Source organism: Dromiciops gliroides, chromosome 2 (genome assembly GCF_019393635.1).
Source record: "Dromiciops gliroides isolate mDroGli1 chromosome 2, mDroGli1.pri, whole genome shotgun sequence".
Taxonomy (NCBI): Eukaryota; Metazoa; Chordata; class Mammalia; order Microbiotheria; family Microbiotheriidae; genus Dromiciops; species Dromiciops gliroides.
The window spans coordinates 253,216,653-253,493,912 of NC_057862.1; the positions used below are offsets into that span (position 1 = coordinate 253,216,653).

The 277,260-nt window shown below is 38.1% G+C and overlaps 2 protein-coding genes across 6 annotated transcripts; both read right to left on the reverse strand.

Moving 5' to 3' along the window:
- Window positions 1-2,326: 2,326 nt before the first annotated feature.
- PPP2R5E (protein phosphatase 2 regulatory subunit B'epsilon) lies at window positions 2,327-188,412 on the reverse strand. 4 transcript variants are annotated; one of them, XM_043982630.1, is made up of 14 exons: window positions 188,180-188,412; window positions 185,401-185,564; window positions 86,542-86,738; window positions 44,902-45,003; window positions 41,389-41,481; window positions 29,983-30,113; window positions 29,809-29,868; window positions 28,531-28,639; window positions 25,891-25,944; window positions 25,742-25,792; window positions 24,340-24,459; window positions 17,525-17,652; window positions 14,593-14,694; window positions 2,327-7,026 (listed from the first exon to the last, which is right to left on the reverse strand). In XM_043982630.1, the coding sequence occupies exons 2-14, from the start codon at window positions 185,555-185,557 to the stop codon at window positions 6,927-6,929; spliced, it is 1,404 nt and encodes a 467-aa protein (XP_043838565.1). In that variant the 5' UTR covers window positions 185,558-185,564; window positions 188,180-188,412; the 3' UTR covers window positions 2,327-6,926. The 4 variants fall into 4 exon arrangements, with proteins under 4 accessions (XP_043838565.1, XP_043838562.1, XP_043838564.1 ...); XM_043982627.1 differs by having other exon boundaries at window positions 185,401-185,561; window positions 188,180-188,312; XM_043982629.1 differs by having other exon boundaries at window positions 14,608-14,694; window positions 188,180-188,311.
- Window positions 188,413-228,644: 40,232 nt separating this feature from the next.
- On the reverse strand, window positions 228,645-259,456 carry WDR89 (WD repeat domain 89). 2 transcript variants are annotated; one of them, XM_043990196.1, is made up of 3 exons: window positions 259,058-259,456; window positions 254,662-254,741; window positions 228,645-231,106 (listed from the first exon to the last, which is right to left on the reverse strand). In XM_043990196.1, the coding sequence occupies exon 3, from the start codon at window positions 231,073-231,075 to the stop codon at window positions 229,906-229,908; it is 1,170 nt and encodes a 389-aa protein (XP_043846131.1). In that variant the 5' UTR covers window positions 231,076-231,106; window positions 254,662-254,741; window positions 259,058-259,456; the 3' UTR covers window positions 228,645-229,905. The 2 variants fall into 2 exon arrangements, with proteins under 2 accessions (XP_043846131.1, XP_043846130.1); XM_043990195.1 differs by lacking the exon at window positions 254,662-254,741.
- Window positions 259,457-277,260: the final 17,804 nt, after the last annotated feature.

A 277,260-nucleotide genomic window follows, 5' to 3' on the forward strand; every position in this document is an offset into this window, starting at 1 on the left:
AAACACAATTTTCAACGTTCATTTTTAAAACTTTTTGTTCCAAATTATCTCCCTACCCCATCCCTTTTGAGAAGGCAAGCAATTCAGTAAGTCATACATGTGCAGTCATGCATCTCCATATTAGCCAGGTGTTCTTTTTCATAAACCATATTCATTCTTTTTTCTAGATCTTTTGGGAAAAGTCTAGTAAAACCTATGGATCCCTTCTTAGAATCATGTTTTTTAATGCACAGATTGATACACCTTGATGCCGAATCCCAGTCTCAAGGGCCATTTTTTAGTTGACTTTTAAAGTATCTTCTAGTCTCATTCAGTTAAGCAACAGAAAACTTCCCCTTCAGACACACTATACAGCTGACTCAACTTTAAAGGGTTTTGTCTTGAGAGAATACATTGGTGCAGTGGATAGAGCACCTGCCCTGGATTCAGGAGTACCTGAGTTCAAATCCGGCCTCAGATAATTGACACTGACTAGCTGTGGGCAAGTCACTTAACCCCAGTTGCCTCACAAAAAAACAAAAAACAACAAAAAAGAGAGAATACATGTCACACATAAGAACATGGGAACCTGGCCCAACATGATCTCTATCCCCTACCACAGCAGCAGCACCTTAATGTGGCTCTAAAAAGGGATGTGACTTTAGAAGATGCTGTTTAAGGTAGGAAGCATCTCTTCCAACTCAAAAGTCTGTTACTGCAATAATAGGTAATTTAGAGCCAGAAAGGACCACCAAGGTCAGTCAGAGTAATGCCTTCATTTTTCAGATGAGGACATAGGGGTCCAAGGAAGGTGAAGTTACTTGAACAAGGTCGCTGAGGCTATAAATGGCAGAGCTTGGATATGAGTTCAGTTCCTTTGACTCAAAACCCCACCATTTGTCACCATACTGTGCTGACTTTACTGAATTACCTTGCCCTTAGGTAAACAGTTTCTCATTTAAATCATTACAAGCTGTTATCCTTGAACATTAGAAATAGCAGTGACTGAAAACTAATGTTTAGTAGTTTAGAATTGAACATAAAACAGCTTCATTGGATTAGACTGAAACAGGACACACAAAAATATGAAATAGGATTAATTAAACAGGCATTCAAAGTGTCTTTTGGAGCTGGGAGTACAATTCAAAATTGGATAAGGCTGTCAAGTTTACCCTAAATTGGGAAGGGCTAGGAAAGGAACCAGCATGTATTCAGGCACCATGCCTGGAATTTTTACAAAAATTTTCTCCTTAAATCCTCACATGAGCATGCATTGAGCACCTATTGTATGTGCCAGGAACCATACTGAGAACTTTTACAAATATTGTCTTATTTGATCCTTACATGAGAATGTAAGTAGTTAAGCAATTACTACTTGGGCCAGCAAGAACTAGGTGGCATAGTGGATAGAGTGCTGGGCCTGGAGTCAGGAAGCAAATCTGGCCTTTGACACTTACTAGCTGGGTGACCATAGGCAAGTCACTTGACCCTGTTTGCCTCAGTTTCCTCATCTATAAAAATGAGAAGGAAATGGCAAAACACACCAGTATCTTTGCCAAGAAAAATCCAAATGGTCACAAAAAATCAGGCAGGACTGAAAACAACTTAACAATAACAAAATAAGTGCCAGGCACTATGCTGAGTGCTTTTACAAATATGATCTCATATGATCCTTACGTGAGCATGCATTTACCACCAACTATATGACAGGATGAGTGTCATTAGAAATATTTTTCATTTGATCCTCACATGAGCATGCATTAAGCACCTACTTACTGTATGTGCCAGGCACTGTGCTGAACACTTTTGCAAGTATTAAATCATTTGATCTTCCTATGAGCATGCATTAAACACCAATTATGTGCCAGGTTGAATTTTTTTTTACAAATATTAATTCATTTATTTGATCTTCCTATGAACATGCATTTGAACATGCACCTACTACATGTGCCAGGCTGTTACAAATATTATCTCATTTGATCATCACAACAAGCCTTCAAGGTAGGCACTATTATTACCCCCTTGTCCTATTCTACAATTGAGGAAACTGAGGCAAACAAAGGCTGAAATGACTTGCCCTGGGTCTGAGGCAGGATTTGAACTCGACTCCTGACTCCAGGCCACCTGCTCTATTCATTCACTGTGCCACTATGACAAAAAGGCAAGAGCATGAGCTCAGAGCAAGACTCACCCGATAAACTTGCCCAACGTTCCCCAGCTAGGCCTCATCCCCAGAGCAACCACATCACCCAAACCATTGAATCCTGCTACAAGAATGTTGCATAACATCCCCCAGTCCCCATCCCACCTGGTCACCCAAGAACAAAACCAGCCAAGCAGTTGGAAACTCGTCATTGCTTCTTTATTTCGATGCACCCACAGTACAGAGCCCTCCACACACGCGTGAAAGGAGAAGGTTACATTGATATTTGGGAGCACCAGTCATTTTGTCCTTGTTACCACCTTGAAGAAAGTAAATCACTTCCAAAAAATGACATTTTGGAATCCCACGGGTTTAAACACTCAGCTTGCCCTTGGTTGTCAGTCTCAGGAGGAAGTAGCATATATACTTTAGCCGGAGCTGGAAGATTGTTCTGTGGCATTTTCTTTTAACGTTTGATGAGGAACAGAAGATTTCCGCAATCTGGTCAGGCCAGTCTCTATTTTCATATGCAACTTTTCATATCAAAAAAAATTTTTTCATTTTATTTCTACCCACAAATAGATGAAGTTAAAAAAAAAAATAACAAACTAATGGACCACAGCATTTCTAAGGGGGAAAGTGAACTTTTGCTGCCCTCTCCTGCTGAAACAATGAAATGCTAACATACCAAAAGATAAAGCTAATGCTAAATCCTTTAACCAAAGCGTGAACATGTCATTCTTTATACTACAATCAAAAAATAGGACAAGAAATTTATTGATAATATTTATATTTGAAAACTCCTCATTGATACATGAGGTTTGGATTACAACTTATTTACAGTAAGCAATCAAAAAAAAAAAAAGGAAACCTATATTCATACAAATCATGATATAGGATGTTTGTTTCTAAACAGATAACTGCTGCTTCAGTGGACAAAGAAGCAGCCTGTGAATTGACATTCTGTTAAATCAAAATTTGCTCAATTTTGCCTCCACAATGCACAGTCCTTTTAGACTTCCAAAACTAAATATTGAGGAATATAAAATTCATTGCCAATACCTGCTAGAAAAATCCTTTGTGGCTCACTTCCTATCTCCATTAGGAGAACTGGTTGAACCAGAATATAAAAATAAAAATATCCATGTGCAAATAAAACATCATTTGATCATGTCTAGGTGTCACCTTCTTTTCGGTATCAGGTGACTGTCACTTTTGTGATGACATTGGTAATAGCATTGAAAGAGAGATAACTCCACTCTCTGGGACAAGTTGGTGCACCCAATTTGGAAAATAAAAATTAAAAACAGAAAAAAAAAAAAAAAACCTGAACCAAACATGTTTTTACATGCTAATAAACATCCATACATCTTCCCTTGGCCCCACCCCGCCCCCCCCACAAAAAAATAAAAAAGCTTTTAAAGCTCTAAATATACTTTTTTTTTTCTTTCCATAGTGTGATTGAGCCTGCTCTATACTCAACAGGTGCAGCAGGTGCAAATGCAAGCAATTCCTGGCTCTGCACCCTGGACTGATTCCACAAATAGAAGAAAGTACAAAATAAATTAAATCCTTCTATTTATGCAAATAAGTCCAAGATGAACTGAGTGTAACCCTGCTCGTGAGTATCCAGCGGCATTAAGAGTATTTTTAATTCATTTATTTTTAAGTTTTTATTTTATTTTTTACAAAAAACAAAACAAAACAAAAAAACCAACAACAACAACAACAACAACAACAAAAAAAAAACCCAACCCACTCAAATGTTTGGGAGACCAACAAAAAAAAAACCCCAAAAACAACAAGAACAAAAAGTGACAGAAAAAAACTGGGAAAAATTGCAAGATGTGAAAAGGAATGCATGCTTGATTTAAAGTGTGAGATGGGACATTCACGGATATGGTTTTTCTATGCCCACAAACTAATGCCTTTTTATCTAGGCCACAGTCCTCTTCTGAAGACACTCTTAAACCCTCACCCTGAAACCAATATGGTAGGAACAAGGGAGTGAGTGACCAATCACTAACTACGATATTTGCTCTTTAAAAAATATATTTATATATAGTTCTGGAAATTATGAAGCAAACAAAAGTATGAGATGCATTCATCACAACTGAGTTGCAGCAAAGATCAGGATTGTGGGAAGGGACGAGGAGGGCTGCTGCAAATGCAGCAAGTACGTCCTTAAGTATGTCACATAGTGCAACAGTCAGGTTACCTCAGTTATTCTGCGTCATTGGACACAACATGACAAATGTCACATTGTCTCTTTCAGTTTAAAAAAAGTGAAAACATAGTATTTCTTCTCAGAAATTGCCCTAAGAGTTTTAGACAGGCTGCCACTTAAAGGCAGCAGATTCATGTGATCAACTCTTCATATAGGTCTATAATTCAGCTCCATTTTTCTCAGTTTGGGTATCAACATATAAAGTTGACACTGAGAATAATCTGTATAATGTCATCACATAAGGTGCAAGAAAGGTTCCTTGCCTTTTAAAATTTCAAATGACTGCATTTCATTTTCACTGGCCAGAGACGATTGGTTCATTCATCTATTAATTTAACGTCCTCAGTCTTCAAAGGCATGTTAACTGCAAATATAAGATTACACTACCCAAAATAATCATAATGCATAGTAGAAATCAAAGGCTATTATCCAAATCAAAGGGGGTGAAAGAAGACAGTTTGTTATAAATTTCTTTTTATCTTTAGTATTTGAGCTTGCACCTTTTCTCCAGTATTTTAAAAGAAGCTGTATGATCTTTGGCAGTCTCTGCCAAGTTTTTATCAATCTCCCATCAATTTATTTTTTTAAAACATCTTTAGTAAATCCCATTAAACCATGTTATTTTTGGTGTTGCATATGACTAGTTTACTGCTATTTCATTTTCAGAATTAACATTGTCAAGTTTTTACAAAGTTGCTAAAATGATAATATTCTTATGTGGCTGACTCATGTATAAACTATGACCTGATAATCCTGAAACATTTAACCTGGGAAAGGGGGCAGGGCAGCCCTGTCCATCCGTCATCCCCACTCCTTTTTTTTTCATTTTTTTTTTTCTTTTTTTGGCTTGGAAACAAGAAAACTATCTTCTACTACATACTTAAATGGATGGAGGAAAATATACAAGCCCATATTTATACTGTGTTCCTATCAAAGGGCAACAGTTCATGTGTTCATGTTTGTAACTATCACAATTAGATGCATGAACACAGTATCTGCTCTATACCATAAATACTGAGGGGACCAATGGTTTAGGATTATATCAACTCACTGTTGTCATGTCTGTAACAGATCAAAAGAGTCCTGGAAAAAATATCTTCCAATACATACCTTTCGGTATATTATTGCCACCGCATTAGCTAAATACATACTGTACACGAATCTTATTAGCATTTTACCTACCAAAGATGTCAGATTTCACTTTTAAGTACAATGCAGATAGCCAATGATATGTACTTTGTGATACAGCCCTCGTTTTTTTGTGTTATTTTTCCTTAAACAATTTGGTCACAATGCACCTTTGATATAAAAGCATTTTTAAACTTTATTATTAATACTCAGGACATAAGGAATTTCCAGATTTTTTTTTTTCAGTAGCATTTGTAGAACCGCTTTTGGTAACAAATACAGTAGTTAGGAATAAGCATCTGATTCAGAATGCATAATAATGTTATCCTGAATCCTTTCCAGCTAAAAACAGGGCTGGCGCTGGGATGAGAAATTCAACTAGAGTCTACAAAAACACTGTAACATTTTTCCAGAGGCTACATCCTCTTTTGCTGGAATACTTTATAAATACATATTAAAAAGTAAGGCAACAACTCCAAACAGTCCAAACTGTTTGCTCAACTCTTTTTCCAATTAGATCTGCAATCCCTGGAGATCAATTTCACGGCTGTACTGTTTAGTGTTTGTCTTTATTATTTCAAAGTGGTCCAAAAAGATGTATTTCAGCCATTACTAAAACAGCTCTGGTATATGTGTTCAATGATGCACATAACTAATACTGATTAGGTACTGAAATCTGTGATGTACCAGTGCCTGTTTTCAAAAGGATTCAAGACATTGATTTGGATCCATCATCAACTGATGCATGAATCCAAAATTCCCTTCCCTACCATGTTTATCACCTCTCTATATTTTACTCCTGATGTGAAAACTGAAGGAGTATGAGGACTAGCCTGGTTACTGGAAAGATGCTCGCTCACACCAGTAAACAAAACCTTTGCAGGAACCTGTGTATTCACGGCCCTGTTCTTTGTGGACATTCAACTTAGGAAGATGTGCAAAAGGAAAAGATGTCAAATTACAGTAAAGTTATCCAGAGAAGGAGGATGTTACACAAACTTATAAGGAAATGACAGTCTTTTTTTTTCCTTTTACTATAAATACATTTAACAATTTAGCAGAAAGACAAGCTAAATTTAAGATTGTTCACATTTGAAAATTGTATCATACTCTCTGCTAATGATAAATAAGGAACTCCTGACAATGGAATTTTAACATAGCAATTTTATCAACAGATCTCTGAAGACTGCTTTTAAAGTAGGGTTAGAACAATGATTATGTTTGCAAAGTTCTGAGAAGTCCATCTACTGTCCAAACTTTGGATTTAAGTCCTTATTTTTTTTTCCTTTACTTAGAGACAGGTATATACAGTGCTGTTGTAATAATGAAACAAATGTGAAATCTACTGTAAAGTTGCACAATACAGAAAACTGTTGCTCCATCTTCTACTACATAAATGTGTGACTCCACAGGTTAATAATGCTGTTGTCATTTTTGTTGTTGTTGTTGTTAAGTTGGAATGATTCCATCACGTCTAAGACCTCTCTTTAACTCCAGGTCCTCCAGTTTTTTCCACAATTCTTCACGTTCTTTTTCTTTCTTTTTCTCACTGGTGGAAGAAACAGAATTTGGTGTAAACAGGAGAGAAGGTTTAAAGAGACCAGAATCCCCCACCTACCACACATATACATTATAAATTCTGTGAGCAGTTTGGCATTAAGCTTGTCATTTCTTGGTTTTCCACACTTAGACACAAAAATAGTATTAACTGAATAAGTAGGAGATGACAAGGATATTTTAAGATTCTTTTTCACATGAATATTCTTCTATGCTCAGTTTCTTACAGAAGTACTGCCGTCTAAACTCAGAAATACAAAAGGAATAATTTATCTGGATCAGTTGTTCAACACCTTTGGGCACCTTGGTGATTTGGGGTGGGGGGCAGTGGGGGTGGTTCAAGAAGTTTATTCTTGCTTAGTTAAAAGCAAATTCCTGTGCATATAGCACCACTTTCAAAAGGAACTCTAGAAATATTATATGAGCTATATATACGAAGCCAAAAATATCTAGCCCTTCTATCACTTCATTTTTTTCTCTCCTAATACACTTAAGTAGAGTAAGGGTCTTTCCATATTGGCAAGGCACAAATTCAAGATTCTCTTATTTAACTACATATCCTTACCAAAATAAATGAAATAAAGAGCTTCCAATGACTTCTGAAGTTTCAGGTTCCTGAGGTTGCCTGTTAGCAATTTGGAGTTTGCACTCCTTACTACACATGGAATACTTAATTTACTAAATCGAAATCCTACATTTGTAATTAGATCACTTGACTATAAACCTGGGAATTTGTAACCCCAGGTAAGAAGGAGATGTGACTTTTGGGTTCTCTAACCAAGCCACATACAAATAATATACATGGGCTAATTAATAACACACTTGTAAATTACTATAACTATAACTTCTAAAATATCTTCTACCCCTTTTTACTGCATATCATAATTTCTCTGAAAATAACCTAGGAATTTAAAGAATTTTATTCCTGTATAATTTATGTTACAATTCCCTTTTAATCCAAGTATAATAGACCTAAACTGAAGAACTACTTCAATGTATTTGGGGGATTGTTATCTGTACACTGTATATACCACAGTGCCTGAAAACATCCCTATAAAATCCCTGGGTCAGTTAATCTACTCAACTTTGAAAAGCCCACTCCTTGGGTCTCTTGTTGCCTGGACTGGTGAGTGCAACTAATCTACTCGACTTAGCTGGCTACAGTCCTCGGACACAATCATCAAACCATATGAATATATGTCATCCATGCTATCTACCTACCAACAACATCCACCTCCACCTCTTGTCCTTGGCACACAAATCATTAAGACCAATGTTCCCGGAGTCGGCTTGCTCTGTAGATCACCCTCCTTGTGATTCCCCAGATACTTCCTTCCCTAGCCATGACTCCTATATAATATGTATTCTCTCTCACTGTAAGAGTGTAACCTTCTTAAGGTCAGGGAGTATCTTACTTTCATATCTGTATTCCCAGAACTTAGCACAGTGCCTGGCATTGGAGGTAGGGACAGGGACTGGACAAATGATTTCATTGGTTTAGTGAACTCTCAGATGAGGAAGCTTCCTATACCACTGCAGACTTGGCACTGTGTCTATGGTGGAACCCTCACCTGGTAAAAAGTAAGCGGTTAATGAATTTTCATTTGTTCATAGGTGAAAAGAAAACTCATACCAATGGAATTATGGAGCCTTGAAATACTGAAGTAAATAACAACCTGAATTTCAATCATCGCTCAGTTATAGTTATAGACATTGTCTCAGTCAGTTAAGTAGTGATGTACTTCCTCAAAAGTCATCTACTTTACTAAACATTTCAATCAATATCAGCTACTGCCCAGAATCCAGAAAACCAAATTAAATAAAAGAAGAGCCAAGGCATCTGTGTGGGGCAGCACAGTGAATAAGAAAAGGCACTAGATTTAAAGTCAGAAGTCCTAGATTGAAATCCTGGCCCTGAAATTCACTACCTGCTACAATTTTGGACACATCTTCCTCCTTTGGACCAAGTTTCCTCAGCTCAAAAATTAATCTCTAAGGTCCCTTCTAGAGAAGTACTAACTGTAGGATCCTCTGACCTTATGGTAGAGATCAATTACTAATGACTTCTTAGTAGTCTAAACTAATTCAGTTTGAGACCTGATAAAATGCATCTTCAGGTTCCTAACATTGAACTTAATTTAACTCAAAATCTATTTGGTGTCTAAAGAACTTTAACATTTTTGATGTTTTAAGAGGACTGAAATCAGAACACTAGGAATCATGTTTACGTAAAATGCATAGATTTTATATTTGGGAGGAAGAGTAGAAGAATCTGGCCTAGTACTTTTAGGACTTCCCTAAATCAAAAACAGTTGGAACATCAAGTCAGGTTCATATCATCCTAATTTGAAGTGAAATAAGAAAAGAAGACATTACTAAAATACTCAATTTATTTTATGCTTTAGGAGCTAATGCCCTTTCATATACATGTCAACTAATTTATTATGGCATTCTTGGAATTGTCCCCAAAAATCTTCTTTTCCAGGTATGGAATTAACAGGCATTTCATACTGACAACTTTCATTTCAAGACCTCTAAATATTTCTGATATAACGTTAATGTCACCTACATTCTTCCTCATTATTTCCAATAGGAATATCCCACAGAAATGAATTTTGAAACTTAACACCACTTGGGTATTGTCACATTCTCTTCCAATTCCAATAGGAAATAGCACTAATCTTGACATAGGAACCAAGTGCTACCACTGTAAGTACTTGGGTCACCCACACCTCTCAGCAGGCATTAACTAATCCTTGGCATTCCATGACTTTTCTCCTTACATCCTTTCTTCAAAGGTGTCAAATATGTCAGGACCAACTTTATGCTCATAATTTGACGTGTTCATTCCATTGCTTCCTGAAATCTTGCAAGCTCTATTTTTTTTTTTTGAGGAATCTAATGTGAACCACCTCAATAATAAAAAAAGGCAGGGCGGGGGGGGGGGGATCTACTTTCATAAAACTACCTATCCTAAGTCCCCAAGGCAAAGCAATGCCTTTCTTTTCCCCGAGGGTATTCCTATCTTTCCTAAGTCTTGCCTGTTTAATTCAGACAATAAATTATGAGAAGCTATTTCCAATTTTACCCTGTACTAATACCCAGCACATTTCTGAAGCCAAATAGCAATGACCTGGTCATATTTAGTGCGAAATTCTTATATTAATAGAATATTCAATCTCCTTCTCCTTCCTAGGATTTTCCACAGAACAGCCCCTTCTCCAACTAGATTAATATTAATAAGAATTCTGCTGAAGTTAATGACATATTCCATGCTATAATGATGTATCTTAATATTTATATGAATTAAAATTTTTAAACAGCAAAAATTAAAATAATATTTTGTTTATGGCACAGAATATAATCATACGTTATATTCTCGAGATGACAGCCATTATAATTAAAAGTATCCTAAAAATACCAGACAACTTCCTGATATGACAGAGCTTGGCCTCTTCTGACTACAGATGGCAAGAAAGCCTATGCCAAATTTTATAATCAAATTACTTTTCAAGAAATTCACTGTCTTTAAGAGTAAAAAAAAAAAATCTTCTAAATTAGGTGACCCTTTGAAACTGGGTTCTCCACTTGACTTTTCTCATTTGTAAAATACAATTAGCAGAAATAAAATTAAGCAAAGCAAAGCAGGTGATTCAGCAAGGTCATAGGTAAGAATACTAGAATAAATGTTAAGAGACCCAAAGAAAACTACAAAGTTTTATGATACACAGTACCTGGCATTTTGTTTGCAGGGACTCAAAATGAAACCAAAGGCCCAACCTGAATGTGCTCAATTACTGAAAGTTCTAAGACTTTTTTTTTTCATTTTTTTTCCATGTTCTTCTTTAGGAAATTAGGAATTTGGAAAAGAAACACACTCAAATTAGAAAATTAAGCATATGAAATGAGCAAAATGTTTTCCTAGGCCAAATTCATCCATGTTTCAACTGGTTCTAACACTCAAATGGTCTTAAAACAAATCAGGGGGTGGGGGGGGGGGGTTGGTTTTTTTGGTTTGTTTGTTTTGACGAGAAGAAAGCAAGACTAAAATGATGCTTTGATTAGGAAATGTAGCAGGCTCTCCCTGACCCCAATCATCAACATCTTTCTCATCATTATCATGAAAGTGTCATTAGATTAAATAAGACAGTTTTATCAGCCATGTCCTTCATCTCATCTCATCTTATTTCTAAATCTTATTATATATCCTTTAGAATCTAGGTATGAAGCCACTCTTCTCACAAAAGAAAGTGTTCTGAAAACTTCTTTCCCATACTCTCTCCCCACCCCTGCCGCCACAGAAATGAATATAAAATTAGCTCAACTTTACTAATATAGAATGAGATGGGCTAAGGATTTCACTTACTCAATTCAAACCAATTCAGTTTAAAAATAGTTTACTAAATGCCCACTATGTTCAAAGATGCTGTGCTAAGGTAGGGGTCACAAAGACAAATATGAAAAACAATTTTTGCCTTGAAGGAACTTTACTTCTAATGAGGGGCATAATGTATAAAGAGTTATAAATACAAGATAATCTAAAAACGCAGAGAACATTAACTGGAGAAATCAGAAGAGGGTTTGTACAGAATAAGGAATGGATTCCAGGCATGAAGTGGATGGAGGATGCATTATCATGGAGGAAAGAGACAGAATATCAAATTCAGGGAACAGCAAATAGGTTACTATGGCTGAAGCATAGAGTGACTGAAGGGGAATAACAATTATTAAGTCTGGAAAGGCAAGTTAAAGGGCCTTTAAATAACAAGCTAAGGAGTCTGTATTTTAGCCTAGTGTCAATAAGAAGCCATTGGTAGGGCTGGGGAGAAGGACAGGTTGGAAGAGGGATAGAAGTGTCAGACCTATGCTAAAGATTATTTGGACAGATACATAAAGAAAAGGGAGGGGACTGTTTAGTACTGTAAGCAGGAAGGCCCGACCTGGGCTGGGGGAAGGGGGTGGTGTTGAGTGAAAACAAAAGGGTAGATATGACAGACGTCATAGAGACAGACTTGGCAATTAAATAGCTATAGGGGGTAAGAGAAACAGAGAAATCAAGGATAACTCCAAGGCTGTGAACCTGGGTAAAAACAAAAAGGGATAGAGATACCTTCAAGAGAAGGCATCTGTTGCTTTCTCTAGTCAGGAGAGGCTGAGCTCTAGTACATCAGGAACTTGTTTGGGGCATTTTGGAAACAGGAAAGATGACTAGATTTGTCGAGTTTGAAATGCCAAGAGTATATCCAAATAGATGCATCTAGCTGGCAGCTCAGGAGCAATATTAGAACTGGATACATATATCTGGGAGTAGAGATGATAATCGAACCTTTGAAAGCTGATGGTTTCATCAAGAGGAGGGGCTAGGATACAGTTTTGGCAGATACTCACTGTCAGGAAGGAAGAGATAGATTATGATAAGCCAACAAAGAGAATGGGAAGAAATGTTCAGACATATGGGAGAAAACCAGGAGACAGAGTGGCATTGGGGAAGCTGAGGAATAAGATGGTGTCCAAATGGAAGGAATAGCTTGACAAAAGCTGCCAAGAAACCAAGAAGGATGAAGCCAGAAAATAAGGAAATGATTAAAAGGGCTCCATTCTCAAGAAAAAAGAAGAGAATGGGATCAAGAGCACAAGTAGAGCCATGGTAAGGAGAAGGATCAAATGTCTCAGGGATTGAAAGAAATAATAGAAAGCAGTAAGAGGGCTGGGGCAACTAGAAAGGTTTTGATATCCTAAATAGAAGAGCGGATGGAATTCATGACTAAGGCCTCAATTTTCTGAGTAAAGTAGCCATTGGTAGGGCTGGGGAGCTGAGGCAGGGAATGGGGTATGTATAAAATTGAAATTAATAATAAGTTTATAGTAGCCTCGGTCAGCAGAGCTATATGATGTTCTTCATGGGCTTTTAGTAGCAAGTGAGTAGAAGCATAGAAGGAAGATGGTAGGTTACCATGGTTCAAGTTTGTCAACACTTGCGAGGCAACAGGTCAATGAAGTATGGGAGTCAAAAGAAGAGGGAAGTGTAGAGTCAAACAGGTTAGCAGTGCCAAGACTGAAGAGAGGAGAGTAAGACCAGAGCATGGTGACAGACTAGGAGAATAAGAACATGAGCTCTCTGAGACAGAGACTGCCTCTGTTCTGTCTTCATTACGCCCCACCCCCCCAACCTGGCATATAACAGGTGCTTAATAAAGAAATGCTTGTTGGATTAAATTCCAGTTACTGTCATTGTGAAAATAAAGAATAATTTTAGAAAAGAAATGAGAGAATAAAAAGATCAGAAAATAATTTCAGCATTCTAGAAGAGAAATGGGTGATGGTAAGATCAGGGATATGACCACCCTACCTTCTGGCTGCGGCAGAACAAATATAAAGGCAATGGGGGTGGGAGGTTGGAGGGGGGGGGGGGGGTCTGATGAACTAGGAGACCAGTGTTTGAGGGAAAATTAATCTATCAACTCAGAGTTTGAGGCAGAGAAGAAGACTGAGAACCAGATTCCAAACCCCTTGAGAAAAGTGGGAGAATGACCTGGGGTTTGGCTTGAGGGGTGAGACAGTGCAACAAGAATCTAAATCTCAAAGTAATAGTATTTATTGAGTAATGGAGGGAGAGGGCTCATCTTGAAGTAGCAAGTAAGAATTAAGGAACAGGTCTACTCCTCCAGGCCCAATGTGCTGGGATGATAGTCCAAGTGGAAGGAATGAGAAAAGGTGCCCTCAAAACTATACAGGATGCTGAGGGATGAAGTGAATGTCTTGTGGGGGAGTTGAATTTCTATGAGTGTAAGAAGACAGATTCTGAGAGGAAGAGCTCTAAGACAAAGGGAAATATGTTAATGATACAACTGGGGCCATAGAAAACAGTGGAAAGTGAGTCTAAAAGGGTAGGGCTGAGGCAGATAGGGATTGAAGAGAAGTGGGTGGTAATAAATGAGGTTTCCCCCCACCACATGGCGATTCTGAATTAAAGTATTTGAATCCTGCCTATAGGTCCTCAGAAAGGAAGGCTAGGCTGGAGTCAACCCAACACCTCAGGGCAACCCAAGAGCCAAACTGCCTGGAAGTCCTGAGATGGAATGACCAGTAGACATGGTAGAATACCACAGAGGAGGCCTATTCCATGGTTATGACCCTGGGGCTAAACAAAAACCTAACAGGAGGGTAGAGCCTGCTGCATTTAGCTCTCTGTTGTAAAGAATTAATTGTTATTTGAGGTTTTTATGACCCCATCTTTTGGCTAGAATTTTAAAAACCTCAAATAACAACTAATTCTTTACACTGTCAAACTAAGGGCTGAAAACAGGTCTATGAGAGATGATATATTAACAAACCTGAGGACAGGTACTGTATTTCATAGGGCACATAACACATCAATGCATGAAATTATTTGGCATCCCACAAGGACAAAGCTAATGAACATGCAATAAATAAATAAATAAGTAAATGAAGTGCTGCATTCGACTGTAGGTTAAATCAGGCAATCTGAGCAAAGAATAAGGCAAGAACTAAATAGGGGACCTTATGCACAGCTGACAAAAAAGCTTTAAAGAGTTACCGCTGGCGATCTGACTTGTAAGTGGCTGTTAACTCGTCAAACATGGTGCTGTTCATTTCCATGAATGCCTTCAATACATTGTACACTAAAGCCACGATAGCCCTGTAAAACATGGAGGAGAGAATATTTGTTCATTGGTCTTATTTAACACTGTGATAAATGAATCCAGAGAGTACTTGAATTTGTTTGAGTTTTTCTAATTTATGTCTCTTTGTCTCGATCATTTTCCAGTTAGTACAATTAGAAGTGATCTACAATTCCACTCTTCACCATCCAAGAAGAGAATTCATTCAGCCAGAAGCTAACAATACCACCCTACCAAACTTGGTAAAGTGAAAGAATTAAGTGTGCCAAAAAATGCCAAAAAATGGGATGTTCCTAGGAAAGTACAGAGAGTAAACCTACACACATGGGCACTTAGTAATTATGAGACAAATTAAATAATTTCCTCCTAAAAGTTCGTAAATATGAGATATAAAAACTGTGGAGTCTTGCATTTACAAAAAAATTTAGCTTTTAAATAATAATCTATGGAATTCAAAAAATTAAAACTCATTCTCATAAAGACAAGATTTTTTAAAAAATGAATGAATAAACAAACATGTCATCTTGATGAGCGGTGGTACTGACAATGTGTCCAGCAGTGGACAAACATGAGTTTTCTAGTGATAGCAAAGGATTGGCTCCAATCCATCTGCTTTTGTCCCATCTCCTCCTTTGTGACCCAGTGACATATGTTTGTGAGACGCCCAGCCAAGATTCAGATTGCTGCTCCATGGTCAGGAAACATTAAGGCTAGCTGGCTTATGTTGTGTGCCAACAAAACTGAGACCTAAACACAAATAGTTTTAGCATCAACATACAATATCTAAAGTACAATCTATCTTCCAAAATAATGTCAAAGAAAAATGTACTGCCAGAAACTAATCTAGAAAGCTAGCTGGTATAATGGATGGAATATTGGCCTTAGAAACGGGAAGATTTGAGTTAAAACCCTGTTTCAGGTATTTACTGTGCAAGCTTGGGAAAAATCACTTAATAGCCTCAGTTTTCCCATCTGTCAAATAAGTATAATAGCACCTACCTCACAGGATTATTGTATCAAATGAACTAAGATTTATATATAGCACTTTGCAAACTGCTATATGTCTGCCATTACTGCTAATTTATGTGCTAAATGAAAGCAGTGTCCAGTTTCAACTTTTTACTTCTAAGTGTACTGGTTGCTAAGCTTTTGGCTCTCTATACTTCAAAGAGATAATATAAGCTCTATTTAGTTCTAAAGAATATTCTAGTCTAGGTCAAGGGCAATGGAAGAAAAGAAACATATATGCTTATTGCCCCGAACTGATCACTATGAAGAACAAGCAAACATTCAAAGAGAGAAAACAGAAATCCAGTTAATTTCTAACAAATAAGAAATTCTGTCTTGAAAGTCCCTAGTAGGTTAAGTTGGCAACTAAAAAAGGCAGGAAGCCATGAGATGGGAAATTGGTGAGACCTTGGATAAGTCACTTAACTAGACCTTACTTTTCTCATTGGGTAAATGCAGTTAGACAAGATGTGTTAGGTTTCTTGCAGCCCTAAAATCCTATCACTGTGTGAGTGATATAGAAAGGGTTTTTTCTGTTTTCTTTTGCTAGTAAAGCACCAGACCTGGTGTCAGGAAAATTTGGATTCAAATTCTCCCTCAAACACTTATTAGCTGTGTGATCCTGGGAAAGTCACTTAACCTCTGCCTGCCTTAGTTTCCTCATCAGTACAATGGAGGCAATAATAATACTTACTTTCCAAGGTTATTGTGAGGATCAAATGAGATAATATTTGTAAAGCGGTTTGCAAACCTTACAGCATTATATAAATGCTAGTGTCATAGCTATCATTGTCTTATAAAACAATTTTTATAAATATAACCTGCTAAATATATGCAAGGGAAAATGGGATTATGAAAATTTACTTGTAAAACTCTTAAAGACATACTATGAACACCCTAAATGATTTTCTTGAAATGTTGATATATATATGTACACACACACACACACGTATGCACAGATTTTGTTTTTTAAAAATTGCTGTGATTAGCTACCATGTTTTCATGGCATAAAATTGTTTTAAATGCAAATATAATGGTTAATAAAAATTAAGCATGATTTTTTTACTTATACTCAACTGAATTTTAGACCTAAATTTGAATATTTTACTTCATAATTTTTCCTCTATGGAATCTCTAAAAGGACGGAATCTAAGACACTTAAAGTCAATCCAATGCAACAAAGATTTATTTAGTGCCCACTGTGTACAGAACAAAGTTCTGTGGTACTTGGTGCTGGGAGATGCGCATGGCTTATATAAGACTGTCTCTACCATACAAGAGGTTATTGTCTCTAACAGGGAGATATGACACATACACAAAAAACCTCTAATTCCAAATAATACGTGATAGACACATCAGAGAAGTACAAAGTGCTTTAAAAGGCAGAGGCGGAAAAAAGGTTATTACTGACTAGCAGTGGGGAGGGGGAAAAAGATCAAGGAAAAATGTCATGGAAGAGTGGCATTTGAGTTGGGTTTTCACAGATGGGCAAGAATCGAATGGAGGAAAAAGGGGAAGTGAGGGCTTCGGAAGCACAGGGAATATTGTGAACCAAGATACTGAGGCAGGAAAGCAGGAGCAACGTCCTAGGACAGACAAGTTCAGTTTAGCCAGATTATAAAGGAAATGCAGTGGAATAGTATGTCATGAGGCTAGAGAGGTTGGGTGGCACCAAATTGTGGAGGGAGGTCTTAAATGCCAGGCAAAAAAATAAAAAGGACTTTGAACTTTACTTGATGATAGAAAACCACTCAGTTTTTCTGAGAATAAGGATGTAATAAGTGATGTAACCAGCTCTTAAAGTAACTGAAAAAGGCAAAATCCTGAACTAAAACTTACGGGTTCCAATGTTCTTTGGAAATCCTATAGAGACTGGAAAACATGATGGGAAGGATGACATTGGAGTTTTCCTCTATCAAACTCATGATGTATTCATTATTCCAATAATACAGTGCCCTCTCTGCCACCTTTGAAGAAAGGGAAAATAAAATAAATATCTAAAGAAAAAAAAACAGCTAATGGCTTTACAAAAGACCAAGGTAAAACAAAATGTTATCATTTCTAAGTACTTCAATATATTTTAAGTGGTCATTTTTCTTTTTCTTGTTTAAAAAATAAAATCAAATCAATGATACTTAAATCAGATACAAAATTAAATATTAACAACATTTTACTTCATTGGGGAATATATTTTAAATATCTCCACAAATTCCTAAATGTTCCTGAATTTTAGAAGGAAAATGGGATTTTGTGCCCTCGTATCTTCACGTTATCTTTCATGTTACTATTATGTAAATACTCTTTGGTTTCAAATGACATTTATCCTGCTTCTGGACTCTTTACAATCTCCAAAATAATTTTACTGCACTCTTCAAACTGCTTCAAACTTCACACCATCTTTCTTATACATCTCTTCCCAGTACAAGATGAGGTACAACCTAAGATTTCATTTGGGTCAGGCATACTGTATTAACTACAAAGTGGGACTGGTAGAGGGGAAAAAAGCTGACTTCCCGTTCTCATACAAATTAGGGACAACTATTTTAAAATGAGAACAAAATACTGGGGTGGGATGGCAACTTGTTCATTTTTCTCAGGCTTTGATGTCATCCCCCAACAGATTCTGAAGAATTTAAAGAAACTCTTAGTCAACGGTTTTGTGAAGTTATTGTTGGGGAATTTGAGAGAGAAAAAAGGAAGACTAGGACAAAACAGGAAACCAGGAAGTCCTTGGTCTAATTCTGATTATGATAGTAACCTGAAAATTGGTTCTGGGAAATTTTCTCAGTCTCTTTATTTCCATTTCTTAATTTGGAAATTGCATTTGGGCAATGATAATTAACATCTATAAAAGCTCTCAGAAGTAAAAAGGCAATGCCTGCAAACTAAGATCAGTAACTTACAGTATGATAAAAGACCCTTATGTATCCATACTGTGTTCAACTATGGTATTTGAGATATTTTATCATTTTCTAAAATTGCCATCCACCCATTGCTTTTCTTTTTCTCCAATCATCTTTGCATTCATTCATCAAGATTGCGCACTGCACTTGGAATGAGAAAACCACCTGGAATGCCGTTATTTGGTGGTTGTCTGACCTTAAGCAACACATGTAACCTCTTAAATTCAGCTTTCACATAGATGAAATAGTGACCATAAAACGTCAGGGGTCTACTGCAGACAAAGTGCTCTGTTGTCCATAAAATGTTATATAAATGTGAGCCATTATTGATTTAACTAAGTATTTACTATGTACAAGGTATTGCATTAAGAATACAGAAGAGTTAAGGAAAGTCTCTTCACTTATTGGTCTCACAATTTACTACAGGAATTAAAATGAATATAAAATATGCAAATTAGGAATTAATTCATTTAAAAGTACTAATGCACAAAGGTATATAAAAGGAACAAGATGTTGTCTTAGAGATTGCTTTCAGCTGCTGCAATCAATGAACATTGTTTAAATAATACATCCCAGCTTCAACCCAGTCCTCCAAGGATGGAGAATCAGAGAATCTCAGAATTGTAAGGGATCTCAGAAGCCAACAAGTCCAACCTTTATCTGAAAAAGAATTTCCTCCACAACATACCTAAAAAATGTCATCCAGCCCTTTGATTGATGACCCATCTCCAGTGCACAGAAATGCATTAATTCCCTAAGTAGCCTAGGAAATTTTTCTTTAAATCAAACCCCTTAGCATCTTCCACCCCTCATTAACTCTAGTTCCTCCCTGTAGGGAGACAAGTAGTACTCAGTTAATCCCTCTTCTGCGTGACAGCCTTTCAAACATTTAAATATATTGACTCTCTCCCCAAAGCTTTAAGTTTTCCAAGCTGGCTATTCCCATCCAGTTCCCTCAACTGATCACAGTGTGGCATGAACTCAAAGTCCTTCACATTCCTGGCTGCCCAACTCTGAAAATTCTCTAAATTATCAATGTTCTTCCTAAAATAGAAAATAAAGAGCTAACCATAAAATACCATATGTGGCCTGGTCAAAAAAGAGGCCAGTGCAACTGCTGCTCTCTGGGCACTATGCCTTTCTTAAGACAGCCATGATCACACTGATAATTATGGGTTGCCATTTATGACTCTTAATGAACCTCTAAGTTTTTTCAGACACAGGGATGTATACACAAGCCTTCTCCATCCTTGTAACTTCAAAGTTTATTTTTTTTAATCAAAGTATAAGAGTTTAATTTGTTCTTAATCTAAGTATAAGATTTTAATTTGTCCTTATTAAACTCCATCCTATTAGATTTGGTCAAATATTCCATACTGACTCAATCATAAAACATGTTAGCTATTTCTCCCAGTTCTGGATCATCTGCAAAGTTGATAAGCCTGCCACACATGTCCTCAACCAAGTTACTGATAAAATGTTAAGCAGCACATGGTTAAGCACAGACACCAGGGATATTTTACTAGAGACTTCCTGCCAAGGTGACATCAGTTCATTAATAATTACTAATTTGACTCTGGCCATTCAACCCATTTAAATCCACCTAACTATACTTTTGCCTAACCCATTAGGTAAACTCTATCTATGGTATCCTCTTGATCTTCCTGGTCAAAAAGGGAAATAAGGCTAGTCTGAACTGACTATGAGCACGGCTTCCCTTTCTTTATGTTCACTGATTATCTTTTTAAAAAATAGGTTCTTTTTTTTTTGCTTGTTTCTTAAAATATATTTTGTTTTAATTAGACAAGATGTACCTTCTCACCTTTCTAACCCCTTCCTAAATGAGAACACAAGAAAAACAAAACTCTTTACAAACATGTAGAGTCAATCAAAATGAACTTCCACATTGGCCATTTTCAAAAACATTTGTCTTGTTCTGCATTCTGAGTCTTTCACTTCTCTATGAGGAGGTAGGCAACATGTTTTATCATCAGTTCTTTGTAATCCCAGTTGGTCTTTATGCTAAGAATTCAGCACAATAGTATTCTATCACATTTATCTACCATACCTTGTTCATCTATTTTCTAGTTTATGGGTACCCCCTCAGATTCTCATCCCTTGCCACTTCAAACAGAGTTATAAATATTTTTGCGCACCTTGGGAGTTTGTTTTGATTAAGACTAGTCTTTCCTTAATTCACATTCCTCTAGTTCCCCCTCCCTTTTCTCCCCTTTCCCTTTCTTCCCTGTTGAATAAAATGTGTTTTTGTTCCCAACGTGTGTGTGTATATGTGTATGTGTGTGTATTCTTCCTTTTCACCAGTTCAGATGAGGTTATGCTTCAGGATCTGCCATTCCCCTCTGTCCCTTCCTCCTTGTTTGATATCTATTTCTAAACCCTGATTATTGAGCTCCTAGGTACCTGAATTCTTTCTTTCTGACTGCCTGCAGCACTTTTTCTTTGACTTACAGAAGCTCTGCATTTTGGCCATGATATTTCAGGTAGTTTTCATCTGGGTTTTCTTTCAGAAAGTGCTTGGAGAAATCTATTTCCATTTTGTCCTCTGATTTTAAGAGATCTGGGCAGTTTTCTTTTAAGGTTTATTGAAATAAGCTGTCTGGACTCTTTTGGTCTTGGCATTCAGATAGTCCAATGATTCTTAAATTTTTTTTCTCTTCAATCTGTTTTCTACATCTGTGTGAGATACTTATACTTTCTTCTGTTTTTTTTCAACCATTTGACTTTAATATTTGTTGCCTTGTGGAGTCACTGGCTTCTATTTAAATTTTCAGGGAGTTTGTTAATTGGGCAAGATTTTGTATCTCTTGTATTACTTCCCATTTCCATTCTTTCTTCCATAACTCTCATTTCTTTTCCATTTTTTTCTTCAAGAGTTCTCATTCCATTTATAAAAACATTTTTAATTCTTTTTTAAAATTCTTGCTTCATCTCTCCCAGAAATTCTGAGTTTTTGCCTAATATAGTTTTGTTTTGTTTTGTTTTTTCCTGAGGAATTCCTTGTAGATGTTTTGGAGTCATTTTCTTCTACATTTATGTCTTGAGCATCTCTGTCACCAGAATTGCTCATTATCATAAGGGCCTTTTTTTTGTTTGCCCATCCTTTCAGTTTCCTCCCTGACTTCAGACCTGACATTAGGCCTGACCTCTGCCACCTTTCTAGAGGAAAGGTTTGGGCTGTTTCTTAGTATATTGAATGTTGTGTTATTCTAAGATCTCAGGGACAGGCTGAGTACCTGTAAGCATTCATACTTCCAAAGCAGTCTGACCCAGGACAAAGTCTGATTGCTTGCTCCTCCTCTGCTCTCCCCTCTCCCCCACCTCATCTGAATTCTTCAAGTTCCCGGTCTGGGTTTGGGTACAAGAATAGATTGCTTCTAGACTCTGCCCCTATCGTCTGATAGGATATGATGGTTAAGGGTGGTTCAGTAGGTTTTCATCTGAAATTTCTGCCTTGGTTATTTCTCTTCAGCTTGGGCTAGATGCTCTAAAGGAGACCCTGCTCTGCACCTGGTGTCTGAGCTACACCACTGCTTCTGCTGCTGATTTCAGAATTTCCTCCTTTCTCCATACACAACCCAGGACCTCCCCACTTGGACATCACTCCTCTGCAGCTCTCCTGGATCTGTAACATAGCACTGGATAGCTGGTGATAAAGTTTCAGGTTTGTACTTGTGCCCATCACAGAGCCCTGGTGTGAATCTGGAGGTGGCCCCAGGAAGGGTCTGGACCCTCCTTCTACCCTCCTGTACAGCTTCTCTCTGGGCACTGGAGAGCTCACATGTGGCCTGGTCTCATGCCCAGTCCACACATCCCTCTTATTTTCTAATGCTGAGCTGGGCTGGACTCACTGTGACTTTTTTTGGATTTCCCCATCAGGATTCAGTCTGGTACATTTTCTAGATCAGTTTGTAGAAGAGTTCATAACACTGGTTCCTACTTTCTAGAATTTCTCCATGAATTGAAATCAAATTCACTGTCTTATATAGTTTGTCGACTTCATTTTCTTCCTTTTTTGAAAACTGGGATATTTACCTTTCTCTAACCTTAATGTATTTTTCCCATTCTCTACATTCTTTCAAAGATTACTGACAGGGGCAGCTAGGTGGCACAGTGGATAAAGCACTGGCCCTGGATTCAGGAGGACCTGAGTTCAAATCCAGCCTCAGACACTTGACACTTACTAGCTGTGTGACCTTGGGCAAATTACTTAACCCTCATTGCCCCCCACCCTGGGGGGGGGGGGATGAGATATTACTGAAACAGTTCAGTAATAACATCTTTCTGTACTCTAGGGATTTAGTTCCTCTGGGTCTGATGAGATAAATATGATTGACGGTTAGGTATTCTCTTATTATCACCTACATGTCTTGAGCACTAACATACTACTGGCCATTTTTGTCCTGCTCCAACCAGTTCGAAGACTACTCTCCATGGCAAGGATAAAAGCAAATATGAGTTAAATAGCTCTGCCTTCTCTTAGTGATTAGTTATCACTATTTCATCTTCACCAAGTGACAGACTTCTTCCTTTCTTGATTCCCTTCTTTTACCCCAAAATAAAGGGGGGGGGGGGAGAGAGAAGAAATCCAGTAATACCTCCCTTCCTCTTCCTTAACAAAAAATTAGCTTTCTTGTTAACCATTTTTTTTTCTAACAAATCTCAACTAACTCTGAATGTTAGTCCTCTAGAGACTTGCACTAACAGATTGCTAACTTATCTAGAGTACCAATAATTCTGACAAAAACTGAAAAACTCCGGCCAACATCAAGATGTATGATCTATAAGGTGACCTGCAAGCTTTATCAGAATAAAATCTATTTTTATCTAGATATTACGTAGACAGAAGGTGTCATTATACTGTCCCTATGCACACTTTACTATTGTGCTGTAATTTTATCATAAGATGACATAAATACACTGTGCCTTTTGAGTGCTCCAACCAAAAACAAAACCCTAGCTGTTCATTAATATCTCCAACTTGGGAAGAATAGAAGTTAAAAGAAAAGAACCTCTCTTAGAGCTGATATGTTATGAAACAAATTTAACATAATTAACATGATTCATAAAGGGAATCAATCTTTTGTCAGGTTTGTGAGTTTGAAACATGTCTTCTGCCCAATTTTAATGATACCAAAGACACTTACTTAGAAGGCACAGTGGTGTAATGGAAAAGAGCACTAACATTGGAAGGCTTGAACCCCTCCCCCACTCAGCTTCTTATCTCCCAAGATGACCTAGATCACTTAAACTGCCTCAGCAGGTTAAGTCTCCTAAGCTATTAACAGGGAGGTACAGAAAATGATCTCTTAGGTCTCTCCTGGCTCTAAATTGTATGAAATAAACAACAGAACCCAACACTTTATCACGTAAGAAAGAACTTTCTCCATTACAAATCGTTTTTCCAACAATATTCTTTGTTCAAATTAGAAATACAGTAAATTTCTACTGCCCTCCACTCTGTGACATATGGCCAAAGGTAAAGTTTGTAAGTGCTTTTTTCCTACTTAATGTGGCTATAAAGTATATGAGCTTTAACTGAACTTTTTCTGATGTCCTACACAGACAAAAAAATGTCAGTCAAACCATGGGTTCCTAAAATCCATTCTACTTCTATCTCACAGATAGGAAACTTAACTAAAACAATCCCACTGTCTACACGCCGAGGGAAATAATAGCTTACAGTTAAAAAACAAAACAAAAAACAAAGAGTAGGTCCTCTCCATCACTGACCTGAAAGTGGGGACTAGATACACACTTGGCGATTTGTTTAAACAATGGTTCCTGAATTTTAACAAACTGTGATGGTTCAATCACATCCAAAATTTCTTCCAGCTCCCCAAGGAACATGACCTAGAAAATAACAAGCACAAGCTAAATACAAAATTTCAGGATCTTTATATTGAATTTTACTAGATGTTGAGAATATGTTTATATATATGGTCAGTTGTAAGAAAATCTTGTATATTAAAACTTGTATAAAAGAGGGGGGAAAACACTATGTCATGTAATTTGTGTGTGTGTGTGTGTGTATGTGTTTTACTTTACAAAGTATTTGACATATGATACCTCTTCAAATTAAGTTAATATCTTGAAAATATGATTTGCCAAAAAAAAAATTACATGAAACTTTTCAGTGACATTATCATCTCCTATCACTAACACGCATACCTGCAGTCTATTATAGCAGGCACACATTGCCACAGAGGAACTTTACTGACTGTTGTCACATCACCTTCCTTTTTTTAGTGACAAAATCAGGGCTAGCATTACCACATGTGGTTATGTATAAGTAAATTACTACAAGGACATTTTTGATAGGTGATGGACAATTTTAAGGGAAGTTGCTCTAAGGAATTCAGAAATGTACAGATGCTTTTATATACACATGGAAAGGCATTCATTATAGTCCAAATATTTGTAGATAATCTTTACTCTCACACACACACACACACACACACACACACACACAGAATTTAGCAGATGGTGAAACTCTTAGTAGTGGTACCAGATAAGCTATATATCTGCATGTTGTCTTCCTCAGCAGATATATTTTCAATTTTTGTTTCTCTATCTCCTTCATCAAGTACAGTGCCTTAGGCACTTAATAAATGCTTACTGATTGCTAAACTATAATAATCTGACAAAAGACACTTAGAACCTAAGTGATGGTACAAAGAAGACATGATTAGACTTCTTTAAGATAACTTCAAAGGAAATTGGGAAAATTACTTGAAAGGAGGAGTAAATTAAAAGCAATGTCTATGACAATCCTTTCATAATGACATAACAGAATTTTCTGTATACTTGTGAACTGTTTTTGGAGGGGGACATATATACTTTAGATCCTTTCTATAGCAACGTTAAGAATCTGTCAAAAAAAGAAAACCACCAGGAAAGGCAAAACCATAATAGATACATTTCCTAAGTCTCACTTAAGCCTATGAAACTTACATACTGATAATAACTTACAGGGCAACTAGGTGGCGCAGTGGATAGAGCACAGGCCCTGGATTCAGGAGTACCTGAGTTCAAATCCAGCCTCAGACACTTAACACTTACTAGCTGTGTGACTCTGGGCAAGTCACTTAACCCCAACTGCCTCACTAAAAAAAAAAAAAAAAAAAGAACTTACCTCCTTTTGACTACACGTTTTAGGCCAGAATTTCATTAACCCTCTAATAACCTAAATGGAAGGAGAAGAGAAGAACACTTAACTATTCAAATCCACAGCCACAGAAAAAAAGGAATTTTAAATTGAAAAAGTACCAAAGTAATAATTACTGGTTCTGTGAGTGAAGGATCTTTCTCCAAAAACTGTACTATGCAATATGCCAACTGAAAGAAAAGGAAAATACTAGATTACAAGTATTCTTTACTATGAACTCCAAAAAGCTCTTTTTAAGACTTAACAGTACACAGTGTTCATATTTAATGTTCTGCTTACTAAATTTTACCTTAACTCAATGGAGGAAAAACCCAAAATGAAAACTATTTTTAAAAACAAAACATCCTTATAACTAAACTCTAATAGAAAGAAAATTATAGTCATTTGCATCTTAAGACTGGAAGAAGCCTTATAAAAATCACTTCCTTTTACAGATAAAGAAACTGAGGTCCAACATCCTAAAGCAAAGTGGTGAGTTTGCGACAGAAAAAAAGGACATGGATACAAGCCTTACTGACTTCCAGGTCATACAGAAGGTTTAATCTATCAATCCACAAGCATTTATTAAGCACCTACAATTTATGTGCTGGGCACTGTGCTATGTGCTGGGGATACAAATACAAAGTATGCGATGATTCCTACATTTTAACTGGGGAGTCAACATGTAAATACATAAGAATTTACAAATTTAATACAAAGTAGTTAAATACAAGATTGAAAGAGATGGCACTAGCAGCTGGAGCTTCATGTAGAAGATGGGGCTTGGGCTGTGCCTTGAAGGAAGAAAGGGGTTTTTATAATGTAGAAATGAGGTACTGCATTCCAGGCATAGGGGACATCCAGTGCCAAGGCACAGAGATGGAAGATCTAGTATTGTGTATGAGGAACAGATTGAAGGTGAGATGATTGATCACAGAATCAAGAGGAAGAGTGACATCCAATGGAAGCTAAAAAGATAGGTTGGGACACGGTTATAAAGAAGACCCACATGGTCCTTTCTGTACTTAAGAATAATTAATTTGGCAGCAGTGCATTAGGATGGGCTAGAGCAGAGAATGGTTTGAGGTGATAAAAAAATGAACCAACATGGTAACTATGTCAGTGGAGAAGAAGGGTGGAATGAAAGAGATGTAATGGAGGTAGCTGCAACAAGACTTGGAAACTGATTGGATATGACAGGTTAGTGCCAGCAAGCAGTCAACACAAAGGTCACAAAACTGAAAGACTGAGAAAATGGAGGTGCTCTTGACAGAAATAGAATAGTTTGGAATGAGATGAGTTTTAGAGGGAAACTACATTGTTTTGTACATGCGAGTTTGAGATGTCTCTGGGATACATGGTTTGAAATGTCAAATAGGCATGTCTGAAGCTCAGGGGAGACTGGGGCTAGGTATATACTGAGTCATCTGCATCAAGATAAGCCGATGGGAGTTACTATAGTCACAAAGAGAAAGTGTAGAGAGAGGAAAGAAAAGGACCAAGGCCAGAGCCTTATTGAATATCTACAATTAGGGTACGGGTTTTAGTTTAAGTAATGAAAAAAAAGAAAAGGAAAAAAAGTCACATTCCAGTAAAATTTTAAATTCTCTGAATTTTGTTTGAGAGATCTTTTTTGAACAAAGATTCTGAATAACTATTGGTGTTCTGCAACAGTGTCTCTTTGCTGTCTCTGGAAACACCAGCAAAATAGTAATTTGGTTTTGTACCAAAATAATGCTATAGTAACGGGAATTTATTAAATATGGTACTGACCAACATAAGCAAAATTCTATCACATTGGTATGCAGAAAAATGAAGTGTCTGGCATAGATAGGACCTGACGAAATCTTGAGTTCTGAGTCTGAAGTAAATTCATTTAGGGTAAACATTCTTTTACATGTTTATTAAATGTGATTTTGTGTTCCAAAGACAAAAACCAGGATTTGTAGGAAGGACTTATAAAATTTTTTGGAAAGCGACCCTTGTGAAACATTTAAAGATAAATTAAAAACACATGGGCTAAAATGTCCTTGAAATAGGGGTTTCACATTTAAAGAAGAAAAGCACTTGGAAAAATGTATTATATATTTAGTCTAACTTAAATATAGGGGAGGGGGAGGGAAAGGAATACAATTTTGATACAGATTTAAAAGCTACTAAGATTAGCTTTTAGTGACATGCTGAGCATGCAAAATAACTTAGCAAATAAATTAGAAGATGTACAAGATGGATAATGAGAAGATGTGACTTTTGAAAGTGATAAAAGTAGGACAAAAAAGACAGGGAGGCAGACTGAAGATCAAAGAGCATTTGTGTCTGAATACATCCTTGCAGAGGGAAAGGAAATAGAGAGGTAACTAAAAGGTAGGACAGTAAGGCTACTGATACACAAATGTAAAGTTGGGTTGAAGCCTAGATTATGGAGGTCAACTTACATGAAAAAATGCATGCTAATGTATACTGTGGGGGTATCTAAGACTGAGAGATCCATTTATTCACACAGGTTGTAATACAACATGGTTTTAATGTTTAATAAGCATCTGTATGACTTCTAAGGTCATAATTACTTAAACTGTGTCTTAGTTTCTTGCAAAATGAGGGGACTGAACAAGGTCATCTCTAAGGTTTTTTAAAGCACTAAAAAACTCTGATTCCAATATAGCTACAACTAATTTCCTAGGGAAATTTTAGCAAGTTTTTTTAAGTGAACACATCATTGTTTAAATATCAAGAAATCCTACTGTGGCTCCATGAAACACCACTTTAAAATATTTTACCTGTGCATGGAAGAGAGATAAGCTCCTGACTGTATGTAAAGGAATCAACACCTTCACCAGAAACTGTTTATGTTCTGCCTTAAGAGGTAAAGCAAAGCCATTGATAATACTAGGAAAAAAGGAAAGAAATAAACATTAGCAATGTCACCACAACAAACTAAGTTATCTACCAAATAATGAGAATAAAGCTACTTCATTTGTAAAAATACCAACAATGCAACAAAAAAAATAAATAAGCAGTAGAATTCAAGCTCAAGATTTAGCAAATTTCTCTTAATTGGTAAGGAAGACTGATTTAGAGTAAAAGACAAAGACTTGTTCTTGATTCTATAGCAAAGCTTCCTAATCTGATCACTAGAGAAGACTCCAAATGTTCTTTCCACCAAAAGATCCCTTGTTTCCCATCTACCTTCCTTATTCCCTTCCTTCAAAGAATAGCCTCTGCTACTCATTTCCTCTCTGAATATGTCCCTCTAAGTTCATACTTTCTTCCTTTCTCACATATCCTGTTACCTCTCTTCCCATCCCAATAAAACCTTTAAAGTTCATGAGTCACAGTGGGTAACAAGACCTCAGTAAAAGAAAGGCTGGGGCAGCTAGATGGCGCAGTGGATAGAGCACCGGCCCTGGAATCAGGAGTACCTGAGTTCAAATCCGGCCTGAGACACTTAACACTTAACTAGCTGTGTGACCCTGGGCAAGTCACTTAACCCCAATTGCCTCACTAAAAAAAGAAAAAAAAAAAAAGAAAGGCCACATTAGACCACACACTTTTTCTCCTAATATTAGTGGGAAAAGTCAATTATATTATCCAATTCCTTTAAAAATATACAGATAAATTACATCAATGTGCCTTAACAAACCTTGTAAATACCCATCATTAACAAATCCTTTCCACAACAGCAGGCAGCTGTTCAAGAGCTAGTTGTGTACATATTGTTCCTTTGAGAATGCAATCTACTTATTTATTTATTTATTTGTGAGCCAGAAAGTAACAAGAATAAGATGCCCTTTGGCAAATAAAGAGACCGTTGCTTAGATAGCTATCGCTACAATAAAATCAAATACTTGTTTTCACCACTAAAGTGAAATTATCAACACAAAACTGTGGGACAAAGTGATTAAGAAAAAAAAATCTGATATTAGTCAAGCTTAGTATAAACAAAATGTAATTTACAGCAAGATTTATCTACATCAGCACTTCACTTTTGCCACTTGACTCTAATTTTCAGAACAGCTATTCAACTGAGATTAGCAATTAAATCAAAATGTGCTTACCTTCCTAATATTTCCAGCAGTTCAGCTACTCCATTGAAGTGTTCAGTTTCATAAACAAACCTATAATAAAAAAAAATAAAGTTCTTAGGCTAACTAGCTAAATGTATTGAGTTTACTTAATATTTCTATTAAAACCCTAAACTTTTCTTCCTTCTCTCTCCCCTCACTACTTACCGTAGAAAAATATTGTTAATCTGTTTTCGGATAAATGCTCTAAGACCAAGAAACTTGCCATAAATTCTGTGTAAGACTGTTTTTAGGTAGTCTCGTTCTCGAGGGTCTTCACTGTCAAATAGTTCCAAAAGCTATTGTGGAAAACACACAAACATAACACACATATTATTTAACAATAAATAAAAAGTCATGCACTGACAAGCTTAGGAAATGCTGATGAGCAGACTCATAGTCATGTGTAAATCTATGTCACCTTTTCAAATAAGTTTTCAGGCAAATAAAATAATCAAAGGTAACAAGTAAAAAAGGGCACAGATTATATGCAAGGGAATATCAAGGAATCTTCATATATGATCATAGGATTCAGTGCTAGACAAGATTCTTAATGATAATCTAGTCAAATCACCATTTACTGATGAGAAAACCGAGCCCCAGAGAAGTCAAATTTAATTTGACTTAGGTCACGCAGATTTTAAGTAGGAAAATCAGGGTCTGAAACCAGGGCTTCTAGTCCAGACCCAGGCTTCTGCCTATTTTTAATCTGGCCAGTGAGACTTCTTTGAATACTTTCAAGCAAATATATTTGAAGGGGTTTTTTTTGACATATGTCTATAATCTGGGGAAAAAACCTAATTAAATGTGCATTAGAACTTCTGCATGACATGATTACTTTTTTTTTTTTTTTTGGCCAAACCAACCTAGGAAAGAGACCAAAAGTAAAAAGAAAAAAGATACAAAATGTTCAAAATATTGAGAAATCTAAATATCTGGCTAGAGCAGGCTAGATTACAATTGGCTGAGACTACTCTTGCTAAAGCACAAGCTGGTAGCCCTAACAAAATTTCAATTGTCCTATGAACACAATAGTTTTATCTCACTGACATAAAAGGTTGTTTTAAGTTATCATTGTTTAGAGTAAAACATTAAAGAAATTTTCATTCTCTTATATGTATAATACTATAAAGGCTAGGAAAAAACAAAGAGTTAATATCACATGACATGGCACAGTCATGGAATACTCAAAAAAGACCAACTTGGCAGAAAGTAATAAAAAAGAAGGTTTGCTTTTTGGTGACTAGTGGCAGTGCCACAGACATCAAGTGGTTCCATAAACAATGGCATCCACTGTGAACCAATGAATGGTATTTAAATGCAAGCAAATGGGAAAAGGAACAAGTGGCATTCTAAACACACACAGGTGATAAATGATATTATTAGTCACAGTATCTTCAAATATAAAAATATGCTACAAAGCTACGTTCACAAAGTCTGAAATGCTGTTGACCAAAAATGAAATCCACTCAATTGGCAAGTATGCTATTCTTGTCTCATCTTTTGCTTTATCATTTGCTCTATGATTTATATACTCTGCTACATATTCACACTTATGTATTAACTCCAGCTACCTACCATATTACTCATTAATAGAAATAATTAAGTCTTTTTCTTATTTTTGGCTCTGTTTCTATTTTAGGTCTTGTAAAGCAATTTCATGATTAATTCACAACCAGTATAAGGGAAGGGGAAAAGGTTATAAAGTTTAGTCAACTATGCTTACATAGGGCTAATCTTGAAATCAGTTCATGAAAACTTAATAGTTAACTAATGGTTTCATTAGACCCTCAAAAATAGACCACTGGGTGCCTCCCTTTAGTCATATGGAAAGATAATTTTTTTAAAAATACATCTTTTAGAAAAATAAAATAAAAAATGAATCATAGTTTAATCAGATGCTTTTCAGCTGCTCCATGAGGCAAAAAAAGAATTAACATATATCTTAATGTATCCTTTAATATGAGAAAGATAAAAGAATCATAGACTGAAAGAGACTTTTGCCATCATTTAGTCCAACTCCTTCATCTTATAGATGAGGAAAATGACCCAAAAGAGGAAAGTGATTTGCTCAAGGGCACAGAAGCAGTACTAATTTGGCAAAGCCAAAATTATGCATCTAATCAGATGGTAAAAATAAAGGAAGAACAGTGATACGTGGAACAAAATAACTGTGTGTCTATATACACATACAGAAGGAATGAGAAAAATGATTCAACATGTTTAAATGCAGAATATGGATAACAGGTAGTCTACTGTCAAACTAGGGGCAGCTAGATGGCAGAGTAGAAAGTGCCAGGCTTAGAGTCAGGAGGACTCTTCTTGAGTTCCAATGTGGTCTTAGACACTTAATAGCTATGTGACCCTGAGCAAGTCACTTAACCTTGTTTACTTCAGTTTCCTCATCTGTAAAATGAGCTAGAGAAGGGAATGGCAAACCACTCCAATATCTCTGACAAGAAAACTTCAAATGGGGTCACAAAGAGTCAGACACAGCTGAACAACAACAAATTAGCAAACTAAAAATATAATCAAGTTGCCAAGGTAAATACAAAAGAAAATGATCTGTCAAAGTGCTAACCCAAAGTGCTAACCCCAAAATTAATAGAGAAGTTGGTCTTCCTAAAACAAAGGTGAGCTTAGTTAAAAGACCCTGCTCTGAATCTAACAGCATAAATCAAAGTGAAAATGGTATAGAATCAGAAATCTAAAGTGAAGCCCTTGGTTGCAATCTACCACAAGAAAAAGAAATATTTTCCACTTACTATCAGATTTTAGTGAATGTTTAAAAAAAAATCTATCAAAGACTCCACTGACCCCTGCCTTGACCATTAGTGAAGATCTGAGATTGGGAATCTGCCTTGCTGCCACATATACACTTCCACATTTTCCCCAATACTTAATCATCAAATCAACGTTACTTTTGCTACCTTGAAGGAGTTGGGAGTCTAATGTCCTTCTACTTGGGATCCCTGTAGTCTGCCTAGGCTGAAGCCCCTTTCCCTGAAAACCACTGCTCCTTGCTCCGTCACACCCAGTTATATACACCACATCCCTCTTGTCTTCCTATTTCAATTCCTATTTTTCCATTTTGGCCTCTAGAAATTCTGTTCTATTGCTAATAAACCGCCCTTTATATTAAACTGCTTTGTATATATTATGTTTGTATATATTCTATATATTGTATTTAGGGTATATGGGATATTCAGGAGGACTAGCACTTCTGGTATGAGAGCCTGCTGAGATGTTTTCAGGGCTGTTCATCTACCTTTGGAGTCTACCTGATTCACCCAATTCTCACCTGTGGCTCCAAGAAGCTGTGGCATGCACAGCAGTCACAGCCCAGGCAAGATGGGCTAAACCAGGTTATAGGTAGTGGATAGGCCTCAAACATGTTGGTGACTTAGGTCTACCCCAAGCATGTGAAGACTTTCCAAGGCAGAATGGGAAGATGAGAACAATTTATATGGTGAATTGTCTCCCCTCCTTCTCATGTCCCCAGGCCCTCAGGCCTAAAACTTACTTAAAAACCCTCCACTACACAGTACCTCTCACCTCCCATATGCGATATGTTGCCATGGCCTATTGATTTCATCTTTGTAACTTATCTCCAATATGCCCCCTTCTCAGACTCTCATCACCTCACACCTGGACTATTGCAATAGCTTGTTGGTGAATCTGTCTGCTTCAAGTCTCTCCTCCATTCAGCCACTAAAATGATTTTCCCAAAGCGCAGGTCAGACCACATCACTCCCCTCTTCAGCACCTCAAAAAACTCCAATGACTCCCCTAATGCCTCCAAGGCCAAATTCAAAATCTGCTGCCATTCAAAGCCTTTCTCCTGTTCCCCTCCCCAAATCCCTCTCCCCCTCACCTTCCAGTCTTCTTACAGTTAACTCCCTATCACATACTCTTCAAACCAGTGACACTGTGCTCTTTTCTGTTCTTCATACAAGATAGTCCATTTCTCTGCTCTGGGCATTTTCTTCACCATCATCATTATCATTACACAGGTAACTAAGTAAGCTTCAAGAAGACACTCCCAAACTTTGCATCTCTCCAAGGAGTTAGCCTGGTAACTGCCTCATCAATGTTTGCTGAACTGAACTCAATTTAAGATTTTCCTTCTTCCTGAAGGGTGAGCTGGAATCAGGTTCTTGGGATGCACAGTAATTTCATTCTGGTACATAGTATTTGGGAGGGGGTCATATGAAAAAGAGTAAGAAACCATCCTACCATAGCATAAGGATGTTTGTTTGGGGAGGGAGAAAAACAGGGGGAAAAAAATTGTTGTTGATGTCATTTTTCCCCAGGAAGTCTGAGGACAAGCATTTAGACAAGACATGTGGAGGCTAAAGCAGACATTAACCTCTACTCCCCCTGCTTAATCCAATGCAGGAAGCAGCATCCTGATCCCAGGAAATTTTCTCTCTTACAGCAAAGTGTCTTCTATCTCAATAGGTAAAGAAGACTTCAAGTGCTACAAAATGTATTGTTTGTATTATATTTTATGTTCATTTATACACAAATATTCACTGGTAGCGTGTGAGATTTTTTGAGTTTCTATATGTGTATGTGTGTGTGCTTATCATTATTAACATTTAATACTTTACCTAAAAGCTGAAAAATTTATTTTTACTCTTACATTTTTCATCTCCTAGATACAAAGCAAATTTGTTCAGAAATTCACTTAGCAAGTTCTTTGGTAAACTTTGATAGATTATTTACTGTGCTAGGATGGTCTACACTAGACTAATAATTCACTACAACTGAAGTCATCTACCTCTGATTGTATAGCCGATAAGCCAAGCAATGCTCAGCTACCACTACATTCTTCAGATTTTTTAAACATAATTGAATTATCAGTGTTATTCAATGTTAATACAGACTATAACTTTAGTTCCTTCATATTCAACTAGGAAAGGAATTTGAATCATTGGCATGAATGGGAGAATGTGGTAGAAAAAACTTCTGAGGAACCTGTTCATTATAAAGGAGGAAGGGAAAGGGCAGGGCTAAAAATAGAACAAGATTAAATTCCTTCTCTCCATTAACTTTTGGAATACACTACATTGAGGACAAAGATATCACTATGCTTTTCCTCTTTCTAATATTCATTTACAGATTGTTAAAAGTCCCATCTTGGGCTTTCTGATGCACTGAATTATCCTCATTAAATCCTCTGAAGAATGGAAGGCAGCTATCTTAATGGATAAAATGAGAAAGAACAGAACTTGGAGTTAAGAAGATGTGAGAAATATCAATATCCTGGGAAATCCAGTGATCTCCCCTTCTTTTTCAGTCCTTCCCCTGCCCCCCAAGGTAAGCTCTCCCTGGGAAATTACAGCAAATTTCCTCATCTGGATCAAACCCAGCACAAGCCAAGCTTACAAAAAAATTTGGGCAGAGATAGATCCTTTTGTCTAGATTGCTGAAGGGTTGATGAGATTAAACCACACCTAGATGGAAACTATTTTGCCCCAATCAGCTCTGAAGTCATCCACAGCATTCATTTTAATATAACCCACCTCCAATCACATCAACCAATTAGATTTCAATGATGTTAACCAATTAGATTCGATTATTATGTGATGGCCAACCTTCCCCCCAAGTTGGAAAGGTATATGAACCAAGATCTGAACACCAAGAAAGGAGAGAGACATCTGAGAGAGACGGCCAAAAGACTTCCTTTTATTAATATCCTGCTGGCATGTTAATAAAATGATTAAACTGCCCAGACACTACGTCTCTCATATTTTTAATAGTCACAAAGATATGAATTCAAACCCTGCCTCATACTCTTAGTAGCCACATGATACTTGTAAAGCCATTTAACTTCTCTCAACATCAGTTTTCTCATCCGTAAAATGGATATAATGGTAATACCTACCAAACAAAGTTGTGAGGATCAAATGAGATATTTGTAAGCATTTTACAAACCTCACAATGCTATATAATTGTCAGTTGTTGTTATAGTAATTTATCTTAGAATTAGGGATCACTAAAGGAATATTTCTCCCCAAATTCTGGCTTTCACGATTTTAACGGTTTATAATACAAATCTTCTAACTAATTCCAATAAGATATAACATGATACAGCGGAAACAATCCTGGATTTGAAGTTAGAGAGTATACATCCAAAACCCTCAATTGTCACCTGCTAGCTAGATGACATAAGAAAAATCACTCCATATGTAATAATGATAATAGCTACTTTTTGTGTTATCAGGGAATTAGAAACAAAGCAGATGTCCATCAATCAGAAAATAGCTTATCAAACAACAATGTGATAGGATATTGCTGTGCTATAAAATATGATGAATATGATAAATTCAGAAGCCTAGACAGATATATACAAACTGATAGAGAATGAAGCAGGAAGAGACAAGGGAGCAACATACACAGTGACTGCAACAATGCAGATGGAAAGAGCAGCCATACACACCCAAATCTAAAGTGAATGTTGCAAAGTTATAAAGAAGATGCATGTCTAGAAGGAAGAAATAAGAGAATAAGATGTCCACAAGTGTATTAACACTAGACATACATGTTTTCAAACTTTTTCAATGTAGTGATTAGTTCTGCTGATTTTTTTTACTCTTCTTATTTTGTCTTTAAAAAATACTACTTTTTATATAAGATGGCTCTGGGAAAGGGAGAAATTATGTTGATGGAAAAGATATGAAAAAAATTACTTAGTAAGATCTAACATTGATATGTACATTAAGGTTTTGCAAAGAGCTTTACAAATATTGTCTTATTTTATCTTCAACAACCCTAGAAGGTAGATGCCATTATTATTCCCATTTTAAAGATGATGAAATTGAGATACGGTGGTTAAGTGGCTTGCCCAAGACAACACAACTAACAAGTGTCTGATGCAGAATTTAAACTCAGGTCTTCCTGACTTGAGGCCAATCTACTCTGTCTACTGTACTACCTAGCTGCCTCTAGGATTCTTCAGTTTATCATTTGTAAAATGGGAGGGTTGGACTAGATTGCCTACAAAATCCCTAAATCTATGATACCATGAAATAACTTTGTGATTAGATTTCTTTCTTTAAAAAAAAATAATGAATTTTGTCAACTGCCCATGAAAGATAAAACAAAACAAATGTTATACTGGAACAAGGATGAAAGGGGTTGATGGGTTGGTCAGGAAAGCAGAAGGAAGCAGTTTATTTAATTGGTAATAATTTTTGGTAAGTTCCATATAAGAATCTACTAATCTTTTATTTGATCTAGGGCCTCTTTATACTCTTAAAAATTGAGGAGCTTCGGGGCAGCTAGGTGGCACAATGGATAGAGCACCGGGCCTGGATTCAGGAGGACCTAAGTTCAAATCTGGCCTCAGACACTTGACACTTACTAGCTGTGTGACCCTGGGCAAGTCACTTAACCCCAATTGCCTCACCAAAAAAATTTTTAATTAAAAAAAAAAAATTGAGGAGCTTCCCCCAACCAAGAGCGTTTATTTATATGGGTCATAGCTATTGATGGTTATCATATTCAAAATTAAAACATCTTAGTACAAAGAAGATCTAGGTAGTGCAGTAAATAGCCTACTGGACTGGGAATCAGGAAAACTCATCTTTCTGAATTCCAATCCGGCTTCAGGCACTTACTAGCTGTGTGACCCTGGGCAACTCATTTAGCCCTATTTGCTGCTGTTCCTTATCTGTAAAATTGAGCAGGAAAAGGAAATGGCAAACCACTCAAGTTTCTTCACCAAGACAACCACAGATGAGGTTATGAAGAGTCAGACATGACAGAACAACAAATATAAAGAAAAGTTTTGACAGCTAAGACCTTCTGAAAGGGTATTACTTTGAGAACCACTGCTCTAGGTAAACACTGTTGTCAAGGGGAAAAGGCAAAACATTTTAAGAGGTATAGAATGGTTTTGGAAACATTTCTTCTTTAAAGCTGAAATTTAAGATTCTTTTTGATAAATTTAAGCTAGAACCTGAAATCCGATGTGTTGTTTTCTGTTTTACCCAATACATTTTGAGGTTTTAAAACATAATAACAAAAGGTCACTTGTACGGTCAGGCTGAGTGTTTTACATAATCTGCATGATAATTACGGCACCTTTCTGCTAAATATAACTTTCAATGTGAAGTACAAATCACTAAATAGCAATCCACATCAGCAGATATGCTTATGGGGATACTTGAGCAATATGTCTCTTAGCAACCACTAGCATTCTTGACTTGTAGACTCCAAGAAGGCAGTCTTTGGAAATACTTTAAATGTACTCAAATGTGCTCTTACCATAATAAACCTCATTGTGATTTTTCCAAAAAAAAATGTACTGCCAAACCTGGATCATTTAAATGATTACAGAATAAAGTCAAAATAAAAAATAAAGTAATTCATACATAATATTCTTACACAAAAAAGTACTACTGAAAGCTTCCCCATTCTTCAAGGTCCAAGCCCAATGTTACTTCCTCCTCCATGTGGTTTTCCTTCATCTTCTCAGTCAGAAGTGATTCTTCTCTCCTGTGATCTCTCTCCTATGTGTGCTTTCATGCCCAGATTTTGGATGTACAGAGGTGTATGTACAGATAAGTACAGATTTTGAAGCACTAAAAAAATTTTCCTTGGATTCAAATGAACTGTCCTCTCTGCCACAGTAAGAAAATTTCCCAAACCTCATAAATCTAAAGAACTTTGTTCATACCTCTCCAGTGCATATGTCATATTCAGCCATGTATTATAATTATTTGTATATACGTACTTATTAAAGACAGGCTCCATTTCCTGTTCATCTTTTTATCTCCTCAGGACTAATATAGTATTTTGCAATAGGATCTAACACAAAGGTAGTTTAGTAAATGCTCGTGGGAAATCAATGACCTAGGTTGGGTCATAAGCATATTTATTTTATTTGTTTTTACTACTTGGGAGGAAAATTCTGCATGAAGAAGTGGTTCATTAGCACTGAGCCTCAATTCTTCACTAAACTGTTTTTCAGAAAAGATTCTAGCTTTTTCTTTAATGAATGAATAAACTCCTTCAGAGGTTAGAGTAATGTGGGAGAGTATGGAGGAGATGAGTATAGAAGTGGGGGGGGTATATGAGGGTGGGTGAGCATGTTGTATGTGTATGTGTATATGCACGTGTGTGTATACATGTGGGTACACTTAAATTATTTTAGTTTTTTGTTCTAGACCTATGATTTCATTCATGTAGAAATAAGGATAGAAACTCCTATCAACACAGAATGGCAGCTCTTCTGAGCCGAAAGTGATAGAGAGTTGCATGGAAGCACTGAGAGGTTAAGGGACTTCCAAAGTCACCAAGCCAACCAGTATGTTTCAAGGTAGGCCTGGAACCATGACTCTGAGACAATAATAGTAACTTACACTGTTAGATAACCATAAAGTGAAAGCCGTGGTGAACTAGTATGTAGGTAATATGACTCCCATTTTACAGACAGAGAAACTGTAGCTCTGAGAATAAGTAAATCAAACTCCACAAGTCCAAAACTAAGTTCATTATCTTTCCTCCAAAACCCCCCTCTCCTATACACGTCTATTTTACTCAAAAGCACCAGCGTTTTTCCACTCTCCGATGTTCACAACTCAGCATGAGCCTCCTCCATGCCCTTACTGGGTACACCCACTATGCTGCCAAGTCTTACCATTTCTTCCTTTACACTATTTCTCTAATCCTTCTCTCTACTCATGCAGTCACCACCTTAACTCAGGTACTCATAGCCTTGTACACAGATTACTGCAGCGGACTCCCTGCCTCAGATTTCTCACCAATCACGTCCATCCTATACACTGCTGCCAAAAGAATTTTCCTTAAGTGAAGCTTTGACCATGTGACTCTCGTACTCAACCAACTTCAATGGCTTCCTACTGTATCTAAGATAAAAATAGAAACTTTACCATTTCACTGTTAAATCTCAATATAACCTGGTTCCTATCTTTCTACTGTACCCTATCATCTCCACTGCACCCCCAACCAATTCCCACACTGTAATCTAGACAAATACATCCTGTGTCTGTCTTCACACTGCTCATTATTCAGGCCTCGAGTACACTCACTCCTTATCTGCATCTCCTAGAATCTTTTTCTTCCTTTAAGATCTTTAAGACACAGTTCGAGCACCATCTTCTACATGAAGCATTTCTGATCTCTCCAAATGCTAGTGCCTTTCCTTCCAAAATACCTTATATTTAACTACTTAGACTATATTTTTATTTACTTAATGTCATACGCACACACACCCCCCTCTATTTCTCCCTTCAGAGAATAAAAACTCCTCCAAGAATATTGTTTCATTCCTTGTACTTTTGTTCTCAGTGCCTAACATAATAGATGCTTACAAATATTTGTTGACTGTTATCAAAGTCTATACATATGAAATTCTGTTGCCTTGTACTGAAGGATATCTGTTCTTTTCTAAATATTGTATCCAATTTATCCTTTTTTCTAAAAGGTGAAAATTCTTTACAAGTGGCCTCACTATAACTCAGATGACATTGTTCCATAGGCAGGGGCCTAAAGTAAAATAAGTGGCCCAGAACTGTAGAGAGTCACAAGATAAGGATACATAGGAAGAAATAGCCTGAAGTTATAGGATCTGGCCTCCAAAAGTCTGCAAAAATGCAATCTAAATTTTTTTAATCATTTTTAAAATTTTACTAATGCTTATCATTTTATGGACCTTCTCTTGTAATAAGGGAAGAAATAATTCAGTAAAGCCAACCAATACACTAAACATGACTGACAGTATATACATTATCTCATACACAATCCCCCACCTCTAGGTAGCAGATATATTTTCTTAACTCTTCTCTGGAGCCAAACTTGGTCATTATAATTATAGAGTATTAAGTTTTACAACCCAAGATTTCTAATTGTCCAAGTGAGGGTTAATCCCTCTGAGGAAACTGCCAAAGGTTTATAAGTTTGCTTCCTAGCAGGAAGGTGTGCGGCTTCCTAAAAGGAAAAAGGAAATCTTACTTATAAGGCTCAGCATAGTTTTGACTCCTATTATTTAAGACATTTTATTTGTGCTTTGTAGTCAAAACCTGAGGATTAAACGTTCAGTTTCAAGAGACCCATACAAGAGTACCTTAGGAATCCTTATGTGAATAATAGGCTTTAAAATACCAAAGGTTCACTAAAGACTAGAGCTATATATGAGAAATTACTTTATAATTAAACTAACTATAAAAGAAAACTACAGAAATTCAGGGATTTGAATTCTCTAACTGTTAACTTCCAATGCAGTGAGTTAGAAGGGATGCCACACTGACTAGAATACAATGAAAATTCATGTGTGCATATATATACACACATACACATACATACATACTCATATACATTCATACACTATACACACACACACACACACACACACATATGGGAGTGTGTGTGTGTGTGTGTGTGTGTGTAGGTATTACTGAGGTGGAATTATTAGTTGATATCCCCTTGCCTCTCCTGAACGAAATTTTGACCAACATTTACCCAAAGTAAAGTCAATAGCAAAGAAATAAAACATAACTTGAGTAACAAATACATATAATCAGTTTGAACTAATAGTTTTCTTACCTGTAATACAAATTTCTGATCTATGTATTTTTTGGCAATGCTGGGTTGGAATTCTTGGCTTTCCAAAAATCGTATGAAAAATTCATATACAAGCTGCAACAAATAGAGTACAGTAAATTCTAAATTATATACATATATATATATATACTAAACAAAGAAAAATATAAGTAGCAAAGCACAATGAATGAATTTCAATCAGGACTGGGCTTTAGGAACCCAGGTATGTTAGAAACTGATTGCATCATTTTTGCCTCGCTTATGATTGGTTTTGCAGCAGCATAGAAGTGATATTAAATCAACTTTCCTCACAAAGCTGCTCTAATTGTGAGGGAATCTGAGACACACACAATAAATTGGGATCAAGATTTTATACTATATTCTGAGGTGTTTAACATTCCACTACAGTACCTGTGATATCTCACTTTGTTGAATCAAAATCTATAGACATGCACACAGCCACCCATGTTTCCAACTCCCCTTCCACACAGGTAACTAGAGCAGTAATATTAGTCTCTAGTCCTGACCTGGAAGCAAGGAAACACAGCAACTTGCAGTGTTCAGTAGTAGTAAAGGACTTAAATATTAGCTCTAATATATGCACATGGAAGTCTTATTATATTTTGGCAATAAAATCCAATTTTGACCTATTTCAAATTTTCCATAAATTAAGAGAGTTTCCTAAGTTCTCCTCCGCCCAAGTAGTCTACGCCTTTTTATCCTAATGTCTGTCATGCTACTATAAAAAAAAATGCCTACAGGTCTTCACACTTCAAAGGGAAAAAACACTCTTTGATTCATTATACTATAATCTTTGAACAACTATTAATTATGCAAAAATAAGTGGGCCTGTTCAAATGACCCTAATAAGGGCAGTTTCATCATTTGCCAACTCCCACAAAGAGAATACATGTTCTCATCTTACTGGATGGTGAGGATTTCTAGTATAATTGGAAATGTATTCTCTCTGCCCTCTGGTCCCCTGAAATCAATTATGATTTTTAAGCTTGACTATATTTATTAATGCATACAAAAAAGTATTTTGCACTTAAGCAGCATTTTGAAGTCATTAATTCAGGAAAATATTTGAAAAGCTGAACACACAGGATGAACACATAGGACTTCTCCAGAGGAAGAAAAAGCTATAAATTAAAACTTCTCACTTCAATGCAGTAGAAAGAGCTGGATTTCAAGTCAAAGGGCTTCAGTTCCAATCTTAGTTTTTCTGTGGGATACTGGGTAAAATATTTATATTCTCTGGGTCTGTTTCCTAATCCATAAAATGAAGTGGGAGGACTAGATGACCTCTAAGGTCCTTTCCAGTTCTAAATCTGCAATCTTATGAGATTTTTCCCAGAGGATTATCCTTTTAAAGAAGTTCTTTCCAGAAAAAATAAAATAGGAGAACAGGTTGAAATATAAGACTCAGGCTTGGCAAAAAATAATAATAATGGGGGCAGCTAGATGGCGCAGTGGATAAAGCACTGGCCTTGGATTCAGGAGGACCTGAGTTCAAATCCAGCCTCAGACACTTGACACTAGCTGTGTGACCCTGGGCAAGTCACTTAACCCTCACTGCCCTGCAAAAATAAATAAATAATAGCAATAATGATGCTATCACCCCAAGTCCCTGTAAGGAATCGGTTGTGATTTGGGGTTTCTGTGACCCCATCTTTGGCTGGGATTGGAGGCCCCAGCGTGCGCCCGTGTGTGCTGGCTTGCACCAGACACCTGTGTGCCTGCATGGGCCTGGCCAAATTATAATGACGGGAAGCCCAGTGAGAACAGGTCAGGTGGTCTTCAGCATCTAGAACTCGTCTCCGTAGAGACGCTTTTTAGTTCTGTCAATCAGGGCTGCCGGCCAATTAGCTCAGGGCTGTGTGTGTGGTCAGCCCTATTTCCTGTGAGAGAGGGGGCTGCTGGGAAAGAGAAGGGAGGACAGTTCACTCCAGTGTGAGCAAGAGAGAGTGTGGGACGCTGTGCAGCTGATTCTCTTTGAAACTGGGCTTCTGGGTGGTGGTGAGTTTGCAGGTTGTTTTTTTTCCTTCCCCTATTCCCTTTTTCATTGTCCCTAGTTCTATTAACCTTACTTGTGTTTAAATTTGTTCCCATTAATAAACCCTGTTTTGTTTTTTGAAAGAGGCTGTTAATCTCCTTTCTTACCCCAATATTATGGCAAGCTGCCCAAGTAACTCTCCCCTTACTAAATTTTGGCCCTTACACCCCTAACACATGTACTAGGTGTCCCACTTTGGGTTTCTTTACAATTCAGGAGGAACCTATGAAAAAGGCTAGGATGCCCAAAAGGTATCTCTCTGGAATTTTTATATGACTAGGAAAACAGTAAGGTTCAATTCTTGCAAATATTACAAAACTTGTTCAAAAGAGACATATAAGTTTATGTAAAAATGTATGAAATTAAAAGCAAAAAAATTCTTTACAATTTTTCTTTCTTTAAATTCTTTAAATACTTCCCAAACTGGAATCAGGACCTTTTGGGTAACTTTGGAAGTGTCTTAATGGCATATTGATTTCCTTACTACATGATTCTTTTTAAGGTAGAAAGTCAAGGAAACCATGGTGGAAAGGGAATAAAGGATGGCTGGTATATGTGTATATAAATAAAAGTGATATATAATGTAGAGAGAAATGTTATCTGGGAGAATGTGAAAAGGACTATGTTGTGGGGAGACAATGATTAGGTTTTAGGTGTGGTGGATTGAAAAAGATTGGAAAACACTTCTCAACTGGTACAGAAGAGGGAGGACCACTTATACAGCCTTCTGTTGCTCAGCTGTTCCTCTTTCTAGTGAGACTATGAAAAGAAAACCATCAGGACCTGTAAAAAAGTCTAGTGCTCCCAGAAAGCAAGTTTCCTTATGATGAAAACCCTACAGAGGCTTAAGTAATAATCCTGGTGCATCTATGATAAAAATGGCTTCTAGGACCCAAGGCATTCAATGACTACATCTTGTCATGTTCAAATAAGTGTTAATGTGAAAATCATTTTTTCTAGTTTGAGGCTCTGGTGCATCATGCTGGGACACCTTGAAATCCTTAGAACCTACAATCTGATAATACTCAGAAGCTACAGGAGCAGAGAGATTTTTGACTCATTCTGCAAAGAATAAGAAGACTCAAACTAAAATCCTGGGGAAAAAAGGAAATGCTCATTTTCTTCTCTTAGCAATCCTTTTTTTTTTTTTTTTTTTTAGTGAGGCAGTTGGGGTTAAGTGACTTGCCTAGGGTCACACAGCTATTAAGTGTTAAGTGTCTGAGGCCAGATTTGAACTCAGGTACTCTTGACTCCAGGGCCGGTGCTCTATCCACTGTGCCATCTAGCTGCCCCTCTTAGCAATCCTATTAAGGGGGAAGGATGAGTAAATAATCTGCTATCTGTTAAATGAACTAGTAATAACTTTAAATCTTGGTGAATAAAAACTGAAGGGGACGTGAATGTCCATCAACTAATGAAATAATAGACCCCCTCCTAAATTGTTTTATGCAATGAAATACCTGTAAATGTGGCCATGATGCCTCTAGGGTAGGTTCATCTTCTTCTGGATCAAATTCATTGCTGTCACTAGGAGGGAGAGTTCTGAATATATTGCAAGATACCTAAAATTTAGGAAAAAAATCAAGTTAAAAATAGTTTCCAAGAGAGTTTCATACATGGCCAGGTATGAGGACCTTGAGGCCAGCCCAAATAAGGTGAAAGTAATGGACTATTACCCAAAGGGATGTAGAGATGCACATCACCAAGTAAAAAGAAAGAAGTCCCCACATCACTTTCATAGAAAGTGAAGTCAAGGACAGACAGCACTAGGCAAATGGATCAATTCAATAAGCATTTGTGAAGCACCTTCTTGTGAAAGGCAAGGAATAGGCAATGGAGATTCAAATCAAAAACAAACCAAAAAACAACAATAACAACAAACCAAACCCTGCCCTCAAGGAGCTTACTTTCTACACCTGGAAAAGTAGATATAAGGTTATTTGAGGTAGAAGAAGAAAAACTTAACAACTGGGAGAAACAGGGAAGACTCTATGGAAAAGGAGATACTAAAGTTGAGTCTTGAAGATCAGGATTCTAAAAGGTTCAAACTAAGAGAGAATGTGTTCCAGGAATGAATTTGCAAATGCATAAAAGGAAGATGATGAAATATGTAATTCAAGAAAGAGTAGCACAGTTTGGCTGAACATTGTGGAAAAATAATACAAAATAAATCTTGAAAGGTGGCTAAGAGTTGGATTATGAAAGGTATTAAATGTTATACTAAAGAGTCTGCATTTTACCCTGAAAGCAACGAGAAGTCATTGAAGATTTTTTTTTTTTAGCAAGGGAATGTCATGGGCAGTTATGTTCCTTAAGAAACATTAATAGCTACAGAGAAGAAGGATTGGAAGAGGGAATCAATGGAAAAATGAGGATCCATTTTAAGGTTATTGTAAAAGTGCATGTGAGAATCTGATGTGGAGTTGAACAGGGAGATGGCAATGCAAATGGAGAGAAGATGGAGAAGAGAGATATGAAGAAAATATGGAGAACTGGCAACTGTATAGTAGCATTTCTGCTTTCCATGCTTTTATGGCCTCTTTTGCTCTAGGTACATATTCTAGTCAGTCTACACTTATCCAAAATTGCTTTCAGGAAACAATAGCTGGGGAAAAGACTAAAATCATTTCAAACTATAGAGTAAACAACTGACAAAGAATGGTATAAAGTGTGCAGACGAACTGCAAGGATGTCAGCATTTTAACAGGGTGCTCAAGTGCCTGACGTATATAAACCCTTGATAAAAGTTCATCTTCTTAATTAAACCATTAGGTTATGTTTGACCTAATCTAAGTATTGGGGGTAAGCAAATAAAAGTGACATTCTGTGGAGTGGAGGGATGGTATTCTATTAACCATTAAATCATACATACCCTTCCAGTCTATAAGAATGGCCCTGCCTGGAGCAATTGTTTTTATTAGGCTATTTCAGTGAACAAAGTATACAAAGTTATTTGGAAAGTCAAGATATATTTGCATTTTCTTCTATATACCTCTATAAGGACTGTATTATCAATTCTTGAATAATTTCTAAGATAATGTCTATTAGTGCTACTTTTAAAGAATTCATTTCTTAATTTGTCTCCTCTCTATTTTTTTTTTCATTTTGTATTCTACTACTGCTAATTCACATAGTTCCCTCACAGCTGAAGCATATGGCAGAAGGGGGGGGGGGGGGCAATAGATAATAAGAAATGGAAGGGGACAATTAAGTAGCAGAATCAATGTATTTGTTGAGCACAGTGCCTGTCTTCAAGGAGCTTATGTTTTAATGAAGGTGACTTGTAGGTATATACAAAACAAACACAAAGTTGAGACAAGACCATCTTTAAAAAGAAGGCACTAGGAGGAAAGAGGGAACCAAGTAAGATCTCCTGTAGAAAGTGACATTTCAGTTGGATCTTGAATAAATTCAAGGATTCTAAGAGGAAAAGGGAAGAAGGGAAGAACATTCTGGCACAGGGGATGGCTACTGTAAAGGCAGGGAGGTGGGAGGTCAAGCCCTGTGCATGAAAAACAGAAAGTGGACCAGTATGGATGAAACACAGAGTGCATGAAAGAAAACTATATAAGACTGATAAAATAAGAAAAGGCCAAGTTGTGAAAAGTAGTAACTGAGGTATTATATATTTGATTCTAGAGGCAATAAGTAAACACTGATTACCAAACGGGGAGCAGGGCGAGGCTCAGATCTAAACTTTAAGAAAATCACTTTAGTGGTTGTATGGATGATGGATTGGAATGGAGAGAAATCTAAGGTAGGAGGACTAATGAGAAAGCTACTGCAATGGTCCAGGTAAGAAGTGATGAGAACTAGAGCAGTGGCTGTGTGAGTAGAGAGAAGGGGACCTACAAAAGAGATATAGTCATAGAGACAAGAAGATCTGGAAATTGACTGGATACATGGGGAAAGCAAGAGCAGCAAGGAGTGAGGATGAATCCAGGGTTACAAAGAGGAAAGAACTTAGGACAAAACCTTAAGGTTAGTGGATATCACAAAGATGAAAATCCAGGGAAGGAGAGCTGAGACAGAGAGAGAGGCAAAGAGAGTCACAGAAAGAAAGAGAATGAATAGTGGGCAGCTAGGTGGCACAGTGGACAAAGCACCAGCCCTGGATTCAGGAGAACCTGAGTTCGAATACGGCCTCAGACACTTGACACTTACTAGCTGTGTGACCCGGGACAAGTCACTTTACCCTCATTGTCCTGCCCCCCCCCGAAAGAAAGAAAGAAAGAAAGAAAGAAAGAAAGAAAGAAAGAAAGAAAGAAAGAAAGAAAGAAAGAAAGAAAGAAAGAAAGAAAGAAAGAGAATGAATCCAGGAGACAAGAGTAGCCAGGAGAGAAGGTGGTCAGCAATGCCAAATCCTGAAGAAAAGTCAAGAAGGATGAGGATTAAAAACATGGCATCCAATTTGGCCACAAAGAAGTCATTGGTAGTTTTGAAGAGACCAGATTCAGTTGAATGCTGAGGCTAAAAGACAAATTGAAAAAGGTTTTGAAGAAAATGCAATGAGAGGAAGGAAAAAAAAACACTAAGCATAGATAGATTTTTCAGGGAGGTTTGCTAAGTGGCAGAGAAATATAGATCATAACTAGGGGAACAGTAGGAGGTAGGGAAGTTTTCTTTTCCTTCCTTTTCTTCCCTTAAGGTTGGGTATGTTTATAGGTGGCAGAAAAAGAATCAGTAAATAAAAAAAGAATGAAGAAAGGAACTGAAAGTGGGGAAAAATTGCTAGAGAATAGTAGAGATATTGGAACACAAGTAGTCTACAGTTTGCCACTAAGAAAAATAGTCTTGAAAAATAAAACTAAGAAGATCACCACCAAATTGTATGCTAATGCCTCATAGTGGTATGGAGATGACCTTGGGAACACAAACTCAGCACTGGATAGACTGTCTACTTTCCAAAGATCAGTCTGATTAGGGTCATGCTATATTCATGGCCTGTGGGCCATGGGAAATTATGGAACAAGGAAAAATATAAAACAGCCCTTAATCCCATCCTGTCCACTCGTACCCCTGTAATATCAAGAGAGGGAAAGGATGGCCCCAGGGGGACACTCAATAACAGTTTTGTGACAAAATCATCTTCATTATCCAGTCTGTCCAAAGTTTCCCCTCCTGACCTCCCTATTACAGGGGGGATAACACCATACCCCCAATCCCCCAGGTTCACAACTTAGGTGTTACCTTCCGCTCCATATCCAATTTGTTGTGAAGGCCTGCTGATTTCTTTCACCTTCGCAACCTCCAATATATCCCCTTCTCTGATGTTGTCACCATTCTAGTGCAGGCCATCATCACCCTAAGCCTGGAGTGCTACAAGAGGCTGAGAGTGGGGTCTTCCTGCCTCAAGTCTCTCCTCACTCCGATCCATTCTCCATTTAGCCACCAAAGTGACCCCCTACCCCCGCCCCAATCAATATACTCCAGGAGCTCCCCAGAGCCTCCAGGATCAAATTTCTCCATCTGGTGTTCAAAGCTCTTCATAACCCCAACCCACCACCACCTTTCCAGTCCTTGTACAATTCAATCCAGCGACACGGACCCACTTGCTGTTCCTCAGATAAGACCCTCCATCTCTCAATTCCAGGCATCTTCTCTGGCTGCCCCCCATTCCTAGGATCCTCTCCCCCCACATCTCTGCCTCCCAGCTTCCCTCAAGACTCCACTAAAGCCTCACCTTCTCAATGAAACATTTACTAACCTTTCTCAAATCTAGTGCTTTCTCTCATAATTATGTTCTATTTTCCCTGTATATATGTATATGTTTCCATGTATTTGTTTGCTTATTGTCTCCCCCATCAGACTGTGAGCTCCTTGAGGGCAGGGACTGTCTGTTGCCTTGTTTTATATTCCCAGTTTATTTAGCACGGTACCTGGCACACCATAGGTTCTCAATAAATGTTTATGATAAAACAAAGAGGAGACACACACAGATCTGGATTAGACTGAGATTTGCAGTGTTGGGGAAGTACACACAGCAGTGAGATCACAGACCCATCAAAATACCAAAGAAGTTATCTGCCACAAACCTCCAGATTCAACACTGATTTATTTTGGGTATACTAACTCGGCCCAAGTGTGTCACATCTGAGTATGTTCTCTCCATGGCTCATAACACTATGCCTTGTGACATTTCCTTTTTGTGTTTTCGAATGAAAATGAAAAAGCTTATAACTACTCCAATAATTCTAAATCTGTTATCTCCCTGCAACCATCCATCAACAATTCAAGCTGATGAGACGATGGGAGTCCCTTTTCTGAATTTCTTCTTTATGTATTTTAGGATTGTCTACACCAAAGCGTCTTCTTCTTTTTTTTTTTTTTTGGCAGGGCAATGGGGGTTAAGTGACTTGCCCAGGGTCACACAGCTAGTAAATGTCAAGTGTCTGAGGCCGGATTTGAACTCAGGTCCTCCTGAATCCAGGGCCGGTGCTTTATCCACTGCACCACCTAGCTGCCCCTACACCAAAGCTTCTTAAACTGTGTTTTTTGACATATGGGGTCACAAAACTGAATATGGGAGTTGCAAAAAACTTGGCAACAGTAAAAGGTTATATGTGCATATTCTATATACCTATATACCTGAGAGTCATGTAAAAATTTCTCAGGCAAAAAGGAAAAAAAAGGCAAATGGAAAAAATTTAAGAAGCCCTGGTCTACACCAAGAGGGGCCCTGAGCAGTCTGGTAGAATGACCAGGATTACAAAAGGCAATGAGGATATTTGCAAAGAAATTAAGCAACTTATCCAACTATTTCAGGGATTGAGATGAAATATTAACTAAGTAGTTTGTAGTAATAATCTTAATCTCAGACATCTCAACCAACTGAAAATTCTACTCTGACCCTTTAGTTTTCATTGTAAGAATCCCTGTTGCCAAGTCATGCTAAAATCCAACAGCTTCAGTGATGAGCCACTCCAAGGCTGGATGAAACCACAAGAGGTACTCATCTGAGGGCACATGGTGAGTGCTCTTTTAGCTCAGCAGAACTGTCCAGAACTTTCACTCTTCCTGACCAGAGGTCCCCTCCATACAATTCTGAGGCAGAGTAAAATATTAGTGAGCGATTCTTGAATTTTCATCCATATAATAAACCAATAAACACTCCCATCTAGAAAAAGTACAGCTCAGAAGTATGCTAATTCAGAAGTCACAGAGTGGATGCCCTTCCATGGACAGAAATCACTAGAATGACTTGATGGAGTTCATAATTACAACCAATGAGCACCAAAAGAATTTTCCAACCCTCATACAGCTAGATAGAATGTATTCATGGTTGATAAATTCAAAGGCTCTTGGCCTATGTTTATCTTAGATAGGTACACTTATTTGTCATCCTGAGTTTTAAAGTGTAGGTTCAAGCAGCTTCTCAGGGGAGTCCGCAGTACTGTTAGAGGTGACTAGCTCCTGGATGGGCCACAAATATACTGTACTACATCCTGGTTCAGAACAAAAGGGAACTAGGTACCTGTGTCACAGACTACATCTGTCTTCACTGTACCTTTTTTAATAATTCTTTTTTTTCCCCCTTTTTCCTTTTTTCTTTTTTCAGGGCAATGAGGGTTAAGTGACTTGCCCAGGGTCACACAGCTAGTGTTAAGTGTCTGAGGCCAGATTTGAACTCAGGTCCTCCTGAATCCAGGGTTGGTGCTTTATCCACTGCACCACCTAGCTGCCCCCTGTACCTTTCTTTTAATACCAAGAAATTCTAACTAATTTCCTCTGTGATTTTGAGCTGTTTTTCAGATCCAGACCAGACTGTTATACATCTTGCACAAATGCAATGGCAATTTAAATTTTTGGATCACTTTACTGCAATGCCATTTGATCCTTAAAGCACATTATATTAGCGCAGACAGTACAAGCATTATTATTTCATTTTACAGATGAGGAAACTGGAGCTTAAAGAAATTACCTAAACTTACTTAAAGTCACAAAGCTATTAAGTGTTAAAGTCGGAACCCAAGTTTTTTGAACCCAGGTTTTCTGATGCCAAGTCTGATATTCATTCTATTGCCTTCTTCAGCCTCTATAATAATATCTTTGGTTTCAGAGTAAAGTCTGTGCTATTTGGAAACTATTTTACAAAGACAACTAAGAGCTGGTATCCAGTGCCAACCTGGTATTTGTCAATGAACAAAATGAAATTAAGTGAACAAAAAATAATTTTAACGTCTAATCAATAGCCTAAGTGGTAAACTTGTAGCTACTGTTTCTTCATCTTCTTCTATGAAACCTTGTTCTGTCCTTGTTAGCCACCTTTGATTTATATCTCAGATTTAAGTGGATTATCAAATAAGTAATGACAACTCTATATTTATCCAGGATGTGTGATCTCAACCCCTCCCCCTTTCTACCCTAAACCTCTCCATTTCTGCTCCTCCCTCAAGTTCATTAAAGGGGACAGGTGGCTAAGATAAAAAGCTTGTTTTAGCCAATCATTTAGAAAAAAAGTGTTACCAAAAACAAATTTGAAAGCAAATTTACAGTTTATATTTTCAATAATATTCACAGTACAACCCTCAAAAAAACAGAGGAGTAAGAACCTCAGAAGTCACTTAGGACAAAGTATAAAATTTTTGAGAGACTGTAGTACTCAAGAAAAAGTCATAAATTAAAATTAAATGGGGCAGCTGGGTGGAGCAGTGGATAGAGCACCGGCGCTAGATTCAGGAAGACCTGAATTCAAATCCAGCCTCAGACACTTAATACTTACTAGCTGTGTGACCCTGGGGCAAGTCACTTAACCCCACTTGCCCCACCCTCCCCCCCTCAAAATTAAACAGATCCCAGGGATAGCCCTTCCACTAAGTAGCCATATAACCTTAAACAAATCACCTAACTAACCTCTTGGAGTCTCGAGTTCTTCATCTGAATATTGAGGGGGTTGGACTAGACCCTTTTAAAGTCTCTTCCAACTCCAAAAAGCCTACAATTCTATGCAAGTCTAATTCAGCACCAAAATTATAACGGAAAAAGGCTTTCCAAAAGTATCACAATTTTTACTTGTATTAAAGATTTTGTAATAAACAGGTGAAAGTACAAATCAAGTTAAAGTTTGGAAGAATTGAAGTGTGCACCAAAAAAGTAAGAAATGGAGACTAACTATACTAATGAAGTATACAGTAGAAAAGCATCAGATGGTATTTACTATTTTCTTAACCACAAGGGGGCACAATTCACTGTACAGACAGAGGCAATCATCACCTGCCCTGAGTTTGCTCTTAGAATTTTAAGATGCTTTAAGATAACAGTGCTTGAAGGGACCTCAGAGATCATCACTACTAACAGCATACTACAGAAAAGGAAACTGAGGCACAGCACACTTAGGAGACTTGTACAAAGTCATACAGTTAGTGAAGGGCACAGCCATATCTGCTACTAGTTCATCATTCTTTCCTTTATACCATGTTGCCTTCTATTGAGAAAAGCACTGTTAATTGACTATTTCCCATCTCTTTCCTTTTATGTCTCATATATAGTTTTATTTCTACACTGCAATTCACTAAGCTAGGCCATGGGAAGAAGATATAAAAATAAATTAGACAGCTCTCAACTTCAATTCCATTTAGCTTCAGTTTCCATAGTGCTTTTCCCCTCATAGCACTGTGAATCATGGAATCCAAAGTTGGAAGGAACCTACCAGGTTGGTTAATTCAACCCACTAGAATGAGACCCTCTTTACAACAGCCACTACAAGGGATATTCAGGCTCCCCTAGAAGACCTCATTAGTGATGGGGAACACACCAACACCTGTGACTTCCAGAATTCTTAATTGTTATACTTTTCCTGATAAAGAACAAAAATTTGCCCCTCTGTAACTTCTACCTACTAATCCTAATTATATCTCCTGGGCAAGTCATACTGGTCTAATCACTAGAGCCAAAGATAACCCCTTGCCAAGCAACAGAAAAGGCATCCTCAAATCACCTTTTTAAAAGACAAACTGAGGGGCAGCTAGGTGGACACTTACCACCTGTGTGACCCTGAGCAAGTCACTTAACCCCAACTGCCTCACCAAAAAAAAAAAAAAGACAAACTGAGTTGGGGAATGGGAAAGTGGGAGTTGGGCCTTAGACTTCAGGACACAAGTCCCTGGAGGGGCCCTGGACACCAGCCCTGGTGAGTAGAAGCCTCCTAAAGTAGCAGAGGAAGCCACTCCAGGAAAGGGAGGAGGGTAAGGCATTTGATAGCTTTCTATTTTAAGGAGTTATTCTTGCTAACTAGGTGCCAAACTCAGTTGTTTCTACCTGATGAAGGCATACAAATCCTGTCAAAGACCTCTAAATTTCAAAGGACCTTGGTGTTTTAAGCCCAGTTGTTTTAACTTGCTGCTCTAATTCCTCTTCCAAATAAAATTCCTTCAAAAGATAGATAGTGATAGTAAAAAAGCATAGAGCATATTCTGAAGAGTTCTTAAACATTATCTAGTTCAATCCTTCACTTTAGAGTTACTCACAGAGGTAATCTGCTAGTAAATGACAGAGCAAGGACTATATAGTAACTCTTATTAACAGTACTTAAGTGGGGCAGCTAGGTGGTGCAGTGGATAGAGCACCAGCCCTGGATTCAGGAGGACCTGAGTTCAAATCTGGCCTCAGACACTTTACACACTTACTAGCTGTGTGACCCTGGGCAAGTCACTTAACCCCAATTGCCTTACAAAAACAAAAACAAAAACAAACAAACAAACAAAAAAAAACAGTACTTAAGTGCTGGACTCCCCAAATCCCTAAAACATAAGTAATTGAGATTATTATACTATAGGTCAGGGGGTCAACAAACTAGTCCAAGGGCCAAATCCAGCCCAATTTTATTTAAAAGTGCAAAAATAATTCTTAGCTTGAAGAACCTACAAAGGGTAGGAAATTGAAAAAATACCTTTCATTTCACAGAGGAAAGAATCAAGACTAAAGAAATCAGATGGCTTATTCACACAATCATACATTTATCACTGCATAAATTGGATCTGACTGAATGAAGCAAACTAGTCTTTTGAGTCCAAGTTCAACATTCTACTCCAGAAGCTTCTCCCAGGAGATGAGAATTCACTCTCTTTTCTCACATTTTACCATTTTCTTAACCCCATTCCCATTTTCCTTTTTCTTCTACTTAAGCTAACTAACTAGTAGTCACTGAACTCAATGACATCAAAGGATCTGTACGATTAGCCAAAAAATAATCGAATTTAGAGCTGGAAGGGACCTTAGAAATCACCTAAGTCTGGTCCAGCACTTTACAAATAAGTCGATTGCAATTTGGAGGGAACAAAGTGGCTTGCCCCAAGGTCACACTGGTGGTCTCAGCGGCAGGATTATACTCTCAAGTTCCCAGAGTCCAAATCTTTTTCTTTTTTTTTTTAAAGTACATCAAACTACTTCAAGAGGGTATGAGGACTTGGAGTGGTAAGCACTATTTAGCCCCACTAGAGGACATCGGAAAAAGTCTGTGGTTATCTATTCTAGATCAACTTTACCTGAAACTATGGTCATCAATTAAAATTTGAACAAAAGGGGGGTGGGGTTGAACCAAAAACCTATTTAGAGTATATAAAAAGAGAAGCATTTTGCCAAAATTCAATCTTTTATGACTGCATGGCTCTACTCAGCAATATATTACCATTCATTTAGAAAAAAATATATACTTGCTCTACCTCATAATGATAGTAAACGGTCAATTTTTAAGGCCCTTTATTTAAAAAAAAAAAACCACTCTCCTAGGGCAGCTAGGGGGCACAGTGGATAAAGCATTGGCCCTGGATTCAGGAAGACCTGAGTCTACTCAGCTGTGTAACCCCTGGGCAAGTCACTTAACCCTCATTGCCCAATGCAAAAACAAAAAACAAACAAAACAAAAAAAAACTCCTTGGTCTAATCTCTACAAAGGGAGGAAAGAGGCAAATTATACACATGTGATAACCATGTTACTCCTGGGCAATCCTCATGACCTCTCAAACTCTCCAAAATAAGAACGACGTACAAAAGGTAAAACTGCAGCTTTCTCGGTCTAAGACACTAAGAATCAATGAACATCAAATAAGACTCAGCCCTCAAGTATTCACTCCATACCCCTCCCCCACCAGCTCCCATGTTCTGGCAGGGCAGCACGATCCACTTCTTGAAATTATGCTCTGGGATCCACGGAGCAATTCTCCAGCTGATGCTAGTCTCTCCCAATTAACGCGCCCCGCCCCCTTTCTCTCACCCTACCATTCTGAGGCAATAAGCAACAGAACTCAACTGGGCCCTCCCCCAACCCCTAAACCTGTGCAGGGGAAGTAGAGGTAGAAGAAAGTACAAGCAAGCTCTGCATGGGGCAGCAGTGTCCATAATGTGGCACAGCAATATTCAAATTAAGAATTAAGGAAGAGAAGAAATGAAGCTGACTGCCAGCATATGAGGGATGGGGGTGGAGGGTGAGAGAGGGTTCCACTAGGCTTAAAGGAAAAGGCACTGGCAATCCAGTTGAGGTCAGTTAGGTCTCCCCAAGTCACTTGAGGGAGAGACTAAGACAGCTGTAAAGTGAATTCTCCAGTGTAAGAGGAGGCTGAGACAGCTTTAAGGTCCAGCCCTTAGGGAAACCACCATGAAAGGGGGTGGAGTAAAAAGTAAGCAAGGGAAATTTAAGTAAAAAAAGACCAGAATTACTACCAAAGATCTCAGTTAAAATCTTGAGCACAAGTCAACATAACAAAGCCAATATACCAAGAGGACAGGCAAGACAGAAGGGAATAAGTCTCCAGATCATCTAAACAAATGCAACCATCTCTGAACAAAGAATAATTAATCAATTCCTGATAAGGGAAGAGATCCTGTGGATTCCCAAGAGAACATGGAAACTCAGCAAGATCCTTTCAATCAAGAGAGAAATAAAAATTCTCAAAGGAAAATGTATGACCTTCATTGAAAAAAAATAATCAGCGGAAGAGAAAACCTTAAATCTATGAAGGCAAATCTTGCCAAAGAAACAAAAGAGAAAACAATTGATTGGGAATGTGAAGGACAATCTGGAAAAAGAGAAGTAAAAAAGGAATTAGGTTAAAAGAAAACATAAGCAAAACATATTGATCTTGAAGACAGGATACATAGAGACAATGTATGGAGCCTAGGACTCCAAGAAGAATATGACCAAAAAAGCAAACCACCCCCCCCCAATAAATCATGATGCAAGAAACAATACCACTAAACTGCTCAGAACTTCTGAATATACAAAATGTTAATCAAAAGAATCCCCAGATCATCTACAGAAGAAAACTCTATATCACAAACTCCAAGACACACAGGGGTTAATTAAATTGAACAATTCTGATAACAAACAACAACTTCTGCAAATAATCAGGAGAAAGACCTTCAAATATATGTAAGGAAAAGACATTCAACTGATACAAGAAACCTCATAAGAGAATGGAATACTGTTGTGAAATGCCACAGACTTCAAGATGCAATCCAAAGTGACTTATCTTGCAAACCTGAACTTAATCTTAAGAGAAAAAAAATGGACATTCAATAAAAGGCATTTGAAGTATTTCTAAAAATTTCTTAAAAAAAAAAAAAGACTAAGCAAATCATTTTCTTTGCAAACACCCTGGACAAAAGAAATACAAGAAAGGTAAACAAATGTAATAACTAAAGATGGCACAATTGATAAAATGTTATGCTCTCCCAAAGGAGGGAAAAAATAGAAAGGGAAAGACCCCCATAGGGTTAGAAATACCAACACCTGAGAGACCATTAAGAGGTTTCTTTCAAAATTTGCAAAGTGCATTCATTATATGTATTATTTTATTTAATATTCACAACAACACTGAGATAAGAACTCCTCATTGTACAGATGAGGAAACTGAGGCTCTGAAAAGCTAAGTCACTTGTCCACAGTCACATAGCTAACAAGTATCAGAGGCTGAGTTGTGAACTTGAATTTCTCACAAGCCCAAGAAAAACAATCTCTCCACTACTCCATGATGCTTCAGATCGCAGGTACATCACTTTATAGTTCCTGAGCATTTAAAATACATTGTCTCATTTCATCTTAACAACCCTGTAGGGTAGTTAATGTCAATATCATTATTTCCATTTTCAAGATGAGAAAACTTAAGAGATCAATTGACTACTAAAAGCTTCTAGGGACCCTAAGAATCCCTTTAGTCCAATCTAAAATCAAATGAGGAAACTGAAAGTCGGGGAGATACAACAACTTGCCCCTAGGATGCACAGGCCATAAGTATCCAAGACAGGATTTAAACCTGGGTTCTTGACTCCCGAGCTGGTGCTATTTCTACTAAGCCATGAGGCCCTTGTTTGCACAAGGTCACAGAAGTGACCAGTTTCAAGAACTGCAATGTGAAAAAATAAACTTCTGATACAAAGTTCAGTGTTCTTTCAACTATAATAATTGATGTAATAATGACTCAGTTTATGGGTTCATCATTTCTGTATTATGCATTAAGTTTTTAAGTGGCAAGGTTTGCATCTTTCTTAAAACAAGGTAAGAGATAAAACAACTGACTTCTGATCTACTCCTGCCAATGTGACTCAGAGATGATTATTTCTTGAAATTATATAACAGAGCATGTAGATCAATTGAGAACATAAAAAGCTGTTATCATGGCTTCGAAGTATATATTTTTTATAAACAAAGGAAATATGGGGCAGTACAATATATGAAGAGTTCTCAAGCAAAGGAAGAGTTCTAATTACTCTAAAGAAAACTGCATACAGGGACCTTATACCAGTAACAACTTTATTTATCTGCTTGATTTTCCTCATCTAGAAAAAGGAAGCTATAAAGAGAACATAGTGTGTGTGTGTGTGTGTATATATATATATATATATATATATATATATATATATATATATATATATAGAGAGAGAGAGAGAGAGAGAGAGAGAGAGAGAGAGAGAGAGAGAGCTTCTAGTAAAGAGGGCCTACACACACACACACACACACACACACACACACACACACACACACACACACACACACACACACACACACCACCCCACAATGATGAAGTCAAGCTTCAAGTCAAGCACTACTCAGCTACCTAATAAGCGAAAAGAAATTTAACAAATAATATCCAACTATGATAACATGGCTGAGCAAGTGAATGATTAAGCTTTGCTCCTCCCTTTTATCACCTCAAAAGAGCAATAAATGTATCCCCAAAGTGAAAGTAATGTTTACAGGGAAACCCTCACAGGAAATGTAAACAGAGAAGCTGAAGAAATGAATAATCAAAAAAAGAAGTCTCAATATAGTAATTAAATGCCAAGGATTTAAAAAAAAACAAAATCTCCAGAAAAAATTACAATAACTAAAACAAGAAACTTTACCATAAGATTCTCATGTGAATCAGAAACACAATGAGAGACATAAAAGAAGAGTTTGAATTTATAAGTATGGAAATGAGGTATCTGGAAGAACAATACAAAAAGATAAACTTCATGACCAATTGTTTAAAGAAGACAGTGGAAAATCTCAATAAATCAGTAGTAGGCTCTCTGAAAATTGGAATGGCCTAGATGGGACTACAAAAATGCAAGAATGGCCAAACAACCAAGAAAGAAAAATTTTAAAAGAGCATAATTGGAAGATTACCTCAGATCTCTGTAAAATAAAGCAATAGCTGATAAGATGATCTGAGAATGTATTGGTCACCCAGAAAATAATGAAGAAACACAGTCTGAACACCACATTTCTAGAAATTCAAACAAGAAAAATGCTAGTAGGATTGGAAACAGAGAGCAGAGTGCAAATCAACTATAAAACACCAATTTTGTGGAATACCAAACTTAACTCACCCAAATGTGAAGTAACCAAATTTCAAAGTTTAAATGTCAAAAAAAAAGTCTTTCAAACAATAGGGAAGAAGAGCAATTCATATTAAAAAAAAAAACCACCAATTCAAATCACATCAGATTATTGAATGAGAATAAGAAATAGAAAAAAAAAAACAAGAACTTGATAACAAATTGCCTGTTATACAAAATTGAATATAATTCACCACAGAAAAGAACTGTAGTTCAAATCTCACATAAGGCAACTACAAATAGATGCCACTTGTAGGGAATGTAAATTTTAATTAAATGTACATAAATTTTTAAAAATCAACATTAAGTCATGCTCCAAATGGTATAGCCAAATTCTAAAAAGAAAGGTTAAAAACTGCATAAAGACCAAGAGAATAAAGACAATTTTAGATGACTTTAGTGTTACTTTATCAGAACCTGACAAAACAAGCAAAAAGATAAAGAAATTGTAGATATCAATAAACTTGAAAAAACCTCATTTGATTGTTCTACCAAACTACTGAATGAAAATCTTTTGAGCATATGAATATTTTTTCAGGTTCACAGTTTAAAACATGCATATTAGGGCATAAAAATTCATGAATAAAGTAAAATGCAAAGAAGCAAAAAATCTAAAATTGGTCCAACCATTCAGAAAAATTAATTGGAAATCTATCCCTCACTCAAATAAACCCAAGGAGGTATAGACTCAATGGTACAAATATGTTCACAGCAGCAACATTTATAACAGCAAAAAAATTGGAAATCTATACATACAAGAATTGGGGAATAGCTGAGCAAACTAGAATATGATAGTAATGGAATATTATTGCACAATACTGAATAAGAAAAAATTTAAAGAAACATAAAGACTTTTTTGAAATGATGTAAAATGAAAAAACAACCGAAAGAAAAAAATACAGAACTATGTAAATGAAAACATAAAGCAAGATAAACTGATTAAATACAATGGACAATAGTATTGCTAATTTTTTTAAATTATAACACATTCTTCTTTTAAGGAATAGTAAACTCCTAAAGTAAAAAAGAAAAACAAAAAGCCTGCATATTAAACAAACAAACACACACACACACACTAAGACCCAAGATAGTATTGTGAGAACCAGGGCACAACCCCGTGATGAGAATGGATGTGACCTTTCTTGGGTTTCTAAGGTCGGACTAGCATCTCAGAAGTTGCCTGGTGTCCTGGAAGTTGTCTCTATTCAAAGACCGCCTTTAAATCATGTCAATCAATGGGCTTGAATGCTACCAGCCAATCAGCTTGGAGCTGTGTGGAGGACCGCCCCTCTTCCAGGCCCACAGGAAGCATCCACTCAAATGGACTGGGAAACTGTCTCTTTGGTGGCTGGAACAAGCTCATGGTGGCAGAAGAAGCAGGCCAGGGTAGACAAGTTTCCTATCTTTCTGAACTTCACATGTTCTCTCTTGGATAGCTAGGTGAAGGCGGCTTTCCCTCTCTCGCTTTGCTAACCCCATATATATTTTAATAAATGCTTAAAAACCTAAACTGTTGCTGAATTTATCAGTAAATCTTAGCTAGTCATCCCCTCCCCAAACTCGGGGGGGGGGGGGGGGGGGGGAGCGCAGCCCAGGTAAGGATACACATTATATTTTATTCATCACAGTATTTAACTAAAATATGGTTCTGTGCACTTATAAGCACAGTAGGTTTTTTTCCCACCAAAATCAAGTTCTCAGTGATAACAAAAAGCTATGCAAATGAAATTAACAAATTGTTTAGTCCTTTTTAAGACTGAATGATGCATATAATCAAACAATTATTTAAAATTATATAAAAACAAGAAGGGGAAATGTTCCCAATTATTTTCTAGAAATAATAGCAATCCTTGGAGATAAATTAATCTTAACTAAATCCCTTGATTAGGGCAGAAATGTGAAGTAAAAAAAAAATTAATTAGAACTGTTCGATTTTTTTTGCAATTAATTAGTTAAAAATCAAGACCATTACTATTTTAAACAACACAATAAATCCACTAAAAATTCTATTTCAGATTATGTATAGAGTGTCATATTTATATTGCTTGGAAATCTTATATGTGTGTGTGTATCCTCAGTCCTTTGTATCCTCAGTCCTTTCTGTGACTATGATTCTTAAAAGGGAATGTATTCTTATTAAATTGTCTAATTTTAAGGGGCAGCTAGGTGGCGCAGTGGATAAAGCACCGGCCCTGGATTCAGGAGTACCTGAGTTCAAATCCAGCCTCAGACACTTGACACTTACTAGCTGTGTGACTCTGGGCAAGTCACTTAAACCTCATTACCCTGCCAAAAAAAAAAAAAAGTCTAATTTTATTTAGCATGATAATTTCTTGCTCATTGCAATCTAAATGGCATATTATAAAATCTTCCCAAATAGATTTCTCAGATTACCAGCCATTCACTGACAGTCTAAATTTTCTCTATTAGTGTACATCACACTCACACACACACACACACACACACACACACACACACACACACACGAAATTGCATGGTACTTCTGACTGAAACAAAGGCCTGATTTTTAAACATCAATATTCTTCCACTGATGCTTCAAAGAATTAAAGTTATAGCTCACCAAAGAGGCAAAAGAGTGGGTATATAATGGATATGAATAGACTAGAATGTTTTACCAATAAAGAATCGTGCAAAAGTAACCAAAAAAGATGTCATAAGAGAGCTATAGAACCAGAAAGAATTTTTCTTTTGGTTAGTGATCATATGGTTATTATTAGTTTGCATTTCTTTTGGGAACTACTCATTCATATCCTGTGAAAACTTGTCCATTAGGAAATAATATTTGGTTGAACTGAGTGACTTGTCTGCCCCATCTCCCAAATTTTTCTTGTAAGCATATAGTGAAGAAAAACAAATTCACACAATGACAATGATTAAAAACATATGTCTTATTTTCCACCTTAAGTCCACCACTTTCCTTGTGTCTTCAACTTTAATGTGTTTATTTAATACAGCAAATTTATGCAGCAAAAAAGATTGTTTTATCTATTCTGCTACCTTTATTTTATCTTAATGTTTAATCATTCATATTTTAAACTGTCATTGTTAAGTTTGTGTTTCTCCATTTTTTTGGTACTGAATTTTTATTCTTCAAATTTTAAGTCAGCATTTCATCCCTACTTATATGGTTTTGCTGCTAATTTATTGCCACAGATTCTTATGCCAGGTCTCATTTGCCTGTTATATCACCTAAATTCTTCAATTTTGTGTTTCAAGTTGTTGTTTGTCCATCAAACCATGACATCGGGAGGTGATGTCATGACTTGCAGTAAATTAGATTGAAGTGAGGGAGGTCTGTGCAAAGTCACCAGCCTCACTCTCTCCTCCAGAGCCATCTTTCCTAGGAGGAAAGAAGAGAGGGAGGCAGGGAGGCAGGAAGGGAGGGAGGGAGAAAGAGATAGGGAAAGAGAGAGAGAGGGAAAGAGAGAGAGAGGGAGAGAGGGAGAGAGGGAGAGAGGAAGGAAGGAAGGAAGGAAGGAAGGAAGGAAGGAAGGAAGGAAGGAAGGAAGGAAGGAAGGAAGGAAGGAAGGAAGGAAGGAAGGAAGGAAGGAAGGAAGGAAGGAAGGAAGGAAGGAAGGAAGGAAGGAAGGAAGGAAGGAAGGAAGGTTGATTTCAAGTATGTCTTGTATACAACATATTGTTGGACTGCTTTCTAGTACATTAAGCTACCCTTGTCTATTCTATGAGAGAATTCATCCCATTGACATTTGTAGTTTTGATTATTAGTTATAGATTTCCCTCTATCATATCTATTTATACTTTTTTCCTCTTTCCTTCCTGTCACCCTCTTTACAAAGAAAAGGAACTTGATCCACATTACTAGAGAAATGGTCTGTTCCTACTCCTTTTCCCCCTCCTTTCTTTACCAAGTTCAGGTCCTGATCTGTTTCTTACACTTTCTTTCTCTTTTTATTCTTCCCTTTATTAATCAACACTCAAATTAAAATGTCTTGCTTATGACAAATCATTCCTGACTCTACTCTCCCTCTTATACTTCATCTCCTCCTTCCCTTCTCCTATTCCTATCCCTGTTGAGTTTAATGTCTATCTATGTCAAACTAGTAAGAATGTATGTGTAGGGGGTTAACCCATCTTTATAAAGTTCAAATAAAGTTCGGATGTGAGAAACTCACTCTTCCGCTATTCTTTCCACCATGTTTATAAACTCACTGTTCTTCTAGCACACTATATTTAGGCAAAAGGTTCTACTTCTTCCTTAGTATGTTGCATTATCTCTTCCTTAAATCCAACAAAACAGAACAAGCAAACAAATCAGTCCTCTATCTGTTTTATTTAACTCCCTTTATGACCTCTAAAAGCAAAAAGTGATGAAGGAACACTTGTCTCTCCTTAACATATTGGAATGTAAGCATTTCATCACTGTTTAGCCCATTTCCAGTTGCTTAAGTCTATTTACCTTCCTAGGTTTCTCTTTAGTTCCAAGTTTCTATTTTGATCCTCTCTCTCATTTCATTCCTCATTTCATTTTTTATCTTGTCTTTAATGTCATTCAGTTATTCTTAAAATACTATAACTTATAATACTATAATAATAATATAATAGTGGCAATTGATATTCCTCCCCCTCCAAAGCACTGCTTGCAAGTTATGAGAGTTGGTTTTCTTCAGTGTTGGTTTTACCTCTTTAACTTCTCTTATCCCATATTTCTCTTCACTTTGGTATCTTCTGTTTACTCATATTTTCAACTTCAGTTGTTGGATGGGGATTTGGGTTTTGAGCCAGTCTCCTCTGGTACTCTTAGATGGGTTAGATAGGTCTTGTTAAGTCTTTTCTGTTTTGTTTGAATGCCACTGCCACTGTTAATCTGCATGGAGTGGCTAGAATTAGGCCAAACTTTCTGCCATAACATCCAACTTCTGCCTCAGTCTCTTGGATTACAACAGGTTCAGGCCCTGACTATATTCTTTTTCCTTCTTTAAATAATCCAATCAGGAACTGGATCCCTCCTCTGCCATGGCCTTTAAAGATACTAGAGATCACTCTGCTTATTAGGCCTCCTACACATCTTTCCTGGCACTTATTCTTAGAAGCTGAGTTAATCCTATCTCCTGCTGTGGTTCCTAGTGTCTTGAGAAGTACACATGTAGAACCTATTTTCCTACTAGTCCCTAGGACTACTGGGGATAGTCCTAGCCCCTATTTCTGTTCTGATGGACCAGGGCTGGGAAGACTCCAGGGACTATTATTAGAACTGCTAACAGCAGGCTTGTGATACCACTGTCCAGAGTGCTGGAAATACTATTTTCAGGTGTCTGCCCTAGCGTTCTACATCTCCCATCTTCTGTTAGCTTTCAGTTCAGGTATCAAAGTTGAGACAGGTTTTTCTGGTTCAACCCCTTGACCAGCCTCCATTGCTTTTAAAATTACCTGAGCTGGCACTTATTTTCCTGGTCTGACCACTCTACTCTCTTCTGGACATCTTGTGCTGGACTGGATGGATTAGCTTAATTCAAAGTCTTTTTCCCCCCAGATTTCTTTAGCACTGGTCTTTCTAGGGCCATTTTAAGATATATTTGGGGATTTCTGTCTGAGAGGCAGGCTACTCTACAACCTTTCAATTGTCATATTAACCAGAAGTTCCTCAATAAATCCTTAATTTGCTTTAATAATAATTTTATTCTAGTAAAAGCTGGATGAAGTAATATGGGGAACTACTATACTGGTCCTGACTCTAACCAATAAGAAAAATGGATTAACTAACTAAATGACTAGAATCCTGAGAAGTCTCTGGGCCATCCTAGAGTTGTGACAGATAAGGAAGGAAATACTAAGCAAATTTGATTTGCACCCTAGATTTTAGAAAATGAGATTTCAAAGAGTTCAGAAAAGGAATAAAGTAGGATCATGTAGTTCAAAATTATGTAGAAGATATCAGCTCAAGAGGGATGGAATGCACTTCGAAGCACATACCCATTAGAGAAGTGGGAACTAGCCAGTGAAAAGGTTGAAAGATGAGAAATTAAGCAACATATATGAAAAACAACACAATGGCCGATATGGCTGAACTCTAGAGGATAGGATGGGGGAAATGTGTAAAATATTCAAAAGGTAGATTGAGGTCAGATTGTGAAGGGAGAGTCATACTTGGGCAGCTGTGTGAAGGGTGGAATAAAGTAAATTAGGGTGCTTGCCCACAAGAACTAAAGAAGAAATCCGGAGAATGTATAGATTTTTCAGCTGATTGGATATTTAAGGTGAGAAGAGATATACTGTTTGTAAGAGTAGTTTTAGGAATTATATGAAGTGATGCTGAATGGAAGGCCCCAGAACCAAAAGAACAAATACACTGATTCCAGTTATACAAACTGGAGAATCAGACCAACAAATGCTGATTAAATCAAAAGATCACTGATTTAGGGCTAAAAGGTATCTTAGAAGTAACCACTTTGCCCAAGCCCTTGTCTTTTTTTTTTTTAATGTTATAGGAAACAGTAGCCTGAAGTAAGTCAAAGAAAAATGCTGCATTTGCATTTAGAGACATTGACTCCACATTCTTTCCACAGCTCCACACAACCTCTTGGAAATAATAACCAATGCCTTCATGGGATCCTAGCTCTAGAGCTGAAAGGGCCCTCAGTGGCAATATACTGGCAACTGGTTCCTCATTTTACTGGTGAAGAAGCTTGGAAGCAGGGACTTTAAAGAACTTCTGAGCCAATTCACACGAAACAGAGGCATCAGAAGCAGAATTAGAACACCAATCCTCAAACTCTAGGGGCAGTGCTCTCTCTATCTCTCCCTGTGACCACAGGAAGTTCCCTTAATCTCCCCAAGTCTGATCAAATCTCTAAAACTATAAGTCATACAACAGTTGCTATTCTGCATCAGTAGAAGTTTCATCATTAGGAATCCTCTATACCACTGAAGCCAGAAGTCCAGACAAATGACAAAATGGGGGGAAAAAATGGAAAAGAAGACTAAAGCAAGGTATGGTTGGTCATATTTTTGGGTCAAATACCACAAGGTTCTACTGTGTTCAACATTTCTGCTTGTGAATTTTTAATGTTGTTCAGTCATTTCAGTTGTGACCAACTCTTCATGGGGTTTTCTTGGCAAAGATACTGGAGAGTTTTGTCATTTCCTTCTCCAACTCATTTTACAGATGAGGAAACCAAGGCGAACAGGGTTAAGAGACATGACACAAATCAAAAAAGGACAACTTTTACAACGGGTACAAACCCTCATATGATCTATCCATATCCATTAGCTCTATATCTCTCTTTTTGTGTCTAAACTTGAGAAGGCTGTGTACAATAGGGGCCTCCACTTCCTTTCTTCTTAATCTCTTCCTTAATCTCTCCAAACTGGCTTCTGATCTCATCCTTCAACTGAAATTGCTCTCTCCAATGTCCAAAAGCTATCTCTTGATTGCCAAATCTCATGACCTTTTCTCAGTCTTTAAACTTCTGTACCGCTCTTCAGCCTATGACACTGTCATTTACCCTCTTCCCCTTGATAACTCTCTTCCCTGAAGGCTTCCATGATATTACTCTATCCTAGTTCTCCTCCTCTTGTCTGACTACTCCTTCTCAGTCTCCTTTGCTGCACCTTCATCAAAGTCATGTCTGCTAATGCTGTGTCCCCAAAGTTCTGTCTCAGGCCCTCTTCTTTTCAAATATTACATTACACATGGTGACCTCATCACTTCACATGGCTTCAATTACACAATCTCACTACTGAAAATTCTCAAGTCTACTCAGCCCCAAGCTTATTCTTAACTTCTGGACTAGCATCTTCAACTGCCTATTGATCATCTGGAATGGATGTCCTGTAGACATTCTAACCTCAACATGTCCAAAACTGAATTCATTATCCTTTTCCCCAAGCTCTCTCCTCTCCCCATCTTTTCTATTATTGTCAAGGACATTACCATTCTCCCAGTCACTGAGGCTCTCAACCCGGGAAGTCATTCTTGACTCCTCTCTCCCACTGACTTCATATTTGTACCATTCTCTCCAATCACAAGTCTACAATGCTAGTTCAAGAATTCATTATTTCACTCCCAACCTTTTGCAATAGTCTTCTAACTGATCTCCCTGCCTCAAGTCTCTACTCACTGCAATACATCCTCCCTTCAGTTGCAGAAGTGATTTTTCTAAAGTACAGGCTGACTATGTCACTCTCCTACTCAAACTCCAAGATGAAATATTAAATTCTCTGTTTGGCATTTAAAGTACTAATTTACTCCCCTCTACAAATTCTAAATACAGTTGTAAAATTGGCCTACATACAGATCTTCAGACCTAGCCACCTCTTCATTCCTGATACAGTACCTTTGAACTGGCTGTCCCCCATGACTGGAACGTTGTCCTTCCTCACCTCCATCTCCTACTGTCCTTCAAAACTCTGCTCTAATTCTATCTTCTAAATAAAAGCTTTCCTAATTTTGTCCCATCCATTCCTTACACAGCCTTCACGCAATATTACTTTCTATTTTCAGTGTATATCTTGTAGATACATAGATTTTTGCTGGTTGTATCCTTCATAAGAACAAAAGCTCCTTCAGAGAGCTTGAAATGCCGTATTTCAGAAGGCAAAGAAAAAATTCAACTGCACAAGTACAGAAGGCATTGTGAGACAAAAGTTTACATGTAAAAAACCAGTGGACTGCAGTCTCCAAATGAGTCAATATGGTGACCCAACAGGCCAAAAAGCTAATGGAAGTTGGATGTCTTTTTTTTTTTTTAAGGTGGGGATATAAGGGTTAAGTGACTTGCCCAAGGTCACACAGCTAGTAAGTGTCAAGAGTCTGAGGCCAGACTTGAACTCAGGTCCTCCTGAATCCAGGGCCAGTGCTTTATCTACTGCACCACCTAGCTGCCCTGGAAGCAGGTTGTCTTATGAGAAATATTTATTTAGACGCCTGTCATTCAAAGTGCTCCATACTCTCAGGCATAGTTCACAACACTTCATTTCGCACGCAATGTGTGCTCAAACCAAATCAATCAAGAAGCATTTATTAAGTATCTAATACATGACAGGAAATCTAGATACAAAGACATACATGAAATAACCAAACAACCTTTATCCTCAAGTAGTTGAGGGCAGGGGACACAGAGATACTTCTTGTTGTTGTTGCTGCTGCTGCTGCTGTTATTGCTGTTCTGTTGTTGCTATTGTTGCTGGTATTGCTGTTGCTGTGTCATTTCAGTTGTGTCTGACTCTGTGACCTTGTGGATTTTTGTCTATGGAGTTTTCTTGGCAAAGATACTGGAGTGGTTTGCAATTTCCTTCTCCAGTGCCAAAGGTTAAGTGACTTGCCCAAGGTAACACACCTAGGAAGTTTCTGAGGGGGATTTGAATTCAGCATGGGATCCACTGCGCCATTTAGCTTCCTCAGAGATATATGGCATGCACATAAATAAGCTCAAACAAAATATAATAGGGATGGAGATCTAGAGAAAAATATAAAGTGTTTCTGCAACATTCTCTTTCCTCACCTCCATACCAGGGAATTCTTCCCTTCAAGTTAAGCTCTAGCATCTCCTTCTTCAGGAGAACCTTTCTGGTTTTCCCAGCAGGTAGTGCCTCCCCTCTGAAATTACCTTCTATCTACTCTCTGTGTGTATATTCACTTACATGCTACCTCATCCATAAGAGAGCAGGGGCCAGGGCAGCTAGGTGGCGCAGTGGATAAAGCACCGGCCCTGGATTCAGTAGTACCTGAGTTCAAATCCAGCCTTAGACACTTGGCACTTACTAGCTGTGTGACCCTGGGCAAGTCACTTAACCCCCATTGCCCCACAAAAGAGAGAGAGAGAGAGCGAGAGCGAGAGTGAGCGAGTGAGCAGGGGGCATTTCTACCTTTGTGTTAACAGCATTTATAACAGCATGTGTTTCATAATTGAATTTTAAAATTCATTCTTTTCATAACTACCTGTTCCATTCTTTGACCATTTATCTATTAGAGAAATGGCTTTTGTTCTTATATATTTGAATAAATTTTCCTATATATCTTGGATATCATATCTGTGTCACATAATTTTACAAGAAAAAAAAAAAACCATTCCTCAACTGTTTCCCTCCTTTTTTTAACTATATTAGTTCGGTTTGGGCAAAATTTTCCATCTTGATTGAACAAAACTGTCTTTATTATCCCCAGTGATTGCTATAATTTTTAACATATAATAAGTATTTTACTTTATCAAAGGCTTTATCATCTGTATCAACTGATATAACATAATGATTATTTTTTTTAAGTAATAAACATTTTTATTTAACAGTTTGGGGTTCCAATTTTTATCGTTCCTTCCCTCCCTTCCCTCTTCCCTCCTTGAAGCGGTAAGTAATCAGACATGGATTGTACATGTACAATTATGTAAAACATTACCATATTAGTCATTTTGTACAAGAAAACTTGATTAAAAGAAAAAAAGAAAGTGAAAAATAGCATGCTTCAAGTCTGTGTTCCATCAATATCAGTTCTTTCTTTGGAAATGGATAGTAAGTTTCATCAATAGTCCTTTGGGATTGTCTTGAATCATTGTATTGTTGAGAATAGTTCAGTCATTCATAGTTCTTGATCAAACAGTATTGCTGTCAATGTGCACAATGTTCTCTTGGTTTTACTCTCTTCACTATACATCAGTTCAGACAAGTCTTTCCAGGCCTTTCTGAAATCATCCTGCTTATCATTTCTTATAGCACAATAATATTCCATCACCATCATATACCACAGCTTGTTTAGCCATTCCCCAATTGATGGGCATTACTTTGATTTCTAATTCTTAGCCACCACAAAAAGAGCTGCTATAAATATTTTTGTATAAATAGGTCTTATGCTCTTTTTGGGGATGTCTTGGGGATATAAACCTAGCAGTGGTGTTACTGGATCAAAGGGTATGCACAGTTCTATAGCACTTTGGGCATAGTAGCATGATTGTTTTTATTACTAATATGATCTATTTCTTTATTTATAGAGAATTTAAATAATCTGTCCTTAGAAAAAGAAGTTGTTCAATTGAAATTGAAATTGAACAATTTCTTTTTCTAAGGACAGATTATTTAAATTCTCTATTTCTTGTTCTGTTAACCGGGAATTTTTTTCCCAAATATTTAATACTGTTTTTGGCATTTAATTGGGCTTTCCAATAATTTCCTTTATTTATTCTTCATTTGCTATGTCTCCTAATTTTTCATTTTTTTTTAATTGACAACTTGGTTTTTCTCCCTTTTAAAAAAATCAGATTAACTAACATTTTATGGATTATGTTAGGTTTTTAAAAACCATCTCCTAGCTGTATTAAGTCAAAAGCACTTTATCATCAATTTCCTTTCTCTTTATTTTCAGAACTTGTATTTTTGTGTTTAGTTGGGCTTTTTAAGCCATTGCTTTTTCTAGTTGCACATCCAGTTCATTAATTTTATTCTACCTTTTTTTGATGAAAGTATTTAAAAAGATAGATTTCCTCTAAGGACTGCTATTACGATGGCCTTTCTGGACCAAACTGCACTAGAGGCCTTCACTGTGTCTATACTTAAAAAACCTGCCAAATCCTCTACTCTACTAACGCAGCCTTTAAGAAATCAAGGTCCTCTCTACACCATGATGAGATATTAAAGTAGGACTTTAACAGAGACGCTCACAAATAAAGCATTGTCACCCTAAGTGATCAATGTTTTGGGCCACAGGAACTTCTGAGACCACTTAGTAAGGCATGGTAGAATCGTATTCTGTGTTGGTAGAACAATCCGTAAAGATGCAGTACTAAATCTAGTCAAGAAAATCCTTTAGTAATATGAAGGATGACGACCCCCCCCCAAGTATCTATTTTACAAAATTCTATTTTTATCTATCTAAGTTTCGACCTGCATTTTTTTTGGTACTTTCAGAACTTTATTCTGTTTGAGATTTAAGGTTATACCCTACAGTAAAGTATGTTCATAATACTACAGCTAGGAGATGGGAGACAGGGGAAGGGAGGGAATAGAATTAATAACTAGGTTAAATGATGTTGTATCAAGTTTTTATTCTATATATTTTCTGTATGTATATTCAAGTAAGTTTGATTTACTGCATATCTGAATCCATTTAACAAAGGGATCTATAATAATAAGTCTGCTGACTCTTAAGTTCAAATACAAATCTCTATGATTATTCCTTCACAATTTAAAGTTGACTTATCTTTCCAGACCTTATCATACATATAGTCTCAGGTACTACAAGGTCAAGCCCAAATGGCCTTCTTGCTCTTCCTAACACATAACATTCCATATTCCATCTCCCTTCTCCATGCTTTTTCACAGGGGATTTCCCAAGAAGAGAACACACCCTCTCTTCTTCCTTCAAAGCTCAGTTCAAATGATAACTTCTACACAAGGCTCTTCCTAATCCTTCCACCCTCAGCTGCTTGAACCCACAACCGCCTCTACCACCATCCTCCAAAAATTGCCATGCATTAAATGTATACTTAGTTATATGTGTCCATGTTGTTCCTCCATCCTCTTCATTTCCCCCAGAAATGAAAGCTCCTTTGACGGTTGAGATTGTTTTTGTCTAGCTCCTTGGTACCCAGTACACTACCCAGCACATAGTAGACATTTAATAAATACTTTTGACTGAGTCTCATCCTGCCATAACTTTTATTTATGTTTTTCTTCAGAGAGAAGTATATCTACTCATAATATAAACTGATTACCTTAGAAAATGGTTTCTTAATCTAGGGTCCATGGACAGACTCTGGAAGGGGTGGAAGACTAACTTGGATGTAAAAGAACACTTTTAGTCTCACTAATCACTAACTGAAACTTAGCATATACTTCAGTTCTCTAAAAATTTTATTCTAATGGTCCATAGGCTTCAGCAAATTGCCAAAGGGGTCTATGACACAGAAAACGATTAAGAAACCCTATCTTTAGGTATTATTACTTTGACAACAACTGGAAAAATGTGTAATTTGTCATTCCATTTCTCTTCACAAATTTAGTCTACAGACTTAGTACTTAGGGAAGTAAAAAATGTTGAAGAATGAAGCTTATCCCTTAAGGAATCTTATTTTAATGCTTTCCCCCCTCCCCCCCAACAAGATAGATCCTACTGGTATGATAGGTGTGTTATTTGGTAAAGGAGGTTATACCTTTTCAAAGGTCCGTCTTTGTACTGTCCCTTGGGTCGAACAAAGATGCTTTTTTGCTTTCTCCCTATTCTGTAATCCATGATGGATCAGTCCTCTTTCTTTCTTCCCTATAGCCTAAAGAAATTGATGTGTTGTGGAGAATTAAATAGGATAAATAAGGAGAATATCTAGGAAAATAAAGGAAATAAGAACATCAGAGCTTAATCACTTACTCGAATAATGTAATTGAAGAAAATTATTATTAAAGAACTTTGTAGGCAGTCAACAGGCTCAGTCCTCTTCTCAGCCCTGTCAGTCTCTCTCATGGCTATAGCTAAGTTCACATCTTTGGCCTACCAACTGCCTAAAAATAAGCTCTATTTTGTTTATTTTGCTGTCCCCTCAAACTTCACATTATTGAGATTATACTCACCATTCTTGAACCTAAATTAGCTTCTCTTCCCAATTCTCCACTTTAGTTAATGACTTTCATTCTTCTGGTGCTCCATGGTAAAAAAAAACCTTGTATTCCTTTCTCTCTGTTATTTGCACTCATTGATTCATTCATATTCTCTCTCTCTCTCTCTCTCTCTCTCTCTCTCAGTCACTCATTTTCTTCTTCAAAATGTTTCTTCATTCATTCCTTTGCATTTCCCCAGCTATATTACCCTGCTTTGAGCCCTTAGTTTACTTACAGTGACTAGTTTCAATAGTCTCTTGACTTCTTACCTAAAACCTATCCCCCCCGCCTCACCCCAATATGTGGCTGGATTAACTGAACATAATTTTAATTATGCTCAAAACCCTACAAGTGCCTACAGGATAAGAGTTAAACTCTACGCCCCAGCTTGTAAAGCCTCTATCATCTGAACCTACTGTATCACCACTCACAGTATTCAAGCTAGAGCTGTATGTTGGGTTTCCATTTCAGGAACAGGAATTTCATTCACATGCACTGGCACGCATACACATACAACAAGTAGAATTTCATGCAATTCTACCTGTGAAAAGGTGACAGTTGATTCCATAAAAATAATTTCTCTTTCAAGTCTGTTTTCTCAGTTCAAAACCATCAGGGAAGTATTATTTCACATACACAAACAACCTTAAAGCAATTGCATCCAAAATTGGAAATAGAGCAGTGAATCCAGCACTGATGTTTGCAGATATTAAATCCTAGACTCCAAAAATAGAGGTGTAAACTCTGCAATAGTCATGATACTACTAATACATCTAGATACTATGGGGCCTGGCCCCTTCAGGGTAACTTTAGGGGGAAAAGACCATACATTGGCCTTACAGAATAACTATGAAATATCAGGATTTTACTATGTGGATTTTAATTCAGTTCAATCATGTATTAACGGAAAAAATAAACTATTATGAAACAATCCAAATATTTCTTGCTTTACAGGAAATTATTTTAAATTTTAAATAAAATTATTGCTGAAGTGAAGATATTCTGAAGGTAATAAGATCAACTGCCTTTGAGAAGACATGTTCAATATCTGCTCTGAATGTTTTTAGCCCATCACATTGATGTGATTTTATTGACAAATGATAAGACAAAATCTTAAAATTTTGAATTGCAAAACCATGCAGATGTTGATTATAATGACAAAGATATTAAGAGAAAAAAGTATACCCCATCTGAATTTTTAATTAAAAAACATTTAACCTCCTGATCTATCAATCAATGTAACTACTTTATTTCAGATTCAGAACATTGCCAAAAACGAATCAGAAATAACAATAAAAATGCTTTTCTTTTTTGCTGCTATTCTTTTTTAAGACGATTCTATTTACTGTGACCCTTCATTAGTATAACAAATCCCCTGGTTACATGATGAGTAACTAAAAATAAAATTCCCTTCATCCACGTGTGTTCTATGATCGTATGAGGGCCCTTGCCATCTGTCCATAGGTAGTTATCATTCCTTGCCCCTGATCAAACTGTTTCACAATAAGCTGGATAACTGTCCAGGATGGCGTTCCTGGCAACAGGCCAAACATGGGTGGCTTTCTAGTGCATCAAACCATAATGAGCCCAAAAGGTATATGTTTTATTGTTCTGTTCTCCACCTGTGATTTTTGACACTGATTTGGAGAAGGGTAGAGAGTGTGGGCAACCATCATCAAGAAGCCAACCCTCAGAGCCAATAACTGATTTTTTTTCTTTTAAAGGAAACCTGAGTTTCTAAACATCTGAACATTTTCAGTTTGATCTAATTTCCCCCTATATAAACAACTAGTCCTCTAAAAACAAAGTAGTTTATCCATTTTGGCATTAAAGGCCAATCTTAAATTGATTCCATCTTTACTGGATCTGAAGTTATTGTATTTTTATGAAGTTTTTTTAAAAAAAGCAGATTTTAGGTGGCATAGTGGATAAAGCACTGGCCCTGAATTCAGGAGGACCTAAGTTCAAATCCAGCCTCAGACACTTGACACATACTAGCCGTGCGACCCTGAGCAAGTCACTTAACCCTCACTGCCCTACAAAAACAAAAACAACAACAACAAAGAAGAAAAAGATTTTGCTAAGGAAAAATTCCACAAGACATATTAGGAATGGAAGCTATCACATGAAATCTGTATCATATACTTATCTTCAGGGTCACATTGTTCCAAATTCAACTTACACATCATATCTAGTCCCCCAAACCCCTGTTATTCCATACTCCTTAGTCATTCTTCCTTTAAAAGACTCCAGTCTCCTCATCCTGTCCTCTGTTATGTCTTCCAGTTTCTCATTTCCACTGACAGATCTTTTTCTTTTATCAATTTAAAAAACGATGTTCTTTCCTCACATCCTCCCATCACATAAGTAACCTTTACTTATGTGTGTATAGATGTATAAATGTGTGTATATATAGATGAGTGTGCAAACACAAGACACACAATCTGATTACCATTTGTTTCCTGAATTGGTCAGCTGTCAACATCCCCATTAGAAGCTTACCTACTTCCCTTTTTCTTTTCCAATTTGCCTTTTTAATCATCAATGTTTTCGTTCATTATCATTTTCTCATCTTTCTTTAGCTGACAGCATCTTCTGATACCATAGTTTCTTCTAGAGACTAATTCACCAGGCACCATTCGTATTTTTTACTCAATTATCTGAAAGCCATGTACAAACAAGCATTTAACACAGTGCCTGGAGATTGGTAGGCACTTAAGAAATGCTGGCTGGCTGATGATATGGACTAAGACACAGATCAAAGGGATAACAAAAGAAGTCTCACATTCTGTAAACACTCCCTACAGCTCTGCACGTTATTTTTTTTTTTCAATTACTTGAAAAATGCTTTGCTCCAGAAGCATTCTTTTGCACCCCAAGTCCTCCAAATAGTTCTAAATGACACTTTCAAATAGTGAGAGAGACAGACACTAAGGGCTCAAATTGAAATACTGTAACAGATCTTATTAAAATTCTATTGCCAGCTAGTGGAAAAAAGTGTTCACATTACAGTGAGATGAAAGATACTATTGGACAGTTATATATCATAGCCAGAGAGGTCACAGCTGTCAACATTTTTAAGTATATGGAAAAACCCAGAATAACCTTTCCAAAAGTTAAGCTGCAAGCCTAGTTTTGCAAATTAAGTAAATGGCCTTACAGCTCAATTGTTCCCTGGATAAACACCATATTTAACTTCTAAAAATCAGAACTAAAGTAAAAACTCTAGACCAGATAAGACATGGAAAAACTCCTTGACAGAGAAAACTTCTTAGGAAAATAGCAAATTGTGGGCATGTGTACATGGTCGTCTTATACAGAAAAAATATTGAAAAGGGAAAAATTAAGAGTTTATGTTATTTGAGAATTAATGGCCTCATTTCATGTCCTCTTACTGATCCAAAAGAACCTTTAAAAACTTATGCCAGGGGCAGCTAGGTGGCACAGTGGATAGAGCACTGGCCCTGGAGTCAGGAGGACCTGAGTTCAAATCTGGCCTCAGACACTTAACACTTACTAGCTGTGTGACCCTGGGCAAGTCACTTAACCCCAATTGCCTCACTAAAAACAAAAAACAAACAAACAAAAAAAAACTTATGCCAGGAGCAAATAAAATAAACTACCACATTTCCTGATTATAATGAATAATATGAAAGTTGGATAAGTTGTACATTTGGTACAAACAAGCTTGCCTGGTATGAGAAATGTTTTTAATGAATAACCTTCGAGTCGAATTATGTAAGCTATAAAATAAATAAGTGCTAAGTTTAATAAAGAGTTACCTTACAAAGTCTTCTAGAAAAAGATGTAGGTGGTTTCTGAATTAGTTGACTTACCAAAAAGAGTGGTGATTAATAGATAATGACAACATGGAGGGTAAACACCTAGTGGCATACCACAGGGCTCTATGCTATTAAACATTTTAATAAATGACCTGTATGAAAACACAGATGGCATGCTAATCAGCTTTTCAGATGATGCAAAGCTGGAAGGTATAATATATTGAGTGACAGAATCAGGATATATAAAAATTCTTAACAGATGAGTGGGGGGGAAATGTTAAACCTAACAAGATGAAATTTGATAGCACTAAACATGAGGTTTCAAATTAAATATATATTTATATAAAAAAGCTCTAGATGGGAGATATGTAGCTAGAAAGCAGCTACTGTAAAAAAGGCCAAGTAATTTTAGTGGACCACAAACTCACTGTCACCTGTCCCACTATGTTCCCAACAAGCAAACAAGATCTTAGGTTATATCTAGATAACATCTACAGTACTTATGTCTAGTGCCCAGGAATTTTGGAAAGGACACTAAAAATCTAGAACACATTCTAAGCCAGGTAACCAAGATGATGAAGTTACCTGAAAATATGCTACATGAGAGAAGACAGAAAGAATTAGGAATAGAACTAAAAACAAAGTGACTAGCCATTGGGGAAGGGCTGAATAAATTATGGCATATGAATATAATGGAGTATTACTGTGCCATAAAAAAATTTATAAAAAGGGAAGATTCCAACTAACATGAAAAAACCCTTATGAACCCTATAGAGTAAAATGAGCTGCTGTACCCAGGAGAATGATTTACTCAATGAATATAACACCATAAAGAAAAACAACTTTGAAGGACTTAAGAACACTGATAAAAGCAATGAGCAAGCACTCCAGAACTATTTGTTTGTTTGGGTTTTTTTGTTTGTTTGTTTGTTTGTTTGTTTGTGGGGCAATGGGGGTCAAGTGACTTGCCCAGGGTCACACAACTAGTAAGTGTCAAGTGTCTGAGGCCGGATTTGAACTCAGGTACTCCTGAATCCAGGGACAGTGCTTTATCCATTACGCCACCTAGCTGCCCCTCCAGAACTATTTGTAAAGCCCTAACCTCTCGTCTAGCATGTAAATATCCCCTAGACAGCTAGGTGATATATAGTGGATAGAGTGCCCAGTCTGCAATCAGGAACACATCTTCCTGAGTTCAAATCTGGCCTCAGATACTTCTCCTAGCTGTGTGACCTGGGGCAAGTCTCTTAACCCTGTTTGCCTTAGTTTCCTTATCTGTGCAATGAGCTGGAGAAGGAAACGATAACCACTCTAGTACCTTTGCCAAGAAAACCCCAAACATGGTCACAAAGAGTTGGGCATGACCGAAAAACGATTGAAGAAGATAAACTCAACATGTCTAAACCTGAACTCGTTATCTTTTCCCAAAAAGCTCATGTGTTTTCCAAACATTATCCAGATTCCCTTTTATGGTCAAGGTTACCACCATCCTCCCAGTCACCCAGGCTCACAGCCTTGGAGAGTCCTAAGTCCATATCACTCTCTTACCCCACATATCCAAACGTGTCAAGACCTGTTGATTCTACCATTGCAACCACCTTGAAACAGGCCCTTATCACTTCATAGATGCATTGAGGCAGTGGCCCTCTGGGCTCTCTCCCTGCTTCAGTCGATCCTCTACTCACTTAACAATGATCTTCCTTAAGGACAGATTCCCCACATTCAGCAAACTCCAGTGGCTCCCTATTACCTCTAGAGTCAAATAGAAAATCTTCTGTTCAGCTTTTAAAACCTTTTATCCCCTGGCTCCTTCCTACACTTCTAATCTACTTTATCCTCCTCCGTGTACTCTGATCCAGTAACCCTGGCCTCCTTGCTGTTCTTTGCACAAGGTACTTCCTCTCCTCATTCTGGCTTTCCCACCTCATCACTGCCTCCTGGCCTCCCTGGCTTCCTTCACGTCTCAGCTAAAACTCCACCTTCTGCAAGAAGCCTTTCCCTGCCCCTTTCTTCTGGAGATTACCTTCAGTTTACCCTATATCTATCTTTTTTTTTTTTTTTTAGTGAGGCAATGGGGGTTAAGTGACTTGCCCAGGGTCACACAGCTAGTAAGTGTGAAATGTATGAGGCCAGGTTTGAACTCAGGTACTCCTGACTCCAGGGCCTGTGCTCTATCCACTGCACCACCTAGCTGCCCCCTGTATCTATCTTATAGTGTACCTTGTCATGTGCATGTGGTCTCCTCCTCCACTAGAATGGGAAGTCCATGAAGGGAGGGACTGGTCTTTCTTTATATCCATAGCACTTAGTACAGTACCTGGCACATAGTAGGTGCTCACTGAATGTTTTCTGACTGCCTGACGCTAGAAATCTGATGATGATGCATATGGACCAACTTATGGTAGAGAGATGATGCAAATGTGACCACACTGAATGACCATGAACTTATTTTGCTTGGCTACAATTAATGGCTACAAGGCAGGGGGGGGGGTATGTGGAGAGGGTTGGGGCTACAAAGTGGAAAGTGTATAGAGGGCCAGGGGCAGCTAGGTGGTGCAGTGGATAGAGTACCGGCCCTGGATTCAGGAGGACCTGAGTTCAAATCTGGCCTCAGACACTTGACACTTACTGGCTGTGTGACCCTGGGCAAGTCACTTAACCCTCACTGCCCCATCAAAAAAGAAGAAGAAGAAGAAGAAGAAGAAGAATACAAAGAACAGAGGAAAGTTCAAAAGGTGACACATAAGAGTAGTTCAATGTTGCATATTATGTTAAACATAATACTACTATGTTAAGTGTAATATGTACTGAAAAAGAAGAAAAAGCTATCTGTAATAAGATTAAGGGCTTTAAAATACCATCTTCTTTCTCTGTTCCTTGTATGGAAAAAAATTAATCAATAGGCTGTACTTTGTATTGTAGGCACATATGTCAAAGATTTTTTATTAATTTGGATTAATTCTAAATCCAAGCATTATTCTAACCTGATAAAGAAACACAGAAACCGGAAGGTTTCTGTCATGTCCTCAGAAAACTCTCTCCAAACACAAAACTTTTCTGAAGTAACATGTATAAGAATCCTGAGCTAGACAATTTTGACAATATCATGAAATATATTTACACAACTGATGGTGAGGCAAAAGTGAACATTTTGCATCATCGATCTGGAAAAATAGTCAATTAATTCTGGAGAATTGTTTTCCTAGGCCCATTTCATCCCTCTATGACCACTCAAAGCCCCTTAACCCTCAGTTAGTCACAGATGATCAAAAGTAATCAAAAACATTCTTTTTTCTTCCTAATTTGTACCATTAACCCAATTTCTTCAAAGCTGGGGGGGGGGGAGGTCTTACTACTTTGGTGGGTCAAAGTCCCCTTGCCCCAATTTTTATCCTATCACCAGCTTATCAATTACTCCAAAAGGAGTATGTTCTGGACTGATTATATCCAAGTAATTTCTATCCATTGGGAGAAGGGGGTAAGAAAGAGAAGAATTGGGATACCTTGGGGGGGAGGGAGTGAAACAGTGAATGAATAAGAGAGGGATTCAAGGATGGCTTTCTGCTATGAGGGAGCAGTTATGATTGGTTAATATAAATTTGTAATGTCTAAAATGTCCAACAAGGGGTTGCAGAACCTAAGATCAGTAAAGGCATCTAGGCAGTCATATGAATATAGAGAACAATAAAACTAAAAATATCTGATGAGGTTCCCAAGAGAATAAGTGTAGCTAGATAGAGCCTTGGAAACACCCATAATTAGGTGACATACTATAGTTAATGAAGCTGGGAAAGTGAAGTTAGTTAGGATGAAAGAGAACCATGAAGGAGGAATATCACAAAAACCCAGAGGGGAGAGGGTATCCATAACGAGTAGCAGGTCAACAGTATCAAATGCATATCAAGTAGACCAAGAACTGCAACCAACCATGAAAACCAACAAACCATGTCAGGTTTTGGCAAATACCACAAGAGATCACTGGTAATTTGAAAAAAACTTATTTCAGTTGAAAATAAGGTTGGACGCCAGATTTCCAGGGGGTTGAAGAACGAATGAGAGACATAGAGGCAACCTGAACTACAAATGGCTTTTTCAGTTCTTCTAACGTTGGGGAGATGGGCAAGTTTGAAGAGAGTAGGAGAGAACAAAGTAGATTGAGTGAGCTTAAAGATTAGGGGTTGGGGAGGATCATAGGGGCAATCTATTGGAGAAGACAGGAGGACATGAATTGAAGGGTACATTTAGAGGAGGTTGTTTTGGCAAGGAAGAGAAACCTCATTATCAGAAACTGGAAAGAGGAAAGAGTGGCATTGGGGGAGGGGGGTGGTTAAGATGAAGAGAAGGGGAGAACAAGGAGCATCACTGTGAATGCTCTTAATTTTCTCAGAAAAGTTAACAGCAGATGCTCAGCAGAAAAAGTAGAAGGAAAGGCATAGGAGAAAGGAGGAGAGAAGAGGCTTAGAATACTCATCTTCTGTGGGAGTGAAACAGGGAATCAATAACAGAGGAATAAAAAGATTGCTTCGATGCAGTGAGGGTCCATTTAAAGTTGAACAACAATCAATTTGAATGAAAAAGCACTCTGCAAACTTTAAAGTGGTATATAAAATGTGGGCTACTGTTATTTTTGTTAGAAGGAAAAGATCCACAATTGATTCCGTAGTTCTCAAAGCATGATCCACAGGCTGCTCTCTTTTATTCCTAATGTCCATAATCTGTCTCTGTATTTCAGTCCATGACATTTGCTGTTGTTCAATCGTGTCTAACTCTTTGTGACCCCATTTTGGCATTTTCTTGGCAAAGATACTGAAGTGGTTTGCCAATTCCTTCTCCAGCTCATTTTACAGATAAGGAAACTGAGGCAAGCAGGGTTAAATGACTTGCCCAGGGTCACAGAGCCAATAAGTCTCTGAGACCAAATTTGAACTCAGGAAGATTAGTCTTCCTCATTCTCAGCCCAGTGCTCTATTCACTGTGCTACCTAGCTGCCCTTGAGTTCATGACATGGATAACATATTTAATATAAAACACAACACTTCATTGGTTATTTCATTGAAAGCAGCACCATTTTACCCATTAATGCTGGTATATTGCTGATGATGAGAAGACAATCTAGCTGACAATCACTGAGCAAATGATTTCTAGACTTTACTAATGATTGTGATGCAACATGCAAACAAGATAAGGTATTTCTCTGTGCCTCAATTTTCTTTTCTAAAAATGAGACAGTGACATTTTCTTCAGAGAAATGTGCCAGTACTAGGGAACATTATGCAAACTACTTTGCTGCTTCAAAAGACATGTCTTCCAATCAGTTCTGAGCTCCATTTCCCCAAACTGGGGGGTATAGAAAGGAGGAGAGGCTGGTGGAGAAATGAGAGGGAGGTAATATCCTAAATAGACAGTACTTACCATCTAAGGAAAGGCAGAAAACAAAAGAAACAGAGCGCAAGAAGCACTTAGATGATGTGCTGTGGTCACCACCAGTTCTGTCCTTCCCATTTTAGAAAACTGTTTAATAATTGAATGGCGGTACTCTCACTTTTTCCTCTCTCCAAGTATCTGAGCTTTCTTAGGGACTTGACAAAAGTGGTAGAATTCCCATTTATATAACATTTTAAAGTTTATCACTCACTTTTTTCTTACAATGGTCCTCTTAAGCAGATAGGGGAAGCTTCATGTCCCAATTCTACAGAGGAAAGACTGCAGTTCTGAAGAGTTAAGTGACTTGCCTGCCCATGTTCGGACAGCTTACATGGGACTAAACCAGAATTGTTACCCAGGTCTCATGACTCCCAATCCAGCGTTTTCTATGACACCATGAAGCTCTGCAATTGGTCTAATAAAAAAGTGCATTATACATTTGAGGCAACTAAATTGAAGGGCACAAATGAATGGCGTACTTCCCAGTATCAGGTCATTAGTACCACCTCCGGGAACAGATCAGTTATATTAAAAAGGGAGCCAATGTGGTAGAGCAAACAGGAGAAATCCCACCTTTGACACTTACTCTGTGACTACAGGAAACTCATTAACTTGAGCCTCCATTTCCTCATCTGAAAAGTGAAATAAAAATAAGTATGCTTTTTACTTCCCAGGGCAGTTGTGGCAAAAGCATTTTGTAAACCTTAACATACTCCACAAATGTGAGTTATTTTTAAAAAATAAAACCCCTGCATATACACATATGTCACTGGTCAAAACTTATTTGTCGGGGCAGTTAGGTGGTGCAGTGGATAGAGCACCGGCCCTGGAGTCAGGAGTACCTGAGTTCAAATCTAGCCTCAGACACTTAACACTTACTAGCTGTGTGACCCTAGGCAAGTCACTTAACCCCAACTGCCTCACTAAAAACAAAAACAAAAACACTTATTTGTCTCTTCTTTCTCCAAAAAGAAATTACCCCCTCCCCTTTTTTTTTTTGCAGGAGTTCTTTTTATACCAAAGGCAAAAGAATAATCACTTTTTGGTGAGGCTAAAATTAGAGACATTAATCCTAAAGTTTGGTTTCAACATACAATTTGTACCTAAGGAATCTTAAAGATATTATCTTCCCACTTTTGCACATGAAGAAACTGGAAGCCAGAAAAGGGAAGGAAGTGGAATAAGAAAATTGAGATTTGAATCCAGTTCTTTTGACTCCAGACCCCTTCCAATCACACTACACTTCCTTTCACACACTAAACGAATTCTTCCAACCTTCAAGCAATTAGTTTCAGTATCTGAGGATTTGACAAACAATTCCAAGCTCACTGTATTCTCATACTTCATCAATTTTTAGACTTGAATGATCACTTCTCTCTGCCTAGAGTTAACTGTTTTTCTCCCAATCATTCAGATGCTTTTGCCATGTTTCTTACCTTCTCAAGAATCTTCAGTGTCTCTACTGCCTCTAGAATAAAACATAAACTCCTTAGCTTGGGACCTAAAATCCTTTTCAACATAGATACAGCCTATTTTCCAGGCAAATGACCCTATTCATTTTCTGTTCCCTAAATTCAGCAGTCTATTTCTTGCCATGACCAAAATCTGGCATTCCACCTCATGCTTCCATGACTTTATACTGTATCACCCATGCCTAAGATACAGCCCCTCTTTACCTCACCTCTTACAGTTTCTAGCTTCCTTCAAGGCTCATGTATCATCTCCCATGGGGCAACTAGTTGGTACAATGAATAGAGCAATGACCTTGGAATCAGGAAGACCTAAGTTCAAATCTGACCTCAGATACTGTGTGACCCTGTTTGCCTCAGTTCCCATCTGTAAAATCAACTGGAGAAGGAAATGGCAAACCATTCCAATATCTTTGCCATGAAAACCCCAAATGAGGTCACAGAATGTCGGCCATGACATTAACATCTCAACAACAACCACAAATCATCTCCTACAGTAGGAACCTTTTTCTGAACCCCCTAATTATTAATGCTCCCCTACTCCTCTGGAACTGATTGCCAAATATTTATCAGTTTAAATGCTGTATCCCCTCAGAAAAACATAAGCTCCCTTAAGACAAAGATTTTTTCTCACTTTGCCTGTGTTTTTTTAGTACCTTTCTACATAGTAGGAGTTTCATAAATGTTGGTTAGATTGGATAATTCAGGGGATAAATAGCCTGAAAGCTGCACAAATCTGTAACTAAAGAGGGAATTTACCCATTCGTTCAACAAATATTTATCAATTGCTGTGTACTTATTAGAAGGCTAGAAATCATGGCGGATACAAATAAAACCAAGGGAGTACTTGGTACAAAAGCACATGGTACTTATCCTATGGGAAATAATGATCTGGAAGGATGGTTGTTTTTTAATTCTTTAGCAAAAAGTTTAATTCTTTAACAAAAAGTGCTACAGTTCAGAAAAAGAAGAGATTACCCTGGGCTAAAGTGCTTAGAGATGGTTGTATTTGAGTTAGGCCTTGAAGGACAGGCAAGATTTGGACAGGGAAGAAGCAGGGAAAGGGCAAGTACAAAAATCTGAGCAGCCATAAAGATAGAAATGAGCAAGGGATATTCAAGGCCAATGGGGTGACACACTTAGTTGAAGCACAGGGTTTTTGCTAAGGATAGGTAAAGCTCAAAAATTAGGCTGGATGTTGATGGAAGAGGTTCTTGAATACCAGATTCAGAAGTATAGTCAACAAGTAAACTCTTACAGCTTGTGATAAGGAATTTAAATCACTGACCCACAGATATGTTTTTTTTTTTAAATAAATTTTCTTTGGGCTAGCAATTAAAATAAAATATAGTAGGATGGAACTTAAATTTTTATTGGCATTCACCTGAGATAACCTTTATAAATCACCCACTGCTTCTTCAGTTCTGAGTGATATAATCTAAAACTAAAAAGTTTTAAAACCACACCTTTACAAACTGTTTTTCCTCCTCCTGTATCCTTTTAACATAACTGCATAAACACAGGTCTGTCTTTCTTTCTTTTTCTTTCTTTCTTTCTTTCTTTCTTTCTGGCAATGAGGGTTAAGTGACTTGCCCAGGGTCACACAGCTAGTAAGTATCAAGTGTCTAAGATCAGATTTGAACTCAGGTCCTCTTGAATTCAGGGCCGGTGCTTTATCCACTGCACCACCTAGCTGACCCCAACACAGATATTTGTTTAAAAAAAAAAAAGTATATATTCAGAAGTAAATTTTTGGTCAACACCCAAAATGCACAGTGGATCAGATCCTCCTAATGGGTCTCCTGATGTGTAAATCAGGTACTATTATAAAAAGTATATCCTGCAAACCACTGCAATATCACTTCAAATTAGTATAATTAAAATAATATGGGGCAGGGGAAGCTAGGTGGCACAGTAGATAAAGCACCAGCCCTGGAGTCAGGAGTACCTGAGTTCAAATCCGGCCTCAGACACTTAACACTTACTAGCTGTGTGACCCTGGGCAAGTCACTTAACCCCAATTGCCTTACCTAAAAAATAATAATAATAATAATAATATGGGACAGCTAGGTGGAGCAGTGGATAGAGCACCAGCCTTGGATTCAAGAGGACCTGAGTTCAAATCCAGCCTCAGACAGTTATCACTTACTAGCTGTGTGACCCTGGGAAAGTCACTTAACCCCAATCACCTCACCCAAAATAAATAAATAAATAAATGAAAATAATGAAAACTCTTGCCTTTACATTAATAATAATAATAATAATAATAATAATAATAATAATAGTGTGTTTGTTACAGTACCTTCTTGGGTACCAAGGACTGAAATCTATCAAAGAAACAAACATTGACAGTAGTTAAATGATTGTTTATGTCATGAAGTGGACAATATGGTAAATATTTTTGCCTCACTGTACTTATTTGTTAATGGAGGGTCCCTGAGGAGGTCAATGGGAAGTAGCTGTGACAACTGAAAAGAAAGACTAAATAAAGCTTTTTTTAAAAAAACCATGACAGTCTTTCCATTCAGGGACTAGACAGCTGATTGATCATAAAGGCAGGATTTTAGTTACGTTCCCTGAATTAGAATTTTGTTAAAAACTTAAAAATGTTTTCTTTCTCCACAATGAAGAGAAAAAATAAATAAAATAAGAAATCCAAAACTTGGATGTTGTTCAAATAAAGATTTGAAACTTTCCATAGTGATAGTGGTCCTCCTCCTAACCTTTTCTTCAAAAACACACATGCATGCACGCACACAGGCGCGCGCGCACGCACACACATACACACACACATTCAGGCATGGTACTGGGAGTCTTGGCTTCAAATGTAGTTATTCATCTTTCATTATTTTTATGATATAAGATGCCGTGGATTTCATCCTCATACAATGTACTTCAGATATCACAGTGACTGGGTTTTTTTTTTTTGTTACAGACAGAGAAGATTGTATCTAATTTTTGGAAGGAACCTTCATTGCTTAGACAATAAACACCACTGGGGTAACTATGGAAGGATCTGAAAAGTGTCCGCGATGTGAAAAAAAAAACTCACCATTCTAACTACTTCAGGGTAAGTCTGCTCTGTCAAACAGCCTCTGCTTATTGTAATGTAGTCCACCAGTTCATTAAGAGTGGAGCGCTTGTATTCTTTCATTTTAAGATCTGATAGCGTGTCCATGAAGTCAAAAATTACACAGCACTGCTGAAGTTTCTTTAGGAACAGTTCAGGCTGCTCTGAGGATGGAACGTCTAAGAAACAAAAAAGGAAATGTAAGTCTGTCATCAATTTCTAGGTAACAGGAATTCTCTGTTAAAATTAGTTATTTCAAAAGAAAGCTCAAAATAGAGTTCACATGAAACAGTGGTTCTGTAGTGTTTTGTTTAAAAAAAAAAACAAACCAATTAGACATTTATGGGACATCTTATCTTCCTGTGTGATTTACAACTTCAGCAACAATATAGTACTAATAACAAATTTATATCATTTGCTATTAAAAAGTAAAAGATTTAACAAACTCCCAAGAGCGATTATAAAATTTTAATAAATGTCAACCAAATATATACATCTTTATTCCCAATGCCCAAATACCAACATGGGTTATGTAAATTGAGCAACCCAAGCTTCCTAATAGTGAAGCAAGAAAGTGCCACTGTTGTTTTAAAAGTGAGTCTCACTAAAAAAATTTTAAAGCAGAAATATCAGTCCTTTTGTGTTAATCCATGCTGACATCCTTGGTACTTAATTCAATTGTTTTCTGGCTTATAGCCTATGAAAGTCAGATTTCAAAAAGTCAACAGGCTGAAACAATATCATAATCTAAAAGGATAAAAGTCGGGCATGGAAAGCATGTCTACTTGACAAAGATTCTAAACATTACACAGAAATTTCAGGTTAATCAAATTCTACACATAAAAAGGGAATCTGGTGCTCAGGAAAACACACTGGCTTTCCAAGAAAGGTTGGCAAAATTTCTGTCATTCAAAAAGCTTAACTCATTAAAAGCCTCAAATCATCCCTCAAAAACATACAGACGTATCATCATCATCCTCTTTACAAGTAGAAAATTAAAACGTAATTAAGATCACACGGTGAACCAGATTTTTAACCACTTGACTGTATTCCCTTTGCATTACACATGAAGGATTCTAATACTCTATTTTCAGCTATTTTCAACAATTCTCTCAGTCCTTGGTCATGACCATTTTACAATAATCACATACAATGAGACCTTCTGTTCAACAGTAAAAGAAACAGATTAATGGACCATTTCTGTCTTTGCTACCATGAACACCATTATATGCCCCCCCCAAAAAAGCACAAGAAAACATTTAGAAGAGGAATTCCATTTGTAAGAATATCTTTTAAAAACATGAAGAATCAACCTACCTAGAAATACATATATAAAGACAACTATAAAACTATCATGACTAAAAGGAAGGAAGCCCAAAATAATACTGATGGGGCATTAAGTGTTCATGGATGGGTCACATTAATAACAGTGAAAATGATAATACTCCCTAAATAACCTAACATATTTAATGCAATACCAATCAAAGTGCCAAGAGTTTCATCACAGAACAGGATAAAATTATAATGAAACATATAAGAAAAAAATCAGAGAATAAGAACCAGAAAGAGAAATTAAATTAAAAATAACTAGAGAAAGATATAAAATGTTTGGGAATATATCTACCAAGACCCACCTAAGAACTATATGAATCCATGTATAAAACACCCTTTGCAAAAATAGAGACTTAAGTAACAGGAAATATTGATTGCTCATGGGTATGTGAAACCAGTATAATAAAAATGATGATACTCCCTAAATTAATTTAATTATTAACTGACATGTCAATCAAACAACAAAAGGATCCTTTCTTTTATAGAGCTAAAAAAATTTTTAACAAAATTAATATAGAGAGAAAAAGGTCATGAGGGGTAATAATAAAAAATGGAAAGGAAGAGGGTTTAGAAGTAGCAGATCTCAAACTAAATTATAAATTAGAGACATGATATATGTTATAGACAACATTGTGACATTGCTAAAAAAACTCAGTCATAACTAGTGGAATTGGTAGCCAGCAGGGTCTTATTAGAAAGTAACCAGGGGGCACCTAGGTGGCGCAGTGGATAGAGCACCGGCCCTGGATTCAGGAGGACCTGAGTTTGAATCCGGCCTCAGACACTTTATGCACTTACTAGCTGTGTGACCCTTGGCAAGTCACTTAATGCCAATTGCCTCACACGCCCCCCCCCCCCAAAAGAAAGAAATGTGGTAAAAAAAATATGAAAGTTTTTTAAGTCGGTTAGGATAACTGAAAGACGCCAGTTTTTTTTTTTTTTTAAGGATCACCCTTTCGGGGAGGAGACCAATGGCATGAGCTTACGCACGCCAGTCTGCCTGCTTCGCACGTCAGACTGCCTGCTAGCACTCCACTTCCGGGGTGCGAGCTTAAAAGGCAAGGAGAGAACGGAAGTGGGGCCTTTTTTCCTGCTCTGCTGGTCTCCTGACTGTGCTGCACAGGCTGATGCTGATGAGAGTTCGACTGGGCCCGGCTCTCGGTTATCAGCAGCACGCGCTTGACACAGTCTCTCTCTCTCCAAAGGTGGCCTTCGGCTTTTGGTGAGTTTTATACGGAATATAGACTAAGCTTAGACTTAAGACGATTTGTATTGTGTTTCTACTTTCCTATCCTTCTAATCAACATCACCTTGTGACTACCATACAATAAAAGCTCTAACTAGAAAACCAGAAGCTTCTTCCATTTACTAGTCTGGGAGATAAATTAAGGGAAAGGTTAAGTAGGGTAGATTTATGATCTAATATCCAATTTTAAATCTCACAGTAACCAGGAAAGAAACAAAGTTGATAATTATACTATTTAATGTTATCATTTAATTGCTGTATATCCTGAAGATGTCTTTCTATTAAAAGGCTATCTGTTCAAATAATTTTATAGCAACTTCTGTAATTGAGAAAAAAATTATAAGCCACCTAAACATTAAACAATAGGGAAGTGGTTAAATAAACTGTGGTACATTAATCTAATGGAATGTATAATTATTTATAATTGGATTAATGACATAAATAAATTAGAAAAGAACTTTATGATATAATACCCAAGAAAGCAGAACAGGAGGAACAGAGTATAAAAACTCCATAAAACAAAATTAACAAAGATAACTAACTGATGGAGTTGTGACAGTTTATACAATGAAATTCACTTATTTAAAGGAAAGGTAAGTAATTGGAAAGCAAATTTAATTGATCTACAGATCATGTAATCATAGAGGTACAGTTAAAAAGGCCTTCAGAAGCTATATAGTCCAATCCTATCATTTTAACTTATAAGGAAACTGAGGCCAAAAAAGGTTAAGTAACTTGCTCAAATTCATACAGATAGGAAGAGACAGTATTTAAATCCATATCTTTTGACTCCAGAGCCAATACTCTCTCCACTGGGTCACACTAAATTAATGTTTTAATATTAAGTTTATAATTCCTTAAGTGAAAAACTTTTAGCTGTTTACTGTTACTTTATGCCACTGTAGAACCCCACTCCCATATGCACACCTCTACCTCATCATTCAATGCCAGTCAACATCTGGGGAAAGGAAAATAAGGGTACAGGGATTAAACCTGTGGTTTCATGGGTCCCAGGAAAATTCCTCCTACCAATGTAAAGTGTTGGATTAGGAATCAGGAAGAGCTGAGTTCAAATCCCACCTCAAACGCTTACTAATTAAATGATCCTGGGTATCATTATACACTTTTCTATCTCCATTATTTTACCTATAAAATGAGGTATTTCTAGCACCTACCTCACATGGATATTGTGAGGATCAAATGAGATTACACAGGTAAAAACATTTCACAAACCTTAAAGAGCTATATAAAAGTTATTATTACGAGTTTATAATATGAGTTTCCTAAAGGACTGAGAGGTTAAGTGTTACCCATTGTCACAAGGTAAATATGTATCAGAGGAAAGACTTGAACCCAGGACTTCTTAGCACCAAGGACAGCTTTCTATACACTATATCATGCTTTTCTCTCCCCCGCCCTCTCTCCTTCCTTCCCTCTGTCCCTCCCCCAACCTTTTCCCCCTTTCTCTCAAAGCTCAGGTTTCTCCCTACACAAATATAATGAAGGGTCTTAATAAACTAATCTAATTTCTCATATGAAATCTTATATATCAAAATCTCAGTAAATATGGACATAGTGACTTCTTACTACAATAGTAAATGCATCATCATCATCACCATCATAGCTAATATTTATATAATACTTTAAAGTCTGCAAAGCACATTACAAATTTATCTCCTTTGATCCTCACAGTAACCCTGGGAAATAGGGGCAATTATTATCCCCATTTTATAGATGAGGAAACTGAGGCAAACAGGTTAAGTGACTTGTCCATGGTCACATAGCTATTAAGTGTCTAAGGTTGCATTTGATCTTAGGTTTTCCTGACCTGTTCTATCTTTAGTGCCACCTAGCTGCTACTATCTTTTAAAAGACTTTCCTTCCCTAAAGAGATCTTTAAGTGGTGTTTTTCAAAGTCAGTGACTCTCATGGTACACATCATCAAAATGAAAAATGAGACCTGGGAACATAGTAGTAGAAGCAAACTTTTGAGCCTAAGCTAAATAAACTTGTATACTTTACCAAATAATGTAATTTTAACCCTTAATACCTTCCTCCTTCAATTAGTCCAAACAGAAACCTCATTTGAGGCCTATTTATCCTTTCTAGCGCCACAAAGCCTTTACCAGGAAAACTTCCATGATTAGAAATATTCTCCCATCCTGAGCTGACATCAATATTCTATCTTGGGCACTTACCAGTTCACCATAGTTTTTACTATCATTATTGTTCTTATTGTTAGTTACTTGTATAATAGACTTCAAGTTCCATGAGGGGAAAAACTGTCTCTTATCTAAATTTTGTCCCTTAGGCAGCACTTAATGGTGTTCTGCACATAGTAGGTATTTAATAATGGCTAAATTTATAAGTTTTATGAAATGGAATTGGTCTGTGGTAAAGAGACAGTAGACAACACACAAAGAAATAGACAAACTAAGAAAACATTAATATGAGCCCTAAGTGCCATTGCAACCTGTAAACAAGATACAAGCATTTCCACTAGCTGTCTCCCATACCTACTTTTTTTTAAAAAGGCAATAAGGGTTAAGTGACTTGCCCAAGTCACACAGCTAGTAAGTGTCAATTATCTGAGGCTAGATTTGAACTCAGGTCCTCCTGAATCCAGGGCTAGTGCTTTATCTACTGTGCCACCTAGCTGCCCCAACTTAAAGTACTTTTTTTCTTCATCTCTAACTCCTGGATTCCCTGTCTTCTTTCAAGAAATGAACCAAAATCTCAACTTTACCCAGTAACCCTCTTTCCCTTTAATTCCTGGGCCTTCCCTCCATTGATTACCTCCAATCTATCCCGTATATATCGTGTTTGTACATAGCTGTTTGCATGTGTTCTCCTCCAGTGGAATATGAGCTCTTTTAGGGCAGCATCTGGTTTTGCCTTTCATTAAATAATAATGACAACAACAACTAACATTTATATAGCATTTTCTATGTGTCAGTACTACGCTAAACATGTTAGAATTATTATCTCATTTGATCCTCACAACAAGCCTGGGAGGTAAGTGCTATTATTATCCTCTTTTCACAGTTGAGGAAACTGAGGCAAGCAGTAGTTGAGTGAATTGCCCAGAGTTACCTAGCTATTAAATGTCTGAGGCCCAATCTGAACCCATATCTTCTCAACTCCAAGTCTGGTGCTCTACCCACTGCGCCACATAGATCCCCCATATTGTTGCTTGATTGACAGGCTTCCTCTGCCAGTTCCTTACCTACAAAATAGAGGTGATATTTAACACTCATACTTACCCAAGTTGCAGTGAAAACTCAAACAAAATAATATATGTGAAAACGTTATAAAGTAAGTTACAAAAGGTAACATTAGCTCATTTGAACTTCTCTATAACAACTATGTAAATCACTGCCTTTCCTGTTCCATTTCATTATCAATCACCATCATTTTTTTTCCCAAAGGCTTTTACATCACACTCCTTATTAGTCTCATCTTGAAAGTTTTTAAATCCATGGATTTCCAACTTTGAAATTTAGATGTATGTGATAGAATGGGAAAACACTGGGAAACACATTTTGTTGGATCCTTCAAACCCCAAGAATGCAAGGGTAAAAAAGAGAAAGGAATCCAACTCATATTAATGAATCATTCATTGATGTTGGTCCTTTTAAAGGCAGTATAAATACCACAGGCCAATTCAAATCATTTTCAGCATTAAAGCTGTTTGTTTTAAAATTTACAAAATGAAGCCTACTCTACCTTCTTTATTCATCTGCTTCAGTAATTCCTTAACTTTACAATGTTTTAAGATGGAGTCATGACCCTGCTATGTTGTGTAAAGCTTTTCCAATGGTAACACCAGGGGCAGCTAGGTGGCGAAGTAGATAAAGCACCGGCCCTGGATTCAGGAATACCTGAGAGTTCAAATCTGGCCTCAGACACTTGACACTTACTAGCTGTGTGACCCTGGACAAGTCACTTAACCCCCCATTGCCCTGCAAAAAAAAACACAAAAAACAAAACCATTGGTAACACCAGCAAGTTTTGTTTCTAGGACATCAAATTTATCATGTTATAAACAAATAAAATGGCATATAGCAAAGATAATACAACCTTTAATACCCTTTAATCATGTGAATATGTTCAATGTTCCATAGTCCTATAAAAATATACTATATACAATGAGTATTGAAAATACCTCAATACTCTCTAAAGTAAACACAAAATTGTACTCATGTATACTCAAACATATAACAAAACTGTATCCAAAATGAATCTTAAGTATAACATTAAACAGCTGTTATCAATCATCTTGTTGGACTTCTTAGAATTCTAAATTGTGGGGGAGGAAAGAGGTCATCTGGACAAGCTACATCACATAAAAGAGCCGTCTGAAGAAGCATGACTTGATAGCATCTTTTTCTCTTGATAAATAAATGTTCACAGAGCAGAGTTATTCAAAACCTGACCTCAAAGCCAAGAACTGATAGAAAATTCTTCCCCTTCATGTTCCCTTTCCCTCTCTTAGTTTATTCTATCAGTCAAAAAACATTTACTAAATGCCAGGCAATAATCAGTAGTTTTGCAATATCATCAAACCAAATCACCATCATTAGTAAATAAAAGGTACTAGTAAATCATTCTTTCAGACATCACTGTTTCTTGGACATGAAACTTTGACCACAAAGAGCTCTTCACAGCTGATTAAAAAGCCACAAAATAGTTATTAAGTTATTAGAACATTTTAAAAGAGCTTTTTTACCTGTCTGAATTGCTGACAGGTAAGATATATTCAGTTTATACCCTTAACTAGACATTAATTATATATAACAAGACATTATTGAATCAAAATTGCTGAATAATAGCAAGTAGACATGAGAGGAGAAAAAAGATCTTGGGAATTTCTCCTTGGGAGATGGCTGGGGAAATAATAGAGAGATGCAAGAAGGCCTTAAATAAAATGAGAAGAATGAAATTATGAGTTACTTGGAGAAGTTTGGACTAATTAAGAAGGTCAGGTTAAATTTGGGGAGGAAAAGCCAAAGAACCACTGCCAGGCCCTGATACTGATCCAGTTTCTACTTCTGGTTGAAGGAAGAACAGGATCAAGGAGAATCCGGGAGTAGAGTTTTAAAAGGTGGAAAAGGATGAGGTAGCTGGCAAATATGAGGCAGGGTGAGGTAAGAAATAAATGGTGAAAGTGAAACATATAGAGGGTTAATAAAATTGGATGGTTGGAGGGGACAAATTGGTGAGAAGAGAATGTTAGTGAAAGGCAGAGGGGGAAGGCAGGTAAGACCCACTTGAGGAGACAAAAGAAAGGAATTCCTAGGGGACTCAAGCTATCAGGAGGTGATAATTGTCTGTAAAAATTTAATCAGATGATTAGGGTGGAGGTATAATTACCTTCAAGTAGTTCAAAGAAATAAGGCTGAAAATCTCAAGCTTTATGGAGAAGAGTGGGAACTTGTATCTTGCACAAAGTCTGTCTTCCTGCCACATTAGGGTAACTGTTATCTGTGTTCCAAACTTAAGGTGATTGATCTCCCTCCTAGAGAAATGATGAAAGTGCTTAAAGAATCCTTTTCTACAGTGCAGGTTGTAAGGTGAAGGGGAAGGGGAAGGGGAAGGAGCATGTGGCGGGCACTGTGCTAAATGCTTTTAAAATATTATCTCATGTTTCCTCACAACAACCCTGAGAGTTAGAGTGCTCTTTATGATCCCCATTTTATTGTCAAGGAAACTGAGGCAGACGGCTGTTAACTGACTTGTCCAGGGCCAAAGAGCTACTAAGTGGGTGAGGCATAACTTTAACTCAGGACTTACTGACTGCAGGCCCAACACTCTTATCCACTATACCACCTAGCTATAAGGGAGAATGCAGTGCTCCTGGAGTAGCTATTAACCCTTTTTTGTGTTGTGTACACCTCTGGCAGTCTGGTGAAGCCTATTCTGGGGAGCCCTTCCCTGAAAATGATTTTAAATGCATAAATAAAATAAAAGGATTATAAAGGAAATGGTTTTCAAAATATTCTTTAAAAGTTCAAAGACCCCATATTAAGAACCCCCTGTCCTAAAAAGAAGAAATACTTAAAGGCGGGGGTGGGAGGTGGGGTGTTGGAGAAAGGAATCTGATGGGAAAGAGAAGAAATTTGACCATTGTCAAGATGATGAGGAATGGATAAAGATGATGGTAAGAAAAGGACAGCCATACAATTAGAGCTTAAAAACAGACTGAATGCTCTTCCCAAAATGAATACTAGATGCTGTAGGGAGAAAGAAGTTGTTTGTCCTCCAGAAAATGGCACATTAGAACCACAGAAGTTGTCAACCAAGAGTTCACAGTAAGAGTTCTCAGAAGATGAAGAAATGAGTAGCATGCATGGTCCTGACAACAAGAACGATCTGTTGTACTCTGGGGCATGTGCAATAATAGTAGGAGCCAAAATCAAAAATGCCACTTTAAGGTTTACCAAATGCTCTACCTGTTATCCCAATTGAGATCTCATTTGTCATTAGATGACAGATATAACAAAAAAAAAGTGTACCACAACTTATAAAAATGGATATGTAGCTGTGTGACCCTGGGCAAGTTACTTAACTCCAATTGACTCACTTAAAAAAAAATGGATATAAACTACTCATTTTCTGGTGATTCATGTGAGCAAAAAGGATAATTCCAGAAGAAACCTAAAAAGTACTGTCAACCATGAAGACCTGGGCAAAAACTGAACCTTAAAGTCACAGGTTATGATTTCCTTGCTGTTGCCTCCTAAAGAAAATGGACATAGAAATGACCATTTAAAAAGTAAGCTGGCTAAGAAGCTGGTATCTCAAAATGAGATTGTGATTTCTGTATCAAGGTTTACAACATGACAGATTGCTGGCCAGAGTTGGAGTTTACCTAACAAAGGCTGGTAAGAATGTATCTGTAAGGTACTTTCAAATCAAAATGGCTTTAAACTAAAAGCATGAGGAAGGAGAAGATTGTCTAACAAAGTTAGAATAGCAGCTAAGACATCCAAAAATTCCAAGGAGACAAAATCCAAGAAAAAAGTAAAAGCTCTTGGCCTCAAATGTCTTTACATAAATGTCCAAAATTTAGTGAACAAACAAAAGGTCTCTAATTCTGGGCCCTTATCACTACTGTTTCATATTTCTGTTTCCTGAAAAAACTAGCAGGAGAGGTTGGTAACATTAGAAGGACCATGGGGAATAAAAAAGGGGTGCCACAAAACTGGAGAACAGCAAATGTCTAAATTTTCAAAATAGGGAAGAAAACAAAGTCTGTAGACTAAGTCAGTGAGCTTAACTTCAATTCCTGAGAAGTGGTTGAACATCTAGAAAGGAAAGAAATGGTGATAAAGAGCCAGCCTGTCTTCAATCAAGAAGAGATCATGCCAGAATAATCTCATTGCCTTTTTCCCCTCTACAGGCTAACTAAACTAGTAGATGAGGGGAATGCTATGAATATAGTTTACCTAGATTTCAGCAAAGCCTCTGATAGAGTATCTCATATTATACTTGGAGAAAAGATAAACAGATGTGGATTAGACAATAATATACTTACATAGATTCTAAACTGGTTAACTGGCCAGACTCAAAAACTAGTTAAGGTTCTATGTCAATGAGGCTGGAGGTTTACAATGGAGTGTCCAATGGATCTGAGCTATTTATCATTCTTATCACTAATGGATAAAAACATAAATGGTATGTTCGCCAAGTGTGCAGCAAGGAGAGACACCTAACACACAGAAAGAAAGAATCAAAATCCGCAAAGATTTTTATGGCTAGTGCACTGGGTGGATGAAGCATCCAAAGAAGATGAAATCCATTAAGGATAAATGGAAATTCTTTTGTGTGGGTACAAAAACAGCTTTCTAAGTGGAAGATGGTAGAGACATGATTAGACAGCAGTTGTTCTGAAAATGATCAGGAGTAAAACTTAGTTCAGTGAGTCAACAGTATGACATGGCAGCCAAATCAGGCTAATGCAGGCTTGTGCTGCACTAAGATGGGCAGCTTCCGAGAATAGGAAGGTGATTGTCCCTTGTCAGATCTCATCTGTCATAGTGTGGTCGATGGTTTCAGAAGGACATTGATTCAAAGAAGGGTAATCAGGATGGCTGGTGAATGGCCCTGAGCCCCGTTGTATAAGGACTGGTCAAAGGCATTCAACACATTTAACTTAGAAAAAAACTCAGGGAATAGGACAACTAACTTGCAAGTATATGTTAAGGTTGTCACATGGAGATTTTTTGTTTGTTTGTTTGTTTGTTTGTTTGTTTGGCTCCAAAGGACAGAACCTAGCGTACTGCACGGAAGTTGCCAAATTTAATTCAAACAACTTCAGGACAAAAACTTCCTAAAGCAAGGCAACAAAACATTTATCAAGCCATTACTACTATATGGCAGGCACTATGTTAAAGGCCGCAAGTACAATGGGGAAACATAAAAGGCAGCTGAAAAGCCAAGAGGGTGGGAGAAAGAGGCCCCCAGCACAGAGGCAGGATACCAAAGTATAGTGAATCAGAAGCACAAGTAGGGGAATGAAACATGAGCATCCTGGGCTCTTCTCTAAAAGGAGGTCCTAATAATCAGAACTGGCAAAAAGTGGAATAAGCTGCCCCAAAAGGTAGGGGAGGTCCTCTGCCTTGGAGATGTTCAATCAGAGACAGAATTAAAAGCCTATTGGTGGGGGCAGCTAGGTGGTGCAGTGGATAGAGCACCGGCCCTGGAGTCAGGAGTACCTGAGTTCAAATCCGGCCTCAGACACTTAACACTTACTAGCTGTGTGACCCTGGGCAAGTCACTTAACCTCAATTGCCTCACCAAAAAAAAAAAAAAAAAAAAAGAGGAAAAAAAAGCCTATTGGCTGGGGTAGCTAGGTGGTGCAGTGGATAAAGCACCAGCCCTGGATTCAGGAGGACCTGAGTTCAAATCTGACCTCAGACACTTGACACTTACTAGCTGTGTGACCCTGGGCAAGTCAGACCATAATATTCCAGAGCCAAGAGAAAAAATCTTAATTGTCCCAAAGAAAGAGATTTGTAGGAAAAAAATCCTTTGATACCACCCTAAAAATTTACCATTGATGGGCCTGGGGTATTGATTAACTATATCCTTGCTAGAGAATTGGAGGAGAAAGGGAAAATTAGATTACAGTTTTGTATATGGGTGCAGAAAATTTTTTTACTATTTGAGCTCCTCCCTTGCTATCTATATTGTTTCATGACTTAAGTAAATGATTTTGTATTAGAACCAAAAAAAGTTGAAGAATTATAAAGTACAGACTGCCTTACTTTACTTAATTTTTCAATATCAAAATCAGTAAACAACAATTACCAGATTCATTAATTAAAGCTGTGTTTAAACATGCACTGTGTCAAGGATAATCATTTGGTTGTTTTAAATAAGATTTGTACCAGCTATACATGAAAATGAGTAGAATTTTCTATAAGTGTTATAATTCCAATGCTACATTTCATAGTAGGATATATCACTTTAGAGTATCATAACTCATGAATTCTCTAATTGTTCTTTCTAGTTTTGACTATCAGAACCTGTTATTACTCTTTTTATTACTCTTTTTACTCTACTCTGACTTTTCTCAAAAGTATGTATAACTTAAACATTTGTTATTTTGTTTATATATACATACAGGTTATACATATAAACCTGTATAAGTTATACCTATAAGTCTGCTTATATGTCACATATAAACATGTATTTACAAATATAAACCCAACACTTAGCACACTACCTGGCATATAGAAGGTGTTTAATAAATGTTTGTTGACTTGACCTGGATAGACTAGATATGTTGCAACAGTAAAATTACATGATTTAAAGTTTAAATCTATTTTAATCACATTACCCACTCAAGATAGGGGATGAGGATAATGTAGAAGAGAAAACCCAACTTTTTCATTTTAATTTACAGATCCATTTTGCTTTGGTACAACAGACTCTCTCCAGCAAATACCCAAATAAGTACTCTGCAAAGCATGTGTCCTAAAAACAGTAACCTATACACCAACGGTAAGGATGTGTTCTTTAACTATGACAATAGACTAACAATGCCACTGATTTTTACCAGAATTTTATTTCCCTTCATCTTAGCTTTATCTGCATTACTACAGTCATTGTGAACTGGCTCTTTTGCCTCTACTTTCTTCTCTCTGTATCATTTTACATAAGTCTTCTTAAGTTTTTTCTAAAGTCTTCATCATTATTTCTAATGACAGAATAATATTTTCTAACATTTACAAGCCACAATTTGTTCAGCCATTCCCCAATCATTTGGTACATATTTTGTTTCTAGTGTTTTGTTATCATAAATAATGCCACTATGAAATTTTTTCTGTGGTTCATCCTTTCTTGCTGTTAAACTCCTTGAGATGTATATTGATCGTTACAGAGAAACTCAATATATCTAAAATGAGTGTTTATAGAATTAATAAATAAGGGAATGGCTTTTCAAAGTGTTAAATATCTAAAATTGACACATTCTCATTACTTAGATGAATATTTCAAAATTGTATGTCTCTATTAATTCATTGTTATACCATTTTTGAATTGTCTCTGCTGGATTTCTGCTGCTTCTTTCGGCCCCAAACAATCTGTTCATTTCTTAAAGCCAGTAATTTCTGCAAAGTGCTAGACTAGACTACAAGATGTGAACACCCAAAGAGAGCATATTATTTTACTGTAGAATACTGCAGTGTTGATAGAAACTGAGTGGTAAGGTTTTTGGTAGGGTTTTGTTCAGATGAGTGTTATTGATTTTTCTTTTAGATCAAAAACTTTTTATAACAAGTAAAATATCCCTAGCTTCTTTATATTGAATGATTTATTTTTAAAATCTTCCACCCCACTCTACTTCCAGAGCCCTACTCTGGTACTCCTCATGGTATGAAAGTTATCCAGGGTCCTCGTAGACTATCCTATATCACAATATATCACAGGTCTTTCCAAGTACAAAAATACTTTTTAAAATGTCTTGTTGGAATGGAGTATTAGGATATAATTTTTCAAATGGATCTGAGATCTTACTGATTTAAAAATTCCCTTCAATCATGTAGATCAAGATCTGTCCATGTTTGTCTATCAATATCTATATTTACATGAATAATTCTTATAAATATACAGTAGCCATAAAAATAGATGTGAGTAAATTGACAACTGTAAACTCACGTATATACCAGTATATTACCAGTAAATTTATGTCCTAAAATAATTGATTACTAACAACATATTTTGCCTGCTCTCCTGGTCTGATGACTGGCGCTGCACACACAGACGCTGATGGAGGTTGGACTCGGCCCCGCCTCGCTGTAGCAGCACATGCTTGACGTGGCTCTCCCCCTCTCAAAGGTGGCTTTGGGTTTTTGGTGAGTTTTATAGGGAATATAGACTAAGCTTAGATTTAAGACTATTTGTTTTGTATTTCTACTTTCCTATCTCTCTAATCAACATCACCTTGTAATTTCCAAACAATAAAAGCTCTAACTAGAGACCAGAGGCTTCTTCAATTTACCAATCTGGGGGATAAAAAAGGGAAAGGTTAAAAGGGGAGGTTAATGCTCTAGTATCCAATTTTAAATCTCACATATGTGACTCTAGTAATAACATAGAACAGCTTTAATTAACCAAAACTAACCTAACTGAAACTCTTTTAACAATCATAATAGTTTTCCAAACTACATTTTTAGCAGAAAAAGAAACACATCATCAGTAAGTTAATTTTTTTTTTCAATTTTAAACAAAAACCTTCTGTAAGGGGGGCAGCTAGGTGGTGCAGTAGATGGAGCACCAGCCCTGGAGTCAGGAGTACCTGAGTTCAAATCTGGCCTCAGACACTTAACACTTACTAGCTGTGTGACCCTGGGCAAGTCACTTAACCCCAATTGCCTCACTAAAAAAAAAAAAAACCTTCTGGAAGATATGCTAGAATTAATACATATTCAAACCAATCTTGTACATGTACCATACAATCACAACTGACATCCAGAACCCTAAGGGCAATGATTTAGGAAGCAGGAAGACCTAGTTCAAAACTGGATTTGAGCCCTTACTAGTTACATGATCCTCAGTTTCTTCATCTCTTAACAGGGGATAATAATAGCACCTCCTTCACTGAGTGGTTTTAAGACTCAAATGAGGCAATGCATTCTATGAGTTTTATAAATGTAAGTTATTATCAAATTTTGAAAAATTAAATCATAGCTACATTCTACTGCCACTGAAAATAACCTAATGAGTTTTTAAGCTTTTCCTGATTTCATTTTAAAATACCTATATCACGTTCATTTTTAATATATACCTGTCCACTTCCCATAACCTATAACTCCTCCCTTATAACAAAGATATCAAAACAAAAACATTTTTAAAAATAAGCTAATATGTGAGAATAGATTTAACCTACAACTTTCTAATAAAAGGAGGAAAGGTACATTTTCTCATCTCTTCTCTGGTACCCAACTTGTTCTGCTAATGTATTTTAGAAAGATTTTTAATGAACAACAAAACCACAACCAAATTCTACATATCTTTTCATTTAAGCAGAAAAACATCAATGAACAAAATGGAAATTCCTTAAGGATCAGGCAGTGAGGTATTGCAGTGGATAAAACACTGGGCTTAGAAGGAGCAACTAGTTGGCAAAGTAGATGAAAGCACCAGCCCTGGATTCAGGAGGACCTGAGTTCAAATCTGACCTCAGACACTCGACACTTACTAGCTGTGTGACCCTGAACAAGTCACTTAACCCTCATTGTCCTGTCAAAAACAAACAAACAACCCCCCCAAAAAAAACCCACTGGGCTTGGAGTCAGGAAGACCTGAATTCAAATCCAGCCTCAAAAACTGCCCTAGCTGTGTGACCCTCAGCAAGTCACTTAACCTGTCTGCCTCCATTTTCTCATCTGTAAAATGGGAGTAATAACAGTACCTACCTTGCAGGGTCATTGTGAGGATCTAACGAGATAATAATTGTAAAGTGGTTAGCACAGTGTACATAGTAAGTGTTATATAAATCTTAGCTTTTTTTGTTTTCAATCAGGTATGGTATAGTTGAAGAGCATTGGCTCTTGAGCCAGAGGACTTGGATTCAAATCTTGCTTCAGTACCTGGACCTCAATTTCCTCATTTGTAAAATGATGAGGGTGGACTAAAATAATTCCCTGCTTTCTTTCATAATCATGTTTTTATTGTAACTACTTTACTAAAGGAAGAAAACAAAACGTTCACTTTGCATTTCTTTTCAGGACCAACACCAACACAATTGAAATTCTGGATCAATTACCAGGTGTTTAATTTTGATTCTACCTTCCCACACTTTCTCTCTTACACACTGCATCCCCTCCACTCCCATAATCACCATTCTCAAAGATGCCCCTCATCACCTATGCCTGGACTATGCTGAATACTCCTCACTCTAGCCCATCATCCATCCAGCTGCCAAAGAAGTCTACCTCAAGCTTATGTCTGACCATGTCACCCCTTCCCCAATAATCTCCAATGGCTCCCTATTACCCAGACTCAAATCTGTTTAACTTTTATAGCCCCTCTTTACTAGGTTCCTTCCTACCTTCCTAGATTCCTTCACTATACTGTATGAATCAGTTGAGCTATACTGAGGCTCACACAGGACACGCCACTTCCCAATTCTGTATTTTTCCCCTGGCTGTACCCCATGACTGCAATGCTCTCCTTCCTCCCTTCCACCTCCTCCTAGCTTCCCTGACTTCCTTCAAAACTCAGTTCAGGGGTGGCTAGGTGGTACAGTGGATAAAGCACCAGCCCTGGACTCAGGAGTTCCTGAGTTCAAATCCAGCCTCAGACACTTGACACTTACTAGTTGTGTGACCTTGGGCAAGTCACTTAACCCCAATTGCCCTGCAAAAAAGCAAAAACAAAAAAAAAACAAAACTCAGTTCAAGGGCAGCTAGGTGGCACAGTGGATAAAGCACTGGCCTTGGATTTAGGAGGACCTGAGTTCAAATCCAGCCTCAGACACTTGACACTTAACTAGCTGTGTGACCCTGGGCAAGTCACTTAACCCTCATTGCCCTGCAAAAAACAAAACAAAACAAACAAACAAAAACTCAGTTCAAATACCACCTATTGTAGGAAGCCTTCCTAAGTACCAAGCCTCTTTTCAGTTCCATATTTTGTATGTAAATAGTCCTTTGCAAGTTGTCCCCTCTATTAGAATGGGAGCTCTTGAGGGAAGGGACAATAGTTTGCTTGGGTTTTTGCTTTGTTTTGTTTTGTTTTTATACCTAGAGTTAGCACAGTGCCTGGAACATAGTAAGTGCTCATAAAAGTATTGTTGATTGATTATAAAGAATCATAAACACATTAACTACTTTATATGGGGCAAATAAATAAATCTGATGTTAGGAATTTCGTACCTTGTTAATGCCAAAACACTCGGCAGAAAAGTTAATAGTTATCCCTTCCACATTGCAACTTTCTCCATCAAGGTTTCAATATATTTTGGGTTGGCAAAAGAAATTAAATGGGAATGGGGGGGGGGAGTTTTGTGGAAGCTATAAATGACACACCAGCCTATAACCAAATACTTAACCCAAATTTTACAAAAAGATACTGTAAACAACTCATAAAAGAAAAAAAATTCAGATTTCTTCTCTGGTAGAAAGGGAGGGCCAAAAAATTTTACGAGGATTTTCCAGATCCAAGGTAGAGGAGGGCTACCATGTCCCTAACCCTTACAACGTGGGACAACTTGTACTGTATATCTAAAAGATACCACGCCTGTTTATGAAATGCTATTTCTGATATCAGTTGGACAGTTTTAATAATGAACCCCAAATTCTCAAAACATTGAACTAAGTAGATGTTCTGTGAATCATGTACACAATTAGGGATATATCAAAGCACCCTGGTTTCCATAGTATTTATGAAAGCACATAAAATCATGGTATTAAGAGCTGAAAAGGACTGTAGAGATCATGTAATCCATTTTACCTATGAGGAAAGTGAGACCCAAGGCAGTCGAGTCAAATGTTTGTCAACTCACGACCAAAGATCACACAGCTTATAAGACAAAGAGCCAGGTTTCAAATTGACACCTTCTGATGCAAAACATAATCTTCTTACCACTTCGGTGCTTCTCTCATTTTCTTTACAGCAAATGATAATAAATATTATATACAAAATAAACAGGGGTAGCGAAGCAGTGCAGTGGACCTAGAGTTAGGAAGATTCCTTTTTATGAGTTCAAATCTGGCCTCAGACATTTACTAGCTGCGTGACCCTGAGCAAGTCACTTGACCCTGTTTGCCTCAGTTTCCTCATCTGTAAAATGAGCTGGAGAAGGAAATGGTAAACCACTCCAGTATCTTTGCCAAGAAAACCCAGAATGGGGTCACCCTGTAACGATTGGAAAGACGCCACCTGCTGGAGACTTACTGTAGAAGAGTTCTGCCCATGAAGCGAAGGTCTTTGAGGGCAAGACCAGGAGTCTTTTCTTTGGCATCAGGAAGTGACGTTGGGTAGTGGGAGGAAGAAGGAAGAGACTAGCACTCTGTCTGGGGCTCTTTCCTGGGGACTCCGGCGGAGAAGGGAGCTAGAAATGTGCTCTCCCTTTAATAGACAGGAATCTAGGCCTTTATTTCTCTTTATCAAATTCTTATTCTCCTTAATAAATGCTTAAAAGTCTAACTCTTGCTAAAGCTTACAATTCATTGGCGACCACTCATTAGATATTTTAGACAGTTTAGCTAGAATTTTAGCCCTTAACAACGCAAAAAATCAGAACTGAAAAATGACTGAAAACAAAATAAATGTTATTTTGAAATTACTCTGAAATTAATGTAAAAACAAATTAAATATAAAAAATTATGCACATGTAATTTTACATATTATCTTTGGTTTGGTTTGGTTTTTTTGTTTTTGTTTTTGCGGAACAATGGGGGTTAAGTGACTTGGCTCAGGGTCCAACAGCTAGTAAGTGTCAAGTGTCTGAGGCCGGATTTGAACTCAGGTACTCCTAAATCCAGGACCGGTGGTTTATCCACTGCGCCACCTAGCTGCCCCCTTACATATTATCTTAGCAATGTATTCAATAAAGAATAATCATACTTAAAAATCAAAATTGATTTTTCTTTAGATTCCCTAGAGAATTTCCTTAGGAAATTCTACTTCTCAGTAAGCCTAAAGATAATACTTTTATATGATACTTTAAATAGCAGTGGTAATAAAAACAACTAAATTTACCTCAAAATTCCAACAATCTGCTATATGTAAACATATACACACATATAAACAGTCGCGTAACATATTTACCTCTTTTCTTTATAAATTTAGTATATTTAAATGAACTTTAGAACAAATATCCAAACAAAACCTTAAAATATAAACTGTCACACATGTGATATTTTGTAATCATGCCTCAGTTTTCCCATCTATATAATGAAGACAGTAAGAGTTACACTTTTTACATCAATAGATTGTTCTAAGAATTAGTTGATAGCAGACGTAGATCTTCCTGCAAACTTCAAAGTACTACAAAAATATCAGCTCTTCTTATTCATATTAAAATAGAGGCTAGAGCAGTATTTTATTATTCTAAAAAAAAAAATAGTGCAGCATGGGTGGGATTGGAGGGGTCAGGAGGAGCACAGAAAGCCTGTGTTTGAGGAGACAAAGAAGAAAATATTTCAGAGAAGAAATTATTTCAAGGCACTAAAGTTGCAAATTAATTTGGAAATCCTTTGCTATTTTATGTAAACTTTTATGAGTTTAATAGCCATAATAATAAACACTCCCTCCCTACCCCTACTAATTTCGTAATGATAAAAGGCTATAGGAACACCAAGACAAGGTGGAAAAGACTTATTGGCAACCATTTATATAATGTAAATAAAGCCAGTTATGTACATACTGAACCTGAGGGTCCCACATTCTTTGATCAGTATTAATAGCCAAGTGCTCAACATGCAAAGGTCTTATTTTTAAAATGCACTTTCAAAACTCGTTTTATTTGGGCAAATGCCTTACATAATTGTAGCTTCTCCTTAAAGTACAAATAAAATCTGGCTTCAGAAAGTACTATACAGTAACTATGATATGGAAAACAAAGTTTGATATTGAAAAGAAAAGAAAAGAAAAGAACGATTCTCAAGGGTGTAAAGGGGTATTCTTAGCATCTGAACTATGTGTTATATGATATATGCACAAAACTCATATCACCTGCACTCATATGGTTTTTTCCCTATTTTTGTTTGTTCAGTTATATGAACAATCATAAAGCAAACAATATTTTTACCATTACAGAAGCAGTTTTAATTTCATTAAATTATATGCAGAGGTGCTGACTCAAAATGTAAGGTGCTTCTGATGTCAGTGTGTATCTTAGGGAAATGGCTAAATCCTAGAGACTAGGACAGATTAACTTTCAGCAAAAAGCTTGTGAAAACCCTCAATAATCTAAAAAAAAGTAGTTTCAATACAGATACAAGCCTGGCTAACAGTAAAACATTCCTAAAGTAATCTGGGATAACCAGGCTTAGGAAAGCAGGTTAGTAGATAAAGAAAGGTCAGCACCCCAATGAAACCAGTGTTCAACGATGTTAACACTATCAACTAAAATGGGTGAGTTATATACTAAATCACCAGTGTCAAACTCAAATAAAAACAATCTGTTCAGGTCCTTTGTTGACTTAGAAAACCACAAATTAACATTATCTACATTGTACTGCATTTTATTCATTTTGTTAAACATTTCCCAATTACATTTTAATTTGGTTCAGGCAGTAGCTCTACAAGAGTAAATTTTGACACCTCTGTATTGTAACCCTCAAGGTTCCATTACCACTAAATCTGTGATCCTATATGTTTATAGGATTATCCTCACTAAAATATCCCTTGGCACTGTACTTTGCCTTTGGCAGACACCTTAAAAATTAAAGACCTGAAGCCCTTACTAATGCTATAAATTTTTTACAGGTCACCCGAGGTTCCAAACTTAATGTGAAAGAACCAATTCTCTTAATTGGGTAGAACGAGTTTTGGGCTTCCCTTAATCCTGTCTTCATCCTCCTAAGGCCACCAATTAAGCAACACAGCAGCTACTAAGCACCAGGGAGGATAAAGAAGAAATAGAAAACATGGCAATTTATTGCAAGTAGCTCACAAAGTGGCAGGCAAGGAAAACCAAGTCATTAAAACAATATAGAATTACAGATACAAAGGAAAACAATGGGGTACTCTGGGAAGATTGCTGGATTTGAACTCAGAGAACATGGTTAGCCTCTCTTGGTTCTGTTTTCTCATCTCTGGAATGAGGAGTCAGAACTTTTTAATTAATCCCTTCCAACTCTACATCTATGGTACCAAGAGTAGATTGTGAATGTTAGATCAGGAGATCAATGAAGGCTGGAGCAATCATCTAACAAATATGAATTAATTAAACATCCACTGTGTGTCATGCACTGTGCATACAAAGACAAAAAGGAAGTAATCTCTGTTCCCAAGAAGCTTATATTCTACTAGAGACAACATATATATTATAATATATGCATATATGTGTACATATATGTGCATGCACATGTGTACACACAAGGCAATTATGGCAAGGAAGTCACCAACACTTTGGGGGTGGATTTTTTAAAAGTCAAGTAAGGCTTCATACAGAAAATGGCACTTAAGCTCATGTTCTGAAGGAAACCAGGGATTCTAAAAAGTAGAAGTAAGGAAGGCCATTCATTTCAGGCATAGGGAACTGTGTGAAAAGGGTCAGATATTGGAGACAGAATGTCCCGTGTGAAAACAGCATGATGGTTAGTGTGTTTAGATTGTAGAATGCATGAAAGGGAGTAATATAAACATACTAAACCTGGTAAAGCAGGTCGAAGCCAGGTTGTAAAGACCTTTATGTGACAAAGAGAAGAGTTTGTACTTGATCCCAGAGACAAGGGGGAGTGACAATGCCTCAGGCCTGCACTTTGGGGATATCACTTTGGCAGCTGTATGGAGGACATTCAGAAAGGAAAGAGACTCAAGGCCATAAGGCCAATGAAGAGACTAACATTACTCTAAATGAAAGGAAACCATGGTCTGAACCAAAGTGGTGGCAGGACCTTTGAGGGGAAAGAAGTTGGACAGAAGAGACATAAAAGTATAACTAACTTGGCAACTAATTGGATACATGAGATGAGAGTACGTGAGGACTGCTAGATGAGAGGGAATTATAAGGGAAGAGTAAAATCCTAGTAAAAACCTATAAAATATTAATGAAACTATGGGGTTATCACCATCACCATCAGCTATATAACAATAACACTTCCTCACCAGAAAAAAGGGGGGGGGGGCATTCTTTAAGCAACTAGTAAACAGGTCAGAAGACTACTGATATACTTTTGGAACAGGCACAACTCACTTTAACAAGCATTAGCAAAGATTGATAACAGGTACATGCCATTGGATTTGTTAAATATAACTATAAGTGGCTTAACTTCAGGCAGAGCCGATGAAACAGTGCAATCAAAAGGCTGTCCCTTTTCAACATACACTAAAACTCAGCCAATAATATGTCAATAAAGAAGCAAACCAATAGCTGAGTCACACCAATCCATTTTGGGAAAGAGAAGGGTTTATGATGATAATTCAGGACAGGTCACTGCCACTGGAAAGTACAGAATGATTATCCTTAAGGAACCTAGATTTAGGGATCAATGTGGATTTTGTAAGAAGGGATAGATATTAGAAAAACACATTACTGCAGGCTATGAAAATCAAACACCTACCAATTCCTAGCAAGACAACTGTACATCAGAGGCACTCTATGTTACATGCACTGACAGATGACATGTTCCCATACTACAACTACCTAAGTCAAAATATCTTAGAGAACTCAACCAATAAACTGCAGTGGAACTGGAACATCATTACAGACAGAACTATTGTCCACAAGTGCCTAGACATAATGATCATTAAAGCTTAACATCTGAATAGCTATCCTTTACCAAATATTCATAATCTCCAAACTACAAGGAATAAAAAGCTTCCAAAACCCTGAAACACTGCCAAGGATATAAAAATGTAAGAATCGGATGAGGTGCCTATAATCCCTATTATCTTGTCTGCTATGGAAACTGTGGGAAGGATGCTGTCATTAAGTCTACAGGGGATAAGCCTACATCCTAAACTTGTATTGGACTACAAAAACCATTAATTGTATTCACTTGTGGAATAGTCTGTAAAATATGAAATTAAAATAATAACAAATAGCAATGGATCTGATAGTTGTTGAAATCTGAACGGGGGGGGGGGGCGAGCAGACCTAGATAACAATCTGGAGATCCAATTAAAAAAACTATCAAGTAAAAAACTGTATGTTAAGAGACTTGCTGATATCCTGTAATCAAACCTAAAAAGAAATAACACATTTAAAGCAATTGACACCTATACAATAAAAGTTTTAATGTATGCTTTCAGAACCACAGCTGGTGGCACAGTGGATAAAGCACCGGCCCTGGATTCAGGAGGACCTGAGTTCAAATCCAGCCTCAGACACTTGGCACTTACTAGCTGTGTGACCCTGGGCAAGTCACTTAACCCCAAATGCCTTACCAAAAAAAAAAAAAAAAAAAAACACAAGAAGCCCGGGATTATTGATTAATATATAGACTATGAAAGAAAGTGGTGTAAACTGTACAACATTTCCTAGCAGGTTGCAAAATTTAGCATCTAGAAAGATATGATCAGGGGGCGGAGCCAAGATGGCGGAGAGGAAGCAGCAAGCTGCCTGAGCTCTCCTTCTGTTCCCTCAAAACGAACATTAAATCAGCCTCTGGACGGATTCTGAAACTACAGAACCTGCAAAGAGACAGAGAGACACAGTCCTCCAACCAGAGATAATTTAGAAGACTTCAGGAAAAAGGTCGGTCTGACTCGGGCAAAAGGGAGGCCCAGCGCAGGGCAGCAACCCAGCGCCGAGGGGGTCGGGGCAAGTCAGCAGGAGCTGCGGGCCACAGCCGAACAACTGAGGCTCCCGGAACCTGGTTCAAAAATCTGGTGGCCAAGAAGGACAGTGGAAAAACCTACCTGCACCGGCCGAGAGGGCCACGAACAGCGGGATCAGACGCCGGGGTCTGGCGCCTGGCTGGCCGCGCACAATCAGACAGGAAGTGCAGGGCGGGGGATCTCCACACACCATAAAGGCCTCAGAGTAAAAGCCCGGTCACACAGCACCTATACACCTGCACAAAAAGCCCAAAACAGGGACCCTGGTGCCCCCAGAGCAGACCTCAACTTAAAGAATAAATAAATAGGCTGCAATAATGAGTAAGAAGCAAAAAGAGCCCTCTCCATTGAGAGCTTCTGTATCAATAGGGAAGAAGCCAACACAAACTCAGATGAGGACAATAGCCTCAAATTGGCTACATCTGAAAGCCTCACAAGGGAAGGTGGAATTGGTCGCAAGAACAAAAAGCCTTCCTGGAAGAGCTCAAAAAGGATTTTAAAAATCAATTGCAAGAGGTAGAAGAAAAAATGGGGAGAGAAATGAAAGCAAAACAAAAAAACTATGAAAAAAGAATCAGCAGCTTGGAAAAGGAAGCTGAAGAAAACAAAGCCTTAAAAAATTCATTTGGCCAAATGGAAAAAAAGATGCATAATCTCACTGAAGAAAACAATACCTTAAAAAATTCACTTGGCCAAATGGAAAAAAAGGTGCATAATCTCACTGAAGAAAACAATGCCTTAAAAATTAAAGTGGGACAGTTGGAAGATAAGGAATCCACGAGACACCAAGAATCAGTCAAGCAGAATAAAAAAAATGAAAAAATAGAAGAAAATGTGAAATACCTCATTGGAAAGACAACTGATCTGGAAAACAGATCGAGGAGAGACAATTTGAGAATAATTGGACTGCCTGAAAGCCATGACCAGAAAAAGAATCTAGACACCATATTCCAGGAAATTATTAAGGAGAACTGCCCTGATATCATAGAATCAGAGGATAAAATCATCATTGAAAGAATCCACCGATCACCTCCTGAAAGAGACCCCAAAAGGAAAACTCCAAGGAATATTGTAGCCAAATTCCAGAATTATCAGGTGAAGGAGAAAATACTCCAAGCAGCCAGAAAGAAGCAATTTAAATATCATGAGCCCACAGTCAGGATTGCTCAGGACCTGGCAGCTTCAACATTAAAGGACCGCAAGGCTTGGAATATGATATTCCGGAAAGCAAAGGAGCTTGGATTGCAGCCGAGAATCTATTACCCAGCAAAAATGTGCATTTTCTTTCAGGGGAAAAGGTGGACATTTAATGACATTGGGGACTTTCAATCTTTCCTGGTGAAAAGACCAGAACTGAATAGAAAATTTGATCTCAACATACAAGACTCAAGAGAAGTTTAAAAAGGTAAACAGAGGGGGGAAAAAAAAAGGTTAATCAATTAGGTTAAACTGTTTATATCTCTACACAGGAAGATAATACTCATAACTCTTAAGAACTGCAGATGTATTTGGGCAGAGAGAAGGACTTTATATAGAGGGTATAAATATAAATTGTCTTTGATGTGATGATACAAAAGAATGAAGGGGATAAAAAGGGAGTCTATGGGGAGGAGAGGAAAGGGGAGGTGGAATGGGATGAATTATATCATATGAAGAGGTGGAAAAAAACCTATTACAATAGAGAGAAAGAAAGGAGGGGGGAACATGGTTTCAACCCTATTCTCATTAGATTTGACTCAAAGAGGGAATAACATATACGTTCATTGGGATAAAGAAACAACTCATTCTTTAGGGAAACAAAAGGGGAAGGGAAAGGGGGGGACTGATAGAAGGGAGGACAAAAGCAAGGGAGAAAAGGGTAAAGAAAAGAGAGGGGGGTGATAAAAAGGGAGGGCAGATCGGGGGAGGCAGGGGTAAGAAGTAAAACGTCGGTGAGGAGGAATAGGGTGAAAGAAGGGGGGGAAAAGTACAAAGGGGGGTAAATAGAATGGAGGGGAATAGACAGTCAGTAATAATAACTGTGAATGTGAATGGGATGAACTCTGCTATAAAACGGAAGCGAATTGCAGAGTGGATTAAAAACCAGAACCCTACAATATGCTGTTTACAAGAAACACATTTGAAGCAGAGAGATACACACAGAGTAAAGGTAAAGGCTGGAGCAGAATATATTATGCCTCAGCTAAAGTAAAAAAGGCAGGGGTAGCAATCCTTATCTCAGACAAAGTGCAGGCAAAAATAGATCTCATTAAAAGAGATAAGGAAGGAAAATTACATCTTACTTAAAGGTACTATAGATAATGAGGTAATATCAATATTAAATATGTATGCGCCAAGTGGTATAGCATCCAAGTTCTTAGAGGAGAAGTTAAATGAGTTACAAGAGGGAATTAGATAGTAATACTATACTAGTAGGGGATCTGAATCTCCCCCTCTCAGAATTAGATAAATCTAGCCAAAAAATAAATAAGAAAGAAGTGAAAGAGGTGAATAGATTACTAGAAAAGTTAGACATGATAGATGTCTGGAGAAAATTGAATGGGGATAGAAAGGAATATACCTTTTTCTCAGCAGTACATGGCACATTTTCAAAATTGACCATGTATTAGGGCACAAAAACATCATAGTCAAATGTAGAAAGGCAGAAATAGTAAATGCATCCTTCTCAGATCATGATGCAATAAAAATTACATGTAAGAAAGAGCCAGGGAAAAGTAGAATGAAAATCAATTGGAAACTAAATAATTTCATTCTAAAGAATGAATGGGCCAAACAAGAAATCATAGAAATAATCAATAACTTTATCCAAGAGAATGACAATAATGAGACAACATACCAAAATCTATGGGATGCAGCCAAAGCAGTGCTTAGGGGAAAATTTATAGCTCTAAATGCTTACATGAATAAGAAAGAGAAAGAGGAGATTAATGAATTGGGCATGCAACTTAAAAAGTTAGAAAAAGAACAAATTAGAAATCCCCAATTAGACACTAAATTAGAGATCCTGAAAATTAAAGGAGAAATTAATAAGATTGAAAGCAAAAAAACTATAGAATTAATCAATAAAACTAAGAGCTGGTTTTATGAAAAAACCAATAAAATAGATAAAATATTGGTTAATTTGATTAAAAAAAGAAAGAAGAAAACCAAATTACCAGTATCAAAAATGAAAAGGGTGATGTTACCACCAATGAAGTGGAAATTAAAGCAATAATTAGGAAATATTTTGCCCAACTGTATGCCAATAAATTTGACAATCTAAATGAAATGGATGAATATTTACAAAGATACAAACTGCCCAGGTTAACTGAAGAGGAAATAAAATCCTTAAATAAACCCATATTAGAAAAAGAAATTGAACAAGCTATTAATGAACTCCCTAAGAAAAAATCCCCAGGGCCAGATGGGTTTACGGGGGAATTTTACCAAACATTTAAAGAACAATTAATTCCAATATTATACAAATTATTTGGAAAAATAGGGGAAGAAGGAGTTCTACCAAATTCGTTTTATGACACAAATATGGTGGTGATACCAAAACCAGGCAAAGCAAAAAACAGAGAAAGAAAATTATAGACCAATCTCCCTAATGAATATTGATGCTAAAATCTTAAATAAGATATTAGCAAGGAGATTACAGCAAGTGATCACCAGGATAATACACTATGACCAGGTGGGATTTATACCAGGAATGCAGGGCTGGTTCAACATTAGGAAAACTATTAACATAATCAACCACATCAATAAGAAAACCAACCAAAATCATATGATATCTCAATAGATGCAGAGAAAGCTTTTGGACAAAGTACAGCACCCATTCCTAATAAAAACACTAGAGAGTTTAGGAATAGGGGGAGCTTTCCTTAGAATAATAAACAGTATCTACCTAAAGCCATCAGCAAGTATTATATGCAATGGAGATTAATTAGAGGCCTTCCCAATAAGATCAGGGGTGAAACAGGGATGTCCATTATCACCCCTATTATTTAATATTGTTCTAGAAATGTTAGCTTTAGCAATCAGAGAAGAGAAGGAAATTAAGGAATTAGAATAGGCAGGAGGAAACAAAACTATCACTCTTTGCAGATGATATGATGATATACTTAAGGAATCCTCGAGAATCAAGTCAAAAATTACTTGAAACAATTAACAACTTTAGCAAAGTAGCAGGATATAAAATAAATCCACATAAATCATCAGCATTTCTATACATGACCAACAAAGTCCAGCAGCAAGAGATAGAAAGAGAAATTCCATTTAAAGTAACGGTAGATAATATAAAATACTTGGGAGTCTACTTGCCAAGACAAACCCAGGAACTCTATGAACACAACTACCAAACACTCTTCACACAAATCAAATCAGGACCTAAATAATTGGAAAGATATCAATTGCTCATGGATAGGCAGAGCTAATATAGTAAAAATGACAATACTGCCTAAATTAATTTACTTATTCAGTGCCATACCAATCAGACTACCTAAAAATTATTTTATACAGCTAGAAAAAATAATAACAAATTCATCTGGAAAAACAAAAAATCAAGAATATCCAGGGAAATAATGAAAAAAAATTCACAGGAAGGTGGGTTTAGCGGTACCAAACCTGGAGCTTTACTATAAAGCGGCAGTCATCAAAACTATCTGGTACTGGCTAAAAATAGAGTGGTAGATCAATGGAATAGGCTAGGCTCAGGAAATGCAGTAGTAAATGACACTAGTAATGTAGTGTTTGATAAACCCAAAGACTCCAGCTTCTGGAATAGGAACTCAGTATTTGACAAAAACTGCTGGGAAAAACTGGAAGATAGTATGGCAGAAATTAGGCATAGACCAACATCTTACACCTTATACTAAAATAAGGTCAAAATGGATACATGATTTAGACATAAGAGGTGATACCTAGGTAAATTAGGAGAGAAAGGAATAGTGTACCTATCAGATCTTTGGAAAGGAAAACAGTTTTTGACCAAACAAGAGATAGAGTATATTATAAAATGCAAATGGATGATTTTGATTATATTAATTAAAAAATTTTTGTACAAACAGAAGCAATGCATCCAAAATTGGAAGGGAGGCAGAAAGCTGGGAAACCAATTTTTGAGGCCAGTGCTTCTGATAAAGGCCTCATCTCTAAAATATATAGGGAATTAAATCAAATTTATAAGAATCTAAGTCATTCCCCAATTGAGAAATGGTCAAAGGATATGAACAGGCAGTTTTCTGATGAAGAAACCAAAGCTATCTATTCCCATATGAAAAAAATGCTCTAAATCTCTAATGATTAGAGAGATGCAAATTAAAACAACTCTGAGGAACCACCTGACACCTATCAGATTGGCTAAAATGACAAAAAAGGAAGATAATAAATGTTGGAGAGGCTGTGGGAAAATTGGAACACTAATGCATTGTTGGTGGAGCTGTGAGCTGATCCAACCATTCTGGAGAGCAATTTGGAATTATGCCCAAAGGGCGATAAAGCTGTGCATACCCTTTGACCCAGCAATCCACTTTTAGGTCTTTTGCCCAAAGAAATCATGGAAGGGGGAAAGGGTCCCACATGTACAAAAATATTTATAGCTGCTCTTTACGTGGTAGCTAGGAATTGGAAGTGGAGGGGATGCCCATCATCAATTGGGGAATGGCTGGACAAGTTGTGGTATATAAATACAATGGAATACTATGTGCTGTAAGAAATGATGAGCCAGGAAGAGTTCAGAGAAACCTGGAGGGTCTTACGTGAGCTGATGATGAGTGAGATGAGCAGAACCAGAAGAACATTGTACACAGTATCAACATTGAGTGTTGACCTACTGTGATGGACTATATTCTTTCTCACCAATGCAATGGTACAGAAGAGTTCCAGGGAACTCATGGTAGAAGAGGATCTCCAACAACAAGAAAAAAAAGAAAGAAAGAACTGTGGAGTATAGATGCTGATTGAACCATATTATTTCTTTTGTTTTGGGTGCTGTTGTTTTTTTTTCTATTTTGAGGTTTTGCATCCACTGCTCTGATTCTTTCTCTTGTAACAGGATTAATGCAGAAAATAGGATTAATGTTATTATGTGTATATATATATGTGTGTGTGTATATATATATCTATATGTATATGTATAGAGGATATATAGATATAACCTATATCAGATTACCTGCTGTCTAGGGGAGGGGGGAGGAGGGGAGGGAGGGAGAAAAATCTGAAATTGTAAAGCTTGTATAAACAAAAGTTGAGAACTATCTTTACATGTAACGGAAAAAAATAAAATACCTCCATACATTTAAAAAAAAAAAAAAAAGAAAGATATGATCAGGTAAGCTAACTATACCAGACACTTGCTATCTGTATAAACTAAGAGATGACAAATAACTGTACTATAAATTGTGTTACTGTTGTTGTTGTTGTTAGCTAACAACAACAAAAATGTACTGGAACTGGAGCATCATAATAAACAAAACTGTTGCTCACACTGCTCAGACATAACACTGATAAAAAAAATATTAACAACATTTTTAATTGATGTCATCATACCAAATATTCATAAATCTACAAATTACAGAGAATGAAAGGCTTTCTAAATATAGAGAACTAGCGGAAGATACCAAAATCACATGAGACTATAATAAAATATATCGCATCAGTGTTGTCTTCTCTGTCACTGTAGTTTTCCTGACCATGCTTTCAGTGTGCCCTTTTGGAGGCGCCACTATTTGTATTCCAATACTCTTATTCAATCACCCAAACAAAAAAAAAAGCAATCCCCTTTATTTACCTGTGCAATACCTTACATAACATTAAATATATAAGAATAATAGTAGGAGTACAGCTTATCCATGACCATTTCTATCTGAAACTCTTCAAAAAGAAGAGAAGTTCAAGAAGAATAAGAGTAGCACCCTAGTGACACTCCCCAATTAGACCAGCAGGCAGCATGGCACAATTGCCTTCCTACATATCTATGAATAAAGAGAGGTGACCTTACTCAGGCTGACCTTACTCAAAGCCATTGTTGATAATCAGAATTGTGAGAATGACCCAAAGAACAACAAAGCCAGTTGTGTTCCTTGGGTTCCGGTACCACCAAAAGTAAGATACAGTAACATATCAGACCATTTGTTGGAAATGTGTGTATGCAAATACTCTTGACCACTAAACAGAGGCACACCCTAAGTGTGAGTGAAATGGTCTGCTTTACTTATGTACCAGCAACATAGCATAATAAAGTTGGAAACATTTTATCAATTATAGTCAAGAGCTTCATACCTCTTTAAGTTCCAAGGTACATAACAATGTATTAGAGATCAATGCAAAAAAATCAAAAGAAATTATTTTATTCCAAAATTAAAGTGGAAATTTAGGAAATACTTAGATCCAAAGAAGAAAAAACTAGAGCCTAAAGAGCCTGAAAATTTATATTTATCACATTACTAGGTATAAGTGCTATCTGATAATAAAATGGATGGTAAATAATAATAATAAAAACAATAGTGTCAGTGTGTAACATAACTTTGAAAAAGAGATGGACATTTTAAAAAACAATGTCAAAAAAGCTCATTTTTAAATTTGAAGGCATAAATCCAACTAATAAAACCAACTGTATCAATAAAGCACAATTTTTTAAAAGCTGATATCCGTAGTAACCATTGTGAATAAACACACCACAATATTTGACAAAGAGTCTATAACTTTTCAGGATCTGCCACAATATGTTGCAGGCCAAACACCACAGTAAGGACAATGGTAGAAAGGTGTGTAGCGATGACTGTTAAAGACAGGCATGAAATCAGGTCCGAGTCAAATTCCACCATGGCAAAAGCCTGCTTAAGTAACCTACAGAAAATCCAAAAACACTACAGATCTAAAGAAGAGCCCTGCAACAAACTTTAGATCTAAGGAATCTAAGCGCAATAACAATGGGGTCTAATCTCAAGGGAAGGAAGAGCTGTAAAAGGGACCAGGAAAGACCTCCAGAAGAAGGTCGGGTTTGAGCTGGGTCTTGAAGAAACTAATCATTAGACAGGTAAGATGAGGAACAAACATGAGGGCAAACATCACAAAAAACCTAGAGGAAAAAGGCAATTGACAGTGTTAAAGTCTGAAGAGGAGTCAAGAAGAAAGAGGACTGAGAGAAGGAAATAAGAGAACACTGGTAACTCAGGGAGTAGCAGTTTCAGTTGAATGATGAAGTCAGAAGCCACTGCAGCAAATTTGAACATGGTGGAGAGGAAGGAAGTGGAACCGCTGATTGCGATTCCACTTTTATTTTTACTTATAAAGTTTGGTCACAAAAGAGAGAGACAGCATCTGAGGACATTTAATCACTCTTCTCAGCACAATTCTAATTGTTTTCCAGAATTGCAGGATGAAGTCATAGGGTCTACCAATACTGCATTATAGTGACCATCTTTCACGAGTCTCTTAAGATCTGGTCATATTTTGTGATCTTTACCTATATGCTCAAGTTTTTTGTTTTGCACTTCTCTTTTTAATAGTGACCTGGTGCCGCTTTTATATGGTTGTAAACAGTGTACATTCTTGAGACTTTTCACTCATACCCTTTATCATTTATCAATTAGGGATTGGCTTTTGGGTCAAACGTCACAAATATTTAATAACTCCTTCTTTTGCTTTTAATTCACAATACCATAGTATATAATATACATAGGAGATGAATTTACATTGAGTGTGAAAAATCAAATCTTGTAAATGGTAAAAAATAAAGAAAAAATAATTTTCAAAAAGTTATTAAAACATCAGACCCCTTTGTGACTTTTGGCCCACCCTGTATTTCTCCTAGCTGTGATATTATTTTTCCCCAACACACACCTTTAAGTTCTTTAGAGCACAAAAGGGTGCTTAGCAAATCTTTTGCCTTTTATTTTTAGTTTTTGGTTTTGCTTTGTTTTTTTTTTTTTTTACTTTTGTTTCTTTTGCTTTTCTTTAAAAACCCGATTTTGTAAACTAAGTGACTTTTCAAAGGCATTTTAAGTATATGCTATTGAATATTGAATCTTGCTAATTGAAGTCTTATTTCTTTTTGATGAATTAATCACCACTTTAAGTATCTGCTACTGTTATACTAGAGAATTCATGTATAAGATGATGTGGTCTACTTGCTAAAAGAAGATTATGTAATAATGTCTAAAAGAAGATTATGTAACAATGTCTAATATAATCAGCTATTTACATTCGTTTATTATTTATATGTCATTATTTTAAATGAGCCTTGCCATGGTGACTATAGAGTCAGGTATACTTCTAAAGATGCTTTGCACTGAAACTATTAGTTGACTAAATGAATGGGGTTTAGTTAACTAAAATTAATAGGATTTTTTGTAATACCATTACCCTTTATGGTTTTGTTCTTTAAGTATGTGTATTTGAGAGGTACTTTCATCCAAATCTTCAAATATTGATTTTTCTTCATGAAATAATTAAAATTTAAATGTTTCTACAGTGAAACCTGGAATTATCATATAATGGCTTATATATTATGCAGTCCAATCCAGACCAGAGTCCAGAATCCAGACCAGAGTCCAGAATCCAGTTTCCAGACCAGAATCCAGTTTCCTCCTGATGACATCTTACCACTTCAAGAAGACAAGAGAACTCAGAGACTTTATATGAACTGTTTTGCTTTATTAGCTTTTACTATCTCCTTTCTGTTATATACTATCTGTAACATGTACTCTCTGCAGAGGCTCTCCCTTTGCAAGACTAATGTCAAAGCGTCGGTTCATGAGGAAAGAAAAAAAAAAAACGCCCCTCTGGACAAAACTTTCCTCTCTTCCTTTTCTGTATTGTTGTTCGCATATTATTAGTCAGCAAAAGTTATTATATTCTTTTTACTGTTCCATCAAGGAAACATTCCGTTTCTTGAGGAAGCAAAGGGGGGAAATGTGGTAAAATATGAAAGTTTTTAACAGTCGGTTAGGATAACTGAAAGACGCCAGTTTTTCAAGGACCACCCTTTTGGGGAGGAGATGACAGTCCGCCTGCTGCGCATGTCAGACTGCCTGCCGGGTTTTTGACTTCCGGGGTGGAGAGACCGAGAGTAGCCCTTTTTGCCTGCTTGGCGGGACTCCTGGCGGCGCGGCACAGACAGTCTCTCTCTCTCCAAAGGTGGCCTTTTCGGTTTGGTGAGTTTTTATAAGGAATATAGACTAAGCCTAGATTTAAGACGATTTGTACTGTATTTCTATTTTCCTATCCTTCTAATCAACAACACCTTATATACAATAAAGGCTCTATCTAGAAAACCAGAAGCTTCTTCCATTTACTAGTCTGGGAGATAAATTAAGGAAAAGTTAAGTAGGGAGATTTATGATCTAATAATCCAATTTTAAATCTCACACCACTTTCCTTCTTAGTCTCAATGTATATTTTTATGTAAAAGCTTTTACATTATATGCAATCCTGATTATCTACCACTTCTATCCCTTGTTTAATCAAGAATTTACACCCCTAATGCCCATCAACTGGGGAATGGCTGAACAAGTTATGGTATATGAATCTAATGGAATACTATTGTGCTCTAAGAATGATGAGCAGTCAGATTCAGAAAAACCTGGAAAGACTTAAGTGGATGATGCTGAGTGGAAGTGAGAAGAACCAGGAGAGCATTGTACACAATAACAGCAAACATTGTGTGATGATCCACTGTGATAGACTTATCTCTTCTCAGCAATCCAATGATCCAAGACAATTCCAGAGATTCATGATGGAAAATGCTCTCCACATCCAGAAAAAGAACTGTGGAATCTGAATGTAGATTGAACCATACTGTTTCTACTTTTTGTTATTGTTGTTGGGGTTTTTGTTTAGGTTTTTCCCTTTTGTTCTGATTCTTCTTTCACAACATGACTAATGAGGAAATATGTTTAATGTGATTGTAACATATATAACCTGTCAGATTGTTTTCTGTCTTGGGGAAGAAGGAGGGAAGGGAAGGAGGGAGAAAAAATTGGAACTAAAAATTTTATAAAAACAAATGTTGAGGGGCGCCCTAGGTGGCACAGTGGATAAAGCACGGCCCTGGATTCAAATCGGCCTCAGACACTTGACACTTACTAGCTGTGTGACCCTGGGCAAGTCAACTTAACCCCACTGCCCCGCAAAAAAAAAAAAAAAAAGGGATGAAAACTCAAAAAAAAAAAGAAAAAGAAAAAAGAATTTATACCCTAGCCATAGCTATAAAAAGTACCTGAATTTACTTCTCTTCTAAATTGTGTATGGTGTAATCTTTAACAATTCATGCCAGGTATCATTTTGAGTTCACTGTGATATATTGAAGAAGGGGGGAAATAGCGCCTTTAGATAGGATAGGCCAAGTAAGGCAAATCTGGGACACTCTAAGTGTCTCAAAGGAAAATTAAATCAAAGCGATATATGAGCTCATCAATCAGGAGTCTCTCCAATATACAGATTGCAACCTGCTACAAAAATGCTACATGTGGTCTACTCAAAATACTAGAGACCTTTCTTGCTTTCTCCTAACACTCCCAGGGTCCCAATGGAGCACTCTGACCATGTGCTTATCATCCCTCACTCTAGTCCAACAACCAACCATGCTCTCTTTCTGTCATAGAATTCTTCAATGATATCTTGGTCTCCTGTTCTTCCAAATTCCTCACTGGTTATATGTTACAGCCTGCTCCCACCCACATGTGCCTTTCCACTGATCTCTGTGTGACATTTAACTTTAGTTCTTCAGAGGCAATAATATTCCAGGTCTGCTGCCATTTGCTAACACCAATAAAATGCCTATATAGAAAAGATGGGCTTTGACTTGTTTCTTGGGGACATTAAAAATACTTTGCAATTTCCCAAAGCACTGCACCCAACTCTCCTCCTTTTCAGATCATTTCCATCTGGGTCTGTCCCAGACATTTATTTTTTTGTTTTTTGGTGAGGCAATTGGGGTTAAGTGACTTGCCCAGGGTCACACAGCTAGTAAGTGTTAAGTGTCTGAAGCTGGATTTGAACTCAGGTCCACCTGACTCCAGGGCCGGTGCTCTATCCACTGTGCCACCTAGCTGCCCCTGTCCCAGACATTTAGACAAACTCTATACAGCATCCATTCAGATGCGTGTTGAAATCTAGACAACAGAAATTTTTCATCCACATGGACTTTCCTGAGTACATGGTTAGGCCAAAATGCCTTTGAATCATTACAGATCTCTTCCAGAAGGCTCTGCAATGTCTTAGGACTTGATGTTCTCAATATAATACAGGAGCATTAGCTGCAAACTGAAGATCCTATAGATGATAAGACCCTCCAGATGCTCCTGTTTGCAGACAACAACGTGTTTCAAAGAATTTATATTTTTTAAATGGAAAGGGAAAAGAATCAGGGAAGGTAACAGGCTCTGAAGAAATGAAAAACAAGAGATGGGGTAGATGACATGATAATAATTAAGAAATTGGGGGGGGCAGCTAGGTGGCGCAGTGGATAGAGCACCAGCCCTGGAGTCAGGAGGACCTGAGTTCAAATCCAGCCTCAGACACTTAACACTTACTGGCTGTGTGACCCTGGGCAAGTCACTTAACCCCAACTGCCTCACAAAAAAGAAAGGAAGGAAGGAAGGAAGGAAGGAAGGAAGGAAGGAAGGAAGGAAGGAAGGAAGGAAGGAAGGAAGGAAGGAAGGAAGGAAGGAAAGAAGAGAGAAAGAAAGAAAGAGAGAAAGAGAAAGAAAGAAAGAAGGAAAGAGAGAAAGAGAAAGAAAGACAAGAAGGAAAGAAAGAAAGAAAGAAAAGAAGAAAGAAAGAAAAGAAGAAAAGAAAGAAGAAAGAAAGAAAGAAAGAAAGAAGAAAGGAAGGAAGGAAGAAAGAAGAAAGGAAGGAAGGAAATATGGGGTAGCTAGGTGACGCAGTGGATAGAACACCAGCCCTGGAATCAAGAGGACCTGAGTTCAAATTCGACCTGAGACACTTGATACTTACTAGCTGGAAGTCACTTAACCCTCATTGTACTCCACAAAAAAAAAAAGAAGAAGAAGAGAAAGAAATTAACATAGACAAATATTTCCCATCATCATTAAAGTCAAAAATGTTATAAGAATTTTTTTCAATCTCCTTATACCTTAGTGCATTTAAAGAATGTCCTCAGGAAAAGGATACTCCTCAGTGCCTCAACACTGAATGTCTTCAAGTCCCCCAATTCACTACCCACTTAATAGAACTGTTCCATGACATCCCAAAAGAATAAACATCTGATTTTAGGCTAATAAAACTTGACATGTGGTTTTCAATCAATGTACACTAGCTTTGCCAATATTAAATTTTAATTTGTAACATTTTAAGAACGAATAATGAAAACCAGACCAAGTTGGAATATTAAAAAGTAGGAAACTTGTTACCAGTGATAGCAAGATACCTGAGCCAGAGCTCTATTGGCTCCAAGAACATTAAAAGAGACATCAGGAGTACCTCAGCTCAGTCCACTCTCTAAAAGAACTTCCCATCCAGGCCAAATGTCTAATACCATATGAGATAACAGTTCCAGGGACGTTAAGTGACATGAAAATCACAAGGCAGACCTAATACTACGGTCCCTCTAGTTCTAAGAAACATTCAGAACTTCTGCCTCACAGGCATAGCCTCTGACAGTTCAAAATATCCCATGTGGCATTCAGGTTATCACCGTAGTAGTGTAAAAGAAGCTTCTGAAAATAAATGTAAGTAATTTTCAAAATCTTTTTGATAAAGTTTTGTGGAATACATCAGTAAAACCACAGAGAATAACCTTCATTCTTACTCCAGTGGAGAGACTTGGGCCGATGGGGGGGGAGGGTGGGGGGGTTCGGTTCTGACCAAAAAACATTCAGATCCTATCACTGTGACCAAAAGAAAAGCTGAAATTTAAAAGCATCCAAAAGGAAGTTAACAATGGAAACTTTGGCAAAATCTTAACTGTACTCTCAAGAACAATACTACTATTATATACAAATGGCTATAAATCTAGACACAAATACATGCTTCATTTCAAACTAGCAGTCTAAAAGAGGATTATGATTTATTAGCTATAAATTTAATGTTAAAGATACAAAATGTAAAAACAGTTTTAAATGTGGACTATATTTTACTGCCTAAAACAGAATTTTACATTCCATATTAGACATAATACCAAATTTATATATACTAGATACCACGCCAAAATGTGTTTACATTCATGTTATCTCATTTGATCCTCATGAAAACCTCTGATTACATACGGTATAAACAGTTGCTATTTGCCCCATTTAGACATGAGAGAAAATGATACAGAAAGCTAAAGAGATTTATGCCTGCTATCACAAGTAAGCAGGAAGCAAGACTAAGAACTCTCTTCTCAAGCCTGATTCCTAATCCATGTCCCTTTCACTACAAATGGCTAATATGGCTCTGAATAGAGAGTTTCTAAGTCATTGAAAAGATGAGTCCAAATCTTACTAAACTTTTTTTTAATTCTAAACCAGATTTAACAATGCAGGTTGTAACTGCCATTGCTTCTACCTGCTCAATACCAAAAAGACCAATCAAGACAAATCAAATCATCCATGTTTTCCCACAGGAACACTAAAGCCATGAGATAATTCTGTTATGTAATGCACCTCCCTCTCAGGGTGGTTGTGAGGACCAAAGGAAATCATATTTGTAAAATGCTTAGGACAGAACCTGGCAGATAGTAAATGCTCATTTCAGCCTTCTTCTCTATTAAATATTCACTGGTGTTTTGTGTTTTTTTCCCTTTCTAAGGAGCCCCAAGCTGTCAAGTCTATTAAGAACTGATAGCCACACAAGAGACCACTGAATGTCACTTGTGTGTGACTCCTAATTGATGTAGTTAGAAACTGACTGGAAGTTAATTATTCAAATTGATTTTATTTTTTTACCTGGCCAAACTTCAATCTTAAGATTAAGGCAAGGGTGGATCATTCTGAGACACCTTTAGAACTTTTTTTTGCTTGGAATGTTTCTGACTGCGATATTGCAATAAATAAGTTACAAATTATTTCCATGTTTGTAATATTTATAGAATCTCCCTACTTGATCTAATGCGCCTTGAAATAGGGATGACTTTTTAAATGGTCACTTTAACAAATGTTTCCCAAATACTGCTTTGGATTATTTTTATAAGAGCGAAGAAGCTTTATGTTAGATGGGGCCTTAGAAATCACCTAATCTAACCAGTAAGTGCTTAGTAAATACATATTTACCTGACTTGATATAGTAATATGAGCAGAACTGAGGTTAAGTAATAGTATGCTCTTGGATAAGTCACCACCCAAGTCAACATTTCCTCATCTATAAACGGGAGATAATATTTGCATGATATACCTCACAGGGTTGTTATGAGGAAAGTGTTTTTATCAATCTTAAAGCACTATTATAAGATATTATTTTTTAAATGAGGAAATGTGAAGAAAGGGAGAGGTGAAATGGGGGTAAAGTAGCTCACATAAAAGAAACAAGAAAAGCTTATGGAGTGGAGGCGAAGAAGGGGGAAAGGAGAGAGGGAGGCGGGTGAGGGGGTAGAGGGAGAGGGAAGGTAAGAAGGAAAATTAGACAAGCCGGATACCTCTGAAAGTTGCATGTTTACTTTATTAATATAAGTGAGCTGTATGCAATAAAATTTGGGGTTTCATGTATAATATTTTTCTATCCTACTTTGTATATGGAAATGCTCATTTTATTTAACATTTATTTAATAAGTTTGGGAAAAAATATTTTAGAAAAAAATTTTGCTCCTGACATCTAAAGCAATCTCTAATACTCTAAATAACAAAACACAAGTTAATTTGTTTACTGTGGCCTTGAAAGGAACCTAAGAATAGAAAATAGCAACTACTTGCTGCATCTGAAAAGTTACATTGACTGGTATCACTGTAGTTCACAAAAGGAAACTACTTTAGACAAGTTTTTTTTTAATTCTTTTCTCTAAAGCAGTTAATTACTTCTGAACGAAAAGTACTGTTAATTTCCTTAAATATCCCTTGTTTTGGTAAAACTATGCTGAACAGACATCTTTTCTTTTCACAGAACTTCAGCCTGATTTCTTTCCTAGTCACAGTAGAGATAGTCTATTTAAAATAAAGATATAGTGGTTATTATATCAAGCTATAGGAAAAAAATGAATTCTACGCCTCTTTTACTGTTTACATTCCAATTTTTATGTGGGGGGGAAGGCAATGGATTCTACAGATCTTTTCATTTTTCATATTATATAACTTTGTGATCATGTTATAGTTCTATGTGGTTTAACACATGACAAATTGATAGAACCCTGCCCTCACCAAAAAAAATGCTTAACAAAATGTATTTATTTTTATCCCTCTTGACTTTTTCTCCCCCACCACACACAAAAACATTTCCACTAAAGTAATATTTTCTCTGTGGCAAACAGAAACATTTGCACAAAGGGTGGGTACTCATACTAATTTCTCACCAAACAATTAAAATAAGCAAGGCATCATGGTACATGAAGTATTGCACATGGGACAACCTAAGTTCAGATCCTACCTATAACACTTTACTAGCTTTGTGACTCTACCCCCAATCAGTTAACTCCTTCCAAGTCTCTGTTTCTTCCTTTATAAAACTGGGGTTTTAACACCTCTAATATTTTCACACAAAACTGTTGTGATGGTCAAATGAAAAGTTATAGTGCTCTGCAAACCTTAAAAACTTCAGTTATTATTACAGGTGTTTTCTGGAAAAATAGTTACATGAATAACTAATCATTTTCCTGCTGATGTACACAAATCAAATTTCAAAACCCCATTATAGGGGGCAGCTAGGTGGCACAGTGAATAAAGCACCAGCTCTGGATTCAGGAAGATCTGAGTTCAAATCTGGTCTCAGGCACTTGACACTTACTAGCTGTGTGACCCTGGGCAAGTCACTTAACCCTCATTGCCCTGCCCCTCCCCCAAAAGGAAAACCCCGTTATATAGAAAGCCCTGAAAGACCACAAATTTTAATCCCAGAATCTCAAGTCAGAAGGAACTTCAGAGGTAATTTAACAGAGTCTGTAGCAAAATGGGAATCCTCTCTACAACATTCCAGACAAGCAGACATCAAGGTTCCCCTGGAACACCTAACTAACTACTCCCTAAAGCAGTCTATTTCACTTTGGGACATTTCTATCTTTTAGGAAGTTTTTCTTTACATGAAACTTAGCTCTGACTCTGCAACTTCTGCCTCACTACTCCTTAGATGTTTGGTTCTGGAGACAAGCTAAACAAGGCAACTCTTGAGAAAATAAGCACTGGTAGAAGACAGTATAGAATTTTAAGAGTTGGAAGAGACTTGAGAGATAAACTCACCTAGTTATCCACATAAGTAAACTAGGCCAAGATTACAGGTTGTCCCAAAAGTCTTAGTGAGAATTTAAAGCTATCAGAGCTTCTGTATTACTTTATTGTTACTATAATCAACGCCTCACAATTACATAGCACTCTTTAAGGTTTACCATTTTAAATGCTTGCCTCAACATAAATAAATAAATGAAGATCTGAAAAAAAAAGTTTTAAAAAAATCTTCAAGCTAGGGGCAGCTAGATGGCACAGTGGATAAAGCACCGGCCCTGGATTCAGGAGGACCTGAGTTCAAATCCAGCCTCAGACACTTGACACTTACTAGCTGTGTGACCCTGGGCAAGTCATTTAACCCCAATTGCTTCACCAAAAAAAAAAAAACCTTCAAGCTGAAAGCCCATGGTTATATGCCATAGGCTCCATCTTTACTCTAAAAATCAATGACATGTTACCCTCAAATATCTGCATTATTGTAATTTAATTTGTTTCTACAACAAATGTTTTATTTAGAAAAGAGCTTACTAATACCTAGATACTCTAATAAGCACAAATCTACCAAATGAAGAAATCAGAGAAATAATCAGTCTAGAATACCTAACAGTTAACCAAAAAGCTGGTATCTAAATACATTTTCCCCTCAGATAGTTTCCAAGTGATGTTCAAAACCTGGCATATATAGATCAACTGTGAAAATAGCCAGTATCCCACATGACTAAATCTTTGGAAGGAAAACCAAACAAAACCAGGTAAACCTAGTGTGTATCAGGCTGTGGAACTAAAATGAATTTCCTTTACTCAATTCTTTTTTTTTTAAATCTCCCACTTCATCCTTGTCCAGAACACTTACATGTGTTGATCAGAATCAGACGCTGTTCTTTCTCCAGCTTAGTATTAAAGGATCGTGGTAAGGATGGTTAGAAGATAGGGTACAGTCTTCCCTCCTTTCTTTGCAGAGGTGAGGAAAAGACCAGGGACAGGGATCATTTCATATAATTTCCAACTTGGTAGATGTGTTGGTTAGTTTAGTCAAAATGCTTCTCTCCGCCCCCACCCCTTTCCTTTTATTCTTTGCTAGGGATAGCTTACAGGGGAGGGGGGAGCAACGATATATCCAGAAATGAATGTAATGTGATATCAGTTTTAAAAAACTTTGTTAAAGAATGCAAAGGACTAGCTTGGTAAATATAGTCAAAACTTTTTTAGGTAGATCTCATACATTTGGAGGGGCTGCAATGTTATTCCTATGTTTGGGGGGCTCTTTACATTTGTGTTTATAAATTCTCTTCATATTATTAATCAAGGTTCAAAACTTTTAAATAAAACAAGAAATAAATGTTAGAGAGATACCAGCAAATCCTTACAGAGCTTGCTAAACCTTTCCACTCACATGCCCATCCTCTATTTGACCCACCTAATTTCTTTTTATAAATAATTATTAATTGTGTTTCATTTGCAACAGAAACAAACAAAATGGAGAAGAAATGAAACCACAAATTCCATGCTACTTAACTTTTTGACAAAACCAAAATAAACGTTAACACCTTATTTGTTCTGTGTATCCCTCCAATTTCTTTTGTGTTCTTCAGAGATTTTTTTAAAAATTAGCATACTAATAAGTACATATGCTGTAGTCTACATTACTTTTTTTTTTTAAGTGAGGCAATTGGGGTTAAGTGACTTGCCCAGGGTCACACAGCTAGTAAGTGTTAAGTGTCTGAGGCCGGATTTGAACTCAGGTACTCCTGACTCCAGGGCCGGTACTCTATCCACTGAGCCACCTAGCTGCCCCTACATTACTTTTTATAGAGCATTCCATGATTCTTTTTGGTTTCCAAATGTTGCTTTTTTATGAGACAGTAATAGTCTATTACATTGATATGCCAAAATTCATTCAGCTACTCCCCAACTGGAAGCATGAGTTGCTTCTGGTTCTTGCTATTACAAATATGGGGCAGCTAGATAGTATGGTGGATGAGTAAGGAAGACTCATCCTAGTGAGTTCAAATTTGGCCTCAGACACTAGCTGTACAGGACCTGGGCAAGTCATTTAACCCTATTTGTCTCAGTTTCCTGGCGAAGGAAATGGCAAAGCACTCCAGCATCTCTGTCAAGAAAACCCCAAATGGGGTCACAAAGAGTTGGACAAGATTGGAACTTAACAACAAAACTTACAAATATAGCAACTATAAATACTGTTTCACAGATGGGTCTTTTTTCCCTTTTTCCCATTTCATTAATGTCCTTAATAGGGGAATAACGCAGTCAAAGAATAAGATCAGTTTCTAATCACATAATTCTAATTCTCATTCAATTGTCTCTGGTTCACTCTGTATATATAAAGAGATATGTTGGTGTTTTCATAACAGTTTCAGACTCAGGTCTCATCCCATTTCATACCTTTCCAACACTTGCTTTCTCTCCCCCCATCATCCCTTTTCATCTGTGATTTCATTCCTTTTGCCTTTAAAACCTTAAAAAGTTTCCTCTCCATTCTCTAGGTCAGTGGTCCTCAAAATAGGGAGGACCTTCAGTGAAAGGTCCTGAGCTCAAGGTCAAAAATATTTTCATAATAATACTAAGACGTTTTAATTTCTAATTCAGTGACTATCAATAGACAACCCACGTAAACCCAAATTCCAGGTCCTAAATAATTCTTAAGCATATAAAAGGGCCCCCACACCAGAAAGCTTGAGAACTACTGCTCTAGACAAATACCTCCTCTGCTTTTAACTCCAATTCTGAAAAAATTCTAATAAAGACTTTAAATGACAACATACCTTTCCTCTGTCTCTTGGCTACCAGACACAAACCAGAAATAGTCTAGATTTCTGGCTTCCTGTGTATTCTACATTAGTATACTGCAGATTTGACTTGTTTTCAACCATAAGACTTTAAACAGAGGCAGGTCAATAACATTTTTATGTTTTGTACACCATCAAAAACTATCAACATTATGCAATAAGATGCTTAATTCTTCTCTTAATTCTTGTGATTAGGTAGGGAGGGACTAAAGAAATTATTCTGGACTCATTTCTCAAGTTTGTAACTTCTTAATGAGATTGAATCTTTTGAATATTTATGACAAAACATTTTATCATCTACATCAAGCAAAAGAAAAGTTTTTCTTTTTTTTAATGGCATTTCCTTGGGAATATCTATTTATAAAGAACACATGTTTTTATGTCACTGGCAAACTGTCATATACCTTAGAAAGTTAAGTACCAGTACAAGCAATGACCTGAAAATACTCACAATTAAATTAAAATCTCTAATACCAAATGATATCACAGACCAGCTAATCAAATTAATGTTCCTATTTTCACATCAGTAAAAAAATGCCAAACTACACTTATAGTCCTTCCTTCAATTGCCCATACTTTCTCAAACATTTAAATGAATCTGAGTTCTCATTAATGTAAGTATTACCTCTACCACAGATCAAAGCCCTTCCACTCCTACTCATTTTGTATAATTCTTGTCTACATCCTTCCATTAATTCCCATTAAGGGATCTATCCAATGAATTTCAAGGCTCTTCCCTAGTTCTTTTAATAACTTGTGGATCTCATAGGGTCATACTCAGGCTAGCTGACTGTCTATCTGATGTCCCTAGCTCTTACTTCATGCCTACCCTACTTTCTTTTCAGGTCATACAGGACCTCAAAGATGTCTTTTGGCTTTTGTCTTCATTGGCTATGTATATCAGACCCTCTTGTAACTAAAAAAATTAAGTAATTACCTATTAAGCTGAAAGAAAAGTGGAAGTAGATGAGCTCACCTCAACATAGTTGTTACAGAGTTAACAGCACCAGGAGAACCTAGATTCTTTGACCTCTGAAATTCTGTAAACCCTCATAAGGGAAAAAAAAAAAGATATAGTCTTTATAATGATAACATTTACTGCCTCTGAAAAATTATTACAAGTTTATTAACAAAAGAAAAAAAATTTTGGTAAATTTTAATTGCAATCTAACTGAAATTATTCATGTCTTCTATAGGATTAGAGATAATAACAATTATGTTGTGACAAGGAGAGAGAAGTGGATAATCCTTAATTTTCCAACTGGGGTTCCCCCCTTTTATCCCAAAGAAAATTTTATCATAATGGTCTTTCCCCAAACTATTTTTCTTTCCAATTATTAGTCCAAAGTATTCATTTCCTTTGGTGACAGAAAATTTGATCAAACGGAATGGTCTTTCAGCAGAAAAGAAAATGGTCAATATTTTGGCTTGGACAAAAGATCCTAGAATGGTCATGAAAAGTCAAAATATATTCATGTTAGTGACATGAAAAGAGTCTGACAATTTTACAGGATAATCCTAGCAACATAATGACTAAAAGCATTCCTCTGGGTCTCTCCGCCCCCCCCCCTTGTAATTTAGGGAAGACAGCCCTACACCTTCAGTTTCTTTTTCTGCCAGTCAACTGCGAACTTGAGAAATGAGTCCAGGATAATTTCTTTAGTCCCTCCCTACCTAATCACAGCCTTTTAATTTTATATCTGCATTTTTAACTAGAAAGGTTGTTTTATTTTTAACCATTTGTTTAATCTAAATGATGGATGTAGCCAAGGTTTTCTATGCCAGAATCCAAAGCAGAAATTTCACAAGAAGCATACAGCCTGAACAACAACAGGGTACCAGAACATATTTCTGTCGTCCTTCCTCACTTCTGATTCAATCATGCAAGAAGGGAGTGGGTAGCAGCCACATGGAGGCTCAATGAACACTAAAAGCAACCAGAGACCCTATTTGTCACCATCATTACAGAATGTTGGCAAAATGAAGGCCAGCCTAGCATGTGGTAGTTAGAAATTGGGTGGCCCTATTGAAACAAAGCAATCAAGCAGCTTCCCAAGCCAAGGAGTAGAGTTACCAGCAGAAGAGGAACCTGAAAACAGTTGCTACAGCTATTAAGTGAGAGGACTAGAGGCTTTTAGAAACTGCAGGTAGGCATACCTAGACCTATGAATAGAAACCCCATCATTAACTTGACCTTCAGAAATGGATGCCAGCAACATGGAATATTCTGAGAGCATTTAAGAGGACAGCTTCAAAATGATATACTGGATTGGTGCAAAAAGAGGTCACACTTTTCCCCAAAATATGACATGTAAAAAACCTTAATCTTTCAGTCTAAGCTTATACATTTTTTCCAAGCTCTCATTTCAAGGTAATAACCTACATTCACACCAATACAGTAAGTTCTCTCCCTTGGTTCATTCAGGCAATAGTTTCCTTCATGGACATTCTATTTTCTTTCCATTCAAGTTTTTTTTTTTTTTTGCCAGCCTAAAAATACATTACGACAAATTATTTACAGTTTTATAATTCCTAAGTTGTCCTCCAAATTATTTATCTAAATTAATAAAATTAAAAGCATTGTCCCCTTCTCTTTAGAGATCAAAGGGGTTCCTATGCATAAAATGTCAGACTTTTTGCTGCATTAGTTACACTGAACTATTTTTCTACTTTTATATTCTTTATTCAAAGAAATAGCTCTCTGGGAGAAATGATACATACCCACAAACAACTATCGGATACAATTACTGCATAAAAATATGCTATGTGGAGTCTAGAAGAAGAGATCATTGCAAACTTGAGATCTTCCTGGAGATTGTGGCATTCTGAGTTGGGTTTTAAGCAAAGAAACTAATCTTTCTTGTTCCTAAGTGTGTGGACATACACAATGCAAAACAAAGGATAGGATCAGGTCCTTATACCCAAGTAAGATCTCTGACTTTCCACATCTCTAAGTCAATTATCTGCTCTTGAAAAAAATATAACAAACAGCTAAAAACAAACCATATCTCATTCCCTTCTGTCCATCTTTCTCCCTTTTTCATCTTTCTGTTTTTGACCTTTCTATGTACTCACTATTACAAATATACCACACCCATATAATTGTATTTCTAAATGGGGGGGGAGAGATAACCTCGTAATTGAGAAGCTGGGAATATTTCATCTACTTTGAAAGTCAAATATGGACAAGAAATGGGGCTTTGGATACTTGGTGTCACTATAATTTGACACAACTAAGCCTGAGAAAAAAGCTGACATTTGTGGCTACAGAGCCCTCTCGCTAACCATATACTTACTCTTAATAATAACAAGTACTGTCATACTTAATGATCAGACCACTATAAGTGGGCATGCTCAAAGCCAAAAATGGGCCATAAGTAACAGACTAAGAAAGGATCAATACTTTAGGGAATAAAACTTGACATCAGACACTGAAGTCCATCCTTTTCAAAATCAGAAACACACTGATTCGGGTGAAAACAAAAAGTTAATACTCCCTGACTAGAACCACCATTCACTGGATGTGCCATTGACATTTCATGTGTTTTCATAAAATTTATTAAAATGTTAAACTACTGGTACATATGGCTATATCTACAGAGGTCACGTGTATTCTTCAACACACAGCAGTCAAATGTGTAGCATTTCACACTTTGAAATTTGACCTGCCATTTAGAGCATAGTTTGAGGTTTACAAACACTTTGAATACAGTAGCTCCATCTGATCCTCACAAAACCCTTTCAGGTGGGTACACTTTACTAAGCAAACTAAAGCTCAGGAGGTGAAATAGTTTATCTCTAGCTTCATGGCTACGAGTATTAGGGATTTGAAGCCAAGCCCTATTCTCTTTCCACTGTAGCATTCTGCCTATGCCACCTACCATCTTATCAGTCAAGCGATCACCAAGGATTTATTAAACACCTACAGTATGTAAGTCATTAAACTAAGCCCTGTGAAAGAGAAAAGTGAAACAATCTGATATAAAGGAGCTTACATTCTATTTGGAGACAACATATACACACACATGAGCATGTATATATGTATATTTGTATATATGTACACACACACACACACACACACACACACACACCTCTAAGCCTTAGCTCCTCCATCTCTACACTAAAATTCTAAAGTAGTTGCCAGAACGATCAGGGAATACTTTCTCCTCCCTGAAACAGAGGGTTTGAACTTACTACTCTTGGCCAAATAGGATAAATTCAGCAGAATAAGGGTAAATAGGTATAAGATACAAGGGAGACTGATTTCAGCTCAACATTTTTCTTCCTAAAAATTAGTGTTTGTCCTAAAAGGCAATGAGCTGCCTCAGCAAAGAGTAGGATCCTAAATGACTGAAGGTCTTCATGCAGAGTGACTGAATGACCTCTTTTCAGAGATATTTTAAGATTTCAAGCTTCATGTAAGAGCTGGTCTAAAATCAGGGCTTCTTAAACTTTTTCCACTCCAACCGGAGAAGTTTCTATGAAATCCCGGGTATATAAGTAATATAAAATAGGCATACATAATCTTTTACTGTTGCCAAATTTGTCATGACCCTATATAGGGTCACGACCAACAGTTTAAAAAACTTTGATCTAAATGACCTTCAAAGTCCTTTCAGAAGCTAAGATTCTGACATAAGACCATACAGATGAGAGTTAAGTAACTGTTATACAAAAGAAGCTAAGACAGAAATCTGAGAGAGATGCCTGAGAGAGACTCAGTGTGCTCAGTGTAAGATAACCCACTCTCCCCTAATGTATTTCTCTTGCCTAAAGTCACAATACTGAGAAGCCCGACACTAAGCATGGTCACTTCTATATTTCTGATAAAGTATCCAATCCGTATACCTAATGTTGTGGCCTGTGGCTCTTCAAGGCGCTGATCCATGGTCGTCCGCGACTGGTGGAAGCCTACTACTACTACATCCCAACCCCACTTATTATTAAGGGAAAAGTAAAGAATAGCTTATATTGTTAAAGCTATACTTTAAAAAAAAAATCAAGTCTACGTGGTTCTTCTAGGTCACAAATTCTGCTAAATGTTGGGCATATGGGGAACAGCCAATGTGGTTACTTCAACAGTGAAATTCCCTGAGGTTGAAAGATAGCTTAATGAAGAATTGTTATACTTTAAAATATCACAGAACAGGGGCAGCTAGGTGGTGCAGTGGATAGAGCACCAGCCCTGGAGTCAGGAGTACCTGAGTTCAAATCCAGCCTCAGACACTTAACACTTACTAGCTGTGTGACCCTGGGCAAGTCACTTAACCCCAATTGCCTCACTATAAAAAAAAAAATCACAGAATAATAAAACCAGAATGTAAAAGGACATTAAAGGTTATCCAACCCAGTCACTATCAGAATATAGCTAAATCTTGAGGTTAAACTATGTACCAATTTTAAATTACAGACCTCTGATTTCAAATGAATGTCACAAGATAATGTAGACTGACTGTCGCCAACTTCTTACAACTGCAGAGAATATTAAATATCCCAACATTATATAATCAAAAGTAAAGAATGGCCCATATTGAGTCAATGAGTCAACAAGCATTTGTTGTATATCAGGATCTCATATTTGTTTCTTGTGAGAATACATTTCTAAATTATGATAAAATAATATCTTATAAACAATTTGCATCTATAAGAATCCATATAACTTTCCAGAAGTGCATCTAATTAAGAAGGATGTGGAACTACACACATGGACAACTGTGGAAATTTATTTTGATTTGGGGACCCTACCTTTAGGCTGAGATTGGAAAGCCTTAGGCCCTCAGGGTCTCTTCTGTGTGGGAGGGGCTGGCGCCCCTCCCCCTCTGCTTCAGCTGAGACAAAAAGCCCCGTGGACTGTACAAGACGCCAGGTCAGACAGCTGGGGGGAAAAAGCCCCCACCTCCCTCCGACCTGAATGGAGCTATCTGAAAGATCCAGGAGAGCCTGTGCTGAGGCTCGGGATGCTGGAGCATCCCCCAGCCCCAGCCACAGCCCTGACTGGCGGATTAGCTTGGTGTGTGGGTGCAAGAAGCCCAGAGATTTGAGTGGAGAGAAGAAAAGGTATATATAGACCGGGGAGTTAGACAGCAAGGGGGTTTAGGTTTGGACAAGGAGACAGGGGGCGGAGAAGAGGTCAAGCAGCGGCTGACAAGATTAGAAAGGTTGGGGGGATCGGACTAAAGATGGGGCTAAAAGGATGCAGGAGAAGATGAGAAGGACTAGGAGCAGAGAAAAGAGAGGTGGAAGGGCAGACTAACAGAGCAGACAGACAGAAGGTCAGTGAGAGAGGAACACAAGGGTTCAGCAGTGGCAGTAAGGAGAGGAAAGTTAGAAGCAGGGGGATTTACAAAGCGAAAGGGTACAGGCAGAGTTAATAAAAGTAGCTGAGCAAGTGAGTGCCCTGAGGCAAGAGAAGGCTGAGACCCTTATTGTATTAAAAAAGTTCAAGGCACAGCAGGTGGGAAAGAGGCTCAGTAGAAAGAGACCCCAGGAAAGCAGTCAGGTTGTGCATTTTATTTCCCTGTATTCTTAATTTTCAATAGTATCTCATAAATAAACTCTGCTTTGATTATTTGGTTAAGAGGCTTCTTAACATTTTGCTTATCATTTTGGGAGTGGAGCAGTGTGGTGGAACTTTATAAATGGCCCACATTAAATTAATAGCAGTAAAATTAGCCTCAGTCATTTAAAATATTTCTACAACTTATACTTAATCAACTGATCAACAAACATTTATTAAACATTTATTATAGGCCAGGCACTTTGCTAGCACTAGCAATACAAAGAAAGGCAAAAACAATCCCTGTTCTCAAGGAGCTGCACATACCATTGTGGGAAATAACACACAAACAAATAGGTACACACAAGATCCATAGAGTAGATGAAAGGTGATGTTAGAGGGGAAGGCTCCAGTAGCAGCCAAAAGGAACTCTAAATGCTACAAATCAACATTAATAGTACCTTCAACTATAACAGTTTTTAAAACCTTATTTGCATTAGAATTAACCAACATTTTAAAATGCCATTTTGTGGGCAAATGCTTCAAACAAGTTAAAAGAACTTTATCAAATTAAAGACTTTGCTGCTCACTTTGCAGGTCATACAACACTCATACCCATCCATATAAACAGCGAAATAAGTACCTTTATGTAATTTATGTAATCTGAAATTGAAGGAACTGAACAAATTTTTTTAAAAGCACATGCATAAAGAGAATTAAACAGAATCAAAACTTTAATGAGCACTTAATACAAGGACACTGCGCTGGGTGCAGTGGAGGATGCAAAAAGCGTGAAATACTGCCTACTCTCAGGAAGTTTACAATATAATTGAAGAAAAAATAGATTGGCAAGATGAAAAGTTAACCCAGGTTATTTTGCAAGTTCTAAATAAGTCGAACAGTGAGTAGTATGAGTTACCAGAAGTTGGTTAAGTTAGTCAATAAATATTTATTTCATTCATTATCATTCATTCATTCATTCATTCATTTGTTTGGGGTTTTTAATTAATTAATTTATTTGATTTTTTTGTGGGCCAATGAGGGTTAAGTGACTTGCCTGGGGTCACACAGCTAGTAAGTGTCAAGTGTCTGAGGCAGGATTTGAACTCAGGTCCTCCTGAATCCAGGGCCAGTGCTTTATCTACTATGTCACCTAGCTGCTCATCAATAAACATTTATTAACTATCTACTATGTACCAGGTACTGTGCACTGGGGATACAAAAAGGAAAGAAGGTAATCTAAATTAGGGAAATGAGAGCTTAGCAACCAACAATAGCATATTAAAGGCTGCAGTGAATTAAAGAAGTGCTAGAAGACATAGAAGATGCATATACTGGGAAATAGAAAGTGATAAGATTAAGGATTATGGAAGATCTTAAATGATAGCCTTAGGAATTTAAATTTGAATTCATTTGGGGGGGGGGTGAGGCAATTGGGGTTAAGTGACTTGCCCAGGGTCACACGGCTAGTGTCAAGTATTGGAGGCTGGATTTGAACTCAGGTCCTCCTGACTCCAGGGCCAGTGCTCTATCCACTGGTCCACCTAGCTGCCCCTAGGAATTTAAATTTGTAGGCAATGGGGCACTAACGGAAGATTTTTGGACACAGGAATGACATAATTAAAATAGTAAAATAAAATATTCTAAGAAGCACTTTTTAAGTACTGTACTTTTAAAAGATAGTTGTAGGGGGCAGCTAGGTGACACAGTGGATAAAGCACCAGCCCTGGATTCAGGAGGACCTGAGTTCAAATCCAGCCTCAGATACTTGACACTTACTAGCTGTGTGACCCTGGGCAAATCACTTAACCCTCATTGCCCCACAATAATTAGATAGATAGATAGATAGATAGACAGACAGACAGACAGACAGACAGACAGACAGACAGACAGATAGATAGATAGATAGATGTTTGTTTGTTTTCTTAAGATAGTTGTAAAGCTCAAATCTGAAGGGGGGAAATGACCTAGTCATATTTAGTATGTTTAATAGTTTAATATGTAAAAATAATACACTTCACACTTAGAAAACTAACTCATTTATATATTATAATTTATAAAGTATTTTCCTCATGACAACTAAAGTTGATCAAGTATTATTATTTCCATTTTTAAAGAAGAAGAAATGAGACTGTAAGGGTTTGCCTATAAAAGAAATATAAAGATTAAAAGGGATGGAGGTGAAGAAGATGTTAGAAACTAGGTAGGCAGAAAAACCCTAACTGAAACCAAATGAATGCTAAGAATATTTTACCTCAAAAGTCAACAGTTGGTTGAAAAATGTTGAGGTCTGCATTTATTTACTAAGCAACACCAAATTTACATGTCAATTACCACAGACCAGGGAAGGCTCCATTCCAAAAGCCTTTTATATACCACAACCACTCTAAAATGCTTCCCATTTTTCTTCCAAAATGAAGGGTGACAACATGATGTAGTGAAACATCTAGTGGATTTGAAGCAGGTGACCTGGGTTCAAGTAATCGCTCCATCACTAATTGTGCAACCCTAAACAGGTTAATTAATTTCTCTAGGGTCTTAGTATCCTCATCTGGCAAAATGGAGATGACAAATACTTAGAGGTTTGTGGAAAGGAGAGAACTTTGTAAACTGTAAAACATTATAGAAAGGTGAGCTTTAGGTATCATAAAAAGCAGGTACAGATTATTTTCAACATGCGATTTGATCAGACAATATCATAAACATTAAATTGCTCATTTCTTTATAAACCTCCTCAGTTTTTTCTTGGCAAATAGAGTTTTTAAAAGTCAACAGATCTCCACCAAAAGCAATTCATATCATATTTGTTGAGTACCTGCAATGATCAAGTAACTGAGTTTGGGGCTGTCCCAGAATATAGAGAATATATGTTTCCTGCCCTCTTGAGCTTATAATTTAGGAGAGGTAAGAAGATAAACACAAGCAAAAGGACAACAAAGTATGTAGTCTCTTGAATTAAAATGCCATGCTGTGATATATACTATATATGCATGATATCAGAATTAAAAGAGAGAAAGATCCAAAAGTCTGAAGCAATCAGAAATTCAACTTCTCTGCATCTTCTACCTATGGAATCTAGTACTACTAAAAACACGTCTAATCACACTCTCACATGACAGTCCTTCATGAATTTGAAACTAGCACTACCCCTTCTTAACGGCTGTTGTTCTGGTGGACTGGACAGCCTCTAAGGCCCTCAGGATTCTGACATTCTGCTGCACTAAGAAGGTGAGATTTTTCAAAATAGGACTTGAAGATGGACATCACTTAGACTTTTCAACCCTAAGGTCTAAAAAGAGAACAAAAGTGCACTCAGATACACAGGATTCTAGAAATAAAAAAGACCACCAGTGACAGGGACATTCACTAGCCCCTACAATGCTATTTTTGAATAGCTCTAATTATTACAGCATTTCTAAACTTTTACAACAAGAGACTTTTCTCCTACATAACAACCAACCCTTCAAAGCATTTGAAAACAGACTTAGAGTTCCCAGGAATTTCTTTCCTCTTGACTAAACAACTCCAGTTCCTCTTATGGTACAGTCTCAGCCCTCCTCATCATAATTGGTCACCCTCCTCTATCAATACTCCAGCTTATCAATGTCTCTCATAAATGAGTCACTCAGAATCGGTTAGTAACTCTATATGTGGTCCAACCTGGGCAAAATACAGCAAAACTCCAACCTCTCTCATTCTACATAATTTATTTCTTGACACCTTGACACCTCCTTCTCCTCAACCAGGTGCAGGCCCTCATCACCTCACATCTATACTATTGCAATAGTCTGCTCCTTGCTCTACCTTGCCACAAGTCTCCCCACTCCAATTCATTTTTAAATAACATTCATTTTTTAATATAATTCTTCCTGATTTCCCCACCCCTCCAATGCTTCTTCTGGAACAAAGATTAAAAAAAAAAAAGAAAAGAACAATTAAGCAAAACCAACCAATATTTCCACCACAGCTGACCAATTATATACACTTTATTCCACATCCAAAGTTGCCCACCTCTGCAATGAAAGAAGAGAAGTGCATTTTCTCAGCTCTTCTGAGGCCAGCCTCATAGATGTGATCTTTTTATTAACATAATTTATATATGTATTACCTCTTTTAGTTACCACATCCCGCTATTGATTTGTCTTGTGTTTGCTGTCTTCTAAAGCCCCTAGTTCTTTCCAACACAAACACTATCAGTATTTGGCTTCAAAAACTTTTTAAGTACAGAAACTGAACATTTGTCTCTATTAAATTTCATCTAATTAACTTGTGCCCATCATTATCATTTCTGAAGATATTTCTGGATCCCGAGTATGTTTCCTTTAACCTTTGGAGAGATGCTATGTGGTTTGGCCCATGCTGTTCAGTCTCCCTCCCAATACCCTTTAGACCTCAGGAGGCCAAACAGAAAAATGGCAACAGCAGTCAATGCCTCCATGGAGACAGAGGTTGCATAGGCCTGTGACTGGAGGAGATGCTAGCAATGTAAAAGGGGTTAATCTTGGAACCAGCCTCTCTTCCTTGGATTTCCCCCATACCAAAAATGCCTTCCACTCTCTGCTCACCTCAATGTTTGGACAAGAGTGTGGAAAGTATATATTTTTCTGAGGATCTTTATGTAGACCCACAGCAGCCCATATTTTGGTTGCAACTTGAGGGAAAAAACCAATACTCCAGTCCAATACTGTCATTTACAAATGAGAAAATTGAGGCCTAGAGAAATTTATAATTGGATAATTTATCCAAGGTCACACAACAATTATTAGCAGAGCACATATAGGTCTCATGACCCCATTTTTTTCTACTATAGTATGCTAAAGGTTGGGTAGGGTTTTCAACAGATATAAAGATAAGGTACCTCTAGACAAAAGGAACAATGTGAACCAAAGAGAGAATAAACATGAATGAAATGAAGTGAACAGATGGAACTGACTAAAGCATAAAGCTTTGTTGAGAATAGCATAAAAAAATAATAGATGTAGGGGGCAGCTAGGTGGGTGCAGTGGATAAAGCACCGGTCCTGGATTCAGGAGTACCTGAGTTCAAATCCAGCCTCAGACACTTGACACTTACTAGCTGTGTGACCCTGGGCAAGTCACTTAACCCCCATGGCCCTGCAAAAAAATTAAAAAATAGATGTAGAAGAATAGGCCCAGATTGTGAAGGTTTCAAAAGCCAGATATAAGAGGTTAGACCTGAAATGACTGATTGGCAATAGGGAACCAATGAAGATTTGGGGCATGGAGCTGACACACTGACACACTGCCTTGGAGTCAGGAAGAACTAGATTAAGTTCTGACTTTGACTTATCCTAGCTATGTGGCCATGAGCAAGGCACTCAATTGCTTGATGCTCCAAGAGACTTCACTACCAGAAAAATAGGAATACTACCATAGAATTATCATATATGTTAATGATGAATTTTTTCAAAAAAATTTCTTATTTCTATGTAGGCAGTGTGGAAAGAGCTCAGGAGAAGTAAGGGTTCAAGCCCTGCCTTTAACATACTATAAAACAGCACCATGGTTTTTAGGAGAAAAATTATTAGAGTTGTAGTCAAGAAGACAGATTCCAATCACACCACCTCTGACCAGTTGCTAGCTACATTTCCATAGTCAAATTAATATCCTTATCAGAAAAAAAAGAATAATAGCTGGTGTGGTGTTTAAAATCTAACTGGTATGACTAAAAATCTAATGTGTGGTCGCTTTAAATTAGAAGCTTATAGCACCAGCCTTTGGCCATTAAGCATTTATTAAAGTATATTAGAAGTTAGCTAAAGAGAGAGGAAGAACAGTTCAGAAAGAAAAAGCCTAGCTACCCTGGCCCTGCTGCCACCACGGAGACCTCCGACAGAAAGGAAGGTAGATTCCCCAGTCTCCTAGAGCAGAAGCTCCCTGCGGGGCAGCCAGAGGGGCAGTCCCCACACACAGCTCCAAGATAATTGGCGGGTAGCATTGATTGACATGACTTACAAGCGGTTCTATGAATAGATGTAACTTCCTGATGCCAGACAGCTTCCAAACACTAGTCACATGCTTTCTCCTCAGGGAGAATGTCTTTCTCAGCAGCAGGGTGGAACCCTGATTCTCACACTGGAGTACGCACCTCATTAGGCTGTTGTGAAGCTCAAATGAAAATGTCTAAAAAACACTATATAAATGTCCACCATTGCTACTATCATTATTGTTGCTGTAACTCTGGGCAAAAGCACAAAGGGTTCCTGCAATCCATTGTAACATGGAGATGAACCAGGTTTCCTGAAGGGTATGGAAGAGGAAGGTGCACTATGGAAGGCCCTCCAGTGCAGGACAAGCTCAGCATTCAGTCCTAGCCATAGACTATGTCTGCTTTCCAAGGACCAACCTCATTAAAGCCACAGAGGCTCGTCATCACAGTAAGGTGGACACAGAGGCAAACTCTTGGCCATGGTAGCCCATGAAACCAAAACTGCATACACAAAATAGACCACCCACAGTCCTATGGGCATCCTTCCACTTCAGAAGTAACTGCAACATTGTTTGGTAAGAACGACTGTTCTCAAGTTGTGGTATATGAATGTAATGGAATTCTATTGTGCTGTAAGAAACAATGAACAGGAGGATGTGAGATTTAAAATTGGATATACAAGCATCAAACTCCCCCTTTAACTTTTCCCTTATATATCTCCCAGACCACTAAGAAAAAGAAGCCTCTGAGCTTTAATCAGTGAGGGATTAGCTTTTATTGTTTGGGAATTAATTAGACAACAAACAGGTGATACCGATTAGGGAAATAGGAAAGTAGAAATACAAATGAATAATCCTAGATCTAAGCTTAGTCTATATTCTTTTATAAAACTCACTGAATCCTAAAACTGCCTGCCAGGCCGAGAACCAGAGCCGATCACCAAAAGTGTGCGCCATCAATGCTAAGCTGAGAAGCCAGAGTGAGTGAGCCAGAGAGCGAACTTCTGTTCCACTCTCACTTTTTAAGTTGACATCCTGGAAGTACAGCGTGCTTGGCCACACTCTCCGGGCAGCAGCAGGCGCACTGCTGTTCATCTTGGTCTCCTCCCCAAAAGGGCGGTCCTTCAAAAACCACTTCAGTAGCATGTGTTCAACTCTCAAATGATTCAGCTAAAACTTCCGTTTTTTACCACATTCCCCTCTTTGTTTCATTTGAAAAACGAATGAGTTTGCTCAATGAAACAGCCAAAAATAATATCCTATGCTAGCTAATAATATGTTAATATCAATATAGAAAAGGGAGAGAGGAAAGTTTGTCCAGAGGGGCAGTCCCTCATGAACACGACGTTTTGACATTGGTCTTGCAGAGGGAGGACCTCTGCAGAGAGTACATGTTAGAGATGGTATATAATAACAGAAGGAGATAACAAAAACTAACAAAACAAAACTGTTCATATAAAGTCTCTGAGTTCTTTTGTCTTCTTGAAGTGGTAAAATGTCATCAGGAGGAAGTTGGATTCTGGTCTGGGAAAACTGGTTCTCTGAAAATTCTTTACATATATTTTATCTCCTAGATTTAAATTATGCAATGAAAAGTCTAAGGGTCTCACCTGGACCACAGCTCCTGCCTCATGGAGTTCACATAGTCTAGTCTGTAATTCCTGTATATAGGAGGCAACAGAAGTATCACCTCCCACCAGTGATGTATAAAAACTGGGGAAAAAGTTTTAGCTTGGATAGGAGGGTGACCAAAATGCATTTCATAAGGAAATATATGAAGTTCTCCTCTTGGTCTACTGCATAGACAGAATAATGCCAATGGCAGAACATCAGGCCATTTCAAATGGGTTTCAGTACATAATTTGCCAATCATACTCTTAAGCTCTTTATTCATACGTTCAACCCGGCCTGAACTTTGTGGGTGGTAGGGCATGTGGAATTTTGGAGTTACTCCCAAGAAAAAGTAGATTTGGGATAAAATCGAATCAGTAAAATGTGTGCTTTTGTCAGAATCAATGTGGGCTGGTAGGCCAAAACATGGTACTATCTCTTTAAGAAGAATTTTGGCAACAAAGGCAGCTGTGGCTCGGGGGCTGGGAAATGCCTCCACCCACCAAGTGAGTTGATCAACTATAACAAGGCAAAATTTATTATGTCCTGCTTTTGGCATTGTAATATAGTCAATTTGCAAGTACTCAAAGGGTGTATATGCTAGAGGACGTCCTCCATAAGTTTTGGCCTTAAAAGCATGCTGATTATAAGACTGGTATGTGGAGCAGACCGAGCAGATTCGAGATGCTGTGTTAGTCACACCTGGTGCTATCCAGGTTCTCTTAATAGAGTCTACAATGCCTTGTGTACCAAAATGGCCTTTTCTGTGAACAGAGAGGCATAACTGGTGGTAGAATTTCTGGGGAAGAAGTGGCTTACCTACCAGAGACAACCAGATGCCATTGATCTGTTTCGCCTTAAATCTCTTTTTCTACTTTTCTACTTCAGAATCATCATAGGTTAGGTTGGAAGAAATATCCTCAGAAGGTGAAAGGTTAAATACATGTTCAGGAGCTTCTAATGCAGCGAGCTTGGCTGCAGAATCAGCTCATGCATTCCCCTTTGAAACAGGATCACTATTCCCTGTGTGGGCAGGGCAATGTACAATGGCTAGGGCAGAAGGTAGTTTCAGGGCATCTAGGAGGTCCTTAATAAGGTCCCCATTAGCAATAACCTTGCCCATGGATGTTAAAAAACCTCGTTGTAACCAAAGCATACCAATTGAGTGACATATACTGAAGCCATATTTCAAGTCAGTAAAAATGGTGGCACTCTTCCCTTTGGCTATGTTACAGGCTTGTGTAAGAGCCACAAGTTCAGCAGCCTGCGTACTAAAATGGGAAGGCAGAGAAGCTGCCCAGACAGTGTCATAATCAGAAACTACAGCAGCTCCAGTGAGACGGGTCCCCTCTCTCATAAATGAAGAACCATCTGTATAAAGGAGAATATCAGGGTTTTCTAAAGGTGTATCAAAAAGATCATCATGGGGTTTCTCAGCCATGTCAACTAAAGAAGCAAAGTCATGCAATGGTTCCCCCGAGAGTGGTAAGTTAGGGAATAGTGTTGCTGGGTTAAGGACTGTGCAGCATTTTAGAATGATATTCTCGTTGCCTAACAGGGTTATTTCATACTTAGCCAGCCTTTGATCTGAAAAGGTTTGTGTCCTGTGACGTAGTAAGAGAGCCTCTACTTCATGAGGACATTGCACAATTAGAGGGTTTCCTAGGACCAAATCAGAGGCTTTTTCTACCAAAAGGGCTGTGGCCGCCACTACCCTAAGGCAAGGTGGCGCTCCAGATGCTACAGGGTCCAGCTGGGTTGAATAGTAGGCTATGGGGCGTTGGTTAGGCCCCCAGTGATTGAGTCAGAACTCAAGAAGCCACCCTGCTTTGTTCATGCATAAAGAGAGTGAAGGGCTTACTATAATTTGGGAGTCCTAGGGCAGGTGCTAATAACAAGGCCCGTTTTAATTCTGTTATGGCTGAGAGATGCTGGGGATCCAACTGTAAAGTGTCTGGGACACAATTTTTTGTTAGAGCTATGAGAGGTTTAGTAATTTCACCAAAAGAGGGTATCCATTGTCTGCAGTACCCAGCTGCTCCCAGAATGGCTCTTAACTGCCTCTTTGTAGTGGGGGCAGAGAGTTGTTGAATTGCCTGGACTCGCTTAGGAGAGACAGAGTGAGTTCCAGCAGCCAGAATAAATCCTAAGTATTCTACCTGGGGCAAACACCATTGTACTTTTGACTTGGACACCTTGTGGCCTCTCTTGTGCAGCTCTAGTAGTAAGTGATGGCTATCTTCCTGACAAACTTCAGCATTAGGGGAGGCCAAAAGTAAGTCATCAACATATTGTACTAGTGTGGAGCCTTTAAAGGTAATGGAGGGGGGCAGCTAGATGGCACAGTGGATAGAGCACCGGCCCTGGAGTCAGGAGTACCTGAGTTCAAATCCGGCCTCAGACACTTAACACTTACTAGCTGTGTGACCCTGGGCAAGTCACTTAACCCCAATTGCCTCACTAAAAAAAAAAAAAAAAAAAAAAGGTAATGGAGGCCAGATCCTGCTGTAAAATTTGGGAAAATAATGTGGGACTGTCTACAAATCCCTATGGGAGTCTAGTCCAGGTCCACTGTGTATTTTTCCAGGTGAAAGCAAATAAATATTGAAAGTACTCATGTACTGGTATGGAGAAAAAGGCAGAGCAGAGGTCTACCACTGTGAAGCATGTAGCCTCACAAGGAATGGATAACACTATCGCACTGGAGTTAGGAACTATAGGGTGCCTAGGGATAACATGATTATTAATTGCTCTAAGATCTTGCACAAAATGATAAGCAGGTTTACCATCTGGCCCAGGATTGGGTTTTTTAACTGGCAAAATGGGAGTATTGCATGGAGAGTGATGACATGGAATAATAATACCCTGGCTTTTCAAAGCCTCAAGTATAGGGGTGATCCCTTCTATTGCTTCCCTAGACAATGGATACTGTGGAATGGAGGGGGGTGGTCCCCCTTTAACTTTAAAGGTAACAGGCATGGCAGATTTAAGGAGCCCCACCTCAGTAGGGGATGAGGCCCATAGAGACTCAGGGATGTCTGAGGGAATTTTGGATACCTCCCCTACTGTTCCTTGAGCTTCCATAAGTAAAATTGGTAATAAGTGAACAGTATCCTCTGGCAATTGTAGGGAGACAACCCCATCTGGAGCACAAGATATGGTTGCTCTAAGCTTGCAAAGGAGATGGAAGCCAGAGTAAGTGAGCCAGAAAGAGAACTTCCGTTCCACTCTCACTTTTTAAGTTGGCATCCCGGAAGTACAGTGTGCTTGGCCACGCTCTCCAGGCAGCAGCAGGCACACTGGTCTCCTCCCCAAAAGGGCGGTTCTTCAAAAACCGCTTCAGTAGCATGCACTCAACTCTCAAATGATTCAGCTAAAACTTCCATTTTTTACCACAAGGAGTTCAGAGAAACTTGGAAGGACTTGCATGAACTGATGATGAGTGAGATGAGCAGAACCAGAACCTTATACACAGTATCATCAACATCATGTGTTGATCAACTGTGATAGACTGGATTCTTCTCACCAATACAATGGTACAAGAAAGTTCCAAAGGACTCATGATGGAAAAGGCTCTCCAAATCCAAAAGAAAAAAAAAAAAGGAACTGTGGAATATGGATGCTGATTGGACCATACTATTTCTTTTGTCTTTGGTGCTGTTGTTTTTCTTTTTTGAGGTTTTTCCTTTTTGCTCTCATTCTTCTCTTGTAATATGACTAATGCAGAAATGTTTAATGTTATTATGTATATATAACCTATATCAGATTACCTGCTGTCTAGGGGAGGAGGGGAGGGAAGGGAGGGAGGGAGAAAAATTTGGAATTGGAAGTCTTATATAAACAAATGTTGAAAATATTTTTATTTTTAAAATAAAATAAAATATGGGAAAAAAAGAATGACTGTTCCCACTTAGCTAATATAACCCTAAAAGTGAGATCCTTATCAAGTAATACAAACTAGCATAATCCTGGAGAAATGCAATTGTATTAATCTAATCATAAAATTAATCATAAAATCATAATCTAATCATAAAAGACAAAATAATTTGGATAATATAACATTTTGCAGAAAAGAAAACAATGCAGGAGAAAAAGAAAAGGGTAGGATCAGGAGAATAGTTTTGCCTCAAATATCTGACCCCTAAAAAAAAAAATCTCACTACAAGCAAAACCATAAGACCAAAAAAAAAAAAAAGCTGTGGGGGCAGCTAGGTGGCGCAGTGGATAAAGCACTGGCCCCAGATTCAGGAGGACCTGAGTTCAAATCCAGCCTCAGACACTAGCTGTGTGACCCTGGGCAAGTCACTTAACCCCAACTGCCTACCCCTCCCCCAAAAAAAAACCCACAACACATTTAATACTCAATGACTTCTATTCAAAGACAAGCATCAGGGGATATGGTTTTTAAAACCCTGAAACTATAGTTCAAGAGTAAGAAATATGAAAGACCAAAAACTTGCAGATTACAAGAAAGCCTCATATTCACATGCAATGAATGCTTTCTTTGGGGGGGGGGAGATTCATTTATACATTTATTTTTTTGAAGTAATAAACATTTTCATTTATAGTTTTGGGTTGCAATTTTTATACCTCCCTCCCTTCTTCCCTCTCCCCTCCCTGAGACAGTAAGCATTCAGATATAGGTTATATATGTACAATTACATAAAACATTACCACATTAGTCATTTTGTAAATGAAAACTTGGATAAAAGAAAAAAATGAAAGAAAGTGAAACATGGAATGCTTCAGTCTGTGTTCCATCAATATCAACAGTTCTTTCTTTGGAGGTGGATAGTATGTTCATCAATAATCCTTTGGAATTGTCTTGGATCATTGTTGAGAATAGTAAAGTCTTTCACAGTTCTTCATCAAACAATATTGCTGTCAATGTGCACAATGTTCTCTTGGTTCTACTTTCTTCACTATACATTAGTTCATACAAGTCTTTCCAGGCCTTTCTGAAATCATCCTGCTTGTCATTTCTTATAGCATAATAATATTCCATCACCATCATATACCATAGCTTGTTTAGCCATTACCCAATTGATGGGCATTCCTTTGATTTCCAATTCTTAGCCACCACAAAAAAGAGCTGCTATTAATATTTTTGTACAAATAGGTCTTTTTCTCTTTTCATACAAGTCTTTCCAGGCCTTTAGAAGATGAGAGCTGCCTGACATGAAGAGCACTGAACATCAATAAAAAATGAAACTGATATTTTAAACAAATAGGAAGTAATGAGTTACCAAGGTGGGAGTCATTTCTGACTTAGCCATCTGTGTACAATCAGACCATAAATATCTTAAGAGCAAAGACCAAAACCATAACCTAATTAGAAGAAAAAATTTTAAATGATGTGCAATAGAGGCAATTTCAATAGTGTCATGAAAGCCCAGAGAAGGAAAAAGAGTCTCCTGGAGGAGAGAGTGGTCAACAGTATTAGATGCAGATGACAGGTCAAGAAGGAAGGAGACGGGGCAGCTAGGTGGTGCAGTGGATAGTGCACCAACCCTGGAGTCAGGAGTACCTGAGTTCAAATCCAGTCTCAGACACTTAACACTTACTAGCTATGTGACCTTAGGCAAGTCACTTAACCCCAACTGCCTCACAAAAAAGGAGACAGAGATGGAGAAAAGACCATCAGATTTTGCACTAGTAACTTTGTAGAGAGCAGTTTGTAACATGATGAGGTCAGAAGCCAGACTGCAAAGGGCTAAGGCAAGAAAGTATATTTGTTTGGGTTGTTCTTTTGTTTGTTTGTTTGTGGGGTGTTTTTTTTCTTGGGGGGGAGGGGGGGAGTATAGGTATTTTTTTTTCTAAACATTTGAATGAAAAAGAGAGAAAAGATAGGATGACAGTTTGAAGTGATGGTAGGATATTTTAAGGATAGGGGACAGGGCCAAGTTTGAAGGCATCAAACCACACTTTGTGAGAAAGGAAGTAAAATTATGATTATCTCCATTTTACACATGGGGAAACTGCTTTTCAGAAGGTTAGGTGATTTGTTCACAGGTATCCTGCTAATGAGTAGCAGAACCAAGATATGAATCCAGGTTTTCTTATTTTAATTACTATGTTTCTTTTTGAAGAAAAAAAAATATTTTATTTATTTTTTTTAATTATCTTTTTTCTCCCACATCATGCTGACTCTCCAGGACCAGGTGGTATTAATCTGGAAAAACTTGGGGGGGGGGGCAGGGAAGAGAGTTAGGTAGTACGGTAGATAAAGCACCAGCCCTGGATTCAGAAGGACCTGAGTTCAAATCCAACCTCAGACACTTGACACTAGTTTCATGACCTCGGGCAAGTCACTTAACCCTCTTTGCCCCACCAAAAACAAAACAAAAAAAAACAATAATATACTTTGTTGCCTTTGCTTTATAAGCCTTAAGTTCTTTTTTTTTCTTTTTTGGTAGGGAAATCCTTTTTTAAAAAAAATAATAAACATTTTTATTTAAAGTTTTGAGTTCCAGATTCTATCCCTCCCCCCTCCCTAAGGCAGTAAGCAATCAGATATAGGTTATACATATGCAATTATGTAAAATGTTACCAAATTAGTCATTTTGTACAAGAAAACTTGGATAAAAGAAAAATAAAAAAGAAAGTGAAAAATAGCATGCTTCAGTCTGTGTTCAATCAATATCATTTCTTTCTTTGGAGGTAGATAGTGTGCTTCATCATTGATCCTTTGGGACTGTCTCGGATCATTGTGTGGTAAAAAGTTTTAACAGTCAGTTAGATAATGGAGAGATGCCAGTTTTTTTTAGGACCACCCTTTTGGGGAGGAGACCAACAGCATGAGCTACGCACACCAGTCCGTCCACCTGTGACGCACGCCAGATTGCCTGCTGAGCACTCGACTTCCGGGGTGCGAGCTTAAAAGGCAAGGAGAGAACGGAAGTGGGGCCTTTTTTCCTGCTCCGCTGGTCTCCTGGCTGCGCTGCACAGACAGACGCGGACTGGAGTTTGACTCGGCCCGGCTCTCAGTAGCACGTGCTTGACTCGGTCTCTCACCTGAAAGGTGGCCTTCCGCTTTTGGTGAGTTTTATACGGAATATAGACTAAGCCTAGACTTAAGACGATTTGTATTGTATTTCTACTTTCCTATCCTTCTAATCAACATCACCTTGTGACTACCATACAATAAAAGCTCTATCTAGAAAACCAGAAGCTTCTTCCATTTACTAGTCTGGGAGATAAATTAAGGAAAAGGTTAAGTAGGGTAGATTTATGATCTAATATCCAATTTTAATCTCACAATTGTATTACTGGGAACAGTTAAGTTATTCGCAGTTCTTCATCAAACAATATTGCTGTCCCTGTGGTTCTGTTCACTTCACTATGCATCCGTTCATACAAGTCTTTCCGCACCTTTCTGAAATCATCTTGTCATTTCTAATAGCACAATAATATTCCATCATCATCATATACCACAGCTTGTTTAGCCATTCCCCAATTGATGGGCATTCCCTTGAGGGGAAATCTTTTTATAAGTTCTCTGAAGGTCTCTTACTGTTACCCAATGTTCGTAACTAATTATCTCTGGCTTCCCTCCCAGCTTCTAGTAGGGGCAGGAACAAATATGATAACTCACTGGGCAACTGGATAAATTATGCATGTTTGTTTTGCCCCCAACAATACTAATTACATATTATTTACTTTTTCTTCAATTTCTTGACTAATATGTGACATTAATCAACCTAATAATAATGTTCTGCTAAAATCCTGCTGCCATACCTCATTATGGCATGGAGGTGAGTGTCAGTGGAGTCATAGCTCTGGCTTAGTCTACAAAGCTGAAAAGGTTTCCAGTATAGGCCAAGTAAGCTGTGGAGGGGCAGGGGACTAGGGATGGTTGTGGATGTTGCTGTTCAAGACCAGTCTAGCTAAAATCTGAAGGGCAGCCCTACTGGGCAGCCCACCAGACTCTTAGGAAGAAAATCCATTAGGATCTATTTTATTCATCAGGGGGTGAAGGGTCAGGGGAAGGAAGAAAGATGAGAACTCAAAAGAATTTCAGCTAAGGGGAAACTTGTTGATTGTTTGATGACCAAAATAAACACTGGCAAAATGTTTTATAAACCTTGAGGCACTATAAGTATAATTTCTATTCCTAACCTTTTCTACCCAATAGAGTATATGAGTATACATGTGCCTATTCCTACACTCCCACATGTACCCACTCACACATACACACACACATACAAATATTCTACTTTATGGTTTTTGTTTTTGTTTTTGTTTTTGTTTTTGTGGGGCAATGGGGGTTAAGTGACTTGCCCAGGGTCACACAGCTAGTAAGTGTCAAGTGTCTGAGGCTGGATTTGAACTCAGGTACTCCTGAATCCAGGGCTGGTGCTTTATCCACTGTGCCATCTAGCTGCCCCCTGTTTTTCTTTTTTAAACTTGGTAAAGAACCTTTCCAAATTTATCTGATTCAGAATAACACAGTGAAAAAGCATTCTGACCCTGGAGTTTGAATCATGGCTATGTCACTTACTGCCTGTATCAACTTAGCAGCTTGAAACCTCTTTAAAGGTTACTCATCTGTAAGATGGAGAGATAATATCAGCATTACTGTACCTAGCAAAGAGAATGTTCAACTTAGGAAGACCTGTTTTCCAACCCCAGCCATCTGAAAACATGTAAGTATCAACCTCTCTAAGATGCAGGCAATAAGACTTATTTTCCCAACCCCTCTTAATCCCAGTGCCTTCCCTCTGTTAATTGTTTCCTTTTCTAAATCTTGCCACTGGGGCCAAGAGTGAAGTTGGTGATTTTACACAACCCTGCCTCACTTAAATCTAATTCACTTGCAAGTCATGACATCACCTTCCCAATGTCATGATTCTTTTTAAGAAGGAAGGACAACAATTTGTGAGTAGTAGCAACTGCCCCACTGGGGATCAACTGGCCAGTTCCAATCGGGCAACACAACTTGCTCCTTCTTTCCTTCCCTCCCTACTCTTCCTCTCTCCACAAAGAGAATCATACCCTTGTCTGCCCATGCTCTGCCCAAAGGAATATAAATTTTGATCACTGAAACCTCCCAAAACATCTTGGGGTTTACAGGATAGATTTATTTTTTAAGGAACATGCCTTAAACCGAAATCACTTTGGCTCTCATTGATTGGCCAACAATAAGTCCAAGTACAAGCCTCACTCGGTCACTGTTTAGGCTCAGATGGCTCAGAGTGAGTGTCAATAGCAATTGTTTCTGTTTTTGATAGAAACCCTGATGGTCTTGCCCTAGCAAATTGATTTTTTTTTTAATTAGGTAAAAGAGGTCATTCTTTCTCTCATTTCTCACCTAGGCTTAATCACTGAATGGGTGTTGCCTCAGACAAACACACCTGTGAAAGACCCGATCTTAAAAAGGCCAAGGTCTCCCACAGCATCTGGGGCCATCTCCAGTCATCCTGATTTATATCTTGCCACTGGACTCAAATGGCTCCAAAGGAGAATGAGGCTAGTGACTTTGCACAGCCCTGCCTCACTTAAATCCAATTCACTTGCAAGTCATGATATCATTGTTCTGATGTCATTGGTCTTCTTCAAGAAAGAAGGATAAACAACAACATTTAATCCTGTATATAGTTTGCTTTCTATATATTTGTTTTGTATGTTGTCTTCAACATTAGATTGTAACCTCCTTGAGGACAGGGCACTGTGCCTGGCACATAGTAGCCACTTAACATTTGTTAACTGATTGACTGCATCAGCACCCATGTATGGAAAGAGTTCCCATAAAGGACAAATAACAGTGTTGTGAGGCTCATAAATCTAATGTACATAAAGCATTGACACCCTTGATAAATCCTAGTCATAATACAAATAGAGTCAAACTATAAATGTCAGCTATCATTTCTCTTAGCAGGGTTAGTCAGTGGACAGTGTGTGAGGAGCCTGAGTTGAACATCTCTCTCCAACTTGGTTAAGACCTGCCAGATCTTGGGGGCGGCTAGGTGGCGCAGTGGATAAAGTACTGGCCCTGGATTCAGGAGGACCTGAGTTCAAATACGGCCTCAGACACTTGACACTTACTAGCTGTGTGACCCTGGGCAAGTCACTTAACCCCCATTGCCCTGCAAAAAAAAAGACCTGCCAGATCTTGAGCTCCACTGATAGAAACTTAGAGAAACTGAGGTAGCTTCCACATGGAGTGGAATAGGTGTTGGAATGATGAGGTGTTGGAATAGGAATAATCACCCAAACCTACAAATATTCTATGTAAACTCATAAAATTGTATGTTTGTGTGGAAATAAGGTTTTTGTTAAAAACATAATGAAGTTTTAAATGGCCAAAGTTTTTTTTTAATCTTTTTGTTTGTTTTTTGCAAGGCAATGAGGGTTAAGTGACTTGCCCAGGGTCACGCAGCTAGTGTCAAGTGTCTGAGGCCGGATTTGAACTCAGGTCCTCCTGAATCCAGAATGGTCACATTTTTAACAGCTGCTTTCATCCTTATTCCATCTCCCTCCCCCACCACTCCACAGGTATACAAAAGATAAGCCATATTCTATTTAACAAGGAAGACTATTTAATTATCATCCTAATGCTTTCTAGCTGATGGAAAGAGAAATTCATAGTAGCTAAGTAGCAGCAAAATGGTGGAATAGGGAAGAATGCCATTCTTTCTTTCTCAAACCAGGGTCCCCAATGCCTGCTAGCCAAGCAGTGGATGAGTAGGAGAAAGGTAAAGCTAACTCATCTCAGGCAGGGAACATTTCGCCAACATGACCATTGCCTCTGACCTTAGTTTCTATCTTCATACTACAATTCTTAAGACATCTTTTGATGACCATGCAGCCCTGACCTCAATAAAGTTCAACTCCCCCCAAAGCAGAACTATTAGAGGCAATAACATTTAGGCAGAACCTAACAATTTCTGGCAGTCCTTTAGGGAAAAAAATCCCCGTAGCTAATTCTGCGAACACTCTGTGTGACTAAATACACATAGGAATGAATCATACCAAACAACAAAAATAAAAAAGGGTAGTTCTGAAAGAATTTACACCAAAAAATTTTGACTGTCCAATTTCCTGTGCACTATTTGAAGGTGAATGAAGTACTGACCATTTCCTATTCACTTTGAAAAACAAACACCCCCTTTAAATTACTCCAGAAACAGCGATTGTCTCCCTTAGAAGAATGTAGAAGAAAGAGATGTGACCAGTAATAACTAAAACAGATGTTAGGGAATGATTAAGTAAACAGAATACTCAAATAGATATCCCTAAGAGATTCTTAAAGCAACTAGATGGGCTCAATGGATAGAGAGCTGGGCCTGGAGTCAGGAAGATATGAGTTCAAATCCTGCTTCAGACATTTAATAGCTGTGTGCCCCTGGGCAAGTCACTTATCCTGTTTGCCTTAATCCCCTGGAGAAGGAAATGGCAAACCACTCCAATATCCTTGCCAAGAAAACCCCATGGACAGTACAGTCTACAGAGTCACAACAAATCAGGCACAATTGCACAACAACAAAAGATTCAAAGAGAATGAGAGATCTCTTCTAGCTAGGAAAGCTAGGAAGGCATCTAAAAGTAAATGGCAGTAAACTGGGAATTTCAATAGATAAATGTGTCCATGTCCACATTATTGATATGGAGAAGAGGGGGTACAAAATACAGAGGAGAGAGAAAATATAAAAGGACAAGGCAGTTGGATGGTAGAATGGATGGGCATTTAAGTGTCACTAAAAGCAAATGCAGAAAAAAGAATGTCCCTTCCAATCTTAAGATTATATAATTATACAAGCCCTCCTACTCCTTTTAAATTCAATTAAGTATAATGTTGGCCAAAATCTGACTTTTTACAACTTCCAAACACTGCCCCTAGTTCTGTCCTCTGATGCCAAGAAATACAAGTCTAATCCCTCTACCTCTTAATGATCTTTCAAATAATCAGTAGTAGAAGACAATATAACATATAACTTAAGAGTTAAAAGAGAGCATCTAGTTCAATCTCTTCATTCTCTAGTTAACCAGGTGACAATAATAAGTAACTTGCTAGCGACAGCCAAAATTATGATCATATAAACTTACATTATATGATGCTTGTGTTTACAAGGTATTTTCCTCAAAACAACCCTACAAAGAAGGTGGTGTAATATAGGCATTATTATCCTTGTTTTATGGCTTGAGAGACTAAGGATCAAAAAGATGAAGCGATTTGTTCACTGTCACACAGACAGTAAATGCCAGTCAAAATCTCCTGGAAATCAGTCCAATGTACTACATACCACAGACCTGTGATGTCTTTTTTTTTTATTTTTAATATAGGCCACACATCTCTTCTGATATCTTCAACTACTAGTTTCCTCCCTCTCAAACTACCTTGTAGTTCCTGGCTTCTTAAATTGTGGGTCATGACCTCATATGGGGTAACTGAATGTGAGGGTCACGAAAAATTTGGCAACAGTAAAAGGCTATGTATACCTATTTTATATACCTATATACCCAAGGTCGCATAAAATTTCTCAGGTGGAAAGGGAATGGAAAAATTTTAAGAAACCCTGTTGTACTTGACTATTTGAGGTTTATTTGTATTTATTCTCTTTATATTTATTTTGTTTTCTCACCCATTAAAAAGTAAACTCTTTGTAAGGAGAGATTGTTTTCTTTCTTCTATTTTTATCTCCCCTGCCTAACACATTCAGTAGGGACTTAATAAATGTTTGTGATTCAAGAAAGTTCCAAAGGACTCATGATGGAAAAGGCTCTCCAAATCCAGAAAAAAAAAAAGAAAGAAAGAAACTGTGAAATATGGACGCTGATTGGACCATACTATCTCTTTTGATTTTGGTGCTATTGTTTTTCCTTTTGGAAGTTTTTCCTTCTTGTTCTGATTCTTCTTGTATAACATGACTAATGCAGAAATATGTTTAATGTTATATATCAGATTACCTGCTGTCTAGGGGAGGGGAGGGAAGGAGAAAAATTTGAAATTGGAAATCTTATCTAAACAAAGGTTGAAAACTTTAATTAATTAATTAGTTAACTAGTTAATTAATTAATTAATTAATTAATTAGGGGAAAAATAAATGCTTGTGATTGATTTAAAAGAGGTCAGATTTAGTTTAGTGACCTACTAATTTAAGCAGGTCGTGTGTCATGGTTAAAAACAAACAAACAAACATGGTTTTAGAACCAGGAGACCAGAGTGCAAATACCAACTTTATGACTTACTATCTTTATTTACTTACTACCTATTTCTTTGCCTTATTTTAAAAAATAAGAGGGTCAAACTAGGTGATTTCTCAAGTGTCTTTCAAGTCTAAAATAATATAACTTGAGGGTTTTTATGTGTTTTTTTAATGTTTCCTGGGGAGGAAAAACAACTAATGCCTTTAATTCCTTTCCACCGGTTTTCCTCACCTCCCCATGGCCATCTGGCTTTCATCCCCACAACATAATCCACTGATAATTTTGAAGAGATAGTATGAAGAGACTAAGAAATCCAATGGTCTTTTTTCAGGTCACATTCCTAGACTACAACATTTGACAACTCTGAACATGTGTTGCTTTTGGATAGTCTTCCCTTCCCTTGGCTTCTAAGATACCCCATTCTCCTTTTTCCTTGGTGATTGTCTCAGGTCAGCAGATAGCAATCCTTCCTCCTCTACAAGCAAGTTGGAGGAGGGGGAACAGCAGATAATACTGAGGAGAGTGATGAAGGAGATGGTATCATCAGAAAGCCAGGTTCCAATTACAGCCAGGAAGTGAGAAAAGCTGGTGATAACAGAGGCCGCCGGCAGCTTCAGGACAGAAATTCTATACTGGAATTAAGCATAAGATGACAGGTGAGTAAATTAATTTTATTCTCTGGTCTACACTAACATTGAGGGCCAAATTAATGATTATGCATGTCCTAGCTATCGCTTGGTCAAACAGATATTAAAACAAAAAGGGCACCCCAATTCTCCAAAGCGGGGATATTAACTGTCACATAACACTAAGCCATCAAGCACATCTGCAAACACTATTTCTTAACAACAGAAAGAAGAAAATGTGCCCAATCTTGCCCAGTGCCTGACCACCTAGAAGGGCCACAATCCATTCTGAAACTTGAGCTTTGGCTAAAGTTACATACACCTTTTACTCACTGCCAAACAACATGTACCTTAGGCTACAGTTTAATATACAACTCTACAGAGGTAAAATTCTACCCTTTCAAATGTGCCCTTTAGGATAGTATTAGAGGATTCAGGAGTACCTAAGTTCAAATCCGGCCTCAGACACTTGACACTTACTAGCTGTGTGACCCTGGGCAAGTCACTTAACCCCCATTGCCCGGCCAAAAAAAAAAAGGATAGTATTAGAAAACATTTAATACTGGTTAACATGAGAGAGGGGGATGGAAATGGGGTGTGTGTGTGTGTGTGTGTGTGTGTGTGTGGACACACTTACATAGCGGGTTCATAAAAGCTTTAGTGAAGTTTTAAGCCATTAAAGTTTATTAAGCTTTTTAAACTATTAAAGCTTAAAACAGCACTAAGACCTTTGAGAGTCCCTGTGTATTTGAAAAGAAATGAGAATAAGAAAGTCATGATATAGAAAGGACATTCACACCTCTTTTTTATATGAATTCCTTCTTCTGTCCAGGTCTGGTATGGAAGTTGGCCTCTAAGTTTTTGTTGTTCAGTCATGTCTGACTCTTTGTGACCCCAGGGACCATAACACGCCAGGCCCTTCTATCCTCCACTGTCTCTCAAAGTCTGTCCAAGTTCACGTTCATACTGGACTCCTTCCAACCTGAGGGGGCTTAACTTCTAATATCATCTCTTTTATCATTTTAGCACTGACCATGGGGTTTTCTTGGCAAAGATACTGGAATGGTTTGCCATTGCCTTCTCCAGCGGATCACCTTCGTCAGAACTCTCTACTGACCTATCACTCTTGGAGTAATGCAGCACAGCATAGCTCATAGTTCCATTGATCTAGGAAAACCCTTCTGCCACAACAAAGCAGTGAGACAGGAAGGGCTATAGAGAAAGTACCAAAATCCTGTTTGCTTGTTGGGGTGGGATGCCAGAAATCAGCCATCATCAAACATTCATACTTTGATACTGAGCTGGTAAACCTGAACTAGCCACATATACAACCAGCCAAAGAGAGAACTGGGACGAGGGAATTCTGAATTCTAATACAAGCACAATCATAATTCATAGGTACACAAACCAGTTCTTTGTGCCTCAGTTTTCCTTTCATTACCAACTTTGAACATAACTACCAATAACAAAAATTTGCTATGTAAACATAGCACTTTCACTGACATCATCTCACTGCATATTTTTATGCTATTAAATTCAAATGGATTCGTTTTGTTTAAATGAAGAAGAAATCACTATGGTAATAATTTCCTTGTCCACAGAAACAGAAAACATAGGAATGATGACATTTTTACCACGGTAATAAATATGTAGTCAACTTAACTCAGTTCAAACACAATGAACAGTGTTGGTACCAAATAATTAGATTTGAAATATATGTTTTCTTCATTTCTATTATATGGTAAACGCCAAAAGTAGAAAGCAAAATGCAGAGTATTATCAGTCCAAGATGAATCTATTTAGGCAGTTCTGTACTTTGAAAGGTATGGGGGAAGGAAGACACTTGTTTGGGTGTTCAATTGGGAAGTGAGTGATGTATGGGGAAAAAAGTATCCATAAAAAAAGAAATTGGGGCAGCTAGGTGGCACAGTGGATAAAGCACCGGCCCTAGATTCAGGAATACATGAATTCAAATCTGGCCTCAGACACTTGACACTTACAAGCTGTGTGACCCTGGGCACGTCACTTAACCCCCAGTGCCCCACCCAAAAAAAAAAAGAAAGAAATTAAATTAATGCTTAGGATACTAATTGTAATTCTCTGTGAATAAAGAATAAACTATTTTTAGATAGCTCGTCCTGGAAACTATATTTTGCCATGTTTGTACAACAAATCTATATTTTCTGAATGTAATTTTGTACTTCTAAGATAAGAATCTAAGAAAAAATTTTAAAACCACAAGCTCCAACCTGCTTCTATAAATTACCTTTTTCAGCAAACTCATTTTTGATGTTTTTAGCTCATTCAATCTATCTGCTTAATCACAGGTCTCAGGGTCATAGGTACTTTGCATATCCAACTAAATTTTTAATTTTTGTCCAGGTAGTATCTGTCAACCTCTTAACTACATTTAGTAACCACCCACCACAAACTGAAAAGCAGACTCTCCACTGATACCTCACAGCGATGACTATGACGGTTCAGTGTCATTACCCCTTCCTGCTGACTAATTCACCACACATGGCTGCAGAACACACAGGTACCACACAATGTATTTTTTTTTAAATCCATCTTAACTCAATGCAGCTGACATTCAAGAATCCAACAACATATGGTAAACTATGTTGGAGAAATCAGACAGTCTGGGTCCACTACAAATATATGGTATCTAATCTTAACTAGGACCTCACTGCCACAGGCAAACCTTTTACTCTTCTCTAATTGGCACTCTTTCAAATTCCCCATAATTACTTGCTCCAAACATCTCTTCAAGGCTCATACACCACCCCCACCCATTCAGCAGTGAACCTAGCCTCATCCTTCACAGAAAAAAGTAGGTCATTCACAGTGAGCTTCCCTCCACTGCTCCCATACTCTACAGCTGAAAACTCATCATCTTCCTATTCTTTCCTCCTTTACTCTAAATTTTCTGATAAAAAGGTGATCCCTTTCACAAAGTCCAACTTTTCTACATGTAGTCTTGATCCTATCACCTCCCATCTCCAACATACTGCCAACTTCATCACCTTTCTCACCTACAAAACTCTTGGTATCTACCATGTACATTCCTCCAGCCTACAAACATGCCCATGTGATGATTTAATAACAATGTCTCCCAATCCTTAAAAATCTTCATTTGACCCTACCATCCCTTCAAGCTTTCATCCTTTATCTTTCCTTCCTTTCACTTCCAAAGGCTTTGACTCCTCACTCACCTCTCTCACTCTGTTGAAAATGCCAAGAGTGATTCCAGAGAAAAAAATCATGAACCATGGCTCTTTTTAAAAAAAGAGACAGGGAACTAGGACTATATATTACCAGACAGTCACTGGATCGTTTTTCTTTAAAGTTTTTCACTGATACAAGGAAGAGGGTAAAATTATAAGGAGATAGTGATATATCTAGAAATTACTGTATTATAGAAACAAACAAACAAAAAGGCATACCCCCCCCAAAAAAAAAATCCTAGGGAAGAAAACTCATTTTTCATTCCAATGCAGAAGACAAAGGAAATTTTAGCTACAGAGGAAGGAAGTTGAAGGAGCTAATGAGAGATAGCTGTGGTCTTTAGTAAAGAAGGAAATAACGCCCTTAGGTAAAAAATTAAGGATAAGATTTGTTTTGGAGCTAATGGAAAACAACAAAGTAGCTAGGAGAAATTCTGCAAGCAATTTATAAAATTAATACAAAACAACAGAAGTAGCAATGAGGACTCAGCTAAGGTTGGCTAGGACAAATTTATAGTGAACTCAAGAGTTCCATGACTTTCTCCAACAGCAGTAGCCATTCTAAAAATCATTCTGGAGTTATTAACAAAGTATCCATCTTATCCAAGTAATCCAATTCTACAATTCTACAATATCAATTCTACAGCCCTTTTATTTGTTTTGCTGGTGCACATGTGTTGGTATCTGAGATAATTACAGATGATGGTGAAGAATAAGTAAACCATTTTTGTTATTAAACCATCACAACTCTCAAGTTCCAAGCAAGCACTCAAACTAAGTGAAGATAGTTACTTCACACAACTTTATCCATCCACAGAAAGTGGCACAGATAATTCTCAAAAATTTAAATCACAATAGCACAATAAAATTTAAAATTAGTGACAAAGAGGTAGATTCAGTTTTAAACATCATTCAATTTATCAAATTTGAAATGTTTTCAATGATTTATTTTAGCAGTCTCCACAGAAAGCAAAGAATGGCCAATGTTTAATTAATTTAATTAACCTAACTGTTGCTTTGCATTTTAAATTAATGAACTTCAATTGATGCTGTCAATCTAGGTCCCAGCTTAAAATATTACCTTATTAATTATGTGATCTTAGACAAATCAATTAAGGTTATCCACAAAAATAAAGGAGAAAGGGGCAGCTAGGTGGTGCAGTAGATAAAGCACCGGCCCTGAATTCAGGAGGACCTGAGTTCAAATACAGCCTCAGACACTTGACACTTACTAGCTGTGTGACCTTGGGTAAGTCACTTAATCCTCACTGCCCAGAGCAAAAACAACAACAACAACAAAAATAAAATAAAATAAAATAAAGGAGATGAATTATATCAAGGCTTCTGAAACTGGGATCTGTCAATAGATTTGAGGGGGTTCATGAACTTAGTTGGGAGGGGGGGAAAATTACATTATTATTTTTACTAATCTCTAACTGAAATATAGCATTACTTTTAAATTTTTTAATATATTAAACATTATGGTTTTTTTAATTTTTAATTTTAAAAAATTCTTCTGAAAAGGAGTTCTTAAGCTTCACCATCCTGCCTAAGGTTACTGTGACACACAAAGAGATAAAAAGTCCTGAATTAGCAAACTCTCTGAGGTCCTATCCCCATTCTAAATCTATGGTTCTATGGTAAAGTACTGACAATTGGAGATTATTTAAACTGTAGAGCAACAACTATAATGCACATAGCTGAACCTAAAGATACTACTATTTTCTATTCTGAAAGAATGCAAGATATTTTTAAATTTACAATACCAGGCTTATGTTTTAAAGAGCAAAATTGTAGGATAAAAACTAAATATAAGTCAGGAAAGGAATAATAAATAGATTGTGGATAAAGCTTCATTTTGATTTTCCTGAATCTCCTTCAATATATGTGGGTGCACCTCACGACTCTCTGCTGTCCTGGGCCCCCTTCACTCACCTATACTCCCTTACATGGTAATACCATAAACTCCCATGGGATTAAATTATCATTTCTATGCCACTGGACCTGGAGTCAGGAAGTCCTAAATTCAAACCCCAACTCTTGTTGTTGTTTAGCCTTCATTCTTGAAGAGAAGCATGACATTGGGAGGTAATGTCATAACTTACAATGAATCAGATTTAAGTGAAGGAGGACTGTACAAAGTTACCAGCCTCCTCCTGAGCCATCTGGATCCACTGATCATTGATCCATAGATCAGGATGACTGGAGATGGCCCTGGATGTTTGAGGCAATTGGGGTTAAGTGACTTGCCCAGGGTCTCATAGCTAATAAGTATCGCATGTCTGAGGCCACATTTGAACTCAGGTCCTCCTGACTCCAAGACCAATGTTCTATCTACCTACCACGCCACCTAGCTGCCCCATTCAGTTACTTACTGGCTGTATGACCCTGGACAAGTCATTTAACCTCTGCCTCAGTTTCCTCAATTATAAAATGGGGATAATAACAGCACCCCTACTTCTCAATGTTGTGAGGATCAAATGAGATAACTGTAAAAGGTTTTTAGCACAGCACCTGGCATATAGTAGGCACCATAAAAATGCTTTTTCTATGCCAATGACTCCTACATCTACATATCTAAGCCTACCTAGTGTTTCTCTTGAGCTTTGGCCTACTTTATCAATTGCCTGCCTAGTCAACATTTCAAACTGGATGTAATAGCCTCTCAAGCATGTCCAAAATTGGACTATATCTTTCCCCAAAAACACACCCCTCTCCAGAACTTCCCTGTTTCTGTCAAAGGTGCCACCATTCTTCTAATACCTCAGGTTTATAACCTAGGTGCTTTCCTTGACTCACATATTCATTCAGTGAATTGCCAGATCTTGTCACATGCACCTCTATAATATCCCTTGCATCTGTCCCCTTCTCTAAACTCACTTGGCCACAATCCTAGTTCAAGCCCTTAATACTGTTTGTCCATAATACTACAATAGCCTCCTTACTGACCTCCTTGCCTCAAGGTTCTCCCAAATGTACTCCATCTTCCATACAGCTGTCAATGAGATTTTCCTCAAGCACAGATCTGTCCAGGTCACTTCCTTACTCAATAAGCTCTAGTGGCTTCCTATGGCCTCTAGCAAACAATCTAAACTCCTGTTTGGCATTTAAAGCCCTTCACAACCTGGCCTCAACCTCCTTTGTCAGCCTTACTTCCCTTTATACTCCCAGAGGTCCAATTGAGCCAGGCTTCCTACTGTTTCTCATTCAAGGCACTACATTTCTCATCTCTGTCCCTAGGCCTAGAATCACCTTTATCTCTTAGAATTCCTAGTCTTCTTCAAGGTCTAGATTAAGTGTTACCTTCTACATGAGGCCTTTCATGATCCCCTTGACCAATCACCTTGTTTATATTTTATCTATAGTTGTGTGTATATGTAAATGTATGTTTGTATGTATGTATGTATGTCTATATCTATGTGAATATGTTGTTCCCCTAGATAAAGTAAAAGTTCTTTTTGTATTCCCAACACCTAGCAGAGTACCTGCCACATAGTAGGCAACTGTTGGTTGGTCTTTCTCACTGATTGAGCTTTCTCTCCACCTCAAAAATGTCAGTATTCCTCATGACAATTCTTAAACTTAGCTTACTTAAGCTCTCTCTCCAGAAGAAGTCATCTACTCTCCAGTAGTAAAGTATCAGCTCTATGCAGATGACTCCCAAATGTTTCTCTCTCACCCCGGGGCCATATCTCAAGCTCTTGTATATCTCTACTTGGGTGCCCTACTTACACCTCCAACTCAATATGTCTAAAAGTAAATTTATCATCTTTCTTCCTAAAGTATTTGGGGGGGGGGTTGGGGTTTGTTTTTGTTTTTGTTTTTTTTAGTGGGGCAATGAGGGTTAACTGACTTGCCCAAGGTCACACAGCTAATAAGTGTCAAGTGTTTGAGGCCGGAATTGAACTCAGGTCCTCCTGAATCTGGGCCGGTGCTTTATCCACTGTGCCACCTAGCTGCCCCCTAAAATATTTTATAGATGAGAAACACATACTAACCGCTTCAAGCTTACATGGATCACAATGAGAGGGTCTCTGCGTTATATTCTAGTCTTCTGGTTGTCATTCTCTTCATTCAAATCATGAGATCAAGGATTTGGAGCTGCAAGGAACCTCAGAGACTAAATCCAACCCCTTCAACTTACAGATGAGGAAACTGCAGCCCAGAGAGGGTAAGTGATTTGGCCAGGGTCACACAGCAACCAAAAAATGATGAATGTTTAATGCATTTAGCTAAGCTAGGGTCTGAAGGAGGATTAGAATCCAAATTTTCTTGATGCCACATCCAGGACTCTGCTCCACTACTACAGGCTGCTATATCAACTACAGATCATATCTACATACAGACTTTAAAAACCATGATGGGGACAGCTAGGTGGCGCAGTGGATAGAGCACTGGCCCTGGAGTCAGGAGTACCTGAGTTCAAATCTGGCCTCAGACACTTAACACTTAGTAGCTGTGTGACCCTGGGCAAGTCACTTAACCCCAATTGCCTCACTAAAAATTAAAAAACAAAACAAAACAAAACAAAAAACCATGATGTAGGGGCAGCTAGGCAGCGCTGTGGATAAAGGACCGGCCCTGGATTCAGGACGACCTCAGTTCAAATCTGGCCTCAGACTCTTGACACTTACTAGCTGTGAGACCCTGAGTAAGTCACTTAACCCTCATTGCCCTCCCTCTTCCCCCAAAAAAAGACATTGAAAAACCATGATGTAGGGGCAGCTAGGTGGCGCTGTGGATAAAGCACCAGCCCGGGACTCAGGAGGACCTGAACTCGAATCCAGACTCAGACAATTGACACTTACTACCTGTGAGACCCTGAGTAAGTCACTTAACCCTCACTGCCCCGCCAAAAAGAAAAGAAAAAACAAACAAACAAAAGCCATGATATGGAAGTACTACAACCAACATTCTGTGCACCCATGCCAAGAAGCAGTACCTCCTTTGTTTTCCTTCTCACCTACTGCCAGCCCAAAGCTCCCAGACTGTAGAGAGAAGGACAAAACAATCAAGAAAAGAAAAACTGTATTAATAAGGCAACCGTCTACAAGGGAGCATTACAGAAAGAAATTTCACAAGCATCAGAATATGGCCTAGCTGTGCAGAAACTAGAACCTAATAAATAGCAACACCCAAATCTATCTGGCCTTTCCGTTTTTGCAATATAGAATCAGGAGAACACTTAGCTACCTATAATTCTAGAGCCTCCCTCCACTTTACAGATAAGGATGAAGCTAGGTAGCATAGCAGATGAAGTACTAGACCAGCAATCAAGAATACCTGAGTTCAAAATCAACCTCCAAAATTTAATGCACAAATCATGCCTGTCTCCCTCAATTTCTTCATCTGCAAAATGGAGGGATCGTGAGGCTAAAATGAAATAATATTCGTAAAGTGCTTTGCAAACCTTAACAGCTATATAAATGCTAGCTATTACTGTTATCCTAATTCCAGCAGTACCAAGTAAAGACAGAAAACCAGGACAAAAACAGTACCATGGGGCAATCCTTAGCAAAAATGTGAAATAGGCAAACTCCTCCAACTCTTTTCCTGTCATACTAAGGTCTCCGTTACCTGGGAATCATCCTCTTTGGTTTGTGCCCTATAATATTCCCTTAAATCCTCTCCAAAGTTTCCCCTCCCCTGAAACTTACCTATCCTCAATAACATTTCCGGAAGGCAGCTAATGAGCCAAACTAATCCACACCAGACAGAGCTGTTCCTGCTAACACATACATTGTAACTGTCAGCCTTTAGGATCAATGGCTGTATAACTCCCAAAAAGTGACCCTGATGACAACGATTTCAGGCCCATGAGGAAAGGAATCTAGATCATCAGTAGGTACCCTTCAAAATAACTTATATTTGTGGTGCTTTATAAATTTGAAAAGGACCTTCTCCATACATGACCCTATTTCATCCTTGCCACAACAAAGTGCAAGGAAGAAGGAGAGGTAGTAAGTAGATAGAACCCCAAACTTGAAGTGAGGAAGGACCTAGATTGATTCTGCATGTTTTGTGTTCTTGTTTCTTTTCTCTTCATTCTGATTTGTTCATAAGCATCTGACATGTTTCTCTAGTCTTTTTACTAACTGTTTCTTAAGATGCTGTGATATTCCTTTACATTCATGTACCACAATTTGTTTCATGATACTTCAATGGATGGGGTAAAGTAGATACATTATTTCCAGCTCTTTGCTACTACAGAAAGCCAACTCATACACCTGAAATCAGATTTATGGGATTCTTTTTCAAATAAAAGCAGAAATGAGTACCCGGATTAATGTTAACCCCTTTTTTACATAATTAGGGAGGAAATAAATACAATAGAACCTTGGCTACCCAAGCCTTTGTTTTTTAATCTTTTTTATTCAAATTTTTCTTAAATGTTGTATGCTCTGCTGCCCTCTTAAGAATGATGAAGTTTGGGGCAGCTAGGTGGCACAGTGGCCCTGGAGTCAGGAGGACCTGAGTTCAAATCTGGCCTCTGACACTTAACACACACTAGCTGTGTGACCCTGGGAAAGTCACTTAACCCCAATTGCCTCAACAACAAAAAAAATGATGAAGTTTAACAGAATTAAACTTTTTCTTGATAATTCCAAGTCATCATTATAAACATGAATTTTCACCATGTATGGTAGATATATAGTAATACAGGGAGATATAGAAGTTATTGGTCAGTGGATACTAATCCCTACAGTTGCCCTGGAATTTTATTTCTTGGGGAAAGAAACAAAAAACGTTTCTTCCATGCAGTTCACCCTTATTTCATCAAGAATGAAATGAGGAAGGGGCAGCTAGATGGCATAGTGGTTAAAAGCACCAGCCCTGGATTCAGGAGTACCTGAATTCAAATCCGGCCTCAGACACTTGACACTTACTAGCTGTGTGACCCTGGGCAAGTCACTTAACCCTCAGTGCCCCACAAAAAAAAAAAAAAAAAAAGAATGAATGAGGAGCAGCTAGGTGGCGCAGTGGAGAAAGCACAGGCCCTGGATTCAGAAGGACCTGAGTTCAAATACAGCCTCAGACACTTGACACTAGCTGTGTCACCCTGGGCAAGTCACTTAACCCTCATTGTCCCACGCAAAAAAAAAAAAAAAAAAGGAATGAATGAATGAAACGTACAGCTTTATGATTCCCTGGGTAGTTCACTTTGGTACAAAACTAATCAGTGAATCAGCGGCTGAGGTAGTCAATCTTCCAAACAGTTCTCACACACCCTTCAAAAAATATATCACCATCTCTGTTGCTATCAGTACATTTTTCTGCCATTTCAAACATCATCTTTCTATATCATTCCAATATTACCGTACCTTCAGAACAATGCATATTCCTCTTTATTGGAATATAAAAACAAACCTATCTGAAGAAATTGTGCTACTGTATTTTGGGGAGGGTTTACTCCAAAGCTTATAAAGCACTCATTAATGTTTAGAAGATAACATTTCTGCCAATCTTTTCTCTAAGCCCTCTTTGATATCTGGCAGAGCTGACATGCACTTCAGCAAAGTTATTAAATGCCATATACAGTCCTGCCAATTCAAACCCCTGAGGTTTCTGGAACAATTCTGGATCTGTAAGTAGTTGGCAACAGGGACAAGAAAACCTGGTCCATGAGGAAGCAGCAGCCCCTCAGCACCAAGCAACAAGTAAATGGAATCAGCAAACTAGCGGAGAGGCACCTGTGATGCGTCAGGCACTGTGCTAGGTGATGGGGATGTAAAGATGAAAATTAAATGCCCCCTACCCTGAAGGAATTTACATCCTGTCGGCAAAGCCATACAGAAGTAAATATGCTGCTATACTACAAAACCTCTATGAAGTCCTTTCCAGGGGCAGATAATCAACAACCACCTCCATAGGTAGAAGCACTTAGAGTGCGCTCTGAAAAAAACTGAGGATTCTAAGAAGCAGAAGTGAGAAGGAAGCAATTCCAGCCAAAGGGGGCAGCCAGGGAACACCACAAAGACAAGAGATGGAACACTGTACATAAAAGGAACCAGCAGGCAAAGGGCTGAACACTGCGGGGCGGGGACAGTGAAGAAGCCTGGAAAGGTGGGCTAGAGTCACATTGAGAAGGATTTCAAATGTCCAACAGAAAAATCTGGATCTCACCTGCTAAAGGAGCATGGTCAGATTTGTGCTTTAGGTAGGAATAAGAAGAATGAAGAAGCTAGGGATGACACAAGAAAGCCAAGGAGAAGTCTACTGTAATGGTCCAAGTGATAAGAAAGAGTTTGAATGAATTCCACCTGAGAGGATAGCTGGTGACAGATATGAGAGATGTGCAGAGAAGTGACAAGAAAATATAGTAGTGGGTGGGAAGGGGAGAGAATACATTCTGTTTTGTACATGCTGAGTTTGCAATGCCTATGGGACATTCCATTCCACTGCAGATGTCCAATAAGTAGTGATGATGTTCTGGGGAAACACTAGGGCTGGATAGAGAGATTTGAGGGTCATCTGCACAGACATGATCATTGAATCCATGGGAGCTAATGAGATCTCTGAAAGAGATGAGAGCCCAGAATACAACTGAGGTGAGCTAAAGATTCAAAAACTATATGTGGCACAGGAGTCCATTAAAGTCCTACTTTGACAACTCATTATGGTGTGGAGATAGACCTGGATCTGTGGATCCTCCACTCAGTCATCAAATTGATCTTCCTAAAACACAGGTCTGAGCCATAGACAATAAGTTCCAGTGGTTCCCTGTTACCCTCCAGGATCAGATATTCAAATATCTTCATAAACTAGCTCGTTCCTATCTTTCCACACCTTAGCCCCCTCTACATACTCAGATCCAGTGACACTGGCCTCCTTGCTACTCCTCATCCACATCACATCATCTCCAAGCATTTGCACTGGCTGTGCCCCATTTCTGGAACACTGACTACTCTTCCTCATCTCTGCCTCCTCCCTGGAACTGAACATAGGTCTTCCTGATTCCAAGTATAATATAATCATTCTTTACACCATACCACACGCCTTCATTCAGCTAACTTCTTTAAAAAGAAGAAGAAGAAGAAATTACACTTGGCACATGTCAGTCTTCCAGTCATCTTAATTGTGTGCAGTGTATCTTAATTGTAGGCAATGCATACAGTGCTGGGCTTGTGGTCAGGAAGACTGAGTTTGAATCCTGCCTCAGACACATACTAGCTTTATGACCTTGAGGAAGTCACTTAACTTCTGTCTGCTTCAGTTTTTTCATCTGTAAAATGGGGAAAATAATAGCTCCTACCTCCCACAGTTGTTGTGAGGACAAAATTAGATAACTTTAAATTGCTTTGCAAACCTTAAAGCAATATAAAAATACCAGCTATTATTGTTTTTATTGTTGTTGTTATTACTTATTGCTTCTTCAGCAAATGAAGTCTCCCCTACACTACTCCACCCCCATCCTTCTTCCAGATCTGGAGCTAATCCAGAAGTCTTTACGATTCTAGGCAAGATTCTAGAGTGTAAAAATTTTATCATATCAGTCTCCCCTCCTCCTATTCAAATCCTGGCTATCCTTTAAACCCCAACTCAAATGCCACCTCTTCTACCAAACCTTCCCTGATTCCTACAGTCATTAGTGCTCTTCCTTCACTCAGGTCTCACATAGCATTTCATGTCTCTAATGCTGTTATCATGTGTTGTTTTCTACTGGTTATTTGTGCATGCATTGTGTTCCCCTACTAGATTATAAACTCCACAAGAAAAAGGTCCATAGTCTTTATTTACTCTTCATTTCTCCCCCAGAGCCTAGAAAAGGACTCTACAGTCTGAGAATACTTAACAAATCTTTGTTGAAGAAATTCAAATTTTACCTTAAAGAGTGCTCCTTATTACCCAGCTTAACTTTCCAATAGCACTGATGAAAAATTTCCATGTAATAAAACTGCAGCTTGGCAACAAATATTTTTAAATATCTTGGAAAATCATCTGATATAAAAAGATTTTAAAACATGAAATCACGAAATTAAATTGAAGCAGACTACAAAGAAATATCCTTGGCCAAGAGGGACTCTGACCAATAGGAAAGAGCAAAAAGGTATATAACAAAAAGCTCTTCCTTATCTATCTTCATCCCTCAGCCAGGAAATAAAAACTGACCACCTAAAGCTTCAGTTATTAAAAGGAAGGGAAAAGAGGCAATAATCTCTATTCTAGTCTTGTGTCCAATGTGAATGCCTTTACAAACCCATACCTACAAAAGAAGAGTGCCGGAGAAGGAGGGTTCTCACATTCTGCTCTATACTCATTCTCTCTCTCTGGCATAAAAGAAACTGCTACAAAATCCCCACAGTTCACACAAACTTATGCCTAGCTCAATATTCAAGTCAAAATCTCAAAACAAATCTACCCTCTAGGTGACAACTTCCAAAAGAATTATAATTAGCAGTGGTCAACAGATGGGATTTCCCTCCAACATAATTACATTATTAACCAATTTAAAATTTCCTCCTTGAAAAGTCAGTTCCAAAAATTATGTTCCACTTAAATATGCCAACCATTTCCAATATTCTGCTTTACCAACAGTCTAACAAGGCCTCCAAATCCCACATCTTTCTTAAGTAGGAGTTTATATTGAACTATGAGGAGGCCATAGGGAATAAAAACCTAGTTCCAAATATTAGTAATTATCTCATCTTACACGGATTTTCTCACACGCACAGACTGAGAAATTACAAAAATGCATTTTCAATGAACATGTCATACATGAAAAATTCAACTACAACATTTAATTTTGTGCCATCCTCAAATACACAAGGAGGTGATAATAACTTAAAAGTAGGCAAAGAAGATTTCACAGTAAAGTTATCAAACCAAATTAAGTAGTACCTACCTCCATCTTTCAAAATATATAAATATTAATCTACTCTGTCTTAGAAATTATCATGACAAAAAAGGCTGAAAGCTTCAATAATTAAAAACAAAGGTTTTGAAAGTGATACCTTCACTACTCACATTTCTATAGTCCTTTAACCATGAATACATGGTTAGCCTAAAATGAATTAATGAAAAAGCATTTATGAAGTGTTTCTTATGTGCCAAGCACTGTATAAGCCCTCTTTTAGCATTATAAATGAGGTTCTATTGTATTTTGCATAATGTTCCTATAAAATGAAAGTTATTAGCTCAGGGCTTCAGTTAGTAGTTACAGACAGGGCTTCAGGTGAGCTATACTTAAAATGCTCACCATCAGAATTTCCCTAATTTAAGCACTTAATTATAGAGCTACATATCCATAACATATAACATGATGTGTGTGTGTGTGTGTGTGTGTGTGTGTGTGTGTGTGTATAAAACTCTCGTGTAACATCAGGACTTTTAAACACTTGCTATTTCTTATCTATGTAAAAGTCAAATACAATGTTGTCCATGGGGTTCATGCCCATGGAAGAGGCTTATAGTGATTTTACCATACCTATAACAAGGTCATTTGGAAAGCTCTTTAACTAAGCTGCTCGTCTGGGCTCCATGACAAACATGTTCTATAGCAAATCTTTTGAAACTTTTTCTACTCTCAACCCCTTTTCTCCTGAGAACGTTTTATAAGACCCTGGGTATATAGGTATACAAAATGGATATATGTAACCTTTTACTGTTGCCAAATTTGCCATGACTGTCCCATTCATGGGGTCTCGATCCATGGTTTAGGAAGCTTTGCTCTATAGTGTAGAGACTGCTTAAACCGGCTTCTTAGCTAGCTGGTCTGGGTGCACATGTTCATCAAACAACTTAGCAAAAGTTTGGGAAGAACAACAATAACAACTTAACTTTCAGTCTTTAAAGAATGGAGAGGAAGGAGCATTCTAAGTGGTTTTTAACAGATGAGATAAGGCATAGATGCTGGCAGCTACCCTGTTTTAATCAATAAATAAATGAGAAGCACTGCTACCCGTAACTACTTATGGACTGCATAAAGACTCTATTGGAATGTCTCTGCTACACATAAAACAACAAATATTTACACTTCAAAGTGAATGAAATTTATCATAAACATTTGATTTTTAAGGGGGCAGCTAGGTGGCATAGTGGATAAAGCACTGGCTCTGGATTCAAGAGTACCTGAGTTCAAATCCGACCTCAGACACTTGATACTTACTAGCTGTGTGACCCTGGGCAAGTCACTTAACCCCCATAGCCCCGTCAAAAAAAAACAATGTAAAAAAAAAAAAAACCATTTGATTTTTCCACACAAAATCTAGTCACATTTTGGCATTCAATTTTACCAAAATCTTATAATTACTTTCCAAGAAGGCTCCAAAGTTACCTGGTAGCTAACACATGTTTTATTCTTCTTGTATTTAGCAACTCTTCCAAAGCCCTATGCTTTAAGTTGGTCAAAGGGCAATGATCACAAAACCAAGGTACCCTTGACATAAAATGGCAAGGCATCAGCTGGAAATAACCTTCCCTCCCCCCATATAAAGATGTGAAAGTTGAAATAAGGCAATTATATTAGATATTAAATATAATTGGGACCTAGTTTGTTTTGGGATTTTAGAGGCCAAAAGAAGTTTACAACTACAAGAGTGCTCTCTAAAAAAATGTTTTAGAGGTATTTTCTTCAGTTGCTATTCTTTCCTAAGAAATGGAAGAAGCAAAAAGTCATAATTTTAAATTACCAGTATTCTAAGATTGCTCAAAAATCCTCTAAAAACCAAGCAAAAACAAAATAAAACTACACTATAAACATAACAAGTGAGGTAATAAACATAAAAAACTTCAAAGGAGAATTTAATCCTTTTGGATGCTATTCCAAATACAAAATATATTTTGGATTATAGAACAGATTCATGAAAATTTTGGCACAAACAACACAGTATGGCTTTCTTGCCACACTAAAGCAGTCATTACCGAAACTGTGTCAAAGATGAATGAGAAAATTTACCCCTCTGGTGAATAAAAGGAATTAAGTTGCCAAAAAAGCAATTTTGAATTGAAAAATGCTCTTAAAATACTGTCAGAAAGACTAAAACCAAAACAAATCATGATCTATTCTCTTGTGCCTTCTTAAATAAAAAGGAAGAGGAAACTATGGAAAAAGAACACTCTCAAAGAGTGTTATCAAACTAAAAAGCAAAAACAAAAAGTTTCTGGTGTCTGTAGATTTCATTTGTTACAGGTTCCTGAATAAGCTTAACATGTAAATGAACATCTAAAATTACCTGTAAAATACCTACAAATCACAATAAACACTTTAGGGTAATAAATTATGCCACAATCATTTAGCTTCACGCTACATTCGTCATGTCCATTTTCAGAGGGCTAATATTCTCTTAAACAGCTTACAATCTATGCCTAAAAACATTTTCTGAATCTAAAAGTTAAATCAGGGAGAAGAAAAGCAGCCCTGTGAGTCCAAATTATTTCCAATTCTTCCCATTATCAAAGGTTCTTATGTGTAAATAATTTAGTTTGGTTGTCACCATTCATCAAATTAACAAGTTCTGTTTCACACTGAACTATGTAGGGACAATTAAATGAAAAGTGGAGCACCAGAGAGATGGTGCCGTGGTCAAGTTGATGCCACAAAGAGGTTCAAGTTCAGCCTTAGGCAGCAACTTGTTTAAGGGTCACAAACTGCCCCCAGGCAACTCTGAAAGACACCCCCACACACACACCCACCCATCCGCCCCAATTACAATACAAAGGACTTGTAAATGTACATTGGCCCAGAGAGAGTTCCTACAAGGATGAAATCCCATGGAGACCAAAAAGCCTGGAGCTGATAGAGGCCCACCAGCAGCTGTTCTTAGCCTCATGACATGTTTTTTTCCTATGAGCAAGGTCAGGTCTTGACACATTGTTACTACCCCTTTGAAGCTTTTCCAAGCCACCACCTCTAATACTTTCGGAGATTCCCTAAACCCACAACTTCCTGCATCCCCACCCTTTTACCCTATTCCATAATAGTAGTAATACTAGGGTTATTTAAGGAGAAACACCACCAGGAAATATGACTAGGAGGTTTCACTTTTATCATGGTTCCTATCATGGGTAATCCTCATCCTCTGCATCAACTACTAGACATGCAACTAATTCTCCTTAGCTCTCTCTCCTGTCCAAACTTTTTTGTTGTTGTTGTTTTTTGCAGGGCAATGAGGGTTAAGTGACTTGCCCAGGGTCACACAGCTAGTAAGAGTCAAGTGTCTCAGATCGGATTTGAACTCAGGTCCTCCTCAATCCAGGGCTGATGCTTTATCCACTGTGCCACCTAGCTGCCCCTTCCTCCCCAAACTTCTTAAAGAATTTGGCCTTTAGATTAACTCAGCTCCAGTCTCGATGCACTGATGTGATTATCCAGGGCTACCATTCCAGTTTTCTAAAATGTTTCTCCAGTCCTAAACTGTGGGCAGATTTTTGCCCCACCCTCACCCAAGTTAGTCTGCATTTATTCCTTTAAACAAACATTATTAAATGACCACAAAGTGCGGAACCCTGCAAATAAAACATTTAGATATTACATGATTTCAGCCTTAAAGGAACTCAGTCTTATGGGGATGAAACAACGAGAATTATAATACACACATACTACATAACTGTATTAAAGAAGTTCAGTCCTATGTGAGGTTCAAAAAGGAAGATTGTTATGATAAGGAGAGCTGGGGGTTAAATCAGAGAAGGCTTTATGGAGGTGGTACCAGAACTGGACTTTTAAAAATGGGTAGAACCACTATTCAAGAGAATAACGAGGACCCATGCTACCCCTTGGTTGTTGTTGTTTGTCCTTAGTTTTTGAAGAGGTATAATGACACAGGGGTGATGTCTTGACTCCGGCATAAATTGGATTTCAAGTGAGGCAGAGCTGCACAAAGTCTCATCAGCCTCACTCTTCCTGAGTCAGTGACAAAATTTAAGATGACTATTGCTGACTCTACCCGGGTAGGGTGGTCATGCAGCCATGGTGCAGAATTAGACATACATTTCCGGACTTGGCAAACGTGTGGGTTTGTTTTGTTTTACTGCTATTTACTATAAGGATTAGGTTTTTTCCTTTTATATTTTCAGGGAAGAATGAGGTAAAGACTAGCAATAATATTGCCCTTCCACTCCCCAAAAGAAAAGAAATTGAAGAGGATCACTGAAAGATCTTTAAAAATGCAGGAAGACGGGGGCAGCTAGGTGGCACAATGGATAAAGCATAGGCCCTGGATTCAGAAGAACCTGAGTTCAAATCTGGCCTCAGGCACTTGACACTTACTAGCTGTGTGACCCTGGGCAAGTCACTTAACCCCAATTGCCTCACTAAAAAAATAAATAAATAAAAAATAATAAAAATGCAGGAAGACAAAAGAAGGAAGTTTAGAAGAGATCACAAATAAGCAGGATTACTAAATTGATTATATACTTTTTTTAAAAAAAACTATAGGGGCGGCTAGGTGGCGCAGTGGATAGAGCACAGGCCCTGGAGTCAGGAGTACCTGAGTTCAAATCCGGCCTCAGACACTTAACACTTACTAGCTGTGTGACCCTGGGCAAGTCACTTAACCCCAATTGCCTCACTAAAAAACAACAACAAAAAAAAAACCTATAAATAAAAGGGTTTCATATAATTCTTTTTCTTATTTGCATAAAGTTCCCCTTTTTTAGTTAAAATCAGAAAAAAAAATATTTTAAAAGAAATAAAATGTATGGGTAGGAATTTGACAAAGAGAAGCAATATTAGAAAAACCTGAAAAGACACCCTGGTACCTAAGAACTCATCATTGGCCATGAGCTAGAAAATCTTCCTCTACTTCCCTGGAGTTCCAACAGTGCGAAATGACTTCACTATCTGGGTCCATGAGCTAGTTCTTTACCTCAATCCTCTGGAGTTACAGGCCTTGGTACCTCCTTCACTATTATAAAGAGATCTCTATGGATTTGAGTTTTTGGAAGTTATCTACCTTTTCACTTTGCCCCACTATTGTTTTGACGGGGTTTCCTAAAATAGATAGAGTTTCTAGTTTGTTTTTTCATTCAGTTCTGGTATTAATAGTGTGTTGACACCCACACCAATGCTAGTGCCTACATAATACCTTGTATTTATTTTTTACATACACTTATATGTGTACTTGCTGTCACTCCCATTAGAATACAAGCTCTTTGAGAGCAGAAACTGTTTCATACATCGTATTTGTATTTCCAGTACTTAGCACAATGCCTGGAACATAGTGGGTGCTTAATGAATGCTTGCATGTTGACTGACTGGCCTCACACCCAACAGACTGGGAAACGTGACAAAAGGTAGAAGGGATAAATGATAAAGGGTCAATGGGAAGATAACATATACTAATACTCATGGTAGGACTATGAATTATGCTTTTTTAAAAAATGAGGAAAAGTCCATACCCTCTGACCAAGAGATTCCACTGAAAGTCAAAGACAAAGAAAGGCCCCATATATACCGAAATATTAATTGTGGTATTTTTGAAGGAGCAAAGAACTAGAAACAAAGTGCCCTTCAACTGGGAAGGGGCTACACAAATTGTAGTACATAAATGTAATGGAATATTACTTTACTGGAAGAAATTATAACTATGAAGAATCCAAAGAAAGATGATAAGACATACTAACTGGTGTAAAGAGAAGTAATGGGTTGGAGGCACTGAATGAGATACAGATTTTCAGACTTGGTCACTACGCTGATTTGAATTGCTTAACTACACTACTCTATATACAGGGGAGGAGGTGGTCGGCCCCCAGCATAGCTGCAGGAAGTAACAATGATGGAAAAGTTTTAAAATGAAAAGAAGCAATAAAACATTTTTCAAAAGTCAAGATGTATATTTGGTTTTCAAACAAATTCAGACTTGATTTACTAACCTAAAATCTACCAAACAGTCATTCTAAACTTGGAATCCCTATATTCTTTTTTTGTTTGTTTGTTTGTTTTGTGAGGCAATTGGGGTTAAGTGACTTGCCCAGGGTCACACAGCTAGTAAGTGTCTGAGGCCAGATTTGAACTCAGGTACTCCTGAATCCAGGGCCGGTGCTCTATCCACTGCGCCACCTAGCTGCCCCTGGAATCCCTATATTCTTATGTAGAGGGGGAAAAAAGTTAAACACAAAAATGTTACGGAATGAAAAGACTACCTTTCATACCTGCGGCCTGCCTAGAATGGCTCTCTAAGCATAAAAACAAATACATCTAAAAGTGGCATATGTTTCTGAATAAAAGCTTTTAGCGATCGATGACTTGTAAACAAATAGCTACATAAAAGATAGCATGACAGAAATATATGACCAGAAAAGAGGATGGATCAGTGAGTCTCTATATCAGGATAGCCTGTACTAGTATCCACAAAGTATTAAAAGAGCTAGAAAAATATAGTAATGTAAATAATTGCACATGTATAACCTATATCTGATTGCTTACTGCCTTAGGGAGAGGAGAGGGGATGGAAGGAAGGAGAGATAAAATTTGGAACTCAAAACTTTAAGTTAAAATGTTTATTATATTTAAAAAAGAACTAGGGGGCAGCGAGGTGGCACAGTGGATAAAGCACAGGCCCTGGATTCAGGACTCCCTGAGTTCAAATCCAGCCTCAGACACTTGACACTTAACTAGCTGTGTGACCCTGGGCAAGTCACTTAACCCTCATTGCCTTGCCAAAAAAAAAAAAAAAAGAACTAGAGGAAGGTCAAAGGGACTGATGGAAAGATATAAATGGGAATCACTCAGGAAAGGAAAGTAGGAAAGATTGCATTTATATCTGTGGAAAAGTGGCCATGCCAATGATATTACTTATCCAAATGAGTAAACCAAAAAATGGTTAAGTAATAAGGGCAGCAGTGATGGTCCCTTGAAGAGTAGGGTAGGTGCTTAATATACATTTGAAAAGCTGAATAAATTATCATCTTACACATGGGTGGTGCAAGGCTCATAGAAAAGAAGGATTAGGGCAGTTAGGTGGCCCAGTGGATAAAGCACTGGCTCTGGATTCAGGAGGACCTGAGTTCAAATATGACCTCAGACACTTGATACTAGCTGTGTGACCCTGGGCAAGTCACTTAATCCTCATTTCCCCAAAAAAAAAGAAAAAAAGGGAAAAAAAAAAGAAAAAAAAAAGGAAAAAAAGGATTAAACCACCAGATCAAAGACCTGAAAAATCAACAAGCCTAATATAACAAAATTAGAAAGTTTTCTGTTTGATTTTTGAAGCAGGACCAACACCTACTACTATAACACAACTTGTAACACATTGGAAAAATCACACTCAAATCTTTCCCCTAAGTGGTCTGATCGACCTTTCCTTCAACTTAATACTAATTTCCAGCAGGGTTGTAGGTAGTAATATGTTTATTCAAATGGGAAACTGATCCCTGGCTACCATAATAAGAGAATCTAGCAATGCAGTCACTGGGACGTAGTGCTTATTATTTCTAATGTTTGCTGATGATGCTAGCTACCATGAGGTACTATGCCCCAAAGGTATGCAAAGTCTGAAGTGAGATTTATTATAGTAATTGTACATTCTTATTAGAGAGTTCAAATGTGTGAACCCCCTTAACATTAAAATAAACACTCTTGCACCAATCTGGAGGTGTAATAAGGTGCGTCATATATTTCCAAGAACATGTTCTTGAATGTACAGAAAACTAGAGACAAATGTATAAATAATAGCACCTAGAGCACAGTGCCTGACACATGGGAGGTACTTAATATATGTTTATTGATTGATTAATGATTGATTGAACTGTACAAAGACTCTCTAAATAGGTTGCCATGCATTCCCTAAAATACAGGAACAAAACACAATCATTCACATTGAAACTGACTTGATATATGACAGTCCTCCTTGATTAAAAATAATAAACTCCCTATATCTTTCTTCTGATGCCTTGACAAAAAGCTCTTTATGGAAAAAAAAAAAAACCACTGGCTCTGGAGTTAGAAGATATACGTTCAAATCCAGTCTCTTTGATGCATACTACCCATGAACCCCTTGGGTAAGTCTTTGATATCTACTTTCCTCATCTGTGAAATGAGAGGGTCACAGTAAACAACCTCAAAGATCCTTCCCAGCTCTAAGTTTATGTTCTATGTAGGAGTAGAAGAAAATGTATAGTACTAGAAAATTTCACATTGCTTTCTAAAAAAAATATCACCACATGGGGGCAGCTAGGTGGCTCAGTGGATATAGTACCAGCCCTGGAGTCAGGAGTACCTGAGTTCAAAACCGGCCTCAGACACTTAACACTTACTAGCTGTGTGACCCTGGGCAAGTCACTTAACCCCAATTGCCTCACTAAAAAAAATATATATATATATATCACCACCAATACAAACTTTAAAGCCATACAATGTTAGCTGAAAAGATAAACCAAAGTTATTTACTTCCATTCCTTTTAGGTTAAGGTTCTAAGATGGAAGAGACAGGTAAAATGCCAAGTATTGATGAAGTATTATTTATTTAAAAGTCAGTCACATTCTAGTATTATAATCTGACATAAGGAAAACTTTGCAATGCATATCCAAAAAGGATGAGAAATAGTAAAATCACAGATCTAGAGCTAGAAGGGACCTTATAGAGCATCCTGTCTTAGGAATCATTATTCTTAGTTTCCTGATTTCTGTGCTTTTAAAGAGCCAAGCAAAGTTCCCAAGTTTATCCCATTTTTATGTTAATGAACAGAAAACAAAGTTCTCAAACACTAAATCTATACTATTTTCCTCTGTTTTCAATGCTGCTGAAATAACAGGCTTAATAAAGAGCCATAAAGACTTTCATTTTGTCCATTCTATAAGTGATGCTCATGAAATTCAGTCATCATTTGTTTATTTAGTCATTTTAAGTCATGTATGACTCTTTGTGACCCCATTTGGGGTTTTCTTGGCAAAGAAGCTGGAGTGGTTTGTGATTCCCTTTTCCAGCTCGATTTACAGATGAGGAAACAGAGGCAAACGGGTTGAAGTGACTTGCCCAGAGTTACACAGCTAGTAAGTGTCTGAGGCCAGATTTAAACTCAGGTATTCCTGACTCCAGGCCTGGCAATCTTTCCATTGTGCCACCTAGCTGCCCATAATTTGTAATGGACCCCAAATAAAATTGTGACAAAATATTCCAATTTATGTGCATAGACAAATTAAATTAATAACTATCATTCAGAATATACACATGCATCTTGAGTTGTGGTTTCCTATAGGTCAGGAATTTGTAATCTTTGATATGCCACAGACCCCTTTGGCAGTCTGGTGAAGCCTATGGACTTCTCAGAAAATGTTTTTAAATAACTGAAGGATATGCAAAATTTTAGTTGGATGTAAATTTTTCCCCATCCAAGTTCACAAATCCTCTTGAAATCTAATCCCTGAGCCCCAAATCAAGAACCCTTGGCATGAGACATTGACATTCTCTCCTCTCTAGGTTTTCAGGAACACCACTCTCACTGGGTTCTCCTAACCTATCTGACCACTCCTTCTCCTTTGCTGGATCCTCATATCCAAGTCACACCCTCTAACCTTAGGGGTCCTACAGGGCTCTGACCTGGGTCCTTCACTTGGTGATCCATCTCTATGCTGTCAATTCTCAAAATCTACATATCCTGTCCTAATCCCTCTGCTGACCTCCAATCTCACATCTCCAAGTGCCTCTCAGACATCTTGAACTAGATGTCCAACAGACATCTTGAACTCAACATGTCCAAAACTGAACTCATTCTCTTTCCCCCTAAAACCTCCCCTTTCCTAACTTCCCTATTACTGTAAAAGGCAACATCATTCTCCCAGTACCTCAGGCTTACAACCTAGGTATCATCCTCAATGCATCACTATCTCTCACACACACACCCCAATATTCAATATATTGCCAAGACCTACTGATTTTACCTTTGCAAAATCCTTTGAATATGCCCTCTTCTCTCCTCTGACAGTGCCACCACCTTGGTTAAGGCCCTTATCACCTCATGCATAGACTACTACAATAGTATGTTGATGGGTCTGTCTGTCTCAAGTTTCTCCCCCCACTCCAATCCATCCTCCATATGCATTTTCCTAAAACATAATTCTTACCATGTCACTACCCTAATCAATAAATTCCAGTGGCTCCTTATTGTCCCTCAGGATCAAATACAAAATCCTCTTCTTGGTGTTCAAAGCCCTCATAACTTAACCCCATCCACAACCACTACCTTCCCAGTATTCTTACAATTTACTCCCTACCACAAACTCTTTGAATCAACAACACTGGCTTCCTAACTATTCCTCCAACAAGACCCTCCATCTCTTGACCCCAGACATTTTCTCTGGCTGTCCCCCACGCCTACAATGGCTCTCCCTCCACATCTCCACCTAATAGTCTCAACTAAAATTCCATCAAGAGACATATCCCAATACCTCTTAACTTTAGTATCTTCTCTCTTTTCATTTACTTTCTTCCTCTTTCTCCTTCATATAACTTGCTTGCACATGTTTAGTTGCTTGTTAGCTCCTTCATGCTAAGGACTGTCTTCTTGCCTCTTTTAAAATGTATCCCCATTGCTTAGCACAATGCCTCGCATATAGTTGGGGCTTGCTTAATAAATACCTACTGACTGACCAACAAGAAATTACCATCAAGAAATTCTTCCTTCATTTTCATTATATTCCAAGTTACTACTTAAAAGTGATGATCAAGCAATAGGAAACAACCACTTTATCTCAAAAGAAATGTGAAGTTTTAAAAAAGAGTCTCTCACCTTCCCAAGTGCTCTTATTAAACAGACTTGCTCTCAATAAGCTGGTCTGAAAGGGAGCTTTGCGTTCCACATATAATATTGTGTTGTCATACTGTTCTTCCTATTTAATTCTCATAAACTGGAAAAATGTTAAAGTTTACCCCTGCTCTTGAAGAATAGAGGTTTAGGACGATCCTCAACATAACCAGACTGCTCTTAAGAACTGAGCAGGGGGGACAACACAATGTATACATGACTCTTATCACCTGGACCTCTTCAGTATTCAATCAACCCCTAAAACTATTTTTTATTCAAATTTCAGTATTGTCACCATGTTCCTCTATTCATTTTTCTGGTATAATGAGGATCAAAATCCTTTTTAATCCTCAAAAGCTAAATAAGGTCTTCAGGGTAATGTTTCCTTTTTAGGCCTGTCACCCTCTCCATTGTCCTTTGTCAGATTTGAAGGTAACAGGAGCATGTTACATGTCTGCTTCAGATTAAATAAATTACTACAGAAGCCAGGATTCTTCCGAACCTTGTCAATTCAGCAACTATGATTAGTTTTATGCCCAAAGAGGTTTTTCTACATTTCTCTAACCAACTGAAAGAATTTCGTTCCTATTGAGAAATATTTTAACCCAAATTGTTGAACTACAGAGTTTCTATGAACACATACTCAACTATATTAACAGTCTCCTTATTAAGTAAGAGATATATTATTTCCAGGAATTAGTAGTGACCTTTTTGGTTTCAGACCTGTGATTTCATCAGTGTAGGGAATTCCCAAATATAGAAACTCCTGCAAATGATACAACAGAGTCACTAATCTGTAACTTTAGAGTCTTAGAGTTGCCTGAGGCTCTGTGGAGTTGTAACTTTCCCAGGGTTACAAAGTTAATATGTATCAGAGGTAACATTTGAACCCAGGTCTTCTGAATTCTAGGATGCCATGAAGTAGAAAGAGGTTCAAGGCCTCTCTAGTAGTCACATGGGACTTCCAAATCAGATTTCGGAAATCACCAGTTATGCACTTTGGAATTTAAATTTCATCCCCACCACCAATTTACTCTCTTTTTTAAAAAATTAAAAGTCGGGGAGCAGCTAGGTGGCATAGTGGATAAAGTACCGGTCCTGGATTCAGGAGGACCTGAGTTCAAATCTGACCTCAGAGACTTGACATTTACTAGCTGTGTGACCCTGGGCAAGTCACTTAACCCTCACTGCCCCACAAAAAAATTAAAATTAAAATTCTAAGATGTTTTATGTTACATTTGAGGCTTTTTGCCATCAAAAGCCCAATTTTTCTATATTAGCTGGCAACATACAAAACTGTACAAATAACATACCCAAAAAATACAGAACCAAATGAGAAGTAACAAATTAGCAAGGGAAGTTTCTCAGTTTCTTTGAAATCATCAGCATGTGTAGTACTGTCCATATTCTTCATATTTTTATTTATGAAAGTTCAGTTGATTGATATATTCCTTGGAAGCTGAATTGTGATGTACTTCAATAAGGTGGGAGCTGGATTCTGATAAATTTGAAAATAATGACTGCTCATAAACACAAAGCAGACAGAGAGAAAGGGAAGGTAAATTGAGAATACTTATACACCAAAGCAAAAAAGGTGAGGAACTTAAAAATTAGTACAGTACTCAAAAATATCCCTTGTATAATATACCAATTACTTCTTTCTAAGAAAGGCATAATGAGGTGGAGGGTGGCATGGGAAAGTAGATTGTGATTATATCCATCTTTAATAATGCAGTACTATTAACTTTAAAATGCTTATAATTCATTAGGGTGACTAAATTTTTTTTATTTTAAAAAGTCATACTTTCCCATACCCTTTTCAAAGAACATCAGCTCCTTCTTTGGGATTATCTACTTCCTGTAGCCAAGTCTACAAAAACACTAATCATCGGTATATACAATAAATCCATCATAATGCCCACAGAGCCAAAAGCTTTCACAGTAAGAAAAAGGGAGACCTAGAGAGTTTGGAACAGTTAATGAATTCTTTTTTGACACATAAATTTTTCCACCTGCAAATCCAGTATATTCTTCCTAGAGTATCAGCTATCTTTCCAATGGTCACTAGAAAGTTGTATGAAAAAACAAAAAAATACTTCTTAAAAAGGTGAGAGGGAAGCAACTAGTCATATAACTAGCCAACTACAGGCTTACTTCAATAGTATACCTAACTAGGGGCAGTTAGGTGGTGCAGTGGATAGAGCACCAGCCCTGAATTCAGGAGGACCTGAGTTCAAATCCGGCCTCAGACACTTAACACTTACTAGCTGTGTGACCCTGGGCAAGTCACTTAACTCCAATTGTCTCACTAAAAAAAAAAAATAGTATACCTAACTGTTCCAAAGTCTGTCATAATGGTTTAATTTGATAATCCTACTACTTTTCACTTAAAACATTTTAACAGGTAACACATTCAGGTGGGGAAAATTATATACATGTATATGCATATAAATGTCTAGTCATATAACTTACCTTTCAGCAGAGGCAGAGGCGTTAACTCAATAGGCTTGCCCTGAGACCTAAACTGTGAGGAGCTTTGCGACCTCTTCTGTCTGGCTTTCCTGACGGACTTCCGAGAAAATCCGTCTACTTTATCCACTGATGGAGGAGTGGTTGGTGCTGAGGACATATCCCTACTGAAGAGAAAATAATATTATAAATACAGTCCCAAGCAAATGAAAAAAGATGCTAGGTACAAGTTAAATGCTAAAAATCACATAAATGATGCCTACAAAATTAGAAATAAACTGGTAGTATGCTATAAGTAAACTATGAAAGAAATAAGCAGTATCAGAAGTTTGATCAATTACTCTGCTATGCAGTTTTTCTCTGGACATACCATTTCTAGATTCTAAGATGCTTCTTATAGTCTTGCTTCCTACAATAATTATGTTAAAACCACCAAATCACATTTATAAATTAAAACCAGAAAGTCTTAATACATTTTTCCCAAATATTTAAAACTGTGGATGACAACCAGATTTTTCCATTTTTCCATTCACCCTGAGCAACTATATCATTATTTTACCAAGAAGTGAACCAAAATTGTTGCAATTATCTAGAGATGACTTTTAACATGTTATCTATGATAAAATGTCCCACAATGCAAATGATGACAGGTTCAATTACTTTGCAAAGAACACATAAAAGGCATGATTAAGATTATTTCAAAGATGTGGCTTCTTTTTGAATGAAGCCATCTTACATTATTAAAGCTGAATATAAAAAACTATGATGAAAGCATGCAGTAAACACAGCTGAACTAAAAACACAATTCACAGCCTTCTCAGACAGCCAAATTGAATTCCCCTGATGTTTCGGCAATGAAGTTCATTACCACCTAACAGCTGACTTTTTTACCTTCAAACTGACTCCTCCCCCCCCCCCCCCAAAAGGAGGTTTTCTGTTTTTCACACTCTCAAATAAATTAAAAAGTATGTACCCTAAAAGCAACAAGCCTTATACTTGTTTTCATTCAGCACCTAAAACAGATGACACCATCTCCATGGCAGTAAGGCCCCAATGCAAGATTAATGGTAGAGTAAGACAGAAATACCACATACGGAAAAATGCTGAAATATAATAATAACTCATCTGCAGTTCCAATCTATAAAACAAGTGTTTCTACAGAAGAGAGCAAGGAACTTTCTCCTTGATTTTATATGTAATTACCTACATTCTTTTTTTATTATTATTTTTGGGGGGGATGGGGCAATGAGGGTCACACAGCTAGTTAAATGTCAAGTGTCTGAGGTCGAATTTGAACTCAGGTCTTCCTGAATCTAGGGCCAGTGTTTTATTGACTGCTACCTAACTGCCCCCACCTACATTATAAAAAAAAAATTTTTAATCCATGTACACACATAAAGTTGAGGTTTGGTTTTTTAAAAGATCTGTCTCATTTTCTTCAAAGAGCTTTTCCCAGTTGATCATAGTACCCAAACTTTCTTTAAAAAAAATCTATCCACGTGATCTTAAATATAAACATAGGAGCTAAAATGGAATTGCATGCTATGAAAGGGTACAAGTCACAAAAGATCACTTAAATTTCAGGATACATTTTTGCACTGAATTTAGGAACAGCCTTTATACCCTGATTTATGAATTATTTAGTTTTAATTATAACTCAACAAGACTTAAATTCCCTAAATCCCATTTTTCCTTCGATCCTTTCACCTCCTCTTTCCACTCTCCATCCCCCATTTCTAACTTTGAATCTCTGGTACATGACAGATACCAAGACAGAGTTTATAAAAACAGAGTTTATAAAAACAGAGAATTCCAAAGACTTGACTCTTCTGTCCGGAGTGAAAAATGAATGTCAAGAATGCCAACACCAAGTGGCTACATAGTTGATATCTATCAATATGTTTGTACGCAAAAGCAATGAAGAGACAGGTTCACTAGATCTGAATTCAAGCAATTCCCCTGGGCAGCAGGCATTGAGTATTTTCCAGGGACTTGAAACCCAAAAAGGAGGGAAGTAAGGAGGGAAAGATAGGGATGGGGAAGGGTTAGAAAGCGAAGAGAGAGGATAGGAAAGGGGAAAAAGAGGAAAAGCGATGGGGATGGGGAAGAGGAAAAGATGGAGAGGTGGAAAGGGAAAAATGAGGAAAGGGGAAGAGGAGAGGAAGAGATGGAGATGGAGATGGAGGAAAGAAGAGATGGAGTAGATGAAATGTGGAAAAGGAATGAGAGGAAGAGATGGGGATGATGGAGAGGAAGAGATAGGGACCAAAGAGAGAGGAAAAGATGAGGATGGAGAAAGGGAAGGAGAGGAAGACATGGAGAAGAGGAAGGAGAAAGAGACGGGATGGAGAAGGAAGAAATGGGGAAGGAGAAATAGATGAGGAGAAAGGAAGAGAAGGGGAAAGAACAGGGAAGGGGAAGAGGGTCTGTCAGTGGGGATGCCACCCACTCCTCTCCCTTCCCCGCCCCCCGCCCCCCAGCTCTACAGAAGAGAAGCCGCTGCTCAAACCTCTTCACCAAACCAACCCTAGCCGCGGGTGGGTGAAGGAGGGCGGGGGGGAAGAATTTGACCCTGATCCCGGAAGGGAAGGAAAAGGGGTGGAAGAGTGTTAATGAAAAGAGCCGGGACCATTTCCAGGTAAATCAGAAGAGTGGAGCGGGCTCGGGCCGGGCCTTGCCCCGGGCCGGGCCGAGTTGCAAGCAGGTTTTTTCCCCCGGAGGGCGGGCTGAAAGGGGTCAGCCGCGGGCAGGTCCGGGTCGGGCGGCATGGGGGCGAAGTTACCTTGAAGATCCTGGGAGAGAATCCGGAGATGATCGGTGGTTCCTGGGTGAGGGAGCGGGGCCACGGGGAATGGAGGGAGGCTGGCGGCAGCGGCAGCTCCGGGAACGACGGCGGCGTGCGGCGGCAGGGAGGCCGGGGGACGGGAGGGAGCCCCAGGCGACGGCAGCCCCGGGCGGTATCTCTCCGGCTCGGTTCGGCAGCTGCAGCGGCGGGAGAGGCGGCGACGGCGCCTCTAGGCCTCACAGCGGTACCCAAGGGCTCCGGCTCCGGCGGCGGCGGCGGCAGCTTCACGATCCTCCCCCGCGGGCCCGTCCCATCAAATCGGCATCTACCCCGCTGCGGCCCCGGCGGCTCCTCACTCACATTCCCGGCGGGCGGCGCCTTTGCTCGTTGCCCTGGACCCGGCGGCGGCGGCGGCGGCGGCGGCAGCGACGACGTGGGGAGGGGGGTAAGGGAAGGGAGGGAAGCTGGATCCGCCGCAGCAACAAGAGGGAGGAGGAAGGAAGAGGAGAAGGAGGAGCCGCAGATGCTGGAGCCGCAGCTGCCGGAGCCGCCGATCGGTACCCGCGGTAGGTTTCAGTCAATGCCCCCTTTCTCTCTCCTATTGTCAATATCACCGAGCGGCTGAGTCCATGGCACACGCGCAACCGAACATGCTGGCAACCAGCACCCGCCCCCCGCAGCTGGCCACTGGAGTCTTTAAAAGGGAAGTGCCGCCCCATTGGTCCGCGTGCGCTTTCACTCCTACTCCAGCATGTTAGGCTGAGAGCTGGTAGGGGATTGGCGGTGGGGGGGCGGGGAGACGACAAGGGTGGGAAGAAAGAAAGCTGCTGATTGGACTGGCGAGTGTTGTTACCCGGATGCAACGGCGATCTCCGGCCCTGCCGTTGCTGTTTCCGGCATCAACCTTTACTCAGGACTCAGTTGCTAATGACCCACTGCAAGGCTTAGGACTGTTCAGGACTTCTTGCACCTGGCTGTATGGAAGGGGTGCCGGGAGACCCCATGGTCCGTCACCCGCTGCCCGTGGGACAGAGGAAGCGGCGGCCTCTGGTGAGGGGACCCCGATGGGAGATAGATGGGGAAGCGAGGAGAAACCTTCCCCCGTTCCCACCACTAGAGCTGATCTTAGCTCTCGCCTTCCCGGGAGGGTCATCCAGCTGGGGCAAGGGTGCCTGGTGATCCTGAAACCGCCAGAGAAGCCTACTGGCAATATGCCTGCAGCCTGCTTCCTCAGCCAGGTTAATTGTGGTGGTGGTGCTCAATCCAGGGTTTCTCTGGCATTAGTCCCCCTTCTCCACTGACTCTGGGCAAAGGTCCTGCACTGGGGACCTGAGCCCAGGGGTCCTGACCATGGAATCTCATAAAGATGCTCTGATTCCCTGTCTTCCTTTTGTAATGTTGTTTTGTTCTGCCTTCCCCTTCCCAAATTAATAATCCAGCGTTTTCCGTTTTCTGCTTCTTTTGCAAAAATTAGGAAGGCAGCCATCATGAAGAAGCATTTATGCTAGATTATGTAGACATAGGAGCATTAATTTAGAACTAGAGGGAACCTTAGAGTTCACCTATCCCAACCTTTCCTTTGGTAGGTAAGGAAACAGATCTAGAGATGTTATGTGACTTGTCCAAGGTCACATAGGTAGTAAGCTGGAAAGACAGGAGTCGGTCCAGACCTGACTCCAAATCCGGTCTTCTTTCCACTGTGCCCCTGAGTCTTTTCATGATCAATTACTGACCCCACCCCCTACCCAAAACTAAGTTTTATTCCATTTGTAATGTACATAATCTCTCCTCCCTCCTGTCCCCCAATAACTTCCTTGAAGGCAAGGATTATTTTAACTTTTTTTTTCTTTACATCTCTATTGCCTGCTTAGCACAGTACCTAGCACATAGCAGTTATTTGATAAATGCTTGTTGGGGCAGCTAGGCGGCACAGTGGATAAAGCACCAGCCCTGGATTCAGGAGAACCTGAGTTCAAATCCGACCTCAGACATTTGACACTAGCTGTGTGACCCTGGGCAAGTCACTTAACCCTCATTGCACTGCAAAAAAAGAAAAGAGGGAGCAAATAAATGCTTGTTGACTTGATCAACAACAAATATTCATTAAGGAACTATACTAGGTACTGTGGATACAAGGTTAAAAGCTTTCAAGAACCTTATATTCTAAATTAATACAAATGTAAAATACTGTTATTACAAATTGCCCCTCTATAAGTTTACAGTCTTAAAGCAGGATATAGATGAGGATATGAAAGAAAATAAAAATTTATAATATACCTTCACCAACGTTAAATTCCAACTACTTCACTCCAATCTAAATGGGGTAGTTCCATTAACATACAATTATAATAAATTTATACAGAGTAAAATGAAAATAATATATTAACACAATTCAGAATTATTGAGAATACTATAGCAAGAACCACTTTTTTTAGCAATACTTATCTTTAAAAGTTAAATAACAGTGGTCTTAACTAAGGGGTATCTATTTTTCTTTCACTCATATCAATTTAGTCTTTTTTTAGTTCATCTACACTGGAAAAAAAAGTAGATGAAAAAAGCAGGTAGCTAGATGGAGAACCCATTAAGTCAAACCATTGATATAGATGGATGGACAGACTGACGGACGGACCGATGGAAGGATAGACACTGCAGAGATAAAATGAGCTAGACTGGGAATTATCTATTTGATTGCTTTCAATGATTGCAAACTTCTCAAATCCTCAGAAGTCCATTAATATCAATATTCTCCTCAAAAGCTATCTGGCTGCATTGTGGAATATCTTCATCTTGAAAGAATATTTTAAAAATCCAAAGAGCGCTACAAAAATACAAGGTGCACATAAGTAGACTACAGCATATTAGAAATAGTAACATCTCAAGAAATGGTATAAAAGACATTGAAGATTTTGGCAAAAATGACAGCACATGAACAATCTAAATGGTACATTGGTGCTACTAAGATATTAAATTGACCAGAATACCCCTTGCTTGTTGAGTATATACTCTACGGAAGATGCATGAAAAGAGATGAAATAAAAATTGAAAAGATGGGATTGTGTTAATGGAGTAAGTGAAAGCCCACACAAATAAAATTTCATCTACCAAAATATTTAGTGCCTATTACATGCTAGACATGGGGGAAGAATACAAAGAATTATGAGACATTGACCCCCTACCTTCAAGGAGCTTAGAATTTGGGAATAAGTATGTGAAAAAAGTTTATGTGAATTTTATAATAAAAGGTAATAGTAAGAGGTGCCATAAGACAGTATATAATTGCCAAATGAGTATAATGTAGTTTGGTTAGTCTAGACTTTTCCCCTGGAGGAAGGTTGAGGGGGAAAGGGGATAGAATGGGAGTAGTCAAACAGAAAACAGTAAGAATGGGGAGTATATGAGGGAAGTCCCCAATACCAAAGGAATTTTATTATGAAGTGCATCCTTTTCTAGCTTACCCCTGAATGACATAGTCAATGTTGCCTGAATTACTTTATAGATTCATAATATATTCATTTATAAAGGGCTCAACTCCCTTTGTCTTCCAAAGTACAAAACTTAGTCTTCATCTTCTTGGGTGGCTTATAGTAAACCTGTAGTTCTGGGCAGGACTAGTTTTATGAGGCTATTACACTGGATATTTCATTTCTCAAGGCTGTGAAGTAGATTAGTGTCTGTCTCCTTATGTCTTTTTGCTTATGTGTATCACTTGGTTTATATACTATTAATAAATTATATTGTTAGATCAATTGAGTGTGGAGCTATATTTCTGTTGCCTAAAGTGCTGAAATGAACCAATCTAAAATTGTACAGAGAATAAATATTAGGAAATCAGACGATGAACATACACCACTTAGCAGCTGGACAAGTATAGGAAGCTATAAAAATCTTATTCTTTATTTTACTGGTGGTTCACAGAGGTGATAGAACTAAAGCTGAACCTTAAGACATGTGGACAGGATGGGGCAGCTAGGTGGTGCAGTGGATAGAGCACCAGCACTGGAGTCAGGAGTTCCTGAGTTCAAATCCGGCCTCAGACACTTAACACTTACTAGCTGTGTGACCCTGGGCAAGTCACTTAATCCCAATTGCCTCACTAAAAAAAAAAAAAAAAAAGACGTGGACAGGAAGAAAGAAAGAAGGGCAGTTCTGATGGAAGAATAGTATAAGGAAAAACATGGAAGGAGGAAAGTGTAAATGAAGAGGACATCAAGTAGAGTAATTTGGCTGGACAAGAGAGTTCATTTTGATGAGCTGTAAACCTGTAAAGCTAAGGTGAAGCCTGATGTTGAAGGCCTCAAATACCAGGCAGAAAAGTATAGACATTAATTTTTTTAATTTGTAATCTTCTTTGCTGAATTGTTTGTCATGTCTGACTTTGTGACCCCTTGTCAGGGTTTTCTTGGCAATGATACTGGAGTGGTTTGCCATTTCTTTCTCCAGCTCATTTTATAGATGAGGAAACTGAGGCAAACAGGGTTAAGTGCCTTGCCCAGGGTCACACAGCTATTAAATGTCTAAGGCTGGATTTTAACTCGGGTCCCCCTGACTCCAGGACTGGCATCCTATCCACTGTGCCACCTAACTGCTCTATTATAATTTTGTAGTAGTATTCATCTAACAAACTTTTTTTAAGCTCCTAATTATGCTAAACACTATGCTACATGCAGCAAATAGCCTGTTTTCAAGGAATTCATATCCTAATAAGAAAAAGCATGCACACAAACAATTGAAACACAAGGGAATGTAAGATAATGGCAGTGTATAGGTCCACACATTTGAGATGCCAAAAACACTTGAGGGAAAGTCAAAGAAATGAGAAAAAAACAGAATGGGATGTCAAGTAATCCAGTTCTACTGGAATTTAAAATACATGAAGGATGTAGGTTAAATGCAGCTAAAAATGTAAGATGCAACTTGACCATGGAGGACCCATCACTACAGAAATATTCACTGCAGCTTTATTCATAACAAATGGAATATGCATCCATTCAATGACCAAGGAATTACATTGTGATCTATGAGCATGATAGAATAGCACAGCACCATAAGAAATTAGAAAAAGGGGAAGGCATAAAGTGACGCAGGGTGAAGAAAGTAGAATCAGAACAATATTATACACTGTGTAATCATGTAAGAATAATAAAATTGGGAAAAATACACAGAAGGAAGTATTCAGAAGAGGACATGAAAGTAAACCGTTTTTAAGTGTAAGTTATAGAATTGTTTACAATTATTTTTGTCCACTTTGTGTGTTTGAATGTTTTTGCTAGTGGTTATTATGTTTACTGAGTTCAGAATACAATTTTTTTTAATTTTAATTACAAGGTCATGTGCTTGGGTAACTAGGAGGATCAAAATAGAAAAGTTAGAAAGTCAGTTTTTAGGAGGATGGTAACTTCAATTGGGGGAATATTGAATTTGAGGTACCATCAGGAGATTCAGGTGGGAACTGGAAATATGTTACTGAACCTCTTGGGAATATTTGGGAAAGGAGATGAAGATTTGAAAATCATCTACATTAAGGTAATCATGGAACCGTATGTAGAGAAAGCCCAAAGGGTAAGGAAACACAAGGAGCTTTCATTGAGATATAAAGGGGGGAAAAGTCCAATCGTTAACTGTTACAAGAGGGCCAAGAAGAATGAACATGGGGGAAAAGATTTGGATTTAGTGACAAAATCATTAGTGACCTTTGAGAAAGACGTTCTGGTAGAATGGTGGGAATAGAAGCTAGATTAAGGGTTTAAGGAACAAGTAGGTAATGAGGAAAGGTAACAAGACAACTTTTTATAAAAGTTTGGCAATAAAGGTGAAAATGGAAGAGTGCTTGAGGAAGTGGCACGGTCAAGGGAAGGATGTATCAAGGGAAGGATATATTTTATTTCGGTAGTCTTGAGAGGAAGAAGTAGTAAGAAGGGAAGGATTGAAAATGCATGAGAGCACACTCTGCTTATGCAAAGAGCTTGTTTCTTTTAATTCTGTAAGAGAACAGTACTAACATGTCATAAATGGATCTGGGTACATAAAGACTCCTCAATACCTTGGGATTGCTTTCAGGGCTGGAGAAAGGATGACTAAGATCAACTCCCATGTGTATTTGAGTAATTGGAAGGGGCTAAATGCCTACATTCTAATAGCAAAAGAAGGACACGTGTTTTAAGAATTCTACACCCTATAAGAGAGAGTGAAGAAGACAAAAGAAGAACTTAATTATGGTTCTGTTCTGTTTTATTGGTTTTAAAAGAGGAAAGAAAAAGGAAGGAAAAGGATATACTAGGGAAGAAAACAGTACTACGAGAGATAATTTTACTATTGCTCATAATGGGAGTAAACCAGAAGAAATACAAACATGGAGATGAAAGTGAGGGGAAAAGAGCATCTCATAAACTTCAATTTTATTGGAACTAAGCAAAGGAGGATTAAGAGAAGCAAAGTGGTGGTGGGTAGAGCACTGGTCCTGGAGTCAAGAAGACCTGAATTCAAATCTGACCTCAGATACTTACTAGCTATGTAACCCTGGGCATTGGGGTAGCTGGGGCTCTAGCCTTGGCAGGCAACCAGCCTAGGAGAAGGAAACCTGATTTTAAGCCTCCGCTTCCTTGCGGCTATACCCATATATGGGAAAGGCTTCGGGAGTTAACCCTGAGGAAAAATCAGGAGTCAGGGTCCCTTAGGCAGTTGGATGTTGGACATCATATCCCTCTGGTAACTCCTGCAGCAGCACTGGTGCCAAACTGTATTGGCTCTGCCTCTCTTTTGGATCCACCAATATCGCAGAGAGGGAAAACCTGCTGCATGGGCAACAGCTTGTTTTCCAATTGATCCACCCAGGCCAGCGCCCTGGAGAGGACACTCCAGCTACTCCTCATGGGGTAGATACAACACGGGATGCAGCAGTTACCGGCATAAGTCACTCAGGAGCTGTGGCTCCCGTATCGGACTGCACAGCCACACTGTGGCCTGTGGCTTTTCAAGCTGCTGATCCATGGTCGTCCGTGACTGATGGAGGCCTACACTACACACTACATAACCCTGGGCAAGTCACTTTGCTCTGTTTGCCTCAGTTTCCTCATTTGTAAAATGAGTTGGAGAAAGAAATGGCAAACCACTCCAATACCTTTGCCAAAAAAAACCCCAAATGAAGTCACTAAGAGTCAGACACAACTAGAACAAATGAACAACAAAGGAGGGTTAAACACACACCCTGAGTTTAGTGTAGAAATAGGAAGAGATACAAGGATAGGAAGATGAGGGTTCTAAGATGAAGGTAGAAAGTGAATGGAATGAACTTACCCATTAAATAGGAAAGAATAACTGGATGGATTAGAAAGCATAATTGAAAATCTTGTATATAATAAATACAACAAAAAATTCATATAGGATATAGGATCTAACTGAATTTTTTATGTGTTAGATAAATGCAAAAAAGAAGAGGTGGTAATCATGGACTCAGACAAGGCAATGGTAAAAGCAAACTTGCTTAAGAGAAATAAGCAGGGGGGCAGCTAGGTGGTGCAGTGGATAGAGCACTAGCCCTGGATTCAGGAGGACCTGAGTTCAAATGCGGCCTCAGACACTTAACACCTACTAGCTGTGTGACCCTGGGCAAGTCACTTATCCCCAATTGCCTCACCAAAGGGAAAAACAAAAACAAAACGAAGAGAAATAAGCAGGAAAATTACATTAGGTTTAAAGGGAACATAGAAAATAAAATAATAGTCATATATAATACATATACTAAATGGCATAGCAACTACAGACTTAAAGGAAAAGCTAGTTGAATTACAGGGGGAAATAACAAAACTGTAACAGTTGGGAACCTCAAAGAGTCCCTTTCAGACATAGGCAAATCTAATATTAAAAGAAAACTGTTGGGGGCAGCTAGATGGTGTAGTGGAAGAAACACTGGCCTGGATTCAGGAGGACCTGAGTTCAAATCCAGCCTCAGACACTTGACACTTACTAGTTGTGTGACCCTGGGCAAGTCACTTAACCCTCATTGCCCCACCAGAAAAAAAAAGAAAAAGAAAAGAAAACTGTTGCAGTCCTGAATCAAATTTTAGAAAAATCTTTGGAAATTTCTGAATGGGAATAAAAAAGAATATACATAAATTTTAGCTGTGCATACATAACACAACTGCAAAAATTGAGCATATTCCAGACACTAGAATCTAATACATAAAAAATCATAAGCAGGGGGCAGCTAGGTGGCGCAGTGGATAGAGCACCAGCCCTGGAGTCAGGAGGACCTGAGTTCAAATCTGGCCTCAGACACTTAACACTTACTAGCTGTGTGACCCTGGGCAAGTCACTTAACCCCAATTGCCTCACTTTAAAAAAAAAAAATCTTAAAAAAAAAGTCATAAGCAAATGCAGAAAAAACATGTTAAAATATTATACTGATCATATTACAACAAAAAAGTTTTGTATGAGAAAGGACATTTAAATAAAGGATTAAATAAATGGAGACAAAATAACATAATCCTAAAGAATATTTAGGCTAGAGAACAAATCACAGCTAGATGGATGGCACAGTGAATAGAGTGCTTAACCTGGAGTAAGGAAAACACCAGTTCAAATTCTGTCTCAGACATTTACTAGCTGTGTGACCTTAGGCAATTTATTTAACCACTGTGCCTCAATTTTCTCATCTGTAAAATAAAGATAATAACAGCACCTGCCTCTAGGGGGGTTTTGTGAGAATAAAATGAAATAATATTTGTAAAGCACTTTACAAACCTCAAAGCACTATGTAAATGCTAGTTATTACCAATGGAAATGAGTATGAGACAATGAATAAACATCTTTTATTAAGCAGATTACCATATGCCAGGCACTATGCTAAATGATTGGGATATAAAAGCAAAAAGCAAGATAATCCCTCTCTCAAGAAACTTACTATTCTAATAGGGGAAGAAAGGTTATAGAGGAGAATGGGGGCCCAAGAAGGTTTGCAGTTTTTTTTTTTTTTGTCAAGGAAATGACAAGGATGGTGATTGGAGTCTTAAATGGATTGTTTAGCATCATTTCCAGAAATAATAGTGTTGATTTGATTGATGTTCCCAGACTAAGAGGTATGGGTAAGTATGACCAAAAATGCAAAAAAATTTTAGGATGCAGCCAAAGCAATCTTTAAGGAAAACTTTCATCAACAAAAAAGGGAAAGAATTGGACATGCAGGGTTTTTTTTAAGGCAGTAAATTAAAAAAAAAAAAACATAAGACTTCTGAAAATTCAAAGAAGAGGTACAGTTGAAAAAAGAATATACAGTGAATTGCTAAAGCTGACAGTTCTTTTTTTAAAAATCTTTTGGGGCAGCTAGGTGGAATAGTGAATAAAGCAAATCTGGCCTAAGACACTTTATACTTACTAGCTATGTGACCCTGGGCAAGTCACTTAACCCTCATTGCCCCGCAAAAACAAAACAAAACAAAACAAACCACTAACCTTGCCTGTGCTTTTCTCTAGTTTTCCTTTTATTCTCTGTAATCTTTTTTTTAACTTTTTTCAATCTTAATAGTATTTTTCCAGTTACATGTAAAGATAGTTTTCAACATTTGTGTTTATAAGAGTTTGAGTTCCAAATTTTTGTCCCTTCCTCCCCCCTCCCCAAGAGAGCAACCAATCTGACGTTGGTTATATGTGTACAATCATGTTAAACATATTTCCACATAAGTCATGTTGAAAAAGAAGAATCAGAACAAAAGGGGAAAACCTTAAGAAAGAAAAAACAATAAATGAAAATAGTATGCTTTGATCTGCATTCAGATTCCACAGTTCGTTTTCTGGATGTGGAGAGCATTTTTCATCATGAGTCTTTTAGAATTCTCTTGGATCATTATGTTACTGAGAAGAACCAAGTCCATCACTGTTGAACATCACACAATGTTGCTGTTACTGTTCCTAGTTCTGCTCACTTCACTCAGCATCAGTTCATTTAAGTCTTTTCAGGTTTTTCTGAAATCTGCCTGCTCATCATTTCTTATAGCACAATAGTATTCCATTACATTCATATACCACAACTTGTTCAGCCATTCCCAAATTGATGGGCATCCCCTCAATTTCCAATTCTTTGCCACTGTAAAAAGAACTGTTATAAATATTTTTGTACATGTGGGTCCTTTTCCCTTTTTTATGATCTCTTTGGGATACAGACCTAGTAGTGGTATTACTGGATCAAAGGGTATACACAGTTTTATAGCCCTTTGGGCATAGTTTCAAATTGCTCTCCAGAATGGTTCACAACTCTGCCAACAATGTATTAGTGTTCCAATTTTCCCACATCTCCAACATTTATCATTTTCCTTTTTTGTCATATTAGCCAATCTGTTTTGTTTGGGGGTTTTAGGGTATTTTGGGGGGGTTGGTTGTTTTTTGGCTTTTTTGCAGGCCAGTTGGGGTTAAGTGATTTGCCCAGGGTCACACAGCTAGTAAGTGTTAAGTGTCTGAGGCTGGATTTGAACTCAGGTCCTCCTGAATCCAGGACCAGTGCTCTATCTGCTGCACCAGGTAGCTGCCCCTAGCCAATCTGTTAATGTGAGGTGGTACCTCAGTAAATCTCTTTTTGTTCACTGTCTCATATATGAGTGTTTCATTTCATTCCAATATTGAACCTAATCAGCCCTGGCCTACAACACTTAGTGGTGTTAACAATTTTGGAACAGAATGATCTACAAATGTGACAAATGTGAATATGCTCCATCTCTTTAAGAACTATGCCCTGAGTAGCTAGGTGGCACTGGTCCTGGAGTCAGGAGGACCTGAGTTCAAATCTGTCCTCAGACACTTGACACTTACTAGGTATGTGACCCTAAGCAAGTTATATAACGCTGACTGCCTCAGACATCCCAAGCCGTTTCCAGTTATTGTGATTTATATCTTGCCACTGGACCCAGATGGCTCTGGAAGAGAGAGGCACAGCCCTACCTCACTCAAATCCAATTCACTGCAAGTCATGGCATCACCTCGATGTCATGGTTCTCTACAAGAATAAAGGACAAAACAAGGACAATGTCTCTTTGGAACAGTACCCTTCCAGCCCCCTACATTAACCTCTACCCTTCCCTCCTTGCTTGCTCCCAGTGAGGGGTGGGTGAATTAAAGGCCCCTTTCCCACCCTAGAAAAAAATGGATTCTTCCTATACATCATAGATAAAGTGCCTGAAATGGCTTAGAAGAGTCTCTGACTTTGTGTCTTTTTTTGTTTTTACATTGTGTCTCTTTAGCATAGGAAGTTAATCCTGAAGTAGATATTTCTAGCCTTGGTAGCACCCATGAATTTGAAAAGTTAGTTACCGCCAGGTCCCTCAGCGGGGGGCTAACTGACAGCCCCATTCAGGTTAGGCTGGTTTTTCCTTAAAAGGAATTAGAACTGTTCTGGAGGTTTAATTGGCTCAAGGGACTAAGACCTAGACAGTTGACATGGATTGCTAGTCACCAGAGTACAAAAAACCAGGAGGAGCTCCAGCTGGGTCCCAGGAGATGCTTGACCATTGGACTGTCATAGGCAATACAGGAATGATGCACTCACCAAAAATCAACGTAATGTCCATAATGAAAATCCTTCTGCTATGGCTAGAGTAAATCTTTTTATTAACAGTCAGTCAGTCTAGAAGTACTTCATTTCATTCTAGTATTGAACATAAGGTACTAGACTAAAGCACAGCTTTATATGTGGCAAGCAGCATCTATCTAAAATCATTAACTAGAACTATCTGTAATGGAGAAATGCTAGAGGTTTTTCCAGTAACATCAGGGGCCTAGCAAGATATCCATTGTCACCATTATTTGATATGGTACTAAATCTGCTAGGAAGAGAAGAAAAATTAAATTTAGGGAATTGCCTCACCAAAAAAAAAAAAAAAAAGAGTCAATGTGTAAATTTGTTTTGGTTCAGTCTACTTATTTGGTTTTTGGTTTTTTGGTTTTGTTTTGTTTTTTTTTGCGGGGCAATGGGGGTTAAGTGACTTGCCCAGGGTCACACAGCTAGTAAGTGTCCAGTGTCTGAGGCCGGATTTGAACTCAGGTACTCCTGACTCCAGAGCCGGTACTTTATCCACTGCGCCACCTAGCTGCCCCCCAGTCTACTTAATTGTTGTAAGGAAGAGCTATTGAGGGTAGAAGAGATACTTGTCAAGGGAAGATAGAATAGTGAAAGTGATTTTTAAAAAGACAATAAAGAGCATCAACAAATCAATTGTAAAATACAGAGAAGACAGCAGAAGGAAGTTCAGAAGGGAACACAGACAAGTAAGGCTACTATCAATTACCATTGTTCTGAATTCAAAATAAACTTTTGAAAAGCTAAGTAATAGAAGTTTACAGTTTCATATATTTCATTTTTTGGTCTTGTTATCCCTAGCACAGTTTCTGGCACACAAGTTCTTAGTAAATTTTTATTGATTGATGTCAAAATATTCATGTTGGTTGACAGTTGTTAGGTTCATAATAAACTTTCTTTAAAATAAACAAAATTTTTAAAGGAGGGAGAAGAAATATAAGACAGTAGCTTGAGGAGATGATTGGGGGAAAAAAAGAAAGAGATGATTGGGGCAAATAAAGGGGTTTTTTTTTATGATGAGATATGAACATGTTTATAGACAACAGAAGAATTACCAATGTATAAGAAAAGACTGAAGAGAGTGATCAAATGGTCAAGCTCCCAGAGAACATAGGAAGAAGTGGGATCGAGAGCATAAGAAGAGGGTTTTGGCCTTGGAAAGGAGAAAAGCTAGCTATTTCTCAGAGATGGGAGTAAAGGAGGAAAAAAATGTATAAAAATGTAGGAATTGTAGAGTATATGTGAAGAGGAAATTTATGCCAGCTGGCCTCCATTTGCTCAGTAAAGTAGGAGGCAAAATCTTCTGCTAAAAAGTGAATGGATTTGCATCTCTCTAATCAATAGTGATTTAGAGCATTTTTTTCATATGACAATAGATAGCTTTGATTTCTTTATCAGATAAATATCTGTTCATATCCTTTGACCATTTCTCAACTGGGGAATGACTTGGATTCTTATAGATTTGATTTAGTTCTCGATATATTTTAGAAATGAGACCTTTAAAAGAAGTACTGGCTATAAAAATTGTTTCCCAGTTTTCTGTCTCCCTTCTAATTTTGGATGCATTGCTTCTGTTTGTATAAAAACTTTTTAATTTAATGTAATCAAAATCATCCGTTTTGCATTTCATAATATTCTCTATCTCTTGTTTGGTCATAAACTATTCTCCTTTCCAAAGATCTGAGAGGTAAACTATTCCTTCCTCTCCTAATTTACCTATGGTATCACCTTTTATGTCTAAATCATGTACCCATTTTGACCTTATTTTAGTATAAGGTGTAAGATGTTGGTCTATGCCTATTTTCTGCCATACTCTCTTCCAGTTTGCCCAGCAGTTTTTGCCAAATACTGAATTCCTATCTCAGAAGCTGGAGATACCACCTGACACCTATCAGATTGGTTAATATGACAGAAAAGGAAAATAATAAATATTGGAGCTGTGGAAAAACTTGAGCACTAATGCATTGTTGGTGGAGCTGTGAATTGATCCAACCATTCTGGAGAGCAGTTTGGAACTATGCCCAAAGGGCTATAAAACTGTGCATATCCTTTGACCCAGCAATCCCACTATTAGGTCTTTTTCCCAGAGATCATTAAAAAGAGAAAAGAACCCACATGTACAAAAATACTTATAGGTGCTCTTTTTGTGGTGGCAAGGAATTGGAAATTGAGGGGTTGCACATCAATTGGGGAATGGCTGAACAAGCTATGGTACATGAATTTAATGGAATACCATTGTGCTGTAAGAAACGATGAGCAGACAGATTTCAGAGAAACCTGGAAGGATTTGCATGAACTGATGCTGATTGAGATGAGCAGAACCAGGAGAACATTGTACACAGTATCAACAACATTGTGTGTGTTGATCAACTGTGATAGACTTGGTTCTTCTCAGCAATACAATGGTCCAAGATAGCTCCAAAGGACTCATGATGGAAAATGCTCTCCAAATCCAGGAAAAAAAAAGAACTGTTGAATCTGGATGCAGATCAAACCATACTATTTTTATTGTTTTTGTTGTTGTTGTTTTTCTTTTTTGAGGTTTTTCCTTTTTGCTCTGATTCTTCTCTAATTACATGACTAATGCAGAAATATGTTGAATGTGATTGTACATGTATAACCTATATCTGATTACTTGCTGTCTTGGGGAGGGGGGAAGGGAGGGGAGGGATGGAGAAAAATTTGAACCTAGAAATCTTATAAAAACAAATGTTGAAAATCATCTCTAAATGTAACTGGAAAATAATAAAATATTTATATAGAAAAAAAGTGAATGGAGAGAGCATGACTTGAGGAACTTGAACTGAGATAGTCTGTAACGTTACTGAAGAGAGTGAAAAAGTATCTGTCTCCTTTAGGGGAGGGACTGTTTTCTTGTCTTTCTATCACCATCTAGCAGAGTACCTGGAACACAGTAGGGGGTTTAACTTACTTAAGTAAGTCAGGGGAAAACTGATCTTAGATACCTGAATTGTAAAGAACATAATGAGTACAGTGGTAAGATTTCCTTCAGTAGCATATGAGCAGAAATAGAGGAAACAGATGGTAGAAATAACCTAGTGTTGGGATTTTGCAGGGCACACCTGGCAATAGGAAAAGCAGGCAAGGAATTTTTTTCTTTTTTTATTCATTTTAAACAAATACAAAATGAGAATGAGAAAAGAAAAAATAGAACATTTCCATGTACAGAGGAGACCATAAGAGAGGGTTTTGTATAAAACAATGAATTTCCATTTCACCAAAAATCCTACACATTTTCAAAGCAACCCAACTTTTCTGTGCTTCCTTCTAAGTTTTCTTTTTTTCTCTGCTGTGCACTTTTTTTTTTTTTTGCAGGACAATGAGGGTTAAGTAACTTGCCCAGGGTCGCACAGCTAGTAAGTGTCAAGTGTCTGAGATTGGATTTGAACTCAGGTCCTCCTGAATCCAGGGCTGGTGCTGTATCCACTGCGCCACCTAGCTGCCCCTGCTGTACACTTTTAATTTCATTTTTTCTCCTCCCTCCCTCACACACACACACACACACACACCACCCTAGAGAAGGCTACAATTACATGTGAATATATATCTATATATCTATAAACATACATATATACATACATATACATGTAATATCATACTATGCATATTTCTATTTGTCAGTTCTTTCTCTGGAGGTAGATAGCATATTCCTTTATAGATCAAAGTACTTCCACGTTTGTTCTAAATAAATCAACTAATCATTTCTTATATCACAGCAATATTTTCCTGATTTTACCTCCATGATATTCAAATTGTTTTTTCTTGTCACTTGCAATATTTTCTCCTTAACCTGGGAGCTTTGAAACTCAGCTATAATATTCCTGTAAGTTTCCTTCCTGAGATCTATTTCAGGTGGTGATCAGTGGTTTGGTTTTGGTTTGGTTTTTTTACTATTTCTGCTTCCCCTTCTTGTTCTAGAAATTCAGGGCAATTTTCCTAATTTCTTGTAATCTTGTATCAAGATTCTTTTTTGATCGTATCAGGTAGTCCAACAATTCTTATTGTCTCTCCTCCATCTGTTCTCCAAATCAGTTGTTTTCTGATGAAGAGATGTTTCACATTCTCTTCTATCTTTTCATTCTTTTGATTTTATCTTATTATTTCTTGATGTTGTAAAAATGGATGCCTTGATTTGCTTGAGATCCCCAGTTACTCAGGTAATCCGTATGAGGACTGCCTGTATTGACAAAGGAGCGTAGCTATTTAACATACCTATAATCCTTTGTGTGACCAAGAGTAAACCTAGCTAGATGTGCAGAGAATCAGTAATCCTGAAGCCAATTAAACTCAGCAGTTTTGAAGCAGATCCTAAACCATTTAGTGTTTTATAGATCCTCCTGGGAGCCCTATCTTCAAAGACTTATCTGACTGCAGGATATTTTACTATGGACATATCCTGTTTATGGTCTTTATTTGGAGATAATCTTATCTACAGTGATTCCCTAATTTTGGAATATTTTTTTAAGTGAGAGATTTCCTTATCAAGACATCTAATCAAGCCTTGAACTGAACTGGTAGCACTAAGGATGCCTTCTTATTTGTGTATCAAAGGCCACATCCTTGACCCCAGTGTGTGGAGCAAACTGCCTCAGTTTACCCAAATAACTCGAGGAGACCACCAAGTCAAGCAGAGACAGATTTATTACATCCTCATGAGGACGGGCAAAACCCAATTACACATTGAAGTCTTGCAAAGATATGCCCAATCCTCTAGGTTTTTATAGTAATCTTGAAAAGGACTGTCCCCATGTACACCTAGGGTGGATGAGCTCACAATCTAACATCCAATCCTGTCTCATCCAAGGTGCGTGTTCAGCTCGTGATCAATGTATGGAGACATGCATACGTGTTCCAGGAGCAAGGGGGAAAAGGGGAGGGGGAACAAGGTCAAACCAAAGGAAAAGGAAACAGGGGAGTGAGAGTCAGATGTTTCAAATCTCACAGTTCCCACTGACTCCCCTCTCCAGGCCCCTGTCTCTAAAGATAAGGATGACAGGGTTAAAATTTATCTTCGGCTATGTTGGGAAGTCAAAGAAATAATTGGCAATTAAACTTAAAGGAGACAGTGAGAATTTGACAAGCAATAAACTTCTAAACTAACTATATTGGGTCAGGGCTGGGTACCTTCCAGACCCCATCCTCAGAGTTTAATCTGACTCAAATCCATAATCATATCATACACCAGGAATTCCTCACCCTCCCCTCCCCTTGGGAGTGGCCTTTTCTAAACCCACCTTTCCCTCCAAATTTCTTACCTGTCTTTGTTTAAACTGTATACAAACCCTCACAATCTATTTCGAGAGGCTGGATAGTACCCATGATCATGTTAAATTTTCTTCCCAGTTTAATAAAACCTTTCTTTAACTTTCACTGGCATTGTGTATCTCTGGTTTCCTTCCCTTTTAGGAAGAATGGGATTTAAATCTTGAGAATTTTCTCCAGTCTTCCCCTTTGGGGAAAGAGAGATTTAAATTCCATTAAAAGAGCTTTTGCCTTGGTTTACAGTTTATATTATAAATATCCTTAACTTCCCCTTGCCCAATTCTGGTTTTCAAGGAATTATTTTCTACCTTAACTTTTTGATTTTCTTTTTCCAGTTGATTTTCTTTTCATGATTTTCTTATGTTGCTCCTATTTTTCCCCTAATTTTTCTTTGATCTTATTTTATTTTTAAAGTCCTTTTTAAGTTCTTCCAAGAACTCTTTTTGTGCATGGGATCATTTGATGTTTCTCCTTGAAAAAAGGAGTGCCTTTTTAAGCTCCATTTTCTTCCTCTGAATATGAATACAGATCTTCTCTGTTCCCACAGTAGCAGTCTATGTTTGGGTTCTTTCTCTTTTGCTTACTCATTTTTATTTTATTTTTAGCAGCTTATTATCATAATGATTCTAGTCCCAAGGTATGGGGAATGATGATCAGGCTTCAGCTCCTTCTTACTCTTATTTTCTGAGCTCTATTCCAGGGCCCAACTTTGGACTCTAATCACCATCCCTAATTCAAGGCCAGGGACCCCCCCACACATTCCCCCACCATGCTGTTTCTCAAATGCTCTTGCATTTGTTCCTTCTGTGAGAAATGGGTAGTTGTCTCCTCTCAATGTGGTTATAACAAGTCAGTCATACTCCCCTGACCTGTTTGTAGGACAAAGGTCTCAGATCCCCTCCTCCCCCTCAGGTTAGCAAGGTCACATGGTTCAAGGAGCCCTGGTCTCAATTAGGTCCTCTCCAGAGTTCTGTCCATATAAGGAAGTATAAGGTCCACTCCTGAGTTATGCCCATACAAGGAAGAGGGGTGGGAATACTGCGTTCTGATTAGCTAGTTTTTTGCGCGTAGATTGTAACCCCGACCAGTGATGAAAAAGGGGAAGGTCCATTCACGTTAGGGACTAGGGTATAAAACAGGGCCTGCAAGCCCCCTTTCTGGTCATCCACTAGCTGCACACTAGGGTACCTCCTTCTCATGAGAAGAAAATAAAGCCTTTGTCACCTCACTGCTGAATTCCTGAGAATTATTGAGAAGAGGATGGATTTTTCCCTCACACTTCTTTGCATAGTTCCTTTGGTGGCTGCAAACTTCAGCTGTCCTCTCTGCCCTGGAACTGAAAACCAGGGACTCTGCTCTCCCACAAGTGCCCACAGCCAGCAGAGTCCCCACCCCTCTGCTACTACATTCACCAGGTAAGTGCTAGCTACTTCTCCCCCACAACTGCAGCCCAGGACAGCATCAGATCAGCACATATGTGCTTGGCATCCCTAGACTGTGGAAGGTCTTTGAATCTTCTCCTCCTCAACCATCCAACCCCCATACTTTAGTAGAGGTGAAAGTCCCTGAGGCTGAGGCTGCCTGGAAACCGACCTGCACCCATGGCTTGTTGGGTTTTTGTTTATTTGTTTTTGATTCAGCAGAGTAGGCCTGGAGGTGGTTGCACTTCCCTCAGGCCAGTCGTCCACCCTGGGGAACCTTACTTGGGGTCTTCTCAAGTTGTTTTAGGAAGACAACTATTTCACCCAGACTTTTATTTATTTCTACTGCTCTCCGTTCACTTTGAGGTCATGTTCTGTCTTTTTCTGTGGAGGAAATTTAGAGAGCCCAAAATTTTCTGACCTACTCCACCATCTTCCCCTCCAGGCAAGGAATTCTTTTTTGTTGTTGTTATTACTAAGGAATTTTATTATTCTCTTTTTCAACTTGCTAGATCAATTGGTCTTTTAAACCCAACTTTTAAACATTAAAAAAAATTTTGAGTTCCAAATTCTATCCCTTCCTTCCCTCTGTTATGGGGTGCAGAGCACCCCAGAAGTTCTCTGGGGCACATCAAGGAAGCTTCTCCTTGAGAAACTAAACCAGAGGACAGATAACGCCTAGAGAAATAAGCTGAACCAAATGGGACTGAGCTAGCCTCAGATTCCTACCCTTCATACTGGTCTCCCTTACCCTGGGGAGATAAATTTGGGTGTGGCTGCGGGCCTCACCCAATTCCTCTAGTCACTACCAGTGGGGGATGGTCCTCCACTCCTCACCCAATTCCCCCAGCTACCACCAGTGGGGGATGGTCCTCTCTCACTAAAGGAACTTTTCAGGGGCAGATGGTCCACCCCCATCAGTCCTCTATAAAAGTACCTTCCAGTCTCCTGTTCGAGGAGATTTGGTACCTCTGAGCCATGTGCTTTATGCCAATCTCCCCATGAAAAGTCCAAGGATTTCTTTCATGGTTTCCTTCCCCCCACCCTTCCCTTCCCTTGCTCCTAAATAAACTACCACCTTATTCTAACTACTTTTGTGTGCAAGAAGGTGTAATTCTTTAAAGAGGAATTCCCAAGAACCCCAACCCCTAACAAACCAGTACCCCACTTCCCACCATATCACCTCCCTGAGACAGTAAGCAGATATGGTTTATACATGTGCAGTTATGTAAAACATTTCCATATTAATCATTTTGTACAAGAAAACTAATAAAAGGAGAAAAATGAAAGAAAAAGTGAAAAATAGCATGCTTCAGTCTGTTTTCAATTAATATCAGTTCTTTCTTTGGAGGTGGATAATATGCTTCATCATTAGTCCTTTGAAATTATCTTGGATCATTGTAATGCTTAGAATAGCTAAGTCACTCACAATTGTTCATGGAACAATATTGCTGTTAACTGTATATAGTGTTTTGGTTCTATTCACTTCACTATGCATCAGTTCATGTAAGTCTTTCTAAGTTTTTCTGAAATCATCTTGTTTGTCATTTCTTATACCACAATAATATTCCATTACAAACATATACCACAGCTTGTTTAGCCATTCCCCAGTTGATGGGGATTCCTTTGATTTCCAATTCTTAGCCACCACACGAAAAGTTGCTATAAATTATTTTTGTACAAATAGTTCCTTTTCGGGCAGCTAGGTGGCGCTGTGGATAAAGCACCAGCCCTGGATTGAGAAGGACCTGAATTCCAATCTGGCCTCAGAGACTTGACACGTACTAGCTGTGTGACCCTGGGCAAGTCATTTAACCCTCATTGTCCCCCCTCCCCTCCAATCATCTGACAAATAGTTCCTTTTCCCTTTTTTTTTTTCTGGATGTCTTTGGGATATAGACCTAGCAGTGGTATTCCTGTACCAAACAGTATGCAGTTTGGTTGCATTTTGGGCATAGTTCCAAATTGCTCTCCAGAATGGTTTGATCAGTTCACAACTCCAGCAGTACATTAGTGTCCCAGTTTTCCCACATCCCCTCCAACATCTCACATTTTCCTTTTTTGTCATATTAGCCACTCTGATAGGTGTAAGGTGGTACCTTAGAGTTATTTTAATTTGCATTTCTCTGATCTGGTGATTTAGAGCATTTTTTTCATATGACTAGATAGCTCTGATTTCTTTGTCTGAAAACTGCCTGTTCATATTGTTTGACTATCAATTGGAGAATGATTTATATTTTTTATAAATTTGACTCAATTCTTTATATATTTGAAAAATGAGGCCTTTATCAGAGATACTTGTTGCAAAAAATACAAGCAATTCAAAGAGTATATATGAAGGGAGAATAGTGAAATTGGAACAGGGGCGATGAACTACAAGGCCAGGGAAGAGAGGAAAGCTTGTATTCTCATACATAGTACAAAGAATATGTTCAGGAAGATTGAGACAGGGGAAGAGATGGAGTGATCCAAGATTATGATCAGAAAGAGGAATTTTAGAGTTCAAGATCATGGAGGTAATACAGTTATAAGTGATGGTGAGATCTAGAATGTAATTATCCCTGTGGGTGGCTAAGGTTTACTTATGAAGACATACATTATGGGAATTGAAAAAGTTAATAAAGGCCAAGATATTAGCAGTGTACAATGTATATGTTGGAGTCACCATGTATAAACATTGGATTTGAAGGGGAGAGGAAGACTGAGCCAGGGACTGAATTTCTTTGAAACTGATGACTAAAAAAAAAAAAAGAAAAGAAAAGGAAGAAAAAAAATAACTAATGACTAATGAGGATCTGGAAAGATAATAGAGTGGACAGGGTGGGAGAGCAGTGATGCACTAGAAGTGCTTATTAAGGTATATATTTTCAAGGATCCATGTGTGCAAAAATATAATAGCTCTTTCTATGGTGGCAAAGAACTGGAATCTGAGAGGGTACCCATCAATTGGGGCATGGCTAAACAAGTTATGGTTTATAGATGTAATCGAGTATTATTGTGCTATAAGAAATCATGAAGGGGGAGCAGCTAGGTGGCGCAGTGGATAGAGCACCGGCCCTGGAGTCAGGAGGACCTGAGTTCAAATCTGGCCTTAGACACCTAACACTTACTAGCTGTGTGACCCTGGGCAAGTCACTTAACCCCAATTGCCTCACTAAAAAACAAAAAAAGAAATCATGAAGGGGATGATTTCAGAGAAACCTGAGAAGATCTGTATGAACTGATGCAGTAAAGTGAATGGAAACAAGAGAACAATTTACGAGATCATGGCAATATTTTAAAGAAAAAGAACTTTGAAACATGATAAAAATCTGATCAATACACAATTCCGAAGGACTCATGGTAAAATGTATGACCCCCTATCAGATAGAGAGATAGAGAGAGTATGTAGTATCCACGCACATGCTCATGAGCACACACACACACATTTGGACATAGCAAATGAAGGAATTTGTTTTGTTTGACTATACCAATTTGTAACAAATTCTTTTTTCCCCCTTTCTCAATGGAAGGAGGTAAAAGAGAATTCAGGGCTGAACATTTAAGAATTCTTTTTTATTATTTTAAAAGTCATTTTCAGAAACAATGTATGAATTTGTTTTACTTAACTATACTTGTTTGTTACAAGAGAGGGCTAGCAATCACGAACCACAGAGAAGCTAACTATCCCTGACTTCCATGTCCTGTTTTCTTATCCCTATCCTCCTCAACCCTACCCTGCCATGTCCCATTCCAGTCTTGACACCGTAACCACTGTGCCCTCTGGAAGTTCTGTTCCAGGTGAACAAACTTCCCTTCATACTGAACCTCTTTCAACACTTTCCATATATTAGGCCCTCCTAAGATCTGGCTTCCATTATTGGCTAGCTCTTTCAAGTACCTTCACCCACTCTTCCCCTAGAAATCCTAGAGGAGGAGTTCCAATACTCCTTTTTCCTCACTGCCTCTTCTTACTGCTATCACTCAGCAATATTTTCAATCCAATCTAGATCGTGATTGTTGTAGTATACTGTTGTAGTGTACTGTTGTATACTAGCCTTTGTTTCTCAAGGAGTTTGGCAATCTGAAGGTTGCATGTAGAATTTAATATAGACTGTATTTTCTTTAATCATAAAAGTATTTTATTATTTTCCAGTTACATGTAAAGATAGTTTTCAACATTTGTTTTCATAAAATTTTTAGTTCCAAATTTTTCTCTCTCCCTCCCTTCCCTCACCCCTCCCCAAGACAGAAAGCAATCTGATATGAGTTATATATGTACAATCATTTAAATATATTTATGCATTAATAGACTGTGTTTTTTAAGAAAGCAAGAGGGGGCAGCTAGGTGGCGCAGTGGATAAAGCACCAGCCCTGGATTCAGGAGTACCTGAGTTCAAATGGAGCCTCAGACACTTGACACTTACCAGCTGTGTGACCCTGGGCAAGTCACTTAACCCCCATTGCTGCACCAAAAAAAAAAAAAAAGAGAGAGAGATATAAAATTAGGATTCAAGGATATATAAAGAAATCTCTGCTGGTTTGCTACATGTATGGAAATGACATTTTTAGTATTTACATTAAGAATTTTTTAAAATTTTTTTTAATTTTAAAAAGAAAGAAAGAACTTCCATTTGGAGCAGCTAGGTGGCGCAGTGGATAAAGCACCGGTCCTGGATTCAGGAGGACATAAGTCTAAATATGGCCTCAGACACTTGACACTTACTAGCTGTGTGACCCTGGGCAAGTCACTTAACCCTCATTGCTCCACAAAAAAAAAAAAAGAAAAGAAAGAGAATTAAAAATAAAATTACAAAGTCAATATTATACATTTCTTTTCAATTCAACAAGCATTTACAGAGCAAATATTATGTGCTTAATACTTCATGTTCTACTGCCTTTGTTTCTTTTTTTTTTCCTGGAGGGCAATGAGGGTTAAGCTGCCCCCCATCCTTTGTTTCTATCCCTACTTCAGTCACTCTAGTGGAGGCCTTCATTACCACCTGACCTACTATAATATCTTCCTCCTAAGGCTTCCCTACCTCTTCATACTATCCTTTATATAACTACCAGACTAATCATCTTTACACATAAATCTAATCACAAAGCAGCATTTCTGGACAAAGTCTTCAATGGTTCCCTATTGCTTACCAAATAAGGTTCAGACTTCTTTGGGTTGCATCCAAGACCTTAAATGAAATGACACCACCCTACTGTTTAGACTTTATATACTGACAAAAACTGCACTAATTGCCATTGACACTCACCTTGCCTTTTTGTTCACCCTATTCCCTATGCCTATAGTCATATCTATCTTCTTTATCTGATGAATTCCTAGCCCTCCTTTGAAGCTCAATAAATGCTACCTCCTCCCTGACCTTCCCAACCCTAGACCACACATAGTACTTGTACATCTCTAATATGCTTTTTTTTGGAAGTAGTTGGGATTAAGTGACTTTCCCAGTATCACACAGCTAGTAAATGTCAAATATCTGAGGCCAAATTTGAACTCAGGTCCTCCTGATGCCAAGGCTGGTGCTCTATCCACTGTGCCAACTAGCCGCCCCTCTAATATGCCTTTAATTTTGTATTATAAAAGTATTTGTATGTGTGTCATATCATCTCATTAGAATGGAAACTTCATACGGGCAAAGACCATGCCTTATGTAATCTTTACCAATTTCTAAAACCTTCTTTTTGAAAATCTTCCCCTACCATTACCTGCTTAAGACTTAATAAAAAATTACTCTCCTTCTTACATTCTTTTTTTTTTTTAAGTGAGGCAATTGGGGTTAAGTGACTTGCCCAGGGTCACACAGCTAGTAAGTGTTAAGTGTCCGAGGACGGATTTGAACTCAGGTACTCCTGACTCCAGGGTCGGTGCTCTATCCACTGCGCCACGTAGCTGCCCCTCCTTCTTACATTCTATCATTCAGCCAAATTGGCCTTTTTGCTGTTCCTCACACAATCAATTCGTTTGTTGAATTGAATAATAGGACACAAGAAACCCAATAGGGCATTTTCTTTCATTAGGGGAATCATATGGCTCTATGTCCAACACAACATGGCATCACCACCCCAATGTCTGTTTTGGGAATGAGCCCACACTACAACCTCTTCTTTGCTTGTAAGAGATCCAGCTGGTTGTTTAGCATATGATGTCTCTGATGGGACTGACATGCCTCACAAACAACTATTCAGTAGGAGGCATCAGGAAAATTCTCCCATTGGTCTTGACCCCAAAGGGGAGAATCTGTGATTATCCAATTTTTTTCTCTCCAGTCCCCAGACCACCTGGCCAAGCACATGACCCCAAAATCACTCAACAAGCATTCATTAAGCACTTATCATATGCCAGGCAGAATGCTAAGTGCTGTCACGAAAAAAAATTTTAAGTCCGACAGAAGAATGAAAATAACAAAGTTTCCAGGCTGTAGCAAATAGGTTTATTGAGAGAGGGCCAGTCCCTCAACTAAACCGGTCATCCAGGCTTCGGGCCTGAAAGACCCAGAAGTACAAACTACATGAGTTTATATACCCTTGGAGACATTTTCTAAAATTAGAACATAGTCTTGAGTAATAACAGGGGATCAGCGTTATGATATCAATAGGGTGGATCATTGGTAGGCCAGTGTAAAGCGGCGTGAACAGTATTACTGACCACCTACAGACCCTGTGACATTTCCTAAGGCGGATATCACAAGATCAACTACACTATGTCATAGGAAAATTGAGAAATATGGAAAAAGGACTTGACCTTCTAACCTTATGCAATCTATATGAATCACAATTATTTTTTGTTAATATATTGATTATTATTTTAATTAAATCACTTAAAACTATAGTAAATCTCTTATAACTAAGGGATGGGGAAAATCTCACTCACAGTGCCAAAGATAACAAAGAATGACAAAAGATAGTTCCTTTTCTCAAGAAATTCACAAGCTAATGGGGTAGACAACATGAAAACAATTATGTATAAACAAAATATACAGGATAAATTGGAGATAATAAACAGTGAAGTACTAGCATCATGAGGGATGAGGAGAATCTTATAGACGATAGGATTTTAGTTGATTGGAAGTCAAGAAAGATGTTGGGACTAAAGAGATAGATCTGGGAATCATCAGTATAGGAATGATAATTGAATACATGGGACATGATGAGATCACCAAGTGAAACAGTATAGAAAGGGAGGAGAACAGAGCCAAAAACAGAGCCTAAGGGGACACCCACAGTTAGTGGGCATGACCTTGGTGAAGCAAAGGAAATGAAAGGAGAAGAGAACCAGGAAAGAATAGTGGCACAAAAACCTTGAAAGAGATATCAAAGAGAATAAAGTGATCAACAGTGTCGAAGTTGAACAAACTATAGATGAAAAAAAAAAATATATATATATATATATGTTGCAAGAGGGTGAAGCCAGGGGGGTTCAGCATATGATGTCCTTCTTCAAGTATTTGAAGAATTGACATATGGAAGGAAGATTAGACTTGAACTGCTTGGCCCCTAGGGAGCAAAAAGAAATGGACAGAAGCTTTAAAAAAACAAATTTAGAATTGACATAAGGACAAACTTTTTTTAAGAGAGCTATCTAAAAATAGAATGGACTCCCTTGGGTAAGAGGAGTCGGGTGTGTTGTAGTAGAGATTCTTTTGTAATGAGAAAATTACTAAAACTGAGCATGTATACACTAACAAGTATAATCAAATTTAGAAAAAATCATTTTTATGATCTGGAATAGATTAATAGAAATTATGCTCTGCACATAGAAGATGCTCAACAAATGTGTTGAATGAATGACAAAATGGGGAGGGAAGAGGAAAGAACCAGAAAAAATTATCTTTTCATTGATCTTGCCTGAAAACAAGAATTACAGATTGATGTTGTAGAGATTAATCATTCTTTTGTAAGAGGTGGGGTTTATATAGTCACAGGTCAGGATGTAATCACAAGCTGTTAATGAGGTGCTAAATGTTCTTAAGAGATGTTGTTTTATGGCCTGATCACTTTAAGAGATATAATCCTTTCTCTGATTGAGTCAAGGATACTACAACATGACTGGCTGAGAAAACAGAATAACCCCATGAGGCAGTCAAGGCTTAGAACAGTTGAGACCCCTGCAAGTGGGGAGAAATGGATTTTTCTTTCTCTCCCCTATCTCCTCAACCCCCTCATTCATCATGGCACCTAGCAATGGAGTGAGATACACTTTTTCCAGAGTTCAAGAAAGGGAGAGACAGAAAGACAAGAGCTGCCTATGGAAGAAACCTTTGCCGCAGGTGGTAGTAGGGGGAATTTCTCTTCTCCAAATTGGCCACAGTCTTGCAAAGGAACCATTGGACCAATATGAGGCAGTGCATTCAGTAGGAAGGAAGGAAATACTCCAGACAGACATGGACGGAAACTCAAGGGATGAAACATATTTAATGAATTTGACTCCAGGGTCATGAAGATTAGGGCTAACGAGTGGAGACCACGTAAATCCATAGTGCAAACTTTATGAAAACATAACCTTTCTAATTTGCCTTAATTTTAGTCAGTTAGGTGGTTAATGGAGTAAGACATGCAATGATAATAGGATGATATTCCCAATCAGAAAGCTAATTCTTAGGATCATAGGATTCAGAACTAAAAGGGACCACGACCACTGAGATCCCCTGGACCATACCTTTTATTGAAATGATTTGTCCAAAAACAGTACCAGAGAGAGGATTCAAGCCCAGGTCTTCTGGATTCAAATCCCACAGGTTAGCAGGTGGATAGCAAGATGGCCTGAGGGGATGATCAATGAAATAACCAACTATGGCTCGAGAGAACTAATTATATAGTATGCACCCCATGTTTTATCCACCCACCTCCTGACAGAGGAATGAGGAGCAAAATGAGATAGGCATTTTTTGTTCGTGGCAAAATGTGTGTGGATTCATTTTGCTTGATGATAATTGGGTTTTTTGTGTTTTGTTTTGGTTTGTTTGTTTTTGCAGGCAATGGGGGTTAAGTGACTTGCCCAGGGTCACACAGCTAGTAAGTGTCAAGTGTCTGAGGCTGGATTTGAACTCAGGTACTACTGAATCCAGGGCCGGTGCTTTAACCACTGCACCATCTAGCTGTCCCAGATAATTATTTTTTTTTAAAGATTTTTATTACATTACATTATTACATTGCTTAGCTCCCCCTATAAGAATCATCCCTTATAACAAGGATTTTTTTTTTTATAAAAAGGGGAAGAAAACCAATCAACAATATCAATCAATATATTTTTTTAATCTGATATTCTGTGCAGTGATCTACAGCCATGTTTCTACTACCACTGCAAAGGATTTGGGGGAGGCATCTTCTCATATCTCTTCTTTAGAGACAAGCTTATTCTTTATAATTTTGTGACATTTATTTTTGATTGTTTGTTGGTGGTGGTTCTTTCACTTAAGGAGTTATTTTCTTCCTAGAGCTTTTATACCTCTTTTTCTATTTGGCCAATTTGACTCTTCAAGGCATTCTTTTCCTCATTGGCTTTTTGTACCTCTTTTACCATTTGATCCAGTCTGTTTTTTTGTTAGTTTGTTTTTTTTTTTTTTTTGGCAGGGCAATGGGGGTTAAGTGACTTGCCCAGGGTCACACAGCTAGTAAGTGTCAAGTGTCTGAGGCCTGATTTGAATTCAGGTACTCCTGAATCCAGGTCCGGTGCTTTATCCACTGCGCCACCTAGCCGCCTCAAACCCAGTCTGTTTTTTAAGGTATTATTTTCTTCAGTATTTTTTTGTGTCTCCTTTACCACGCTGTTGACTTTTTTTTTTCATAATTTTCTTGTATCACTTTCATTTATCTTTCCATTTTTTCCTCTACTTCTCTTACTTTATTTTCAAAGTCCTTTTTGAGCACTTCTATTGCCTGAGACCAATTAATATTTTTCTTGGAAGCTTTAGATGTATGAGCTTTGACTTTGTTATCTTCTTCTGAGGGTGTATTTTGATCTTCCTTGTCACAACAAAAACTTTCTAGGGTCAGCATTTTTTTCTGTTTGCTCATTTCCCCAGGCTATTTCTTTACTTTTAACTCTTTGGGTTTTGGTTTTTTTTTTTTAAGTGAGGCAATTGGGGTTAAGTGACTTGCCCAGGGTCACACAGCTAGTAAGTGTTAAGTGTCTGAGGCCGGATTTGAACTCAGGTCCTCCTGACTCCAGGGCCAGTGCTCTATCCACTGCGCCACCTAGCTGCCCCCACTTTTAACTCTTTGTTAAACACTGCTTTCAGGGCGCAATGTCTTAAGCTTCAGGGAGTCTGAGTAGCTGTTTTCAGAGATAATGCTAGGAAATTGTAAGTTTTTAGTTCTTCCAAGGTATTATAATTTAAGGAGAGGTATGTTTACTACTCTCTTGGCCTGAGCTCTGGTCTGCAAGCAAACAAAGGCCTGCTTTTCTGCCCTGGAACTATGAACAGAATCCTGCTCCACCACAGCTGCAAGTTCCTGTGGGCCCCACTCCTCCTCCACCTGGGACTGCCACCCAAGACTGTGACCCCATCCTTTTGTGGGTTCTGCTACTCCAGGAATTGTCTTATGGCATCATTTGAAGGTATTTGGAGGGGTCTTGGGGAGAGCTCGGGCAAGTCACTGCCTTTCCTCCACCATCTTGGCTCCTCATTTGACTTTTAAAGCCCATCATGACTTGGCCCCTACATTTCTAGTCTGCTTACACCTTACTCTATGATGCAGTGATGCTGGTCTCCTTGCTGTTCCTCAAATGCCACACACCATCCCATCTCCTGACCCCTGGCATTTTCACCAGTAATCTCCCATAGGTGAAATTTGATCCCCCATCTCTGTCTTCTGGCCTTCTTCAGGGCTCAGCTAAATCTGCCTCCAAAAAAAGCTTTTTCTGGTCCCCCTTAATGCTCATGCCTTTCTTTAGAAATTCTCTTCAATTTATCCTGTGTATATAGTTTATACATAATTGTTTGCATATTGTCTCCACGATTACATTGTGAGCTTCTTGATAAAACTGACTATTGTATCTCCAGCACTTTGCATAGGGCCTGGCAAATGCTAGTTGAGTTTTGCCTTATCCAATCTGTCACTTAAAAATAAAATAAAATGGTATTGTTTATTCATATTTAAAGTTATGAGTTGACTTTTAGATTTTTCTCCGTTTATTTCTCTAGTATTTTTTCCTGAACTAGGATTTTTTTGTATTCCTTTTTCTTTGAAGTCAGTTCTTTATCTCTACAATAATTTTTCTTTATTCTAGTTTAAGGCATTGCAATTCTCACAGGCTTTTTTCTCCTCACTCTCAATACCTTTCCCCATTCTATTTTCCAACCCTTTCCCTAGTTTTGAAGTTTTAATTTTCTTTCCCTTTTTATTATTTTTAATTTTAGAATTTTATTTTCCTAAATTACATGTGATTACAAATTTTGACATCTAATTTTTTAAGACTTTGTGTTCCAAATTATTTTCCTCCCTCCCTCCCCGCCCCCCCCCACTCAAGAACTCAAGCAATTCAATATAAGCTATACATGAGCAGTGATACAAAACATTTCCACATTAGCCAGGTTGTGAAAGAAAACAGACAAAAACAAAATTTCAGATAAAAGAACTAACAAAAATAATTATGCTTCAATCTGTATTCAGACACCATCAGTTCTTTCTCTGTAGATGGACTGCATTTTTCCTAAGACCTTCAGAGTTATCTTGGATAATTGCATTGCTGAAAATAACCAAGTCATTTACAGCAGATCTTCTTACAGTATTGCTGTTATAATATATATAGTACATTTCATGTTGCATCAGCTCATGTAGGTCTTTCTGGGTTTTTCTGATACGATCCTGATCATCATTCTTTTCATAGTAAACTACATTTATATAGTACTTTAAAGAGAGATTGCCTTACAATAAACCCATGAAGTTGATTCTTACAACAACAGTAATAGATAACATTTATATAGTATCTTATACCTGACAAAGAATTTTCTTAACAATACCCTAGCAAAGTAAGTACCATATGTTGTAGCAGCAGCAGCAATTATCATCAATCAATTCCCACCTTCATTAATCTTCCTCATCAATCAATTCTCATCTTCATCCAGTCATCATCCATCCATCCATCAATCATTTTACATTGCCCTTGCCTCTGCTTCATAATTTTTTTCAGTTACTATTGTTAACTGTTTCACTCCATCCTATTCCCTCCCCCATGATATTTACTTTATTTTCTATCTTCTTTCACCCTAACCCTCCCCAAAAGTGTTTTGCTTCTTACTGCCCTCTCCCCCAATCTGCCCTCCCTTCTTCCACCCCTCCTACTTTCCTGCAGGGTTAGTTAGATTACTCCACCCAATTGAATGTGTATGTTAGTCCCTCCTTGAGCCAACTCTGATAAGAGTAAGGTCTTTGAGCCAATTCTGATGAGTATAAGGCTCATTCACTGCCCTGCTCCTCCCCCATCTCTCCCCACACTCCATAAGCCCTTTCCTGCTTCTTTCATGTGAGATTTCACCCCATTCTACCTTTCCCCTTCCCCCTCCCCCAGTACAATCCTCTCACTTCAATTTTACCCTAAAAATGTCATCATGGGGCAGCTAAGTGACACAGTGGGCAAAGGGTCCATCCTGGACCCAGGAGGACCCGAGCCCAAATTCAGCCTCAGAGACAAGACACCCACTGTGCAACCCTGGGTATGCCACCCAACCCTGACTGCCCCACAAGAAAAAAAGCAGTAAACAAAAAATAAATGCTTCACAGATATCCCTTCATAATCAATGTGCACTTTGTCTAAATTTATTCCTATAATCTGCCCTAATACTGAGAAAGTTCAACCTTTTAACATCCTTCTTGATTTCTTTTTCCTGTTTACCTTTTTATGCTTCTCTAGGGTCTTGTATTTGAAAGTCAAATTTTCTATTCAGTTCAGGTCTTTTCATCATGAATACCTGAAAGTCCTCTTTTTTCATTGAAGTCCCATTCCCCCCCCCCAAACATTATACACAGTTTTGCTGGGTAGAGATTCTTGGCTGTAATCCCAATTCCTTTGCCCTCCAGAATATCATACTCTGTATCCTCTGATACTTTAATGTAGAAGCTGATAGATCTTGTGATATCCTGACTGACTCCACAGTACTTGAATTGTTTCTTTCTAGCTGCTTGCAATATTTTCTCCTTTACCTGGGAGCTCTGGAATTTGGCTATAATATTCCTGGGAGTTTTCCTTTTGGGATCTCTTTTAGGAGGTGATTAGTGGATTCTTTCAATTTCTATCTTACCTTCTGTTTCTAGAATATGAGGGCAATTTCCCCTGACAATCTCTTGGAAGATGATGTCTAAGCTCTTGTTTTGATCATGGTTTTCAGGTAGTACAATAATTTACAAAATTATCTCTCCTATTTTCCAGGTCAACTGTTTTTCCAAGAATATATTTCACATTCATTTGGGTTTGATTTATTGTGCCTTGATTTTTCATAGAGTCATTAGTTTTCATTTGTTCAATCTTAATTCTTTTTGTTTTGTTTTATGGGGTAATGAGGGTTAAGTGACTTGCCCAGGGTCACACAGCCATTGTCAAGTGTCTGAGGCTGGATTTGAACTCAGGTCCTCCTGAATCCAAGGCCAGTGCTTTATCCACTGCGCCACCTAGCTGCCCCTCAATCTTAATTCTTAGGCAATTATCTTCAGAGAACATTTCCATTTGGCTTTTCAAGTTGTTGACTTTTTTCTCATGATTTTCCTGTATCACTCTCATTTATCTTTCCATTTTTTCCTCTACCTCTCCTACTTCATCTTCAAAGTCCTTTTGGGGTACCTCTATGGCCTGAAACTAATTCATATTTTTCTTGGAAGCTTTGGATATAGGAGCCCTGACGTTGCTATCATTTTCTGAGGGTGCACCTCGATCTTCCTTGTCACTAAAGAAACTTTCTATGGTCTACATCTTTTTCTGTCTGCTCATCTTGCCTGCCTGTTTCTTGACTTTTAACTCCTTCTTAAAGCAGGGCACTACTTCCAGGATGCACTCTCCCAAGCTTAAGGGGGTCCAAAGTAGTACAATTTAAGGAGTGGCAGGTTCTTCACTCACCTGGCCTGTGCTCTGGTGTGTAAATAACCCTAGGCCAACTTGCTCTTCAACAAGAAAATAATTTTTTTTTTCATTGGGTTGATACCTCCAGCAAGCCTGCACCCCTCTCCCACCTGGGCTGTTGCCACTCAAGTTTGCTTCCTTGTTCCCAGCAGGGGTAAAACAACCAAGCTCCGCCTCAGTGCCAGCAGAGACCCCTGTAATCCCCCCTGGGCCAACTGCTCAACCCTCTCACTAGACCATGAGCTTAGTTCCAGAAGCAGCCAGTGGTGCAGCCTATTCAGAGGCCCTGAAGGTCTCTCTGGTGCAGCCTGCCTTGGGCTGAATCTGTGTTGGTGTGACCTCGGGGTTGGGTTCCACTCCAACCCCAGCACAGTAGACCCCTCCTGCCAACCTTTTAAGCCATCTTTGGCTAGAAAATAATCTCACCCCATCCTTTTGTGGGTTCTTCTGCCCCAGGTATTATCTTATGGCATTATTTGAAGGGATTTGAGGGAGAGCTCCAAGGAGTCACTGCCTGTCCTCCACCATCTTGGCTCTGCCCAGCTCCCTTTTTATTTAGCTATAGATTTTTTCCCTTTTTCTATGTCTCAAGTACATGGTTAATTCAAAATTCCTCCTCCAGCTTCTTTGCTATTTTTTTAAAAATCTCTGCTTTTTTTCCTAGGGTTTTTAAACGTCATTCTTTTTATTGATTCTCTTCTCTTTCTATTCTAATTCATGGCCTACATACTTATTTATTCCTTCTTTAACCTCTTTGTGTTCCTCTTGGTACTAAAAATTATGAAGAATCAAGTTTGATTATCCTCATTTTGTCAATGTTATTGCCTTTTTTGTTCTTTTCTCCTTGTCCTTTATTCCCCCATCGTGCCCCATTCTTAGAAGTATCAGTTCATGAGGAAGATAATGATAGAAATACTGTCCCATGGTAGAAATATTCCTGTGTCCCAATCTCTGCCTTCCCCAAGATCACTTACTTTCCCATGTGCCACAAAACTCTCTCTTTGGGCCCATGCCCTCCTACCTTCCCAAATATCAGTTGTCTCCAAGAGCTGATTTCCCTTCTTTTGAGGCACAATTTTGCTTCCAAGAGTTGAATGATTTCCCTTGTCTTAAGGCAGACATGGAATTACAACACTTTTCATAGGAAGGGGTCTCCCTCTGCCCCTATTAGATTAGACCTATTCTAAGGTCCCCAACTGCTATCTCCTCCCATGGAATTGCACTTCAGTGGAACCTCCTCCCTTAGTTGAGTCAAGATCTCCCACTTCCTTTCCCCCCTTTTAATCTCTTTCTTTGCCACCTCACTCATTCTCCTGAAGCCCTTCTTCATAATGCAAGTACAAGAATTATATTCCCTCCATTGTTTTCTATGGACTCAACTATGATACAACATAAATTCTTTTCTATCTACTCTTTCCCCTTTATGTACTCTCCCATTTCATATTTTAATTTCACAAAATACACCAATTCATTTGGGGGAGGGGAGGATTTTGCAGGGTTTGGTCAATGTTGTTTTGGACCTGCTCTTGTTACTTTTTCTTTAAATTCTCCTTTGTTCATTAACCCATCAGTACTTTTAGAAATTCTTAATGGTCCTGTCATAGACATTTAAAAATTAATGTCTTTCTCTATTTTTTCCATTTATTAGTCTAGTGGAGTCATTTAATTATTCTTTCCTTAGTTTATTTATTTTTCTTGTTTCTATTGTTTCAGTTTTTGCAAGTTGAATAATCTACTCATTATTTTTTGCCCTAGAAATGCTTCAAATGCCTTTGTTTTTACCGAGAGTCCATTTCATGGATTAGGCTTATGTTGGCAGGATGTCATTATTGGTTAAATATTGAGCTCCTTTGCTTTTCAGAATATTAGTTTTTGCCTTGTCTTGTGTTATTTGGATCTAATTTTTATTATATTTAAGGTTTTTCTTTTTTTCTTTTTTTTTTGCTGGGCAATGGGGGTTAAGTGACTTGCCCAAGGTCACACAGCTAGTAAGTATCAAGTGTCTGAAGCTGGATTTGAACTCAGGTACTCCTGAATCCAGGGCCGGTGCTTTATACACTGCGCCACCTAGCTGCCCCATGTAAGGTTTTTCTAATCACTTGCAGAGCTTGCTTATCATTGGAGTTGTCATCAGAGTTTGAAGAATAGGGTTTTTCCCCTGGAATTGATCTGTGGCTTCTTTTGATTGATGCTTTGTTTTCCATATGAAAAATTTTAGGGCAGTTTTCTTGTATCATTTTTTGCATTATAGTATTGAGAATTTTTTTTTTGGCATCTTCTGGGAGGCCCATGATCCTTAAGCTGTATTTATGTATATTGTTTTTGAAATAACATGTTCTTTTAATATTATTACTTTTTATTTTATTGGTTTCTTTGGATTCAGGGTGGTTTTTAAAAAAATTACTATTATTCTAATTATTTTGGCTTTGCAGGCCAAAAATTTTCCCATTTGTTCCCTTCTCTCAAGATTCTGACTTCTCTTAAGTATAATGGAACATCCTGCTATAGTTTCATGCTTTCCTTGGGAATCCAGTGTTTTCATCACTTTGGTTTTAATTCATTCACTTTACATTGCAATATGTGTGCACATGAGTGTCTGTGTGCATAAACTTGTAATTTAGGGGGTGGCTTGGCATCCATCTTTACTTCTAATTTTTCTTTGTTGGTTTATTTGCTTGTGATATAAATTTTTAACTAATTTTTCTTCCTCTTGAGATCATTTTCTCTCTTATACTCCTACTTCTCACTTTTTTCCCTTTTTTTTGGGGGGGTGAGGCAATTGGGGTTAAGTGACTTGCCCAGGGTCACACAGCTAGTAAGTTTCAAGTGTCTGAGGTCAGATTTGAACTCAGGTCCTCCTGAATCCAGGGCCAGTGTTCTATCCACTGCACCACCTAGCTGCCCCTATTTTTCTTCATTTGATGGCTTGATTTATCTACTTATATTCAAGGTCTTTGATGTTATAAGTTTGTCTGCTTCAGCCCCATTAGTTCAGAGATTTATAGCACTTTTGCTACGGGGTTGTGGCCGCCAACAGGCATTTGCTCCTGAAGGACTGCCACCTGCCAAACTGACTGGCTGTCACTGCCTCAGCAAATTTCCCCAGCTAGGGGTAGGGGTGGGAGTCTCCACATTAGAAAGAGGGAGGGGTGGTACTGAAGCATGGGTATGGGTTTTATTGCAAGCTCCTGTGTGTCCGGACCTTGGGTCTGCTAGTGGTAGCATGAGAAGTGTGGGAGGGGTGCTAAGTGAACTGTGAAGGTCAATTCATGGGTTGCCTGTTTTTTAAAAAACCCTCTTTTCAATTGTGTGTTCTATACCATGGGACAGCTAAAGCAACTTTATCTTTGGCACTGTTTGAGATGAGTTTGAGAGTTCATGGGGATCAGAGAAGGTGCCTGGCATTCCATCTTATTGTTCAGGTGACCTGGAAGTCAGGCTTCACTTATTTCTTCATTGTGTTTGTTTTCTTCTGTTTACTCATATGCGCAGCCTGTTTCTGAATGGGGACTTTGCGCTAGAGTCACCTTTTACTCCCTCCCAAACTCTTTAATGGGTGATCAAGTCCTGCTTGGTGCTGTCCCCTCTGTAGTCTGGATGTTGTTGAAGTTCTGGACTGGGTAGCTAGTTCTTGGTTTTCACTCTTTGCTGGAATGCCTGCTTTCTGGATCTGTATCTTGGTTACCTATCATGGGTTTTGGACTTCCTCCATTTCCTTATTGCACAACCCTTGAGAGTTGGCTGCCCCCGCTAAACCCTGACAGGCCTCAAATAGATATCCTATGTTTTGCCGATCTCAGGCCTCCTGCAATGTCCTCATGGGAGGGCTGTCCAAGCACCGTGCTGGCTACAATAAGAACAAGGGCTTCAAACCTCTGAGGATCACTCATATTAGGGCTTCCCCAATCATGATGCCAGCCCTATTTCCTTGTATGGCTGTGATTTGGGCTGTCAGGGCACTGGATTTAGGACTCTTGCAAGGCCTGAGGCCTCTTGCTTGGTCCTTGATGCAATGACCTATTGTGGTTTTTTCTACAGCTCTAACAGGCCAGAGTCAAAATCTCACTGACCTCTTGCTCCCCTGGTTTTTCTCCAGTCAGAATGTTCTCGGGTCTCTGGAATTTTCTAGTATTAATCTTTGTTTGGTTGGAAGACCTTGCTATTTAGCTGCACGTTTCGAGAATATTGCTAGAGTGCCTGTGTGAACGGGACTCCTTTAGACCTTTCCTATGTTACCAGCTTAGCTGAGACTACCATCTTTTCCCATAGCAACACTAGCAAGAAATAGTTCTGTGCTAATTTTACTTGCTAAAGCTAATAACAAAGTTAAATACATGTGAAAAGCATCTTACTTGGGGCTTATACTCTTGTTTTAAAATTTTTCATGAATTTTTCTAACCACAGCAATTTGAATTAACCAACATTCAGTTCAGTGACTTTTTTTTTTTTCAATTAGCATGGTGCTTCTGGACAAGGAAACTAAAAAGAGGTTAAAAGTAACATATCTTTGAATGATGTTCCAAATTGAAATAAAAAGCAAGTCATTTTGTAGTGTTTACCTTATAGTATAATATGTCCAAGTATTCCATCTTAGCTTTTGAGATTGGTGGAACACATATTCATTATCTTTCCTATTTCTTAAAATAAGAACTGTTTCACCATCCTCTGCAATATCTCCCCCTCCCCCTCCCCGCCCCGAAAGAATCACTATCCTTTTGAGATAGAGGTAACATTTATTAAAGTGCGGATTTTCCCATTGAATATTCTAGGGAAAGTGGCAGACTACGTTATTAAAGAACACAAGGAAATAGAAAACAAAAATCTTTAAAATTTCAAAAGTGGCTATTTGACAGACTACAAACTTACCATGCTCTAACATATGGTCTTCATCAGTTGCTATGGTCAAAAAATAAAAAAAACCCAATCTCTTGGTAGTCATCCAACCCTCAGGAAATGAGTCTTGTTTAGAAAACAAGCCTAAGCTATATCTCCAATGACAGGCACAGTTCATTGCTGAGTTTCTACTTGAAGTCTTTCTAGCTTGCTAGGATCTGCCAACTTGCACTTCATAGCCCTTGAGAATATAGCATTACCTATATAAGGTACTGGAGCGAGGTGTTAGTGGAGAGAGCATAAGGTCGTGAAAGATAAAACAAATAAAAGAGTTATCTGGATAACTGAAACAGCTGTTGTAATTGGAAGAATTCCCCCCTCCCTCATATAAGAATTATGTATTTTGAATACTGTATGCTATATGTAACTTACCTGTGGAGGACTTAAATTAACTTGAGACAATTAAGGGATCACCTTAAAATCTCTATATTAGCACTGTTATATATTAGTACTCTTAGTGTTCACAGGAAAGTATGAGTTTCTCAGGTCTCAATTTGTTATTAAAATGCTTTGTTCACTTTAAAAACTGAATGCAAAATCGATAGTTTCCAAGTTCTTTACATACATTATTCTCATTTGATATTTACAACCTAAAAATATCCCCAATTTATAGATGAGGAGATTGAGGTTTAAAGAAGTTAAGGGATTTAACTGAGGTCACTATGTTAGCCTGATGGTCTAACTTGATCAGTGCTCCAGTTCAAATTATAAGCTGCTGAAAGTGACTGTCATAAAGTACTCAGATGTGAGCTCCTTGAGGGCAGGGACTGTCTTTTGCCTTTTTGTAGCCTCAGCATTTAGTATAGTGCCAGGCACATAGTACATGCTTAAAAGTTTATTAATTTATATTTACAGGAAAATGCACAGGATTAGGTAGAAATCAGCAGCTCTGAAGGCCTTTCAACCCAGTTCTGAAGCAGCAACCCTATTCAACATAGCAGCTTCCTACACTCTGCAAGTGTGTTCAGAGTCCCATTAATCAAAGGGACAAGCAGAACATTACCCCAGTACTAAGCTGGTTCATAACCTCAAAGGAGAGGCTTTTATGTACCAGAGGACAGCAGGATGGAAAAATACTAGCAGTGGCTTCATGCCTTATCTCCTGAGATAATCGTATACAAGACAATTTGGGGGGCGGGGAGCAAGAAATAAGGGACATGACTTTTCTCTGAGACATGGGCTGCATAAGTCAAGAGAAGTTAATTTTTGACAAAAAGAAACTTAAGTAGACAAACAAAACTCAAGACATAAGATTAAGTGACTATCACACAGGTGTTTGATGTTATATGTAAGATGTTATAATGTTACATATATAAGATGCTTTATAATACAGCTGCTGTCCCCTGTAGTCCAACAATTGCTAACTGTCAAGGGTGGGATTTTAATGCAGGCATCTCCGGACTTCACATTTAAATCCCTTCTTCTTTTTTTTGGTGAGGCAACTGGGGTTAAGTGACTTGCCCAGGGTCACACAGCTAATAAGTGTGAAGTGTCTGAGGCTGAATTTGAACTCAGGTCATCCTGAATCCAGGGGCGGTGCTTTATCCATTGCACCACCTAGATCTGCCCCTTAATCCCTTCTTAAAAACAACTTCTATCACAACCCATCCCTATCAAAATGTTTAATCAAAAATTTATTCCTGATCCAAAATTCTATTTCTATTACAAAGAATAGTCACTAATTGTTCAACATTAGCTTAAGAGGTCATTAATAGTGTCCAAGTATCTGTGTTTGGTCCTGTACTGTTTTTTTTGTTGTTTTTTTGTTTTTAGTGAGGCAATGGGGGTTAAGTGACTTGCCCAGGGTCACACAGCTAGTAAGTGTTAAGTGTCTGAGGCTGGATCTGAACTTAGGTACTCCTGACTCCAGGGCTGGTGCTCTATCCACTGCGCCATCTAGCTGCCCCTCTGTACTGTTTTTTTTTTTTTTTGTGGGGCAATGGGGGGTTAAGTGACTTGCCCAGGGTCACACAGTAAGTGTCAAGTGTCTGAGGCCACATTTGAACTCAGGTCCTCCTGACTCCAGGGCTGGTGCTTTATCCACTGCGCCACCTAGCTGCCCTGGTCCTGTACTGTTTAACACTTTTATCAATGATTTAGATGGCATGCTTAAAATTTATAGGCTGATGTGAAAACATAAGAAATAGCAAACATGCTAGACAACAGAATCACAATTTGAAAAGATCAAAAAGAAACTCCAGTTTTAAAGAAAATAGCTTGGGGGCAGCTAGGTGGCGCAGTGGATAAAGCACTGGTCCTGGATTCAGGAGTACCTGAGTTGAAATCTGGCTTCAGACACTTGACACTTACTGGCTGTGTGACCCTGGGCAAGTCACTTAACCCCCCCATAGCCCTGCAAAAAGAAAAAATAAAATAGCTTGGTAGACTGGAAAGATGACTTGGATTCAAATTTTGCCATGTAAACTCACTCACTGTTCTTGGACAAATCAGTTACTTTCTTTGGGTCCTTTATATGTGAAATGAGGGGGATTAGATCTTATTTTGGTGCATTCTCAGTGATTTTTCTTCTATGATTGTAATTGGGGCAAACTCTGATGGGATAGTTTAATGGGGAAAATGAAGTCTTACACTTGAGTTCAAAAAGTCAATTTCATAAATACAATGAAGAGGAAATGTGATTCAACAAGACTAGCTAGAATATATTTATTTAGGTATAGCTAAATGTAATAATGTAAAAAATAAACATTATATATGTCGTGTGTGTATGTGTATATTTATATTTGATATATGTATAAAATTTAATCATATATTACAAATAAAATTTAGAAGAAAAAAAAGGAAAAGAAAAAAAGACTAGCTAGGTGGTCCATTGGATAGAGTGCCAGGCCGGGAGCCAGGAAGACTCACCTTCCTAAATTCTCACCTGGCCTCAGACACAAGTTGTGTGACCCTGGGCAAGTCACTTAACCCTGTTTGCCTCAGTTCCTCATCTATAAAAGGAGCTAGAGGGGCAGCTGGGTGGCGAAGTGGATAAAGCACCAGCCCTGGATTCAGGAGGACCCGAGTTCAAATCCGGCCTCAGATACTTGGCACTTACTAGCTATGTGACCCTGGGCAAGTCACTTAACCCTCATTGCCCCGCCAATAAATAAATAAATAAATAAATAAATAAAATTTGGCCTTAGACATTAACTAGCTGTGCCCCGGGCAAGTCACTTAATTTAACCCTGTTTGTCTCAGTTTCCTTATATGTAAAATGAGCTAGAGAAGGAAATAGTAAACTATTCCAGTATCTCTGCCTTGCAAGAAAACCCCCCAAAGAGGTTGCAAAGTGTCAGACATGAACAAAACAATTGAAAATGTGGTTCTAGAGGCCAGAACCCAAGTGCAATGGATTCAAATTGCAAAGAGGTAAATTTCCTTTACGTCAGGAAAAAAGGTCTTCCTAACAGAGCTAAGAAGTAGAATGACCTATATGGAGAAGTTTCCTTTCAAGCAAAGGATAGGTGACAACTTGTCATCCATGTTATAGAAAGTATTATTGTTCAGGCATAGGCTGGATTAAGAGTAGCATGGTACAATGAAAGAGCACTAGGTTTTGAGTCAGATAAAGGTTCAAATCTTTGCTCCACCACTTACCACCTAATCTAGGGTTAAGTCTCTAAGCTTTCCGATGCCTCAGTTCCCTCATGTGTAAAATAATAGAAGTTGTACTAGATGATCTCTAAGGTCACTTCCAGATCTAATTCTATTAAATTTCCATTTCAAAAACTATTATTATGGACCCAAATTACTTTTTTATGAGATAAAGTTTACAAGAATTATATACTCTGCTTTGGAACTCATGCCTGGACAGAACCATCCTCAATGGTGATTGTGAACTTCCCTTAGCCCACTGTTACTCGGTAGCTCCACTACAACAACTATGTATGCTTCCTATTCCTTTTAGCCACCTATTTCCCTCACCCCAGTCATCTTCTCGCCATCAACCCTGAAGCTATCATTTTTTATTTAAAATTCAAATAATTACTTTAGATATTTTATTCATTTTTAAAGATACATATTGACCATTTAAAAAAATTAATTCTATTTAGATTGTTGCACATAACTATGTAAATAATATAAACCAAAATATGTATATTAAGCAATAGCTTCCAAATGCATAATTTAATTCAAGGCTAAAAACAAAAAGTTGATATGTTAAGGAAAAAAAAGCCTTTGCTTTGAAAAATCCTAAATATAGAGACAAGTCAATAAAAGTGTCATTAGATTCTTAGCTCAAGAATAGGCTTGCTTTTAAAATTAAAATTAATTTTAAAATATATCATCTATCAATTTAACAATGGTAAGTTTTTAAAAATTATATTCAGATTGTTCTTTTGAATTCAAAAGTGTTTCATTTTATGACATTTCAAGCTCTATCTAAATCAAATTTTCTCTACTTCAAAAAGTTTATTTGGACCATTTGCACATGAAGGCTATAATATATAGTAGAAAACTATATGCAGAAAGAGTTAATTAATTGAAATATGACCAACCAAGATCACAAGCAATTTTAACAACTATGCTTTTTCTTACTTTTGTAAGAATCATTGCTGTGAACTCTAACACGTTTCTGCACAGAGGAAGCTATTTTCATGTTATCCTTCTTTGCAAGAGTCTTTTCAGTAGCTCCACGTTTCCAAAGTAACAGTTGTGCATCCTCTCCACCAGTTAGTAAAGCATCATCCTGCATACTCCAACAGAAGGAACGAACCGTGGCAGAATGCCCTCTTTCAAGGCTTCTCATGTATGTCAATCCTGAAGAGCCACAGTTTATTAAGTGAATAATTCCTGTATTTGTTCCTCCAACAACCAACAGTTGGTCTGTTTTTTCATGGTATAACCCACCAACCAAATAATCCAGATTTCCATCTTGCACATTAATTACTTCTCTGACATCCTGGATATTCAAACTTGTGACTGGTTGATCAGTATCTAAATTGGAAAGATCCCACCAACAAAATCCTTCATCGTGTGTCATACAATAAATCTGCCTGTATTCTTTCCCTGACCAACCAACAGAACTTACTGATGAACCAGAGTTACAAGTTGCAATCAGGGCATCTTCTTCATTGTCAATGCTTATATCAAAAACATTCACAAGTCCATCAGTTGATCCTGATACTATCATGTTAGGGTTGTCAGGATGAAAACACACCTGGGTTATATCATCACTGTGTGTCTCTGAATAAACACCTAATGGGGCTTTAACAGGGCATGTATTTTGAGAACTCATTCTTGCATCCCAGAATACCATCAAAGTATCATCACCAACTTTTTCAGTGCCAGCACAAATTATATGATCATTACAATTAATATCAAAACTGATGAAAACATTGGAAGGATAACCCTTAAACACCTGGACTGGTGTTTCGCCAGATAAGCGTATATCCCAACATTTTATAGTGCCGTCTGTGCATGCTGAAAATACATGGGAACTGGAATTTGCTAATCTGACTCCTTTAAGGAGTCCAGGCTGTCCATTAAATTTCCTTAGCAAACTTAATGTCTCATTATTATATAGTCTAATTGATCCATTGGAACACGAAACCGCTACTATGCATCCATTTTCTTCCTGTATATTTTTTGAAATGTCTATGTCAAGGAGGTATGTGGGCTCTTTAGTCACTGCAGAACGTCTAGCAATGGACAGATTTGCAAAATGTTCTTCAATCTTCTCCATACCTACAGTAGCATTCAAAGGCAGTTGAAATCTGTAACAAGAACCAAAATGTAAGTTAAATTCAAAGTTTCTCCAAAAATTATAATCAAAACAAAGAAATCTCTATTTTTGCATAAAATGCAAAAATTAAAAAAAAATTTCCTGTAATAAGTTACATTAACTCTATAAATCAACTGCCATGACATCATGGTGAATCTAATCACAATTATTTTAACTTAACCAGTAAGAGAAGAGGGCCTCCAATGGTTTGTGAAGTACATGTAAGCAGAGCTTAAAAACAAAAACAAAACAAAACACCTTTACAAAAGCTCCATCCTATGCATGCTTCATCCATGTTTTCACCTCTTCTGTATCCTTCCACAGCATTCCACCAGAGGTAGGTAAGTAGGATAAAGGGATTGTTTCAGTTTGGTGCACCCCTCTTATTCCTCTCCCCTTCAACAAGAAACATTAATAGCTCAATCTGGCCCTTCTTTCCCCCATTCCATTTTGGCCACAGTCACAAGCCTGGTCATGACCCTCCTGGATCCAATGTGCCTTATACGACTTTTCAGAAGATAACTGGGGATGGGGAAGCATATTAAAATGGATAGAACAGTGGACCTGGAGTAAGAAAAGCCTGAGTTTAGAATCTAGCCTCAGAAATCAAGTGAAAAGCACTTATTTTCACCTAATAATTCTGGTTTAAAGAGGCAGCATAGAATAGTGGGATAGTCAGCCAGCCTTTGATAGTCCTGCCTGATACATACTGGGTATGGCACCTCAGGTCAATCTCTTAGCCTCTCAGTGCACTGGCCAACTCTTCAAGCCTATAAACTGTAGAGAAGGTGCCAATGTTATACTCGTGTAAATGCATTTGTCTCAACCTTTAATTTATTTTAAACTTGTTAATACTTTGTTATAGTTACAACCACCTGTCAATAAGAAATAAAGTAATTATCATCAGTGACAATGCATATCTAAAAGGACTGTCTACCTTCAGCTAATAATTATTATCTTATCAGCCAAAAGTATATTTTAATATATAAACAAGATTACATATGAGCCCATGAACTTGTTATGTACATTTTAAACATATATTAAATTTAACAAACTAGTGACAAAATTTTGTCTCCCCCTTCTGACCTTTTCCCATAAACCCTTTTTCAGAAGTCAATCCTCAACATTTCCATGTTTAACTTTGACAGCTTCATGCATTCATGTGATTTTATTAGTAACCTCATTTTTACTTTTTTGCATTGGCAACCACACACAATGAGAGCGGGTTTGTGGAGCGGGTGGTATCCTTCCAGGCGTTTCACTGGTCTTGTTCACCTACTACTGTAAAGTTCCCATGCATTTGTTGCATATTTTTATTGTTTGACTTTAAAACCTGAAGTTCTATATTGCAATTATGCACCCAAATCATAGTGTAAGTCTTTTGGGCTCTAAAATGATAACAAAGAACTCACTAGTCTCAGCACTTTTCCCTTAGTTTTCGGAGGACAGCCAAGGAAAGAGGTTTAGAGTAGCAGTATAGTAAAGAGTACAACACCCTCCCACCACCACCTGAAACAGTAGAAGATCAGATTTAGGTTAAATGTTTTAGTTTTAAGAATTTCATTTGCTACACAGTATTTATGATACTGTAGATTTAATGTTATGAAAAGTTAATGTCTGAAATGTTATTTTAATTGAGACATTTGCACAAAAGGTAAATTCTAGGGAATTACTAGCGAGAAGAAATGTTTCGCATGTTACCAATTTTATTTTGTGTATTGCATTTTATGGGTTATTTCGTGGTTACTTTGTTAGGAAAAGTGTACATTTTTCAGAATGTCTTGTTATAAAGAACTGTATCCAGAAGAGTGTATTTTCAGCAATCTCTAGTGAAAGACACAATTTTTGGTGGCCACAGGAACGTAATATTCAATGTGTCAACATTTGCTTTTTTAATTTTCTCACCTTTTGCTAGGAACATTACCCCAACAAAAGTTGAGAACTGACTAACTACAAATTAGACTGCAACTGCACTGTGGAATTCCTCCCTGTTCATAATTTTTTTTTTAACTCAGTTCAAACTGTACCAATTCAGGAAAATATAATTTTAGAACTGCAAAAAGGCTTTGAGATTATCTAGTCCAATTGAGGCCCAGAGGGACAAAGGTTAAACAGACAGTTAAAGACAGATTCAGGACTAAAATCAGAAAGATCTTGACTCTCAGAGAGGCAACTGTAGCTACCAAATAATGTATTAAAGAGACCACATTAACAACCCATAAGGTCGTAAAGATTCTCAGGATAACAGATTAAGAAAATAAAAGCACTTATTTCTGGTCCAATAATTCTGATATTGAGAGGCACACAGACTACTGGGATAGTGTCTCGACTTCTAGTCTAATATTCTTTCAGTGAAAATGGGTTGCCTTTCTGTCTCCAAATACTACAATGTGAACCAAGAGCCTCTGAAATCCTAGAGCATCCACTGTCTATGCCATTCATTTTAGGAATTAATCAGATCCTACACCTTGTGAAGCTTGATACTGAAATCTTACCTCTTTATTATTAACTGTGTATCTTACAACCCTAAGCTTCTTAAGGGGAGGAATTTTGGAAACTTCTCTGGGTCTCCAACAAGATCTATAAAGACAATGTATATGGAGTAAGTGCTTAATAAAAACAAAAAGTTATTTTAGAGGACACCATATTACCTGAGCGCTGCAATTTAGCTAAATGATATGAAACATACACAGACACATGTGAACATTCTTGGCTCACTGACTATAAATCTTTATTCAAACATTTCTTTTTTCTTCTCATGAAATCAGATATCTCTATCTGCCAACAACTCTGGTTTTAAATAGCAATGAATAATATTTGAATGTGGTACTACAGTAGCCATAAAGATGGGCCAGGCATGAAAAGAGGAAGCATTGTGTCCAATGAGGAGCTGGAATTTTTTTCAAAGCCTCCTGAAAAGCCCAAGACAAAACAAGGAAGTATAATAAGAACTGATTCAATAATATTAGGAATGCAACGATGTTTGACAGAAAAACAAAACAAAAAACAATGTATTAACAACTAGGAGAAATGGATTCTGCCTTTCTAGTACCCTCATTTCACAGTGTGACCTTGGGTAACAATCTGTATTCCTATTATTCTCTTAAGAAGTTAGGTGGGGCAGCTAGGTGGCACAGTGGATAGAGAACCAGTCCTGGAGTCAGGAGTACCTGAGTTCAGACCTCAGACACTTAACACTTACTAGCTGTGTGACCCTGGGCAAGTCACTTAACCACAATTCCCTCACCAAAAAAAAAAAAAGTTAGTTATGAGGGCAGCTAGGTGGCACAGTGGATAGAGCACTGGCCCTGCAATCAGGAGTACCTGAGTTCAAATCCAGCCTCAGGCGCTTAGCTGTGTGATCCTGGGCAAGTCACTTAACCCCAATTGTGTCACCAAAATAAATAAATAAATACATACATAAACTTAAAAAAAAAGTTGGTTATGAATATGGCTTTTAACTATTAAAAACCAATTATTTTCATTTTAAAAATGACTTTTGAGGCAGGTAGGTGGTGCAGTGGATAGAGCACTGGCCCTGGAGTCAGGAGGACCTGAGTTCAAATCCAGCCTGACACTTAACACTTACTAGTTGTGTGACCCTGGGCAAGTCACTTAAACTCCAATTGCCTCTTCAAAAACCAAAAAAAAGTAGCCACAACAACTCTATTACTCCTCCTTCCTAAGCCTCTTTCAATGATCTTTGTGCATTCATTCCATTTTTGTATACATAATTTTAACTTATATGATTGTCACTAAAGTAATCTCTTTGTGGTATATGCCTAGTAGTGGTATTGATGAATCAAAGGCTAGCAGGGTTTGGTGATTTGGGGTTGTGGGGTGTTACTTCTAAACTGCTTATAAGAGTTTGACCATGTCTCAAGATAATCAGGGAAAAAAAGAACCTATATGTTCTAAAATATTTACAGCAGTTCTCTTTGTGGTGGTAAAGAACTGGAAATTGAGGGGATTTCCATCAATTTGGGAATGGTTAAACAAATTGTGGTATATGATTATAATGAAATACTATTGTGCTATAGGAAATGACGAGATGGTTGATTTAGAAAAACAAGAAAGACTTGCAAAAAGATCATGAAAAGTGAAAAGAGCAGATCCAAGAGAACAATGTATACAATAACAGCAATATTGATCAAAGAATAATTGTAAATGACCAAGTTATTTTGAGCATTACAAATACTCAATTCAACTACAAAGGACCTACAAGATGTTGTTCCTCCACCAGAGAAAGACTAATAAATAGAAGTATGCATAGAATGGCTTTACATATATTTATAAATCTCTATCAAATGGTGGCCTTCAAATAGGGTGGGGAGGGAGGAAGACAGTTTGGAACTTAAAATGTAACAAAAAAATAAATACAATTAATGTTGCCTATCCTTGAATAGCCCCTCCAACAATTATCATTTTCCATTTTTTCAGCTTTGCTATTCTGGTAGGTATGAGGTAAAATTTCAGAGATGACAATTTGTTTTTTCCTATTTATTGGTAATTTATATTATTTTAATGTGTTTATTGATAGCTTGGCCTTTTTTCTTTTGACAACTGCCTCTGACCACTTATCTAATAGGGAAAGGGCTCTTCTTATTTTTTTATGAGCTATATATGTTGTATATCACACCCTGATATCAGAGAAATTTGCTATAAACATTTCCCCCCAGTTAACTGTCTCCTTTCTAATTCTAAGTGTATTGATTTTGTTTGTGCAAAAGGTTTTCATCAATTTATGTGATCAAAATTATCCATCTTACCTCCTTTAATCATCTCTATCAAATATTTGGCTAAGACCTGTTTCCTTATTCATAGATAAAAAAGGTTATCTCCTCTAATTTATGTGGCCTTTTTTATGTAGGTAAGGGGTTCTTTTGTGTCACAGACTCTTACAGCTAGTAAAGCCTATTTACCCTAACTCATAATTATTTGCTTTAAAAGGCACTGCCAGTCAGCCAAAAAAAAGTATTAAGTGCCTATGTGCCAGGCACTGTGCTAAGATCTGGGGATACAAAGAAAAACAAAAAGGTAGACCCTACTCTCAAAGAGCACAGTGTAATGTGGGAGACAACACAAGCAACTAGGTACAAACATGCTATAAAATCAATTAACCAAATGTTAAAGGGGAAAGAGGATGTATTTTCCCACAGAGGAATAATGTTACAGAGGTAAAACCATGCCTTGTCAACAGAATGGATTGGGTGGAACAAAGTTAAGATTTGAAAATGACAACTTAGTTGTGAGTCTGGGTGACTAGGGAGGGTGGTGGTTCCCTTCACAAAGGGACATTAAGAAGAATGGAGGTTTAGAGGGAATAGGTAAAAAGGTTCAGTTTTGTACATGTTGAGTTTAAGATGTCTAAGGAACATCCAGTTTAAAATATTGACCTGAAGGTCAGGAGAAGTTAGGGCTAGACAAAGAGATCTGAGAATCATTTGCATGGAGATAATAATTGAACCTATGGGAGGAGATGGAATCACTTAGTGAATAGTATAGAGTGAAAAGAGAAGAGGGAAAAAGACAGAGCCTTGAATGAATATCCACAGTTAATAAGGAATGACCTGGATGAAGATACAGTAAAGGAGGTTGAGGAGTGATCCAAAAGGCAGGGGGAGAACCAAAAAAAAAAAAAAAATGTGTCAAGAAAACCTCAAGTAGAGAATATCAAGAAGAGAGTGACAGATGGTATGCAAGGCTACAGAAATGTTTAGAAGAATAAGCACTGAGAAAAGGCCACTAGATTTGATGATTAAGAGATTACTAGACATCTTGGAGAGTCATTTTGAAGCTGAATGATGAGGTCAGAAGCCAGAATGCTTAAAGGCATAAAATAACATATAGGGAATTACAAAGAAAAATAATTATATTAAAATAAAGATGTATTTTTTCTTTCCATGGACATTACAGATCTCCTGAGTTCTGTGGATCCTAGGTCAAGACTCTGGTTTAAGTCATGTATCCATATGGAATTCATTATTATGGTATTAGATGTTGTTCTAAGTCTTATTTATCCCAAGTGGCTTTCATTTTCCCCAGCAGTTTTGTCAATTTTGAGTCCTTGCCCTAGTTGTTAGAGTCAGTTTATTGAATACAATGCCACCACATTCGATTGATTCTAGGTCTTACGCACTTCATTTGTTTCACAGGCTTCTCAATGTTTTAAAAACCAGTACTAATAGTTTTGATGATTACTGAATTACAATATAGTTAGATTTAGTAAGGTTAGGCCATGTTTCTTCCCATTCACTTCCCCTTACTCTCCCATTTTCTTTGAGATTCTTGACCTTTTGTCCTTACAGATGAATTTTGTTGTTATTTTGCCTAAATTTGTAAAGAAACCCTTTGGCAATATGACTGATATGGCACTAAATCTATAAGATAATTTACTAGTGATTTGGAATAATATTTCACATGGTAAATGGTTTGTTATTCTTGCTTTGAGAACTATTTGTTCATAGCCTTTTTAACCACTTATCCTTCAGGATAAGTTTCTTGGCCTTATGTATTTGTATATTTATATGTATATCTATATCTATATTTTTAGATATCAGACCTTTACAAGTGATATGATGGAGATGTGTTTTCCCAAGTAATTGTTTCCCTTCTGAGTCTAGCTGCACTGATTTTGTCTGTGCATGACAGGGATGAAGGGCATAGAGTGGGAGTTAGGTAAACTGGAACTTGAATCTAGAGAGTCTTAAATGCCAGGCTAGAGAATTTTAATTTTACTCTAAAAACAATAGTGGTAGCCATCAAAGATTCAATTCAATTCAACAAGTACTAAACACCTACTATTGTGCCAGGTGAAACAAAGATAAAAGTGACATACTCCCATTAAAAAGAAGTATATATAAATATGTACAAAATAAATACAAGGGGTGGGGGAAAGGGCTAAAGAGAGGTTTTATGTAAAAGGTAAAAAGTTAGCTGAGTTTAAAGATAACAAAGAATTCTAAGAGGCAGAGGTTAAGAGGGAGTAAGGACAAGATGACCAGCCAGTACAAAGAAAATTAAGATGAGACATGGAGCAATGCCTATAAGGAACACCAAATACACCAATTTAGCTGGAGTATAGAGTGTGCGAAGGAGAGCAATATATGAGGATGGAAGGGCAGGTTCTCAGGTTGGGAGGAATAATATCCAACTGTTTACATTTTATCTTAGATTCAGTAAGGAGTCATTGAGTAAGGGAGTGACATGGTCAGGGAACTGCACAAGATCACTTTAGCAGCTGTGTCAAGTATCCCCCCACTAACTCTAAGTGTCCCTCAAGGCTTTGTTTTAGATCCTCTTCTCTGTACTGCTTGGGATAGAGCTAGGTGACACAATGAGTAGAGTGCTGGACCTGGAGTCAGGAAAACTTGATTTAAAATCCGGGCCCAGACACATATTTAGCTACATGACCTTGGGTAAGTTAATCTCTGTCTTGGTTTCCCCATCCATAAAATGGAGAAAAATAATAGTGCCTACCTCCCAGAGTTGTTGTGAACATCAAATGAGATATTGTGTTTTGCAAAATTTTAAGTGCTATATAAATGCTGGCTATTACTATTACATTTGGTGATCTCATCATGAACTTCCACTGGTTCAGTTTTCTCTATGCAGATGATTCCCAAATGCATATATCAAACTTGGTCTCTTCTCCTGAGCTCCAATCCCAAAATATCAACTGTCTCTTGTATATTTTTAAATGGATTAAGGCATCTCAAACACAATATGTACAAAACAGAATGTGCCACCTTTTCCCACAAATCTTCTCTTCCAAACTTCCGAATCACTAATAACAGGAAAAATATACATCAAAACAAACATCATTCTCCTAGTCACCCAGTCATAACCTCAGTGTCATCCTTGACTCCTCACTCTCACCCCATGTGTTGTCAAATTGCCAATGTCAAATCCTGTCATTTCTACCTTCACATCTCTCAATGTAATACGTTTCTCACTATTAACACAGCCATAACTCTAGTTCAGATTCCCATCATCTCTTGCATAGACCGTTGTTGAGTTGTTTTCAGTCATGTCCAACTCTTCATGACTCTATTTGGGCTCTTCTTGAAAGAGATACCAAAGTGGTTTTCCATTTCCTTGTCCAGCTCACTTTACAGATGAGGAAACTGAGGCAAACGGGGTTAAGTGACTTGTCCAGGTCACACAGCTAAGTCTGAGGATACATTTGAACTCAGGTCTTCCTGATCCCAAGCTGGTACTTTATCCACTGCCCCACAGACTGTTATAATAAACTCCTAAGCAGGCTTCCAGCCTCAAATTTCTATTCCAATCCATCCTCCATTTAGATGCTAAAATGAATTTCCTAAATTGCTGGTCTAACCATGTTATACCACAACCTTGTCCCCTCTCCCCACGGACAATAAATTCCAATGGCTCCTTATTAACTTAAGGCCTAAATATAACATTTTCTATTTGGCACAGAAAACCCTACATAATCTGGCCTCTTTCCACCTTTCTAGTCATCTTATACTTTACTCCCCTCCAAACACTATTAATATAGTTCAGCTAATATTCCTACTTGTTGGTCCTTTCCCAAGACACTCTATCTTTTCTCTATGTGTCTTTGCACTAGCTGTCCTCCATAACTGGAATGTTCTTCCTCTCCATTTTTACCTCTTAACTTCATTGGCTTCCTTTTAGTTTTGTTTTTTTGTGAGGCAATTGGGGTTAAGTGACTTGCCCAGGGTCACACAGCTAGTAAGTGTCAAGTGTCTGAGGCTGGATTTGAACTCAGGTACTCCTGACTCCAGGGCCAGTGCTCTATCCACTGTGCCACCTAGCTGCCCCCATTGGCTTCCTTTTATACTTCAATTCCAACCTTCTGCAAGAAGGTTTTTCCTTCTCCTCTCGGATTACCTTCCATTTACTCAAAATATCTTGTTCAAGGAGGAAAAATAAGTATTACAGAGAAATATGGGTAAGAATTTAAATTTAATTTATCCTTCAAATACTAGTCAGACTACCAGGTTAATAATATGGTAGCAATATGCATTCATATGATGAGGTTTCTAATAAATAAAAATACCACTAGGTTTGAGAAAATATTGATCACAAATACATAAATTATAAAATAGTTGATAAAAACTGAGCAAGCCTCATTTGATTCTTATTTTAGACTATGTTCTAAGCACTAGTAGTTATCTACACATTTATGAGAATTTTTAATAGATTTTTTGATTGAATAATGTATTAACCAGGGGGCGGCTAGGTGGCGCAGTGGATAAAGCACCGGCCCTGGATTCAGAAGTACCTGAGTTCAAATCCGGCCTCAGACACTTGACACTTACTAGCTGTGTGACCCTGGGCAAGTCACTTAACCCCCATTGTCCCACAAAAAAAACAAACCCAAAATAATAATATATTAACCAAACTGATATTTTCCCCCAGTTTTTCTCTACCTATGAACATTTAGAAGATTTAATTAGACCCAAAGTGACTAACTATATAAATGGGGCTTGCTACTTTCTGAATCTTACTTCACTGAAGAAAATGGGCAAGGAAAAAGGGGGGAGGGAGACAGAGAGGTAGGAAAAGACCACATCTTTCTCTAATTATAATTGTGGTATTTAGCATTCCCATTTCATATTCTCAAAGTTTTATTAATAGAATATATGCTTTGCTTTCAGTCATTTTTTTGTTGTATCTGATGCTTTGTGACTCCATTTGAAAATTATTTTCTCGGCAAAGATACTGGAGTGGCTTGCCATTTCCTTCTTCAGTTCAATTTATAGATGAGGAAACTGATGCAAATAGGGTTAGGTGACTTGCCTGAGATCACATAGCCAGTAAGTGTGAAGCCAGATTTGAACTCAGGAAGGTGTGCCTTCTGACTCTAGGCTTGGTCCTCTAGCCATTGTGCCATCTAACTGCTCAACAGAATATATACTTTTCTTTAATCCTCTACCACCTCTGTGGTCATCTTCAAAATTATGGGAAGTACTGCATTTTGAGGTTATCTTAGGCACACTCCATCCATCTTACAGAAAAGTCAACTAAATGAATTATTTATTTCAGGTCACTAAGTATGGCACTACATTAAGAAAGTTATGATAATAAACTTATTTTGAACAGACATTAACACTAGAAGCATCAGGAACATCAACTGATGCAAAAAAATTATAATTTTTCTTTGAAATAAATATTTTCATCCTATTATCTCTATTTTCTTTGCTTAACATGTTAAAAAGGCACTATGCCAACTGAACCAGCTTTAACGTTTGAAGTACTATTAAATTCCAGTCCTTCTAAGTGTTAAGAAGCATAACTGAGGGGGCAGCTAGGTGGCACAGTGGATAAAGCACTGGCCCTGAATTCAGGAGGATGAGTTTAAATTCGACCTCAGACACTTGACACTCACTAGCTGTGTGACCCTGGGCAAGTCACTTAACCCTCATTGCCCCACAAAAACAAAACAAAACCAAAAAAAAAGAAGTATAATTGACATTTGCTGACATTTCTATGGTTAAGGAAAGTCGAGTCAAGTCAAAAAGTATAAAGAGTTTTCTACATGGTGTGTAATTTAAGATTCTAAATGTGGGTTCTAATCCGTTCCCCCAGTTTTGGGAAAAACTGACTAAAATCACTGATAAATGGGAGGCTCCTCACATTGATTGGCTGGTAGCCTTGGTGGACAGTACCCATGCGCAAACGTTACTTCCTGACGCCAAGGAAAACCCACATGGCCTTGCCCTGAGGCATTCTACTCATGGTGGAGCTTTCCTATATTAAGTCTCCAGTAGGTGGTGTCGTTCCAATCATTACAATGGCAAGCACTGTACTAAGTGCTTCTTAAGAAGTTCACAGTCTGGGGCAGCTAGGTGGCGCAGTGGATAAAGCACCGGCCCTGGATTCAGGAGCACCTGAGTTCAAATCCGGCCTCAGACACTTGACACTTACTAGCTGTGTGACCCTGGGCAAGTCACTTAACCCCCATTGCCCTGCCAAAAAAAAAAAAGTTCACAGTCTAATGGAGAAGACTATATGAAAGAAACTATGTACAAATAACATACATAAATATATGTACAAATATACATACACAGGTCTAACTGGATATAGGCACTACCATTAAAAGGCATCAAAAAAGGCTTCTGAGGGTGGGATTTTAGCTGGAACTTGAAGGAAATCAGGGAATAAAAGTGGTAGAGATGAAGAGTGAATTGCCACTTGATTTATAGAATTACTGATTTACTGTAACACAAATAAAAGGGAAAAATATCACCTGGAAGGGGTCAAGAGGTTCAGTTATTCATCCTTGCTTTCTACACATCAATTCATTTTACTCAGCTTGTTCAGGGACAGGGGTGGTCCTTGAGATCCTAGTTTATGATTAAGGGTGCAGAATTGCTAGGAGTCCTTCTGGGTTAAGAATGGAAGGACAGTTACACACAATTTTTTTTGGATATTCCCTGGGAAAGATCACAATGGCAACAAATGGTAGAGTAATGCTTCAATCACACAGAATACAGAGACAAACTGAGGGGGATAGCATGGTGGCAGCAGTAAGAATTTGGCATCTCATTTTTACAGAGTTTTTTTTTGGGGGGGGGAACTGGGGGTAAGGAGGCAGACTCTTATTCATGACACCTTAGTGTTAGTTTGTTAACAGACCCACATTTCTAAAATCAGCAACATGTTAGGGTTAGTTCATTAGCCTAATGCTTTGCTGGTGTTCTGGTGGATTTAATGGAGTATATCTGATGCTTACAGTTATAGGCAGTGAGCAGGATTGAGGGGCCCTTAATAGTAAAGCCTAGCTGGCTTCCCTTAATTTAGCACATAGTCTCAGGATATGACCTTAGTTAATTTATGAGCCAGTTTCCAGTGCTCCTATGCTCCTCTAATTTATGAGACAGTTTGCAAGTATCTGTTATTCTCCCTTAATTTATAGGACAGTCTATAAGTGACTTCTAGGTTTTCAATCTTACTTCCTACTACTGTCACATAGTAGCTACTTACAAATTTACTTTTTATGCTAACTGGGGCATGGGGGTGGGATGGGGGGAATGGGGTGGGACTTAGGATTCCAGACAAGGGAGAGAGTGAAAATGTATGAAGTTGGGAGATGTAGTATCATATATGAGGAAGGATAAGAAGAGCCAGTGTTACTAGATTGTGGAGTGTGTAGAAGAAAGTGTAAAAAGGCTGAACAATGAAGAGTCAAGACCCTGAAGGACCTTAAAAGTCAGAGGATTTTATATTTTATCCCAGAAGAGTCACTGGAATTTACTGAATGGGAGGTAACATGGTCAGAGCTGTGCTTTAGGAAGAACAAGATGGCAGCTGAGTAGAGACTAATAATAGTAAGCACTTATATTTATATATAGTATATTATTTGATCCTCACAACAACCCTGGGAGACAGATGCTATTATTTACCTCATTTTACAGATGAGGAAATGGAGGCAGATAGAGGTCAGCCACCTAGCTGGTGAGTGTCTGAAGTTGGATACATACTCTGGTCTTCTTGAATCTAGTTCCAGCGCTTTACCCGCTGTGCCTCCTACCTGCCTCATGGTTGTATTGGACTGGGGAGCAACTTAAGTCAGGGAGACAAACCAAAAGGCTAAAGCAGTACTCCAGATGTGAGGTGATGATGGCCCATACCAGGGTGGTGGCACTATCAGAGGAGAAATGGGCACACACCAGAAATGATATGGAAGGTCTTGCCAACTAAATGGATATGGATAGGGGTGAGAGTGAGGAATTGAAGATAAAACCTAGTTTGCAAGCCTGGATGAGTGGGAGGATGGCAATACCTAAAGAGGGGAGGGCATGGAAGGGGAAAGATAATGAGTTTAGTTTTGAACATGTTGAGTTTCAAGATGTCTATAGGATGTCCATTTCAAAACGTCTAACATGTCAATTCTACCTTTGGATCCTTTGAATCCACCCTTTCCTTTTCATTCATCATCATCATCAAATTTATTTAGCACTTTAAAATGTGCTTATTTAAGGTTCACAATAGTTTATGAGGTAGATACTATCACTATCACCCCCATTTTATAGAAGCTAAAAGAGCTAATTACTTGAAGGTATAGATGGGACTGAAACCTAAGTCTTCATTTTATATTTTATTCCAAGTGGCTTTTCAGGCCTATATTAATCTCTCTCCTCCTAAATTCCTTGAGAATGTACTGTTTTTTATCATTTCATCATATACTGCCCTATGTATTATTCTGTTTTCCTGTGTTAAAAATCTATTCTCAAATAGACTAGAAGCTCCCTGAGATCAGGAACCATGTCTTATACTTCTACATATTCCATCAGACCCAGTACAATGCTCTGCCCATAACAGGTGCTTAATAAATATCTGCTGACTGAATGCAAGAAAAACTAGGGCCAGTTAATCAGTCCTGTACAAGTCATAAGTAGCAATTATGGTAATCCATAATTACAGAGGAGACCATAATGTGCATTCTGAGAAATATCTGCTGTACAGTTTGGAATGTGAGAATCAGAGCTCTGCCCTAAGGAGAAAACATGTGACTTTGTGTCCTCATGTGACTTGGTGTCCGGAAGTTACATCTATAGAACCACCTGTAGTCATGTCAATCAAAGCTACCAGCCAATTAGCTTGGAGCTGTGTGTGTAGATGGCCCTGCTTCCTGTTTCACAGTGGGCTTCTGGGAGAGGCCACTAAGCACTCTCTTTCCATTCAGGAATCAGCATGTGGCAGCAGACAGAGAAAAAGAGAGGTGGCAGAACTTCACGTGGGCTGACAGGTAAACGAAGGTGTTCTCTCTAGCTATACCAAATAGATCTAAACTAGGAGTTTCCACCCTATCTATCTTCACTAACTTCTAATACACTTTAATAAATACTCAAAAGCCTAAACTCTTGCTGAATTTATCAGTAAATCTTGACCAATTTCCCCCCAAAACTGGGCATGGGGGGGTGGCAGGTTAGAACCCACATTAGATTTTATTTTTTTTATTTTTTTTTTTTAGTGAGGCAATTGGGGTTAAGTGACTTGCCCAGGGTCACACAGCTAGTAAGTGTTAAGTGTCTAAAGCTGGATTTGAACTCAGGTACTCCTGACTCCAAGGCCGGTGCTCTATCTACTGTGCCACCTAGCTGCCCCCACATTAGATTTTGGTTTTGTTTTTTTTTTCGGTGAGGCAATTGGGGTTAAGTGACTTGCCCAGGGTCACACAGCTAGTAAGTGTTAAGTGTCTGAGGCCGGATTTGAACTCAGGTTGTCCTGACTCCAGGGCCGGTGCTCTATCCACTGTGCCACCTAGCTGCCCCCCCACACACATTAGATTTTAAGCATCACAGGAAGTAAGGATGATGAGCAGTTTAATTTCTTCTTCTTACTAACCGTCATGGTTAATCAAATAGCAAATTATTTGAAAGAACCTGAGGAGTTGCAGAACCATGTATACAATAAAAACAAAGAAAGACAACTTTGGTGGGCTTAAAAATTCTACTCAATGTAATGACCAACTTATGATTCCAAAAGACCAACAACGAAGCATTCTACCCATCTCTTGATAGAGGTAATGAATTCAAAGTGCAAAATGAGACACTTTCTTTCTTTTTTTTTTTTTTGCGGGGCAATGGGGGTTAAGTGACTTGCCCAGGGTCACACAGCTGGTAAGTGTCAAGTGTCTGAGGCTGGATTTGAACTCAGGTACTCCTGAATCCAGGGCCGGTGCTTTATCCACTGCACCACCTAGCCGCCCCCGAGACATTCACTTTCAAACATGGCCAATGTTGAAATTTATTCTGCTGGACCATACATATTTGCTAGGCAGGTTCTTTTTTTTTCAATGGCAGAATGGGGGGTGATAGTATAAGGGGAGGGGAGTCAAATTAAAAAGAAAGAAAAGACATTCACTGAAGCATTTTTAAATGCACAGAAGAAAACAGAAGGCCAGAAAGAATCTTAGATAAAGTTAATTGATAAATTGCTTAATATTTTTAAAATAAAAGTAAATAAAAACAAAAGCAATCCTGTTATCTAAGAGTTTTACTTTTTGTGTAAAATCTTTTCTTGTTCTATTTTACATTTGGAAATGCTTATTTTATTTATGTTCAGAAAAAAATTAAAAAGTTACACTTTGTATTTATTATGTACATAAAAGGAAAAGCATGCTATACTGAATAGAGATTCACATGTTCATGCACAATTCTCTTTCTCTGTTCTTACATTTAGAATAAAAAAAAAGACTTTTCTTCTAGAGGTCAAGCTGGACAACTGGAAACCAAGAAGCTAAAAGATGAGATGAGTTAGAATTTCAGATGAGTTGGAAGATCTCTGGTCCTACTCACATACAAACCAAAAGTCAAGCTCTTCTCTAATAGACTATGAGTTCCACAAAGGAGGATGCTACAAAGTTACCTGATCATTTTGCTTCTCTCCATGTTGGAGCTGTCCAAAAAGGAAACAAGTAGGGGCCTTCTGAAGGCTAGATATATTTTTCCTTTTTCCTTTTTCTTTTTCTTTTGCAGGGCAATAGGGTTAAGTGACTTGCCCAGGGTCACATAGCTAGCAAGTGTCAATTGTCTGAGATCAAATTTGAACTCAATTCCTCTTGAATACAGGGCCAGTGCTTTATCCACTGCACCACCTAGCTGCCCCAAGGCTATATATAGATAGATAGATAGAGATATAGATAAGGCTAGATATATGTATATATAGATAAGGCAAGTAAAATTTACGTATATATATGTATGCTAGGCACTGGAGGGAATGCAGAGAATGCAAACAGAGAACCAGTCAGGAAGACTAGCTGGGAACTCAAGATATTATATAACAAAGTTAAAAAAACAAGGAAATGACAGTTCAATAGTTACAAAGAAGGGCATGAGGACCAAATGAAGGAAGAGATAACAAGAGTTCAGAAGAAAAAGATTATGAGCTACAACATTTTTTAGAAGAAATGTGATCTGAACTTTGGAGAATAGACAGGATTTCTATAGGCAAAGGGGGAAGGAAGAAAAAATTAGGAGAAACACTGAGCAAAGACTCCAAGTTGAATGACTGGTTACAGCCCCTCAGGGTTTTCTTATGGAATAGCAGGGTGTAGGATTTGGGGTCAGAGAACCAAGGTTCAAATCTTGATCCTGTTACAACAACATTTGTGTCCTCGAGTCACATAATTTCTCTGAACCCTAGTTTCCTCCTCTGCAAAATGAGGAAGTGGATCTACATTACTTTAGAAGTAATTTCCACCTCCAAATTTATGATTCTATGACCCTACAAGGAAGGAATGTGAGATAGGTAATAGCCAGACAGATCTGTAGCAAGCCAAAGAATGTAATGGCTGATGTCAATTGGAAGGGAGTGTGGTTGGGCCTTTTCTATTCAATATTTATGGCCACACCCAGCATCCACTTCCATTTCCACACTAACTTCTTATTCCACCAGATTGTTTTGTTTTTAAACACCAGATTGTTTTAATTACTAATTTACTTTCCTAATTTGGTTCCAAAGGTTTGTCATGCTAGGGTGGGAGTGGGGATAAGCTCCCACTCTCTATAAAATGCTCCAATAGTGTGCATCTCAAATAGCCTCTGACAACTGAAGCCCAACTCCTGGCCTTCTTGTGGCGGAACTGTTTCCACTAACAGAAGGGGTGAAAGCGAGTCACTGGTGCCTTAAAACCAGTTGCTTCGGGCAGGTGGGGCTCATTAGCCTTGGCAGGCAACCAGCCCAGGGGAAGGAAACCCTGATCTTATACCTCCACTGTCGTGTGGCTATACCCATATATGGGAAAGGCTTTGGGAGTTAACCCTGAGGAAAAATCAGGAGTCAGAGTCCCTTAGGCAGTTGGATATTGGACATCACATCCCTCTGGCAACTCCTGCAGCGGCACTGGTGCCAAACTGTATTGGCTCTGCCTCTCCTTTGGATCCACCAATGTCGTGGAGAGGGAAAACCTGCTGCATGGGCAACAGCTTGTTTTCCATATTGATCCGCCCAGGCCAGCGCCCTGGAGAGGACACTCCAGCTACTCCTCATGGGGTAGATACAACACGGGATGCAGCAGTTACCGGTTATAAATCACTCAGGAGCTGTGGCTCCAGTATCGGACTGCACAGCCACACTGTGGCCTGTGGCTCTTCAAGGCGCTGATCCATGGTCATCCGTGATTGGTGGAGGCCTACTACTACTACTACTTTCCTAATTTGTTTTACTTACCTAGCCAAACTAACTTCTCTTCAGATTCTTAATCCTATTTAATCTTGTTCTTTTTCTCCTGCAACTTTCTCTCACAGAAGTCAGGCCAAAACTGGCCTGTACTTGAGGGAAAAGAGGAGATCAAAGAATGGAGGAGACTGCTGCCTAGGCTGGGTAGGACTGTGATTAGTGACAAAAGGCAGAACACAAAGCTGCTTAATTCTTATTTTGCATGTTTTTTCTGCTAAGGAGAATGAGAGAACCACTAACAAGGGAATCGATACCTGAGATAATTAAGCAGACAGACAACCTGGCCGTCCTTGATAAGTTCAAACCACTTAATGTGGAAGTTCATCATTCCTGGGAACTGAAAAAGGACTGACAGATGACGCTGCTGAGCCACTGTCAGCAATATCCAAAAGCTCATGGAGAATATAAGGGGTAAAACTGAAGAACAGCAAATTTTGTCCTGAATTTCCAAAAAGGCAAAGACAATAGTCTGCCAACTATAGGCCAGTTAGCCCAACTTCACTTCCTGGTAAAATTCTAAAATGAATCATTAAAGAGATGTTAGGTACTAGAAAAGGAAGTGCTAATTATGAAGAGCTAGCATACTTTCACCAAGAACAGGTCATGCCAGAGTAATCTCATTTCCTTTTTTAACAAGGTTACTAAATCAGCAAATCAGGAGAAGGGGTACGGATCTTGTTTCCAAAGGTTTTAGCCGAGAATCTGATCAAATGCCTCATACTATTCCTGTGAAAAAGATATGGAGATGCATACTAGTTAGATGGATCTGAAACCAATTGAAAAGCCAGACTCAAATTAGTGCTTCAATGTCAGCTTTCCAGGTGATATCCAACAGAGGGTGATGCATGTGATGACCTGAATAAAGTCAAAGATGGCATACTTATCAAACTTGCAGAAAAGAAAAGGCTAGCTACCACATAGGATGACATCAGGATTCAGAAAGAGCACTGTGCTCATTTTAAGAAAATGAAATCAAAAGGCAGAGATAAAAGGCATGTATGTTTGAGTTTAAAAAGACAATATCACAAATATAGGAGGCCCTCATTCCAGCAGTTTGTCTAAAAAGAGTTCCCTCTGAACTCTTCCCTAGTCAGACCATACCTGGGTCACTTCATTTAGTTCTGGGCACCACAATTAAAGAATGACACTAAGAAGATGGAAAGCACTGAAAAGAAAGCAACAAGGAATCCACATCATGTGAGGATTAAAGAAAATGATAGCTTTGTTCAGGTAGAAGAAGGAACCAGGAGCAATGTGCGGGAATACAGACTAATGGCTGATGGCAGGTAAAACTTTCTGATAATTATTGTTGTTTGGTCATTTTTCAGTCATATCCAAATCTGTGATGCCATTTGGGGTTTTCTTAGCAGAGATACTGGAGTGGTTTGCCATTTTCTTCTCCAGCTCATTTTACAGGTGAAGTAACTGAGATAAAATGGATTAAGTGACTTCCCCAGGGTCACACAGCTAGTAAGTGTTGGAAGCCATATTTGAATTCAGGAAGATAAATCTTTCTGCCAGTAGGCCCAGTGTATCCACTGCACCACCTAGTTGCCTTTCTAACAATTAGAGCTATCCTCCAAATTGGATAAACTGCTTGAGAGGTAGAATATTCTCTTTTATTGGAGCTCTCCAGGTAAACACTGGATGACAACTTGAAACCTAGGTTCTAATGGGCCTCATCCTAAGCAACACTAAAGAGGCTGCATTTCTGTCAGCCTTTCCCTCCAACAAGTACTTACAATTAAACAATTATTAGGTAGTGGTAAGGACCTGGAAAACAAATAAAAACAAAAAGACAATCTCCAACTTCAAAGAAGGCATTTTAATGAGGAAAGACAACACATAAAAAGGAGCTAAAAAGCAAGGGAGTGGGAGGGAGGAGCCCGTGAGACTGGTAAACACAAAAGAAGATTGAAGAGTCAGGAGTGTAACAGAAGAAGTAAGAAAGGAAGGAAAAAAAGAAGGGAGGGAAGAAACAAGAAAGAGAGATAGGCCTTGGCAGTTTATGTTCTAGGAGGAAAGGGGAGGTAGGAGTGGGGGGGTCAGATTTCTCCAGCAGTTCTTCCTTGCCCACCTTTGTTGTTTCTGTCACAAATCTAATGACAAGAAGAGCAGCATACAAATCTCTTTTGTCAGCTGAACTTGAACTTTTTTTTTTCAAAGAGTTTCCTGTGTGCCCAGGACAACTGTATTTTCAATGTGAAGTATGCCACAAAGATTTACCAAAGTGGTTTTTAATGCACAGCCTTGTTGACATCCTTCATTCTCTCAAGATCTTTGGTTCCCAAACCTAACTCAATCCTCCCACTTATTAGTTGTTGACTTTGGGCTAGTCACTTAACCATCCTGAATATCAATTTACTTATTTGTAAAATGAGTGGGTTGAACTAGATGGCCTGTGAGGTCCCTTCCAGCTTCTAAATCTCTGATCTGACTCCATTCATTCTGAAATTATATGTTTGATTTTCATCAACACTTTTTATAAATACATGCTCATAATTTTTTCAAATGAAACAAAGCAAGAGAAATAGTTAACACAGAAGATGACAAAAATCAAGGATTTTGATAGGCTAGAAATGGGTTAAAAACCAAGACAAATTCAGTAGTAATGAATGTAAAGCCCTATGTTTAGGTTCAAAAGGGTCAATTAATTCTGTTAGTACAATAAATATGGAGACCTGTGTTGAAAACAGTTTATTTGAAAAGGTAACTCCAAGTTTAAGTTTACAAGTTCAGTATGAACCCAGAATGTGACACTAACAAAGCTAATGCAAACTCAGACTGAAATAATGATAGCATGGTATCTATAACCCAGGATATAATAGGCTCTTTGTAGTATCTGCTGATGAGCAAAAAATACAACTAGGGTCCCAGATTCAGATTTGATTGTTACACAGAGGAAATGCTGGACTTGGTGTCAGTCACCTTAGCTAGGTCACTTAATGTCTTTGATTCTTTTTCCTCATCAGTTTTTTTAAAAAGGGGTGGGGTTGGGAGAAGGGAGTTTGAAACTAAATAACTTCTAAGTCTCTTCCAGGCCTAATATCTTTGACTTTATGAGAGGAAAACGACCCCTACTCTATAATTTTCCCAAACTCAGCAGCTAAGCGTCAAAAGCCCCTTTATTTTTTCTTCTTATGAGAAAGGGCACTGCGAGCAGTGATTCAGTATTGCAGCAAGAGAGTGCAAAGGAGCATGCAAGCTCTTTTTATCCTATTCCCTAACACATGTTAAGTCCCTCCCTCGTTCACCACTGGATGGTTACTCGAGTTACAATCTGATCCCTCAAGCTAGGCAAAAACCTCCAAATGATGCCATAGGACAATTCCTGGAGCAGCAAACCCCACAAAAGAATGGGCTTAGATGATCCCTAAAGCTAGCTAATCAAAAGGCACATTTAGAAAACCTATTTATATAATTATTCAATGTCTTAATATCCAATCAACTTAGAATATTTCTCAATCCGTTGGTTTTGCATATCCTCCTTCCATATAAGTCTTCTTCCACTCAGATTATCTCATGTCACCATGTCCTGAACTCATTTCAGGGAAATTACACATTGCTTAAGCTCAAGTCTCAAAACTTAAACCTCTTGCTTTACAGGTCTTTTTCCTTTTTGAGTTCAGAGCCTATTCTTACACTTTATAAGCATACACAGAGGTAACTGACCAGAATTATAACAGGTGTAGAATGGTTATATAATTAGGGCTGTTTCACCTATAGCAGGGCTTCTTATTCTTGGACTTCTTCCACTTGCGAACCCTTTTTTGCTCAAGAAATTTTTACATGACCCCATATATAGGTATATAAAATATGCATACATAGTCTTTTACTGTTGCCAAATTTTTCGTGACCCCCCCCCCACATTCAATTACATATCCCCATATGGGGTTGGAACCCACAGTTTGAGAAGGTAAGGCCTAGAGGACTGAAGATAAGGAAAAGAGGGGGAGTTTAGTTTATGAGAGCCATTTTCAATCATTTGAAAACCTAACATATGGAAAGGTTTTTTTCTATGCTGCTCAAGAGGACAGAACTAGACAGAAAGAAGTTTGAATTCTGCCTCAGTGTGTGAGCTTGGGTAATACACAGCTTCTCTAAGGCTCACTTTTCTTATTTCTAAAATGAGGATGATGTATTAGAAGACCTAGTTGCTGGCAAGACAGCTGTCCAAGTGGATAAAGCTACAGCAATGGATTTGAAATCAGTAAGACCTGAGTTCAAACCTGGCCTTAGACATTTACAAGCAGCATGACCCTGGTCAAGTCACTTGACCTGCCTGCCTCTCTTTCCTCATCTGTAAAATAGGGCTAACAATAGCATCTACCTCTCTGGATTGTTGTGAGGATAAAATAAGATACTTTTTCTGAAGTACTTTATAAGCCTTAAAATGCTATATAAATGCTATTATTACAATGGTCCTCCCCACGCTAAATTTATAATCGTATTAATCTAAGTTACAAGGAAGCAGATTTCAGAAGAAAAAAACAAGATGTCTTGCAGAGTCGTTAACTTCCCAAGGCTAGACATAGTCAAGACCAGTCAGACCAGTTATCCATCAATAAAGCTCTGGAAGGTGGAGGTTCCAGGTCAGCTAAGCTCCTTGCAAGACCTTCAAAAATAACACTAAAAACAAAAAGGATTACAAAGAGCAACTAAGCCAGCTTGAGTTCCAAAAATAGTAAAGATCAAAAAGAAACCATATGGGGGCAACTAGGTGGCGCAGTGGGTAGAGCACCAGCCCTGGATTCAGGAGGACCCAAATTCAAATCTGGCCTCAGACACTTGACACTTACTAACTATGTGACCCTGGGCAAGTCACTTAACCCCAATTGCCTCACCAAAAAAAAAAAAAAAAAAAAGGAAAGAAAGGGACCATATGAAATAGCCTGAAATGTGTTACACCAACTAAAGAAGACATTCAAAAAAATCAAGAAAGAAATGGCATGAAGAAAGTCACAAGGTCAAATAAGAAACTAAAGAGAAAACCATTTGGGAGAAAACCTACCAAAATTTGAAAAAAAATGGGAAAAAATAATGAAAATTACCAGTATACAGACTAATAGAAAACTTCAACCACCAGAATTAACTGATTCATAAAACAAAATGACAGTTAATGAAGATCAATTACAAGAAATCTAGGCACAAAAAACCCACTGAATTAGCAAGATAATTAAAAATATATAGAATTAAGTGATGAACCTGGAGGTCAGATCACAACACAACAATTTAAGACTGCTGACATTCCCCCCCGAAAAAGAAATAAAGAAAATCCAAACAATCTGTACAAGAAAATAAGTTTCAGAAAGAATCTGAAGTCCAAAGAAATTAAGAATACAAAAAGAGTACAGAAGTTTCTGATGAAAATAAAAACTACATGGGGCAGCTAGGTGGCGCAGTGGATAAAGCACTGGCCTTGGATTCAGGAGAACCTGAGTTCAAATCTAGCCTCAGACACTTGACACACATACTAGCTATGTGACCCTGGGCAAGTCACTTAAACCTCATTTCCCCACAAAAAAAGAAAAGAAAAGAAAAACTACAAGATTCAATACTCCTGGATACATTATTAGCCTCTAATATAACATCATAAATAAAGAAAAATGAGGAAAAGGGAAAATTAGAGAAATTGGGGGGAAAAAGCAATGTATAAAACTGGGAAGCATGGGTTATAATTACACAATTACCTACCCAGCAAAACTCACTATCCTGTTTCAAGGCGAGAGAGGCACATTTGAAAAGCAAACTTGGAAAAAACTTACAAAAAGGCATCATCTACTTCAAGGAAGTTTCCCAATGTTGGCCAAGTCTCCCAGCCAAAAATTTAAGTAGTTAATACAAGACAACCAAAAACCATTAACAATGTGAGGATCTTCAGAATGCTGTATTAATGAAATCACTATATATTTTAGAAAGGTTTCAAAGAAACAAGGAAAACAGGGAAAAAACTCAAAGTAGTATTAGAGGAATGATTAACAACTAAAGTTTATCTTCTGTCCCTTGTTAAAGGGAAGTTCAGGATAAAGAATGGTCCAAACATTCTGGAGAACAACTTGACTATACAAAAAAAAAATCACAAAACATATCCTATCTTTTGATCTACGAATTCATTTACTAAGATTTTACCCTAAAAATATCATAAAAGGGGGTATTTTTTTTTCTAAGATGAATATGGCAGCAATTTATAGGTAGGATTCCTACAATGGGGAAGAAAGTGGAACCAGATAAGGAGACTATTGCAGTAGTCAATCTTGAAGGGTGGGCAGCTAGGTGGTACAGGAGATGAACTGGGCCTGGAATCAGAAAGACCAGAGTTCCTGTCTGGCCTCTAACAGCTACTAGCTGTGTGACCCTAGGCAAGTCACTTACCTGTTTGCTTCAATTTCTTCATCTGTAAAAAGCTGGAGAAGGAAATGGCAAACCACTCCAGTTTCTTTGCCAAGAAAACCCTAAAAGGAGTCACAAAGAGTTGGATATGAATGAAAAACAAACAACAATGATCCTGAAGTAGAGTGGTTGCAGTGAAAATGAATGAGCTATGGGGCAGCTAGATGGCGCAGTGGATAAAGCACCGGCCCTGGATTCAGGAGTACCTGAGTTCAAATCCAGCCTCAGACACTTGACACTTACTAGCTGTGTGACTCTGGGCAAGTCACTTAACCCCCATTGCCCTGCAAAAAAAAAAAAAAAAAAGATATATGCAACTTTAAAGTTATAAAGAAGTCTTGGTTACTAATTAGCTATGAGGGAACTGAAAGAGGGTAAGTGCAAACATAATTCCAAATTTTGAGCCTGAATTACTAGGAAAATGTGTTACCATCCAGAAACAAAGAAGGTGGCAGGAAAACTTGTTTGGGGGAAGTATGGATTGGGATGAAGAGTTTGGATTTTGACACATTGCATGGGACACCAAATGCAAAATCCTCCACTAGGCAACTGAATATGTAGTACTAGAACTTAGGAGAAAGGTAAAAGGTAGAGATACAATAGAGATACTCCCATAAACATGGCAGCTGAAGACCTGGAATTACCTGGGTTCTTTGAGGGAGAAATTATAGGGTTGATACTTGAAGTCATATTTATAAGTAATAAACATTATCAGGAAATGTGTATTCCAAGACCTAATTTTCCACATAATTGGAGTTTAGTGGGGTTTTTTTGTTTAATCTTTTAAATGCTAAAACATTTTTTTTTTTTGCAGGGCAATGGGGGTTAAGTGACTTGCCCAGGGTCACACAGCTAGTAAATGTCAAGCGTCTGAGGCCGAATTTGAACTCAGGTCCTCCTGACTCCAGGGCCAGGGCTCTATCCACTGAGCCACCTAGCTGCCCCCTAAAACACTAATTTTAATGATTCTTGATGGAACATTTTATGAAACATACTACCACAGATATCAATGATACCACTACTTGGTGGTCAAAATGTCCTTTACAGAAACAAGGAAATGGAAAGAAAGAAGGTCACCATCAACTGGGGAATGTTTGAACAAATTACAGCATATATAGAATTTTACTAAACCATAGGAAATGGCAAACATGAAGATTTCTGAGAAACTTAGGAAGCCTTATATGAACCAATAGAGAGTGGAACCAGAACAATTTGCAGGATGAACACAAAAGGCAAAACCAGTGAAATACTTTAGAGCTCTGATCAACACAATAACCAACTGAGATTTCCAAGGATCAGAGCAGGAAGATAGGTGTTTTCATTTACTTATATCCATGAGTTGTTTCCTCTTCTCTCCCCCCAACCCCCACTAAAAATTTAAGTTTCCTGAAGGCAGGGTCTGTTTTACCATTTTTTTTTATCCCCAAGACTCAGCAAAGTCTTACATATGGGAGACTCATAACAAATGTCTAGTAACTGAATGACCAGATGGACAGTCAATTTTTTTTTCCCAAAAACCCTACATTTACAATTTAAAAGGAAAAACCCATATTTTTGTTAGGGTGACATAAAATATAAACTTTTATTGTTTTCATTAAATGAATAAGGATGACTAATTCCCCCAGTTTCTTCCAGTAAAAAAAAGTATGACTGACAGTTATGGAGTCTCTTCCAACCAACACTGTAATTTTATAGCTGAGGAGAGTCCTATCTATTGTAAGGGTCAAAACTGTTGAGTCAGCAAAATTCATCTTGAGAAGCCAAAGAAATAATCCAAGACATGGCAAAGCACTTTTGGAGCATAACTTGAAGGGAGAGTATTGTCTCTCTCTGTTTTTTTAAGACATAAAAAATATTTGTGCATATAAGAATTTTATTCTTCAAGAAAGCCCCCAAATAATTTAATCTTATTCATGCCTTAGGAACTATTCTTCCAACACCGGACAACCTAGCACTTGCCATCCATTAGTGTCATTCATATTTTGAATCCCAGGGCTCTCATACACTCCTTGTGAGCTTCAATTAGATGTCCACAGTGTTCTTCTCCTTTCTCAATGATGCAGGCATCCCGGGCTTTCTTCGTCTCCGCGCATGCGCAGCACGGCTTCAGCGGCTTCTCAGCTTTTCCCATGGAGTCGAGTCACAGCTGGCGGCAGCCAGAGTGGACGTCTCCGGAGCACGTGCAGAGAGAGGCTCCCTCGGAGGACTCAGTACCAGAAAGAGTATTGTCTCTTAAGATGCACCCTGTACACATCTGCTTACTTTGTCTACAATAAGTACACTTTTTTGTCCATGATAAAACGAAACACGCATCACATCACAATACACCTCACATACCCAGAAAACACTGATCCAGCAACTTCACTAATCAATATCACAACCAAGAATCAGAAAACGACAAAAGTTTCAGAAAAGCAGTGTCCTTAAATTCATGCTAAAGAACACTTTAGGGGGTTGCTTGGTGGCACAGTGGATAGAGCACGGGTCCTGGATTCGGGAGGACCTGAGTTCAAATCCAGCCTCAGACACTCGACACGTACTAGCTGTGTGACCCTGGGCAAGTCACTTAACCCTCACTGCCTAACCAAAAAGAAGAAAAAAGGAACACTTTAGAGAGTGCTAGTGCCCTAGGCTGAAGATGATCAATTACTCATATTTTAGACAATTCTAAAGTTTGGTAACCAGGTTTCTCAGTTTGCAGTAAATTTTAAAGATGAGAAACAAACTACTAGTGGTAAACAAACAAAAAAATAAGATGGGGGAGAAAAGTTAGCAATTACTAAAGCCAAAATGAGGGCCACTGAAGCATTCACATTCTCACACAGGCACGAGCATCATGCACACACCCCAAAAAGCACCGAATTCTGAGGCTAATTCAGCACAAGGACAAAACAGACCATTAGGTCACTCCAACTCAAAACTGAAGTACATAGCCTTGAGTCATTAAGAATAAATTCTGGGGGGCGGCTAGGTGGCGCAGTAGATAAAGCACTGGCCCAGGATTCAGGAGTACCTGAGTTCAAATCCAGCCTCAGACACTTGACACTTACTAGCTGTGTGACCCTGGGCAAGTCACTTAACCCCCATTGCCCCGCAAAAAAAAAAAAGAATAAATTCTGTCCAACATGCTCAGATTTTAAAATATTCGTTTAAAAATATTAAAAAGGGGGCAGCTAGGTGGAGCAGTGGATAAAGCACTGGCCCTGGATTCAGGAGGACCTGAGTTTAAATCTGGCCTCAGACACCTGACACTTACTAGCTGTGTGACCGACCTTGTGAAAGTCATTTAACCCTCAACGCCCCGCCAAAACAAAACAAAACAAACAAACAAAAATATTAAAAAGAGTTTTGGTACTTAAAAAGTATAAACATTTACTGAGACACCTCATCCACTGATAACGTGGGTGAAATGAGGTTATCATATATAGATAGGCATCTAGTTTGATGCACCTTTGGGGTTTGTTATAGCCCCAGCTCCTGGTACAGATAGATACCACAACGTGTGTGTGTGTGTGTGTGTGTGTGTGTGTGTGTGTGTGTGTGTGTATGTGTTTTAAACCGGAGCTTAACTCAGTTCCTAGCAAACAGAAGTGGCTTAATGAAAGCCTGTTGACTTTCGTTGCCTTTTTTTTTTGGTGAGGCAATTGGGGTTAAGTGACTTGCCCAAGGTCCCACAGCTAGTTAAGTGTCAAGTGTCTGAGGCCACATTTGAACTCAGGTCCTCCTGAATCCAGGGCCGGCGCTCTAACCACTGCTCGACCTAGCTGACCCTTTGCGTTGCCTTTTTCCGTCACAGATCCCTTTGTCAGTCTGGTGAAGACCATGGGTCCCTTCTCAGAATAATCTTTTTACATGCATAATATAGGATACATAGAATTACAAAGAGAATCAATTACATTGGTTATCTAAATATTTAAAAAACAAAACCATAAACCCCAGGTTAAGAAGCCTTGGTTAGAAGGCTCAATGGATAAAGTATGGAACTTCGAGTCAGGGAAATCTGAGTTCAAATCCTGCCTCGGACACATTCCTTGTGTGGCCTCAAGGAAACCACTAAACCTTTCTCTGCCTCGGTTTTTTTCATTTGAAAATGGGGACACCAATCTCGCAGCATTGTTAAGCTGCTATTTATAATGCTCTTTACAAACCTTAAAAGCGCCATATAAATGCTGGCTATTATTACTACAGTAAACCATTCCGGGCAGATGGGAAGCTTCTCCGATTTAAAAACAAAAACCCACCAAAACATTTAAGGACTTAAGCTCCACATTAATAATCATCCCCGTTATAAACCACCTCCTTGTAGTTCCTAGGAAGTCCGCTAGGTGTCACTGAGTCCCTCCGAGAGCAGCAAGTACAGGTAATGTAATAAACTCACCAGGGATTAACTCCAGTGTCAAGTTAGAAGAAACTCGTGGTTTTATCCCACAGCATTCGATGCACTTTCTTTCCACGGCCTCAGCTTCCTCGCGAGTGAAGAGCTCACTTACCCCAGGGCGACGGGAGGAAGGCCTGTCTCTTTTGCCTCCTGCGCACGCTGCCGTCTTAGCTCCCTGGGCCCCAGAAACCAACGGCCGCTCCCAGATGCCTCTGCGCTTCCGCAATCCAGCCTCCCCAAGGGTCCTCGCAGCCTGTTCAAATCATCTCGGAGAGAAGGAAACCACAGCGCACCAACCATCACGAGGCCAATATGGGCCCGCGTGGTTTCGAAAGGAGCCAAGAGCCCGCCTCCTTTTCCTTAATTACTCCAGTCTGTGCTAAGGTTCTGCTTCTCCCATTGGGTAGACCAGGAAAGGAAGAGCAAAAAGGATTGGTCAAAGAAATGAGGGGGCGGGGGAAGGCGGGTGAACGCGGAAGAAGCTAGTGGCCGATCTAAAGGATAGGCTACGACTAGGGTGAAGTGATTGGCTGCGTCGCTACGCCCTTCCCTCCTCCCCACGTCCATTACGTCAATAAAACAACAACTTTATTGCTTTCAAGAAGGCATCATGGTTGTGCGTGCAAGAGGCTTCAATGTTGTGGCTTCCCCCTGGTGGCTTCTGGCTGTCCTCGTTGGGAAGCTTCCCTTGCAGTCCCACAGTCGCTCCTGGGAGCCTCGTGTTTACAAAAAGGCGATCCCAACTACGCACATAGGTTTCTTTTTTTGCCTTTTTTTTAATTAAAAGATTTTTCATAATATCTCAAAACGTTATGAACTTGACAAACAGGAAAGTTTCCTGATTAAAAAAGAGAGAAAAAACAGTAATATAATGAACCATCGACATATTACTTAGAGCTTGGGTTTTGTTTTGTTTTTATTTGGGGGGGGGCGGGTTTAAAGTATATCTTAAATTTAACAATCCCATCAACACTGCAGGGCAACTAGTTGGTGCAGTGCACACAGAGTGCTGGGCTTGGAGTGATCTTCCTAAGTTCGAATCTGGCCTCAGACACTAGTTGTGTGATCCTGGGCAAGTCACTTAACCCGGCTTGCAGTTTCCTCATCTGTAAAATGAGCTGGAAAAGGAAATGGCAAACCACTCTAGTATCTTTGCCAATAAAACTCCAAAATGGGGTCACAAAAGAGTCAGACATGACTGAACAAACAAAATTGATAGTGCCCCATTTGTGCTTTGTGTCTTCGCATCAACAAGCATTTATTAAGTGCTTACTGTGCTGAGCTGGGACCACAAAGAATGGCCCCCCAAAATCCTTTGCTCTCAAAAAACTCAGTTAAATGGACTTCTGAAATTCTTTCTCCTCTGTTCTATGTATTTTTAAATGTTTCATTGATGCGGCTCTAGTCATTTTCTTTTTCTTTTCTTTTCTCTTTTTTTTCTTAACACTGGGGAACTGATTACCACCATTTCCAGCCCAGGACTCTTTCCCAATACCCCTCCTTCCCAATAAAAGCTTTATTTGGCAACTAATAGGTATAGTTGTGCAAAACAAATTCTCCCATTGAATGTAGGTGAAAGGGTGTATCTCATTCTACCTAAGTCTACCACTTCTCTGCCAAAGGTGGGAAACATGAGTCATCATCAGTCTTTGCAGATTGCCTTGATTAGAGTTCCAAAGCCTTTGAAAGTAGTTTTGCTTTACAATTGTGCGGTCTTTTTGCAAACTGTTCTACTTCTTTCTGCTCCCCCTCATTGTAGGTCAGTTTACACAAACCTTCCCAAGCTTCTATAAATCTGTCCCTTTCTTCCTTTTGTATAGTGCAATAACATTACATTATAATCATATATGATCATTTCTTTGGGGGCACTTTGTTTCTGGGTTTTGTTTTGGGTTTTTTTGGTACAGAAGAAAAATAAAGCTACTATAAATATTTTTGAACTTCTAGATAGGTCCTTTCTCTTTGCTTTTGATTTCCTTGGGGTATGTGTCTAGTAGTGCTATCATTGTTTAAGGGAATATATACAGTGTATTGACTTCAATATAGTTCAAAATTGCTTTCACAATGTTGGGACCAGTTCACAGCTCGTCAATAATGTATTAGTATCCTTGTTCCCGCTGTTCCCCCTCCCGACCCCCACCCCTCCCACACACAGTTCTTCCAACGATTTCCATTTTTCAATTTTTTTTTTTAATCTTTGACAATTTGCAGGGTGTGACAACCTGGAGGCTGCCTTAATATGCATTTCTCTTTTTGAGTGATTTGGAGCATTTAAAAAATGTGTATGATCTGACCATTTATTTATTTATTTTGCAGGGTAATGAGGATTAAGTTACTTGCCAGGGTCATACAGCTAGTAAGTGTGAAGTCTCTGAGGCCATATTTGAACTCAGGTCCTCCTGAATCCAGGGCTGGTGCTTTATCCACTTTGCCACCTAGCTGCCCCGAAGATAGGGTCTCAAGTTCCTGCATCTCCTTACACCATCCCAGCCTACTTTGGTTTCTCTCTGATTTTCTTTTTCACTGTTTTTCACACCCTGGGGTCCATTTCAGACCTTTGCTGAAATTTATATTTGATAGCTAGGTTTCTCTATGACATATCAACATATTAACCAGAAGTGTAGCTCCTTCAATTTGGCAATTAAAATATATAGCATAAACAAATTACATTTAAAGAAGATAAGGGGTATGCAAGAACCAGCTCAAATGGACTCTCAAGAGCTAGTTATTAAGTTTTCAGTATGAGCATTTACAACTTGGAAATCACAAAATGCTATAAAGAAAGGCTTGATTTATTGTTTTGTTGATTGTCTAGACTAAGGAAGATGATAGAGAAAATATCAGTAATGAAAATTAAACTTAAAAGTGTGTCATGCACACTTTCTGGCAAGTAAGTAGTTAAACCAGCACAGCTCCAAAGATAATATATACATATTAATTGCCAATGATATGCAAAATGAAGAATGTGGATTCATACAATGTGATTATTGCTGCTTATTAACTCGCCTAGCCCCTTTAACTCACTTTCATGCTTTTATATTATATTTTTACATGTATAATTTCTCCTCATCATAGTATTGAAATGAAATTGGGTTCTTGAAGGTTATGTAAGGTAAGTACAACCTTTCCTGAACTAGAAAGGATTTGAGTATGCTCCCTATGACATTGAGCTAACTCTGGCAATGCATGCATCAACCTCATCATCTATGTGCACATCCCTGGAAAGCATTACTGCCAAGGTATCTACAGCACTCAAAACTGAAATTTCCTTTTCCTGTAACCAATGGTTCCACATATGGTTACTGTGGTGCTGGCTGGTGAAAAACCTGTGTGTTTCTTGGTGGTGTTAGGCCAAAATGAGCACAAGCCACAGAGAATCAATCCAAACTTTGTTGCATTTTAGCTTCAGAGGCTGCATTGAGTACACAGTTGTCTTCAAACCAAAAAATCATGCACCAGCTCTCCTTCTACATTAGTCTTGGCTTGTAGCCTTTTCAAGTTAAATAATTTACCATCAGTGTGGTGGCTGACCTTTGTGCCATTTTCATCCTTGTTGAAGACTTCTGACAACATTGCTAAAAACATCATGCTAAAAAGCATGGGAAGCAAGCAAACAGCTTTGCTTCACTCCATTGGTGACTGGGAAATCACAAAAGTGTTGTCCATTATCCAGAACGTGGGCAAGCATGCCATTATGAAATTATTGCATAATACTGATAAACTTTTCTGGGCAACCAAATTTTGGCATAATTTTCCATAAGCCCTTACAACAGACAAAATTGGAGGCCTTGGTCAGATCAGTAAATGTTATGTACAGACCTCTGTTCTGCTCTTGGCATTTCTCCTGGAGTTGTTGGGTAGCAAAAACCATATTGACTGTTCCTTAGACCTTTCTGAAGTCACACTGGCTCTCAAGTAGATAACCATCTTCTAAGTGAAGGATCAGCCTATTAAAGAGGACTCTGGCAAGAATCTTGCCAGCAATGACTAAAAGAGAGGCCCCCACATGATTGTCACAGGGCAATCTATATCCTTTACCTTTATAGAGATGAACAACGGAGGCATCCTTGAACTCCTGGGGGATAACCTCCTCTTGCCATGTAACCTGGAAAATTTCAGTCAGCTTTTGTATGAGCAGTAGACCCCCTGCTTTGTAAAACTGAGGTGGAATAGAATCAGTACCAGGTGCTTTGCCACATAAGAGGAGTCTAGTGGCATTCAAAACCTCATCTTCAGTTGGAAATTTGGCTAGAGAGGGATTGACTTTAACCTAAGCTTAATGGTTTCAGCATTGGTTGGTGACAGTCTGCTTAGAACACTATGGGGAAAGCTGGGTGGCGCAGTGGATAAAGCAGTGGCCCTGGATTCAGGAGGACCTGAGTTCAAATCTGGCCCCAGACACTTGACACTTACTAGCTGTGTGACCCTGGGCAAGTCACTTAACCCTCATTGCCCTGCCAAAAAAAACAAAAAAACAAAAAAACCCCTAAACAAAACAAAACAAAACAAAAAAAGAAAACACTATGGGAGTGTTCAACCCCTCTCTCCAGGATCATGTCCTTATCACTAATCAATGTGGTTCCATCAGCATTGAATAGCTGAAATGCACCATATGTCTTTAGCCCATAAAAACTGGTCAGGGCCTCATAAAAGTGCTTTGGATTGTTACTGTCAATGTAAAACTGAATTTCATCTGCCTTGTTACTGAGCTAAAAGTTCTACATCTCTCTGAGCATCCCTTGTACTTTACTTTTGATGGAGTTAAATGCTGCCCTTTTAGAGACAGATGAACTATCTTGCTAGTAAACCCCATGGAGCTCTCATTTTTCATTTAGCAGCTTCTGAATTTCCCCATCAATTTTGTCAAACAAGTCTTGATGTTTGTGAGTGTTCTGGCCCAGATGAGTAAATGCAGTGCTGTACACCAGATCTCTAAAAGCTTCCCACTGCTTTTCTTCTCCACTGTTGCTAACCATGTGTTGGCTCAGCCTTCCCTCCAAATTAGCAACAAACTGTTCTGCTAGGAGAAGCACTCTAATATGCTAATATTAAGTGTTCTAGCAGTCATCTGTCTTGGGGCGACTGCTTGCAAACATTTAGCTTAGCAAGGATACATATATGGTAAGTCCAGCACTCTGTGCCACATATTGCCTTCATCATTTTCACATCCTGTCTGTCTCTTCTCCTTACAATTCCATAGTCTATTAAATGCCAATGTTTGCTACAAGGGTACATTCACGAAGTTTTATTGTATTTAGGTAAGTGGAAGACAGTGTTTGGTGATGAGGTCATGAGATGCACAAGTCTTCAATAGTAAGTGACCATTCCTCCCAAAGATTCTTTGCCATGTCTGATAGTCTGTGCCTACTCTTGCATTAAAGTTACCCATGTGAGATTAAAATTGGATATTAGATCATAAATCTACCCTACTTAACCTTTCCCTTAATTTATCTCACCAAAAGCCAAAGGCCACCTTTGGGGAGAGAGAGAGACCATCTGTACAGCGCAGTCAGGAGACCAGCAGAGCAGGAAAAAACTCCCACTTCCGTTCTCTCCTTGCCTTTTAAGCTCGAACCCCGGAAGTGGAGTGCTAGCAGGCAGTCTGACATGCGCAGCAGGCGGACTGGCATGCGTAGCTCATGCTGTTGGTCTCCTCCCCGAAAGGGTGGTCCTTAAAAAAAAAACTGGCGTCTTTCAGTTATCCTAACCAACTGTTAAAAAACTTTCATATTTTTTTACCACACCCAGAATTATAGACTTGTCTTCTCTTATTTAGAAAATTTCCCCCCAATTACACGTAAAAACAATTTTTAATATCCATTTTAAAACTTTGTGTTCCAAATTCTCTTCCTTCCTCCCTCCCCACCCCTTCCTATAAGAAAACAAGGAATTCAATATGTTATACATATGTATTCATGCAAAACATTTCCATATTATTCAGGTTGTGAAAGGAAACAAACAAAAAACTCAAAAGAAAAAAGTATGCTTCAATCTGTATTCCAATACCATCAGTACTTTCTCTGGAGATGGATAGCATTTTTCATCATAAGTGCTTCAGAGTTGTCTTGGATCACTGTATTGCTGAAAACAGCCAAGTCATTCACAGCAGATCATTTTACAATATTGTTGTTACTTTGTACACAGTACAATTTTCTTTGCATCAGCTCGTGTAAGTCTTTCCAGGTTTTGAGAGCATCCTGCACATCATTTCTCATAGCACAATAGTGTTTCATCATAATCTCATACCACAATTTGTTCAGCCAATCACCAATTGATGGGCATTCCCTCAATTTTGAATTCTTTGACACCAGAAAAGAGCTGCTATAAATATTTTTGTACATATATGTCCTTTTCCTTTTTGTTTTTTATCTCTTTTTGGATGCTGACCTAGTAGTGGTATTGCTAGGTCAAAGAGTATGCATAGTTTTATAGCCTTTTGGCCCTAGTTCCCAACTGCTCTATGGAATGGTTGAATCAGTTTACAACTCCATCAACAGTACATTAGTGTCTCATTTCCCCATATGACCTACAACATTTGTCATTTTCCTCTGCTGTCCTATTATTTAATCCAATAGGTATAAGGTAGTACCCCAGAATTGTTTTGACTTGCATCTTTCTAATCACTAGTGAGTTAGAGACTTTTTTTTCACATGGCTATAGATAGCTTGATTATTTCATCTGAAAACTTTTCTTATCTTTTTATTTATCAATTGGGGAATGGCTCTTATTTTAATAAATGTGACTCAGTTCTCTATATGTTTGAGAAATGAGGCCTTTATCAGACAAACTTGCTTCAAAAAGTTTTTCATAGTTACTATTGCTAACTGTATTTCTCTCCATCCTATTCCCTCCTCACACCATTTACTCTATTCTCTATCTCCTTTCACCCAGTCCCTCCTCAAAAGTGTTTTGTTTCTGACTGCCCCTCCCCCAATCTTCCCTCCCTTCTACCACCCCACCCTATTCCCTTCTACTTTGCTGTAGGGTAAGATAGATTTCTATACCCAAATGAGCGTGTAAGTTATTCCATATTTGAGCCATTTCTAATGAGAGTAAGGTTCACTCATTCCTGCACACTTTCCCATCTTCCCCTTCACTGAGATTTTTCTTGTTTCTTTTATGTGAGATAATTTACTTCATTCCACCTCTCCCTTTCTCTTTCTCCCAGTGCATTCTTCATAATTTTATTTTTTTAAGCTAATCAACTCACACCTGTGCCCTCTGTCTAAATGTACTCCATCCAAGAGTTACAAGTATCATCTTCCCATATAGGAATGTAAACAGTTTAACCTTTTAATATCCCTTATGATTTCTTTTCCCTGCTTATCTTTTTATGCTTCTCTTGAGTCTTTTATTTGAAAGTCAAATTTTCTATTCAGCTCAGGTCTTTTCATGTTTTTTCATGATTTTTCATAAAGTCATTAGCTTCCATTTGCTCTATCCTAATTTTTTTTTTTGTGGGGCAATGAGGGTTAAGTGACTTGCCCAGAGTCACACAGCTAGTGTCAAGTGTCTGAGGCCAGATTTGAACTCAGATCTTCCTGAATCCAGGGCGGGTGCTTTATCCACTGCACCACCTAGCTGCCCCCTCAATCCTAATTTTTAAGGAGTTATTTTCTTCAGTGAGCTTTTGTACGTCCTTTTCCATTTGGCCAGTTTGGCTTTCCAAGGCATTCTTTTCCTCACTGCATTTTTTGTACTTCTTTTACCATTTGGCCTAGTCTATTTTTTAAGGTGTTATGTTTTTCAATATTTTTTTTGTGTCTTCTTTACCAAGCTGTTGACTTTTTTCAAGATTTTCTTACATCCCTCTCATTTATTATTTCTCTTCCCATTTTGTCCTCTACCTCTCTTACTTTATTTTCAAAGTCCTTTTTGAGCCCTTCTATGGCCAATTCACATTTTTCTTGGAAGCTTTGGATGTAGGAGATTTGACTTTGTTATTTTCTTCTGAGTATGTATTTTGATATTCCTTGCCACCATAGTAACTTTCCATGGTCAGATTTTTTTGTTTGTTTGCTCATTTCCCCAGCCTATTTCTTGACTTTTAACTCTTTCTTAAAGTGGGGCACTGATTTCACAGTGGAGAGTGGACTGTTCCTAGGTTCAGAAGGTTTGTACAGCTGTTTTCAGGGATACTTCTAGGGATTTGTAAGTTTTCAGTTCTTTCAACAGGGTATGATTTCAAGGAGAGTTATGTTTACTGCTCTCCTGGCCTGTGCTCTGATCTGCAAGCAACCACAAGCCAGCTTTTCTGCCCTTGAACTGTAAGGAGGGTCCCTGCTCCCCTGTGGCCACAAGTTCTAGTGTGCTAGTGCTCCTCCCTGGACTGGGACCACCACCCAAGACTGAGCCTTGGATAGGAATATGGACAAAACGACAGAGTTCTACGTCAGTGCTAATAAAAGGACCCCTGTAATGTCCTTCTGGCCAATTGTTCAAACCTTACCCTCTGTGGGCTTAGTTCTTTTTTTTTTTTTTTGCGGGGCAATGGGGGTTAAGTGACTTGCCCAGGGTCACACAGCTAGTAAGTGTCAAGTGTCTGAGGCCGGATTTGAACTCAGGTACTCCTGAATCCAGGGCCGGTGCTTTATCCACTGCGCCACCTAGCCACCCCCTGTGGGCTTAGTTCTAAAAGCAATTGCTTTTGCTGCTGCTACTGATTCAATAGGTCCCAAGGCCTGCTCCTGGTTTGTTGGGTCTGGGTCTGCATGGCCTTGCTTCCACTCTCACCCAGGTGCAACAGACCTTTCCTGCCGACCTAAGTTGTCTCTGGCTGGAAAATTATTTCACCCTGTCCTTTTTTGAGCTCTGTTGCTCCAGTAATTGTCTAATGGCATTATTTGTAGGTATTTGAAATGGTCTTGGGTAGAGTTCAGGTGAGTCACTGCCTTTCCTCTGCCATCTTGGCTCTACCCTCCAAACTTGTCTTTTTTTGGCACATTGATGATAAGGATCTCCAGGTCTTCATAAAAGTTTTCTTTGACTTCATCAGGGTTCGTCATGGAAGCATACACACTGACAATGGTGGTTTGGCCTTTTTCTGCAAGTGGCAATCACATTGTCATGAGTCTGTGTTCACTTCTTTTGGTATGCATACAAGCTTGTTGACTACATTAGTTTTGATTGCAAAACCTACAGCAGCTTCACAGAGCAACTCTTTACTGCAGCCACCCCAGAAAAATGTGTATCCAACTCTGACTTTGGTAGCTGGCCTTCATTTGCCTTGTTTCACTGAGGGCTGCTTTTTTGGATGTGATGCCTGCTAAGTTCTCTTGCAACAAGAGCTGTTCCTCTTTCCAGTTCACTGCATTTTGTGTTGTCTATAAGTGTGTATACATTCCATGTGCCAATAGTATGTGGAATGATATTTGCAAAAGTTTTTATATATATTTTTAATGTTTTGACTACAGGGTGGTATCCCTGACTGCTGTGGTAAGCAGGCCAGGCTTGGGTGAAGCAGACAATTTTTAGGGTACCTTTTCTAGCCCCTTCCTCACACCATGAAGTGAGCAGTGCAATCCTTAAAAGGCTGTTCACATACTATTTCTTATAACATGACTAATGCAGAAATATGTTTAATGTTATTATGTGTGTGTGTGTGTGTATATATATATATATATATATATATAACCTATATCAGATTACCTACTGTCTAGGAGAGGGGGGAGGGAGGGGAAGGAGGGAGAAAAATTTGAAATTGGAAAGCTTGTATAAACAAACTATCTTTACATGTAACGGGAAAAAAAATAAAATACTTTATTTTTTTTTAACTTATTTTGTTTTTTTTTTCTCAACAAACATTTATTTTATTTTCTATTTACATGTAAGGGTAGTTTTCAACATTCATTTTCATAAGATTTAGAATTCCAAATTTTTCTCCCTCCCTCCCTTTCCTCCCCCCTCCATAAGATCACAATCAGGTTATATATGTACAATCCACAAGTGTTCTTTTTATCAGTTCTTTCTATAGCAGTGCATAGTATGCTTCCTCATTGGTTCCTTGGGATTGTCCTGGCTCATTGTACTGCTGAGAGTAGTTAAGTCATTCACAATTACTCATTGAACAATACTGCTGTCACTGCGCACAATGTCCTCTCAGCTCTGCTCACTTCACCATACATCGATGTTCATTAGTCTTTCAAGCTTTTTCGGGGATCATCCTGTTTGTCATTTTCTGTAGCACAAGTCAATTCCACTACAATCATATAACACAGCTTTTTCCATCATTCCTCAATTGATGGACATTCCCTTGATTCTCAATTCTTAGCCTCCACCAAGAATTGATATAAATATTTTTTGTACAATTTTTCCCCCTTTTCTCTTTTTCATGATTACTATTGTTAACTGTTTCCCTTCCCCATGATATTTATTCTATTACCATCTTCTTTCATCCCATCACTCTTCAAAAGGGATTTGCTTCTGTCTGTCCCCTCCCCCACTCTGCCCTTCCTTCTTTTGCCCCTCTCTCTTTATCCCCTTCCCCTCCTATTTTCCTGAAGGGTTATAGAGATTACTCTACCCAACTGAGTGTGTACATTAGTCCCTCCTTGAGCCAATTCTAATGAGATTGAGGTCTTTGAGCCAATTTTAATGAGTGTTAGGCTCATTTACTGCCCAGATTAAATAGATTACTCCATCCAGTTGGGTGTGTCTATTAGTCCCTCCTTGAGGCAGCTCTGATGAGTTTAAGATTTTTGAGCCTTTTCTGATGAGTGTAAAATTCATTTACTGCCCTGCTCCTCTCCCATCTCTTCCCCCACTCCATAAGCCTTTTCCTGTTACTTTCATGTAGGATTTCACTTCTGCCCTTCCCCCTCCCCCAATGAATTCCCTTCACCCCTCAATTTAACCCTAAAGATGTTATCATCTAGTTAAGTAACACAGTGGACAAATCATCACCCCTGGACCCAGGGGGATCCCAGCCAAAACCCAGCCTCAGACACAAGACAGTCACCCACTGTACGACCCCAGGTATGTCCCCCAGCTCCAATTTTTTTTTTATGGTTCTCTAGGGTCTTGTATTTGAAAGTCAAATTTGCCATTCAGTTCAGGTCTTTTCATCACAAATATCTGAAAGTCTTCTTTTTCATTAAAGTTCCATTTTTTCCCGCTGAAAGATAATGCTGAGTTTTGCTGGGTAGGTGATTCTTGGTTGTAATCCCATTTCCTTTGCCCTTTGTAATATCATATTCCATGCCCTCCAGTCCTTTAATGTAGAAGCTGCTAGATCTTGTGCTATCCTGACTGGGGCTCCACAGTACTTGAATTCTTTCTTTTTGGCAGCTTGCAATATTTTCTCCTTGACCTGAGAGCTCTGGATTTGGCTATAATATTTCTAGGAGTTTTCTTTTTGGGATCTCTTTCTGGGGGTGATCGGTGGATTCTTTCAATTTCTTTTTTAGCTTCTTCTTCTAGAATTTCAGGGCAATTTTTCCTGAGAATATCTTGGAAGATGGTGTCTAAGCTCTTTCCTTGATCATGGTTTTCAGGTAGACCAATAATTTTCAAATTATCTCTCCTGGACCTATTTTCCAGGTCAGCAGTTTTTCCCAGAAGATATTTCACATTGCCCTCTATTTTTTTATTCATTTGGATTTGCTTTATTGTGTCTTGGTTTCTCATAAAGTCACTGGCTTCCATTTGTTCAATCCTCATTCTTAGGCAATTATTTTCATCAGAGAGCTTTTGTACCTCCTTTTCCATTTGGCCAATTTGACTTTTCAAGCTGTTGACTTTTTTCTCATGTCTTTCCTGCATCACCCTCATTTCTCTTTCCATTTTTTCCTCTACCTCTCTAATTTTATCTTCAAAGTCCTTTTTGAGCACCTCTATGGCCTGAGACCAATTCATATTTTTCTTGGAAGCTTTAGATATAGGGGCCCTGATGTTGACATCTTCCTTTGAGGGTGCCCCTTGGTCTTTCTTGTTACTGAAGAAACTTTCTATGGTCATCACCTTTCTCTGTTGGCTCATCTTGCCTTTCTTTAACTAGACTTTTACCTCCTTAAAGTGTTGCACTGTTTCCAGGCTGCAGTATCCCAAGCTTAAGAAGTCCCAGGTGGTATGATTTAAGGAGAATCAGGTTCTTCACTCGCCCAGCCTGTTTACTGGTCCTAGATGACCCCAGACCAACTTGCCAATCAACCAGCTTTGTGTATTGTGGTTGTTAGCTCTGAGAAGCCTGTTCCCCTCCCCAACCTGGGCCACTTCTACTCGAGTCTACCACCTGGTTCTCAGTAAGGGTGTAAAAGCCAAGTTCTGCCTTAGCACCAGCATAGACCCCTGTAGTCTCTCCCCTGCCCAGGGCTCAGCCCACTCACCAGACTGTGAGCTTAGTTCTAGATGACACTGGTGCTTCAGCTGATTCAGAGGCTCTGGGGGTCTCCTTCTCTGGTGAGGACTTCCTGAGACTGGATCTGTGTCAGGGTGACTGTGGGGTTGGGCCCGACTCCTGTATCAAAACAGCAGCTCCCTCCTTCTGACCTTCCAAGCCATTCTTGGTTAGAAGATGATTTCAGCACATTCTTCTGTGAGTTTTGCTGCTCTGGGCATTTTCCTATGACCTTATTTGGATGTTTTTTGGAGCGATTGTGTCATGAGTTCGGGAGTTCACTGCCTTTCCTCTAAAATACTTTATTAATAATAATAAAAAAAAAAAGGCTGTTCAGACACCCAGGGGGCTGCTGAATCCCACAGTTACTTCCGGTCAGAAGATAATTCTCTGGTTTGGGTGGCCTGTGTTCCAGGTTGTGACTATAGTTCCCAGTATATCCACATCTGCTGCTTTGTCATTTGCCTGTTGTCGCAGAACTTTGAGATAGGTAAAATGGTATGAGTGATGTTTTTTGATTTATGCATAAATTAGATTTAAGTGAGGCAGAGTTCGGCTAAGTCTTTGGCCCCACTCTTCCAGAGTCATCAAAGTCCAGTAATAAGACAAAGTCAAGTTAACTGGTGATGTCTCAGAATACAGTGGATGATCTTGGTGTCTTTTTTTTTTTTTTAGTGAGGCAATTGGGGTTAAGTGACTTGCCCAGGGTCACACAGCTAGTAAGTATTAAGTGTCTGAGGCCGGATCTGAACTCAGGTACTCCTGACTCCAGGGCTGGTGCTCTATCTACTGCGCCACCTAGCTGCCCCTGATCTTGGTGTCTTTAATGTCTAATTAATTTCTAAGTGCCTGATTCAGCTGCCTTCATGGCTGTTGGCACAAATTGTTTTCATCCACCTATTCTGCTGGAGGAAGTCTTCCTTCACATGCTTGGACTAGACATCTCCCCAACTCACTGAAAGTCTAAGACCCCTTGGTTACCTTCAGCCTGGTTTAGCCTGTCTGCTGAAAGGCTTTACTGGAATGTGGCAACTGAGCATACTACAACCAACAAGTGACAGTTGGGTGGATCAGGTAGTCAAAAGTGAAAAGCAGTCCTGAAAAGGCCTCAGCAGCCCCCACATCAGAGGTACTAGTCCTCCCTGAACACACCCTATACCAGTACAGAAGAGTGCAAGCAGGATGGTGTGAAAATTGGAATGACACCCCCTGCTGGGAAAGATATTGCAGGGAAGCTCTGCCATTAGAAGAAAGCATGTGATTTAGAAACCATGTAAGTTTAGTGTCCAGAAGTTAACCAGTGTCCGGAAGTTGCCTGGCATCCGGAAGTTAAATCTACAGAACTACTGTGGGACCTATCAATCAGAGCTACCAGCCAATTAGCTTGGAGCTATGTGTGTGTGCATGGCTCTGTTTCCTGTTTCACAAGAGGCTTCTGGGAGAAATCCATGAGGTCTTTTTGGGTTGGAGACTTCACCTTGGCAGCAGGGGAGGCAGCTTAGGGAGAGCAGGAAAATTGAATACTTTATCCACGTGTTTCTCTTTACTTACCCCAATATACTTTAATAAATACTTAATGCCCAAAGATTGGTGCTATACTTTTTCTAATTTAAGGTGATCACTCATTAGATTTTAGACATCATAGCTAGAATTTTAGCCCCTTACAATGGTAATATTTAGAAACAATTTTATATAAAGAATGGTGGAGGGAACTAGAGGTGATTTAGATTACAAAAGACTAAAGGGGAGGTATGATTGCTGTCTTTATATATACCTGAAGATTGGTTGTGTGAAAACCCACCATTTTTTACAGAGTATAAGTAAGATCAGTTATTGGAAGTACACGGATGCAGATTTTGGTTTACTATAAGGAAGAACTTTTTGGGGGGGGGGCAGGGCAACGAGGATTAAGTGACTTGCCCATGGTCACACAGCTAGTGTCAAGTATCTAAGGCTGAATTTGAACTCAGGTCCTCCTGAATCCAGGGCTGCTGCTTTATCCACTGTGCCACCTAGCTGCCCCAAGGAAGAACTTTGTAAAAGAATTCAGAGAATCACACTCACAAAATTTCAGAGTTGAACAGGACCTAAATAGCCATTAAGTCCAACTCAGATCCCAACATGAACTCCCACTATAATATACATGTAACATAGGCTGTAGGGCTCACTCTCCAAGTCACCACTCTCACTGCCAAATTAGATCTTTAAAAGGCAGTTGCCTGCTTCTCTCCTCAGAATTCCAAGGGTAAACCCGAGGAGTTGGGTTTTATTTTTTGGTACTGTAGTTCATAAGCCCCCACTGGTATGCTTTATTGATTATGAGTTGACATCAACTAGTTAGCCAGACTTAATTAGCTTTTAGAAATGGGTATTTACTAGAGTAGTTTAGGGAGAACTATACCAGAGTGATAATTGGTATAAAATATCTTCCCAAACTGGGGCCAAGTTCTCTCAAAAGTACATACAGAGTTTAAGAGAAAGTGAGGTCAGCTTAGAAAACACAAGAAAAAGCACAAGACAGAGTGCTTTTCTCCCTTTCATGGTATGTTGCTGAACCCTATCATTTGGTATGGCATAGCCTTCTGCTAGGCTCTCTAGAGAGCCATGAAACTGTCTAGTTTATCTCTTCAGCTTATGACAGAGATTCTACAATTAGACACTGATGTTCCAGATATGCTGACAGAACACTATAAGAAGTCCAAAATATTCTGACCTTTCAAAATTCACAAGGTCATCTTTTGATTAAGGGAAGGGGAGAAAGAGACAAAAGCTATTTCTTTTCCCCTCCCTAAGCCATCAAAAAAAGAGCTGCTATAAATATTTTTTGACGAATGGACCAAAGAAAGAGTTCTTTGATCTCTTTGGAATATTGACTTAATAGTATTGCTGGATCAGAGATTATACAGTTTAATAGCTTTATGGGCCTAGTTCCAAATTGTTTTAGAGAACACCTAGACCATTTCATATCTCCAGTAACAGTACATTATTATGTTTTCCCATAGCCCCTCCAGCATTTGTCATTTTCTTTTCTTTTCTTTTCTTTTTTTTTTTGCCAACTTTGCCAATATGAAAGGTATGAGGCAGAATCTCAGAATTGTTTTGTTTTGGTTTTTTTGGTGAGGCAATTGTGGTTAAATGACTTGCCCAGGGTCACACAGCTAGTATGTGTCAAGTGTCTGAGGCCGGATTTGAACTCAAGTACTCCTGAATCCAGGGCTGGTGCTTTATCCACTGAACCACCTGGCTGCCCCCCAGAATTGTTTTAATCTGCATTTCTCTATTAATGATTTAAAGCATTTTTTTCATTATTCTTGATAACTTGGATTTCTTCCGCTGAATACTGCCTATTCATATCCTTTGACTGTTATCAATTAAGGTTCCTTATGTATCATCAAAATGAGATCTTTATGAAAGTTGCTGCCAAGATCTTTTTCTTACCAGTCCTAGTTAGGTACACTCCATCACTTGTCAAGAATCGGTCATTGATATATTTTAAGCTGAGTTCCATAAGTCCAAATTCCTTTATTTTTTCATTTTAAATATTTTATTTTTTTCCAATTACATGTAAAAACAATTTTTAACATTTGTTTTTTAAAATTTTGAGTTCCCAATTTTTTCCCCTTTTCTCCCCCCCAGATGACAAGCAATTTGATATAGATTATATATGTGCAATCATGCAAAACATATTTCCATCTTAGTCATGTTGCAAAAGAAAACACAGACACCTCCTCCCCCCCACACACACACACAAATAAAGTAAGTGAAAAATAGTATGCTTCAATCAGCATTCAGACTCCGGTTCTTCCTCTAGAGGTGGATAGCATTTTTCATCATGAGTCCTTTGGGATTGTCTTGAATCATTGTATTGCTGAGAAGAGCTAAATCATTCATAGTTGATCATCATACAATATTGCTGTTATTGTGCACACTGTTCTCCTGGTTCTGTTCACGTCACTCTGTATCAGGTCATGTAAGTCTTTCCAAGTTTTTCTGAAAGCATCCTGCTCTTCATTTCTTATAGCACGATAGTATTCCATTACAATCATATACCACAACTTGTTTAGCCATTCCCCAATTGATGGGCATCCCCTCAGTTTCCAATTCTTTGCTACCACAAAAAGAGCTGCTAGAAATGTTTTTGTACAATTAGGCCCTTTCCTCTCCTTTTTTTTTTTTCTTTAAATCACTTTGGGATATAGACATAGTAGTGGTATCACTGGGTCAAAGGATATCTCTCCAGAATTGTTATATCAGTTCACAACTCCACCAACAATGCATTAGTGTCCCCCACAAACATTCATCTTTTCTTCTGGTATATAAGCCAATCTGATAGGTGTGAGGTTGTACTCTCAGAGGTTTTAAATTTACATTTTTCATTTCATGACTATAGATAGCTTTGATTTCTTCCTTGGAAAACTGCCTCTTCATATCCCTTGACCATTTATCAGTTGGGGAATGACTTGTATTCTTATAAACTTGAGTCAGTTCTTTATATATTTGAAAAATGAAGCCTTTATCAGACACTTGCTATAAAAATATTTTCCCAGTTTTCTGCCTTCCTTCTAATCTTGGCTACATTGGTTTTGTTTGTGCAAAACCTTTTAAATTTAATATAATCAAAATTATCCATTTTGTATCCTGTAATGTTCTCTATCTCTTGTTTGATCATAAACTCTTCATTGATTTATATGACAGGTAAACTATCCCATGCTAATTTGCTTATACCAATTTTTACATCTAAATTATGTACCCATTTTGACATATTTGGGTATATGGTGTGAGATGTTGGTCTATACCTAGTTTCTGCCAAACTGCTTTCCAGTTTTCCCAGCAGTTTTTGTCAAACAGTGAATTCTTGTCCCAAAAGTTTGGATTTTGGGGTTTACAAACACTAGATTACTATGGTCATTAGTTACTACGTATCATATGCCCAGTCTACTTTACTGAGCCACCACTGTTTCTTAGCCAGTACCAGATTGTTTTGATGATTACTTTTTAAGTATATGATTACTTTTAGTTTGAGATCTAGTATGTCTAGGTCACTTTCTTACACATTTTTTTTTCATTAATTCCTTTGACACTCTTAGCCTTTTGTTCTTCCAGGTTAATTTTATTATTTCTTCTAGCTTTATGCAATAATTTTGGTAGTTTTGTATGGCATTGAATAATTAATACATATATATTCAATATTATCATTTTGGTCATGTTGTGAAATAAGACACAAACCCAAAGGAAAATAAACCATGAAAAAATATATAGAAAGTGAAAAATAGCATGCTTTGATCTGCACTCATATCCCATCAGTTCTTTGCAAGTGGATAGCGTTTTTCATCATGAGTCATTTGGAATTATCTTGGATTATTGTATTGCTCAGAACAGTCAAGTCATTCACAGTTGATCATTGTACAGTATTGCTGTTACTATTTACAGTTCTAGTTCTGTATAGCTAGTATTTTTGATACAATACTGAATAGTGATGATAATGGGCATCCTTGCTTCATTCCTGATCTTATTGGGAAGGCTTCTAGCTTATCCCCATCATTAATAATGTTTCCTGATGGTTTTAGATAGCTACTATTTACCATTTTAAGGAAAATGCCATTTATTCTAATGCCCTCATGTTTTTAATAGGAATAGGTGTTGTATTTTGTCAAAAGCTTTTTTCCTGCTATAGAAATAATCATGATTTTTGCTGGTTTTGTCATTGATATAGTCAATTATGCTGATAAGTTTTCCTAATACTGAACCAGCCCTGCATTCCTGGTATAAATCTCACGCGATCATATTGTATGATCTTTGTGGTATATTTGCCTTGCTGGTATTTAAATATTTTGCATCAATATTCATTAGGGAATTTGGTCTAGAGTTT

Coding starts and splice junctions, on each gene's coding strand:
- PPP2R5E (XM_043982630.1), bottom strand. CDS start 185,557: ATGTCCTCAGCACCAACCACTCCTCCATCAGTGGATAAAGTAGACGGA. Junction 29,869..29,982: donor ATTAACAATATTTTTCTACG/GTAAGTAGTGAG, acceptor TTTTTATTATAG/GTTTGTTTATGAAACTGAAC. Junction 25,945..28,530: donor TATCTCTCTTCCATGCACAG/GTAAAATATTTT, acceptor CTTTTCTTTCAG/TTGGCATATTGCATAGTACA.
- WDR89 (XM_043990195.1), bottom strand. CDS start 231,075: ATGGAGAAGATTGAAGAACATTTTGCAAATCTGTCCATTGCTAGACGT.